A 256,200-nucleotide genomic window follows, 5' to 3' on the forward strand; every position below is an offset into this window, starting at 1 on the left:
GCCACAATGAATGCAAAGCCATTTCAACTACGTGCCCATTTTGTCCTAGTGGCTTGATGGTTTAAATCAGAAAATACTTTAAGATACCAGGCAGCTGTAGGCTGGAAAGTCAGAGCAAGTTTGATGCCAAAAGTTTGCTTGTTCAGGTAGTTTGCTTGTTCACAATTGATAAATCTGCTGTTCCTCACCCATACTGAGGCCTCCCCTGAATTTTGGGGAAGTAGAATCCTGGGAGGAATACAGTGGGGGAGGAATACCGTGGGGGAGGGGGATGGCAGTTTAAAGGTGGAGGAGGGGTCCTACTACTTTACTTTTGGGCAGGCAGACAGAGGAATTAAGCTTCACATGCTACTGATACCACTGACAGATAATTCAATCCTTTGGCACCCTCCTTAACCCTAGCCTCCAAACAAAGAAGGCATTCACAGCAGGAGATAAAAGACCTGCAGGCACTGAGTGAGCCCAGCTTGCAAGAAACGCTGGGGATGGAGCTGGCTCTGCCTCTCCGTACCTGGAGCCAAGCAGTCAGCTTACAGGGGCTCCATCTTCAATAAAGAACAGCCTCAAGCCTCACCTGGGTTCCCAGCCAGTCCTTCAGAGGTGCCAGTTCAGTACCACCTACCATCCTCTCAACTTTTGGTTCACAAAGGATCACACCTACTTCCCCTCTCCCTCACATGCATTCAGCACACAGAGCAAGTTAGGGCAATGACAGGCTCCCTAGCAGTCACCGTGCCTACATGGTCACAGAGAGTTGAAACTGTTCCCTAATCCTAAATACAGTCCAGTGAAGGGGATACGGCCATCCACATTTTACTGGTGGGGAACCTACCCAACCTGCGAGTTTTTTAGGGGAGGGAAACAGGGGGTTGAATCCTGGGTTCCAACCCAGGGTTTAACGGCTCTTCATTTTGCCCATTTGCTGCATATTTAAGTGTTGGCTATGTCCCAGGCCAGCGTAAAGGGCTTGGAAAACAATGGTGAGCAAGGACAACTTTGGTCTCATGGCACTGACAGTCTACAGAGGGAGCAGACATGAGAGTCAATGTAAAATTGCAACAGGGACAAGTTCTACTGAAGCCCCTAGCAAGGAGATGCAAGTGTTTCAGGGAAGGCCTCCCTGAGGCAGTGACAGCAGCTAACTGAGTGGAAATGACTAGATAATGAAGATGAAAAGGATCCTAGGTGGGAGAGCACATGTGCAGAGTCTGTGGGGTGGCAGTGGCACAGTGAGGGTGAGTCTGAAAGAAAGGCCAGCATTGGCTGGGCATGGTGAGACACACTTAAAATCCCAGCTCCTCAGCAGGCTGAGGCAGGAGGAACACAAGTTGGAGGCCAGCCTGGGCAACTTAACATGACCCTGTCTCAAAATAAAAAGGGCTGGGGATGTAGCTCAGTGACAAGAGCACTTGTCTAGCATGTGCAAACCCCTGGGTTCAATCCCTGAAGGGGTGCAGGGGAGGAAAGAAAGGCAACCATTGAAAGAGATTTTCTGGAGATAAGAAAGAAGGGCCAAGTGGCTGGAGGGCAATGAGCAAGGGGTTGGAGTGGGGACCAAGGTACAAGAGGTTGGAGAGGCCATGGGGCCAGACCCTGCAGGGCCTTGTAAGCCCCCAAGAAGTCCCCAGGACAATGGGACTTTTGAAGGGCTTTAGATTTCAGGGAGGAAGTGGTGGGGGGCAAGTGGAAATGACAGATCAGATTTGCATTTAGGAAATACCCTTCTGGGCCCACTAAGAAAGGATGAAAAGAGAAGAGGCCAGCACTGAGATTTTTAGGAGGCAAAAAATCAGATAAAGGATTGTGTGTGTAGGGGAGGCAGGAGTCATCCAGGATGACTCTAGGTGCTGACTTGGGTTTGAGGGTGCTGGTGGTAGCATCACAGAGGTGAAGAACACTAAAATGTTCTTTCCCATATCCATACTGCCTTACACTAAAGATGTGAAGGTGGTCCCTGGAAGATCAAGTTCATGCAAAAACAAGTAGGTTTAAAAGGGCAATACTTTCAGTTGCCAAAATGAGTGAGGGGCACTGATGGCCTTGCGTGATGCTAAGTCGTCCTGCAGTGGGGCAATGTCCCCATGTCAAGAGTCGTTGCACTCTGGATGCCAAAAGCACACTGGAGAAGAAACACAATAGAGCATGCTGAATGGATGAATCATAAGAAAACAGAGGATGTTCTCTGGATTATCTGAGGTAATTGCCCTGGCCTTTCCTCGCATAATTTAAGATTCTTGGGGTCAGATAAAGCTGAATGGACAGGCTACCGTCTCCACTCACATTTTACACTCGGCTCAATTCCGACTTCTTTTTTTTGGGGGGGGGCGGGATTGAAGCTAGGTCCTTGTGAGTGCTAAGCACGGACTCTACACTATGCTACACCCTCGGCCCTGCAAACTTTTTTTTTTTTTTTAAGGGTGTGGGGTGGTTTCCAGGAAGCATTTCCCAAAAATTCAAATAAAAACGATGATCTTCATGTCAGCCCGCAGCGCGCCTCCTTCCCTCCTCATGAAGGTCTTTCTCCTCAGTCCCACACCCCGTCCGTTCCCTTCTACCTCCTTAGCGTTTTGCTGCCCTCACAGCACAGATCTCTGCGGAGGGAAATGAACCTGTTTCCTCTGTCACCTTCCGCCCCATTAGCAAATTTCACGTAAGCAAAGCCCTTGCCTGCCTGCTCTGTTAGACTTTAGGTCCCCAGCGCCCTGTTCCGGTCCTAGCGCTCGGAGGGAGGGAGTTCTCGTATTATTTCAGGGTGTCCATGGACCACAGGCTGGAAACCTACCACTTTGCCACACCGCTCACTTCCGCGTGGCCAGAGTCTATGATTTCCCGCGGAGGACCGAGGCGCTCTGCGCCGGCGCCTCGCCAGCCCCGCCCTGTGACGTCACGCGGCCGTTACGGCGCTCGGGCGGCGCGGCGCGCGCAATTTAAAACCAGCTCCGGAGAAGTTGAGACCAAGATGGGACTCCCCGGGTTAAGTGAGGCCGGCCGGCGGAAGCCGCAGCGGGCAGGGTCCGGTGTGGAGCGGTGTATCGGGCGGGCATGTCGGCAGGCGGGCCTGAATGGGGAGTGGATAAGCTTGGCCAGCTTCTCGGCCTGCGGACCTGGGCAGAGGCGGGTGCGGGGGGAGGGGAGGGCCGGGCTCACACGCTCGGCCAATCAGGACGCGGCTGCGGCGCCGTCTGAGCGCGAGCGGAGCTGCCCGGCTGCTGGGTTCCGGGCTCCTGCTAGTTGTCTGGTTATCAAGGTGGTTTTCCTGGACTGGATGTTAGTTTCTGGGCCGTGGAACTGTGGTTACCGCTCTATGCTTAGTAAACATTCATTTATTTTTGCGTTCATTCAAAAATACTTAGCGATCCCTTTGGGCCAGACCCTAAGTAAAGAACAGAACAGAGGAGATTTCTGCCCTCCTGGAGCCTGCTGGGGACACGGGCCATATATGAAATAGCTACAGTGACTGAGACTCTCCATGAGTGTTGCAAGAAGGGAGGGATTATCAATTATTTCATATATTGGCGAATTCCAACAGCGATGCGACCTGAGAAATGACCATAGGGTTTGGTAACATAGAAGTAAAGGTTGATCATGACAGGGCTTTTCATGAAGTTGTGAGGATGCCAGCCAGATCAGAGGGGTTGAAACATGAGTGGGAGGTGAGGAAGTAGATAGAGGAAGTGGTTTTTTTTGGTTTTGTTTTTGTTTTTGCAGTACCGGGGATCGAACTTAGGACCTTGCGCTTGCCAGGCAGGCGCGGTACCATTGAGCTAAATGTTCGGCTCGAGGAAGTGTTTTTGAGTTCATTGACCATCTGTTGAATGAATAGGTGTATAATGTCAAAGGCAGAGAAAAATCAAAGATTCGGAGAATTAAAGCATGCCTCTAGTTCTCTAATTTCCTTCTTAGACAAGTTTCTCCTTCAATGCTTCCTATTTTTGCTGAGGTCTCTTCTACCAAGTTTCAATTCCCCTCCTCACCTTGCAGCACCCATATCCACATAGTCATAGATTGTCTCAATTTTGTTCCTTTCCATTTTGTCTTTTGTTTTGAGCTTTATGTTAATCATACTCCAGCTGCTGGGAAGCCAGGAGGGAAACTTGAAGTTCTTGTATTTATTCCTTTTAAACCTATTCACTCCTGTTCCCCTCCTTTCTCATGAAAAACCATTTAGCGTTTACCATGTAGCATTTTAGCACGTTTGTATGTTTTGTTTTGTTTTGTTTTTGGTACTGGGGATCGAACTGGAGAGGCGGGCGGTAGAACCACTGAGCTAAATCCCCAGCCCAAGCACATTTGTGTTATATCTGTATTAAATTCTGAACCAGCTAAAGTGGGTGTGCGTGTGATGGGGATCAAACCTGGGGCCTGAACATGCTAGGCAAGAACTCTACACTGGCCAAGTTTATGGGGGGTGGTGAAGGCACTTATTTAAAATTTCACCAGGGCCAGGAATTTAGCTCAGTGGTGCATGCCTGCCTTGAAAGTGCAAGGTCCTGAGTTTGATCCCTAGTACGGGAAAAAAAACATTTTTCACCAGTAAGTGATGAGCAAGGTTAAAGCAAGGCCTTCTGATTCTTAAATCTGGAAATTTTCCCTCCAGGAAGGTTCTGAGTTCCTTCATTGCTCTTCTAGGAATATTGTTTCTTGCCTTACTATAATAGGGCATAGCCCCTCACTACTGTAGTTGCACCTTGGGTCTTGGTTTTCTGGTTTGTTTTTGTACTGGAGAATGGAACCCAGGGTGTCACACATGTCTGTTAAATAAGTGCTGTATCACTGAGCTACATCCCCAACCTTTTTTCTATAAGTTTATTTTGAGACAAGGTCTTTCTGAGTTACCCAGGCTGGCCTTAAACTTGAGCCCCTCCTGCCTCAGCCCTCTGAGTGGCTTGAATTACAGATGTGTGCCACCACACTCAGTTACCCAGTTAGGATCTTGTTATTAGCAATAGTTGCATACTTTGTCCCCTCAGTTTGTTTTTGTTGTTTTTGGTTTTGGTACTGGGGATCAAACTGAGGACCTTGTGCTTGCAAGGCAGGTACAGTGCTGCTGAGCTAAATCCCCAGCCCTGTTTTTGTTTTTTTGAGACAGAGTCTTGCTAGGTAGTCAGGCTGGCCTTGAACTCACTGTGTAGCCCAGGCTGGTCTTGAACTCCTGGTGCTCTTCCTGCCTCACCCTTGTCACCTCAATCTTTTTTTTTTGTTACCGAGGATTGAACTCCTCGGGGACCTTGTGCTTTCGAGGCAGGCGGTGGAACCACTGAGCTAAATCCCTGGCCCTTGTCACCTCAGTCTTAAATACCTCACTTCTTAGTGCTACCCATCTTTCCAGCTCACTTCTTCTTGATTCCTGACTGGGAGACTTGAACCAGAAGGCTATTTTTGCTGCGCCCTCGCCTTTCTCTCGTCCTTGTTCACCTCTTGGTCCACATCCCATGGTTGGTTTGTATAATCAGGATCTTTCCCCTTGCCCTCCTCTTGCTTCCTTGTACTTGCCTGACAAAAATCAGAACCCTGCCTAATTCAAACTCTGCCTACTCTGCAGGCCTAATGATGGCACCAGCTCCTGCACACCCAACAACAGCAGTGAGAGAAAAACCTCCAGGAATGCTAAAGGGTCTCAAGGGGAGTCTAACTCCCTAGCAGCCATGCTTTGTTTCCTGGTTCATTGATTCTCCCACTACTAGATGACGATTTCACACTTTCCCTTCTACCCCAAGTCTTCCCACTGCTGATTTTTTAAAAATTTACTTCTTACTTTATAATGAAAGTAAAAACAATCAAAAGAGAACTTTGAGCCAGAGGTGATGGTGCACAGCTGTAATCCTGACACTTGGTAAGCTGGGGTAGGAGGATCATTAGTCCCACCTGAGCATTTTAGCTAGAAAAAAGGGCTAGGGTTGTAGTTCAATGCAAAGGCCCTGGGTTCAATCCCCAGAACTGCAAAAAAAAAAAACCCAGAACATCTGTAACCCCACCATTGTGGCTCCCACCCTGTCTGCACCTGTGTCTGAGTATGCTGCCTTCTCTCCTCTTGCTGAGGGTTGGCTCTCGATGTCCTCAACCGAGTCATCCTCTACATAATTGAGTAAGTTGTTTAGTAACTTTTATCCCTTCTTTTGCGTGACCCCAGTGGTAGGCTGAATAGTGACCCCCCATGTCTTGACTCCGTGAATATGCTCACTTCCATGGTGAAAGAGGCTTCGAGGATGTGATGAGGAGATGACCCTGGATCACCCGAGTGGTCTCAGAATGGGTAGGAAGGTCAGAGTCGGGAGACCTGACGACAGAAGCAAGGGGTAAGATGATCAAAGGGAGGGACCAGAGCCAAGGAAGTAGGAAGCCTTTTGGAAAAGACAAGGGAGCAGATCCTTCCTAAAGCTTCAGGAAGGAACATCACCTTGCTGGGACCTTGATTTTAGGCTTCTGACTTCCAGACCTATGAGAGAGTACATGTGTGTAGTTTTAAACTGCTGAGCTTGTGAGTGTCTTGTTTCCCAGTGGTAGAAAACTAATGCCATCTCTTTGCATCATTCTCTCTACCATGCTAGTTTGTCATGTTTTGCATGTTAACAGTTGCTTTCTTGGCCTCCCTTCCCACTCCTTTCCTCCTGTGAGTCCTTGGAAACCTCCTCTGCATTTGCTGCCTCCAGTCGTCTCCTGAATCCTTTCTAGTTTGGCTTTCTTCCCTGCTGTGCTGGGCACACTTCTCAGGTCCTCTCCAGTAACCCGGGTCACAGCTCCTCACTCAGTTCTCGGTCCTTATCTGATTCGTCTGTCGACTGCATGTCACAGAGTTCATATCTCCTTCCTCACCTGCAGCAGTTTCGTCACTTGGCTTTTTTACCTCCCAGTACTGAGGATAGAGCCCAGAGCCTTTGCACTGAGCTACAACCTCAGCTCCTTTTTAAATTTACTTTGAGACAGGGTCTCACTAAGTCACTAAGTTGTTCAAACTGGGGTTGAACTTAAACCTTCCTGTCTTAGCTTCTCAGAGGGCTGGGATTACAGGCATGAGCCACCACACCTGGCTGTCACCTGGGTTTTAGAATCCCACATCCTCCTGGTTTTCTCCCTACCTTCCTCATCTCTTTTGCTCTTTCTGCTTTCTTCCTGCTAGCCAACTTTCGAAGTATCCCAGGACTGCCTTCAACTTCTACTCTCTTTGTCTTTACCTTATTTGGGAGCTCATCTAGTGTTGGGGCTTTAAATATGCGCTATGCTGATGACTCCTGAGTTCAGTTTCTAGCTTGGCCTCTCCCCTGAGTTCTAGAATTAAATCCCCCACTGTCCTTCAGTGGGTTAGGAAGCATCCCAAGCCCAGAGCCTCTGTGCCACACATATGTGCTGCTCCTGTGGCCTCCCCTCTCAGCAGTCCTCTCCTTAGGTGTTGGGGTGACCCTGGAGCTAGTCCGAGTCTTCATGCTGCACGTCTAATGCAGCAGGAAGCCATGCTGTTCTGTCTGGAGACCGCACTCAGGGTCTGGACGTGTCTTCCTGCTGCACTGGCACTGCTGGTCTGAGTCACCGTCATCTCCTGTCCTAGTTACTGGCACTCACCTTCTAGCTGGTCTTCCTGCTTGTCTGTCCATGTTCCCTTTCCAGGCTGTTCTCAGCATGACAGCGGAGCACCCTCTGGCAGCCTCTCGCCATCATCCAGTCATTCCCTTCCCATCTGTATGGGAAGCCGACTCTGTGCCCCCTTTGCCGCACGCACGTCCTTCCTTGTTCTGATTGGTGTCCTGTTCCACCTGGCTCGGCAGTGCATAGCACAATTACCTCTCCATATGCCCCGCACGAATGCTGGCCTGTTCCCCTTTGTACCCATTGTGTCCTCTGCTTCCGGTGGCTCCCCTAGATGTTGATGCTCCCCTTCTGGTAAACCCTTCCTGACCACTGTGGTTAAGATGACCTCCCACCTCCATCCCCCAGCCACCTTATCCCCTTTCCACTTTGCTTTTCTCCATAACATTTATGTCCATCTCACATGTCATGTATTTTCTTTTTTTTTTTTTTGGTACCAGGGATTGAACTCAGGCAGGCGTGGTGTCACTGAGCTACATCCTTGGCCCTTGCCATATATTTTCTAATGTCTTATGAAAGTCTTTAACTATACAGGAAAATTGACAGACCAAGACAGTAAACAGCCCATATGCACCCCCAGGCCCAGTGTTTGTTAACATTTTGCTATCTTTTTGACCAATGCAACTGAAAGTCACTTATACACATTCTTGCCCCTAAATTGTTTCTCATGCATCTTCTAACAGTAATGACTTTCTCCTCTGTAGTGATAGTATCTATCACACTCGAAACAATAAAAATCAATTCCTTAATGTTAGGGCCGGGGATTTAGCTCAGTGGCTCCATGCCTGCCTTATAAGCACAAGGTCCTGAGTTCTATCCCCGGTACCAAAAAAAGTCATAAAATTCCTTAATTAATTAATTCCTTAATTCCTGGTAACTAGACTATGTCCGAGATTTCCTAATTATCCCTAAAATGTCACTTATAGCTGATCCCCTACTCTCCCCCAGGTTGAACTCTGGATCTTGCACTTGCAAGGCAGATGCTGTGCCGCTGAGCTAAATTCCTGGCCCGTAGCTGACTTTTTTTTTTTTTTAACAAGGACTGGCTAAAGCACATATACATTGTTTTTGGTTTATAAGACTCTGTGCTTTCACCCAGAAGATTCCCCTACATACAGGAGTGTGTGTATGTGTGGTTGTGTGTGTGTGTGGTGCTAAGGATGGAACACGGCCTCACTATGCTAGGCAAGAAGAGCTGTAGTACTAAGCTGTATCCCCAACCCTATAAAAAATATTTTTCTTTTGAATCTGGGTCTCGCTAGGTTGCCTAGGCTGGCCTTGGAGTCACAGTTCTCCTGCGTTAGCTTCAACATTGACTTTTATTTTTTTGGTACCAGGGATTGAACTCGGGTCCTTGTGCTTGCATAGCAGGCGGCAAAACCACTGAGCTAAATCCCTGGCCCCTCATCATTGACTTTTAAAAAGAGACTGAGCCAGTTGTCTTATGTTATGTTCCCCATTCTAGATTTGTCTAAATGTTTCCTTGTGGTGTCATTCAACTTGTTCCTCAACTCCTTGTATTTTTCACAATCTGGAAGTTAGATCTAAAGTGTTGTTGGTTAAATTTAGGTTAAGTATGTTTGGCCAAAATCTTTCTTGGACAGGGCTGTGAATTTCATATTGTATCACATCAGGAGATGACTAAGCTTCAGGGTGTTTCATTTTTAGTGAGGCTGCATTTAGCTTCTTGGTTAATGTGACTGCTAGATCTTCCACTGTAAAAGACTTTTTCCTTCTCCTTTAGCAAGTAGTCTGTGGGTGGTTCTTTGGAACATTCTATTTATTTATTTTACATATTCACAGTGTTTATTTTGTCTCCCCACCAAGACACTGGGAAGCTGGGATTAGAACCAGCCTGTCTGACAGACATGCCTCACCCTTGTTTAGCACCTGGGTCTCACTTGCCTGGCATTGTGGATGACAGGTGTCTGTTGTCCTGTTAGTGTGTGAGCTTATCAGAGGCAGCAACTTTGCTGCCACAGCCTCCACTTCCTCCTGTGGTGCTAGGGATGGGACCCAGGGCCTCACACACGTTAGGTGCTATCCCTGTGGGCTATACCCCCAGTCCTGTCTTAATGCGTCTTTATAGCCTTCACAGTGCTTGGATTCACAATAGCTGATATTTGTTCTATCACCACCCCTCCACCTCCAAGAAACACGAACTTCAGAGGTTCTAGCACTGGGTGTAAGAGTTGAGAATCTTAGGGGGACTGTGCAATGAGCCTCTGGCCTGCAATAGACCCAAGTCCTCTTAGATACAGGAAATGTTCTGTGGAAGGTTTCTTGAGCACATGTTTTGTTCCATCACTGCCAGCCACAATGAGCAAGTCTTCTTCAGAGACCCGTGGACACCCCCACAGTGTCAACTCTCCTTCAGAACGAATGTTCTCCATACCCCTGCCGAAGAAGGCCCCTCTCAATACCCCTGGCACCCCGGTCCTTGAGGACTTTCCCCAGAATGATGATGAGAAGGAGCGATTGCAGCGGAGGCGCTCCAGGGTCTTCGACCTGCAGTTCAGCACAGACTCACCTTACCTCCTCGCCTCCCCCACCAGCAGGTGATGGGTTTCGGGGCTGCTCTCTTCCAGGTGGCCACCTTGGGTGGGCTGCATGGGCCCTGGTGTCTCCACAGTGCCTCTTGGATTCTGAGTCTGGGTTTTGGAAAGGAACATATGGGTCATTGTTGAGGGTTTTTGTTTGTTTGTTATCCATTTAGGAATGTCGATGTTTCAGCTACGATTCCTAAATTTACAAATACACAGATTACAGAGCATTACTCCACCTGTATCAAGCTGTCCACTGAAAATGTGAGTATTTGCTGGGTTGTCATTACAGATTTTGCATCTTGATCACGAGGAAACCTAGCTTTCTTGAATCTGGAGAATGTGTGAAAATTATTGTATTCTCTAATATTGCTCCCTGGTACTGGTGTCACTCAGGATGGTTTTGACATTCGGTGCTCCTCTGTACGGGTGGTCTGCCACCTGCTGTGTGTCTAGAGAGGAGCATGGCCCAGGGTTGGTGGGCATTCTGGACCAGCCTAAGTGGAGCCCTGCCTCTCCTGTCTCTGCCACTTAGAAGCTGTGTGACTGATAAGTCACCCGTTCCTCTGTTGCATCTCCCCACTTTTTGGTTTTTTGAAACAAGGGTCTTGCTGTGTAGTTTAGGCTGGCCTTGAACTCACTATGTAGCCTAGGCTGCCCTCGAACTCATGGTGATCTTTCTGGCTCAGCCTCCTGAGTGCTGGGTTACTGAGTCACAGGCATATACCATTACTCCCACTTTCCTCCTCTTAAGTGAGAATGAGGACAATGCCTGCTTTGTAGGGCTTTTCAGTGTGTGATTGGTGTTCTCGCCTTGAGGAGAAGGAGGAGGAGGAGGGAGAGGGGGAGGAAGAGGAAGCATGTGTGTGTAGATGTGGTTTTGCCAAGTGTTCATGAAAACTGAGATCAGGGCGGGAAGTGGATAGCCTGTATAAAAACTTAGCTTCCTGAATTCAGAGAAGCATTATCACGTGAGCTGAGGCTCTAAATAATAAACCTTGATGCAATTTTCCATTTCCAGAAAATCACTACCAAGAATGCTTTCGGCTTGCATTTGATTGATTTCATGTCAGAGATCCTTAAACAGAAGGACACTGAACCAACCAACTTTAAAGTAAGAAGGATGTGCACTTTTTTTTTTGGTACCACCGGGGATCAAACTCGGGATCTTGAGCTTGCTAGGCAGGCAGCAGAACCACTGAGCTAAATCCCTGGCCCTGCACTTCTTTTTATATCTGATTAATGTTACTTCTGAATTCATCAAGTACACAAAGAGCCTTCCAGATGAGACATTATAGTAGGTACTTTACTTTCTTTCCTCAGTGGATGAATCACTGAGACGACAGATGTTGTGTTTACTCCCCACCAGTCTCTGTCATTTTTCTTGGGACATACAAATGTTTTATGAAACTTGGTTTTACCTGTTGTGAAGTGCTTTTTTCTACCTTTTTATGAATTGAGCTCTGCTGGTTTGACTAGGTAGCCGCTGGTACCCTGGACGCCAGCACCAAGATCTATGCTGTGAGAGTAGATGTTGTCCATGCTGATGCCTACAGAGTCCTAGGGGGACTTGGCAAAGATGCCCCATCTCCAGAAGCCATGGAGGACCCTGGTGCAGGTGTGTGGGCTGGGTTCTGGATTTAAGACTTTTTCAGGATACACCAGGTAGTTCTGTGAGTGATATATTGGAGTGAAGTCACAAGAAATCAGTTATTTTTTGGAAGATATGGGCATTTTCAGAATTATTTATCAGTGTTTCTTCTCAATGCTGTTCTTTTGAACCTTTGTTGTTGCTCCTCTGTGAGGTGATCTGATTTGGCAGTGCAAATTATTTTTCTTTGAAAAAGATGATCTTATAAAAGCTTTTAGATTTTGTTTAGACAAGCTTAAGTAAACATCACCAGCTAGAGAGCTTCTGACTTGGGGGTCTTTGGAAATTGATTTACATTAAAAGCCAAGTACTTATTCTGATAATTCATTTTCCCGATAAGCTGCAGATTAGACAGGGCCTGTTGCTTTGAGTGAATTTCACATGTTTAAATTATGACCACTCTTGAGGGTTTTGAGGAACTTGAATTAGTCCACTAACATACTCCAAAGCAGTCCGTGCAGTACACAATCTTATTCCTTTTTTTAGATGGAAGTGCTACTGAAACAAGATCAACCAAAAAGGCTCCAAAACCAAAGAAGAAGCATTCCTGCAAAACCATCGAGCAGAATATAAACAACCTCAATGTCTCCGAAGCAGATCGAAAGTGTGCGGTGAGGAAGTGTCTTCCTGCAGCGTGGGCTCTAACTCATTCAGAACCTTGGGCTGGGCCTGCCTGCTAGTCTGGGCTTTCATAAGCCTCAGGAAGTGAAATATTTAGCTGGTATCTGCATTAGCATCCCGAGCTTTATAATGAAGTCTGAGAGTGGTAAATCCTTTTCCTTCAGAGTACTTGAATAGAAAGAGATTGCAAATTACTGAGGAATCTTGTTAGAAATTTTAGCTTTATTTCTGAGTACACACAGCAGTGGTGAGGATAGTTAACATTTGCTGCACACATAATGGGTTCAGGTGCTTCCCTAAGCCCGGAACCATTGCATCATTCTTGTTACATCTTGTGAAGGGTAACTGAGGTAGGTGCACTGGCTAGGTAATGTGCACAGGAGGTACATCTAACGAGTGAACTAGTACTAGAAACTGAGTGCCCATACTCTAGCAAATCCTGAGAAACCTGCTTCAAGAGATAGTCTTGGAGGACTTTAAACACCAATAAAGCAAATGGTGTTGCTCCACCTTTTATTTTTTTCCCAAATTTTGTTATTAACATTTTTTGGATGGGCCGGGGATTTAGCTCAGTGGCACTGCGCCTGCCTTGCAAGCGCAAGATCCTCAGTTCGATCCTCAGTATGAAAAAAAAACATTTTTGGGGACCAGGGATTTAGCTCAGTGGCGCTTGCCTAGCAAGTGCAAAGTCCTGAGTTCGATCTAGCCTAGCATGTGGAAATACTCTAACATCCTGGAAGTCCTTTTTTGTGAGTGTCTTTAGTTGTATCATTGTGGCTGCCTTGATATCCTAAATCAAACGTTTGCCTGTTATGGTTATTTTGACTTGGAGAAAGAAGCAGAAGTTGCGTAGGAGGCTGGGCATGGTGGTGCACACCTGCGATCCCAGCACTCAGGAGGCTGAGATACTAGGATCACTGGGAGTTTGAGGCCAGCCTGGGTTACATAGTGAGTTCAAGGCTAGTCTGAACTACGTAGACTCTGTCTCAAAACAACAACAGCAGCAGCAAAAAAGAAGCTGCATGGGGCCAGATCTGATGAGTAAGGGATGAGGATACACTATAGTGTTTTTATGACCCTGCCTTTCTGTTGGATGGCACCTGGTAGCAGCATTCACTGTATTTTTTATTACACTTCATAAAGACACTGTGAAAGAGGGCTTTGAGAACAGCTTCAGAAAATGGCAAGAGCAACAGGATAAGTGTGCTCAAAGCAAGGGGGAGTACTTTGAGGGGAATTAATACATTTTTAAAATTTAAACATTCATTGTGTATATATTTTTTCTTTTCTTTTTTGGTACTAGGGATCGAACTCGGGACCTTGCACTTTCGAGGCAGATGGCAAAACCACTGAGCTAAATCCCTGGCCATTCACTGTATATTTTGATCACCCTTATATATCCTCAGCTGTTTTTATTTTGAGACAGAGTCTCACTAAGTTGCCGCGACTGGCCTTGAACATGACATGTGCCACCATGCCCGGCCATCCTGGCTTCTTGAGTGGAATACTGCCCACATACTGCCTCTTTTCCACTGTGATTTGCCTGAGTAGTTAGAAGGCCCCTCCTGTCTTCATCACGAACAGACACATTTCAGTCCTTTATGTACCCATTCCAGGAGCACAGACCATTGACAGTTTGTGTTTTCTCATCCATGGTTTCCATCTGTTCTCATGTCAGGTGGATCCCATGTTTCAGAAGACTGCTGCCTCGTTCGACGAGTGCAGTACAGCGGGGGTGTTCCTCTCCACCCTACACTGCCAGGACTACCGGAGTGAGCTGCTCTTCCCTTCCGATGTCCAGCCTCTCTCCACTGACGAGCCCCTTGAGCTGCCAGACTTGGGCTGGGTCGAGATGACAGATCTGAAAGGTTAGCACCAAGCATGTCTGTCACCAGAGAGGTTTCTCCTAACTGTAGGTATGGCCACCTGGCGCTTGTGCTGACTCTTTTACGGAGTGTCCTTTAGGCAGTGCCTAGCTCTGCAGGTGTGGCGTCTAAACAGTAACCCATGCTTCTCGAGGTCTGTGTACCTCATCTGTGCCCACTGTTCCCATCAAGTTCTTGTGGCACAGGCTCAGCCTGGATGTTAGAGTGGGATATGGGAAAGGGGCTTAAAGAGACCTGTCTGTCCTCCTTTGTTACAAGTCTAGGAGGCCTCAAGGAGGAGAGGATGCTGTTAGCTATTTTCAGATCTCTGTGGCAGTCCAAGGACTGACCTGTCTGATTGTTAGTCCTGTTATACCAGCTTGGCAAGATTTGAATACACACCCGTTCCACCGTTCAGCCCAACCCTGGGGTCCCCAAAGGGTGCAGGGACAAGGAGCAGGTACTGTGAAGGCCAGACGCAGGGCTGCAAGAGCTGCATTTGCCTTCTCTTTTTTTTTTTTTTTTTTTTCTTTTGTGGTACCTGGGGATTGAACCTAGGGCCTTTGCACTGAGCTGTATTCTCAGTGTTTTTTATTTATTTGTTGTTTTGGTACCAGGGATCGAACTCAGGTCCTTGCGCTTGCAGGGCAGGTGGCAGAACCACTGAGCTAAATCCCTGGCCTCAGTGTTTTTTATTTTTTATTTTGACACAGGGTCTTGGTAAGTTGCCAAAACTGGGCTTGAATTTATAATCCTCCCATCTCAGCCTCCCAGAGAGCAGTGATCACAAGTGTGTGTCACCACCCCTGGTTCGGTGATCATTTTTTACGAGTTGGATGGTGCTGATCCTTCCTCTTTAAGCAGAACCATGCAGGTGTTATAGCACTCATTCTCGTCCTTTCTGTTCTTGCCTAAATTTTGCTGAGTATAACTGTTTGGGGCTGACAATCTGTGTCCACACTTTCTGCCTTCAGCTGGCTCTGATCCTCTGAGGTAGATGAGTTTGGGACTAAAAATAAACACTAGCACTATCATATGATTGCTTATATGCTCAGTGTGCTTTAGAGGAAGGAGTTTTGGTTTCCCCCATAGTGTAGGGCAAGAGTTCATTTCAGAACCACCTGTCTGTTCTTTGGGCTTTTCCTGTAGCATTTTACTAACAGTGGAAATGACCGTGCTCAGTCTGGCCCACGGCGGGGTATCCCTGTGTTGCTGCTCGTTCTCTGAGAGCAGTCAGCACACAGAGCTTGGCAGCATGCCTGGCCTCTGCTGGAGAACAGTGAGGTGACTGTCCTCCGTCTCCATGGTGTCCCTCAGAGGGAGATGTGCAGGAGACCGTGGAATGCACTTGCCCCGCTGACCTCTCCTCTCACTGTGCTCCCCTCCAGTGCCCTTGCAGCAGTGTGTGGAAGATTGTCAGCTCTGTCCCTCCCTGGCCGGCTTCCAGTTCACCAAGTGGGACAGTGAGACGCATACTGAGGTGTGGTTGCTGGGGCTCAGAAGGGCCCCACGCCTTTCTTCAGGGGTGGCGGTTTCGGTTAAACAGCTCAAGATTAGTCCTGCCTGGTGGGAACAAAAACTGTGGCATCACTTTATTTAACTAGGAGTACAGAAAATATTTCCTTTGGCACTTCTGTAGGGATAAAAACCTGGGTGGGTCAGGGTGGAATGAAGAACCCCACTAGGACCATTGTAGGACTACTAGGTGGCCCTTTGTGAGTGAACTTTTTTGTGTGTGTGGTGCTGGATGGAATCCAGTGTCTTACACATGCTAGGAAAGCATTCTACCACTGAGCTATATCCCTAGCCCTGATACCATTCTCTCCAAGATGCCTAGGCTGGCTTTGAATTTGGAATTCTCTTGTCTCAGCTTCCCAGGTAGCTGGCATTACAGGACATGCACCACCACATCTGGCATGTGTGAACTCTTTTTATCACATATACTCCAGTGGCCTCGGCTCTCAGGCTGCTGTCAAATTCAGGCATTTCCTGCTTGTTGGGGTCGAGTCCCTTGGCACACAATTTCCTGAGAAATTGTCACGTGTGAGGCCTTCCTTGGTATATTTTTAGCATGGTCCCCTTTAGCCTCCTTACCACAACTTCCAAAATAAACAGTCTCCATGGAAAACTGTTTTCTCTACACATGCAGTTAATGAGTACAGATTCCTGTTTCATGTTTTGCAAAACATGCCTAACAATGCAGCCTCATCCTGTGCTGCACAATATAAACTTTCTCAGTGCCTGGCTCTCGGGAGAGCGTGGGCTCTGGGAGGCACAGGCGGAAGGGTGGTGTGGGGTGAGGAGAAGGCTGGAAGCCGGAGTGCAGGCAGAGCTGGGGCAGTCACAACTAGAGAACCCTCTTTTCCCTGCAGTCTGTGTCGGCCCTGTTAGACAAGTTCAAGAAGAATGACCAGGTGTTTGATGTGGACGCCGAGGTTGAGGAGAATGACGGCGAAGACTTCCTCATTGGGCCCCTGGAGGGTGACTTTGATGCCAACAATGAGCCTGAGCACACTACAGCTGGGGACCATGAAGAGTTCAGGAGTTGGAAGGAGCCCTGCCAGATCCAGAGCTGCCAGTAAGGCTCTCAGCGTCCCAGAAAGCGTTCCCCATCTGGTCTGAACAGGTCTCCTGGAGATAAGACTTCATCTCTGATTGGCCGGTCCGGTGGGCTGTGTTGTGTATATCAGTGGAGCCCTGTGTCTGATAGTGGAGTCAACACCTGCTTTGTGTGTTTGCCAGGCCACTTTGGTTATCAGACTGACACTGCAGGAACTAGTAAGGACAAGAATGATTTAATACTGGGAAAAGTACCTGGGACCTAAGCTGGGCATGGTGGCACCCATAGTCCCAACTAGTTGGGAGCCTAATGCAGGAGGATTAAAAGATGGAGCCCAGCCTGGATAACTTAGCAAGACACTATCTCAAAAATAAAAAGAGCTGGAGACATAGGTCTCTGGTAGAGCACTGGCCTGGTATGTTTGAGGCCTTGGGTTCAAGTCCCAAGCTGCAAAAATGAAATAGTGTACCTGGTATATGTAGTAGCTACTCCAATGTAGCCATCATTCCCATTTCCATGTGCTGGTTGAGAGGGTGCTCCCTTTTACACACTGCACATGCTTTGGCCACATCACTGCACGTCAGTTGCAGACATTAGCAGGCAGATGAGTTGCTTACACAACGAGGTAGCACTTGCCAGAGAGGTAAGTGGGTGGCTGGGCAGTGCTGGTTACTAGGTGGGCCAGCTGGAGGTGAGCCAAGTAGAGCTAAGTACACGAAATCGAGCATGTTGGGGGAGGGTTGGGAGGTTGTGGAACTGAGTAAGCATTACAAGAAGAAATGCAAAAACTTGGTTGTCCTTCATTAGATGTACTTGATGGGTCAATATTATTTAATTTTCAACATGACTAGAAGCAGGATCTCACAACCCTCCAGAAGTCCTAAATGGGTCAGGAGCTCAGAGTCCCTCTGTTAACTCCTCTGTCCACAACTGCAGCTCTGTGGGCCTGGGGTTGGGGACAGTCAAGCTGGTGTCATTGTCATTTGGGAAAAGCCTCCAGCGTTGTTCAGTATCATTTCCCACCAGGACACTGTCTGTTTGAGAGCACTGCTTGAGGGCCTCCAGGGTGGACCTCTTGAGCTCAGTTTGTCTGCCCCTGTGGGAAATGGCTAGATTGATAATGAGTCTCAGAATTGGAGTAGAAATTTGGACGCCTGAACATCTGGCACCTCTGTGTAGCATTGCCCATTCCGGCCTATTATCCTCTCGTTTGACTCGTCCTCTGACTTAGCTTTCGTCTGCCTGTTCGTGGCCTGTCTGCCAAGAGGTAAGGATGGCAGGCAGGTGTGTGTGTGTGGGGGGGGGTGAGATCTTCTTTTTTTTTTTTTTCCTTTTTTCTTGGTACCGGGGATTGAACTTGGGTCCTTGTGCTTTCAAGGCAGGTGGTGGAACCACTGGGCTAAATCCCTGGCCTGGGGGTGAGCTCTTCAAATGCCGTGGTCACACATCAGAGAAAAGTGCTCACATTTCCTGCTGACTGTTTGGACAGATATCTCCATTTCTCCAGATTCCAAACAGCACCAAACCTTGGGCTTTGTCCTCCTAAGTGTGTTTGAGCAGGAGGCTGTGGCTCTAGTCTGGGCTTTGTCCAGCCTCAAGTCTCCTGCCCTGACCATAGGGTTGGACTTTCCCGGGGCTTGCTAAGGTTTCTCTGGAGTAGACCTAAATCCTGCCGGAGAGCTGTGATGTGTGGGCATTGCTGTTGCCTTTGGGTTTCTTCTTTACAAAACGAAGGGCTGGGACTAGATGAGAATCGTCATCTTTGAGCAAGGTGGGAATGTTGCTCGGGTAGAGGTGTGGCTAACATGTGCGAAGCCTTGGGTTCAGTCCCTGGCACTGCAAAACAGTCAGCTGATTTTTCAGCCCCTTATTCTAACTTTGTGCTAGATGCTATGCCAGTGCCTCATTTCCTCAGTGTATTAATTATAATACATAAAAACATAATTATCTAATCTTGCTCAGCTCTGTAGCTAGGTGCTGTTGTCCCCCTCTTACCCATTAGGAAACAGGCTCAGAGGTGGCGTGTGGGGTAGAGCTTTCAGTACCCAGCACATTGGTCCAGATTTTTCTGTGTGTGGGGAGCTTTAAATGGCAGCTTCCACTCCAGATGGATTGTCTTGCGCTTTTCACATCTCCCAGGTGCACCCAGGTTGAATCCACTGAACTGAAAGATCATCAGGGCTCAAAGTGGGCTGGGGGCAGTGCCAGCTGATAAACCCACTGTCAGGTAGGAGCCCCATGTTACTGATGCTGGATGGCAGCTCTGACATCAGTGTAGGGTTGGAAATAGCTCCCTTCAGCTGGCCCTCCTAGTGAGGGTGCACTCTAGGAGGTGCCCCTGTGCAGGAGGACCAGAGCATGGCCTCATGGTGCATGCAGGAAGAGGCACATTGCTGGGCTGGCTGATGCGTAGTACAGTGGACTCACCAGGGCTGAAGGGCAGGAGGGGCAGGATGTTGAGAGGGGTTAGGAGAGAGTGCCCTGATAGGGTTGCAGGCCTGTGGAGGGGGATACTCTGACTGGATTCTCTTAGCTATTGAATGAGGACCTTGGGTGGTAGGCGCCTGCCACACCACTTCTGTGATGAAGGAGTTGTTGGTGACTGGAGTTCAGGACCTGCAGGGCCTCCAAGCAGCCTGGGCCAGGGCCTCAGTAGGGAACCAAGCTCTACTGCTTTGCCTATTGATGCCCAACCACCAGAACTCTTGACAGCAGAGTGCACGGGACCGAGTGGGGTGCCCCTATTGTAGGTTTGCTGCTGAATAATGTACTTGAGACATCAAGTTCTATGACAGTCGAGGTCTTAGACTAAAAACATAATTGGTTTTAGTGTATTTTAACTTTTAAAGTTGTTTTAATTACATAATTGCACAAATAGTCTTTTTTTTGGAATTATATAGATAAAGCTGAAGTCTCCTTTGTAGAGCTTTCTTAGCTTCCCTGGGTGTCTGCAGCTGACTTGCCACCCTCACCTCCAGAGGGCAGCATAGCTCTTGAGGAGAGAGCTGCTGCACTATTCTAGCTCCTTGGAGAAAGGTGAAAACCTAAACCAAAGAGGCAATGCTGGACATGTCACACTAGGCCGAGAATAAAGCTAGAGACCCAAGCAGGTCATGATGGGGCCCTGAAAGTGTTTGGTGGGCTAAAAGTGAAATTAGCACAACACCTTGTTCACTGTTAGTAGGGACTGTAGCAGTGTCTGCCGGTGCCCTCAGCCATGGGAAGAAAGAATGAAGGACTGTCATGGCGTGTGGCATGAAGCTGGGATTCAGGAAATTGATTTCAGCTCTCAGCCCTCACATTTTACTACCTGTGTAGTCTTACATAGAAACTTCATATTCAGGAAAAAAAAGAAATACACACACTGTTTAATTTCTCTGTAACTCTTTAGTAGTCTCTCAAATAAGTAGATTAGGATTTTATGAAGAACTTTGAAACATCCCAAGTACATGAATAGACATAAACATATGTTATAAAATTAAGAGAAACAAATGCACTGGAAAAGTAAGGACTAGGGGATTGTTAAATAATGAAGAATTTATTTTGGAATTGCTCTGAGAAATGCTGTTCACTGTGGGACGGTAGGTTTGTATGCTTCTTTACATGTAAATACGTGGTTGTGTTATATGTAACATTCATGCTTTCTTGTGCCTTACAGGGAAGAAATTATTTCCCTCGGCGACGGAGACATTCGGACCATGTGTCCCCTTCTGTCCATGAAACCTGGAGAATATTCCTACTTCAGTCCCCGGACCATGAAGATGTGGGCTGGCCCAGATCACTGGCGCTTTCGGTCTCGACACAAACGTATGTACTTCCGGGTGGACCCTCAGGACAAGAGGCAGTGCAGGTGACCAGCCAATTGGGCACTAGCTGGGGACAGGAGATGCTGACCGCTGTCACAGATGAGCTGGCGTGGAATGAGGGTCAGTTAAATCTGTGGGCTCTGAGCAGGAAGAGTAAGGTCCCGGGATCAGAAGGACTGGGCACATGGGCTCATGCTCCTTGAGAGGAGTGTCGCCGTTGCTTGAAATCGAAGGGGTGACTGCCTGACCTGGAGCACACGGAGAATCACTACAAGGGCAGTACTCTGCCTTCTGGGCCAGCCTTGCATTCTGTGTCCTAGGGGAAGACTCAGCATATATGTTGGATGTGTTTTGTGAGTGCAGCGTGAATTCTGTAGTCCAGGATGGAAGTGGATGTGGTGCAGCATCCAGCTGGGGAGCTGCTTGGATGCAGTGTCTCGGCCGATGCAGCTATCAAGGTCTTGTGAGATGAGGTGATTTAGCCCATGGTGGTGAGCAGTGTGACTGTTCCTTCCTGCAGAAGACATGACCTCCCAGTCAGAGACAAGGAAGAAGAGTACAAAGAAAGATTTCAAGATAGACTTTGATGAAGATATTGACTTCGATGTATATTTTCGAAAATCAAAGGTTTGTACTGGGTTTATTCTGAGTGCTTAAATTACTCTCTGCCCCTCTTTCCCTTCCAGATGTGAGTTAACTGAAACCTGGCTGTTTCGCTCTCCCAAATCCCTAAAGGAGCTGTTGAGAAATGGTCCCGGGCAGGGGTAGAAGAATCGCCTCTAGAACAAGGCAGAGAATGCTTGGCAAATTTTACTTAGATCCGTGGTGTCTCCGATGGTGGACTAATGCCACCCAAGCCCCTTAAAAAAAAAAAAAAGAAAAAGAAAAACAAGGTATTTGACCATTGATATTAAAAATGCCTAAAAACTTTCTTGTTTTAAATAAATAGGCTGCTACTGTTCTGAGCAAGTCCACCCTGGAGAACCAGAACTACAGAGCTACCACTCTTCCTACGGATTTCCACTACGAGATTGATACCCTTGTCCAGCTGCATCTCAAACCAGGCCTGAGGGTGAGACCACCCTGGGTTCCTTATGGCATGCATGCTGACAAGTAGCTGGTGGCGTGTCTGTCCAGCAGGGCTGCTGAGGAGGGACATCTGTCAGCTATGGGTCTGGGCACAGTGGCACCTGCCAGTGTCCCAGCACTTTGGGAGTCTGAGGCAGGATAGCAAGTTTGAGTCCTGCTTGCATAACTTAGTGAGACCCTGTCTCAAAAAATATAACAAGGGCTGGTGGTGTAGTTCTTTGCAGAGGTCCTGGGTTCAATCCCCAATCCAAAAAAAGGACAAAGAAGGAAAGAAAGAAATAGCTCAAGTGTGGGCACTAGGGTGAGTGAATGCACAGTCTTGGTGAGGTTTCAAAAACTTAGTTATTTCATGATTCTCTGGCTTTCTCGTGGAAGATGTGGTGTCGCTTGCCCGGTGCTTTACACAATCCACACTGCCTTGCTCGTGATCCAGGTATAGAAGGGAGCTGCAGTGACACACGGAGTCATGTCCTCAAGAGCACCTGCCCAGGCTCCACCTAGGACTGTCCTGAGGAGCATCTAGACCACCTGGTCTCATGCCCTCATTTCTGCCTGCCTGTTGGCCTGTGGCTCCTCTCATGGTACTAGAGGCAAGGAATGGGGAGTTCCTGTTGTAGTCACAGAGCAAGGCTGAGCTGTGGCAGGTACACACACTCCCAGCAAACCTGGCCTGGCCTCACGGTGCAGCTGCTTGTCAGGACCTTATGTAGGAACTGCTGTTTGCAGGCAGGTAGGTTGTTAGTATTTAATATGTCTGGACTTGTATTACAAGTTCATTTCTTTTTTCTGAAGTATAGAAAATTGTGGAATTGTATTAAAATATTTAATAAACCTGCATTCACATGTCTGAGTGCAGGCCACTGGTATAAGGACCCACAGATGCCCAGAGGCTGCAGTCAGCGGCCTCCTGAAGGAGAACACGGTTCTGTGAGGCCATGGATGTTACCAGGGGAGGGAATGAGGTGGCTGCCTGTGGGTTATCGGTCAAGTGGGACAAGTTCCTTTCAGGTAGCTGTGGGCAGGGGGTTCCAACTTTTGATTTAGTGCAGGACCCATTTTTTACAAAAACCTGTACAGAAGGCATCACTGAAATCAGAAGTGGGGCTGCTGTGGAAGCTCCGGGCCCTGCTCTGCTGTGGGGAAATCACAAGTGGACAGCTGTGATTCTGAGAGGAGCTCAGAGATTGGAACCAGGCTTGACTTCCCCAACTTAGTGCAGTAGCTGCTTTTCTAAAAATTGCTTTTTGCATTTTTGTTGTTCTTTCCTTTATTCTAGTTACTTAAAATGGACCAGCGCCAGAAGACAGGGACTGAACATTATGAAGAAATTGGGGACTATGACTACAATAACCCCAGTGACACCTCCAACTTTTGCCCTGGGCTCCAGGTAAACGAGATGAGCTCTGTCGTTCCCTCTAAGCAAGAAATGGTTTCTTCCCTGCTTCCTGCCTCCCCTTCCATGTGGCAGAGCTGGTGGGGTTCTCCGGATGCAGGTTCTGCCTTTCATGCTGGCCTGCATCCAGGAAGTGCTGGGTGTCCCTGGTAATGAGTTGGGGCACAGGTGGAATAATTCACCTGGGCCATGAACACCAGTCTCGGCTATGTGGGAGTTTTTCAGGAATATGAACGCTCTTCCTCTTCTCAAGAGCCAGTGTTCTGGCTGAGTTAAAAAAAAAAAAAACCACACAGGAGGAGGTGGTGTGGTCTATGGGGGCAGAAAAGTCTTCAGGGCCTTTCAGAGATCAGACTTCCACCTCTGACTAGCTTCTACATTGTGAGCTCGGAGAAGCCACTCTTCATCTGTAGATCCTGGCTTGAGCTAAATAATTTCCATTTTTCATTAGTAAATCTACTAATGAGATAGTAAATACAAGTGGCCTCATCTGTGTGCCTGTGTGTGGGGAGGGGAAAGGCCCAGGAAGAATAGTTACGTCCCTTGCTTCCCACATGGAGGAGAGGTGAGTTGTGAGAGTCTAGTGCAGACTCCACCTGGCCCCTGAACAGTGCTTCCTGAATAAGAATGTGCATGGGACTCACATGGGAGGCTGCTGAGAGACAGCCCCCTCCCCCAGTCCTGCCCACTTGCTCAGTGTGGTCCTGAGAAAGCCTCTCTTGCTGGCTCCAGGCTGCCCGATACGCCCCCAGAATGTCCTATGCTTTTCTTGGGGGGGTGGGGGATGCCAGGGATTGAACCAGGGGCTCGTGCTGACCTGTAACCCTGGCCCCATCTTGTGACTTTGTCACATGATGGATGCATACTGTGTCTCTAGTATTTCAGGACACTCTGTAAAATGAAATCTTCGTTGGCTAGAAGCCACAGGGCCACTGTGACCATTGGGATGGTTGAATTCATTTAGCTCTTGCCATAGAGGTCTTAGGGTGGTAACCCTCATCTCAGGAGGATTTCTATGGAGCAGGAGAAACCAGAAGGCCCCATAGACATGGCTTACCTTGTGAACTCTCAGCTGGTCTGTTCTGGCTTTGTGTGCTTGGCTCTGTTTCACGGATGTTTCTAAGCCCCTGCTGGGAGCTTCCACTGAAACTGAAGAGCTGTTTCCCTACCCAGGCCGCTGACAGCGACTCTGAAGAGTCAGACGACTTACTGGCAGCGCCAGTTGGGACCTTTGACCTCACATCTGGCCCCTGCCACACACTGAGGACAGTACAAGAGAATGGTGACGCTCCTGAGGGCCGAGCTGACATCACAACATATGGGGAGTCCAACCTGGTGGCCGAGCCGCAGAAGGTAAAGATACAGCAGCTGAGATTTACACTGTTGCCTGGAATCTGTTTAGTTTACCTCCTGAATGAGAGTCCCGTCAACCTGAGCCTTATCCCCCCTGACTCAGTTTCAACTTGTTGCTCTCTAAGTGGCTGAGTCTTAAACAGGGCGGCAAGGAGGGACTGATGCCAGGTAGGTTTGTGTGGAATAATTGACCCTTTCTCCAAAGAGCTTTTTTATCCATTCATTCATGTATGCATGTTGGGCAAACGCTCTCTCACTGCCTTCACTATGCCCCAGCTCCTAAGATCTTGGTGAGTCACATAACAAGCACTGAGTCTGTCACCCAAATAAAGCAGGTGCACAGAACCTGCATGCCGAGAATGTGGATGGGAGTGCTGAGTCAGCAAGGCTACCTGTGTGGCACAGTTTCATTAATGTTAAGTTATCCTGCATTACATACCTCCATTCCATATGAGTTAGCGGCTTGGTACTTTCAGTTACCTCTTTTGCACTAGAACTCAAGGTTAGCTTTAATGCAGCTTACCTTTTTTTGGAGGGGGCTAGTACTGGAGAGTGAACTCAGGGCTACTGAGCTATATCCCAGCGCCCCCCCACCCCCTTTAAAATGAGGCAGAGTCTCACTAAGTTGCAAGTCTAGCCTTAGATTTGGAATTCTCTTGTCTCAGCATCCTGATCAAAAAGAATTTAAAAAAAAATTTTTTTTTTTTGAGACAGGGTCTCGCTATGTATTTTAAGTAGATCTTGAACTCACTGTGTAGCCCAGGCTGGTCTCAGACTCATAGCAATCCTCCTGCCTCAGCCTCCTGAGTGGTGCGATTACCCATATGCACCACCATGCCCAGTTAAGAAATTAAATTTGACATGAGGGACTTAGTATGTCCAAAGAAAACTAACTCTTTGGTTAAAACTGAGAGTATTTCCCTTTTGAATACTCCCTACTTGTCCAGAGTAGCTGTCTGCTTGCTTGCTCTCACTGTCTCCCTTTTTCCCCTACCTTCAAATTGTCTTATAGTTAAAAAAAGGAAAACTAGATTCCCTCTTTTTTTTTTTTGGTACCAGGGATTGAACTCGGGACCTTGCACTTCTGAGGCAGGTGGTGGAACCACTGAGCTAAATCCCTGGCCCTAAATTCCTTCTTTATTCTAACTCCAGAGTTTTTACAGTGAATTGATGGTGTTTTTTTCTTTTGCTTAGTTTCACCTTGTTGCATACCTATTTCAGGTAAACAAAATTGAAATTCATTATGCCAAGACTGCCAAAAAGATGGACATGAAGAAGCTGAAGCAGAGCATGTGGAGCCTGCTGACAGAGTCCTCCAGAAAGGAGGCCAGCGCTGAGGTAAGTGACACTGCCCACATGCCCCAAGGGAGCCGGGGCAATGGCGACCACTCCGGCTGCCTCTGGTCATTGGCCCCAGAAGAACAAGGAAGACGCCACGCCTGGGAGAGACGTGAGCAGGACATGTTCACCCTTGGTGGTGACCAAGACAAAAACAAGAGCATCTTCTGATGCTTGAAAACAGCAGTTTCACAGCTAAACAATACACCCAGTATGAGTTGAAGCAAAGTTAGAATACTTATTGCTGGTAGCAATCTAAATTGAAAGACAATCTTTTAGAAAGTAAAGCACATATAACTACTTGTCAGGTGCCATAAAATGTTGAAACCATTCAGTCTAGTAATTCTGATTTGGGGAATGAGTTCTCAGGTGGGAAAATGCAGAGAAACCATCATGCCATCATATTCCTTCTTGAGGTGAAGCCGCGATTACTTGTCCAACTCAGTGAATGTTTCAGGCCCCCTCCTTTTCAAACCCTTCCTGCTCAAGGAGTGCTTGGGGCTCCAGAGCTCAGCCTCTCCTCCCCACTGCTGGCTGAGAAGTGGGCGTTCATGGTTTGGCTGAAGGCCAGAGCAGCATGCTCTGAAGTGTTCAGGAGAAAGCGTCAGTCCTGCTCGGAGTTCATTTCCTAACATAGAATCAGCTTTGAGTGCAGAAGACTGTTTTTTAAAGAGAGGGGGGAAGCCAGGCATGGTGGTGTAAGCCTGTGATCCTAGCACTGGAGAGGATGAGGCAGGAGGATCATCATGAGTTCAAGGTCACCCCAAATTACACAGCAAGACCCTGTCTCAAAACATCAACAATAATGATTTTGAGATTTAATGATTCCTCATGCCCTGCCTCCAGGAATTCTGGTTCATTAAAGGCTTATTCTTTTAAAAAATCATTTTATGCAAGCGCAAGGACCCAAGTTGGATCCCTGGTACCAAAAAAAAATCATTTTATTACAAAATAGTCATACAAAAGTAGAAGAGTAGAGAGAAAAATAAGTCTAGTATGAACCCCCACTTCCGTGACTGAATGTTTTATTAAACTATTGGCTGTCCTCTACCTCCCACCACCCGTCTGTGAACCTTTGGGCATCATGGATTCTTTTCAGTGCTAGGGACTGAGCCAGGACAAGTGCCCTACCATGGCACCATGTCTCCAGCCTTTTTTTTTGGTATTGAGGATTGAACTTGGACCTTGCACTTGCGAGGCAGGTGCTGGCACCACTGAGCTAAATCCCTGGCCCCCAGCCTTTTTCATTTTGAGACTAGGTCTCTGTTGCCAAGGCTGGTCTTGAACTGTAATCCTCCTACTCCAGCCTCTCAAGGACCTGAGATTACAGGTGTACATTACCACACCCAGCCACAAATTATTTTTATGTACATTCTAGGCCAGATACACTTCTTTAACTGCTTACCTATTATAAAGAGGAAGCAAGGTATTTTTGTTAGTTTACTTTTTTTTTTTTTTTGGTACCGGGGATCAAACTTGGGTTGATCCTTGCGCTTGTGCAGCAGGTGGCATAACCACTGAGCTAAATCCCCGGCCGTACTTTTAAATACGGATTTTATGCTGTCTCTAGCTGTGTAATCCTGTTGAAGCTATAAATCATCATTTATGTTTTTGTTAAACTTTTCCAAGGGCTTTAGGAGCCCTTTGCAGTTTCCCCTTCAGATCACACTGGTTCTGCTGTGATGCTTACTGTAACTCAGTGAATATCACCATCTATGCAGGGCTGAGCCCCAGTTCCCGAGGTGTTCCCTAGAGATAACCAAGGACTTGTTTCCCTGTTGTACGTGTCCTTTTCTTGGTGGAGACACAGCCTTGTGCGTGTCCTCGGGCCTCTCTGAAGTGCACTGACCTTCCATGTCTGTCTTCTGGTAGGTGAGCCTCAGCGAACCTGGTGCAGGAGGAGCCCTGGTGAGGGTAGCCAGCAACAAGATGCTTAGCGGGCTCACGAAGGACCTGCAGAAGAGGTTCGTGCTGGCTGGGGCAGGATGTATGGGGACACACAGACATACTTGTCCTCTCTACCCCACTGAGTGCATGGTGGGGCAGTTGGTGTGGCAGGCCTGCTGCATGTCTGCCTTTCTCTGCTTTGGTAGTTGCTTTAGAAGGGTATCTCATTTCCAGATATGAAACTAGAGAAAGCTGCTGTGTGGCACATCTGAAATACCCTGTGTCCTCACTGTTCCCTCTGTGTGTGTGTGTGTGTGTGTGTGTGTGTGTGTGTGTGTGCGCGCGCTCATTGTGGTGAGCCAGCCTCTGTTCTTCCCTGCACTGACCACTGTGTCCTCCCCTGTTTCCAGCCTGCCCCCCACCATGGCCCAGAACCTCTCCATACCTCTGGCTTTCGCCTGCCTCCTGCACTTGGCCAACGAAAAGGTAGGTCACTGGGTGGGCAGGGAGGCTTGAACACACCCTGTTTAGCACTCCCTCCTTCTGGAGCCTCTCACCAGAGCTTCTGGGCCTACCATAGAGCATTTGACACAGCGCCTTCAGCCCAGGCATCAGTCAGGCACTGAGAAGTCACTCAGCAAATGGCCACCAGCTTTACCAGCAGTGGAAATGGTGAAAACGTCCAAAACAGGAAGGTTAGGTTAGGTTAGGTTAGGTTTTTGAGACTGGGTCTCACTATGTAACTCAGGCTGGCCTTGAATTCACTATGTAGGCTGAGCTGACCTGAGACTTGCAGTGATCCTCTTGCCACAGCCTCCCTAGTGCTAGGATTACAGATGTGCACCACAAGGCTCAACTCTGTACAGGAAGGTTTTAGACAGTGGAATTATGATCATCCCCGTTTCCCCTCCTAAGAAAATAGAGTGCTTTTACTTCACTGGGTGTCGAACACTTTAAAAGCCAAGGCCTATAAGTGCCAGAGACCAGACTTGTGAGAGACACGGCAGAGAAGAGGAGAGGTGAGGAGAGGCGGAGGAAAGTCAGCCATTGCGGAAAGGGAGGCTGGAGATAGGCCGGCACCAGCAGCCATGTGCAGGGAGGGAGCGAGCTGTTAGGAGCAGAGTCATCTGGCACAGGAAGGAGAGTCCCAGGTGCCCTGGCGTCATTGGGGCAGGCTCCTGACTGTGCCCTGTCACCCTCAGCTGGCCACCTTGGGGAGTTGTGGTAAGAGCAGAGGGGTCCTCCTCTTAGGAGCCCCAGATGGCAGACAACACTAACCCCATACACCGGGCACCTGGACAGTTGGTGTCCATAGCACTGACGTTGGCACTTTGCAGTAGAGGCCTGGGCCATGGCCCTGGCCTGGGTGCAGGGCTGGCATTGTGCTCCAAAGTGAGAATCCCAAACCTCCTCTAGGACAGGGCCTGCCCTGAGCAGTGGGGACCCTGGGGTGTGTGCCTGGCTGGACGCCAACATGTGGTTTGGCAAGGTGGATAGATGGCAGTGGATTGGTAACAAAGTGGATGCTGGTGGAAGCCCTTAGGTAGTCCCACATGCCCACATGTGACCTCTGTCTCCAGAAGTTGGGGCGGCAATGTTGGCTCCAATTCCCAAGCCTGCCCTGCTTTGGAGAGGGTCCCCGGGACCCAGGCTGCCTTGGGAGCTGGGCGTTGTCTCTTGCCCAACCCCATGCGCATGGCTCACTGAGGAGGGAGAAGCTGGCAGTGGCAGAGGCTAAGAGGCTTTCAGTGGGGAACTGGAAGGACTCAGAAGAGCCGTAGGCTGGGTGTGGGGGCTGCCTGGAGCCACCAGAGTGAGTGTCCAAACCAGAGGCCTGAGCAGAGCCCAGCTTCGCCCTCGAGGGAGAGACCACTCCTGGGAAGCCTGGTGGCAGTGGCTGAATTGGGACGGCGTGTTCTGTGCAAAAGCCCTCTAAGCAAGGGTAGTTAGTGGGCACATGGCACCTGCCTGGTTGTGAGACATGGTAGTGGAAGTGTCTCCCCATGGGTCCTAACACATCGGAGGTATTTGCTGTCACGAAGGAAGATGATTAGGAGAAAATAGTGACAAAGTCACACTGTTACCATCTGCCTGACTGGAGCTCTGCCAGTGGCTCTGTGTGGCGGCCATCTGAGGGAGGGTCTCCTGAGTGTTCTCCATGCCAGGCTGTCCTGGGGAACCCGGACTGTCATCCTCTCGTCTCCATAGGTGAGGTGCTGTCAGGTTCTGCTGGTACATTCTCCATGCACACCAGGCTCCTAAGGTCCAAGCTAAGAGTGTTCGTGCCTGGAGTCCCAGATCTTTGGGAGGCTGAGGCAGGAGGACCCCGTGAGCTCCAGGAGTTCGAGACCAGCCTGGGGAGCATAGGGAGCTGTGTAGTCTCAGAACAACACAAAAAAGGATAAAGGTGATACTAATTCACTCATTTGCCCCAGTCCAGGGATCAGGGTGCTGCCCCTGCTGGACATCTCCACAGAAACCTGCCTTGTTCCCCTGAGAGAGCAGCCTGGAGCCAGCTCAGCACGGCAGAAAGGGCTAGCTGGCTCCCTGTTCCTCCCCTGCGCCCCTTCTCCCAGTGGGTCCCGGTGCTGTGTTCAGGTGGAGTCACCTTCTGCCTTGAGGGACCCCACAGTCCTGGGCATGGGAAGCCTGGGAGCTAGCTTCAGTCCTCATCCTGTAGTCACTACCTTGTTGTCTTGCTGAGAACTGGCTTTAAGGTTCTTGTCCCAGTCTAAGACCCTGTGTGTCTTGCTTGACCCTCAGAATCTGAAGCTGGAAGGAACCGAGGATCTTTCTGATGTTCTCGTGAGGCAGGGAGTCTGAGGCCTGGTTGTCTCCAGTCTGGACGAAGATACGGGTGCTGCAGCAAGGCTGTCACCAGCACCTACAGGGCCTGTTGCTCCGCCTGTCATCGTCACTGTCTGGGCACTGGTGCCCAAGGCTCTGTCCAAAACGGACTGACCACTTGGGCAAGATAAGGAAGATGGCATCATGAGCTCATGGTCCAACTGTGAACAGTGTCCACTGTGTATTGGGTGCTTTCAATCTCCTCCATCCAACTGTTATTTTCCACACTTTACTCTTGTAGAAAAGAATTGTTTCGTAGCTGCTTAATGTTCTTGAGAGCTCCCTTTTCTATGTACGTAAAGTACTCTGCGTGTACACTTATAAATGTGTATATAATACTAAAAAATGAAATCTTCCTGAAGGATGTACCTGACGAGATATCTGCATGTCACTAGGTGTGTGCTGTTGGTGTTGTGCCTAGTTACTCCTCCCAGGATACAGTCGCTGTGAGGCAGGAAGTGCTGGAGGTCATGGTGATCCGCCTGGTGGGAGAGTGGAGAAGGGAGCAGTTGCTGCCTGGAGGGAAGGCTCTGGGTGGAGTCCATGTCTGAGTGCCCTTGGAGTCTTCAGGGGCAGGGGGGCAGTGACTGCCCAGGTCAGGAAGTGCTCACCAGTCACTGTGCGGCCTTCTCCACATCCCTCGAAGCAGCACACTGTTACCACACCATGTCACAGGGAGGAAGCACACAGGTGAGGTGACACCTGAGGCAGCTGCCTGGGAGCCGCACTTCCTGGCCACCAGGGCATGTGCTGCTTGCAGAGCAGTGGCGCCCAGCTCCTCAGAAATCAGAGCACCCACAGATCTAAACTTTCTTCCCATCACCTCAGGGACCCAACAGAGTACACTATGCTTCTAGCTTGGAACAGGATTGCAGGTGTTGATCCGAGGAATTCTGTCCTTGGCAGTCCTGTCTCTGCCGGAACCCCTGCACCCTTACTAGCTAAGTCGAGATCTCAGATGCTAGGCCAGAAGCAGCAGGATATAGGGCCAAGGATTTAGCTCAGTGGCACCACACCTTCCTGGCAAGTGCAAGGTCTTAAGTTTGATTACCAGTAGCAAAAAACAAAAGCAGCATGGTATGTAATTGGTGATTATTATTATTATTATTGTTATTTTTTTTTTTTGCAGGCAAGCATGGTGCCACTGAGCTAAGTCCCCAGGGCTTGGTAATTTATTCTTGGTAATAACTTGCTCCTAAACCAAAAACCACATCAAATACCCGCCAGGAATGTGTTCCCCAGACGGTGTCCAGAGTGTCACCTGCTCTGCTCCATCACTTGTGATTGGCTTAGGGGGACAGCAGCATGAGTTTCTGTTCTGGTGCACCTGGTCCTCTTGCTTGCGCTTTGGTGCTGAGAGCAGCTCTTGGAGTCCACTCACCCCTCTTCTGTCTCCCTTCTCTACAGTGGGGTCTGGGCCTAATGAACTCCCCTTTCCACCTGCTTCCAGACTCCTCCCTCATGTGACTTGTATGGGTGCTGTGGCCTCAATGCTGTGTCCCCTCCACAAACACCTGTGTTGAACCTAATCCTCAAAGCAGTGGGATTATGAGGGGGGACTTCAGGGGTGAATAGCTCATGAATGAGAATAGCACTCTTGTAAGAGGCTAAGAGTGCTTGTTCACCCCTTCTGCCACGTAAGGACACAGAAGGCACTATCTCTAAACCAGGAAAGCCTCCCCACCCCACCTACCAACCTGTCAGGGCCTTGATAGACAACCCACCCTCTAGAGCTGGGTGATTCCTGTCGTCCATAAGGCCCCATCTGCAAGCATAGAAGGATAAGCCCAGATAGCCAGGTGTGTGTTTCAGTTAGTTTTCAGCCATAAGATTTTGTTTTTGGTACCAGGGAACGAACTCAGGACCTTGGCTTGCCAGGTGGCAAGCCAGTGGTGCTTGCCATGGTGGCAGGACCACTGAGCTAAAGCCCCGGCCCAAGCCATAAGATTTTCACTTGAGTGTTTTATTTCTCTTTTGAGATTCCCTATTCATTTTTCATTTTCAAATTATTTGAACAGATTTTCTTTTAAAATTCTTTTTGAACATGCTTATATACCAACTCTGAAGTCTTTGCCATGTCTTAATCTCAGCCCTGGTAGCATCAACTGATTATCCGTTTTCCTGAATATAGATTACGGATTCATGTTTCTTTACATGGTTAGTCATTTTTGGCTGAAACTTGGGTATTGTAAATGAAATGTCACAGTGAGTTTGAATGTTGTCATGTCCTCTGCAGATACGTAGAGTTTTAGTCTTGTAAGCAGTGAATTTGCCTGGATTCAAACCTCAGACTTCATGTCCCTCACAGTCTGCAGTTACTGATAACTGTCCTGATCGATATTCACCTATTGCTGTCACACCTGATCATCTCTCTTCTGCCTGCCAGATTGGTGCTTAGCCAGGGATGTGGCCATCTCCATGACTCCTCCCCTCCGGTTTCTGGGTGCTCTACCTGCCTTGGGCTCTTCTTTCAGTTGATCCAGCTTCCACTTTTTGCAGCAGGAATGTGGGCAGAGGGTGGGGATCAGACTCATGGCTCTTGTCTGCATGGCCCCCTTTACACTTCTAGCTGCTTTCCCTCCCTCAGATTTTGTTCTCTGGCATCTTTGGCTGACAAACCTTGGTGTCCCTGACCACCATCTCACACAGCATCGCTGTGTGGATTGGGCAGCACCCTAGAGCCAGTGAGCCACAAGCTTCATGTTTGGTGTATGTGGGGGCAGGTAACCGCTTCAATTCATAGATCTGATCGAAGGAATCACACTGAAGCCACTGTCGTGTTTTAGGAACAGATCTGAGGCACTGTACTCACTTTAGTTGACATTCTGGGCTTCAGTCAATCTTCAATGGGGTGTGACTTCCGGGACCTTCGGGGAAGATGAAGTGTATTTTGCGCATGAGAGTCTTGGGAGTGCGTTTCCAGGTTGGAGGTGGGGAGCAGTGCTGGAAACTACTCGGGGAGGGCCATGCAGTTGGACCACTGCTGAGACAAAGCTTCACTGGGGCAGTCTCCACATGTCATGGGGAGATAGACACTGCTGCCTTTGACTGGCCTTGGTCCTTACAGCTCCAAAAAGAAACAAGATCTCGATAAGCTCTATGAGCTGAACTCCAAAGCTTGGCAGATTATGAACCAGTTTGGCCCCTCAGCACTTATCAACCTCTCCAATTTTTCATCCATAAAACCAGAACCAGCCAGCACCCCTCTACGTGGCTCCATGGCCAATAGCACCACTGTGGTAAAGATACCAGGCACTCCTGGGGCAGGAGGTCTTAGCCCCGAGAAAAATCAGGTTTTGACCAAGAAATTACAGATCTTAGTAAGAGAAGTGGATTCTAATGAACAGCCAGATGCAGATGTGGAGGAAATGCTGCTGCAGATTGCTGATGACTTCATTGAGAGCATGGTGACCAGCCTGCCAGCTCACTCGGCATCGGTCCAGCACCCTGGAGGTGAAGGACGTCCAGCTGCACCTAGAGTGCCAGTGGAACATGTGGATCCCAGGATTCGGCTCTGAAGAAATCCAGCCCTACAAAAAAGCTTGTACCACAGAAGCACGTAAGCAGAGAATGGCATTGATCCAGAAAACAACCAAGAAATAACACACAGAAAGGTCTGGGTATGGACCTGTTGAATGTATTTGGAGATACTTGAGCTGAGACCTCAGCCATCTCATCCTTGGAGTTTTTGTTTTTGCTTTTTGGGGTTTTTTTGGTACCAGGGATCGAACTTAGGACTTTGCGCTTTCAAGGCAGGTGGCAGAACCACTGAGCTAAATCCCTGGCCCTTTTTTTTTTTTTTTTTTTTTAATGCTTTACAGAGAAGCATATATATATATATATATATATATATATATATATATATATATATTTTTTTTTTTTTTTTTTGGTACCGGGGATCGAACTCAGGTCTTTGCGCTTGCATAACAGGCGGCGAAAACACTGAGCTAAATTCACGGCCCTATATTTTTAATTAACAGTGCAGCAATATCTATGACTGAGAGGATCCGCCAAAAGAATAAAGCCTCCTGGGCCAGGGATTTAGCTCAGTGGTTCTGCCACCTGCCCCACAAGCACAAGGTCCTGATTTCGATCCCCAGTACCAAAAAAGAAAAAAGAATGAAGACTCCTACCCCAACGTCCAGTCCCTTTTCCCTGCCATCTCAAAGGGGAGCAGTATATCTTCCAGAGAAGATTTTATTTGTGGTTTATTATATAAGTGATTGAATATGGGACAAAGCATTATGGTCTTATTGGGTGAGACAGTATTAGGATTTGTAGAGGGTTTTGTTTCTTCCTCCCTTCCCCTTTTCCCTGTACTTTGTAATGTCAGTGTTTATACGAATATGAATTTGATTTGCTTTTCCAGAATAAAGAAGTTATTAATTGAAAGACAAAGAAAAAAGAGTTGTAAATTGCATGAGCCAGCCTCCAGGAAAACAATGCCTCTGTGGTCATATTTTTTGTTGTTCTCATGTTAAATCATGCCTCTCTGCCTCTAGCAGAATACTGAAAAAATGGTAGTGCATGGCTTCCACGGCTAAGTGAAAAAATACATTGGAACTTCCACAGTGCCAGCACATAGATCATTTGCCCCAGGAGGAAGCCACTTGCAACTCCAAAGGACACTCAAGAAGCATTTGGAGAGGCCTGTGTGAGAGAAATGGAGGCCTCTTGCCAACAACACCCACCCACTTGCCATCCACGTGAGGCACATGGATGTAGGTCCTTCTCAGATGGCATGGCCTTGGGTGACACCATGCCTGCAGCCTCATGGAGACCTAGCTCTCATGGAGAGCTGAAGCCAGGGCCCGTGGTGGGTTAAGAGCCCCAGGTGCCACCCTAAACTATGCCCTCCAGTATATGACATGCTCACTGGGACAGATCTGTGCAGTCATCTAACCACTAGTATATTTGAGCATTTTTTCTCATGTGAAGTGGCCATCTGGATTGCTTTTCTATGAATTTTTTATTCATAGTCTTTAATAATTGGGTCCTCTTTTCTGGCAAGTGTGTGAGAGTTATTTGGGGGGTATAGAATCCAGTCTAGAAAATGAGCCTTCTGTGTTTTGGGTGTGTCCCTCCCAGGCTGGTGTGTTAAAGGCTTAGTCTCAGCCTGTGGCACTGTGGCCTGGTGGGAGGAAACTAGGTCATTGGGGGTGTGGCCTTGAAGGAGATATGGACCCCTTTTCCTCCCTGTGTCTTTGCTTCCCACCACGAGGTGACCAGTTTCCTCCACCATGCAGTGCTACCTCACCACAGGCCTAAAAGCACCAGGCAACTTGCCATGGAAAGAAACCTCCAAAACCATGAGCTAAAGTAAACCTTTCCTCTTCTTACCTTGATGTCTTGGTAATTTCCCATTGCTGGACACAGTACCAGACACCCACATCTTATAGGAGGAGAGGTGTATTTTGGCTCAGGTTTGTAGTTCCTGGCTGGTCAGCTCCAAGGCAGAAGGGTGGGCTGGGAGGGTCTGGGGAAGGAGAGCTGCTCACGTCATGGTGTCATGGTGGCCAGGAAGCAGTGAGAGAAGGGAGGAGCTGGGGAGAGAAAGACCCGGGCCACGCCCTAGTGGCCCTCTGCTTTGAACTCAGGGCTTCTCACATGCAAAGCATATGCTCCAGCCAAGGATTTAGCTCAGTGGTTTCGCCGTCTGCTGCGCAAGCACAAGGACCTGAGTTCAATCCCTGGTACCAAAAAAAAAAAAAAAAAAAAAGCACATGCTCTACCACTGAACTACATCCCCAGTCCTTTTAAATTTTATTTTTCTAAATTTTGAGACAGGATCTCAAAATTTGTGATCTTTCTGCCTGGGCCCCCAGAGTTGCTGGGATTACAGGCGTAAACCACTGCTACTCTCTTATGTGCCTATTTTACCGATCTTGGCTATTTATTCACCCATGTAAATACACCTATGCAAGAACAAGATATGCCCTCCATCTGTGCAGATCAGATGTGCTAAGACAGGTATACATTTTCGTCCTATGATCCCTCCCTTTTACACACATGTTCTTTGTGTGCCACTTATTTCCTTAGGTAGGCTCAACGAATGTTAATTGATCACAAATAGAAAGATGGACCCCAAAGTTGCAGTGTCTGTAGTAAGAGACCTGCCTTTCTCATCCCTTCAAAGCCAAGAAGAGGCAGGAGAGCAGGGTCCCGCCCACCACAGGGTGGAGGGACCAGCACCTACGACTGCCACCCCGTGTCCCACCGGCAGGGGGCCGGTGATGTGCTGGCCTTGGGCCTGGGCCAGGTGGTGCAGGCTGTGAGGACCAAGGCCAGGAGTCCGGACCCCACAGCAAGGGGGTGGGGGGTGAAAGAGCATCCCTTGCCCCAGCCAGGATCAGCACTGCTTGGTCACAAAAGCCCCATTGTTTTTTCTCACTGCACCCATGGAGTGCACAAATGAGAATGCAACTCCTAAAGGAAGGAGAGGGCCCGCAGTTGGCACCAAGGCTCTTTCCACACCACTTGCCAACCTTGCTGGCCTTTGGTCAGCCATACAGACCAAAGCCACTTCTAGAGTTTTTATTGTTCGGCTGGGGATGTAGCTCAGTGGTGCCGCACCTGTTCTGAGATTGATTCCTGGTACAAAAAAATAGTTTTCGGGCCAGGGATTTAGCTCAGTGGTTCCGGCGCCTGCCTTGCAAGGGAAAGGTCCTGAGTTTGATCCCCAGTACCAAAAAAAAAAATTAAAAAAAAAAAGTTTTCTTCTTGTTTCTCATATGAGTGAGACCTGGCGTCATTTTATGTCCTAAAGCCTTTGTAATCACCACATAGTCCAGCGGGTCCAGTTCTGAGCGTACATTCAGAAAAGCAAGAACTCGGTTACTTAAACCCAGTTCACACCAGCACGGTTCACAGGAGGCCCACGGGAAGCAATCTAAATGCAGACAGACGGACAGGAAGACACTGTAGCTGCGGTGGGGGTCCCTCAGCTGTGTGGTGGCACAGGCCTGTAATAGGCGGAGCTTAGTAGGTACAGTTGCCCAGGATGGCAAGGTCCTGGCTGTGATCCCCAGCACTGCAGAAAACAGAACCCCAGCATTTCAATTTGGAGTGATGAAGTTCTGGAATTGCTTCGTGGCAGTGGTGGCACAACAATGCACCCAGACTTAATCCCACTGAATTGTGCACCTAGAACTAGTTAGAGTGGCAAAATTTTTACCATAATAAAAAGATAATTGACCATTTAGTTACAAGTATTAATGCAGAAAGTGCTATTTGTATTTCTTTTGGGTTTTTTTTTCTGGTACCAGGGATCAAAATGGGTCCTTGCACTTGCGTAGCAGGCGGCGAAACCACTGAGCTAAATCCCCAGCCCTTGTATTTCTTTTTCTGTGTCACAGTGTCTTTTAAGACATTTGCATGGTGGGTATAATCACTTATTTTTAAAATTTGCATACAATCCTACAAGGAAGAAACAATTTCCCCATCCCTGAGGGTCTATCTAGGTTTTATATTGGTTGGGTGGATTGCACTGAAATCAGTGATCTCATAGTCAATGAATTCAATCTCTGCACCTTAACACTCATAGTTTAAACTGTAAAACACAAATGCAATCTCTGTTACCCACAACCAGTACTGTTTCCTATAATCTACATTGAAAATGCAGTCAAATTACTTATCTTTGGCTAAAGGTTATATTTGGTACAAGGTTAATAAGAAATCCTTTTTTATTGTATCATTATTATTCCAGATAAGGTTCTTCTTCTGTTTTATTAATGTTTATCCACATTTGCCCCTAGGACTCTTTCCATGACCTGTAGACAACCACTCCAGGCTGCCCTTTTGCATATTTTCCAGCCAGTGTTTTGTGTACCTGTATTTTGAGTTGATGTAAACAATTTGCATTATATATTTACCCACTTACCCTGCTGCTTTTTTCTCCCTTTAGCAGTGTACTCTTTTATGGGGGGGGGTACTGGGGATCGAACTCGGGACCTTGTGCTTTCGAGGCAGGCGCTGGAACCACTGAGCTAAATCCCCGGCCCCACAGTGTGCTTTTATGACCACTCATGTTGCTGCCAATCCCAGCAGTGTCTGAGGATTCTCACATCTCCACAGCCCTGACAACAGTCTCATTAACCAGCTTTCTCATTTTACCAGTGTATAGGAGTGGGGGTAATTTCCTCATTGTTGTTGTTATTTGTCTTTTTCTTATGACTAATGGCATATCTTCATATGTTTATTAGTCTTTGGGGTTTGCTCTCTAGATAATTGGATATCATTTGGCTATACCATTTGCCCATTTTTCTATTGTCCAACCAACCTTCCTTCCTTCCTTCCTTCCTTCCTTCCTTCCTTCCTTCCTTCATTTTTGTACTGCGGATTGAACCCAGGACCTCACACATTAGGCAAATGCTACCCCTCAGCTATATCCCCCAATCTTCTTATTTTATTTTGAGACAGTGTCTTGCTAAGTTGCCCAGGCTGGTATCAAGTTTACAATCCTCCTGCCTCAGTCTCCTGGGTAGCTGGGATTGCACCACTGTATCTGGCTCTATCTTGTTCTTAATGATTTGTAGGAGTTCCTTGCATATTCTAAGCCTGTGCTGTCCAATAGTGTAATCACTAGCCAAATATAGCTACATAAATTAATTTATTTGGTTTTTTTGAGATAGGATCTCACCATATAGCCCAGGCTGGCCTCGAACTCACAGCAATCTTCCTGCCTCAGCCTCCCAAGTGCTGAGATTACAGGCATGTACCACCACACTCATAAATTAAAATCTGGATGCTGGTTTACACTTGACACATTCCAAGAGTGCAGCAGCCATGTGCCAGTGGGTGCCTCATTGGACAGAGCAGACTTCTGGACCAAGGTTCTAAATATGAGTCTCTGTAAACACAAATAGCTTTCCCCATTCTGTGCCAGTCTTAATGTGTCTATGGGGCCGCTGGCTGAACAGAAATCTTTGATGTAACCAAAATTATTGTTCCTCTTCTTATAATTTCTGGGTTTAAAGTTTTAAATCCCTATGCATTATTTTATATTACTACAATGAAATACTGGAGGCCAACTGCTCATGAAGAAAAGAGGTTTGTTTAGATCCCACTTCTGGAGGCCCGAGTCAGGGTGCCTGCAAGGCTCAGGTGAGGGAAAGGTTCGATCTTCTCTGGTGGGCAGCAGTGGTGGGAATGGCAGGCATGTGATGACTGCAATTCAGGGCAGCAACTGAAGGGATGGGTGGGCCAGACACCCTAGAGAACTACTGAGGCCAAGGAGAAGTGCCTGACTTAGTCCCCACTACTGTGGCTGGAGGGGGTGGCTGGAGGGGTTCTATGGCTTGGCTGGCAGCTGTTTTCCCCTCTCTTTCTCCCCCCACAGGGGACTGGGCAGTTTGATACAGTGTCCTCCCTGGCTGTCTAGCTGCCGCTCTCCTCTCCAGTGTAAGTGCAGCCAGTCAGCATGGTGCCTCCCCACTTCCTCCACTTCAGACTGTACTGTTGCCTCTCTGAAGAGGGGAGGGGGCGCCCTGGCTGGCTAAGATCAGGAAGGGAGGGACCTGGGCCCCTTATGTGCACACCCAACCCTCACAGCAAGCCTTCCAGAAGGTTCCCTGGTTTCAGCCCTGCCTCTCACTGGCTCAGGCATGCAGCTGCTATGTCAGCAGCACTCCCAGCCACTCCTCAGATTGGTCTAGGGGGGCTCCCTCCTGCATACTGACCCCCATGTGCTGCAGTGCAGGTCCTGTTAAAATAAAGCCTGATAAACAGTTGCAAATAAAAACATAATTTTGCCAAATGCCTCTGTTTGTGAACCAAATTGTAAATAAACATGTTCAAAAACTGAGGCATCACTGTACTTGGGTTTCTTATCCTGAGTGGTGTGGAGCAGTTATTTTAAAGGAAGGAGCAATAAATACTCAGAGGTGTTAGCACCAAAGAGCCCCAGAGACCAGCAGCCAACAAAGACCAGCAGCAGAGACCAGCACCTGGTAGAGTTGACCTACAGTGTCCAGGACAAGCCCGCATCAGATGGTGATGGCCAGCAGCAGCAGTGACCAGCAGCTGGCTGTGTCACCTGTAGGCATCCAGCTGTACCTGGTGACATCAGGACTGCTAGCAGAGCTGTGCTTTGCCAATTCATGATGTCCATCTGAATTGTCCTTGAACTTGTGGTGATCCTCCTGCTTCAGCCTCCTGAGTGCTGGGATTACAGGTGTGTGGCACCATGCCTGACAGAGGCCCTACCTCTTAAAAGCCATCAGCGCCCACACTGGCATATTGGGAAGCAAGCTTTGATCATGTGGACCCATGGGAGATAAACCACATCCAAGCCATAGCACCCTCCATATCCCTAAGTACCCCCATAGTATTCTCTTACTTTTTATTCTATTAGTTTTACAACTTTAGGTCTTTATTCCATCTGGAGTATAACTGTTATGTGTGGTATTAGCTAGAGATTCCGATTTTTATCCTAATCAATTACTGATTAATACTGAATCAATTCTTCCACACCAAATACTAGACAGTCAGTACTAAGTGCTTATGAATGTACAGACCTATGTGTGATATAACGCTGTTCTGTTTTCTGTTTGCCTGTTTGTGTTCCAGCACTACCTGTTCTTCGTTGTGTACCTAACCAAGTGTTTTAGCTCCCCTTTAAATCTTTAATGCTCAGAATTAGTGTGTCAGTTTCCTAGACTGCTGAAACAAAATACTACAAATATGGTGGCATAAGCCAACAGGACTTCATTCTTTCAGAGTTCCAGAGGACAGAAGTCTGAAATCAAGATGTCAGCAGGGGCATGCACCCTGTGAAGGCTCTAAGGAAGAACCCTTCTGTGCCTCTTTCCGGCTTCTGGTGGCCTTGGCAGGCCTTGCCTTCCTTGGCTGGTAGCTGTGTCAGGCCCATTTCCGTCTCTGTCTCCTCACAGACTTTTTCCCTGTATGGCTCAGATGGCCTCTCACAAGGACACAGCCAATTGGCTCTGGTGCCCAGCCTACCCAAGTATGATTCACCTTAACTACTTACATCTGCAATGACTGTTTCCTAACAAGGTCAAACTCTCTAAGGTTATAGGTGTACACAAATTTTGGGAGAAAAACACTATAACCAAGTACAATTAGTTTTATCCAACTTTTACAAATTTTAACTGGAATTTGTATTGAGTTTATAGATTATAATTTGTGAGAGTTAGTTTCAGGGAGCAGTTTTGGGGATCAAACCCAGGGCTTTGTTCCTGCTCTACAGGCACTCTACCTCTTAGTTACATCCACAAACTGGGCTGGGGATTTAGCTCAGTGGTTCTGCTGCCTGGCTCGAAAGTGCAAGGTGCAGAGTTCAATCCCTGGTTCCAAAAGAAAAAGAAAAGGATAGATACATCCACAGGCAACTTGTGAGAATTGGTATTTTGTAATATTAAATGGTCCTGTTCAAGAATATATGCCTAGGGCTGGGGATTTAGCTCAGTGGCACCACGCCTGCCTTGTAAGCGCAAGGTCCTGAGTTTGATCCCTGATACCCCCTCCCCAAAAGATATATATATGCCTCTTCATTTATTCTGATCATCCTTACTATATATCTTTTGTTAAGGTTTTAAAGTATCCCTCCCCCTCACCTCCCGTATTGGGGATTGAAACCACAGCCTGGCACATGCTCTTCCACTGGGCAATACTGCAGCCCATGTCGTGCATGTTCTTGGTTAATTTCTTGATCTTTTATGGCTTAACATGCCTCACTTTGGGGATAGGTCCTTTTCTGGAAGAATCTGAAAAAGTGAGAAATCCTGCTGCAAAATAAGTATGGAAGAAAAGCACAGGTTACCTGAAAGAAATCATACAGAAGCCACGTAGAATACAGATGTGCACTTTGTCACCTCTAGTACCAGCATTTCACCTACTTCCCTTCAAGATTCCACCTAATTTTTGTTTTTTCTTCAGTACAGGGGATTTGAACCATGGGCCTTGAACATGTTAGGCAAGTGCTCTACCACTGAGCTATACCCCAGCCCTGTCCACCTAATTTATGTTTACCAGACTAACTTTGTCAGGGTTGGATCTGGAAATTCCCAGAAATAAGACCATAAAACAAATTATGTTTTTATTCTAAAGTAGTCAGTCTAGGGCCCGAGATTTAGCTCAGTGGTTCCGGCGCCTGCCTCGAAAGCACAAGGTCCTGAGTTCGATCCCCAGTACCAATAAATAAGCAAATAAATGAATAAATAAATAAAGTAGCCAATCTATTCCAGGGTGAACAAGGGAACCCAGGAGATTTTAGGAAAGGGCCTGCCTGTTTTCCTTTTGTTGTTAATGTTTTTGGTGGTGCTGTGAATTGAACCCGGGGCCTTGGGCATAAGAAGCAAATATTCTACGACTGAGCCACACTCCTGGCAACCTGGCTATCTTCACAAGGATGTCTTTTGGCCACTGCTTCCAGTCCATGCAGTGGATTAGATCAAGAGAACTGTTTAGTGCATATCCCCTGGGACACATGGTCTGCTTTGTGGTCACTGGACAGGAACCAGCCCTCCTTTGGACCAGGGTAAGGGCGGAGTTCTGTTGCATCTCCTCCCCTCCCAATGACCTCAATTCTCCTAGCAGAGGGAATGGTCACATAGGCCAAAACAGGAGCATAAACAGGCTGGGCACACCACAGGAGCCGTGTCATCGTGTCTTCCCTCCAAACAGCTCCCAGCCCCAGCCAGGATCAGGTGGTTCCCAGCCCATCTGGCATCCTCATCTGCTGACCCTGGGCACCCTTGCTTTCCTCAACCAGAAAACATGAGAATGTGCACGCTCTCTTGGCCCCTGTGAGGACCTGTATCTACAGATTCAGCTGCAGACCCGAACTCATCTGCTCCTCCAAGGCCTCCACTATGGACCGAATGTGACCGGTGGCCTCCCAGGACTAGATGTAAGGCCTGGTCTCTGGGTGGCCCTATTGGGGCCTACAGGAGCCCAGGCCTTAGGGCAGCCCTTAGGTCATGGGGGCAGGACCTCCAAAAGGGTTGTGAGACCCCAGCCTCTCTCTCTACTACCTGGCCCATGAGGTGAGTGGTTTGCTGGGCTACATCTTCCCTCCACGATGTGCCATCCTCAACAGAGGCCCAAAACTGTGGGCCACCTGGTCTTGAACTGGAACCCTCAGAACTATGAGCCAAAGTAAATCTTCTCACTTTGTAGGTTAATCTGCTCAGGTATCTTATAGTAACATGAGGCTGACTAACACACCAGCTTTTGTTGAAATGAAAGACATTAGGGCCAGAGAAAACAATGATTAATACAGGTACCAAGACAATGTGAATTAAATAGCTAGAGGACAGATGACCCTTCAGGCAGGAAAACAGAATCAATCAGTAAATACAAGAATGGTGATAGTAGCTGGGCATGGTGGTACATGCCTGTGATCCCAGCACCATGGGAGGCTGAGGCAGGAGAGTTGTGGGTTCAAGGCCAGACTGGGCAATTTAGCAACTTAGTAAGACCTTGTCTCAAAATAAAAAATAAAAAGGGTTGGGGATGTAGCTCAGTGAAAAGGTCCTGGGTTCAATCCCTAATACCAAAGAAAACATTAAAAAAAGAATGGTGGTGAAAGAAACTCACTATATAGTTCACACAGTACTTGATGCTTTGTACACACTTAGCTTATAGTACCTAATGCAAGAGTTGGTTTTTTTGTTCGTTTGCTTGGGGTTTTTTTGTTTTGTTTTGGTACCAGGTATCGAACTCCGACCTCCGACCTTGGGCTTTCGAGGCAGGCGGCAGAACCACTGAGCTAAATCCCCAGGCCCCTCCTTCTTTATTTTTGAGATAAGGTCTCATTCTGTAGTTCAGAATTCAGGTTGGCCCTGAACTCACTGTGTTGCCCTTGAACTCAAGGTAATCCTCCTGACTCAGCCTCCCAAGTGCTGGGATTACAGAGGTGAACCACCACACCTGGCTGAAGGAGTCATCCCTATTTTACAGATGAGGAAATTGAGGCAGGCCAAGGTGATTGACTTCGGTTTTCTCATCTGCATAATGCGGCAATGCTAGGACCTCTGTCCATGTCCCCAAGAGTGTCAAATGCCAGGCATTTATTTGAAACACCCTTCTGCAACTCGCTTCCTCCAATCCATGCAATGTTTTTGAGATTTTTCTCTGTGTTGCGCTTGGCTCTAGCTCACCATGTGTGTCACACTGCAAGTCATGTGCTCTCCTTTCATGGACATCCTGGGGGTGGGGCCTCCCAGACTCAGGAACTGAGACAATGTGACATTAAAGGATGTTTCCTGGGAGAAGATGCTGAAGCGGGAGATAAGGGTGTGGCCACCCAGCTGGGCAAGTGGATGTGACCTGTCAATCATGGAGATCCGGGACATAAGCAGAAAAACAGTTCTATGCTCCGCACCTGGGATCAGGGTGCCGGCTTCATTTCTTTTCTTTTTTAAAATATTAGTACCAGGAATCGAACTCAGGACCTCGCACTTGCCAGGCAGGCATGGTGCCACTGAGCTAAATCTCCAGCCTTGATTTCATTTCTTTTGGAGAGAACTCAACCAGGTGTTTGATAGGGTAGCCTGGATCTGGCATCAGCTGAGGAGTAGGGGGTACAAAAGACAGGGGCCAGGAAGCTGCTGGCCACTGTAACCTTTCAGTGACTCGGCCTGCACTTTGCAGAGTGGACTTCTTTTCCTACTTTTATTAGAAAAAGAGGCTGAAACTCCTAGGAAAGGTTTAGGCAGAGTCCTGCACCCCACAAGGACAGTCTTGCCCTGTAACCCTTCCCCCTAAAGGTCTGGGAGCCTCTGTCACAGCTCAGGAATGGTCCCCGGCCCATCTCCCAGGCCTGCTTGTGGGCTTTCTCCAAGTGGAATTTCCCAAGCAGCTCCTCAGTGGTAAGAGCCTCCGTGTGAGTGCTTGGGGACAGGGGCAAGGGAGCTGTCCCTCTGGGGATGAGGTCATGCTGGTCCCTGGCGGGGGGCGGGGGGGCAGGTCTTGTCACTCACAATGAGGTCTCCCCCGAGGAAGCTGGTCTGGAAGTCATGGGGACAAGCGAATTGTCCCCCAGTCTCCAGGAAAGCCCCTGCACAAGTCCTGGATCCAGCCTGGACAGCTTCCTGCTTACACAAACTCCCACAATCCTGGGCGTGGTTTTACTTTCTGTTCAGCTCTGTGTCCTCGAGACCATGATTCGTGGCCCACTTCCTGCCTGCTCTGATCTGGGGCCTTCCATCACAGCTGCCTGTGAACTGCAGACTTCTAGGAAAGTGAAACTTAGCTAGCACCATAGGCACAGTGGGGGAGCTGGGGCAAAAGGAGCACCTGCTCTGGCCCCTTCCTCAGAGCTGCCCTCTGCAGTCAGGTGGGACAGCACTGCCCACCCTGCCTGCCCTCCAGCCTACCTGGGCTGCTTCCTGCTCCTTTGCTCTGGCTAGTTGGACCTCCTCCCAGTTGTTTCCTATGTGTCCTGCACTCTTCCGTGTTCACCTGTGCTGTGCCCACCCTGCAAGACAACTTCAAATGCCACCCCTCTTCCAGCTTCTTCTGTTCCCAGGGTCAGTATTGCCCCCTGCCCCAGCACTTTAGTAAGAATAATTTTGATAAATTTTTATTGAGAAATAACTGACATAATATTCATCTCTTTTAAATGTGCCAAGTCAAGTGTGGTGGCAAACGCCTGTCATCCCAGGCTGAGGCAGGAGGATTGGCATGAGTTCAAGGCCAGCCTGAACTACGTAGTGAGACCCTGTCTCAAAAACCAAAAATAGAGCTGGGGATTTAGCTCAGTGGTTCCAGTGCCTGTCTCACAAGCACAAGGTCCCGAGTTCAATCCCCAGTACCAAAAAAAAAAAAAAATCAAAAAACCAAAAATAAACATAAATGTGCCAATTCAGTGGTTTGGGGTATATTCTCAAAGTTGTGCAGCTACCAGCACAATCAAGTTTAGAATGTTTGCCTCATCCCAGCCTGAAACCCCACCCCCTAAATTGTTATTCCATGTTTCCCTCTTCCCAGCCCTTGGCATGCACTAATCTATTTCCTGTCCCTGGATTTCCTGTTCTGGACATTTCATGTGAATGGAATCATGTGATACACTGCCTTGTGTGCCTGCTTCCTTCTCTCAGTATAATGTTTCCAAAGTCCATCCCTTTTGGAGCATGTAGTCCATACTTCATGATGTGTGTGTGATGCTAGGTATGAGCCCAGAGCCCTACATGTGCTAGGCAGGTATTCTACCACTCAGCTATACTCCTACCCCTTTTAAATCCTTTTATTTTGATTCAGGGTCTCACTAAGTTACTCAGGCTGGCCTCTAACTTGTGATCCTCCTGCCTCAGCCTCCTGAGTAGCTGGGAGTATAGGTGTGGGTCACCATGCTCAGTTGGTTTCATACTTTTTTTTCTGGTCTTAGGGATTGAATCCAGGGCCTTTGGGCTGGGGTATCTCTCTCTCTCTCTCTCTCTCTCTCTCTCTCTCTCTCTCTCTCTCTGTCTCTCTGTCTCTCAATTTTGACACAATGTCTCGCTAAGTCACTAAGTTGTCCAAGCTTCATACCCTCAACGTGCTGGGATTACAGGCATACACCACCACACCTGGTGCCATTGCATTCCACTGTAGTGAACACCACATCTTGTTATCCATTTCTCAACAAATGGACATTTAGCTTAGGAACAATTCCGTGAACTTTGTGCACAAGTTTTGTGCAGATATGCAGTTGCAGTTCTCCTGGGTATATTAGTAAGAGTTGAATTCCTGTGCTATATGGTAGCTCTGTTTAACTTTTTGAGAAATCACCAGATTGTTTCCCAAAGCCAATATTTTTGTTCCCTAACTAATATATAAACCTGTCCGTTTTTTTTTTTTTTTTTTTTTGGTACTGGGGATCAAACTCAGGACCTTGTGCTTGCCTGGCAGGTGCCGGAACCACTGAGCTAAATCCCTGGCAAACTTGTTCTTATTGTAAGAAAAAACAGTCCAAACATTGCCATAAAATCACATGTCCAATCATGCCACCCCTTCCCAGTCCCTTCCCAGTTCACCTCTTATCCTCCCATACTCCCACACCCTCCACTATGCATTTACCACACACACACACACACACACACACACACACACTCGTTATTTTATGTATTTTCATATACATGGCCTTTACACTACATTCTCTTTTGTCAGAAATACAGTGGTAACTCCTTTCTTGTAACCATGGCACAAACTTCCACAACACAGAGACCGTAGGTTGTATTTACCTATCAATGAGCATGTTGGTTAGGGTTCTCTAGAGGAACAGAATCAAAAGAATGTGTATATATATAGATATACTGTATGATAAAATTATGTGACTATTTAATTTAAAAAATTATTATAGTAAAAGATGCATTGGCATTAATCCCTCTCAAAATACTCCCCCTGGGGGCCAGGGATTTAGCTCAGTGGTGCTGCCGCCTGCTGTACAAGCAACAGCTCGATCCCCGATACCAAAAAATAAAAAAATACTCCCCCTGTGTTTGAACACACTTATCCCATCATTCTTGCCACTTTTTTTTTTTTTTTTTTTTTTTTAGTGCCAGGGATCGAGCTCTGGTCCTTGAGCTTGCACAGCAGGCAGTGAAGCCACTGATCTAAATCCCCGGCCCTCTTGCTGCTTTCTAAAACAGTTCTTGAAAGTCCTCTTTCATTTCTTTAGTTGCACTGTTGTGGCTGCCTTGATATAGTAAATTGATAACATTGACCCTTCACAGTCATTTTTACTTTAGAGCCAGAAGTCACACAGTGCCTGATGCAGTGAATGAGGTGGATGAGGACATAGCATAGTGTTTTTATGAGCTGCCTTTCCACTGGATGGCACTGGGCAGCAGCATTCACTGTAATTTTAATTAACCCTTGTAAATTGGCTTGTGTCTAGATGTCCTCCAAGGTGGCTGGATCTAGAGTGTGTGATGCTAGGTTCAAGAGTGTGTGATTGCTAAATTATCCTACTGAGTGGTCTGGCATAGTTCTGGGTGTGGATAACGGGAAGGCCCACTCTGTTTGTGAGTGCTACTCACCCTAAGGGAGTGTAGGCGGGATAGAATATAAGGGACAGAAAGAGGGTTGCTGTGTTCACTTGTTGCTTTCTTTGCTACTTTGCTGCCTTCTGCCCACCATCCCCTTCTGCCTCCTCTGTGATGCTCCTCTGCCATACCACCTTGTCTTGGAGCCAGCCAAGTGTGAACTGAAACTTCTACAAACTGTGAGCTACAATAAACCTTTCTTCCTTTAACTTTGGTGAAGGGTATTTTGTCTCAGCAATGAAAAAGTAACTAAGACAACACTCATGAAAGAGGACTTCCAGAACTGCTTCAGAAAGTGGCAAGAACCATGGGATAAGTGTGTTTAAAGTGTGTGGGGAGATTTTGAAGGGGACTAATGGCAATGTGTCTTTTTTTTTTTTAGTACCGGGGATTGAAATCAGGACCTTGGGCTTGCAAGGCAGGTGGTGGAAACACTGAGCTAAATCCCTGGCCCGGCAATGTGTCTTTTACTGTAAGAGTTTTTTAAGACTAAATATTCCCACTGCACATTTTGATCATCCCTCATATTCTAGAGAATTCTCTTTCAGTCCTCTGCTTAGAGAATATGATCGCAGCCAGACTTCTGCATCCTGAAGAGCAGCACTCTTTGTTTCATAAGCATCCACTTAAGGCTCCTGCTCCCTGTAGGTGCACTCTGTCCTCAATGGTGCCTACAAGTCCCCCGGAGGATGCATTTTTCTCTCATCTTTGAGTAATTCTCTTTTCTCTATTTTCTTCTTTTGCAACGCCTACTGGATGGATTTTGGAGCTTCTGCATCTACCCTCTTTTCCTCCTTTTATACATCTCACCTCTTGGTAATTTTGCAGTATATCCTGGTTGGTTCCAAAACACAAATACATTTTTTAGCTACACCCTTTCTGCTGCTCTGATGAGTTTGTTTTTTAAAAGATCAAGAGGGTGGGACTTTTCTTAGTGGTGAAGGTCATCAGTGTATCTGGGATAAGCACTCTTCAGATTACTGTTAGTGGGCCAGGGATTTAGCTCAGTGGTTCTGGTGCCTGCCTCGAAAATGCAAGTTCAATCCCCAATATAAAAGAAAAAAAATCCAATCATATTACTGTTAGTCTTTGGTTCATTTCCAGAGTTCTGAAAAATTGATTTTGATAATTTTGCCAGTTTTCTTTCTTTGAGGGAGGAATGGATTTACAGAAATCCTTACCCCACCATTCTCAAAGTAGGCCCACTTCTGGTTAAGAGATCATATTTCTAAGATCCATCTTGCCCCAATGTTAAGATTAATGTTCACTGGAAATATGATTAAAGTATTTTCCTTGCCCTAAAGCAGGTGTTTTCAACCTGCAGGATTCAGGTTGAAGATGCCTGTATTATAATAAAAACTATTGTAAAATATGAAAAATTTTATTACTTACATACATAAACTATATTATACATTTTTATACACCCCAAGACAATTCCTCCTCACTCAACACAGCCCAGGCAGGTTGGACAGGCCTGTCTGGGTTTAAAAAATATATTTAAAAAGCTAGGCAGGCTCGGGATTTAGCTCAGTGGAGCCACGCCTGCCTGCCTTGAAAGCACAAGATCCTGAGTCCAATCTCTGATACCAAAAAAAAGCCAGGCATGCATTGCATACCTGTAATCTTAGTGCTCTGGGAGGCTGAGGCAGAAGGATCACAAGTTCAAGCCCAGCCTGGGCATCTTAGTGACTTAGCAAAATCCTGTCAAAAAAAAAAAAGGTTGTGGCTGTAGCTTAGTGCAAAGGTCCTGGTTTCAATCTCCATTACCACATACACACAAAAATTTATCGTAGGATTCTTAGGAATCATGCTAAATTCAGGTGGTGGGTAGGGATATAGCTCAATGGTAAAGTACATGGTTAGCATACAGAAGCCCTGGTTCATTTCTCAGCACTCAAAAAAAAAAAAAAAAAAAAGAAAAGAAAGAAAGAAAGAAAAGAAACTGAGACTCAAAGAAGTGCCCAAGGCTAGAGCCCTGGTGGGAGCAGGGAGGACCCCTACCCCAGAGGAGAGATATTCTAGTGCCACCTGAGGCAACACCCTGACCCACAGGCTGGCTCAGGCTGGGCAGTGAGGCCATCTGTGGGAGGAGAACAGGTCTAGACCCTTCTGAGCTGTGCCCCAGGGAATGGTCCCAGAGCTGGTCACAGAGCAGGACACAGCAGCAAAGTCACAGGTGTGTCATCCCCTGCCACTTGCACCTACGGAGGGGAGCTCCCAATTCACCTCCTGTCTTCCACCAGGTAGTGCCCTGAAAGCCACAGTGGCGAGGGCACAACATGGGAGATACAAAGGGGCTGAGATGGTGGGACTGTCCTGGCACTGCTCCGCTGAACAGAACCACATGCCTGAGTGCCTGGGGCCTGGCCCATCCACTGCACAACCAGGGTGGCCTGGGAGGGCAGGATAGCTTGTCCCCCAGTGGCCAGTGTCCGGGCAGTCCGGAGCTCCACCCTCTCCCAGTGAACACAATGGTACAAGCCATACCAAAAAACTCACAGAAGCCAAACTTTATTTTGATATCTCAGAAATCAGTGCAACAGTGTGTGTTTGCCTGTTGAATTATCTTCAGACGCGCAATGTCACCTGGGACCCCACCCCACCCTGGGTTGTAGCCATAGGTCACTTTACGATGGCCCCCTTTTTTTTTTGTACCGGGAATCAAACTCAGGTCCTTGGCAGAACCACTGAGCTAAATCCCCAGCCCAGAGTATTTTACTTTCTCTTACTCTTTTTTTTTTTTTTGGTACCAGAGATTGAACTTGGGACTTTGGCCTTGCGAAGCAAGTGGTGGAACCACTGAGTTAAATCCCCGGCCCTACGTGGCCTTGTAGAGGTCCACCTACCGACCTCCCTCCTCTGTCCTCAGCTCTGGGGCTGCAGGGAGACTTGTCACTTCCTTAACCATGTCATGAGGGACCCAGCCACCCTGGGTTGGAAGCTGGCACCCAGTTAGGGGCCATCAGGTGTAGGCAGAAAGAGGCTTCCCTTGGTCACTGTCATCCCTGTCCCCCCCTGGCTGCTAACTGGCTTTCTGACCATCCAGGAGGCGAGTGGGGCCAAACCTCCTCTGCACTTTGTCCTTAGGGCCAGGCCCATCTGCCACCAACAGGAAGCCTTCTCTCTCCTAGGAGCCTTCTCCAGTCCTCGGTGGCTGCACTGCTGCCACGCCCTCAATCTGCCAACGACACATGGGGCACTTCGCAGTGTCTTCGAAGATGCGCCAGGCGCAGGAGCTACAGAAGTGTGGGTGACCGCAGGGGACGAAGCGGGTGTCAGCGGCACAGTGGAAGCAGATGATGCACTCTTCCCCTGGTAGGGCTGGGAGGGGAGACCACAAAGGTTGGGGGCCCTGGGCTTCCTGTTCAGGGTGTGACCCCAGCCCCCCAGGACAGAGAAGCTCAGGCACCCTGGGAGGACGCAGTCACCACACAAGTGAGGGAAAGAAACTGGAAAGAAGCCATAGGGTACACACAGTGGTCCCTGTTCCAGTAAGGTTTAGCTTTCCACAGTTTCAGTTGCCATGAAAATTCCATGGAAAATTCCAGGAAAAAAAGTCACAAATTTCAAATAACTATTTTCACAGTACATTGTTGCAATTGTCCTAGTAGTAGTTATTGTCATCTCTTCATATGCCCAACTTATAAATTAGGAAAACCCATAGTATATGGGACAATCCATAGTTTCAGGTATCAGTGGGACATCTTGGAATATATCCTCTGAGGATAAAGGGGAAGACCATATAAAACATCTAAATACATATAAAATAAAATTACAATTTGGATAAAAGGGATGTGAGACCCAAATGCTTCGCCATATGCACATGCACTAAAAAATGCTCAGAGGAAATCTACCCTAGAAGTAATGGGTGATTTTCAAAAAATTCTTTTCAAAAGATTGATCTTATTTGGCAAAGCTTTAAAATGAATGTGAAGATGGGCATGGTGGTGCACACCTGTAATCCCAGCACTTGACAGGCTGAGGCAGGAGGACCGCTGCGAGTTTGAGACCAGCCTGGGCTACACAATGAGTTCAAGGGCAGCCTGACCTACATAGTAGGACCCCATCTTAAAACACTGAAAATAAATAAATATGGATTACTTTCTTAAAGCAAAAACAAGACATTGCTTTTTGTTTGATACTGGGATTGAACCCATGATATTCATACTGAGCTACAATCCTCACCCCCATCCCCTCCTTATTTTTTTAAATTCTGAGATTGTGTCTCCCTAAGTTGCCCAGGCTGGGTTCGAACTTGTCATCCTTCTGCCAGCCTCCCAGGATGCTGGGAGGTGTGTGCCTCCCTGCCCTGCTCTGAATAAATGCTTAGAATTTGTAAAGTTAGCCAGTGTTCTAGAAGGCAAAATTGCTTTTAGGTTTCTAGGGGGCAGACTCAAATCTTCTGGCCCAAAGCCAGGTAGATCCACTGAGGGGTGGGGAAAGACCTGACAGAGCCACCTGAACCCACTCCAGGTGCGGAGCCCCGACCCCCTCACCTTTGGGCTCGGGCTCCGCTTTCTGTCCAGGGACCCCCAGGGTGGCTGTGACACACGGGCTGGCTCCTGAGTCTGAGACAGAGGGGGTTCTCAGGGTCCAGGCCGGCAGCCCGCACTCCACCCCTTCCTTTATGTATAGCGCTGGGGCGGGGGTAATTTTCAGACCCTGCCCTGCCCCAGCTGATAATTCACTGGCTGCAATTCTTCCTCCCAACCCCTTCCCTTCCAGCCCCTCCTCCCCACCACATTAAAGGCACCTCAAACTCCAATGCGCTAAAAATCACCCAGGAGGCAGGGACAACACAGGTCCCCCCACCCACCCCGCTTAGCTGCTCCAGGACTGAGTCTCCCCGTAGCTATGGTGAATTGTTTTATTTTACAAGCCAATTCGTTTGGGGTGGGAATGGCCCATGTGCCCAGGAAAACTCTAGTATTTCTTTCCATGGGTGCTCCTGTCTCTTCACACTCCTGGAATTCATCCTCTTCTGGCTTGGCTAGCCTATGCATCTCGCTTGGGAACTCCCAGCCCTCAACCTTAAATTCCCCTTGCCAGCCACCTCGGAATCTGGTGAACTACTTAGATTGCAAAGCCCTAGCCAAATGTTTCTTCCTTTGTGAAACGTGATGAGCCTTTTAACAGATGTTTTAGGGTGCTGGTCCTTCCTTAGGGATAAGGCTGCCCTCCCTATAACTGGGTCTTGCTTGTCCTTACACTTGACTGGGGGCAGGGCCTGATGGAATAGCTGGAAATGAACACATGGGCAGCTCTGCACCTCATCTCCCGTCCAGGCCTTACCTAGCAATTCGATGGCCTTGGTGGTCCCGTACACGTCCATCACGGCCCAGAGTGGGGAGCCCAGCAGCACGTCCTTGCGCAGCAGCAGCGGGCGTGCGGCGTTGACCTTGGCAAAGAGCCAGCCTCGGTGGTTCACCCAGAAGCAGACCACGTTGCCAGCGCGCACACTGCTCTCCGGCAACACAGCCGCCCATGTCGGGCTCTGCTCCTCCAGGTCTGGGCACACGAAGGGCGGCAGGCCGGGCGCCGCCATGCGCGCAGGGTCCAGGCGTGTGAAGCCCACGCGGAGGCCGCCGTACCAGCCGGGCTCGTGGCGCAGCACACGCAAGGCCACCCGCTCTCCGGGCCTCACGGGCCGCTGGCTGAACACGATGCCGTCGCGGAACGAGGCGCCCCTGAGTGCCGTGCGCCCCTGCTCGTCCATGCGCACCTGCGCTCCCCGGGCCGCTGCGTGGAAGCGCAGTGCCTCCCCAGTCGCCTGCCCATCTGCGGGACAGGGTAGGGTCGAGGGTGGGGACGAGGGATGAGTGACCGTGGGCCAGCCTGGACCTGGTCTCCTTAGGGAACTCTCGCCGCCTTCCACGGGCCTCTCTGATCTACCTGCCCCCGCACCCCCCCCCCCGCCCTAGGAGCCCCCAGAGACCTGTGTGGAGGCGGGTGGGGAGCCCACTTCGCCTGTCCTGGGTCTGACTCCTACCATGCCTCCTGGGCCTCAGTCCTCCCACCTTAGGAGGGTGTGACAAACCAAAGGACAGCAGCGCCCATGCGTCGGGGCCCTGTCTAAAGCCAGTCCAGGGGTGGAAATTACTGGCGGTGACAGAAGGGCTGGTTGCATCCAGGCATCTTCAATGCTTATTGCTCTAGCCTGGGGTGGCCTGGCCAAGGAGCTGGCCAAGGTGGCCCTGTTCCCCTCTGCCTCTCTGACCTCATTTCCCACAGGGAGTCTACAGCGCTTGTGAAGCCCCTCCTTCCCAGAGTAACCTCCTCATCCTGAGACAGAAGGGGACTCAGCAGCTCCCCACAGCACCGCAGGGCTGGGGCTGGAGAAGGGTCTGAGGTCAGTGCATTGAAAGCCAAGCAGAGTCCACAGGGGCCTTGAATCCAAGGGACTTTCTGCAGGCGTCCACTTGGCAGCAGGGAGGGGAAGTCCCTCCCGGGCAGCCGTCTCCTCTCTAAGTCCCGAGGTCTGGAGGAGGTACATCCGATTAGGCACAGGGGAATGCATCCTTGACCCCATTGGCCACAGGTAAGCTACCAGAAATGAGCTTATGAGGCCAAGTGGCAGGTGCCTGGGGACCTCTGTACTGGTCCTGGCAGAGCCCTGCCCTGGGTCACCTGTCCTGTCCCTTGGGTATGCTGGGAGCCCTGTTCCTCACTGCTGCCCTAAGGGGGGGGGAGTCCCTGAGGCAATGCCCCCAACCTGTGCCACCCTGAGGGCCCCTGTGGGAAGTGGAACTGACCCTCTGGAGTCAGGGACCTGGAGTGTGTCCTGCTCACCCTGTGATCCTTGGTGACCAGCAGACATGCGTTCTTCCGGGCCAACAGCTCTGGCCCCTCCCCGTTGCTGGGGCAGCCAGACCAGGCTGACTGGGGTGGGACCCATTCTGGGCAGGGCTGTGGGGGGAGGCACAGTCACTGCCCATCTGCTTCCTGGAGGGCAGCCAGAGACCAACTGGCTGGGCAGCCCGGGAGGAGGGAGCTTCCCAGAGTGGTTGCCTATGTCCCTCAGCAGGAGAAGGAGGCCTTGGGACGCCAGGAGAAGCAAGCCTTGACCTGGGCAGAACTGGACAGACTGCAGTGCTTTTGTGTTCCTTCAGTTAGAGGAGGGAAGCAGAGGGTACACACTGATCCCCCTCCTCCCATCTGTACACTTGGGTTGCAGCCCTACCTGATGCAGCCCCTTAGCAAATGCCTGAGTTCGGCCCTTGCAAGGCATCACCACAGCCAGGGAACAAAGGGCTCCTTGGGGCCTGGTCTCTCCATATGGACTATTCTGTTTGGTAGTATTAGTTGTTTACTGCACAAGGCCCAGGTTGAATGGGCCTGAGAGCCACCCTCACCCTGCCAGCCTATCAGCAACCTGCAGGACTCATCCACCCACAGGGCCCCTTCCTCTGCTTTGCATGGGGCTGGGTCACCGGGGCATGAAGTATGTGGGCACCCACTCCACTCTGCCTGGTTCTCCCACACACCTGTGAAAGCCCTCCCACCATTGACCTGGCCAGCTGGTGCACCCCTCCTGAGGTGGGAAATGGCAGAGGCAGGCCCGGCCAAATGAATGAGGCTCTCTGGGAAGGCTGGCTTGACCTGGGATTCAGGGAAGCCAGGTGCTGTTCTTAATATGGGCCCCATTTTCAGGCAGTGAAATGTGGTGACTCTCTGTAGGGTATCTTCTCCAAGCATCCCAGCTGCCTCCTCTGCTCCCCACTGCTGCAGGGGGCATGGCCTGGGCCAGCGGGACAAGGACAAGGACCCAGTCTGACTTCCAGGAAATCCAGGGGAGACAAGTCTGTCCCTGGGTGTCTTCGCCCCAGGGCAGGTGGAGTCTGTCACAAAATTTTCCAGCAAAAATCAGGTGTGGTTGTGCACGTCTATAATCCCAGCACTTGGGAGCCAGATGCAGGAGGATCAAGAGTTTGAGGCCAGCCTGGGCTACATAGTGAATTCAAGGCCAGCCTGAAATACAGTGAGACTCTGTCTCCAAAAAAAAAATTTTTTTTTTTTTTGCAACAAGTCTTGTGGGCCTGAAGTGGCATGGGGTTGGCTACCTGCTCCGGGGGCCACCCAGCCCAGCCTTGTCCCTGATTCATCACTACCTCCAGCCCCAAGGCTCTTGGGTGCCAAGGCGCCCACTAATGCTTTACAGTGGCCTGGGAAGCATGCAGAGTTGGGAGGGCTGCACAGGACAAGAGGTCCTCTTGGCCAGAAGCAGGGCCCAGCTCCTTGTCTCCCGAACCCTTTGCCACATTTCTGGCCATGTCACTACCCCACCTGAAATTCAAACATAGCTGCCATGGCGTGGTGGCCCTGGGTGCACCCTCTGCTGGTGTGTGGGCAGGGGCTCTGGCCCTTTGCCTTGGGGGCTCCTGACCTCTGGGCATCAAAGACCTGGGTCTGGATCTCCTGTCCAGCCACACCCTCTCCCAAAGGACACCTTGTGTCACACTGCCTCCAGGTGCAGAAGAGGAATAGAGACAGAATGACTTTCCCAAAATCTTGCAGTCCAACTCACCCAGCTGGGACCCCTTGTTTTCCACCAGGCTCCCTAACTCTGCCCTGCTGCCCAGCCTGGCTGCTTCTCTCTCTGTCTGCCAGGATGTGAGAACCAGGTGGGTTGGTGGTCTTCTTGTCACCTGAGTTACCCATCTCTGCTAGACCCCTGTAGGGACAGGAAGCTCACACCTTGCAGGGGCAGAGCTGCGTGGGAAGCCCTTGCTGAGCAAGGTCAACACTGACCGCCCCGTGCCTCCTGAGCACTGGACAGGGACCCTGAGCCCTCTCCCCTCTGCGTGCCTGGCCTCAGAGCCTGGCTCAAAGAAATAGGAAGTCTCCTTACCAGCCTCTGAGCAGAGGTGGGCACCCATCAGCCCAGGGTCCTCGAGCACAGATTCTCGGTCTATGGGAAACAGTCTGGCAGGGCCAGGGCTCAGGTTTCCGAAGCCTCAGCAGGTCTCTTTTTTTATGGGTGGAGATCATATCACAGGGTTGATGATTAATTAGATGCTGCTGTCACACATTATAATATCCAGGGAATTTCCTGGTGGTTTCTCCTGGCTCGAAGCCAACCTGCCTCAGTTGGCTGCCTGAGAAAAGGAAACAGGACACACACATGACTGGGGAGGGTGTCAGGCAGCCTTGTCTCTGACCTCTGACCCATGGCAGCCTGGCCCTGCATTATAATTGCCCAGGCCAGGTTAATAAGTACCTGTGCCCAGTCTCTGGTTCCCTTGACTTGGGGTGGGGCCTGGGCCTTAGGAGTTTTAGAAAGCATGCCCAGTTAGCCGGGTGTGGTGGTGCATGTGTGTAATCCCAGCACTCTGAGAGGGTGAGGCAGGACAATTCCAAGTTCAAGCCCAACCTGGGCAACTTCTTAGCTGCTGTCTCAAAATTATTTAAAAAAAATTTTTTTTCTTAAAGTGTTATGGATATAGCTCCATGCAAGGGCCCTAGGTTCAATCCCTAGTGCTGCACAAAAAAACAAAAAACAAAAAAATCCCCAGTGATTGCGATGTGTTGCTGAAATGGATCAAATTGAGTGAGCTGCAGGCCAGGACCATGGAGTTGCACCTGCCCTGGGCCTCCAGTAGGGAGGAGGGGCTCAGGAGACACAGGAGAGAGGGATGGTCAGTCCCCCAGATGTGCTGAGCTGGAATTCTACTTTCTAGGATCAGCATCACCAGAAAGACCCACAGGAGGTCAGGCCTCTACCCCTGGGTTTCCCTTAGGGAAACTGAGGCTCATGGAGGCAAAGGGTGCCCTGACCTGGTGTTTCCCATAGGCAATGAGCACAGGAGTCTCCTGGGGTCTTCTCAAGAGCAGATTAATGAAAGCTCGGGGCCCTGGGGACTCTGCATCATTCCTACCTAGGGGGTCCTGCAAGTCCACTTGGGTGGCAATCCCCGCCCCCCCCATGTTGGTCTGGGAGCTGAGTCCCCTGGCCCTCAACCTCCAGGCTGAGCTGTTCCCAAGACCCCAGATCAAGGCCACGATCTGGACAGCTCTGAATCACTCTGTGGTTGGGGGGTTTGGCAGGGGTGGGAGAAGATGGGGGTTCTGGAGAGTCAGGTTCTGTGCTATGTTTCCCTGTCCTCCCTGGGCCTTGGTGTTTCCTACAGGAAGCCAGGATGAGCTGGTCTGGGGCCCCTTCCTGCCCAACATGCTATGACATTACTCTTGGCCAGAGGAAGGTGGGCACCACTCCACCACCTGGAACCTTCCCTCTCTGGCGCCCCCTTCCGGCTCCTCCGTTTCTGCCCTGGAAGCTGTCAGTCTGCACCAACCACAGCAATCCGGGGGCGGCTCCAGGCTCCAGCAGCCCAGCTCCTGGGTTGGGGGGCCCTCTGGCCCTCTGGCCCTCTGGCAGCCCTGCAGTTGCTGGGTAGTGCTGGAGGCCCCGCTCTTCCCTCTCAGACTTCAGCTGCAGCCTGGTTGCCAGGAGCCCTTGCAGAGGGCTGGAGCAGGGGCGACTGGCAATAAGCCGCCTCAGTGAAAGGGCTGTGCGTGGCATCTTATCGACTCATGAGCTTAGAGCTTTGCTTCAGTCCATCTGGAAAATCACTGGGCTAGTCGCGGTCGCCGGGCTGACTGAAGCCAGCAGGCAGGGTGGGGCACCCTGCTGCCCACCTGCAGCACCTCAGAGGGGGTGGGAAGTGTGAGAAGCCAGAGTCCCCGCAGGCCACCGCAGAGGACAGGGCATGAGACAGGTCCCCACCACATGCGTCAGTGTGAATTTCTGCAACAAAGTGACAGGGTTCAGGGTATGCCACCCTAAAATATGGTCTCTTGGCAGGGCGTAGGGGCACACGCCTGTAATCCCAGCACTGTGGGAGGCTGAGGCAGGAGGGTCACACGTTCAAACCCAGTCTGGGCAATTTAGTGTCATAGCAAGATGCTGACTCAGAATTTAAAAGGGGCTGGGATGTAGGTCAGTGTGAAGACCCTGGGCTCAATCTGGAGTACAGAGTGAGGGGCTTGGCATTGGGAAACAGTGGAAGCAGGGAGTGCCACTTCCCTCGCCCTTCTCAGAAGCAGGTGACACCCCTCATCTATGGGAGAACGGAAGAGAAGCCTTGCTGAGCCCTACTCCTTCCCATCCTCTTGACCCCTCCTTGACAGCTGTCCACACGCCACCAAGGATAGCAGAGAAACGCCAACCTCCTCATTTCTTTGGGACTTTCTCTTTCTCTTTCTCTCTTTCTTTCTCTCTTTCTTGGTAGCACTGGGGCTTGAACCTATGGCCCTTGAACATGTTAACCAAGAGCACTACCATTGAGCTACATCCCCAGGCCTTTTTATTTTTTATTTTGAGGCAGGTGTTATTAAGTTACCAGCCTAGACTCCAACTAGAGATCTTCTTGCCTCAGCCTCCCAGAAGGCTGGGATTCCTTCCAGGTGTGTACCACCATGCCCAACATTGATCTTATTCCTGAAGGCTCCCAAGTCAGTAACTCTTATTAAGTAAGTAAGTGTGTATGTTAATCGGCCTCTTGTGGGGTGGGATGAGCAATAGGTGAGGAAGCATGGCTCCCTTCTGCAAGCTACTAGTTCCAGCCCTCTGCTACCTTGAGACTCTTCTTGGCCACTCCATAGAAAGCTTCCATTCATTCTAACAACCCCATATCACAGATGGGGAAACAGGCAGAAAGAGGTTAAGCAACTTGTTCATGGTCAGGATCTGGCCCGGGTGCTGTGGCTTGTGCTAGGCTGCACCTTGTGGGTGCTCAGCATTATTAGTTCATGTCCCCCCTGGCCCAAGCACACCCTAGGTAAGCAGCTTTACAGGTGGTTGCTGAAGGATCGCCCGAGTACCCACTGGGAAGACTACACCTTCCCCTCCCTTCCCGTGCCACCAGCATGGAGAAGCTGGTGCCTTCTTGCAAACATTTGTTCAGGACGGGCTGAATGGCCCCGTGCATCCCTGGCGGCCTTGGGCCTGGAGCAGTGGCCGGGTGGCTCCTGCTGGGCATGGTCGGGACTGCAGGATTCGCTGCCGTCCTCAAAGCTAGCTAGCTGCCAAGCAGCACGGTCCAGGGCTGAGGCTTCAAAGCTCCTCCTGCTCCGGGGTGGATTTGTCACCTCCTGGGGACCCCAGAATGGTGCCAGACCTCAATTTGCCGAGGTCCTACCATAACAGAATGCATTGTGCAGGCCACCTGGCAAGATGCCCAGGCACTCTGGGGTGGCTGCCCAGGGTTCACACCAGCCTGCGACACCTGGCAGCCCAGCCCTGTGACCCTTACCATCAGGGCCCTGGAACCCCAGTCATAGGGGCTGCCAGTACGCATCTGTCCCTGGGCCCCTGCTGACATCGCAGAGGACCGGGGTGGGGGTGGGGAGATGGGAAGTGGAGGGCAGGGTGGGAGTAGGGGGGCCGCCCTTGAACACCCCAACCAGGGGCACATAAGTGGCCAGGGAGAACTTGTCAGAGCCAAACAGGTCAGTGTGGTAGCTTCTTTAAAAGTTCACCTGGGGCCGGGGATTTAGCTCAGTGGTTCCGGCGCCTACCTTGCAAGCACAAGGTCCTGAGTTCGATCCTGTGTACCAAAAAAAAAAAGTTCACCTGATGGCCAGGCAGGTGTAGTGATGCATGCCTGTAATCCCAGCACTCGGGAGGCTGAGGCAGGAGGATAGCTGTGAGTTTGAGGCCAGCCTGGGCAATATAGTGAGTTCAAGGCCAGCCTGCACTAAATAGCAAGACCCTGCCTCCAAACAACAAGTTTTTGGGAGGATGCACATAGGTTAAATGCAAATGTCAGGCCCTTTCATATAAGTGACTAGAGCTTCCATGAGTTTTAGTATCTGGAGAGTACCAACCCTGTGGATAACCAAAGCACAACTGTAATGTTGCCTACGACAGTGTGCATGACCTCACATCTGTGATGGTGTTGGAGATCAGAGAGCAGCCAACCAGGCCTCCACTCCTACGCTGCCCAGCCACAAGCAGTGTGGTGATTACACACCACCGAGCAGTGCTCTGCCACAAGGAAGGCTACATCTGAGTCACTTGTAAAATGGATGCAACTTGAGACCATAATGCGCAGTGAACTAAATCAGGCACACAGCTTAAATATTGCATGGTTTCTCCTACATGAGAAACCGAAAGAACAATAAAGAGCAAAATAAAAGATAGATAATAGAGGGCCGGGGATTTAGCTCAGTGGTGCCACCGCCTGCCTTGCAAGTGCAAGGTCCCGAGTTTGATCCCTGGTATCAAAAAATAAATAAATAAATAAATAAAAAGTAGATAATAGATAACTCTTTTGCAAGTGGAAAAGGGACCAAGAGATGGAGGGAGAGGAAGGGGATGAGAGAAGGATCAGGATGTGTCATGTACAGGTGCCGACTCCCCACGATGAACACAATCATGTACTGCAGACATGGACACGGACAAATAAAAGTTCACACACACACACAAACACACACACACACACACACACACCCCACAGCTTGTGGTGCAGCGTCTGGACGGCGCTTCCTGGGAGGAGTGACGGGGCGGCGCGCAAGGGAAGCCTGGGGGTGCTGGGAAAGCCCTCCACCTCACGGTGGCTGTCGCACGGACACACTCCCTCCCGGGGCTAAATTCCCAAGTACTGGCGACAGGCGGAGCTTCAAGAGGCCTGTCCAGCACCGCCCCCTGGTGGAGAGGAGCGGGACTGACCCGGGAGGGAGACGCTCCGACCACAAAACCTCCCAGCATCGCCGCGCCTGCGTCCCTTCGGGAGCTTGCTCTGGCTCAAGCCGCCTGCCCCATGGGCATCCTGACATCCTGGGAGTCCTGCATTCTCTGCGTTAGTAGCTGCCCCACCCCTGTCTTGGGGGCCAGATGAGGGAAGCCCAGGAAGGTCGCGATGGCCCTGACCGCCGCCCCCGTGTGGCCACCTAGTCGTGAGAGGGGAGCAGGAGAGGGGCAGTATGGCTGTCAGCTTCCGTCCAGGCGAGTTTACTGAGTATCTACTAAATGCCTGGCACTGTCTTAATTCCAGGGAACTAGAGGGGAGAGAAAACCCAATCCTTGTCCCCAGCCACGTCATGTACACCTTGGCTGACAGGTGAATGTGACAGGAGGGCCACACAGAGGACTGGGAAAGCCAGAGTGGCAGGGAGGGCTGTTACGTCCAAAAGGGCTGCTAGAGCTCCAGCCAGTGTATCAAAATTCCAGAAGGGGGATTCCTTTCAGCTAAGCCTGTTGTCTATTAAGCTGATTTATAAACAGGCTTAGGGAACACCTTCATTTACATCTCATTAGCCAGAACTTGTTGAGGGGCCATAACACGCTGCAAGAGAATCTGAAAAATGTCTTTATCAGGAGGAGCAGCTAAAACCCGGGGGCTCCATTATGAAGAAAGAAGACAGTGGCTATCATGTGGGTAGAAGGGACAGTGGGTCCCTGATCACAAAGGACAAGCTAATGTGGGTTTGGACTCCATCCTGTGGAAAACAGAACTGCTCATGGCTTTAAGTCCCTGCTGGTAGGTGAGGAGGACCCAAGGTAGGGCAGGTGACAATAGGAGAGCAGAGGCTGGAGGTGGCACAGGAAGGCCACAGCCCTGCTGGGTGAGGGTCTGGGACAAACATGGTGAACACAGGGGCCGGGGATTTAGCTCAGTGGTTTCGCCGCCTGCTGCGCAAGCCCAAGGATCCGAGTTCAATCCCCGGTACGAAAAAAAAAAAAAAAAAAAAAAAAAGAACATACAAAGCATCGATTTGGGCTGGGGATTTAGCTCAGTGGTTTCGCTGCCTGCTGCGCAAGCGCAGGGACCGGAGTTCAATCTCCGGTACCAAAAAAAACCCCCCAAAAACGAAACAAAAAAAACCATGGTGAACACAGAGTACTTGTGTTGGAGGTGGCTGCAGCTCGGAGCACCTAAGGAGCACATGGGGACAGCGGTAGGACGGAGCTGGGATATGCATTGTGTGCTCAGCCATACTGTGAATGCTTCTCTTTATTTTGTTTTTTTGAGACAGGGTCTCACTATGTACCCCAGGCTGGTCTTCAACTCACAGAAATCCTCCTGCTTCAGCCTCCCAACTGATGGAATTACCGGTGTACACCACCACACCTGGCATCGTGTGGATATTTTCTTTCTGTATCCCTGAACACCCAAATAGGTTCTGTTCCCTTGATTTTACTCAAGTGCCACTGACCCAGGCATTTGCGACTGGCAACTGCTATGGGTTGTATGTGATTTATGCCCCAAACGTTCATGCGCTGGAAGCTTGGACCAAAATGTGGTGGCGTTGAGGTGGTGGGACCTTTAAGAGGCGAGGCTTAGTGGGAGGTGGTTAGGCCACAGGGAGTGTGGCCTTGGAAGACATCAATGTTGTTCTCATGGGACCCTGGTCCATTTCTGAGAGGGTTGGTTATCATAAAGAGACTGAGCCAGTCCTTGAATCTTCCTAGCTTCCTGTCTCATCATAGGAGACAAACCTCTTTTCTTTTTAAAGTACCCAGCCTGGGAATTTTGATGTAGCTACAGAAAAGCGACTAATACTGAATACTAATACTGAAGTATTATTAGTACTGAAGTATATTAGTACTGAATATTAATACTGACTTTTTCCTGAAGTTTGAGAGTCATGCAGGGCGTGAGCATGGGGGAGGGTTAAATTCTATCTCAGCCAGCCATTCCTTTCAAGGGGTCTAGGACATTTCTCAGTGTTCTTTACGAGCCACAACTTTCCCCTACTGCACACCCTGGGCCCATATCCTTCCTGTCCCTCAAATCCAGCTCCAATCTCCTCACCCCCACATCCCCCCGTATGTCTGTGGAAGGTGACTGGATTATGGGACACTAGAGTCCCCAGTGGATTCATCCACTAATGAGCTCATGGCTGAATGTGCTGTTAGGAGGCCTGGTTGGAGGAGGTGGGTCTCAAGGGGCCTATGTTTGGTGGTAGATCTCTCATTGTAAATCATTCCCTGCTCTCTGCTTCCCAGCTCCCAGAAGTTGAGCTTCTCTCCTGTGCTGTGCCCATCTGCCATGATGGTCCTGCCTTGGAGCCATTCCCCATGAACTGAACCCTTCTAAAACCATGAGCCCAAATCACCCTCTTTCTTTAAGATGCAGGTGTCAGGCATTTTGTCCCACTGAGGGAAAAAAAATCACCAACCCTGAAAGGAAAGAATGTACCTGTCAATCCAGGAGAGTGACCAGGAATCTTGTCTTGGCTCAGGGCTCTGGGTGGCAGAAGTTTCCTGGGAAAAATAAAAACTTGAAACCAGAACTGTTCATGGAGATGACATCCAAATGTGTGATAGCCACATGGCAAAGGATCCCAAACTGGAAAGTTGAGCTCTTAGAGCTTTGCAAAAACACAAGCAAAACATCTCTGAGGCCATTTTTACAACCCAGGACACATGGGACTTCCAAGGGACAACACAATCCACCTGAAGATGAGCTTACTCCCAACAACCACAGATCACATGAAAAAACATCCACCATGAGAGAAGCCCAGCGGGTGCAACAAAGAGGAAAAGCAACCTGTCCTGGTATGTGGGAGCTGGGTATCATGATCCATATCTATAATGCTAACCATCCAAGTGGCTGAGGTGGGAAGATTGTGAGTTCAAGGGTTTGAGGCCAACCTGGGCAGTATACAGAGAACTTGTCAAAAAAACCAAACAAACCCAGAACTTGAGATAACAGAATAAGCTGAAAGAATATAAAATCAGCATGTTAAAAGGATTGAAAATATAATCTTCCTGCCTCAGCCTCCTAAGTGCTGAGATTATAGGCATGCACCGCCATGCCCAGCCAAGGACAGCCTTTCAAAGGAATCAAGAAATGAAAAATATAATTATTAAATTTTTAAACATAATTTGAATTGAGAATATGACTAGAAGGCAAATCTGCAAAAATTCCTCAGATGCAGCCCTTTGTCAAGGAGTTAGAATATTTGAAAGGAAGGTTAAGAGACATGGATAATAAAATGAGAAAATTGAGTTCCAAACAAATTAGGTATAATTTATATATAATTAAATGTGTGTTTTAGCGTACTGTTAGATGAGGGTTGTTTTTTTTTTGATACCGGGGATCGAACTCGGGTCCTTGCACCTGCTCAGCAGGTGGCAAAACCACTGAGCTAAATCCCCGCCCCTGGAGTTCCAAACAAATAAGAGTCCCCCAAAAAACTCAAAATGAATGGGAGAAAAATAATATTTGAATGAACAATGGATGGAGTTTTTCTAGAATGGGAAAGAAGCATGAATTTTCAGATCAAAAAGGCATATTGAGTCCTGGGTAAGATAAATATAAATAAATACACACATGAATGTTGCAGAAAACCAAAGAGAAATCTTGAAAAATAATTAGAAAAAATATGGCTCACTTAAAAAGAAGTTTGTGCTGTGTGTGAAGGTGCTGTAATCCCAGCACTCTGGCAGACTGAGGCAGGAGGATCATGAGTTTGAGCCCACCCTGGGCAACTTAGTGACTTAGCTAGACTTGGTTTCTAAATGAAACAAATGAAAAGGCCTGGGTTATAGCTCAGGATGAAGACCTGGGTTCAATCCCCAGTGCTGCAAAGATAGAGATGGATGGATGGATACAGATAGATGATAGATGATAGATAAATGATAGATAGAGTAAGTATTTTAATAGGAGTTTATTAGCTTTTTGTGACTGTAACAAATACCTGAGGTAATCAACTTATAAATAAAAAAGTTTTAGAACTTTCATCCATGATCACGTGGGCCTGCTGCTTTGGCAAGGCAGTTCGTCATGGGGGCAGCACATGGTGGAGCAAAGGCACTCACTTGGCTGGGAAGAGAAAGAGAAGAGGAAGGAACTGGAACCCCACTGTCCCCTCCATCGGTATCCCAAATGACCTAAAGATCTTCAATTAGACACCTCCTCCTTATAGCACTACCCTGGGGAGCAAGACTTTGCTGCATGCCCTGTTGGGGGCCACTGAAGCTCCAAACTAGAGCAGGAGCAATAATTAGATTGATTAGAGGCAACTTTTCACCTTAATAAAGATCATAAAACAATAAACATAAATCCTTCCAATGTGCTGAAGGAAAATAACCATCACATTTGAATTCTAGATCCAAGAAAATTATTATTCAGGAGTAAGGGGAGAAACATACTTGTAGACAGGAAGATATTTGAATGAAAAAATTACCATAGCATGTATATCGATAAGAAGGAAACCAAAGTCACAGGAAAGGTGTGCAATAGTAAGAGTCCCAAATTATCTTTTGGAGCATCACAAATCATCCCAAACTTAATGGAGTAAAACATTGTCTTAATCACTTTCTTGTCACTGAGACACATTACTCACCACCCACAACTTTAAGAAGAGGTTTTGCTGAGGATTTAGCTCAGTGGTTCTGCCGCCTGCCTCGAATGCACAAGGTCCTGAGTTTGATCCCCGGTACCAATAAATAAATAAATGAGAGGTTTTTTTCTTTTTGGTACGGGGGATGAACTCAGGACCTTGCGCTTGAGAGGCAGGTGGCAGAACCACTGAGCTAAATCCCTGGCCGAGAGGTTTTGTTGGCTCACACTTGGTAGAGGTTCCAGTCCGTAGTCAGCTGGCTCCAAGGCGTGGCACAGGGATGGCAGAGAAGAGCTGCTCCAAGCATGGTGGGCAGGAGGCAGAGAGAGAAGGAAGGAGCTAGGCAGGGAGATAAACTCTTCCAGGCCACGCCCCCATCCACTGCCTCCTCTGACCACACCCCCACCTCCCAATAACAAGTCTGCTCTAAGCCAGGGTAATTCAGTCACCTTCCCAAAGCGCTGGCTATGATCCTAGTGCATGAGACTCTTGGGGGACGTCTGGATAGAAACTATATCAAATACCAACCATCGTATCAACCACCATTGTATTTTCTGCACAAATTCAGGAGCTCTCAGGGGGCACAGCAAGGAGAGTTGACTGTCTTTCATGACCTCTGGGGCCTCAGCTGGAAAGCCTTGAATGGCTGAGCAAGACTCAGAAGACTGAGGGCTGGAAGCACCTGGGGGCTTCTTCATCCAAGTGTTTGCATGTTCTAAGGCTGATTTCTCATATGCTAATCTCATATGTCTCACATCAACCTCAAGAAGTAATATGAGTTGTGAACAAACAATACAGTGAATGTTTTAATAAAAAAAAAAAAAAAAAGAAGAAGATTTTGTTGTTGTTTTCTGAGACAGGGCCTTGCTATGTAGTTCAGGCTGGTCTTGAACTCACTGTGCAGTCCTGGCTGGCCTTGAACTCATGGCGTTCCTTCTGCCTCAGCCTCTTGAGTACTGGGATTACAGGCATGTGCCACCATGCCTGGCATTAAATAAAAGAATTTATTACACTGAAAGACACATTGACATTAATCCCCCTCAAAATAGTCCCTCTTCCAAAAAAAAAAAAAAAAAAGTCCCTCTTACTTCAAACACACTTATTCCGGACTTCTTGACACTTTCTGAAGCAATTCTGAAAGTCCTCTTTCATGAGTGGTTTTGCAAGGCTGCCTCAATGTCCTGAATTGATTCAAAATATTTAGGGCAATTTCTGTCAAAAACATGATGGTACATCTTTCATTCACCTTGTTCTGGCTCTTCCTCAAAGTCAAAATGACCAGCAAAGGTAAACATTTTGAATCAGTTCAGGACATGAAAACAGCCATGACAGCACAACTAAAGACACTCACAAGGGCCCGGGGATTTAGCTCAGTGGTTCCGCCACCTGCTTTGCAAGTGCAAGGTCCTGAGTTCAATCCCTGGTACCAAAAAAAAAAAAAAGACACTCACGAAAGAGGATTTCCAGAACTGTTTCAGAAAGTGGCAAGAATGCTGGGATAAATGTATTCAAAGCCAGAGGAGCATTTTGAAGGAGATTTGTGGCAATGTGTCTTTTACTGTGATTTTTTTTAAATTTAAACATTCACCGGATTGTTTTATCACACCACATAAAAGTCAGCACCCTGTGCCTGCATTTCTAAGTCTACAGTTCAACCAACTGCAGGTCCAGAATATTCTAAAAAAAAGCGAAACTGCATCTGTCCCAAACATGTATAGTTGTTTTCCTTGTCATTGCTCCCTGAACAATGTGGGATGACAGCTATTTCCTTAGCACTGGCATTGTTATAAGCCAGGTAGACTTGGTTTACAGGTCCTGGGGGCGAGTGTGTGGAGTCTGTGCAATCACTACACCGTTTTGCAGAAGGGACTTGAGTGTCCCTGGCTTTTGGTGTCTGTGGGGCTCCTGCATCCAGTCCCCCATGACACCAAGACATGATTGTGTTCCCATTTTACAGATAAGCACATGAGGGCTAGAGAGCTCAGGTTACACCCTAGGCCACACAGCAGGGGCGGGGCTAGGAGTTGATCTGATTCTGACCCCAGTGCCCTTTCACTGAAGACAAGTCCGTGCCTTCGTGGGGTGGCGGACATTGGCCTTGTTCCAAGGGGTAGTGTGGCTGCAGCCTGGCAGCCTGCCTGCCACTCTCCCCCCAGCCCCCTCCACAGCCGGCAAGAGCAGTGTCCCTCGGGGTCCCTTGGGCTCCCCACTTCAGGGCAGCCCCTTGACTTGGCAGACTGGGTAGGAAAGTTCCATGACCCGGGGTGGTGGTGCACACTTGTGGTGCCAGCCACTTGGGAGGCCTAGGCAGGAAGACCCCTCAAGTCCAGACGTTCAAGACTACGTGGGCAACACAGAGGTCTAATGGTTGCCGGGCACCCAGAGCCCACCCTGCTCCTCCCTGAGTGATGCCCCCTGCCTTCCTGGGCTGTGTACCCAGGGCATGGAATCCAGGACAGCTGACCCTTCCCAGAGGAGACATGACAAACTCAAATGAAGAGTGAACTTGTCCTTGTTCATCTCACGCAGACTGCAGTGGCTTTTGGGAGAAAGCATCCAATTGTAAAAGGTGGTCTCCTTGGGAGGACTTCACCAGGACAGAAGCCAGATTGATGCCCATCCTCCCAACTCCCTGTGCATGTGTACAAAATGGGCAACACATCCAAGCCCTAATCCTAAATCCCTGCAAAAACCCTTAGTGCTACCCCAGCTCTGGGGACCAGTGGGTGACAGGGATGGCAGGGGACAATGGCTCCGGGACTGAGGCACATGCTGTGGTGCTGAGCCCTGCTCCTATTTCTAGTTCCTTTCACAGCCTAGAGAGTTTTATCACTGTGCACATTTAAGAGATAAGGAAATTGAGGTTATTGAGGTTAGGCAATTTAACCAAGGTCACATATGTAGAAAGTGGTGGAACTTTTCAAAAGATGAGGTTGGGGAAATGCGCATCATTTGTAGAAAAGTTTTCAACAAGGTCTAGGAACACAGTTTTCCAGTTAACCCTCACATACCCAGAAAAGTGAATTCCCCAGAAGGTGAGTGCCTCGCACTTGACATGCTGATTAACAGGAGCTCTAGGTAAACAGCCCAGACCACAGGAAGAAAAGACGTGCAGAAATTAGCAGCAGGATTCTCTGAATTCATGGCACGCCTGGAGATCCCCACACGAAAGGTAGCAAAATATACTTCCTCCCGAGCATCCGGCCAGGGCTGAGGTATGTGGGCCACAAGGGTCTGTGGGGTCTCCTCCCCACCCCTTCATCTCCTGGGTCAGCTCCTTCTGCTGCCTGCAGAGCCAGAGGAAAGCCAGCGATCTTAAGCAGCCACCAGCCTGGAGTGTGGCCCTCAGCTGGTCTCTTATCTGCTCTGGACCTTAGATCCCATCTGTAAAAGCAGATGACAGCACATGCAAAGGGCTGAGGCCTTCTCACAGACCTCCCTGATGACCTCCGGACCGTGGTCCCTTAGGAAGCTCTTCCCTCCACTCCGGGGAGCTCCTAGGCCTCCCCAGAGTCCAGCAGAGTCCCCAAGCCGGGAACCCCTGTGGGAGTGTTTATGGGAAGCAGGAAGTGGTCCCTAAATTCCAGAGTCCAGCAGGAGCCTGAAGACTTCCCACCTCCCTCCACAAGACTTCCTGGGCTGGGGCAGCCCTGTAGGCTCACAGCCTGGGATTCTCTGCCCCCTTCCCTTTAGGGCTAATGTGAGACCAGCTGTCAAGGGAAGAGGAAGGACGCTTTCCCAGGTGGAATGAGCCTGGTTCAGGTGCCAGTGTGTGTTCACCCTTGCCACCGTGCTGAGTGATCGTGGGGTGCTGACACATGTGACCAGGTCCAGGGCAGCCCTTGGCACCCTTCAGTGACATCCATGTGTGGGCAGTGGGTCAGAGAGGCTCCCAGATGTGCCACAACAAAGCAGAGCCTCCTGCTGTCTGTCCTGCCTTCTGCCCTCTTTCAACGCCTCAGAAGGCAGATATGAGCTGGGCGTGGTGGTGCACGCCTATAATCTCAGCACTCAGGAGGCCCAGGCAGGAGGATCACAAGTCTGAGGCCAGCCTGAGCTACATAGTGAGTTCAAGGCCAGGCTGGACTACATAGTGAGACCCTGTCTCAAAAAAACAAAAAAACAAAAAAAAAAAGAAAAGAAAGAAAAGAAAAAGAAAAAAGATGTTCCCAGCTATCTACCAGAGCCAAGATGTCCTTCACTCCTCAGGGTTAACAGCACTCCCCCACACATTCATCATGTCATTGAACATACTTCAGTGTCAGTATTAGGAGCTGCTCTTCCACAGGACCTTGGTTGCCCCCTACACCAGGGCTTCCCCACACTATAGTAACTAAAGAGGGTCTCAGGCAGGGTCAGTGTCTCCCCAGCCCTGCCTGCCCCAGCCCATAACGCTGCCCGGGAGCAGGGCTGGGGACCTGGGGCTGAGGCCACCAGAAAGTGTGTTTCTCCTCTTGTGCCCAGCTGACCCTGCAGACCCTGACCTTGGCTGTCCTCCGTGCTTGTCCTTGTGGGTGACATGTGCCAGGCAGGTCCTGCGTGCCACACTGTGTGCAGCTGTCTTGCTGCCTCTAGGACTCTTCATGCAAGAGCAGCTGTGTGCCTGCCTGCCTGCTGGGAGCTCAGGCCCGCCCTGCTTACAGGGTGGATTTTGCGCTGAGACAGCAGTGGGGCCCAGGTAGGTGTTCTGGGGCGGCGGGGGAGATGAGGCAGCAGCACTGCCTTCCACACCTGTCCTGAGGTCAGAATGCAGGCGTCCAGTGGGTCCCCAGGCCCAGAAGCTTTGGAGTCTGCAAACCTGGGTCACTGCTCAACTTGCAGCTGAGTCGGGGTCTGGAGGGACCAAAATCCACACAGGTGCCCTTCAGGCTGGACCAGCTGGTGAGGCAGCCATAGGTCTCACCTGACCCACCCCACCCTCGAAGTGCAGCCTGAAGATGATTAGATCAAAATAATTTGGTATGATCGAAAGATACAGTGAATGTTTAAATTTTTAAAATATGTTACAGTGAAAGACACATTGACACAATTCCCCTCAAACTCCTCCCTCTCACGTCCAACATGCCTATCCCATTGTCCTTGACACCTTCTGAAGTGGTTCTGGAGTTCTCTTTCCTGTATGTCTTTGGTTGTGCTGTCATAGCTCACAGCTCAAGCTATGATGTCCTGAATCAATTCAAAGCACTTCCCTTTCATGGTCACGTTGACCTTGGGGAAGAGCCAGAAGCCACACAGTGCCAGACGTAGTGACTAAGGTGGATGAGGATGCACCACGATGCTTTCACAAGCTTGCCTTTCCACTGTATGGCACTCAGCCCCAACATTCACTGTATTTTTGATCATACTTCATAAAGATGCCCACAAAAGAGAACTGCTGCAGAGTGTGTTTGAAATGAGGGGAGTATTCCGGGGAAATTCATGGCAATGTGTCTTTTACTGTAATTAATTTTTAAATTTCATCCCTCACCCTGTTTTAACCATGTCTCACATAGGGAAATCAGTGTTTCTCTGCTGTGAATGTCAGTTCAGAACAACCCTGCTCCTTGGCCTCAGGGTGACCATGCAGATGGTGAGTAGAGGGTGGGCACAGCCAGGAGGACTGGGCAATGAGATGGGGTGAGGGGTGAGCCAGGTGGGTGGGAATGATGCCTGGACCTGAGTGCTTCTCTTCCTGTTGGCATCAAGTTGGTCTCTGTAATGGGGTGCCAGCAGGTTCAGAGTGGAACTCCAGGGAAGTGTCACCTCTTTACCCTACTAGGGTGTGCAGGATTTTGCAAGCTGGTGGGCAAGGACTAGTAGAGGGGACAGAGCCAGAGGAGGCCTTTGGAGTAGCCTGAGATAGGCAAGGGCAGGGCTGGGCCTGGAGGACAGGTGGAGGCCTCTTGGCCTCTGCTTGAGACCCCAGTACCCTCCAGGGAAGCCCTTCCTGCCCTGCACCTTCCCTGGGTGGAAAGAGGAACCGTGTGTTGCTCGGGACTTTCAGGGAGGCCTGAGGGGCCAGCGACTCTGCAGTCCTGAAGCTCTCTGCCTGCCAGGCACTCGAGCCCCAGAGAAATATTGGAGGCCTTGGCTAACCGAATTAGTCTTTCAGTTTGAGCCAGTACCTCCTTTTGACTCAGATCAGGTCAGGTAAGGAAAGCGCTTACCAAAACCCCTTCACCCGCCTGGGCCCCCTCCTGCCCTGTCTCCATGGCTACCACCAGCTTGGTCCCAGCTGCTCTCCCACTCACCAGCTCAGCAGTGGTGGCGCCCTGGAGCCAACAGTCATAGGGGACAGAGCACGAGCTCATGACACCAGAATAGAAAAAGAAAAATGCTTGGAAAGAATTTGCTATTTCCTAAGGAACACAGAGTCACCCTTATGGGAAAAGTCAAAGGCTTGAGGGACCCCAGCGCGCTGCCTGAGCTATCCCCAGTGGTTTCCATTTTCAGCCATGCAGTGAGGGGCATCAGGGATATTTTCAGGTCTGAGTGCCCCCATCTCTAGGGCCCTTAGGCCTCCACACCCCTCTGGGACATGAATATTTCCAAGCCCCCATTTCAAATCCCTGGGGACATGGGGCTGCCCAGCTGTTATTTTGCAGAATTTTTCTTTTAGCTGCCTGCAACTCTGCTACTGCTCCCCCAACTGACTCACAGGGGGAGGAGGGGATTTCTGAGCTGTTTCAAAACTTACCCAGAATAACAAGAGTTTCATGCAGTTATTTATTTAAGACAAAAAAGCCCCCAAATATGACACATGCATGCAGAAGGAGGGAGAGTGCAGTGGGCCGGGCCCTTCCAGGACCTGATGGCCTATCTGGTGTGTGCAATCCACAGCTGGCTCTCCTGGGTCCCCACCTGGGCCCACTCCATGCCTCTGCTTTGCCCTGGGCTGCAACGAGAGCTCTGTGTTCATGGGGTGCTGCCTCCTGTTCTGCACAGTTCTAAGGTTCTATGAGAAACAGCTCATTTGACTGGGGATGCAGCTCAGGGCAGAGCACTTGCTTAGCATGCATGAGGTCAGGGGTTCAATCCCCATTGCAGAAAGAAAGGAAGAAAGAGAAAGAGAGACAGAAAGAAGGAATGAAAGAAAGAAAGAAAGAAAGAAACAAAGAAAGAAAGAAACAAAGAAAGAAAGAAAGAAAGCCAGGGATTTAGATCAGTGGTTTTGCCACCTGCTGCAAAAGTGCAAGGACCTGAGTTCAATCACTGGAACCAAAAAAAAAAAAAGAGAGAGAAAAGAAAGAAAGGAAGGAAGGGAGGAGAATTACCTGGTCCAGGCCATGTCACCACACTATGGAGTGCTACCCTGATGTAATCAGCCAGGATGCTGGGCACAGGAAGTCAATGGGTTTGCGGCACTTGCTCTCCTGAGGGAGGAACATGGCCATCCACTCCCTACTCTGCCCAGGCAGATCCTACCTAGCCAAGTAGGCCTCAGACTCACCAGAGAGATGCTACTGGGTACCCCCAACCTCCTTCTTGTAGCGACAAGTGGGTCAGGGCTGGGGGGGATGCTGAGGTCCCTAGGGAGCTGAGGTCAAGCTGCCCTGAGTGGAGTCCGGGTCCACATCCTGCTCCCCCCTTCCACCGAGGGTCCAGCAGCAGTGGGGATACCAGCCAAGAGGCTGTGACCCTGGCTGCCAGCCAGAGGGATGGAGTGGGTACCCAGCCTGCAGAGTCACCCAGCCCTGGGCCGCATGGAGACATGTACCATCCTGCACTTAATCAGGAGATGCATCTGAACCCACTGAGACCTCAGACAAGGCCCGTCCTGGAAGAGCAACAGACTGGGCACTATAGTCCTGCCAGCCACATGGCTCCTGACTGGGGAGGGGGGCTCAGTAGTTTCTGCCAGGAACATCACGGCATGGGACTGAACACAGGAGCACACTGTGGCAAATGTCAGAGAGGGGACATGGGAACATGAGGACACCAAAGTACCTGCTTTGGGTGGAGCCTAGAAGAGCAGCAGTTCCCAGGGCCAACACTAGCCAGCCAGGGCGGGCATTGCAGACACAGACAAACAGTATGAATGTGTGAGCCAGCTTTTCATCACTGAGACAAAATTCCAGAGAACAGTTTAAAAGAAGAAAGATTTGTTGTGGGGCATGGTTTCAGAGTCTTTAGTCCATGATCAGCTGGTGCCATTGCTTTGGGATCTGTGATAAGATAGAGTCATCACGGTGGAAAGATACAGAGGAGGAAAGCTTTTCACTCATGGGGGCCAGGAAGCAGAGAGGAAGGGGCCAGGGACCAGGTATAGTCCCCAAGATCACACCCCAAGACCTACTCGCTTTAACTAGGCGTGCTAAGCCTCCACCATTTGGGCAAAGGAGGAGCCCTTGTGATGCAATCACCTCTCAGAGTCTTTGAATTCAATCAAGTGGACAATCAAGATTAACCATCTCAATGTGCAATGTTCGGTGCAGGAACATAGCGCAGGCGTTGGGGAACAGCCACCTCGTGTGGCAGCATTGCTGGATTTGCCAGTGAGGGTGGCTGGCGCCACCAGGACAGGTCAGCCAAGCCGGGCAAAGCCAAGGAGGGAGAGAAGGTGCTTCTGATCACCTTTCCCATGCCCACGGGTGAAGGTCCCAAGGCCCCGGTGGGCAGCTGGGAAGAGGAAGGGGCCAGACGACTCCAGGTGTCCATGTGGACCAGAGTGGGCCCCAGTGTGGGACAGAAGCATCAGGGGCTTGTGGGCTTCCTAGGGAGCTGCAGTGAGCATGTCTGTGCTATTGAGCTCATGTGTGAGCTGTGGATGTCTCTGCATGCGAGACATACGCACACATGCACAGCTGTGTGAGCCCAGTTTGGCACCCATGGCCCTGGGTTGCAGCAGCTGAAAGATGCACATCAGCTGAGGGGAAAATTCGAGCTCTTGGTGGGCAAAGGGGGACCACCATGTAGACCGTACCACCCAGTCCAGTCCACTGAGTTCTCCCTGCCCAGCACCGTTTCAGATAACCACCACGCAGTCAGGAAGGTGGGCTGGGCCCACCTGTAGCAGTAGCTGGGTGGGTAACACCAAGACACAAAGCACAGAGGCCCGGCCTTGGGGCTGGATGGAATGTGGGGGCCATGGGGGAGTCAGAAACTTCTATGGGATCTGAGTTCTTAGAGCTGACCGACCTCAGACCACTGCAAGCTGACATCCTTGTCCCCACTTTCACAGAGTCTCCTGGGTGCACTGGGGAGTATGGAGCAGCTCCCCAAAGCCTGGGCACCCAGGCTCAAGGGATGAATGGGAACCACTCTGGCTGGGGACAGTCACTCAACTCCACAGTCCTTCCCTGGCTCTGGGCATCCCAGCTGGACTCTGGACCACCCTCACCCCCACCCCCACCCAAGTGACCTGGGGACACTGGAGCCACTTCCTGAATCTGGGAAACTTGATCAGGTGAGGCACTCTGGGGGCCTAGGTGCCAGTCACAAAGGCTGGGCCTGGTGACATTGCAGTCAGACCTCCCTTTGGGCAGTCAAAGGACAAGGCTGAGCAAAGGGACATGTGTGTGGCCAGGATGAGATTCCCAAGGGTGGGGAAGAGACCCGTGCTCTTAAGAGATGCTGGGTCTGTGGAGGTCACTCCTTCCTTTACTGACCTCTTCCACCAGCTCACTCTGTGGTTTGGGTAGTTTCTGTCCCCCAGGGGTTCATGTGCTGACATCTAATCCCATTCTGTGACCATCTCTGGTGTTCAGCAGTATGGCCTTCGGAGGTGACGAGGTGACGAGGGTTATACGAGCTGGGGCCCCATGACTGAATCCCTTCATAAGAGGGAGAGATGAGAGCCTCAGGCATGGATTCACTTCCTGTCCTGTGCCATGTGCCACCTGAGGCTGCTTGCAAGAGGCCATAGCCAGATGTGGCCCCTTGACCTTGCACCTCCAGCACCATCTCACCTGGTCTGTGACAGCATGTCTTGGGCAGCAGACAATGGGCAGACACACACAGAATCTACCCCATCAGAGGTGATGTTCGCATCTGCTTTCACCCGCCTGCTGAAGGCCTATTGTTTGCACAGTAATCTGGCAAGCTAGGTACTGCTCACCCCACTGCACACATGGGAAGATGGGGTTAGCAGCAGTGACTAACTCATCCCAGGTCACAGCACCTGTGAGCAGGGACGCTGGGGCAGTTTCTGTCCTGGTGACTGGCACAGAGGGAAGCCTCTTGAGTAAAGGAGGGAGTTTTAAAAGAGCTAGCCTCAGGTCAAGGACCCTGGGCTGGGTCTGCTTGGGATCTGGGAAGCCAGGGAGTCTCCAGGCCTTCCCTGCCAAGGGTCTGGGTAGGGCCACGGAGGATGAGCCAGTACGACGTCCTGCTTGTGGCCAGCTCTGTTGGGTGACTCGGAGGGCGGGGGTTGGAGCCCAAGGAGCCTTCGTGATCCGCCCACTCCCCAGCTCATTACAGCCCCATCCTCAGGATGCCAAAACTGGCACCGGCCACCACCCTTGCCCCACATTCCCCTAATACAGGGCAACTAAAGACAGAGGGGAAAAATGGACATGAAGCTACGCCCCCTCCACAACTTTCCTGGAAGTCTAAGGGAAATCAGATTTTCCTCTCCCCTCCCCATCCATGTCACCAGGCTGAGGGTGGCTCAGACAATGTCCAGAGAGCATGGGGGGGCTCCTCCAGCTTCCTACAGTCTAATCCCTCTTCATCTACTGGCAAGGCTGCCCCCACGAGAGACAGACTTTGAGGAAAGAAGGGAAACCCACGCTCTCTTGCAGCAGGGTAAACTGAGGCCTGGTCCCTCCCACCCTAGCTGGTTGCCAGCCCCCAGCCAGAGCCAAGACCCAGCTGGCAGCGCCTTGGCATCGAGCCACGAGTCCTGGCATCCAGCACAGCCACTTGCCGTCAGCCAGTGGAGCCACCTCCCCCCTCTGATGTAAGCTGATATTTTAATTCTCTTACAAGGAATGGTGTTTAGAGAAATGATTTAACCGGATTACTCATCGTCTATAATGACTTGGACCAACTCTGAGGCTATTCCTAGACATGACGCTTGAGGCTTTGATACTTTCTCTCTTTATTCCCCCAACCTCACTTTTTTTTAATGCCAAGAAATGACACCCTGGCTACGTGGAGGCCCCGCCCCACTCAGCATCCTGGGAGATGTAGTTTTCTTCTGGCCCTGGTTGCTCTCCAGCAGTTAGACCCCATGTCTGCCTGGCAGGCAGAAGTCACCCACATACTACATACCTATTTACCCATCTATCAAATGTGAGGGACAGTCACAGAATGTGGGGTTGACGGCCAGCTGAGATCTTAAGCAACGGTGGTACACGGACCCCACTTTATTACAAATTCTGTGCCCAGTGCACTTTGTATCAACCTCCAGTCTAGATTTACCACTCTGACACAGTATGACACAAAGAATCAGGCTGCAGCTACTGGCACACAGTCCTTTCTCCTTTCTGTCTGTGTCTGAGTCTAGGAACTTGTGCACAGAACTTATTCTCTGTTCCTTGAAGTCATCAGGTGCTCTGAGGACAACAGTGTCCATTTCATAGGGCTGGGTGACATTAAATGAAAGAATCAAGGCTGGGCATGGTGGTGCACACTTGTGATCCCAGCAGTCTGGGAGGATGAGGCAGGAGGATGGTAAGTTTGATCGCAGCCTGGGCAATCTAGTGAGGCAGTGAGATCCTGACTCAAAATTTAAAAATTTAAAAAGGGCTGTAGATGCAGCTCAGCAATAAAGCCCAGGGTTCAATCCCCATTGCACACACACCCAAAAGAATGGGCCAGGTAAGATGCTGGCCCGGTGTCTGATGGGTAAATCCTAGCCAAAGACGTTTCTGCCCATTCTAGCACCGGACCTCAGCTCAGCCTGGGGTTGGCAAGGGCTGCATTTCTGCTCCACAAGCTTAGGGACTTTGTTGTGGCCATGGCTAGGTCTCTGTCTAACTCAGTGCTGGTGCACAGTAGGACCCTGTGACACACATTGGATGAATGAATGTGTGCATAAATGAAGTGTTATCTCTAATTTCCAGATGAGGCACCTGCAGCCCAGAGAGGTGTCTCCAGTGCCTTGCCCAAGGCCACAGTGGGGAGCCCGAGAGGGTGATGAGCTAGGGTAGGGTTAGAGGTGGGTAGGGGCGGGGGTGAGGTGAGGGGGATGATGCAAACCCAGATTTTCTCTCCTTGCCCTGCCACCCCCAAGAGAATCCGATGTTCACTATTCAGGCTCTAGAGCTGCGGAAGCTTGGGTTTCCACCCTGCTGGGGCTTGGCCGGGCTGGGGTTGGGGAGTTGGCCCAGCCCAGCCCCACCCAACCAGGAAGCTGATCCGGAGTTTGCAGAAAGGCAGGGTGAGGGGTTGGGGGAACCTGTAGCAGGTGTGGCCCTGGCTGGTGTGGGCCCAGCCGGGAAGCTGACTGTCACTTGCCCTGGGGACAGCGACCACAGCGCCATCAGCGCCATGGGGCAGAAGCTGGGCCCGGCAATCCAGCAGGCACCGCTCTCGCCCCCCTCCCCATCCCCGGCCCTTCCCCAAAGGCCAGAAGCTATTCTTGTCTTTTTCTAAAAGAGGCATTCAAACCATGAGCCAATCTTTTCCATTCCTGGGCTTGGGTATCGTCTATTTCGGGCATTTGTTGTTTTCCATGAGTTGCGAATGCCGCTGAGAAGCAGCCCTTTCCTGGACAGCCAGCTCTGCGAGTGGGGCAGGGCCAGCATTAAAAATACTTCCCGATTCTCTTTCCTTTGAAAACGAGCCCCCGGGGGGCCTTGTGCAACTGCTGAGCCTGGGAACAAAGCTTCTCAGGGCAGAAAATTGGCTGTGTGTTCTGTTTTCTGAGTGTGCTGAGTATCTCAGCAATTCCCCAAGAAGCAATGGCAATAACAATGCTGTGTGACCTTGTGCAACTCACTTAACCTCTCTGCGCCTGGTAGCCAAATGATCTTGAATGGTCCCTACAACCACCCCTGGGGTCAGGTTCCCTTCCTAGAAGGGCCAGTGAGAGGTGTTAGAAGGCAGCTGTAACTTGGCCTCTGAGAACACTTGGGAGCTAGAATGTCCTCGTCAGGATTCCTGGAACTGGGAAAAATATTAAGGGGCATTAAGAGAAAATTAAATAAAGGAACTGTGTACATCCCTGCAAAGGCACATGGCCTGGAGGTTAGGAGAGAGAGAGGTTGATCTGTGTTCTAACCGGAAAGCTCTCTAAGGTCTGTGATTGGTTGAGAAAGCCAGTTCTGGAATGGAACAATTGGAATTGGATCATTTGTACCTAAAGACACGCATAAAACACACCTAAGGGTTTCAGTCCACCTCGGATACCTGTGTTTCTGACACTACAAAGGGAGCAGCTCCTCTAATCTGATCATGGGCAAAAGAGGGAACTTGACTGTTGTAATGCCAAAGAGGACCGATTCCTTTGTGAAATTTTTCCCAGAGAATGGGTTTATTTATTCGTGGTTTGTGTTTCCTCTGGAGAGACACCAACTGTGACACTGGGGACAGGTAAGTCCCTATGCCATCCTGAGCTGGAATCCTGTGATTGCAGGAGGGGTGGAGGTGTGTGAGCCAGATTCCTGAGCACTGGACATGCTTATGCTTTTGGCAAGGATTTACTGGCTGTCATAAATTACTTTCTATTGCAAACAGTTGCCTGGGGAGGCAATTAAATTTAGATTGTATTGTTCCCCCTCGGTTGGGCAGGTGTTGACTTGCTGAGGCTTCGCACAACAGCCCCTGTCTGTGAGAGCTCAGCACTGCGGGGATGGCAGGATATCCCCATGCCAAGGTGGGAGGAGGTGCTGCTTTGAAAGCCAGTGAGCTCCACATCAACGGGAGCATCCAATCCAGTGGGGAGGCTTGGCCTAGACCAGTAATGGTGAACTTTTCAGAGACTGAGTGCCCAAACTGCAACCCAAACCCACTTATTTATCACAAACCTGAATACTCAGCTGCTGGCATGGTTCTGGGGCAATGTGGTTGACATGATGACAGATGGTCTCTGTGTGTCAGCTGCGGCATGCATGCCTTAGGTTCATCACCAGTGGCCTAGACTGTGACCCTGAGGGCAGCATCCAGATTTCCACGACCACCTTTGGGCATAGTGTGTGGCCCCATCAGTTCTTACAGAATGGACAAAGTGGGGCTAGAATGTTCTGCTTCCTGATGGTCTCCCACCATAGTATCCCTGCCACAGCCTCCTCTGTCCTGGAGGGACAGTGGCTTCTAATCCTGGCAGTGGGAGGCTCCATTACAATCACTGGACATTTTTACACATTGACAATGAGATGCCTGTTACCAAACTTACAGAGCCTGGCTCTGACAAATTCACCGATGAGCCACAGCACTGTCTGCCCCAGCTGAGCTGGGAGGGAGCTGCCATTCCAAGGCTAAAGGGCAAGGGCCCGAATGTCAGGCAGGGGCTCCAAACAGCAGCCTGGTGATGGGTGCCAACAGGGTGGGTGGTTCTGGGTACAGGAGCTCTATTGGGCCTCAATGCCTGGGTTTAGCTGCAGTTCTGCCTCTCACCAGCTGTATTACTTGAGCTAATTAATCTCCCAGGTCTCAGTTTTACCCTATACGGATACAATAGTGTGAAATGCACAGAGCTCCTATGGATATTAAAATCCATCAGCACAGTTTCTGTGCGTTAGGAACAGGGTTCAAGTCATAGCTAGCTACTTGCTGAGACACAATGCTCTTAATCTCCAAGCCTCGGCTTCCTCCTCTATGACCTTCTCAGGTCCAAGTGACTGTCATGGCTGGCTGGGCACCTTCTCCTGCCCATATTCACCCTCTTCTCCCTCAGCTGGATGTAATGCCCTTCTTCTTGCATTACTCAGCTTGTAGCTGCCACTTGGTCTGCAATGACATATGTGAACATTGGCCATTAAGGGCAGGCCTGGGACATCAGGCATTTCTGAACCCCTCAGAGCTTAGGCCAGGACTTGCGGGTTCTGTCCCTGTTAGGGTGACCCTAACCACCTTGGCTCCTAGGTTGGGCTGGGTGGGAGCTGGGAAATGCCCAGGGCCACTTCAAGTCAAAGTCACAAGCATTTTGTTCACCCCACCCAGCCCTCAGTGCACTGCAGAGAGCATAGAGGACTGCTTTTTTTTTTTTTTCAAGACTCTAGTTTTGCCTCTAGGGAAATTGAGGTTGAAGGCAGCAACGACTCCTGGGTGACCTGCTTCAGCCGCGTTAGGTGAGATACCTGTTGCAAGTGCTGAGTCTAAACCGGTGGTGGGGAGCGCGCAACTACAACTCCCAGACTTCCCCGGGCTTGGTCCCTGCCGGTTCTAATGAACCAGACTAGCCAATGGGAACCCAGAGCGGGCTGGGGCGGGGCCCTGGCGGGGCGGGGCCGCGGGGAGGTGGGCGGTGAGCTGCTCTGGGAGCCAGTCGCGCCAAGAGCGCAGAGCCCAGGAGTCGCGCGTGTGGAGGGTGCTCGGGCGGGCGACGCGGGACCTCTAGGGCCATGGGTGAGCAGCTGGGTGGTCCGGGGCAGGGCTCGGCGGCCCCGCGGGGAGAGCGAAGGCTGGGGCGCCGCGATCCCTCGCGGCCGTGGGTGCGGCTTTGAGGGCCTCGTGGGGGGCCGGAGTGGGCTCGGGAGAAGCTGGGGCGCCCAGAACGAACCCGGATCCCCTCGCTGGGCGCGGGGAGGCTGAGGCCTGAGTGTCTGCTCGCGCGCCTTGAAAAAAAGGAAAGACAAAAAGTTTGGGGCCGCCAGGGGCTTCCCGGCCGCTTATCTCGAAACTCTGCGCCGTCCGAGCCCCGCGCACGCTGTCATCCCACTTCCTGCTGCGGTTTCAATCTCGAGCTGGGCTCAGCGAATTTGTTGTGACGGCTGTCACAGCGGGCTCCGGCCGGGCCCGGCCCCCTCCCCCGTGACAGCCCCGCGCTTCTGAGAACCGAGAGGGGGCGCCGCGCGCGGGGCGCTTCCACGCCACCTCCGTTTCCCGAAAGCGGCCGCGCGGTGTGAAGAATCGACGGTTCCGCTTTCGGCCGGGCCGTGACCCTCGCGGGCTCCTGGTCCCTGCCCTTCTCTTTCTCTTCTCTCTTCCCTTTTTTGCTTCACTCCTCCCCCACTTCTTGTCTCCTGCCCGCCCTCCCAAGCCCCTACTCTCCTTTCTTCTGCCTGTCTTTCCCCTTCCCTTCCCTCTGGGCCGAGAAGGGTCGGGGTCTCCGCTCTCCCGAGGCTCGATGGGGAGCAGAGACAAGCGCAGGCTATGGGGGCCGGGAAAGCGAGGAGTTCGGCCTTGCGCGCGGCCGGGCCTGGGTCGAAACCCGGGGGCGCGCCTCCAACCCCCGCAGTGTCCAGGGCTCCCTGTGCTGGGACCCAGCCGGGCTCGGGAGCTCTGGGAGACCTCAGGGTCCCCAGTTCTTGAGCTGGTCTGGCCCCCAGTCCACTGATTTGCCCAGTCTTGGGCAGTGGGGCGGGGTCCTGCGGCCCCGGGGAGGATGACAGGTGCTTTTTGTCCTGCTTACCCTCACCCTTGGGAATTGCTTCGGGGTGGGGGTGGGGAGGCTCTGTGCCTATAGGTGGCTTGGCCTCCTGAGAGGAGCTCCAGAGTCCAGTCTGGACCTGCTCCAGCCCTAGAACTTGATGTGACAGATGTAGAAAGGGTCTTACAAGAGGCCCTCCGTCTTTCATTGACAGTCAGAGAAACTGATGCATAGACTAGCTCTGGTCTGGCAGGGAGTGAGGGACAGGTCTCCAAGACTCCTGGCCCCTCTATCCCTTGCAGCCTCTTGTTTCCCAAGTTGGTGGCCATTAGGGCTGGCCTGGAATGACCCACCTCCCTCCTAGGTAAGCCTGGGGCATCATCTAGCTTGGAGAGCCACAGGGGGCAGCCTCAGGAGCAAGAGGGGAGTGGGAAGGTAGAGGAGGCCTGGCGGTGCCTCTGCTGTTGGGTCACATCCTGCCCAAGTCCTTTACCACCTCCCAGCCTTGTTACTCCTGCCATCCAGCTTCTCCCAGCTGGGCAGGGAGGGGTGATGAGGTTCACCCTGTTTTGTCCCAGAATAGGGGAATAGGATCTTTTAGGATGTCCAAGCTAGGTACAGAAGGACAAGGAGCTGCAGTGGGATTCGGGAGCTGGCAGGCTCCTATTTGGTGTCTCCACACCCAGCTGCATTTCTGGACCATCTTGGCCCCAGCTGCTCCCAGAACCTGGCCCTCTCCCCTCCCCCAGGGAGGCACTGGGGCTGGGCTGTGGTGGGTGCTGCCCCCTGGGGTCCTCAGTGCTGGCCCTTGGCTGGTTGCATGGCCTCAAACCTCCCCCTGGAGCAAGCCCCACACTCAGACTCTGCCAGGCAGCCGGCTTCTGGGCCTCGGAGTGGACCGACCAGCTGCCTCAAACTCTGTCATTGTTTGGGCTCCAGCTCAAGCTCCGGGAAACTTAAGCCAACAACCTTGGGTGGGTGAAGGGGTGGGGCTGTGTCTGCTGGTTGCTACTGAGGCTGCAGTTGCAGCTATTGTCACGTAATTGTCACAGTGTTCCTAGTTGGTGACTTTTCATGAAAGGAAGTGTCACTTCCTTCCTACTGTACCAAGGGTGAGTGGGGCAGTTGAGGGACGGAGAGAGGAGAACAGGGGGTGCCTCGCAGCCTTGAACTGGTCGTGGGCAGCCCAGGCTGACGGGGAGCGCTCAGAGGGCAGCGCAGTACCATGGGGAATGGGCAAGACAAGCAGGTGACCAATGTCACTGAGGGCGTATGGACACTTGGCTGTGGTTTGTGGGAGGAGCCTCATTTCTCACTTTCTTCTGTTTAAAACACTGGCCCATTTGAGTCTACCACACCCATCTTGTAGATAGGGAAACTGAGGTACAGAAGCAATGACTGAGTGGGTAAAAGATGCACCCGTGGGATGCTAGACCCCTGCCCGCCCTCTCTTCCACCCTGCCCCCCTGCCCTGGCCAGGCAGGGGCAACTCACAGCAGCCTCTGGCTTCCCCACGCCCACCTGCTGGCCTTGCTCACCTTCCTGCCTGGCTGAGTCTGTTCCCCCAGTCTGAGCCCTGGCCCCAGGAGCCTCTCCTCCACTCAGGCAGCACATGCAAGGCTCTGAAAGAAGTCTCAATAGTGCTTACCTTCCTACCTTAAGATTATGGGAACAATGCCCTTATTGGAAGATGGTGGGGGCCCTGGGGGCCTCTGAGACCAGGGAAATTAATTCATAGCGGGAAGGGTCCAAATCCTAGCTCTAGCCTGCAGTGGGGCCTGGTTGACCAGTGTGGACTGACCAGCTCTTGTCAGCAGAGTGACTGGGTGACCCACACAGGGAAAGTGGGTGCCTTTGTACCCTCTGAACATAGATGAGGAAGTTGGAGTCTTACTGTTTTTTTGTTGTTGTTTTTTGTTTTGGTACCGGGGATTGAACTCAGGTCCTTGGACTTGTGCAGCAGGCTGGGGGTCTTACTGTTTAAAAAAAAACACTCCAGGGCTGGGGATTTAGCTTAGTGGTTTCACCTCCTGCTGCACAAGCTCAAGGACCCAAGTTCGATCCCCGGTACCAAAAAAAAAAAAAAAGAAAAAGAAACCCTCCAGACCTCAGGGTTCAGTGCCTTGGAGCAGTCAGACCTCTCTGGCTCTGAATCCTAGCTACAACGGGGAAGCTGTGTGACTTGAGGCAAGTTATCAAACCCCTCTGAACCTCTCAACTGTTAAAAGGGAGAAATAATACCCACAGCATGGGTGGGAAGATGTACTCCATACAAGATGGAGTACTACTCTGCTATGAAGAAGGATAAATAGTTATTTGTAGGAAAATGGACGCACCTTGAGACCATAATGTTAAATGAAATAAACCAGATGCACAAGCTTCAATATCGCATGGTTTCTCTCATATGAGAAATCCAAAGTATAGATAAAGATAAAAATAAAAGATAAGATAGGAAACAGGGAGATAGATTTTTCTTGAAAGAAAAGGGGACTGAGAGATGAAGGGAGGGGAGAGGGGAGGAGAGGGAAGGGGAAATAAAAAGAATTAGGATGTGTTATGCACATGTACTGACTCCCCATGAGGAATGTGAACATTACATACTGCAAACATGGGCTCATAAAAATTAAAATAAAAAAAAATGAAGATGCCTGACTCACAGCTGGCCAGAGCACTAATTTGAGTTGGTGGAACACGTGATGGGGGAGGGAAGTTGGAATGGGTGAGAACACGCAGGCTTTGAGTGAGCGAGTGACCCCGAGTGAGACACTGCTGTCATTGAGCATCTGGGAGTTGTGCTCTGTACAGAAAGCAGACCCGTAACCCGAGGGGCTTGGGCAGTGCGTGGGGCCTGGAGCTGGTCCCTTGGTGCCCGGGCCAGCAGTGATGTGAGGAAGGCGCAGGGCTCATGGAGGGAGGTCCTGCCACCAACACCTACCACCTGCCACTGAGGGAGCAGCAAGGCAGGAAGGGTGCGAGGCCTGAGGAAGGGGCATCAGGCTGCAGAGGGGACCAGAGTCGGCAGGGACTGTGGAGGAGTCAGCAGGGAAAGGGAAAGAGGTGATGTCACAAAAGTGTTTCTCTCAGAGTAGCTTCTACATTTATGTGCTGTCCCATCAAACCTGACTTGTTTTTAAGAGAATGTGACTGAATTATTGGCTAGTTCAGATGGATGTTTTAATGAGTCAGGTTGGGAAGCTTACACTCTGGAGAGTAAATTGTGGTACAAAGCCACCAAAAATTGAAACTGTGCTCATGGATGCCAGCATGCTACAGTGAAGGGAGCAGGTCAGAACGTCCAGAAATAGTCCCTGATGTGTTCTGTGTAAGTGCTGAGACTGGGAGAGCAGTGTTTTGGGTTATGGGGGAGGGCGTCCCCGCCTACCACTGGGAAACCCATAGGAGACGCCTGTCTTCTACTTCACACCAGAGGAGACTCCAGATGTGTTATGAGCAAACAGTACAGCGTCAGTCAACTCTATCATTAGTGTCCCTGGGTGGAAAAAGTCATATCTGAATGGCGTTCTTGTGGAGAGCACAGGTCTTGCTATGTAGTTTAGGCTGGGTTTGAACTCACTATGAGTGAGTGATCCTCTTGCCTCAGCCTCCCACAAGCCAGAGTTACAGGCATGCACGACCACAACTGACCAGAACCCTTTTTAAAGATTGCTTGGATCTGTAATGGAACCAGGATATAGAACCTAGATCTATAAATGATCAGGGAAGGAAAGGATAGGGGAGGCACCAGGGATTTGTCCCAAGCCTAAGGCAGTGGGAAGAGTGTGAAACTCCTTTTCTACAGCAGAAGCCTCTTTACAACTAAAGATCACCTCAATTTATAATGGAGCCCGGATCTGGAACCTAGATCTGGAAGATGGGTTGAGGAAGGGAGATTAGGGCCACAGGGACAGCAGAGAGCACCATGGAGAAGTGAGGACAAGACTGACCTGGGTCCCACGGCCCAGGCTGTGGATGTGGGGCCCAAAGTCCCCGCCAGGGCAGAGCAGACCAAGTTCACCCGGGGATGCAGTAGGACGAGAGACTAGAGTGCTCCTCTGTGCAGCTCCGGCAGAAGCTCCTATCCCTTCCCATCTGGGGCTGACCAGCTCCGGTTGGTGACCTCCTTTCCAGGTAACCTGAGTGCCAGCCACCAGGACATTGTCCCTGAGCATGGCCCAGGCAAAGTACTCAAGTTCCAGAACCAGAAGCAGGAAGGGTCAAGAGGTGCTTGCCCAGCAGCTGCTGGTTTCCACTGAGGGTGCTTTAAATTCCAGTGCCCCAAGCAGACCTTCAACATCAGTCTTTAAAATGTCCTCCCAGGGGATCTTAATGATCCAATCACCTTATTTTGTTTTGTTTTTGAGCATGGTGCCCAGGCTGGCCTCAAATTTGTAGGCTCAAACAATCCTCCTGCCTCAGCCTCCTGAGCAGCTGGGACAGGTTACACTGTGCCTGGATGAGCTACCTTTTTTCTGAAGCCGAAGGGGCAGACAGGCCAGTGAGTTGGCAGGAGGGCTGCAGTGAGAAGCCCGGGTCCCTCTCAGAAGTGCTCTAGATCTGTGGCAGTGGGTGCAAGGAAGCGCAGGGAGCTGTGGGGAACAGTGTAAGGTGGGCAAAGGGGAAGGGAGAGAAGAGAGGCTGCTAATGGAGAGTTAGCAAAGAACTCAAGGGTCTTTCCCATTTCTAGCTGGGTGTGGTGGCGCACATCTGCGATCCTAGCACTCGGGAGGCTGAAGCAGGAGGATTTCTGTGAGTTCGAGGCCAGCCTGAGCTACATAGTGAGTTCAAGGCCAGCTTGGACTACACAGCAAGACCTTGTCTCAAAAACCAAAATAAAAATTAAAATAATCCTTCCTGGGACTGTGCGAGAAGAGTGTAAGGGATCCAGGGACTGTGACCGAGGACGTGCATGGGACATGTGTGAGCAGCTGCAGGTGTGGCTGCACCTCTGGGGACAGCTCTCAAAGGGAGGCTGCTTAGTGGCCCCAATTCTAATGCCACCGGCTGCTGGTTGGTATGAGTTTGTGGTTCCGAGGAAGACTGGGATGGAGGCGACATCTTGTAGGTTCCCAACAGGTAGGGTTTCCTGGGCTGGAGCAAGGGGAGTGGGGCTGCTGAGACCAGACTGACAGAAGAAAGGCAGGAAGGTTGTCAAGAGGTGTGGCTTCCTGGTGCCCAGGGGGCTGCCAGCCTGCAGCATGGCCCAGGGCCGCTCCAGTGCCTGTGGCGAAGGTGCTGTGTTCCCGCAGTGGCCAGCACATGGCTGCCTTCGGGAGCAGAGCCCTGGCTCCTCTCCCTGGTGCCTGCTCAACATGAGCTCCCCTCTTCCTGCTCCCCTGGCATCTGTCATGGGGTCTGGAGGCCTCGCTGAGGGATCAGAGGTGGACAAGGGACTTCAGTGGGGATGGCTCTGAGAAGCTGAGGTCAGTGGGAGAGGAGCGGGAGGGCTGGTCTAGCCAGGGCTCTCCCCCAAGGAGCAGACCAGGTTCCCCGAATGTGCTTTGGAGGGCAGCATGGGGCCTAAGAAGCAACAGCTAGAGCTGTGCATGCACTCGGGGAAAGGCCAAATGTCCCTGAGATGGGCACCAAGGCCCTGCCGGATAGTTCCTGGAGGAGCCTATGTGGGCATCTGGGGGTTTGGGGGTCACAGATGTGGGAGCCTTCTAGTACCCCTGATTTGGCTGAGCTGCTGTGGGGCTTTCTGCCTGGACAGGGGCAGGCTTGGGAGACAGGAGCCCCCAGCATGTGGCCCTTCCCAGGGGCCCTGAGGTTTAGCAGTTCCCTTGGAGATATAGGAGGGCTGGGATGGGACAGCAGAGCGGAGAGTCAGGGAGGGGAGAGGAAGGAGTGAGGGGCTGCGGCTAAAATCAGCCCCATGAGTGTGGAGACGTGTGTGTGTGTGTGTGTGTGTGTGTGTGTGTGTGTGTGTGTGTGTGATTTAGATGGAGCGCCAAGGGCAGGTGGAGGATGCACCCTTTCCTGGCCAGCTGTAAACGGGTGGGAGAACAGCTCCTTGCCAGCTGTTCCTTCTACCTGCACCTCACAAGTGCCCTCCTCTCCTTCCTCCCCTTTCTTCTATCTCCCAGCAGCACCCCCTGTCAGAGGAAAAAGGAAGCAGTCAGAGGAGGGTGACCCTGTAGATGCCCCTGTGTCCCCTAATCCTGATGGTGAGCAGAGCAGGAGTCAGAGCCCGATCCAGCTGGAGGTGAGTCGGGCGACTCCCCAGGACCCTTAGCTTGGGCTCAGCCTCCAGGAGACTCAGAGCCCTGAAAGTCCTCAGAGGGAGACATGTTCCTATCCCTGACCCCATAGGGCCCTACTTGTAAGGTGTAAGATCTGGGCACTGGGCAGCAGGTTTCAGACTTAGATTTGGTACAGAACCAACTTTTAAATGAAGATGACCTGGCGCTTATCCCAGAGCCGACAGAGGCGTGGATCTGTGATGTAAAACTGTGTTTATATCTGTCTACCCACATGGGCAGTGTGGCCGAGGCTGGGTGGACATAGCCCAGCAGAGTGGCCTCATGGTGCCAGGAGCACCTGTTTTCCTACAGCTTTTACCCCAGGGGCCCAGGGACACGGAGCCTGCCTTGCAGGAACTGGTAGAGGGGCCAAGACGAAGACAGAACAAATCAAGAGCAAGATAAAGACGTGCTCCTCACCCAGAGAGGGCAGGGATGCTCCCGTGGTCCCTAAGCCTACTACCTTGGGCTCTGGCCTGTCCTGGGTGCTGGGCCCCGGCAGCTGGCACCCATGCCTATGTGACCAGCAACCATCCCTGTGGCCCAGGGCAGGAGGCTGGGTGTCCTGGGAGCCTGGGTGGGGGCCAGGACCCTCTCGATACCCTCAGTGGTCAACACCCATGCTCAGCCACTGGCAGCCAGGGCCCATCCCCATGCCTGCGTTCTTTCTCCAGGACTCCCCCGAGGCAGGCGGGGAGCGGGAGGAGGAGCAGGCCTTCCTGGTCAGCCTCTACAAGTTCATGAAGGAGCGGCACACACCCATCGAAAGGGTGCCCCATCTTGGCTTCAAGCAGAGTGCGTCCCTCGGGTGCAGGCAGGGTTCCTGGGGGAGGAGGGGGGCCAAGCAGGGGACCCCACCCAGGCAGGGCAGTGGGGCCGGCTCCTTGCTCTGGGTGACCCTAGATACCGCCCACCTGAGGGGGGTCACAGGGTGCCTCTCTGCAGGCTTGGGGCTGGCAGGGGCAGAGCTAGATTCCATCCCTGTGGCCACTGGGCAGTAGTGCTTAGGAACAGCCTGCCGGTCATCGCATGGGCCTGTCTGCATGTGGGGGGCTGCAGAGACTGACAGCTGCATTGTCCTGTCCCCTCCAGTTAACCTGTGGAAGATCTACAAGGCCGTAGAGAAGCTGGGGGCCTATGAGCTGGTAAGCTGGGGGACCCCTCCATGTCTGTACCATGTCGCCTCTCCCAGCACATTCCACTGCACCCCAGGAGGGGCAGGGAAAAGGGGTGAGCTGTAGGGCTGTCTGCCTGCAGGTAGAGAAGGAAGAGCCAGGATCTCCCATCCCAGCCCTGGCCACTGGCACTTTGTTGCTGTAAGCAGATTTCCTCTTCCCCATCTGTTCTGTCCTGTGCTCCAGAGCTGCCTGGGCCACAGTCAGGTGGCCCTGCGAGGGGAGCTGGTGGGAGGCCTGGAGCTCCTTCACCCTCCTGCCCTGCTGGAGAAGTAGCCAGGAAACTGCAGTTCTGGTCCCGGCCCCGCAAGGGGACCTGGAGCTGCACAGGGATGCCTGTAGCCCTGGCCTCACAAGACGCCCTCACAGGTGACCGGCCGCCGCCTCTGGAAGAATGTCTATGACGAGCTGGGGGGCAGCCCAGGCAGCACGAGCGCGGCTACGTGCACACGCCGCCACTATGAGAGGTAGGGAGGGAGTGGCCATTGTGCCCCTGGAGTGGGACCGGGCTTCCCAGAGGTCAGCTGGGAGTGGGGTAGGTGTACCCAGCGGAGGGGACAGGATGTATGTGCCAGCTGGCCATGTAGTGGGCACACACACATGTGTGCTGCATCCTCACCAGGGCCCAGAGCTATGACAAGATGGGGGCAGTAGGGTGGCCCTGTGTGCTGTCGGAAAGGGGGTTCCTGGTGGCAGCTGTGATGGGAGCTGGGGTCATAGAGGAGCCCAGGCTGATGGACTCGGGCAGCCCCAGCTCCTGGTGGACAGGCCTGGCTCTTCCCCAGGCTGGTCCTCCCATATGTGCGGCACCTGAAGGGGGAAGATGACAAGCCACTGCCCCCCTCCAAGCCCAGGAAGCAGTACAAGATGGCCAAGGAGCCAAGGGGGGATGACGGGGCCACTGAGCAGGTGAAGAAAACCAAAGAGGAGAGGCAGGTGGACCAGGTGAGCACCGAATATCATGGCTCCTGTCCCCTGTCTCTGGCAGCTGACTGTGGCTGGAGGCTCCCAGCTTGGGCCCCAAACTGAACTGAGGGTAGGGCAGGGGCCAGGAGGTGGGATGAGTCCCCTGTGAATGGTGGCACATGTGGAATCTGAAGTCTGGCTCACACCTGCTAACCAGGTCCCACGTCCTGATCTGAGTCTGTGTCCACTCACAGGACAGGGGCTCACCAGGACCCTGTATACCCCGGAGGTCCCCAGGGAGGATTCCTGGCCCAGGCCTGGTCCTGAGGCCCGGCTTTTTCTCCTTCCAGGTGACACCAGGAAAGAACAAAACGGATGCCACTGAACTGGCTCCACTTCCCAGCGAGGCGCCCCCTAGGCGTAGCATGGAGCAGCCAAGCCCAGCTCCTGGGTCCTCCTTGCCCTTCATAGGTGCTGGTGTCTGCCCTGAGGCCTACAAGCGGCTCCTGTCCACCTTCTACTGCAAAGAGACTCATGGTGTCATGTCACCTCTGGCTAAGAAAAAGCTCCTAGCCCAGGTCAGCAAGGCAGAGGCCTTGCAGTGCCAGGAGGAGGGCTGTCACCATGGGGCAGATGACCCTGACAGGAAGCTCCTAGAGAGTTCCTGGAGCCCGAGAGGGCTGGCTGAGAACTCAGGGTGCCAGCGGGCCCCACTGGAGGGGTTGCAGGCCCCAGGAAACAGCCTGGGGGCAGAGACTCCAGGAGTCCCCTGCTCTACGGCTCCCATCTTCATGGGCTCTTTCCACACCTACCCCACTGAGGTGCTGAAACCTATCAGCCAGCACCCCCGGGACTTCTTCTCCAGCCTAAAAGACAGGCTGCTGCTGGGATCCCCTGGCAAAGGAGAGGGGCTTTCAGCCAAAAAGGCCCAACTGGTGTGGGGCGGGGACGCCAGCCGCCCTTCTGCATTCCACAAAGGCACCTCCAGAAAGAGTAGCTTCTACCCCAAGCCCAAAGCCTGCTGGGTGCCCCCCATGGCCAGAGTCCCTGCTGAGAGCCCTGTGCCCCTGCCTGCTGTCCCTAGAAGCCCAGGCCTTGGCAACAAGCGCAGCATGGATGAGGAGGGCTTTGCCCATGGTGGCAAGAAACTGCGAGCAGTGTCTCCTTTCCTGAAGGAGATGGATGCCAAAGAGTGCAGGCCGAAGCCCTTGGTGCCCGACATGGCTGTCTCCTGCCTGCTGGGCCCAGCCCTGGGGCCTGCCCCACCAGAGGCTTACCGGGGCACCATGCTGCGCTGCCCGCTCAGTTTTGCTGGCACCCCAGACCCACTAAAGGGCCAGGCCACACTACCCTTCAGTCCCCTGGTCATTCCGGCCTTCCCAGCCCACTTCCTGGCCACTACTAGCCACTCACCCATGACCACCAGCCTGGTGCACTTCCCCCCAGCATCTTTTGACAGTGCCCTTCGCCATAGACTGGGCCCAGGGTCGCCTGCCTGGCATGTGCCACCTGTCACAACCTATGCAGCGCCACCCTTCTTCCACTTAAACACCAGGCTGTAGGTCTGTGCCCGTCACACCGTGCTGTGCTGTGGAGGGTTGAGATGCCCAGAGATGGACAGGCACTGCTAGGCAGCTCACTGCCTAGGACATGTGGGCCAAGCAGCCTGGCACAAGCAAGGTGGCAAAAGGAAAACTGGGTTTGTCTCAAGGAAGCAGCTGAGCCCAGAGCCTGGGGACCCAGGTGGGACCAGGCCTTGGGAGAGGATGAGCAGGTTGGCAGTGCCCACCTGGCGCCTTCAGTGCGGAAACCAGGAGTCAGGTGAGGGTCCGAGGAGCCCATTGCAGTTCAAGGTGCCCAGATGCCCACGGAAATCCAGTAAAAAGACACTGCCAGACCTTTGCAAGGGCAGGTGGGCAGGACGACTTGTGGGGCCACTCACATGGGAGCCTGGGAGATGAAGAGGTGCCATCCAGTGGTCTGGATGCCACCACCTCACGGAAGAGCAGCCCAAGCAAAGCCTGGCCTCCATGCTCATTCCATAGGCCTCCTGGAGGATCTGGTATCTTCGACTTGCTTTCTTAGAGCTCATAGCCCTCCTTACAACCCTAGGTGGTCGAAGCACTGAGCTGACCCCAGGACTCCTGGGCTCCAGGACAGACATGCCCGTCTGCTTACCGGCTCTGGAGAGGGAAGTCACTTGCTTTGAGAAGTCTTGCCCTGTTGCCTAGGGTGGTCTCAAATTCCTGGGCTCAGTGGTTCCTCTGCCTCAGGTTTTGAAACAGCTGGGACCTGAGGGTGTAAGCATGAAGCCTGAGTCAGACTGCCATGGTCGTGGACGGAGACCCGTGGGTTCTGTTACTGAATTTGGTGGCCATCACCACCCACCTCCACTTACTACACCACACGGACAGCCATCAAGGCTGCTGGGGTCCTGGAGTGCTGAGGGAGAGGAGCGGCTAGGTGCTGCCTGGGCATCTGGTTTGGCAATAAGCACCTGTGAGTTTCAGGTGCTTGCCCCCGGGGATCAGCATTTGCTGAGGACAGCTTCACGCTAGGTCCCAGAAAGGCAGTGCCCACTAACCTGGGGGATGCCAGGATGACCCAAGGGCCAGGTTGGCAGATGGCCTCTGACCTGTGTTCCAGATCCCGATCTACTCTCTGAGACCAGGCCACAGGGATGCTCTGATTGCAGGCCACACCCCCTTAGTCACAGTGGGAGGTTGAAACCAGGAGTGGGGTGGGGATCATTGGGGATGACCGAACCCAGGTCAGAGCACACAGAGCAAGCTGCTGCCAGAGATGGGTGGCCAGGGCAGGAAGGCAGCTGCCTGTGGGGGAGCTTGGACCAGGTGCCCCACAAGGAAGGCCAGCAGCAGGGTGCCAGTTGCTGACATGTGAGAACGGACAGGCTCTGCAGGGGCCTTTCCCGTTTCCCTGCCTCGCTCCTGGGGGACCCAAGGTTGCCAGCCTGAGTACCTGCATGACCACCCCTGAGCTACTGACCCTGCATGCACCACATGCTGCTCCTTTCTCCGAGCCTGGAGATGCCTGTAGGTGACAGAGAAGAGAGACAGCTCTGACCACACTGCAGGCAGATGCCCTGGGTACTGGGCTGCAGCTCATGGGGATTGCATCCCCTGCATAAGGAGGAGGTCAGGGCTGCCTGTTGTGGGGTGTCTTGGCTCAGTCAGGGTCCCCTTATTTGCAAAGAAATGTCAGCCTCACCCTCAGGGTGGAGGACTGCTCAGCGCTGGGACGGGGGCGCCCTCTGGAGGCAGGTCTGGAGAACGCGCTTCTCAGCCTCTGCATCCTGAGCTGCGGATACCTGGGTGGAAGGGGCGCTGGCGCGAGTTTAAGTGCTGAAGACGCAAGAGCTGGGTGCAAGCTGGATTTCCTGGGAAAGCTCTGAGGCCCTGAGCTCCAGCATGCTGGCCTTACACGGTCCTTCTGGCTCATCCGATCTCCACGATCCCCCGGGGGAGGGACTGTCCCATTTACAAACGAGGACACTGGGCCCAGAGGGATGAGGCCCTCTGGATACCCGTCTGTGCCACCTTACTTACCACATTCCTTTGCTGCGTCCCTGATAGGCTGCCCTGGGGACCCACAGTCCGGCAGGGTTAACAGGGCCCATGTGTGGGGTGTAAATTGTATTTCAGGGCTATTTTCAGCACCCCTTCCAAAATGCCATTGGTGTTCGAGCTGCTGATAGTGTCAGGGAGCAGAGGCCACTTCAGAAGAGCGCTGATTGCTCTCCGTGGTCATGACCGCCTTCCCTGGTGACAGCGGAAGTGTGGGCAGGGACAGGTGTGGGACCGTGAATCGGACGGACACTCAAGGCCCCGCCCTCCTGAAGCAGGCGCTGCGAGTGAGGCAGGAGAGAAGCTAATGACGAAATCAGTGTCTGGGGGACAACTTGGACCAGGAGCAGGGAATGCAGTTTTTTGTTTGCTTTTGGGGTTAAAATATGCTTGCCATTGTCACCATTGTAAGTGTACAGTTCCGTGGCATTAAATATATGCTCACTGTGTCAGTGTCACCACCGCTTGTTTCCAGGTGCGTAGTTTTAAATGGGTGAGAGAGATCATGTGACCTTTGGCACGTGGTGTTGAGCAACAGCTGGAGGAGGTGACAGGAAGCTTCATGGGGACTGAAGAAGAAACAAGTCCCCATGGTGGTGGCTGGAATGGGGGCGGGCCCAGGACCTGGGGGCCTGGAGGTTGGAGCAGCGATTGTGTGAGTGTGCACATGCGTGTGTTGCGTGGGTGCATAGCTTTTCCTCCGTGTGAGGGGACTGTCCAGAGTGCCCTGGCCTCCAGGATTTTGCGGGGCTGGGGCTAGACCTCTGGCCTTGTTCTGTGTAAGCACTGCACCCCCAGCCTGCGCTCCAGTTTAACAAGAGCCTGGGCTTCTGGGTGGGCTTGGATGCCTGGGCCAGGGCAGAGCAGGGAGCCTGTCCCAGGAGGAGGGAGGACGGGTCTTGGGCTCAGATCCTGGCTGGCCAGTACCTGTGTTGCACAGTGGGCACAGTGAGGCTGGGGACTACTGAGCTCACAGAGCAGAGCAAGGCCACACCAGGACAGAGCCCTCCAGGGTCTCCAGAGATCCAGATCCAGCTGGAGATTAGAGATCTACAGCCCCATCCCAGCCAAATGGCCAAGGGTGCAGGGAGTAGCAGTGGGGTTGGGGGTGGCCGTGGAGCCCTTGCCACATGGGTGATGGGACCCACAGACTTGGGTCCCAGTGGCCTCTGGGAATCAGAAAGGGCCCACCTGGGAGCTGGGCCTGATGCAGAGAGGGCTGGCTAGAAGGAACAGTTACAGGTGTGTTCACAGGGCAAGACAGGGCAGTGCAGGGGGGCGGGGTCTGAGCCAGAGTGCGGGGAGCCTTGAAACCACCACAAATGAGAACAGGGGGTACTGGGCAAGCACAGTGAGCCAGGGCAAGTGGGCAAGGATGTCATGCAAGGGCGTTGACTCAGACGTGGCAGAAACAGGCTCTGGGCAGCATGGAGAGATGGCCCACGCTGGAGAGGCCCCAGGAATGGTCTACAGAGTAAAGACAGCCTCGGCATGGCAAGGTGGACTAGAAGGGCAACTGTGCCCAACAGGAAAGGGAGAGACTTCCATGGCTCTTGGAGAATTAAGACCAGAGGCCACTGACAGAGGCTTGATGTGTTTAAATGGTTTTGTTTGTTTGTTTTTAATATAGAGCCAGGCATGGTGGCACATGCCTGTAATCCCAGGACTCAGGAGGCTGAAGCAGGATTGCTGTGAGTTTAAGGCCACCCTGGACTACATAGTGAGGACCCTGTCCCCCCAAAAATTTCATATATATATATATATGGAGTCTGCCAAGAAGTGTATGAACACTTCAAGAAAAGAAAAATTTATATAAATATTCTAACTAAATTTATTTACTTTTGTGCTCTACAATTACAAGAGGTGCTCAAAATGTTGGCCATTAGCTTCCAGATATTATTTTTCTTTTTTTTTCAGACGTTATTTTTCTATTCCTGAAGTATGTATACATTTTTTGGTGGATTCTGTATATGTAAGTATGTATGTTGGTGAGAGCATTAAAAAATCAAATTTCACAGAAAAATTTTGGATAACGGGCTTGAGTAATCTAGAATTTGGCCCCATGAGCCCCCTTCCTGAAGCTGAGGAGAGGCTGCTCCCCTGTCTGTCCCTTAGCAGGGGTCTCCTCAGTCCCCCACCCCAGGGAGCAAGCCCTGAGCCCCTGCCTGGGCACCCACCAGGCAGCATCCTGCCGCTGCCCAAACACTAGGTGGCGACTTTGGCTCTTTCTGGTTATCAGATGGGCCAAGGCGGATTTCCTGAGCAAAGGACTCCAGACCATCCAGGGTTCCACAGCACTATACTCAGCGGTCACCGCAAAGTCACTGGGCCAGCAGGGCCAGGCAGAGTGTGGACAGGGAGTGGCGTGGACTCCCAGCCTTTGCTCCTAAGGTCTGAGCAGCCTCAGCCTGCCTGGGCCTCATGCCCACATCTGAAAGATGGTCACAGTCATTTACAGGTTCGCTGGCCCACAGTGAGGGTATAGGGCTGGTAGAGCCCCAGATGCACTCCTAGTCCCATGAGGGCCAGTTCTGGTGCCCACCCCCTCTGGGTCCCCAGCCAGTTCTGGAAAGGTCACATTGCATCAGCAGCCACAGCGAGGGTCCTGCCACTGCCTAGCAGTGACTGCGGCTCCCCAGGGGAGAGAGAGAGCTGGGAGAAAGAGAGGGGAGGGTGGAGAGGATGTGTAGGGTTCTCAGGACGGACAGCCTCCCCATGCAAGCTGGAGGCTCTTGGCATGGAGCCTGAGCCAATCACAGCTCCTAGACCCACTATGCCATGGTCAGTGGGTCAGTGATGGTTCTCAGACCCTTTCCTTGTGAGAAACAGGAAGAATGGCTGGCCTTTAGCCCCAGCTGCTCAGGAGGCTGAGGAAAAGGAAAACCCGATATCTACAAACAAAGGGTATAGGAGACTTCATTTGGGCAGAGTATGAGGCTGAGTGGTAAAGGGGATGCTTAGTTCCATCCCGGTACCAAAAAGAGGAGGAGGAGAGAAAGGAAGGAGAGTGAGAGAAGTGAAAAGAGAAAAGAAAACCCAGTCTCAGCAGCTGGCAGAATGTAGAGCATGGTCAGGTGGGCTGGGGCGCTACCATGGGTGAGCTGGTGCCACCCCTCCTGGAACAAACGGTGGCTGTGGGCATCTGTGACACCAGGCAGGGGACTTGATCTACATTACAGGGGGAGTATTTACATGACCCAGAAACCATCAAGTGCACAAATCGGAGATCCCCCTCCTCTGTCCCCTAGCCAGTGGACCTTGCTTTCCCTGTCCATGATGAACCTTCAGGAGATAGCTGAGCCCAAGTCCCATGTGTCCCCAAGCTGGGCCATCAGCTCAGAGCAAGTGTATCTGTCAGGTGGTCTGAAACCCAGCACCACCTATCCGGACCCTGTTTCAGCCTCTGTGAAGTAGAAGAAAGTCACTACAACCTGGAGTCTCAGCATTTAGCACAAGTGCTCTGTAAACTAAAGCTCTGCCAAGCTGAGTCATCTCCACCTTCCTTGCCCGAGGTTCTGCCCTGACAGCTTGGCCAGTCCTGCCCTGCCCTTCACCTTGCTGCTTTTGGAACTCCTGCATGTGTTATGACCGCTGGCCTCCCACTGGGTCTCTGACTCAGAGTCGCCCCAGCCTTTGGTCTTGTCTGTGTCTAGGTCAAGAAAGCAAGTTGGTTTACCCTGGGTAGCAACTGACTAACCAATGGTGGTCGGTTGTCTGCAGCTTTGGGCTGACTCAGGGTGAAAGTGATGCAATTGATTAGTAATGTCTGCCCAGTCCTGGGAAGGGGAGCAGGGCTCACCTGCTATTTAGGTGCCATCTCTGTACCCATGGTGATCCACCCAGTGGCAGATGAGGGGCTGGTGAATGCAGGTCTCTGACTTCACTGCCACATCTCAGACGCAGCACCAGCACAGTGCTGCCAGGTCTCCTCCCACATGAGCAGGATCCCAGCAGCCTAGGTGGACACCATGTGCCCATGAGCTACTGAGTGGATCCTGAGTAGTAATTGGGGAGGCAGCCATGGGCCCTGAGACCTCCCTCAGCTCTGGAAGCATACACTGGACCTGGATCTGAAATCTCCCCATTGGCTTACATAGTTCCCCCAGCCTCACCCAGAAGTCTCTTCTGGGAAGCTCTCCTGATCTAGGTTCCCATCCTGTGTACCCCACAGCACCCTGTGCATCTCCATCCCCACACTGTGGACCTGCACCCCTGCCCTGCCTGGACATCAGGCTCCTGAGAGTAGCTGGGTCTCTGTTCATCCCCAGCCCTGATTTACCTTGCCCTGTATGACAGGGGTCCTTATCTCACCCAGATTATGAGGGCATGTGTGAAGCACACACATGCACACAACCAAAAACATCCCTGAGTTCCCCAGTTGCTCTGAGGGGCCCCTGGAGGGCTCTGACACACTGAGGAGTCACCTCCAGGCTGTGCCCACTCCTAGCCAGATGCTGGGTGGCCCGGAGGAGCAGCTCTTCCCACCAGTGACCTGGTCCCTGCCCAGCTGGCTCTGAGAGGAAATAGAACCCACTGTGGGCTCTTCCTTCATAAATACAGGCCACACCCTGCCTCACCCTTCTGTGCACAAAACCGGCACCAGGCAGGGGCACTTAGTGAGACTTTATCCCAGTTTTAAGGACACAGCCACAACTGCCTCAGGAAGGTGCTTCTCACCCAGGGCCCCACTCAGGGTCCAGGCCTCCAGCCGTTGGCAGCTGCAGGTGGCTGCACCCCTGGAACTTGGAGCCAAAGTCACCCCTGACTCTGAGAGATGAAGAAAGTCCATCTTCCTTTACCCTTTCTGGAGGACTTTCTCTTTAAATCTTCACTCGTGGCCCCTGAACGTACCTTCTGCTGTGGGCAGACAGCTTTCCATCTTGCCTCTTCCCACACTGTCAGTGAACATAGTTGACTCAGGTTGAGCTTTGCTCCCCCCCCCAATATATGTTGAAGTACTAACCTCCAGCTCCTCTGAATGGGACTTTTTTTTTTTGGTACCAGAGATTGAACTCAGGACCTTGTGCTTGCAAGACAGGAACGGTGCCACTGAGCTAAATCCCTGGCCCTGATGGGATCTTTATCTGGAATAGCATCCTTGAAGTGTAATTAGTGAAGATGAGGTCGTCAGGAGTAAGGGGGCCCCAATCCCATGCACGGTGCCCTGAAAGAAGATGGCCATGTGACAGAAGGATAGGGGCGACGTAGGCAAAGATGGCAGAGAACCATGGAAACTAGGGAGAGGCAAGGCGGGACTCCCCACAGGACTCCCCAACTTGAACTCTAGTGCAGTAGCCATTGTTGCTCAGGTGCCTATAATCCTGGCACTTTGGGAGGCTGAGGCAGGATGATCACTGTGAGTTTGAGGCCCGCCTGTGCTACATTGTGAGTTCAAGGCCAGTCTGAATGACACAGTGAGACCCTGTCTCAAGTCACACCGAAAAACCAAAACCAAAACCAAACACAGAAAACCAAACAAAAAAACACCAAAGAACAAAAACCGTAACTAGCCATAGTTTTGGGCCGCCCAGAGGGTGACATGTCTACGTGAGGAGCATCACTCCCAGGAGACAGTGTACCTCAGGCAGGCAGACGCAGGATCGTTCCCTAGCATTTATCAGGTTCCAACTTGCTCCGGGCTGTGCTCTGCCGTCCCAGCGGGAGCTCCCTGATGGGGACAATTCTGTTCACAGGCCCAGGTTCCACCGGCTGAGGCTAAGGGAGATAAATGAGCTGCCTGAAGTCCTGACAGGGGCAGAGCCGGGATCTGAACACGCTCAGAGCCCACCACTTGACCAGGACACTGAGACAAAGGGATGAGAGATTGAGAACTCAGGGTAAAAGACTGGCCACAGCTGGGCATGGTGTGCCTAGCATCCTGGGAGGGTGAAGCAGGAGATGGCAAGTTTGAGCCCCTGGGCCACTTACCAACTTAGCAAGATGCTGTCTCAAAAAGTAAAAAGGGCTGAGGATGTAGCTCCATGGGAGGCTCCTGGGTTCAATTTCCAGGAAAGAAAGAAGGAGGGAAGGAAGGAAAGAAAGAGAAAAAGAAAAAGAAACTGGCAAGTGCTGAGGCCTTTTGCTTCCCTTCAGTTTAAATTAGTTGTCAAAAAAGAAAAAAAAGAGTAAAAGAAAGAAGGAAAGAAAAAGGCTGGCAGGATTTGACCCCCTGGTGGGTGGGTCTGTAGTTTCCCTCCAGGGCGACTCCACAAGGGAGCCCAGGGTACAGGGCAGGACGTGCAAGAATGCACGTGCATGCATACCCATGCATGCACACGTGCACGTATGTAGCACAACATCAAATGGAAGATGGAGCCACACCTATATCCCAGTGACTTGGGAGGCTGAGGCAGGAGGAGCCCACCTGAGACCAGCCTGGGCAACACAATGAGACTCCATCTCAAAAAAAAAAAAGGGAAAAAAATTTTCCCATTTCCTTCATTTCCCTTCATATCATATCCCCATATTTTCCAAACCAGAATACAGAATATATAGTTTGAAAGGATTTTCTAATTTGAGAACTGAGACATGTGAAAACAAGGGTACAACTTTTTAAAAATGAAAAATACACAGATTTGATTTTTTAAAAAACCCTCATGTTGGGCCAGGGATTTAGCTGAGTGGTTTCGTTGCCTGCCTCAAAAACAAAAGGTCCCGAGTTCGATCCCCAGTACCAAAAAAAAACCTCATGTTAAACATTGCTGGTAAGAATATAACATCAGCAGGAGTAGTGGCACACATCTGTAATCCCAGCACTTGGGAGGCTGAGGCAGGAGAATTACCGTGAATTTGAGGCCAGCCTGAGCTACACAGTGAGTTCAAGGCCAGCCTGGAATACACAACAAGACCCCGTCTCAAAAAAATAAAATTTTTTTAAAAAAGTAACATCACAGGACTCTTGGATTCTACCCAGGGATATACAAGTGGGAAGCCAAAGGGGAGCCAGAGAGACCTTGGTGTGAGGGACTGGCTGAAGTTTCAGCGTTGAAGGTGAGGAAGGCACCATGAGCGCCAGGACGCTGGAGAGGCTGAGGAAACAGACCCTCTCTTTGCTCCTGGATTCGGGCCCGTAGGCCACACTGCAGATCTGACTTCCTGGTGGGAAGCATAGCAAATGCGCGCTGCTGTCCGCCTCTGGGCTCATGGTCATTTATGACAGCAGCGACAGGCATGAAGACAGGAATGTAAATAAGTAGTGGCCAGCGAGCACCTGTGCTGCTTAAAGATGCCCACAGATTCTTGTACTCCCTTCAAAAGGTGGAGCTCCCTTCCCTTCCTGAGTGTGGGCTGGAATCAGTGCCTCATCTGACTAATAAAATAACAAAGTAAGGCGTAAGGGACAGCGTGTGACTTCTGATACTAGGTCACAAAAGGAACAACTGGAGGAAGCAGCCTCCTGATGCTGAGATCACAGGTGTGTGCCACCATACCTGGCCACGCTGAGTGATTTGAAAATGGTTCATTTTTTCTCTTTCCTCACCAATTAGTCTGATTGGATAAATACTTGGCTTTACAACTCATATTACTTGTAAGTAGTTTTAGAATATACTTATTTAGGGAATAATTTGTTTCTCCCTAGCTTAGATAACTGTAATGGTCATTAACTACTTGACCATCAGTCTTTTCCAAATGCCCCTGACCTGCTTCCTTGAATTTTGGGCACAGTGATCTCCATGGGGCCCTAGGAGAGCTTTCCAAGCAACTTGAGAACCGTTTGTTACACAGGAGTCTGCAGAATGGAGTTCAATCCCTCTGAAGTACAGCCAGCCTGTACTGTGCCACTATGTCCCTTAACACAGACACACAGCCTGACTGTCACCCCTGGGCCCCTCAGGCTGAGGCTGAGCCCTGGCCGTCTCCAGGCACCGAAGTCCTGAGCTAGGGACAGGTGTGGTGTCCAGGTTCGTGTGTTTGTGACAACGTCCAGGCAGGCTCCCTGACAGACTCCCTTCCCACACAGATCCCTGAAGTTTGGTCATGGTGACCAAAGGCCCCTTTTGTCCCCTGCCATCTTTATAGTCCCACAAATGCTTCTTTTGGCACAGGTGTCTTATGGTAGCAACAGCCAGCCAGTGGCGATGTCTGTGTACACGGACGGACAGGGCTCAGTTTGGGCCTTGCTGGGCTCAAAGGAGGTCCTGCCCATTTTGAAGTATATCAAACGTCCCTGGAGTCAGAGGGGATCCCAGAATCCTCCCTGTGTCCCCATTTGTGAATGTGCCAGCCAAATGCAGTTTCTGCTACTTGCGTCTCACCCCCAGCTGTCTGTGTGTCCCTGATGGTGGAGGTTGAGGGCACTGATCACGGGTCCCAGGGAGCAGGGCATAGTGACAGAGACAAGTTGAGCCGTGTCCCCTGCCCCAGGAGCTATGAGTAGGAGGACTCCTGGCCATGCACTGAGCAGGGCTGCCTGATAGGCCTGCCTTGCCAGCCCCATGGCCACACCAGGATGCTAAGCTTTTGCCGGGGAACACCCTAGAAGTCAAGGGGCCCAGGGCACCTCGGGCTCCAGTTCATAGGTATGGGAAGGGCTCTAACTTGGAAGAAGGGCAGGAAGGCTTGCCGGGTGGTGCCTGGATTTTCAGAAAACACAGGGTGTCCCAGGTCAAGAAGTGGGACAAGAAGCAGAGCTGGGAAAACGGGGCCCATGTGTGGGGGCAATGGCTGGAGCCAGTGTGAGGTCACCAGGTACACTTCTCCACCTGCGCTGGGGCGAGCATACCTGTGCCTGTGCAGAGGAAGGGGACAAGAGGTCGGACATGAGGAGTGTGGAGTCCAAACAAGAGGCAGAGGCTGCACCCGGCCTCACTAGGAGAGTGGCTTCTGCTGGAGGGGAGGGGATGAGGCAGGCTTGGTGCTGCAGGGGTCAGGGCTGGCGGCACCCACGCTCTGACATCCGCTGGGAACCCCCACATGGTCTTCTCTGACATCACAAGTCCACCTTCCCAGGCACAAGCTATTTAAATACCAGTTCCAAGTACGTTATCTGCCACGGAGTGGTCATGTGACCCAGGAGCCACCAATCACATGTGACACACAGATGAGCAAGGAGCCCGCAGAGGAGGCAGGCAACCCGGTGGGCCCAACAGTTGACAGGGTCATGTCCCTGTGGGGGGAAACTTGATCCTCTTTTTTGATTGTCTATTTTCAGCTCAAATCAATTAGGAACTTGTACCTTCGGGGAAGAGAAAATCTCACTGATATGGGGCTTTTTGTTTTGTATTGTTTTGAGACAAGGTTTCACTATGTACTCCAGGCTGGCCTTGAACTCTCAGTGATCCTCCTGCCTCAGTCTCCAGGGCTGGGATCACAGGTGTGTGCCACCACATCTGGCAAACCTCTAATACTTTCAATGTGAAAAAAATTTTCTTATACAAAGTAACAATTATTTATTTATTACTAATTTTGTGTGGTGGTTGGGATTGAACCCAGGGCCTCATGGATTCTAGGCAAGTTGTACCAGTGAGCTACATCCCAGGCTGTTATATTTATTCTGAGACAGGGTCTTGCTAAGTTGCCCAAGCTGGCCTCAAATTTGGGGTCCTCCTGCCTCAGCCTCCCAAGTAGCTGAGATTACAGGCATGTACCACTATGGCCAGTTTATCAAATGTCTTAAAGAGTTTGAGATCACATAATTTATAGAAATCTTTTGCAAATGTGACTAACTTACTAATGTTTTAATAAAACATTAAAACAATAAAACATTTCTGTGTCTTGAGTATTAAACTAGGTTATGTTTTTTATTTTTTTTGGTACCAGGGATTGAACTCTGGACCTTGTGGTTGTGAGGCAGGCACCAGTACTACTGAGCTAAATCCCTGGCCGAGGTTTGGTTTTTTGAGACAGGGTCCCGCTTTGTAGTTTCAGCTGGCCTTTAACTCACTGTGTAGCCCAGTTTGGTCTCGAACTCATGGCAATCCTTTGCCTCAGCCTCCCGAGTGCTGGGATTACAGGCATGCACTACCATACCCGGCTAAACTAGGTTAAACTAGGCCACATTTTCTTCTACTTGGGTATGCTCTTCCTAAACGGATACAGGTTTACTGATCAAACGAGCTAATGTCACCTCTACTCAATGCTTAAGGCTATGAAAAATGTAAATTTATTTAGCTAATTTGAATCATTACTCTGACAAACTTTATATCCAATTATGTTTCTCAGCATGTCAACTGAAAATAGTCCCAAGACCTTTAGGTAAGACAGCCTTGGCCTGGCCAGGGGTGGAGCTCAAGTAGTAGACCATGTGCTGAATCTTGAGTTCAACCCCTAGCATAAAAAACAACAAAACAAAACAAAAACATAGACTAAGGCAAAGTTGCATTAATAGATATTCTAAGACAAAAGACTAAAATATTAATTACAAGCATAATTTTGAGTTAATGTGTGTTAATGTCTTTTCTATGACACTGAAAGGCAGAAAGGAAAAACTCATGTTGTACCCACATTGGGACTTTGCTGTATAAAAGGGCCTCAGTGGCCCCTCACTCGGGACCCCTCCTAAAAACCAGGAGCTTTTCTCTTTATTTCCAATAAAACTCTCCGAACTTCCTGCCTTGGTTCTCAACTTCGTTACTTGATGTTGTGAGACCATGAACTTGGCACATCTGACATCTAACAGGTTGGGAGTTCTATTTTTCCTATATCACCACCACAGCTAGCTAGAAAGGAAAAGCTTTAGACAAGTCAAATCTAAGAGTTTTACTGAGCAAAGAATGGCTCCAGAGTTAGGTGGCCCTCGGAACCAGAAGAGACCCTGAGAACTGTGGTCAGCCAATAGCCATGCACAGGGAGCAGCAGCAAGGCCGGGACAGCTTCCTGGGATTCAGCAAGGTGTGCCACCTTGTGTAGCTCAGCAGTCTCCTGCCAGGACTGGCACTCAGCTCCTCTGTGAGGATCTTGGTTAGTTCACATAGGAACTTAGGTTGTGATTCCTTAGGGAAGTGTGATGGCATCCTCAGGCCAAATTTAGCTTCAATACAGCTGGGTTTATTAACACGTGTCATTTTTGCCACCCTGACAAGGGATGCAGACAGATACAGAGAGTTGGAGGTTTGCAGAAAGGAGTTTTATTTTTGTGCTCAAAGCTGGCTAAGGTTTGATGGATTTATTTACAAGATTTTCAAAAAGAAACTTTTGTCTTATCGACACAAAACAAAAATATGGCCATTTCTCTGTTATAAAAGAGCTAAGGTTATGATACCTCCTATGGTTATTTTAAATCATTTAATTTTCCCTTTAAATGGGGTGGTTCAGTATTGTTTCCCAGTAATCCATGATCTTAAGTAAACTCTGCGGGCAGCTTTTGATATTTCTGCCATGCCCAAATTAAGACCTAAACAGACTTCTCATACCTAAAACTATCTTTGAGGCTTCCCACAAGGCCCAGGGAAATCACAAGAATTTGAGGTGCTTGAAGTGATTTAGTCTCTCAGATGTGTGACTGTGAATGAGTTCATGAAGCCTTGTCAGACAAGAAGAGATGCTTTTATGGTACTGACATGAGCTTTTCAGAAGCCATGTGCTACAGAAACTGCTGGAGATAGCCACGAGTAGTGGCCTACAACTGTAATCCCAGCACTCAGGAGGCTGGGGCAGGAAGACTGCATTGAATCCAAGGCCAGCCTGGCCTACATAGCAAGACTCCATCCATAAGCAAACAAACAAATAAATACCTGGGTTGCAAAGTGAGTTCAAGGCCAACCTGAACTACACAGCAAGATGCTGTCTCCTACGTACATACCACATACAAACTGCTGGAGAACTGGTAGTGGCCTGGCTGTCCAAGAAAGGATTCTACTCATATGGACCTGGTGGTGCTCTGCCTGAAACCAAAAAAAAGCAGCATAATGCCATCAGTCATGATTTGCTAGTTTGAAATATTAAGTTGGTTGCAACTTTACTTCTTTAATTTGAATCTACATCTTCTAGGCTGGTGGTTTTCAACTGGGGATCCACTTCTCATAGCTATAAAGTTTCATTAAAATACTTGTACATGTTTTTAGGATTTAAACAATTCTGTATTTACTGAATTGCTTTCTGGATGTTCTTAATATATTCTTGGTGTCAAATTAAAAAGACAAAACCCGACAGATCCTGGACCTGGAGGGTGTCACTAAGTGGTAGAGCACATGTTTAAGATGTGTCAGGTCCTGGGTTTGATCCCCAGGACCAAAAAATAGTATTTGGGGGAAAAAGAAAACAGATCCAGACACAGTAAAGAAACTTTAGAGCTGGGAGTGTATCTCAGAAGTGGAGCACTTGCCTGGAATCCTCGAAGCCCTGGGCTTCATGCCCACCACTGGGGCTAATACCACAAGGAGAGAGAGCATCTCTGAGCTTAAGCAAGGACTTTTCTTTGCAGAGAGGAAGAAATAAGCCAGAAGGAGGGAAAGTGAACCAAACATTTTGATTTTGTTCCCATTGATCAGCAAGGACAAAATAGTTCGGTTAAGCATTTATGAAGCACAGAATGAAAAATGTGAGAGGCTGAGTGTGACTTGAGGGTCACAGGTGACCCAGGACCATCTAGGAGTCTTATCCAGGTGACACAGGAAAGATCTATATGACATGAAGAGAAACTACAGTATCCAAGTCACATGGGGAAGGGGGTCTTTGCAGGAAGCTGTTTCCTGATCAGAGTTCCCAGGATGGCAGGGCTTGTGTAAGGTGACAACACTGCCATGAGTGTATTCTAACTGTATACTTGGTATATTCATCTTACGTCTCAGGATTTATATATATATTTATATGTAAAACTATATATATATATTTGGGGGAGATTGTTATATTTTACAAATATTTTTTCCTGAAAAGATTACTTTCATCTTTTTTTTTTTTTGTAAATTAGATGCAATACCCACTTTAAAAAAACCCAAAAAAACCTTTTTACAGTACTAGGGATTGAACACAGGGCCCTGTGCATGCTAACTAAGTAAGCACTCTGTCACTGAGCTACATTCCCAGAACTTTTCTTTAAAAATAGACATTATTTTTATATTTTATCTAAAACTTCTGATTGACTTTATCTTGTTTTGCATGCCCCAGAAACTGCCTAATTTTCTTGTCAGTTGCATTGTCTTCTAATGGATTTTCATCAGACCTTTCACTTTTGATAATTCACAGCAGTGTTCTAACCACAGCCATTTGAAGTCTTTTGCCATCTACAGATATGTTCTGTTTGACTCTGATCCTTCTCTGATGAAGAGTAACTTTTCATCAAGATTACTTTTCATCAAGATGAACGTGACTGAGGAGGAAAACTGTTTCAACAGGAAACTATGCACATCCACCCTGGTGATCAGATTCTGGCTCTGACACTTCTTTGTAAACTGCAGATGGCAGTAGAAAAATTCTGTTTTGTCAGGTAGTGGTCTGACTGACTTCTCTGGAAAAGGGTTTGGGTACCTACCCATGCATATTGGACTGGATGCTCTCACCTTGCCCAAACTGTCAATTCTTACAAAATTTTCAGTTCTCCTTGTTATCACTAGTATCTGGCTATGATCCTCCAAATAGTTTCCAATTTTTCTACCTCCTACTTAACTCACCATCACCAAACTATACCCCACATCAGGACTCCATCTATCTTACATGGTCCTTTCTCAAAAATCTGCAGAACCCTGTGACTTTTGGCTCGAAGCCTTGACACAGACCTTGTGGGGCTGAACCTCTCCCAGGACAACCCCCAAGTCTGGGCCATGAAGAAGCCCTGTGAGATGCTCGGATATGCACGTGTCTGTGTGAGCAGAGCCAGCACTACACAGCCCGGAGAGTGGACACCCACCTCGGGAGCTGCAGGAGCCCAGTGAGCTGGGCTGGATAACCAAAAGGGCTTCTTCCCCTTTCTGCTTGGAATCTGTGAACTGGTTACCCTCAGGGTTTAGTTCCTGGCTCTTCACCTGAATCCAGCCTTCTACGTTAATACCGTCTTCTTCACTTTGGTTACTCCCTTGTAAGATGCCTGATCCTAGGACTCTAAACAACTGTCCATTGCCACACTTCTCAGATGGTCAAAGTGATTCCAAAGACAATGCCAGCAAGAGTCCTTGATGCAATAGTTTCTTAGACCCCTGTTGCCTCCTAAGTTTACAGTCACTTGGGAATTGTTCAATGATGGGATGATAATCATCTTGAACAAAGGGGCAATCGGTAATGACGAACTTTGCTTCATCCCTACGTCCCCCCCCACAGTACTGGCTCTGAACTGCCCCACCCAGCCTATGTTCCAGGAAGCAGCTACCTGCCAGTCTGCTCAGCCCTGGCACCACCCTGCCCCAGCACAAACCAAGATAAGGCCAGTTTTCATCCTTCAGCAGGACTTTTGCAGGACTTGGGGATGAGGACTTGGGGATGACAGCTCCCTTGTCTGACTGGTGACATAAGACCCGAGGTCCCCTTCTGTCTTAGTCACTTTCCCATCACTGGGACACAATACTTGCCACCCACCACTTAAAGGAGGAGGGATTTATTTTGGCTCATGGCTTAATTTTGAGGATTCAGCCCATAGTCAGCTGGCTCCAAGGAAGAAAGGGCACGGTGGAAGGGCCGTGAGGAGCAAAGCTGCTCACATCATGACAGCAGGAAGCTGAGAGCAGGGAGGAACTGGGGACAAGACCACACCCTGTGGGTCACACCCCAGTGACCTGTCCCTCCCGACCAGGACCCACCCCCTAACAACATGCTCAGATGGAGGCATCAGTGGGCGAATCCACTGATGAATACAGAGCCTGTGATCAGTCACCTTCCCAAAGCCCCACCTCTGAGTACAGGACTTTAGGGAACATCTGTATCTAAACCACAGCACCTTCTTTTTCTCTGAGATATCCTCATTAGTAGGTGTTCTGCCTATGAATTAAGGGCTTCTCCTTAATTATCAAGAGCATTTTGTCTTCATGGCAGTTTTCAACATCCCAAGTGGAAGAGGAAGCCTAGTTTTGGTTTCAACACAGGGGAAATGTAAACACTTTTCTAGGCTAAGGCAAAAGATCCAGTAAGAGAAAGGGGAAGAGTACAGATAAGAGGAGAGATGGATTACTTATACACTCAAGGATGAGAGGCACCATGTCAACTACTGAGATACATTTACAAATCTTACCTTTCCTCAGGAGCCTGCAGCCAAGGGAGGTGATCATATAAGAACATAAATAACGACAATACAAGGCTAGGTATATCATGCTGTGTAGTGTTAGCTACACTGTCATCTTCCAGAATGAAAAAGTACTCTGGAGCTGGGTGAGGTGCTGCACACCATGGTCCCAGCTACTCAGGAGACTGAGGCAGGAGGACCATGGAAGCCAGTGACTTTGGGACCAGCCTGGGCAGCACACCAAGACTCCTTCTCTTAACAGCAACAACAAACGCTGTGGAATTTCATTTTGGGCAAGGGAGGAAATGAAGGGAAAGGGAAAGGGAGAGAGGAAATGTCAGGCAGTGAGAAGTGGGAAAGGCAGTCATGGAAGAAGACAGCCAGAGGATACACTGAGGAAAGCACTATGCAGTGTAGCGGGCACCATCACAGAGCCAGGCCTAGATGTGATCGCTTCCACAGTGGTGGGAAGCAAGGCCAACACAGATTTGGGGGCAAATTACACCAGGCCACACAATGGAAGTACTCAGCTAACTGGAGGGTGGGGAGTGGAATATAGGATGGAGGGGCCATCAGGATGATGAGATGAGGCTCTCAATTAGGGACAGGGCAGGGGAGTTGGGCACAAGATTACAATGCCCTGAAGACAGAATCTGTGCTCAAAGACTGAATGGAGGCCTTTGGATCTGAGTCACTCACTGATGTAATTTTTTTCTTTTTGTGGTTCTAGGGAGTGAAGCCTGGGGCTCCTACTAAATTATATCTAGAATTCCTCCTATGCCTATCACTTGCTGGTCAAAAGCAGTGGAGTTAGCAAAAACAAACATTATTTTAAAAACTACACAAAACTTTTTGGATAAAGGAACAAGAAATATGCCAGTTATTCAGCTGTTGCAACATATTTCTCTCTCTGTCTGCTCCACACCAGTGCTGTCTATTCGGGTTTGGGGCACTGGGGCTAGAACTTGGCCACTTTCTTCTCTGTGTTGCTGGGTACCTTTCAGTGAGGCTCTGCTAACAGCAGGCACTAGAAAGGAGGCTGCAAGCTGGGGCGGTGAGAAGGGACTTACTTCTTCTATGTCACTTCCAGGTGGCTTCTGCTTCCTGTTTCTGTATTACTGAAGGACCAGTAACAGATGGAATTGTAGCACCACTTTAAATTACAGTGGACCAGACCCCTCCTTGTGGCTAAGCCCCCAGCCCCTCAATGTAACAATGGAATAAACACAATGTTCATGGCAGCTGGGTGGCTGAACCCTCCATGTTAGGAAGCTAAGGGGAAGCTCCTGAATACCAATAGTGCATCCAGGGGGACTTACAGAAACTAATGTTGACAACAAAGGCTAGAAAGGCACAAGAGTGGTGATCCCTGTCACATCTTCATTAACTCATCTGTCATGTGACTGGATCTTGGGTGATCAGGTGCTAACTCCAACTGCAACGGCTGGTGGAGACATAGAGTATTTACTGGAACAAATAAGTGCATCCTTGACATCTGGTATGCTGCTGTTGATGTAGAAAATATTTTTCCCCCTATTTCAATTGGTAAGGACCCAAATATGCTTCTGCCTCGTGCAGCCAACAGGAGACGTTCAGGAGCTTTAGGGCCACATGAACTCCCTTGCTCTCGGCCCTAACACAGGGTAGAGATCCTGACCACAGTAGAGTGGTCTGCTAAACTGGCAACATAATGCTGATTGGATCTGATGGGCAGAAAACAGTAAGCAGATTGGATATCCTAGAGACGCGTGCACAGAGAAGATGGCCCCCATGAAAATCCAAAGCTAATCACTTAGTGAGGCTTCTAGAGATCTGATGGGGAGAAGCAGGTTAAGACAGCCGCTGCACAGTGAAACATGCTGCTATACCCCCTAAAAAAAGGACAATTCTTGGTGGACTCTTTGGCATTTGGAGGCAACATATACCAAATCTGAGTGCATTACTTCAACCCATTTGTTACATGATCAGTTTTGAGGAAAGACTAAACCAACAGAGTGTCTACATCAAGTCCAGGCTGAAGAACAGCTGTTCTTACAGTTGAGCCTTGGGACCCAGGACATCCAACACTCACACAAGTGTCTGTGATGAACAGGCTGTTCCAAGGAGCCCTTGGCAAGCACTACTAGGAGAATCACAGTACAGAGCTTCAGAGTTTGGGGTAAAGCCACACCCTCTTCTTCTTTTTTTTTTGGTACGAGGGTTCAAACTCAGGACCTTGCGCTTTCAAGGCAGGCAGCGGCACCACTGAGCTAAATCCCCAGCCCAATATCCTCTTCTACAGATAATCAGATCCACCTGAAAACATTCTGATTTTCCCCTGGCCTCTAGAGAACAATGGTCATTTACCCAGGAGACATCAAGTGACCATGTGAGCTGGGCTGCTCATTATGGATTTAGAATTATTTGACCTGCCTAGACAGGAGGTTAGACCTGTGCAGCAGACAGAAGGGGCTGGACTAAGCAGGTCTGGAAGACATAAGTACAGAGACCCCCTCCACACAGGTGCTCTTGGCTCTGCCTCCTCTCCTCAGGGATCATCTGTGCCCCGGAGTGTCCTTATAAACAGCTGCATGGAGGAAATCATGTGGGCCCGATCTGCAAGTCAGGCTCCCTGCAGTGTCCCTCACAGAAGGGGGATGGCTGCAACTTTCTCTCAGAGGTGACTCTGCAGGACTGATAAATGGAAGTCTTCCCACTGGGCAGAACTTCAGGTGGTCTGGCTGGCTTTCAAGTGTGAGATGGACAGGACAGATGCATGATTAGGGCTGCACGGATGAGGAGGTGAGGAGGTGGGGCAGAGAAGTAGTAGATGCACTTCTCAGGATAGGCACCAGGAGGACCAGAGAGCCCCCATGGCATGGGGCCTCAACGATGCACCAGTGGTACATAGAACTCACCGCACCTGCCCTGGAGTCCATCATGGAGCAGCTTGGCCCAGGCAGATGGTAGGACAGCCCCTCCACTCAGCCATGCTGCCAGGTAGGAGTCTATGGGACAGAACTCACCCTACTGCCTGCCCAAGGCTGGTACAGTGGCTTCCTACTCAGCAGCAGCACCACTGGAGGAGAGACTCTGGGCCAGCTGTCATCCTAGTGAAAGTGAGCCCACTGGGAGGCTGAGGCAGTAGGATTGCTGCAAGTTTGAGGCCAACCTGGGCTACATAGTGAGTTCAAGGCCAGTCTGAATTGCATAGCAAGGCCCTGTCTCCAAAAAAAGAAAAGGAAAAGACTTTCCCTCTAGCAGGCTCTATGCCTCCCCTTCTTCACAGCACTCACAGGAAGTGCAGGTGAGGCCAGGTGAGGGTGACCAAGAAGGGACCATCCCATCCCCAGCAGGGGATGGCACCAGTGGGGACCTGGTGGGGAGCCAAACTCTCACATGCACCAAGGAAGGAGGAGCCCTTCCCACTCTACCAGCATCGAAGTGGGGAGCCTGGACTTCCACCCCGGCCAGGGCAAGGTCAACAAGGCCTACGAAGACACAAGATAAGGGTGAGACCTTGAGTTTCAGAAGCCACACTCCAAATATCCAGGTTTCATTCAAAACCACTAGAGAACATATCAAGAACCAAGAAAATCTCAACTTGAACAAGAAAGAGTGAACAGACGCCAGCATGCCAAGGACCCAGACATAAGAACTGTCTGATAAGGATTTTCAAGCAGTATCATAAACAGTACTTCAAGGAGTAATTATGAATACACTGGGAACAAATGGAAAACAAATTCTCAGCAGAGGAAAGCATCTATAAAGAAAAAAACAACTTTTAGAATTGAAAAAGAGTAATTCCAATGGATGAGCTCAATAGCAGACTAGAGGAGACAGAGGAAGAATCGATGGACTTCCAGAACAGGAATGATACAATGTGAGCAGAGAAGGCAGACTGGACATGGCCTGCAGGACCACATCTAAAGACAGTATTGAAGATCCAGTGGTCAGGCAGTTTGGTCCTAAAGGAAAGAAAAAGAGGGTAGGGCTGAAAAGAAAGAATTTGCTGAAAATTCTCCAAACCTGGCAGAAAGGTATAAGCATACAGAGTCAAGAAGCTGAGTGAATTCTACAAACTAAAGAAATCCATGCCAAGACAGGTCATAGTCAAATCTGAAAACTGAAGTTAAAAAATAAAGCAAAAAGGGCCAGGGATTTAGCTCAGTGGTGTCGCTGCCTGCCTCACAAGTGTAAGGTCCTGAGTTCGATCCCTGGTACCAAAAAAAAAAAAAAGCAAAAAGAGAGAAACATTGCCTTACCTACTAGGGGAAAACCAATTTGAATGATGGCAAATTTCTCATAAAAAACTAAATATTTTTTTAAAATGTTGTAAGAATGATCAATTCAGAATTTTATATCCAGAAAAAATATCCCTTAGTAATTAAGGAGAAATACACTTTCAGATGAAGGAAAAAATTGACTATAATAGATTTTCTTTCTCAAGTTTTAAAAATTAAGCTTGAAGCAAGACTTTAATGCTAATTAGGTTCTGCAAGTGTACAGTCATATGAGAAGTGGGAGAGGGGAATGTGGAGACCAACCCACCATGTAAAGTTAGGTATATATAACTATACTTTATAGCAATCACTGCAGAAGCACTATTCTATTCTTAAAAAATGTTCAATAACCCATGCAGGTAGGAAAAAGAAAACAGAATACAAAACAGAGAACAGAAACTAAAATGGCAGACTTAAGCCCTAACACATCTATAATTACATATAATAGAAAAAGTCTAAAAACATGAATTAAGAGATTGGCAGAGAAAAAAATCACATGCTAAATGCAGCCTGTCTACAAGACAATCACTTCTGATGTAATGACATAGGTAGGCTGAAAGCAAGAGAATGGGAAAAATATCATATAAACATTAATCAAAAGAAGGCAAGAGGGGCAGTGTATAGCCCACTGGTAAAGCATACAGTTAGAATGCACAAGGCCTGAGGCACAAATAAATAACATGACATAAAATAAAGCAAACAAGGATAGCTATATTAACATCAGCTAAAATAGACTTCAGAGCAAAAAATTACCCAGGACAGAGAGGGACATTATATAATGATAGTTTGACTCATCAAAAAGACACAGGACTCTCAAAGGTGTACATACCAAATAACAGAAATGCAAAATACATGAAGCATAAGCTAATAGAAATGAAATGAGGGGGCCAGGGAGGTAGCTCAGCAGCGCTGTGCCTGCCTGGGAAGCACAACGTCCTGAGTTTGAGTCCCAGTACTCCTCTACCCCTAAAAAAGAAAGAAAGAAATGAAATGAGACATAGACAATTCCACAGTTACAGTTGGTGATCAAATAACGACAAAAAATCAAAGATATATAAGAATTGCCAGGTGTGATGGTGCATGCTTGTAATCCCAGCAATCTGGAAGCTGAGGGAGAATTGCCACAAGTTTGAAGCCAGCTTGGGCTACATAATGAGTTCAAGGCCAGCCTGAACTACATATTGAGACCCTGTCTCAAAAAAGAGGCGGGGGGGATATAGCTCAGTGGCGCTGCACCTACCTGGCAAGCACAAGGTCCTGAGTTTGATCATCAGTATGTGTGTGTGGGGGAACCAAAAACAAAAATATCCGAAACTCCTCAAAACCTAAAACTTACCATAGGAGTAATTACACTCCTGAGTATATGTTGTGGAGAAATGAAAACACAAAAATCTGTATATAATAGTTCACAACAGCTTTTTTTTTTCATAATAGCTCAAAACCAGAAACGGGGCTGGGCATGATGGCACATGCCTGTAATCCCGAACAGCACTCGGCAATAAACAGAATGAACTACAGATGCACACAACTTGGATGGACATCAAGAGAATTATGTGGGCGGAGAAACCCTGAAAAGGTCACATACTGTACAATTCTATTTCTGCACTCTTCTATTCCGAGACATAGCAGAGATGGGCAGTTGCTGCAGGTTCAGAACGGTAGCATGGGCATGGGAGTGACCACCAAGGGGTAGCACAAGGGAGACCCTGTGCTGATGGAACATTCTGCGTCTTGGTGGTAGCCACGGGGTTATCAATGCCAGTCTTTGATGCTGTACTAGTTCTCTGAGATAATGCAGCAGGTATGGGACTTGGCGAGGGTATGCAGGGTGTCTTATCCAGTAGTCATTCATGATATGTGTGTGTGCGTCCACACAAGTGTATAGCCTCTTTACCACTTAGGAAGGTAACAGGAACCAGGTGACCTCCTCCTCTGGACACTACCACTGAACAGGTGGGAAGGCCAAGAACTGGCCTGTAGTGAGTTCGAGTCAATCAGGCTGTCTTCTGAATCTGAACAGAGACCAGCCATCCCCAAAGTACTCTGGCTGGTGTGTCCTAACAGGATCAAAACTGGACCCTGCAGGTCGGAGTCAGTAGACACAAGGCACGTGGCAGAGGCACCAATCTACAGAACGCCTGAGATCATGTCCTGTTCCAGCTATGCTGACTGCGAATGATCAACAAAGGCTTGTTGCATCTTAAGTTTCTGTGCCCCAGCTCCTGCCCTCCTGAAGTAAAAGACAGCTGTCATTTATACAACCTAAGCCTTCGCTGTCTTGCTCACAAAAGCTGGTAAGATGGGTGCAGAGAAGGAGCAGGCGAAGTACTAAAGGAGGGTTCCCTCCCACAGCCCCAGCCTCCACCAAAGGATGCCAATGCCAAGCTTGGGGAGTCAGGCATTCCTCATTCAATGACCAACCTAGTTAATGATGGTTTGGACTTATGACCCACATTCAGATTAACAGTGCAGGAATGTGAGCAGCAGTGTGGCCTTGTGGTGGCTTCTTCTACAGAACAGTGCTTTGATTTCTGTTGATGGTACTATATATTACAGTACTAGATATTTCGGTTGTTCTATTCTACATCACAGTACTGCATAGAAGTCATGCAAATAAAAGCAAAATCATCAACCTGGAGTTTCCCTGACCATTTTTGTTCTGAATATTGTAACGTACACACTGTATACAATTCTTCATTTAGTGACCAATTCAATTAACGACCTAGTCTCAGGAAAGGAACTCAAGTCATTAAACGAGGATGTCTGTACATGATTACAACTAGCCTGGAGGCTGGGATCTACCCACCCATTTCTAAGTCTTACTTACTGGGGAGCAGGGGTGCAGGTACAGAACGTGCAAAGGGACACGAGTCTTCTAGGACCAAGGACTTAGGACTCCCAGACTCAGTCCTGGTCAAGAGCCCCATGGGAGCAGCAGCCATTGCTTGTGGCCTGGGGGAGGTAATGTGAGAAGGGTTACACTGAGGCCAAGCTGACACCTATCCTGGGCTCACATTGCTGGTCGCCATCTCAGGACCCCAGCACGGAGCAGAGCAGTGCAGCCATCAGACCACCTGGGTTCCAGTACTGCTCTGCCTCTGCCTGTGACTTCTCTGTGCCTGTTTCCTCTCAGGTAAAAAGGAAAGCACAGTACCCACCTCACAGCACCTGACCTTGGTGAGACCACCACTGGCATCACACTGTTAACTGTTTTCTGGGCCCACTCATTGGGTGGTACCCAGAACAACAAACATGTGAAGTCAAATGAAAACAAAAAAAGGGTTGGTTTTGGTGTTTTTAATTGTTTCTGCTAAGTAAGAACACAGCAGGTCAGCTCCAGCCAAGACTGTTCTGGTGGTGAACCACTTGAGGGCAGGTCTTTGGCCTTGCAGTGACCTCCTCTGAAGCCCAAAGGTATCTACAGGGCAGCAACATGCCTCTGTTGTCCAAGAATTTAAAGCCTTCTTGATCCTTCTACGTTTTTCGCCAAAACCTTCTGAGGTCGTGGCCTCCAAGCCTGCTGTGAGACAGGCAGACACTGTGGGAAGTATGGCTTGGGAGGGGGCCTGGGGAAGGTGACACTATAGACTTCAACCTCTTCCGCCACAGGCTGGCTCTGCTTCAGCGAAGATCAGTGTTGAGCCCACTCTCCAGTTTTAAAGTCAGCAGTCACCCAAAGAGCACATGGAAGACAGCACAAAGGCAGGTTGACTGGTGAGGCTCTCTGGTCCCAGTACACCCAGGCCAGTGTCCTTCAAGAGCAGCACTGGGGTGGTCCAGGCTGTGCTGCTCAGTTGTGAGCGTGTTCAGGGCCCTCCGTCTGTCCTCTGGGCTTCACAGAGCCTCATCTTACTGCTCTTTTGCTGTGTTTTGATTCTACCTATAAAGCTGTCAATGCCCAGCCCTGGATGCCTTTCAGATTTCATATCTTCCTTAAATTTCATATCTTCCTAGATGCCTTCTGAAATAACCTACCAGCTAATGCAAAAATACAGCCTAATTCTGTGTGAATCAGAGCAGGAGATGAGGGAGAGGGCCGGGGGTTTAGGGAACCCTCTCCACTCCCACCACATACACCCCCCAAACTGCCTTGTCTGTGACTACCAAGCACAGTGTGCTCCTTCTGGTGGGACTGACAGCTGGCCTGGTCTGGATGAACACCACACTGGGGGTCGGGACCCTGGACTGAACAGTCACAGTCAAGGTGCCTCATTCCCTGACTGGAAACATTCTAAGTATGGAAGGGAAGGGAGCCCGATCTGGAGCACAGGTGTGGATCCAAATCCCATAACACATTGCACACACGCCCTGTGAGGAGGTCAGGAGGGCCTCAGCACTCCATCCCCAGGGAGCCTTTCACTAGGACCACGGCCCGAAAGGCTCAGGCTGGCACCAAGAGTAGAACAGCCACCATAAATCTCCCCACCTCCAGGCAGGAAGTGAGAAGTGTGAACAGAAACACTGGAGCTCGGTCTTCATCGTCCTGAGGCTCAGGTTCTCCAGGACCAAGGTTGTCTTGATGGCCCAAGCTTCTGGGCCAAGATATTACCTTAGCTGCTGGCCCCGCCTAACCCTGCTCTGGAGACAGGGCTGTCAGAGGTTGGGGTTTCCCTGACTTGGCAAATTCTGTTTTTCATCTCTAGCTAATCACCAGGTCCTCAGGGGCCAGATGCACAGCCCCAAGCTCAAACTGTCTGTGCCACAGGGCACTTCATGCCTCCTCTTCAGCCCCTCTGGACCTGCAGACTCTCCAGGTACAGGAACTGCCCAAAGCATGATGAAAAGAGGAAGGGGCCAGCTCTCACCTCGTGGGGACCACTGCTTCCCACATCCTAGAGTGGCCAAGGGGCAGAGAGAGGATGTGTCAGTTTTCTTTGCCTCCATATGGGCACTCCTAGCAGGCTACTCTGTACATGGTACAGTTTCTTAAAAAGTGTCCTTGGCTACTTGAAGCAACAGAGATGTCCACAACAGCTCTCTGACCTGCCAGTGGGCCAGGATGATCCCGATCCTCTGCAGCCCCAGACCATGTGACCCTCTCCTCCAGGTGGGAACAGGGAGGACAGACTGCAGAAAGGAGGGTCCTTTATTAGATATCATGAGCAGTCCAAAAGCACTCAGGTCAACCACATCATCGCGAGGAAGAAGTGCCTTCTGGTACATGATGCTGGATCCAAGAGGAGGGTGGGTGTTCCAGGAACCAGAGTGCAGATGCTGGAGGGTACTGCTTTCCTTGCCCCCTTGCCGGTGCCATGTCACTGCCACATGGTAGCTTGAGACCCAGAGGCCTGACCCTGAAGACAGCTGGCAGAGAGGCAAAACGACTGCTATAAAGAAGTCTTCAGACACTCCAACAGCTCAGCAGGATGCACACGTGCCCACAGCCACTGTGAAGCAGCCATCACCACCTGGTAAGGAGGACACACCTCATGGCATCTTCAGGGTGCAGGAGGCAGGCGCTGTGGTGGGAGAGGTAATGAGCAAAGGTCAGAGCTTTGCAGGCTCCCACATCCTGACCCTCTGACCCTTCACCCCATCCTGAGAATGTTCACAGGACAGACCTGACAGGGACGCAGGCAGATGCACAGGACATGTTCCTGGTAGCCGTGTGACTACAGGAACATGGACTCTGGGGTCAGAGGTGGCCCAGCCTCAGGACAAGCAGCCCCTGGGCTCTGTGAGCCTCCTTCTCCTCACCAGTGGGACACAGCCAACAGCACCTACTTTCCACGGTGGTTGTGAAGATTAAGTGAGTCAGCCCCCACAAAGAAAGCACTTAGGATATACTATGTGCTCAGCTACAAAGGCCAGCTCTCGCAAATGAGGACAGGAAGGGAAAGCAGAAGAAAGGAGACCAGTGAGTCCTGAAGAGTGACAGAATAAAGGGAAGATTTTCATAACTGTTCTGCCATCATTTCTTAGGTCATTCTGCAGGTGTGCAGAGAATGCCACAAATTGGTGAGCCTTGGGACCAGGGGTGTGACTCAGGGATACAGCACTTGTCCAGCACACACAAGGCCCTGGATTCAATCCACAGCCTGCAAAAACTAGTAAATTAAACAAAAACCATGCAGAGCTCTGAAGCTCTCCAGTTTAGAAAGAAGGAAGTAGATAGATAGGGGCAACTGCCCACTAAGTCTTCTACCACTTCTCTGCATTTTACACCTGGGAAATTCAGAGGATCCAGTAAAGGGAGGAAGAGGGATGGATCGGAAGGGAGGAAAGAAGGGCTGATAAATCAAAAACTTCACGGTCCCCCTCCCATGGCAGCTGCCACAGTGTGGTTAAGAGTGGGTCTGAGGGCCGGGGATTTAGCTCAGTGGCTCTGCCGCCTACCTTGTAATCACAAGGTCCCGAGTTCAATCCCTGGTACCAAAAAAAAAAAAAAAAAGAGTGGGTCTGAGGGTCTGAGCTCACATGAGCCCGTGTGCCCAGGGGCTGCGGCAAGGCTGGAGGGGGAGCAGCCACTGTCATGGGGCACAGCTCGAGGGGCTGTCTTCCCACATGCCAAGGTCAGGTGTGGCCAGGAGGACAGAGAGGAGTGCCTGGGACCGTGAGCAAGCAAGGACTCATGGCTTCTCAGGACTCTGAGGCCAGGCACAGCTTTCCTCCTCTTCCACCCACAGACTGTCAGCTATAAGTACATACAATGGTCCAATCCCATTATGGAAAGTCGGAATTCATACTAATCAGTGCCAGAAACCAATTGGTCTTTTCACAGACGTTACAGAAGTCTAGCTGGTGTTTTCTATCTTCCTTCTTTTTTTTAAAATTTCTTCCTTCTTCTTTTCTTTTTGGTCCTATTTACTTTTTTTTTCTAGTACCGGGGATGGAACTCAGGACCTTGCGTTTGTGAGGCAAGTGAGGCACCACTGAGCTAAATCCCTGGCCCTTTTCTTTTTGGTACCGGGGATCAAACCCAAGGGCACTCTACCACTGAGCTACATCCTCAGCCCTTTTATTTTTTGAGACAAGGTTTCACTAAGCTGCCCATGATGGCCTCTAGTTTGTGATTCTCCTGCCTCAGCCTCTTAAGTAGCTGGGATTCCAAGGATATGCCACTACAGCTAGCTTATAATCCTTTTCAAGTTCATTCCATGGAGAAATATAGCAAGTAGGTAACTCCAAAGTAAAAAAAGATTGTTTATTAAAACTTAAATGCAATACCATTATCACACATTAAAAGATTAACAATTCCTTATTTCCAACTGTCACATACATGCCAAAAATGGGTGGCTTTTCAGTCTTCAAACATTTGTTTCCAAAGCCTGAGGAGATATCTAATCCCACCAACCACAAGAGTCACTGATTTAAGCCACTGAACTGCATAAGAAAACCAAAGTCCAGAGAGGTCAAGTGATTGTACAGGTCACAACTAGCCAGAAAAGGATGGCCCACTCCACCATTCAGTGCCTCTCCCTCAATACCACTGTCTCCAGTGTACACACTGAGTGATTGCTGAAGCCTTAGGAGTAACACCCTTGCCTGCAGGAAGAGGCCCACCACCAACCCTCCTCCCACAGTCATACGTCCATTTTACCCACAGGCAAACAAACCCAGGCTCAGCACCATCAGGCAGAAGACCAAAACTTGATCTTTATCCTGTGCTTTGATTTATTCCTGGGAGACAAGGCTCGCCTCTCTTCTGTCACTCCCAAGCCCAGTCGCCCAGACCCAGCAGGCTGCAGAAGACCACCCACCACTGAGGAAGAGGTACCAGCAGGGACGTGGGTTCTAGCTGTGCATCAATGTGGCATTGGCAAAGGAGGAGATGGCCTAAAACAGACCCAAATGGCCTTGGAGGTCACTTCCACCAAACCACCAAGGAAAGCAGCATTTCTATACTGCTGAACTGCATTACAGTATGAGAAAAAATAAGTCACTACCCATTTCACTTTAGTATATAAAAACTTTAAATGTGCAAAGAACAGAAGATCCAGAAATAGAAACCACTACATATCAAATAAGGAATATGACAGGCAGCTGAGAGTGGTGGCACATGCCTGTAATCCCAGCACTTGGGAGGCTGAGGCAGGAGGACAGCCATGAGTTTGAGGCCAGCCTGGGCAACACAGTGAGTTCAAGACCAGCCTAGACTATACAGTGAGATCCTGTCTCAAAAACCTTAAAAAAAAAAAAAAAGCAATTCATCAAAGACATATGATATTAAAAGTAATCAGGAAAAATGCACATTATAGAAGACATTCTCATTACTGTGGGTAGAACTGAAGATTACCAAACACTTAAAAGGGCAGTTAGCCAGCAGCTGGGCCAAGTTCAAGGCACAAACCCTCCACTTACTCTCTAGCTTAGAGAACAGCTTCCAGAAGGTTACAAGAATCACAAGAAAAGGTGTTCACTGTACCAAAACACAAAACATCCCAACTGCTATATCACAGGAGGAAGGGTGAGACATGTTTTCATAAATCCATGCAGTGAAACACTAGCCTGCCTCTGAAAAGACAGTCAGGGCTCCATGTCAACAACAGAAAGGCATGTCACAAGCATGACTTATGAACAAAGGTTAGTTACAAAATAAACCATACCTTGTGAACCATTTCCTGTCTAAAACAAATTATGTACTGTGTAGAGGAAGAAAAATCTGCAAGTACCCATATCAACTATTACAATGGGTACCATCTCTGGGAATAGCATGGTGGAAATTTTTCATTTTAAATTATTTCTGCAGTGATTGAATAATTTAAAGCAACTGCTTTTGCAGTTTAAAAAATAATGAGTAAAATAAAAACACTTCCAGCCCTCTGCAAAAAGATGCCACTATGACCCCAACAAATGTCAGGCATCAATTTCAGCATTTTCCCCTAAAGCATATGAAACAAAGGGCCTGTGGAGTGGCTCAGAACTGTCACCTGCCAGTGGGACTTGGGCAGGCTGGCCTGGAGGGAACAGAACTCTGCACCACACATCCTGTAGAAAAGCACACTCCCCTCCATTGGGCTGGAACTTTTTAAAAATGAGAAACATTTTACTTGAAAAGGACATAGTAGAGCTAGGGGTGGAGGCACATGCCTGTAATTCCAGCATCAGAGCCTGAGGCAAGAGGGTCAGGAGGTGAAGACTGGCCTGGCTACATAGTGAGACCCTACCTACAAAATACAAAACTAAACCTGTGCACAATGACAAATCACCATGGAAATCAGATTAGGTAAGAGGATGTGATGGGGATTTACTGGGAAGGGTATAAAGACGGAGCTGTGCCCTAGAAAGACAGCAACCAACACTGACCTGGGAAGGTATTAGGCAGAGAGAATGAGCTAAGCGGCCCCTCCTCAGTGCCAAATGATGACCCAGGGCGGTGGAGAAGGGAAAGGGTTAAGCACCCAGACGCTGCAGCTGCCACCACCCACTCCAGTACTTCCAAATCTAATTCTCATGACAACTAGGGAGTGTCACAGAGGAGGAGACTTGAACGGGCCCTTGACTTGCTTGAGTGCCAAAGGTACAAACCCTGAGTGGATCTGAACCTATGTGCTGACAGTGGCGGTGTAGGCCAGCTCCTCCAGTCAGCCACTGGCTGCCCAGGCTCCCCTGGTCTCCAGGCCACTCACCTGTGAGCTGGAGGCCAGCGTCTGGGACATGGGCTCTTCGGGCCCCGCAGCCCCTGAACCCATGGGACTCAAGGTGGTGATCCTGCTCGGCTGGCCACGAAGAGTCAGAGTTATGGTGGTTGGGACCTTCAGGCCTGAGAGACAGAGAGAATGGGGAGAGAGGGAGATGGGGGCATGGATTTGGGCATGGCCTCCACCTTCCCCCCTGGGAGAGTCTTCCTCATGAGACACAACCCTCGGCCTCCTCCCAGCTGGGCACCCAGTTAGCACACCATCAGCAACCCCAAAAGGCATCAGGACACAGCCTGTGCCCCTGCGGCCTCTCTGGGGGCTGAGTCCCCACAGCTGAACCTGAGGGTGATCCCAGGACCTGTGAGGTTGGGTTCAGACCTCACTCACACAAAATGGGAGATTGAGGGGGAATGCCTAATCTGGAGTCCCCACATTCTCTCCAGACTCACCTGAGGCTTGGTTAGAGATCTGAGCCAGGCTAGGGAGGCTGCTTGCCAACTTAGCAAGGCCCCCATTGGTCAGCAGCTGGTGGATGGCCGTGGGCTTCCCACCAGGGGTGGTGCCCAAGGAGGAGAGAGTGGTGGCCACTGGAATGGTACGGACAAGGGTGCTGGCACCCGTGCTGATGGCACTCAGGTTCTGCATGGGGGTGGGCAGCTTCACACTGGTGGCCTGTGGGACACACAAGCCGAAGCAGTCAGAAGCTGCCACCCAGCAGCAGTGTCCAAGCGTGGAGTGCCTGAAGCACACTGCTAGAGGCTGACATGCACTGAGTGTCCACCACGGACCAGGTCTTCTGCCAGGCTCTTGGCGTACATCATCTTTGATCCTTACAACTTTGACGGAGTTACTACAATGACCTCATTTTACCAACAAGCGAACAGGACGGAGAGGCCAAGAAACCTGCCCTTGGCCACACAGTAATTGATGGGGCTTCCCCACTGGGAGCTCCTGGCTGGCTGTCCTTGACCTATTGACTCCAGGCCCACCTCCCTACCAAAACCAACTGTGCTGCAGAATCAGGAGCCCACCTGTGCAGCCAGCCCTGAGGAGGGGGTTGTGGGGAGGCCGGAACTCTTGCCGCTGATATCCTGCAGGCTGAAGCTGAGGCCTTGGAGGAGGCTGCTAGCTGAAGCGGCCCCTAGGAGAGGACATGATGGACATCAGCAATTGCGCACAGGGCCCCCAGGGTGGCCACGTGGTCCAGCTGCACCAGCCCTAGACTCCAGGTTGCCCTTGGACACTCCCTGCCCTCAGGAAGGTCACTGGCAGCACGACACGGGCTGCCACAGATGGGAACACGCAGATGCAACCTTGAATTTGCTCTACACAGCTCAGCCTGGTCCGAAACATCAGCCTCACATTCTGGACAGTGCTAAGAAAACCCAGGAGTACCTGAATTACACCTCAGAAATCTAAATTCCTTTTATTCCAAGCAAAGAGGAAGGGTTTTTTAAGGCCAACAACCTCTAGACATCTGACTTAACTTCACTTGCACCGAGTTTTGAAGGAGGGGGAGTTCTGCAGTGCCAGCTGTGTGGGCAGAGGAGACCAGCTCTCTGTGCAGGGTGGGGTCTGAGAAAATGAGGGACAGAACACACAGAAAAGCAGCTCGTTTTGCTAACAACCAGTACAGCATTGTTTCCAGTTGTGTTCAGTCAGAGATGTTTAAAACCCTCAAATACAAGCTCAAACATACATCTCCCGCCAGCTATTTCTCACCCTTACCCATATTCCCCTAACCCCATCTCCATGCTGGAGATGGAACCAGGGCCTGGCACCTACAAGGCAAGTGCTCAGTATCGAGTGACATCACCAACACTATGCCCAGCCCTTACAGGAGAGGACACAGCCCCTGCACACAGGAACATTTGTTCCTTAGAGATATTAAGGTTAAAAGATTCCTTCCTCTGCCTTCCTGACAGTCTCTACGACCATTGACCACCATGAGGAACGAGCTATACCTTCCAGCAGCAGACCAAGACGACTGTGCTGGGGAACACTGTGGGACAAGATACCTGGGAGGGAGCTGCCAGGAGATGTGGCCACCAAGCGGCTCTGGAGTGTGTGCAGGGCACTGGGCGAGGTGCTGCTGGAGACCCCTGCAGGGGTGGGGCTAGCCGTGACTCCTCCTTCAGAAGCATTCGACCTGGAGACAGACAGGAGCTGTCACCCAAGATCAGCATGCAGCAGACACCAGGAACACAGGGAGGACTGCTACAGGCTTGGCGAGGATCTTAGCCCTGGACACAGTTTCTCTGACCCACTCCTGAAGCTGGCCTCTGGTTCTAAAAGTCAGGCCTGAAGAACTTAGCTCTTACAGCACGACACTGCAATCTCTACCTAACAGTGAACGCTCAGGGGACCCAAATCAAAGACAAAGGTCTCAGTTAGAGAGAAGTCACGTTCCCTTGACTGAAGAATCCGGAATCCACCATCTTCCTGAAGCACTAAAGTGCCAGAAAGGGCTGAAGGGAAAGCAGGGACCAGATAGCCCAAGTGGCTGACTCACTTGGCTGTGGTGAGAAGCCCGGTGAGCTCCCTGGTCCCCGAGGATGCCTGCCCAAGCGTCATGGTGATGGGCTTCCCTCCCGCAGCTGCAAAACAGAAACCCAAGGTCACAGGAGTCCTGCTTGGCCCCTACCTTTCCAAGTTCCACAACCCAGGCTAAGCATAAGGTACCGTATTAGGGACGGAACCTAGAGAATGGAGAAAGAACAGCTGTGTTAACAGTAGAGGCAGCTGGGGTCACCTCCCCCTCCCATTTTTGAAGCTTCCTAGAGCATCTTGTCTTTCATTGAAACTGAAAAGAACAAAATGCAGTACAGGGTGCTAAGTGGCCCTCAGCACCTCTCGTACTCTGGCTCTGTTCCCTTGAGGTGGCTGCCATGTGCCCCCTCGAGTCTCTTGCACTGAACAGAGGCGCCTCTGAAGGCAGTGCTGTTTCTGGAGACCCAGGCTGCTTCTCCTCAACAGCCACAAGACTCACCTTCTGGAGCCCCTCCGGCCACATCCCCTTGTGAGATGAGGGACACTTTGATCTTGGGCCGCTTGGAGGCCTTGCTGCTGTGAAGAGGGCTGGAGGGGTGGTGCCGCTTCAGCTGGACCCTTAGCTCCTCCTTCTCCACCTCTTCCGCTGGCTCTGAAGAAATGGGAACTAAGAGACGGGGCACACATGAGATCCTGCACAGGCAAACACGATGCTCCAGAGGATGGCATGAGGAGACACATGGGCACACTGGCCCAGCTTGGGCCCCACTGTGGTGACCCCACCTCACCCTTCTCCAATGGCACCACTCCATCCATCACCCTGACCTAGAATCACAAGGAAAGGGCCTTGTGTGGTGGAAACAGGACAGAAGACACACTGATCCTGGCCAGCAGAGGCAACAACACAGACTAAAGGCTCACCACAGTCCTCCTGGACTCAGAATGCAACTGCCTTCCTGTCGAAAGCCCTCCCCACATCTTCCCACAGCTGGTGGGAGTGAACACTGCACAAAGCACCCCAGAGGAACAGGCCACCCAGGGTCACACAGGGACTTTGCATAGGGCTCTCAGGAATTCCATGCCCTAAGAGCCCAAGGCTGAAGGCCTGCGTGACAAATGGAGGCAATGAGGACGGGCACCAGGACTTCATGACGGCTCACAGTAACAACGTAGCAGCGGCCCAGGTCATTCGCCCAGGGCTATGTGTGCTTGGGCTTCTCCCTCCACTGACTCCAATGGACTCATTATGCACACGGCCATGCATGCGGGACTCCAGTTGTTCTTTAGGCTACCTTAGATGTTCCCTCCTCTAGAGCCAGAGTCACCACCCCTCTTAGCACAGGCACTGCAAGGCTGGGAGGTGGGGTAGGGCGGACGGAGGGGCTCCTGGCCTGGGGCCACAGTGCAGGTGTCACCAGCTGAGGGACTACTCCTGGGACAGGTGCACTGGCTGCAACCAGAGGAAAAAGGCAGGCAGCAGGGAAAGGAGTGACAGGTTTCATACAGAGAAGCAGGCTGGCTCTCCAAGCACAGACAATACTGGTGTGGATGGAAACAGAACAGAGCAGGAGATGACAGACAAGGAAACTCAGGCTCATAGGCAATGGGCACACGAAGGAGAAGCAGAGCTGAGAACCACAGCAAGAGAGAGAAAAAGCAAAACACTACAAGAAGCAAGCAAAAAGAATGGGGCAAGAGCAGAGACCACCGAGCTTGTGAGCAAAGGGAGCTGCCAAAACAATCAGGAAACAGAAGAAGGGAGAGAGAAGGGACAGGAGGACCAAACAGGCAGAGGAGGAGAGGTGGGGAGAGGAGCAGAAAGTGGAGGACAAGCAGGCGAGAAAAAGAGCAATACTCACCAACGAGACAGGAGGTGCCAGGAGGAAGAGCTTTCCTCACCAGCATGTTTTGTTTCAGAAAAGCAGCGAACTGTGCTGGAATGAATCAGAAAGAATTACAGAATCACAGCCAGCCAGAGAAAGGAGCACAAGAGAGAGAGTGAGAAAAAGATGGAAATGGTCAGCAGGGCTCTTTCTGAGGTGTCACATGGCCACGGAGCAAGCAGCTCCCTGGAATCTCCATACACCAAGGACAATATACGCGCCTCCTGGGCCGCTGCTGAGGTGCCATGGACAGTGCTCCGTTTATGTGAGGTGCTGTTCCTTGCCTGCCACCAGCTCCACTAAGGCCATCAGCCATCAGCCTTCTGGAACTCCTCGGGTCTTGACTATCACACTGCTGAGGAGACTGCAGATGGCTGCTCTGTCCTCATCGAATGTCTCAGGCTCTGGACACCACTTGGGCACAGCCAAGTCAGAGGGCACCCTCACACAATGAGGGCCTTGACTCTGCCTTCACCACCACTCACACATCTGCTTCTGTTGGCACCACTCTTCTGAGCAACCTCACAAGAGGCCTGGGCAGAAGCTCTGACCCGCTGGCTCCACTAAAAGCCACACCAAGGAAGCAAGGTCAGCCTCCTCTGTCCTCAGCGTACTCTGCTTGACAGTCAGCTCGGACTACTGCCTCTTCTCAGGGACTATTCCCAAGAATCTCAAACATATGTGCTCTTGGACACATCACACATATGGGCACCTAGGAGGCACTGGGTCTCAGTGTGGGGGAACCACCATTACTGCTGCTTGCTCAGTCCACCAGACTCTCCCTTGTCTACAGGCCCTTGTGGAGCACTTGCAGTGCTCCAAACTAATTCCAACCATGCAAGTGTTTCCAGCTTCATCTAAAACCTAGGTGCAGACAACCCTGGCCAACTTGAATCGTGGTCCCAGCATGGGAAGCTTAACTCTTCAAGGGAAAAAGGACACAATTCCGCTGCCTGCCTCACAAGCGCAAGCAAGGTCCCGAGTTTGATCCCTGGTGCCAAACAAAACAAAATAGAAGGCTTTTAGGGCCTGGGATTTAGCTCAGTGATTTCACCGCCTGCTGTGCAGCACAAGGACCTGAGTTCAATTCCTGGTACCAAAAAATAAAAAATAAAATAAAAAGTGCAAGGACCCGAGTTTGATTCCTGGTACCAAAAAAAAAAAAAGAAAAAAGGAGGACATGACACCAACACTGGGTGAGCCGTCCTAGAATCTGGTGAGTAAAGTCTGTCACCCTGCAGGTGTGACCTGGAGAGCTCCCTGACTGCAGGCGAAGCTGGCAGAGTTGGAGCAGATGAAGATGCAGTTCCCCACTGCGTCAGAGAAGAGCTGAGGCCAGTCCACATGCAGTCAGCTCACAAACCCAACTTTCTCTACACAACAAGGAAAGCTCTAACTGGGGACCATAAAGCCCCACAAGGCACAGCCCCTGGGATTCATTTCAACTTAACGTTGCCTGGACAGGAATGTGGCAAAGGGTGTCTCTCACATCCCCTGGAGAAAGCTGCAGATCAAACACTTCCCAACTCCCGCACAACACCGACGGCAGAAGTAGAAGCCATGGGAGCAGCCGGGCCGGAAGCCTGTACCTTGGGCTTGTTTGTGAGTCAGCACAGCTTCTGTCCGCTGCATATGTCTCTTTAGCAGCTGAGAGCTTCCAATCTGACTGGACTTCTGGGCTGAGGTCACTGTGGTCACTTTGGTCTTGGGACTGGAGGTGGGGCTGCTGGACACACTGGAGAGATCCTGAGTAGAGGGTGAAGCCAAGAGATGAGCCAGTGTCACTTGGGCCACCATCATTAGCATGTCCCCCAGCACTTCCCTCATGGGAACTCACAGGTGGCCCTGGGAAGCGAAGGAGCCACATGTGGTCCTCATTCCCTGGCCAAAGCCCCTCCTAACCTGCCTTACCTCTGAGCCCGAGGGTGAGGCGGGCAGCTTGGTGGCAGGGGAAGCAGGCCGACTGCCCCGCTCGGGGACCTCAAAGGCCAGGTCTCTTCGGGATACATCACGGGGCTTCTTCTTCTTTTCAGCATCCTGGTCCCGAGGATCCGAACCCACGTGGCCTTCGGTTCGAGTGAGCACTCCAGTCAGGAAGTCCACAATTTCGTCCTAGTGTCAGAAGAGCCAAAGCTGTTGAGGCCTCCTCTGGAGAACAGGAAAGCACCCAAAAGCTCAGAGTGTTGACTCCATTTAGCTCTGGCCAGAGGTGGCCTCAAGGGGTGCTGCAGAGAGGACGTGCCGGGCTCCCCCAACACAGACCTTTCTGCCTTCTCAGCTCACCACTCTCTTTGCTTCTTTTCTCCCTCTTTTCCCTTCCTTTGCTCATAACTCAGGCCACCAGAGGCCCAGTGCATACCCCCTCAGCCTCCAGAGCCACTGAGGCTGCTGCCAACAAGGCAGAGGAAGGAAAGTCTAGCTGAGAAAGACACAAGATGATGATGTACCTGAATACATCTGTCCACCATGCTTTGAGTTAACCCTTCTGATTTCTTTTTTGCTTTGCTTATTCTAAGAGACAAAAGGAGAAAATGTTTATTTTTTTCAATATAACAAACCATAGCATCCTGTGGAAGTAAGAACAGATTTATCTTTTGTGTTGCTTTCTAGGCCTGAGGCTTGGGGAGGAAGGCTACGTTAGCCTCAGGCAGGTGATGTAAACTTTCGGAGTCTATTTTCACATCTGCAAAAAGCAGAAGCATAACACCTTATTCAGGGAGTTGTAGGGATTAAACAAAGCAGCCTGTACAGCTAGGCGTGCTGGCACAGGCCTGTAATCCCAGCACTTGGGAGGCTGAGGCAAGAGGACCCCCATAAGCATGAAGCCAGCCTGGGCTATATAGTGACTTCAAAACCAACCTGAACTACAGGGCGAGACCTTGTCTGAAAAAAACAAAAACCCAAAACAACAACCACAGTGTCAGAGACTGTCCACTCGAGAAGTCCCATACCCCTGGTTTAACAGGTAAAGTCCATATGAACTGCTAGGTCCTCACTGAGAGTTCCCCCAACACAGCCTCCCACCCACTCCAAGGTTACTGGGCTAGGAGAAAGAGGAGACATCAAGGCTCACAGGTTTGTTTTAAAGGGATACAAAAAAATGACCACAAACAGTTACATTCCCCTCTTTAAAAGCCTGAAAACTCTGGCTTCTGACTGGGGGTCTTGGAAAAGAAAGACCAGGTCTCCACGTTACAGGTGGGGGACAACATTACTGAATCTCTGAATTCTGATCCCCAACTGACTGGCTGTTGGTTCCCAATCTTGTATAAAATATCTGGTCATGCTGGGCGTGGTGGCACACATCTGCAGTCCCAGCACTCTGGAGGGTGAGGCAGGAAGATCACTCTGACACTGAGTTTGAGGTCAGTCTAGGCTATATAGTGAGTTCAAGGCCAGCCTGCACTACAAAGGGAGACCCCATCTCAAAAAAAAGATGTCTGGTATTTTTCAGATTAGCACACAGAGTTGCCTGAGTTAAGCAATTTATCCAAGCTTCTAAGCAAAGAGGTCAAGACTAACTGAGGTCTCCCAGTTCTGTCCAATGCTCTTCTCTCGTAGCACACAAATATATCTCCTAACCAGCCTTGCAACATGACAGCAGCATGCCTATCTCCCAGACTCCCTCAGGGCAACACATACCCTTCTCTTACAGATAAGAATGCCTGAATTACTAAGAAAAACAATGTGTTTACATGAAAACACAGCAGTGAGAACAAAACACTAGACATTAAATTCAACAAGAAGCTGGTGAATAACCAAAGTAAGGAAGATTTCTCCAAAACATCTGCAGAGCAAATTAGAAAGACAGGAGCAAGTACTTGCTTTAAACTCTCTAGTTAAACATACAGCAAAAATTAATCTATAAGATTGAGCGTACAGAAACAGGAGGCCAAATAAATGTCGAAACCTCATTTTTGGCTCATTTCATGAAAACCCCTCTCCGGGCCCACACGCCCAGCATTATGAGCTGAGTGGCTGCCTCAGCAAGCAAAGCTGTCTTCCTACAGCACCCCCTGCATTCACACTCCAAAAAACACCAAGGGACCCGAGTTCAATCCCCAGTACCAAAAAACAAAACAAAACAAAACAAAAAATTTCAAAGGAGCATCATGCAAATGACACCTTGTTCACATTCATCCTAAGGAATGAAACATTTTAAAATTGCCAGCCCCAGTAAAAGTAGACAAAGAATATATTTACAAAGTCTCCAAGTGTCTTCCACTCACAAGATAGATACTAATTACACAGAGAAAAACAGTAATTTCACAGTGGAGAACCTGGCAGCAGCTCCCTTAACCATGTGGTCAAGTATACCATCATGCTCAGCAGCAATGTATCTCAATGGGAGGCACACAGCAGCACACTGCCAGGAACTCCTGGCCAAAAAGGCATGTCTTGGATGTAATCAGAATAAGTGTCACAAACTTAAACTGAAGGACAGCCTACAAAGCACTTGGCCAGTAGTCTTCAAAAATGTCAAGGTCATAAGAGATAAAGACAGACTTCGGGACTGTATCAAGTTAAAGGAGACTATCTATGGATACGTGTTAACTAGGTGCAATGTGTGATCCTGGGTTAGAGCAGGGTCAGAAAAAGGGCAGTATGGAGACAACGACTGGAATCTGAGTCTGTAGATGAGATGATGCTGTCACAGCATTGTTAATCTTCTGTTCTGGGAATTATACTTTGGTTATACGAGATGTCAACACTTAGGAAATCTAGGTGAAGGGTATATGGGATTCTTTCTACCTAATTTCACCACCTTTTATAAATCTGAAATTAAAATTTTTAAAAATTTTAATGCCCACTCTTAACTGCACCAGATGGTGTAGTTTACATTGGCCCTCCAGGCGCTCTTCTAACACTGCTGCCCCGTGCTGCTCTGGGGACTGCCCACCTGAGGTTATCGTCGGCTCCCCCAACTACCACCAAGCTGTTCTCTGCTCGAAGCTTTTCCCGGAAGTCCTCCATGGCTTCAGGATGACACTGCAGGGAGTTCTGACCAATGACAAAGAGGACTGGAGTCTTCATGTCCAAGAGGGGATCATCCACATCCTGAGACAGGGTCAGGTTTTAGGTTTGGCCAGCTCACCCTCACAGAGTGCTGACCCCAGCCAGGGCACTGTCCCCCCGCTTCCGCTGTCCTCAGCTCAGCACTCAGCTTCACCTCACTCTTACCCCTCGAGGGCCATCCACTGTAAGGAGAGGAAACCCAAGGCAGACGACAGCCGTGACATAGTCCATCACCGATACCTGTGAATAACGGCACATCAGCCTGCCTGAAATCCAGACGTGTCGAGATCCACCAGCCAGTCCCACCTCCTCTGCCTGTCCTGACCCCAGGGGAGTCAGCCATGGAGGCAGCAAGAAGATCATGGAACACAAGGTGTCCTGTCCCGCAAGTGGCCACTACTCAGCCTTTCAGCTGGGGGGTTGAAAGGACCAATGCAGACAACTGAACCACAGGATGGAAGGTTTAATACTTCACCCCATGGATCCCTAGACTAGAGTGGTCCTGCTCTGTTTCTCTCAGTACTAAAATAAATCAAGAGAACATACACAGTGCTGGGCTGGGGAGGCAGCTCAGTGGTAGAGAGACCCTTGGTTCAATCCCAGCACCACAAAAAAAAGAAGAGAACACAAATGTTGCCATTCTCCTTTAAGTGGAGAAAATCTCCCTCTGCTACGCTTTGGGATCGCTCCCAGACACCTCAGAGCAGTTGGTGACAGAGTTCTGCTGTCCCTGGGCGTGTACAGGGATTTTGAGCAGATGTTTTCCCATCACTTTAGATATCATACCTTGGTAGAAGAATCAGCCTTTGGACATGTCAAGGACACATTAACTAGCAGATACAAGGTAAGATAATAAAGAACAAGTCCGGTCTTATAAAGGGACCAAACATGAACACAACATCAAATTCCAGAGCTATTAATTTGTGTCTGCTGGAATTATTAATAAGGTGGGAGAATAGTGGTACTAATGTTTGGGTACACAGATAAATGGAATGATATGGCATTTCAAACTTTCTTCAAAATAACCTGTGGGGTAAACTGGGTGCATGACTGCAATCCCAGCACTTGGGAGGCTGACGGAGGAGGATCAAGAGTTCAAGGCCAGCCCAAACTATATAGTGACAGCCCATTTCAGAAAAGAACAAACAGAACAGAACCGAACCTAGGGGAGAAAGAGACTGACCAGGGGTAAAACAAGTCTGGCTGTGAGCTGATCACTGGGACAGCTGGGTGAGAGGTTCAAGAGTTTACTCCCCTGCTTTTGTTTCTGCTTACAATTTTCTATGAGGAATTTTAAAAACTAAAGATTTTAAGATTATGATACACAATGTATAAACTATTGCTATTCCCTTATTTTGTTATGAAATTTTTATTTTTTCAAAAATAAAAATAAAGCTTGTCTCACACAGTTTAAAATACAACAGTAAAGGGTTCCCTGGTACTGATCAGCAGCAATGGTAGCTCTGTACCCTAAGACAACCTCCAATTCTGCAGTGACCTCCAAATAAGAAGGAAATTACTTACATGACAGGCCACCAAAGCTCCTGTGTTCCAGCCAATCAAGATAACGGGTTTGTGTGGGAAGTGGCTGTGAATCTTTTGGGGAGAAGAAAGAACACAGTTAAGACAGGAGGCCCCAGATGGGGTCAGACCAGACCCAGAATGCTGGGTGTGCCGAAGGGAAACTAACCAGGGTATCCTCACCTCCAGCACTTTGCTCCTCACTGCCCCGATCATGTGCTCCAGACATTGCAGAACACCCACCCCGATGCCGCTGTTCAGCAGATGGGTGGCCACAGGGATGACCTAGAGGAAAGAAGGGCACACAGCCAGCAGGGGTGAGCCTCGCATCTTCTCTGACCTACCCAGCCCTGCAAACCTGGACAAGCACCATTCAAATGCAAATAAAAAGGGTGAGGAGGCTGGTCCACACCTGAGCTCACCCATCAGACTCCTCCCAGGGTTCCCTCAAGGCCCACACATACCTTGCCTAAGCAGGAGAGCTGAGACTGCCAGAAGCGGTGGCGGCGTGAGGTGGGAAACACAGAGCTGGAGGGGCCTGAGGAGGCGATGAGAATCAGAGGGGAGCCCGGGAGTTTGCTCTAAGGAGAGAGAATGCCACCTGAGAGCCAGTGAGGGGGAAGTGTCCAGCACCCCATCAATGCTCCTCTGCTATGAAGCTATGTGAAGCTCTATAAAAATCAAGTTATTGCCAGGCACGGTGGCATTTGCCCACAGTCCCAGCTACCTGGAAGACTGGGGCAGCCTGGGCAACTTAGCAAGACCCTGTCTCAAATAAAATTTTATTTTATTTTATTTTTTCAAATAAAATTTAAAAAAGTACAGGGTCTGGGGATATAGCTCAGTGCTCCCTGGGTTCAATCCTCAGTACCATTAAACAAAAACAAAAACAAACAAGCAAACAAGAACAATTTATTAATTCAAAGAGCTACGTAGCCATTTATCACCCTCTCACTGGGGTTCCAAACTTGAGTGTAACCATCTCATGTGTCACCATTAACACCAAGCCATCCAACTTACTGGTTTGTTATGAGAAAGGACACCCACAGCAGGGTCCCACGGCCTCTTTAGGAGGAGAGACAAGGCCTCTGCACCTGCAGCCCCAGTCTTTGTGTTGGAGGACACGAGCATCCGGTCAATCAAGGTCGGGATCTAGAGGGGAGAAGACAGATGCTTCTGGGCCATGCTCCAGCAGTAACCAAGACGACAGGCTCCACCAGGCCTCCCACAGCCTCCCAAGGAGCAGAGGTGGAATCTGGTGACAGGTGGCAGGGAGGTAAGCTTATTCCCTTCCTATCCAAACAATTCCACTTTTAAGAACCTTCCCTAAGAAAATGTCAGAAATACATGCACAAGGGTGAGGAAAGTTATGCACAGACAAATTCACTGGCAGTAATAATAAAAAAATTAGAAACAATCTGAATGTACACGTTAAGGGAGTGATTAAGTAAATTATCCATCTTATTGGATATCTTCAAATATCTATAAGAATTTGCATAACACATAGAAATAATTTTAGCTGGGTGTGGTGGTGCATGCTTGTAATCCTAGCACTTGGGAGGCTGAGGCAGGAGGATCACCATGAGTTCAAAGTCATCCTTGGCTACACAGCCAATTCAAGGCCAGTCTGGACTACATAGTGAGTCCCTGTCTCAAAAAAAGAGAAATGTTTAATAAATGTTAAAATAGCTTTCGGCCAGAACCGCCATCTTCCAGTAATTTGCCAAAATGACGAACACAAAGGGAAAGAGGGGAACCCGGTATATGTTCTCTAGGCCTTTTAGAAAACATGGGGTTGTTCCTTTGGCCACATACATGCAAATCTACAAAAAGGGTGATATTGTAGACATCAAGGGAATGGGTACTGTTCAAAAAGGAATGCCACACAAATGTTACCATGGCAAAACTGGAAGAGTCTACAATGTTACCCAGCATGCTGTTGGCATTGTTGTAAACAAGCAAGTTAAGGGCAAGATACTTGCCAAGAGGATTCGAGATAGTTTCCTGAAATGAGTCAAGGAAAATGATCAGAAAAAGAAGGAAGTCAAAGAGAAAGGTACCTGGGTTCAACTGAAGCGCCAGCCTGCCCCACCCAGAGAAGCACACTTTGTGAGAACCAATGGGAAGGAGCCTGAGTTGTTGGAAACTATTCCCTAAAAATTCATGGCATAAGCTGGGGATGTAGCTCTGCCACGCAGCACCTAATTAGTGCCTGAATGCCCTAAGCCCTACTTAAAAATAAAAAATCATCCTGTGTTGTAAGGATGGTTTTCTTAACTAAACAGGTGTGTGGTGCCTTTACCTCAGAGAAACAAACATTTGGAGCAGATTCTCATTATACCCAGTTAAATGTGTCAGGTCTTTACTCTTCAGTGTTTTTCTTGCTGAAAGATGTGAGGTATTGTGCAGATATATACCCAAATGGCCAAATATTTATGAAATATTTATATTGGCTTGAAGATCCTCTAAATCACCTTGGGGACAAAATGTATCAAAATAAATGGAAGTCAGTATATGGCATTTCAGTTAAATAAATTGTATAAAGCACCCTTATGTATGTTCTAGTTCTGAATTGCTTTGACCATTTCTTGAAACACTTGGAAAATATGTAAACACTAGAGATTTTGTTTAATTTATTATTAGAACATGTTTTTGTAGTACATAATGAAGAACATGTTTTTGTAGTACATAATGATCACAGTCCTCGTGGGAAGTTGGTGCATGTTCACAACACAATACCACAACCCACCCCCTTTTATTTAATCTCTCCAACAATAGAAGCTTAAATGTTTGCAGTTCTGGAGGCTAGGAAATCCTAGAACAAAGTGCTGGCAAGTTTGGTGTCTGGTGAAGTTCCAGTCCCCCACTTCAGAGATAATGCCTTGTTGCTCTCCATCAGAAGTACAGTACATGCACTGTCCTCACCCGGTCAGAAGACAGAAAAGCAGTGGGTTTGGAATGAGACCTAGGCTAGTTTCCCTAGACATGCTTTGTTTGTTTGTTTTTTGGTACCCAGGATTGAACTCGGGACCTTGCGCTAGGTGCCAGAACCACTGAGCTAGATCCCTGGCCCCCTAGACCCTTTCTTGTTAAGGGGACTAATAAGTGAATTATAAACAGCCTTAGGCTTTGTCATTCAAAGAGAATCCTCACTATGGCATGCCTCAAGTCTGTTTTGTTTATATTCTATGTGTAACATACTCTGTTGCTACCTTCTTAGGTTATATTTATCATGGTTTTGTATCTGTGTTTAAGTAGTGTTCTGTCCAATACTGGGCTCATCTTGACAATCTTTTTGTATTCCCAAGTAGTAAATGCTTTGGGTGAATAAAAGGTTCTAATAAAAAAAAAAAAGTTAAAACAGAACAGAAAAATTTTATCTGCAATCAGAAAAAAGGCTAGAAGACACTATGCAAAAATGTTTATATAATGGTCTCTATGAAATTATGGGTGACTTTTTTTTTTTTGGTACCAGGGATTGAACTTGGGGCCTTGCGCTTTCAAGACAGGCGGTGGAACCACTGAGCTAAATCCCCAGCTGGATGACTTTTTCTTCTATAGATTTCTCAATGAACATCAGTTGATTTTATAAATTTTAAAAATCTGCATTTTCTTCTAGAATAGAGCCTTCAAGCTGTAGCATGTTCACATACCTGTTGTGTCTAAAACATATATCCTACTGTACTATGAATACTGATTTATACTATATCCTGGTTTTGTTACTATTCCTCAAAATGTGACCTTATAGATATATAAATATAGGTTTCAGATATGCTGATGTTTACACTACAAAGAAATACTTCTGTGAATTCTATACCACCCACAAAAGACCAAAGGGAAAGAAAAGGTAAAACTTCAAAGTTATCAGCAGGTAAGTTCTTCCTAATTTAAAAAAGACTAGGGGGCTGGGGGTGTAGCTTAGTGGTAGAGTGCTTGCCTAGCATGCCCAAGACCCTCAGTTCAACTAGGTTCAATGTGTAGCACCACAAAGGGGGGAGAGGGGGGCCTAAAAAATATTTCCATATGAGAAATTAAGGAATTATAACCATGAGACTGTCTCGGTTAACTCAGGAAATGAGTGTCAATGCAACAGCTGCTGTCACAAGGCACCAAAGGAATTGCATCTACAAGGAACAAAGAAGACAAACACACAAGTTAACATGGGAGAAACAGAAGCCCCCCCGACTGCTGATGAACCATCCAACAGAGAAGGGGAGGCTACCAGGCAATTCTCATCTAAAGACAAAGGACTCTTTAGAACAGGCAGGATGCCAACAGCAGATGAGAGAGACAAGCAAGAGATGACAGTGTCTGAGGCTTATTCCAGGCACAGGCAGACTGAAGTTGAAGATTTGAGCAAGGAAGCAGGAGGTAAAGCTGATAGCAAAGGCTACAGCCAAACTGCAAATGATCTCTACCACAACCTGGGCATTCTCTGTAACTCCCTACGTGTGAGTCCTTCAATACTTTTAAGACTGTGAAACTGAGAATTGACTTAAAAACCTTTATCTGGCAGCTGAGAATGCATATGAAACCAAAAAGCCTTGAAACTCACTTTCTGTCAACATAGATTAATCAATAACTGATTTTTTTTTTTTTTTTTGGTTCCAGGGATCAAACTCACGACCTTGAGCTTTCGAGGCAGGCATAATGCCACTGAGCTATATCCTCAGCCCATTCAATAACTGACTTTTCCTCTTGGTGCTTGGTGCTGGCCTTTCCAGTACTATATTCACTTTCAACATACAATTCAGAGCTGGATGTGCTTGTAATGAAGCTCATGGTGAAAGCAGCTGGACCAAGGGCATGATCCCATCCTGCTACATATAACATCCAGCAGGTACTTTAAAAGCAGAATAGGGGCCAGGGATATAGCTCAGTGGCACTGCACCTGCCTGGCAAGTGGGGGGGGGGGGATAGTGTGCTGGATACGGTGGCGCATGCCTGTACTCCTAGCACTTTGGAGCCTGAGGCAGGAGAATCATCACGAGTTCAAGGCTAGCCTGGGCTACATAGTGAGTTCAGGGCCAGTCTGAACTACAAAGCAAGACTCTGTCTTAAAAAAAAAAAAAAAAAAAAGCAAAATAACTATATAATCATCCATACCCTTTGGGAAAAACCAAAGCATCTGCTGTGACTCTAAATAGTTTCAGTGTCAGAGTAACCATGTGGAAAGCACAGCACAGAGTGGACAGCACCCTGGTCTAAACTCAGGTGAAGGAGCCCAGTGGAACGCACTCCATTCCAGCTGGCCTGTTCTGTAGTCCAAGAGCAAGGCCACACAGCCCGCACTGTGCATACCTGTGGAGTCCCCAAAGGTGCCTGTCTTGCAAATGGCAGATGCTACCTCATTCACAGGAGACACACCCAGCCATAATTTACATGATAAAGCAGTGCAGATTGTCTTTACCACATCCTAATCCTGCTGGCCACAGCAAGGGAGGCAGAGCCACCTGAGAGTTGGGGGCACCAATCACTCCCTAGAACAGGTGCACCAAGGCTGTGCCATTAGTGCAGGGATAGTGACATGGAGAGCAGATATACAGATGCTCCCAACACTCACAGTCCATTGTTCTCTGCCGAGGGCTCGCCATGTTCCCACACCACCTTGCCTGTGCCCAAGCCTGCCCACCACTCACTCCCAGGCTGGGGTCCTTGCTGTGGGGAACTCTGGGGTGCTCTTCTCATCTGTTCTCACTCTCTACTGGAAAATGAGCTCCAGCAGAGCAGGAACTATTGTTTTATTCACCCCTGGGCCTGATGCATTGTTAGCAAAAAATAAATATTAGCTGAATGAAAAAATGGAAGGTCAAACTCCCTATCACATACATCATTAACATATCTAGTCCTGAGTTTTATTTCAGCACTAAAGGAGATTTCAGCTTTTGCAGGGTATTTTTGTTTTTTGTTTTACTTTTTTTTTTTGGTACTGGAGATCGAACTCGGGACCTTGCGCTTGCAAGGCAGGCAGCGGAACCACTGAGCTAAATCCCCATCCCGAGACTTCAGCTTTTTAGCAAACACATCATCCTGCAACTTAAAAACAGGTTAAGAAATAAAAGTCTGAAAGTTTTGGAGATACAGCTAGAGAGAGGCAACTTATAGCAGCCAGATGGGCCAGCAACCTGCAACAGAAAGAAAAACTGTGGGCGGTGAGAGGACAGACACACTGGGGATTAGCATTTGTCTGGCAGGCCCTGGGTTCAATCCCTAGCATAGGGAAGGAAAAGAAAGGAAAAGGAAAGGAAAGGAAAGGAAAGGAAAGGAAAGGAAAAAGGAAAGGAAAGGAAAGGAAAGAAAAGTTTAAAAAAGTCAGGAATTAAATTACTTCAAGTTGCCTGAGGCCTTTTTTGTATTGGAGCAAAACACATCCACATTTCAAGAACCTATGAGGATACCGTTTAAATATCCCTAACAGTTACTACAGGCTTATTCTGCACTACATTTTGTGCCAAGCACTCTACTTCGATTCGCCCTTTCCATCCTCCCAGGAATTGTACATGGGTGTTGTTATCAGGCGCCACTTAGGAGATGAGGAAACCCAGCCACTCTTCTTTTGGTAACAGGGATCAAATTCAGGACCTTAAGCTTTCGAGGCTCTGGAACCACCAAGCTAAATTCCTGGCCACCCAGCCACTCTTCTGCATGTACACCACAGGCCAGAAGCAGGGTGAGCAGGCCAGGTGATAGATCTGTCTCCGGAGCCTGCTCTCCACTACACTGAAGACAGCCCAACATGGTCAGTGACCTCACAAAAGCCGGCATCTCCAAGAAAACTACTTCAGCCCTGTGCAGTGCTGTCTAAGTCAGCAAGCAGGGGTGTGTCATGACACATCTATAGTAAGTACTGCTGTCCAAGCATTGCTACCTAAGGCTCCACACTCAGCACTGTCTGGCTCTGTAATCACCTGGCCCTCCTGGCCCTCCATGTGGCGCTCCGCTCTGGTGAACCCTTTATCTCCTCCATGACATTTCAAGCTCTCAAAGATTCAAACCATGACAAGCTGCAAGGCTGCAGAGGGTAAGCATGTACTCTGTCATTCAGGCCTCATGCTGGCTGACAGGGCTGAAGACACCGATGCCAGGTGCAAACACAAAATCCCACTGTCTCCTATCTTCATGGCAAATTTGTTAAGCTTCGGCCCTGCCCTCCCAGCTGACCAGGTAACGACCTTACCCAAACCCACAGGAGAGGCTGGCTACCTGCCAAGCACAGCCTTACCTTCCCTTTCAGCGTCTGCAGAGCATCCAGGTAGGCAGCCAGCATGGGCAGACTCAGGGTCTCCACGAGGGTGGTGTGCAGCCACTGGGTCAGCTTGGTGTCCCAGCTCACACTTGCCAGCGCCTGCCGCACCCTCCTTGCACACTTGTCCACGGCAACACGACGCAGCACTGGCTCATTACAAGCCTGCAAGGAGCAAAGGGAAGGAACAAAAAAGTTCCCCATGGGGGGCATAAATCAGTCAGCCGCTGAGGCTGGATGAGGAAGAGCCCACACGGGCAGATTCTGGAGTCTTACCCCTTCATTGGCCAAGCGGGCAAGCCGGTCAGACTGCAGGGCTTTGAGGATCTTGTTGAATAGCTTGTTCTGGGCCATTGTCCAGCCAGTCCTATAATGGAAACTCTGAGGAATTAAGGTCAAACCCTGGGGACGTGTCCCATGTATGTACACTGTACAAGTTTCCATTATGAAAGAGTATAACTTGGGTCCGCTTAGTCTAAGACCACTGAGCTCAAATGTGAGACCTAGATTCTGGTCCCAATCGTGCCAATGAGTCAGGGCGGCATAAGGTTGTGTTAAACATATACACTACAAGTCAAGACCTGCTGTGAATGAAGTAGTTTAGTGCTAGCAGGATTATTTATGTAGCAGCTAAAATAATCTTATTAGCAACTGCACAGACATATTTGAATTTCCTAAGTTTTCTATTTCATATAAAGGGGCCCAGAATCACAAGGATTTTAATGGACTAAAACCTAGATTCAAGACAAAAATACAGTAGAAATACAGCTAATGAAGTATTCTTCTGAGCCCCGATATTCCAACCCCCACTAATCTCTCTACCTTTTCCAAAATTTTCTAAAATTGTTTCTCTGTCAGTTAGCAAATTTCTGTGTTCCGTGTCAGCTAACATTTTATTATCCCAGCATACAACACCAGCATACACATCTACCTTGTTTACTGACAGCTTTGTGTCCTTCACCTACTCAGCTTTAAGCTGCAATTAGAGCTCTAAACTGTCCTCACCTAGGTCATTGCACCCAGCAACAGCATGGGTCTCATCAACTTTCCCCTTTCCCAGAACTCGTCATAACTCTAATACTCTAACTTGGATATAATCTTCCTAAAGATACAAAGGCAACAGAAAACACTCAACTTAATACAGGTTTACCAATTCTCTTTGCCATTAAAAAAAAAGCTGGTGATTAGATTATTTTTAAAAATACAAATGGGTGCTAGACCAAATGAGTTAGATCAAGGTAGCACCTCATGTCAGTAGGGATAAGCAGGCCTGAGACAACCACCAGTCAACTGGAAAAGGAAAATCTGGCTCCCTACACATCACTCTTTACACCAAAATAAATTTCAGATGGAATAAATACTAAAACAAACAAACAAAAACTACCAAAGTTATAGGAAAAAATAATGCTATCACTCTACCTACCTACCTATGTACCTATCTGTCTTAGAACAGGCCTTTCTAGGGGTCATCCCAGACCTGAAGAACGTAAGAGGAATACGTAATTTAACTACATAAACATTTCAAACCTTTGTCAAAAGAATATATCATAAAGAAAGTTGAAACAGTGGGAAAATAACTGCATTGCACTAAAACAGAAACAGGTTTTAGAAAACTAATAAGAGAGATAAAATGTTCAAAGGGCAAAGAACATAAAAAGGCAGGTCATAGGAAAGCATAGTCAACCTCACTTCAAAATTAAACAAATGTAAATTAAAATAAACACTACTTTTATGCATCAGATAAAAATTCAATTTAAAAGTACTGTGTTTTGAGGGTGCAAGTTAACAGAGACTTAGGGGCCGGGGATTTAGCTCAGTGGTTATGCCACCTGCCTTGCAAGCGCAATGTTCCGAGTTCAATCCCTGGTACCAAAAAAAAAAAAAAAAAAAAGTTAACAGAGCTTCGATATTCTGTTGATAGAAAATTAGACCTTTGGAATGTCAACTGAGAAAATCAGTGGGAAATCAATCAAGGCCCAGTCACATCACCTGCTGCTCATCCCTCCTCCGGGCCTTGATGGGCTGTGTGGACCCCTCGCCGACAGTCCCCATCATCTATGCTTGCCCCTCACTCACTCTGCTCCTGTCACTCGGTGCCCAACTCCCATACACATCAGCCAGGGTCCTGTAGATTGGGCCCTTTCCATGCATTCCCCAGTTGAAAGGTCGGCTCCCTCCCTCCTCTCCTACCCTACCTTCTGCTGCAGTGTCCCACCCTCACCCTCTGGCTCTATCCACTCATTCCTTTAGTTTGTATCCCTCCACTAAAATGTAAAGGCCATGACGCTGGGACTCTCATCGTTTTAAGTACTACTTCTCCAGCACATAAAGCAGAACCTGGCACAGTGGCAAGTTAAACATCTGCTGAATAGTAAGTGATGAATTGTGTGCACACTGCATTCTAAGTTCTATAAACAGCTGGGTCCAGACTCAACCTTTCACATCCCAAACCTTACTAAGCACATGGGTACTAAGCAACAGAGAGGAACACAGAAACGTGGCTGTTTTCTTGTGGTACTATGGACTGAATTCAGGGCCTTATACATTTTAGGCAAGTGGTCTACTGCTGATAATGATACATCTCCAGCCTTTTTCATTTTTGAGACAGTTCTTAGAAAGCTACCCTTCTGATCCTCCTCCCAAGTGTCTGGGATTACGGGTGTGCACCACCAATATGATTTATGCTTGGTGGTCACCATACCAAGGTGGTCAAATTTCAGGAAAGTTGCTTGCAAGGATGTCCATAGTCAGTTTCTCATACTTCATAACAGACTACACCCTTCCCTCACAGCCCACACCACAATACACCTATTTCTACAGGCCACGGGTGCAGGAGCAGTGTCATGTTCCAGTGAACACACAGATGTGGACAAAGTATCCTCTGTACTTCATTCTGTACAACTACCTGTGTCCCTGGAGCAAGCAGATCTCCACTAACAGGGAAGAAAATAATAGTACAAGTCCTTTTCCTTCTGTAAAATCAAATCCCCACTCCCAACACTACTTTTCTAACTTACCACAGAACCCTAACCAGGAGCCAAGATTCTCCCCAGCTCTGCAGCAAGGGGCTGGCTGTACGCTTGCTGAGTCTCCTTGGCTACGAATTGGACATGGACTAGATGACCACTAAGTTCCTTAAAAATCCAGGTCAGCCATGGCCACTGATACAACTGAGGCTGAAATCCACCATTACAAAGCCTGGTGGCCAGGTGTGGCGGCTCACGCCTATAATCCCAGCACTTGGAGGCTGAGGCAGGAGGACTGCCATGAATTCAAGGGCAGCCTGGGCTACTTAGTGAGTATAAGATCAGCCTGAACTACACAGTGAGACCCTGTCTTAATAAGCAAAACAAACAAACAAAAAACAAAAAAAAGAGAGCCTGGTAGTTCTTCACAAGTACTTTCTATTTATCGTCAAAGTTTCCCTTGTTTCAGCTAAATCTCTTCTTAACCTCCAAAGCTGCTCACACTTCCCTTCCCACCCCTTTCTGGCAGTATTGGGATTGAACCAGAGCCTTTCATCCCAGTTCGTTTTTAATTTTTTGTTCTGAGAGGCAGGGTCTCACTAAGTTGGTAAGTTGACCAGCTGAGCTTGAACTTGCAGTCCTCCTGCCTCAGCCTCCGCGAGTGCTGGGACTACAGTCAAGCACCACTACACTCTGCTAAAGCTGCTCTTTTACAATCTTGTAGGAGTGCTAGAAGCAGTCTTGTTTCCAGGGATTATCCTTTCTCTTCTTTTCCCCTACATCACCAGGCTTAATCCTTGTTACTTCACCAGATTCCAGTCTATTTTGGCTGTGGTCCTTATTCAGAGATCCTGGACTTGGCAGGTGGGGAGTGAAAGCTTCACTCTGTGCTGGGAATCACGATTGCCGAGACCCCCGGAGGGCTTGCTGAGACCAGCAGCTCTGGCCCACTGCTTTATAATCTCTTCTTCCTCCCACACTTAAGTGCACAGCACACTCACAAGAACAGCATCTCTTCTGCATGGTGCCTCTTGGGGGATGTGAGGATTGGGTGGAGGTGGGAAGAGACAAGATGTACACAGAGTGTGAAGAAGCTCTCTGGACAACAACGGGTCTCTCTCTCTCCATATTAACACTTCTTTGTTTTTAATGGCTGGTTAGGTTCTATTCCATTTTGGGACATTTAGTTTATGTTTCTTTTATTGCTATTTATTTTGTTTGCTCTTTGGGGACTCACCATGTTGCCTAGGTTGGTCTTAGACTCCTGGAGTCAAGTAGCTGGGACTACAGGCACACACCACCATGGCCAACTTTACTACTATTCATTTATTTCTCCTATCATTGCAGTGATCCCCCCCCACACACACACCTACCTTTACATGCTAAGGCATATTCTACTTCTGTAGAATAAATTTCATGAAATGGAGATGAAAGACCAAAAGCTATCTGTGTTTCAACTGTGAAAATGATGCTAAGGAACCTGTGGTATCATGAAAGTAGAATTCCATTGCAGCCTTACTCTAGTAATAATGCTTTTTCAGGGGCTGGGGAGTTAGCTCAGTGGTTCCACCTCCTGCTGCACAAGCGCAAGGACCTGAGTTCGATCTCCAGTAGCAAAAAAAAAAATAAAAAAATAAAAAAATAATGTTCGTTCATAACCAACTAGGTTAAGCAATGAATACAATTTCCTTATAGTCAACAATCTCTGGAATTTTCTCAAAAGCTATTAATATTACAAACCTTAGCTCCAAGAACAGAGAACGAGGCATAAGTGATTTATAAAGGACCAACAGCATTTCCAAAATTATCTTGGTCTTTATTATATAACGGGATATCTTCCCTATTTGTTTTTCTTACTCTGTACTTATTCTGAAACTCAAAATGATGACAGCAAGGAAAATGATGTGACGAAGGGGAGGAGAGTTAGAAAGCTATTTTAAAATCACCACCATACACCAACAACAGCTGAAATTAAATTTAAAACCGTAATGTTTAAAGTCTAAAGTCCCCAAAAAAGTTCTTAGGATTGTTGCTAGATATATAACAAAGTGATCCCAAGAATTGAAACATGTTCTCTATACTTTGTCAGCTTCGTGGGAGGCTGGAAAATTAGGTGGGCAGAAAAAAATGATCTAACCCAAGATTAAGATAAAGAGCATGCAAAAGTTATAATTAGGGAAAAACTTAAAAACAGGAGACAGAATTTTAAATGCAAGTCTAAACAGTCAACGAGCTGCTGGGAACTGTGGTGAGTCAACTCCCCTCACCCCATCTGCTCAATTTTCATGAGTGCAAAAATGCCTTTTCTTCATTTCTGAGATGAGCTCAGATAATCTTTTGTTTTCTACGCTCTGACTGAACCTGAATGATATGCTGACCTCTGACTCATCCTATTCAAGGCACCCAAAAGGGCACACTGGTCCTAGAAAAATCTGGTTATCAGTATTTTTCTGGTACTGTTTCAGAGGAGAATAATTCAACATTAAAATGTCTAAAAGATTCCTTTCTTTCAAACTGAAAGCCCAACAGGGAGAAACAAAGAACATCAGAGAAACTCAATAGATTGTCAAACTACTAAGAAAGGAAGAGAAAATAAAGCGGGTAAGGGGCCAGGCGGGGAGAGAAAATAACTCAAAGATCTTGAGCACAGAATTTCAAATACCCAACCTAAGATTTCTTTCTTTCTTTTTTTTTTTTTGTGGTACCAGGGATTGAACTTGGGTCCTTGCGCTTGCGAGGCAGGCGGCGCAGGCGGCGGAACCACTGAGCTAAATCCCCAGCCCCAACCTAAGATTTCTACATAGATAACTATAATATTGAGATGCATAATCAGAGAAAGTTCAGAAAAGGACAATGGGTTTTTCTTGGCTGGAATTCAGAAGTTCTGATTACTAAGATAAGACAGCTTCCTTTCCAACACTAGATTCTTTCACTAAAATACTGGAAGTGCCTCAAAATTCATGTGAGCAAACGCTGAGAGGTATCATGTGTAAGGGTATCTTTCATTGTGCATTTAATGAAAGTTGTGCATTTAATGAAATCTGCCATTGGACAAACACAGTACCTAGAGAAAGAGAAGGAAAAAAAAAAAAGCTGGCCCAGCATCATCAGGACCACATCACTATGGCAGCAAATGCAAATAGTTTCAAAGGTCCTCCAAGTCACAGAATGGCACATAGACACAAGGACACGAGCCAGACCCAGTCAGCTAAAACAGTTTTCTTTTTTTGAGATGCGAGTCTTGTTACGTTGCCCAGGCTGGTCTCAAACTCCTGGGCTCCAGCAATCCTCCCACCACAGGGCCCCCAAGAACTAGAACCAAAGGCATCTTCCACCACGCCCAGCTCCAGTCTGGTAGCTTCTGTAAGAGCCGAGAAAGGAAATACATTAGGGCTTGTGGGCCAAGGAATCTTCTGATAAACTATCTAACTCTGTGGTTGTAGTGCAAAAGCAGCTAAGGGCAATACATAAGGAGTGGGCAGGGCTGTATTATTCTAATAAATTTTATTTATGGATTCTGAAATTTGAATTTGTCTGGGGATACTGGCCTATGCTTGTAATTCCAGCACTCAGGTGGCTGAGGCAGAAGGATTTTGAGTTCAAGTCACCCTAGGCTATATAAAGAGACCCTGTGTCTCAAAAAAAAAATTAAATTTCTTGAGTTTCAAGCTTATTAAATGTTATCCTCTTTTTAATTTTTTTTGCAAACACTTAAAAGCATAAAACAAACCTATTCATGGCTCATGGGTCATACAAAAACAAATAATGAACCAGATTTGGTCTGTTTCACAACCCATGATCTAGACAGTAAATCAAGCAGAGAAAGATTTAAACCATTTCACAAAACAACAGCCATTACTAGAGAAAGTCAGAGTCAGACTGGGGCAGTGTGTTATTCTTCATACAGTACACAAAATTAACCGAAGACAGTTTCCACGAAAAATTCAAGAGGGTGAAAAAGAGCCCTTACAAAGAAATTAAGTTTCTGACTGCATAGATAAAAAAACAATCACTACACTCTCTGGGGACAAAAATCTAGTGTTCCAGTGTACTGTCCTATAGTCTTTGGAGTTCTCAATGTGGGAAACTGTAATTTTACATGACTTTATACAGGAAGAAAGGAAGCAGCAATTTCACAATCAGATCAAGGCAGAGGACAGCAACAAGATGTTTACAATCAGTGAGGCGGGAACTGTACACTCTACAGGCCACAGACTCAGGGACAGGGTCATAAAATGGTGACCTCAGAGGCTGAAGCTAGTAAGGATCACTAAGTAATGAAACTAGCCATGTACAACAGTAAGCTGCCTGAGGAGACGATTTCTCAGCCTGCTGCTGATGAGAGACTGGCACCTCCGAAAGCTCATCACACATTAAAAACAAATCACCTGGGGCCGGGGATTTAGCTCAGTGGTTCTGCTGCCTGCCTTCCAAGCACAAGGTCCTGAGTTCAATCCCCAGTACCAAAAAATAAAATAAAATGGAGAATCAAAACAAAACAAAACAATACAAAAAACAAATCATCTGAAATAACAGATTACTGCAGAATAACTGAATCCTAGCAACCTGTGGCAACACCCTAACAGAAGGATGGAGGTCGCGCAGACGAGAACGACAGACCGAAGCTAAGACCCTTTCTAAGTTTCCCTGCCCTCCAGCCTCTCCTAGAGCAGAATGGACTCCACCTTCTACTGGGAACAGACACACCTGACCAGGTCGCCCTGGTATATGGTGCTCTGCAGCTGGGTCTCTCCTTGGAAATTAAGAAACTGCTGTTCCTATGTATTAGGTCTCTCATGACTTAGGACCTCTAAGTATAGCCATGGGTGAACTGATAAAAAAACTCTGTAGTTCTCCCACCCACTCGGTGGGACCAGGCAGTGGGCAACACCACAGAGGGATGCATAACCACTGAAGCCCTTTTGTTCAAACATCACTCAAACTGGCCTTCCTCACCTTTCCTGTCCTCACAGCAGGGGGCACAGCACTCAGAACTCTGGGGCCCGAGATCAGACTGCTCGGTTTGAACAAATCCCTCCTCTTTGGCCTCCTAATGAAAGTTTCTTTGGCCCCCTGGCCTCTTCATCTTGTAAAGAAGAGATGGAGGAGGGCTACAACTCCAAGAATCACTGAAGGATTAAACAAGGGAATGCATATGAAGCAGTGGGCTCGACGTCTGGCCCCTAGGAAACAAAGAGCTCCTTCTTGTTACTACCACTGTCATATTCTATATTATTACTGACTGTAACGATTGGAAATCTTTTTTTTTTTTTTTTTTGTACCAGGGATCAAACTCAGGTCCTTGCACTTGCGCAGCAGGTGGAGAAATCACTGAGCTAAATCCCCGGCCCAGATTGGAAATCTTTTTGCTAAATTGGGCAACTAGCAACATTCTATAAGGTGACCTCTACTCACAGCTGCTTCCTCTTCATCCGAGGCTCTGAAGAGCACTTCCCTTTCTTAGGGCACTATGCTAATTCCAATTCAAGATCCCAAGCAACTGCACAAGATCTTCAACCAAGGTGTAGTTGCTCTTCCTTCCATAGCTACTCTTCTGCCCACACAAGCACACCGGCTCATTCCTATCCCAACTTCCAAGTGGCCTCACAAGCAAATGCCCACTGCCTCAAAATTCCCTCCTCCCTTGCTAGCTCTTTTTTATTTTTTTGGTTTTTTGAGACAGGGTCTTGCTATGTACTTCAGACTGGCCTTGAATTCACTATGTAGTCTGGGCTGACCTGGAACTTGCAGCAATTCTCCTGCCTCAGCCTCCCAAATGCTGGGATTACAGGCATGTGCCATTCTCCAATAGTATGGCAAGTTTGCCACCTACTACTAGTTCCTGATGTAAGGAGTAACATTACCTGACATAGGACATACAGGTTGGAAAAATGCAAATTAAAACCCACAGTGAGATGCTACTTCACACCCATCCAATGGTGATGATAATAACAATAAAGACAAGTGCTGGCAAGGATATGGGAAAATTAAAATTCTCATACACCACTAGTAGGAATGTTAAATGGTGCAGCCACTTTTAAAGCAGTCTGGCAGTTCCTCAAAAGTTAAATAGAGAGCTGGGCATGGTGCCGCACACCTGTAATCCCAGCACTCGGGAGGGTGAAGGAGGATGATTGCCAGGGGTTCAAGGCCAGCCTGAATTACAGAATGAGACACTGTCATAAAAAAAAAAACAACAAAACACGTTAAATGGAGAGTTAACACGTGATCCAGCAATTCCACTCCTAGGAACGTACCCAAAACTGAAAACACAGATTCACACACAAAACTTATACACAAGGGGCTAGTGATATAGTTCAGGGGTAGAACACTTGCCTAAGCATGCTCAAGGTGCCCTGGGTTCAATCTCTAGCACCACAAAGGAAAAAAAAGAAGAAAAAATGTACACAAATGTTCCTAGTAGTGTTATTCACAACAGCCAAATTGGAAACAACCTAAATGCCACCAATTAATCAGTGGATAAAGAAAATATGGGATATCTACAGAATGAAATACCATCTGACAATAAAAAGGAATGAAGGGGGCCAAGGATGTAGCTCAGAGGTGCAGTACCTGCCTGGCAAACACAAGATCCTGAGTTTGATTCCTGGTACCAAAGGAAAAAAAAAAAAAGAATGAAGTAATGGAAATGTTACAGCACTCATGAACCTCGAAAACATCCTGCTACATGACAGAAATCAGACACAAAGGCCACATGGCATGATTCTATCCAAAATGTCCAAAACAGGCAAATCTGTGGAGGTACAAAGCAGACTGGTGGTTCCCCAAGACTAGAGGGTTAGGAGGGAATGGGGATGACTGCTAGTGGGCAGAGGGTTTCTCTGTGGGGTGATAAAAATGTTCATCAAATTGGTTATGGTGATGGGTGCATAACTATGAGTATACACCAAAACTTCCAGTTATACTTGCTGAAGAGGTAAATTACAAGGTCTGCAAATACGTCCACCACGGTGTTATGTAGTAAGACCAACCAATGTTCACTAAATGAACACAGACAAACGACCTAGAGAGGAGCGCTGGGTCCCTTGGGAGCAGGAGGAGTTATGGGAACACAGCTAGCCAGCAATCTTAGGAAAATTAGTTAAGGGTACCCTCAAAACAAAACACGACAAATCTATTTGTTAAACCCAGTCAAGTATCTGTTAGCTTTTCATGTGACTCTAAGACATTTTTATTTTCTTAGTCATAAGCCATAAAAATGCAGTATCTTACAGATGCACATTTAATGTTTTCTGTAGTCTGGGCAGGCCTTATATTGTATCATAAGTTATGGTGCTAATCATAACTATCAAATTGAAGTCATTTATTTATTCCACAACCTTTCTTTTTTTGTTTTTGTTTTTGGTACCGGGGATCGAACTCGGGTCCTTGTGCTTGTGCAGCAGACGGCGAAATCACTGAGCTAAATCCCCGGCAAGCTTTCTTTTTTAAAAAAAAAGACATGGGGGCTCCACATTGCCCAGACTGGCCCTGAACTCCTGGGCTCAAGCAGTCTTCCTGCCACCTCCTTCCCAAGAGGGTGGGACTACAGGCACCCGCCGCCACACCCGTCTCCACATTTCTCATATGCCCGGTGTGGTGTGTCCTAGTGTCAGGGGTGCTGAGATGGCTGACACACCAGCCCTGTTCTCAAGTAGCCTGCAGCAGAGTGAGCTGAGAGGACACTCCGACTTATATGGCTACCAGTGCAATCAACTTCTGATGAATATGCTCCAATGAAGATGATGACACAAGGTAATCAAGAGTGGTTACTATCATCCCTACAGTGACCTATACTAATACAGTGTTGCCTACCTGTTGACATGCTCTTCCCAGTCCTCTGGCGGAGGCGGGGCATCCGCATCAGTCCTGGCAAAGATGACATGCCGTTCACACTCGTTCATCACACTGCGTGCCTTCTGATTGTCATAGAGTGGTACAGGAGTTGATGTGACGGTCTCCACATCTATTGGGACATCTGATTCACTGGAAGGTAACAGGTGAGGAAGGCCACACACACGTCACACATGACAGGTGTTTAATGATCACCTGGCTGCCAAAAAAAGCCTCTTTAATACAGTCAGCTTTAAATAATGCAGAAGCAAATTACATACACAAGAAAATTTTGGTCCAAAGCAATTTTCTCCCCCTTGTCTAGATCTCTACCTTCTCGGTGACATGTTGTAGAACACAAAGACATTTTAAAATGAGTCTATATAAAAAATTACACACAGCTACTTAAAACAAAAAAAAAGCAGATAACTGGCTGCCAAAACACACTGTTCAAAGAAAGAAGTTAAACACCATACGTGACATAAATATGAATTAATAAAATCAAACAGAATTTAAGATTCAGTTCCTCAATCATACTAGCCACATTTCAAGTGCTCAACAGACATATGTGGCTCTGGGCTACCAGATTGGATGTCATAGGATTAGAACACTTCTATTATTGCAGAGGGTTCTGCTGGACAGCACTGGTCTAGTTTTACATTATTCATATAAACTTTCCCTTTCATTAGCAAGTCAACTGGTACTTAATGCTATGCTTGTAAAAGCCTGTGACTCCCTGAGACACGTCACCCGGAATGTAGACACCTGAGCTATTTAACTCACTTTGTAAAGAGCCTAAAACAGAAACAAACATAAGTGGGTTTCTGAAGGATCTTTCACATTTTAAAATGATGTTAGTGAAATTCTAGTGCCTAAGAGTTCTTCTCCCACTTCATGGTACAGTATACCGAACCAACTTGGCTGCCTAAATACGATGCCAAATAAATTGGCCTACTGGCCATTTACTAAACATCATGCTCATTTGTTGTTGCTGTTGTCTTCTTGAGACAGGATCTCACAAGGTAGTGCAGGCTGGCCTTGAACTCACAATGTAGCCCGGCTGGCCTCAAACTCGCAGTGATCTCCTGCCTCAGTCTCCCAAGTGCTGGGATTATAGGCATGTGCCACCACTCCTGGCACATCATGTTAATTTTTGAGCTTGATGATCTTATTACATCCATTCTCAATGACTAGAAGAATTATATCATTTTGAGATGAAGTGAAATAAATGTGCAGCTAGATGTGGTGGTGGGTAACAAGTTGATTATCTTCTCTGAGTCAAATACTGGGCTAGCACTTGGACTCAAACAGCTAAAATACGAGTCTTGGTTTCACCAACACAAACTATCCTCCCCAGTCTTTCCCAACTCACGGTTCCAGTCAGCTGCTCAAGCCAAAAATGTAAGAGTCATCCTAATTTTACCTTTCCCCTTAACCCTGGCCCATCCTTCTAGCTCCTCACGGCAGGTCCTGTTGGCTGGACCTATAAAACAGCTTGAGGCCATTTTCTCTGTGCTATTCCCTCCCCTAACCAGGCCATCATGATTTCTGGATCATCGCAGGCTACTACAATAGCCTGTTTTACTAAATTCCACTCCTATACTGTAATCTATTTTATAAAATAAAAAGTGAACTTTTTGAAAATATAAATTGGATCTCGACCTTAAAATCCTTCAATGATGTCTAGCCACTCTTAGAATCAAATTCCTAGGTGAGGTAGCCTTGGTCAACTTCTTCCTTTCTCCCACCCCCACTTCTATTGCCCCCACAGTCTAGCTACAGTGGTCCAAAGGAGTTCCTCTAATATACCAAATTCCCTGCTCGGGGCCCACATATGAAGACAAAGCTTACATAAGAAAACAATTTCCTAAGCATCAAAACAACCAACTGTATAGAACTTCAATTTAAGAAAATGTCAGGAGATATGAACATATGCATTTCAACATCAGCAAGAATCTTAACATAGCAGAGAGAAAGAGTTCATATTCTATTTAAAGGAGTTTTTAGTTATACCTCAGGCCAGGGGCATCAAGAAGATTCTAGATTATTCCTTAAAGTCGCAGATCCTGTGCCTTATATAACCAAAAAAGCCAACAAAATACCAACATTATTGAGAAATGAAATGAAAACTACTATTCTACATGTGTTTAAAATATATCATGGTCCCTCTAACTCACTAAAACTCAATAGGGGGCTCTGAAGCAAAATATAAACTAAACAACTATCCCCAACAAAATCTAAAACCTGTACTTGAGGAAAGATTAAACATTAAGTCAGATTAACAGGAAAAAACCCCCAAAAAACAAAACAAACCTTCTTCTCCCACAGTTTATAATTAAGGGCATGATTTTAGCTAGGTGTGGTGGTGCATGCCTGTGATCGGAGCACTTGGGAGGTTGAGGCAAGAGGATCATGAATTTGAGGCCAGCCTAGACTACAGAGTCCTTGTCTCAAAAACAAACAAATAGCATGGTTTGATTATCAGAACAGAATACAGAAACAAATCCTGAAATACAAGAAATCAAGATGCCTTAAAGCCCCAAAGAATTGCCAGGCTGGTTTATTTAGGGCAAGTATAATTGTATCATCTATCAGGTAGTTAATCTATGAAACTTCCTTTCTCTATAATGTAGCCCTGCTGAAAATATAATTAGACCTAAGAAGGGTCCAGATTAACCCCTGCCTTGGGAATTTCCTCCTAACCTTTGTGTCTGAAGCCAAGAAAAGCAAAAATGCACTTTATAAAAGGGCTGTTGTTGCCACTGTCACACAAAGCAGAACACTACACTGAAGTGGTGGAAAAAAAAGTCTAATCCTGTGCAATGGTCCTTTAAAATCAACTTTTTAGTCTTTCTCAACAATTTAACCCTGTTCAACGTCCTCTTTGTTACCTAAGTGGAAGAAGTTGTCTGCTTTCCTCTGTGTGTCTTCTCTAACTCTTGTTAGATGTCCCATTGGCAGATGTCCACACTTAGGGTGATATTCTTATGTTGGTTCACAGAGATGACTGAATTAAACAGCCAAGCTCCCTAGCCAATGTCCCATGAAAACCTTCCCTCATCCCCACCATCTCATCACTGCCCACCTGGGTGGTGGTCACCTTAGGAAAGAAGCCCAAACTCACATGGTATTCTCTTGCTGCCGACGGGGAGTAACAAAGAGCATGCGGGTGGGGCGGGCGCTACTGGCATCTGGATGGGCGCTCCATGGCTTGGCATAGCTATGATCCAGAAAAACCAGGTCCAGCTCCCGTTCATGCACTGACAGCTGGAAGAGCAGGGAGGTGCCCATGCGCCGAGCTGAAGTCTGGAAGTCCCTTTCCCCACCCCGGTGGGCCATGTCAATGGAGGGGCAGCAGGTCAGAGCATGAGGATCTGCATGCTAATCACCTGCATTGAAAAGTTTAAGTCAATACAAATATTCTCAATGTCTCCCAACCTGGATTAAAATGCTGACTTTGGTGACCTAATATCATTCATACTGAGGATCTATATCAAACAGCACACCTCTGCCCAGGCAGGGAGGGCTCTTGAGATACACCACCACCATCACACAGGCAACAATGCTTACAGTTCCTTTTCATCTCTACAAAATGTGCTAACTGGAGAGTTGAAGGACTCCACAGTTGGCAAAGATCTCACCTGGACAGACACCAAAGCTGAGAGCTAGTACCATTACCTACAGGGTTGGGGTGGGTTTGGGCAAACAATAGAAATCACAAGTATGAATCCTCAAGGCTCAGGATCTCGTTTCCATTGTCTAAAGAGAATGTGAACAGAGTGGGGCCCGCCTGTAGGCAACCCCATAAGACCAGGGCAAGGCGGGCTGCAGGAAGCTAATTACATCAAAGGCTCCCTCCCCTCTCTGGTGCTAGGGTCAACAGAAGTTTTGCAACCACTTCACGACACTGTGAAGTTTTGAAAATACAAAAACGAGAGCTTCCCCTACAAGGCCTGTATCAGGACGACACCCCTGAAAGTCCCTTCTCCCTCAACCCGGAGGGAGACCACGAAAGCCGCCGGGCACTCCAGGCACCCCGCGGGTTCCAGCCCTGGACCTCAAAACGGCCCTCGCAGGAGGCAGGGCTTCGGATCCCATTTCCCCGCCCCAGGGCCTGGAGGGCCGCGCATCCCAGGTCGCCCAGAGTTCGCGACAAGGAGGAGCCGCCCGGGCGTCACCTAGGCCCCCGCCCGCCCCTGGCCCAACGCTCCTGGCCTGAGGCTCCAGCCCCGGACCCCCGCATGCCTGGGGAGCCCTGAGGCCTTCGCTCAGGGCCCTCGCCCGCCCCGACCCCGGCCGCGACCCCCAGGGCCCGCCACCCCCGCGGGGACCGACGCGCGTCTCACCCGCAGTCGTCGGCCGCGCGCTCGCCCGGGCCGGACCCCAGCGCGCGTGCGCGCCACCGCCTCCCGGGCGCCCAGGAAAACGCGGAAACGGATCACTGCTTAGGAAGGGAGGGCCGTGAGCCGCAAAGCCCGGAAAGGATTAAGCTGCGACGACCTGGTCCGCTAGAGAGGAGCCGACAACGCGCGCGTCTCTGACTCAGAAATATCGAGCCCCTGCATTTTCAGCTGGGGCGGGGAGGACCAAGGACGTGGATGGCTCTCACAGCCCCCACCCCCACCCCAACTGGTCCTTTGTGCTGTCTCCTCCCTACCCCTATATACTTCTTAAGAATTTCCCCTTCCCGGGTGTGGTAATACACGCCTATAATCCCAGCATCTGGGAGGCTGAGGCGGGGAGGATTGCCTTTTGTTCGAGTCTGGGCTGTGAGCCTGGGCTACATAGTGAGTTCAAGGCCAACCTGAATTAGAGCAAGACCTTGTCTCAAAAAAAAAAATTCCCTCTTTACTGGCGAGGCAGCACCTGCACATGATTACAGCGACTAGGAAAGCTGAGGCAGTAGGATTGCAAGTTTGAGGCTAGCCTGAACAACTTTTCAAGACCCTGTCTCAAAATGTTTTAAAGTTTTTAAAAAATATACAATAGACATTAGGAAATGGGAAGAAAATATTCAAATGAGAAGAGGAATGGGGTGAGAGAAGGGACAAGAAAAAAAATCAAAGGGAAAAATGGAAACAAAGCTTTTGTACATAAAGGAAAGGGGAATGGGGGGGGAGGAGAAGCACCATATATCATGTACTGGTACAAATTCCCTACGATGAATGTTATTATATATGTCTAAAATATGCTAATAAACGTTTTGCTAAAAAAATAAATAAACTGGGTATAGTGGCACATGCCTGTAATCTCAGCACTTGAAAGGGTCACCATGAGTTTGAAGCCAGCCTGGGCTACATAGTGAGTCCAAAGTCAGCCTGAACTACACAGTGAGACCCTGTCTCAAAAACAATTTTTTTTTGTATAGCCAAGCATGGTGGCACACATCTGTAATCCCTGCACTTGGGAGGCTGAGGTAGGAGGATCCAAGTGAGTTCAAGGCCAGCCTGGGCTACATAGTGAGACCCTGTCTTGAAAAAAGAAATTTTTTTTAAAGGATGGAGGTGTAGCTTAGTAGTAGACTACTTGCATAGCATGCTGGATGCCCTGGTTTCATTTCCCCAACCCTGAAAAAAATTACTCTTAATATTAGAAACAACCACAGTAGAAATTTGAAAATGAAAAACCAAAAAGTTGCTGTGAGCCAAAAACTGCCCTAAAAAGTAAAGTCTAGGTACAAGCATCCAATGATAAATGTAAACATATTGTATACCTAAAATGTATCAATAAAAGAATTAAAAAAATAATAAAGTCTATTAAGCCAGGCATTGTGGCTTGTCATCCCAGGCTGAGGCAGGAGGACTGCAAGTTCTAGCTCAGCCCAGAAAATGTAGACACCCTGTCTCAAAATAAAACCTAAAGCCTATTAAAAATAAATACTTAGGGGCTGGGTATGTAGCTACAGTGGTAGCATGCTTGGGGAGACGCTGGGTTCATCCCCAGCACTACAATCAATAAATATATATATATATATATTTTTAATTATGGAGCGCTTTGCTGAGTGTGGATCAGAACTAGCCATGTCTTCTCCATCCTGCCTCTCTTCCTGGGGGACCTACAGCTTCCATTTGGCCTTCATTCCCTCACAAAGTTTCTTAAACTCCTGCTAGTGCTAAGGACTATGGTAGATGCTGAGGATACAGTACTGACACACATTCTTCTTTAAAAGGACATAAACAATTGTTTAATTTATAATGTTGATACTAAGGTTTAGCATTGAGAGAATGCCAAACAAGTTCTAAACACATAAATCATATCATTAAATCTTCTCAGCAGCTTTACATACTACATTCTATTATAATCACGTTCAGAGAGGTAAAGTACTTTTCCCAAGGACACACAGCCAGTAAGCAGCAAAGGCAGAAATTGAACACAATACAGCTGAGTGGAAAGGGACAATGTTGGAGAGAAAGACAGGGCCCACAGCCTACGGGGCTGTCTATGTGTCCCATTAAGGACTTTTGTTCCTGATGATAGATAGCTCTGTGTTGCTGACTCTCCTAAGTGTTTGTATGAAGACAGAATATCCTCAAAGTCAGGCCTGTTCACTTCTTTGTATCCTCCAGAGAGAGCAGCAAGGAGAGCAGAGGACACAGATAATGGTTCATATGTCCGACTGATCAGTGATGGCTAATTGCTTGACTGACTGACAGCAGCCACAAGACATGAGACAAGAGAACTAGAGACCTGGTTCAAGGTGAAAAGTAAATTTTTTCCATTTTACATCTGCTGGGATAGCCAAAAAAGCAACAATGACACAACAGCAGAAAAACGAATGCTAAAAAGTGTTAGCAGATATAGAAAGAAATGAAATTCCTTTGGAAAGTTACTGGCAAGTTACTCAGAGAGTTAAACTTGGAGTTAGCATATGATCATCAAGTTAAGCTTGGAGTTAGCATTATGATAATAGCATTATTTGTAATACCCAAAATATGGAAACTATATAAAAGTCCATCAACTAATGAGTGGATAAACAAAATGTAGTTGTGTTAGTCACTTTCCTGTGGCTGAGACATGATACAAGACATCTACAACTTAAAGGAGAAGAGGTTTAATTTGGCTCATGGTTTTGGAGTTTCAGTTCATGGGCAGCAGGCTCCAAGGCAGAAACCTCATGTCAAAGCATAGATGCTTAGTTTATGGTAGTTGGGAAGTAGAGCAGGGGTACAGTGCCAAAGAAGGACAGGTGAAGGACCATATATAGTACCACCCAGACACACTAATCAACGTGCTTTACCAATCTGCTAGGCATTTTGTAACCCAATGGAAGCTAACCTATCAGAATCAATGGTTGCAGTAGTATATTCATACAATGGATTTACTCAGCCACAAAAAGGAAGGAGGTACTGATGTGTCACAACATGCATGAACTTTGAAAACATGCTAAGACTGATATGAACTTTGCCCAGGTTTTCTTCTGGAATAGTTCATATTTTTTCTTATTGAATTATAAGAGCTCATGCTATAAAAGCAAATAGCCTTTTGGATTTTAAATATCTTGAAAATGTTTTTCCTACTTTGATATTTATCTTTTAACTTTAAGGTCCATTTTCTACACAAGAATATTAAATTTTAGCCAGTCAAATACGTCAGCTTTTTCCTCTCTGGGGTCTTTTGTGCTATGCTTAGTTTGGAAAATCATTAACAAGCTGGATGTGGTGGCATAGGCCTGTAATCCCAGAACTCTGGGATGCTGATGCAGGAGAATCACAAGTTGAAGCCCAGCCTGGGAAATTTAGCAATCTAGTAAAACTCTGTCTCAAAATAAAAAAGAGTTGGGATGAAGTTCAGGGCAAAGGTCCTAAGTTCAATTTCTTTCTTTCAAGGAAGAAAGAAAAAAAGAGAGTCATTGCATTGTATTTAGAGTTTTTAAAAAACTACCAAGAAGTACTTTTTTTCTTTAAATCTGCTGTCTAGAAAGCAATGTTAGCACTGTGATCTCACATCCAGCTTTTAATCTTTGAATGCTATGCACCTTTTAGAATACACAGGAAGCTTACTGCTGATTAGTTTGTCGACACACACTTCAAAAATATTAACTTTCACTCTATCCAATGGAGAAGGTGTAATTTATACAATGTTCAGTGCTGAAGCTGAAAGGCCTTATCTCGTGTGGACAACAGAAGCAAATGACCTAGCTACATCCTTATGGGCAGAGGCTTTGAGAGCAATAGACAGTCACAGGAAAATTATGGGCTTATGGGTTTTCTTTAACTTTTACAAACCCAGCCAGCATAAGAGTTCACTAATTGGGCCGGGGATTTAGGTCAGTGACGCCATCGCCTGCCTCGAAAGCACAAGGTCCTCAGTTTGATCCCTGGTACCAAAAAAAAAAAAAGAATCAGAGTTCATTAATCAAAGCACTGTTTTTCTTAGGGGGGTGTGGTGATGCATGCCTATAATCCTAGCATTTGGCAGACTAAGGCAGGAGGATCCCCATGAATTCAAGGCCAGCCTGGCCTACATAGTGAGTTCAAGGCCACCCTGGACTATATAGCTAGACTCTTTCTCAAAATTAAAAAGCTGACTTTCTTTTATTAAATAAGGACTCATATCTAAAAAAAGGAACCGAAATGTTTTGCTTCCCCACTAGGAAGGACTTCCCCTGAGACCTCATTGAAATAGACTTTGATTTCCCTATGCCTTTTCTCTCATGGCCTTACTTCTTCTATTTCATCATTTAAATTGTGTGACTTTGGCAATGGTTCACTCCTGTAATCAACTTGCCTGTATAAAGAAAAAAAATTCTTATGCCTGGTCTTGAAATCAAAAGCACAGCAAGAGTGGGAAAAGAGAAGAGAAAGGAAATGGCAAAGCAACCTATTGCTGGGCTTCTGTCACATCACACCACTGGCTTTGTGCAGACTGTCCTGCTCCCTACTGTCCTTCCTGAGATTGGGCCCCAGAACTGAGAACTGCCCTTTTGTGACATCCCCGCTGTTGCTAGGCCCCATCACCACCACCACTGGGAGAAGCCTTGGACCAGAGAGTTCCAAGAAGAAGCTGTAGCGCAGCGGAGGGAAGGAGGGGAGGACAGAGACCGCCATGCTTCGGCTGGTGGTGGAGTCGGCCAGGATTGAGCCGCCCCTGAGCCCCCCACCCAGACCCTGCCTAACTGTCTACTTCAGAGGTGAGAGCCAAGCTCCCAGGAAGACGGAGCCCCCAAGACAACATGTATTCAGACAACTGGTGTCCTGCTGTGTAAAAGACGCCCTGCATTGACTCAGTGAGGAAGTAGATGCTGGCCAGCTCTCCAACAACCTGTCCGTCCTCTAAGGACTGGGCCTTTGGCTCAGTGGGAGGACACTTACCTAGCATTGTGAGGCCCTAAGTTTGATCCCCAACACCACCAAAAGAATCTGTCATTTTTGTGGCTATGATGTCTTTTCTTACCATTTTTTTTTTAGGAAACGGTTGTGGGAAAAGAAGAGGTTAACACTTGTTAACCTTCTTCCATGAACTAGTGCTGTGCCATAAACAGGTTTAAAGAAAGAAAGGTTCTGCTGGGTGTGGTGGCACATGCCTGTAATGAAGCTCTTGGGAGGCTGAGGCAGGAAGATCACTGTGAATTTGAGGTCAGTTTGGGCTACATAGTGAGTTCAAGGACAGCCTGAATTACATAGTGAGACCTTGTCTCAAAGAAAGATGGAAGGAAGGAAGGAAGGAAGGAAGGAAGGAAGGAAGGAAGGAAGAGATCCCTGCTTCATAGGAGTAATAGGAGGATTTAAAAAGATAACAAGTGGGACATGGTGGTGAGGCTGAGGCAGGAGGATCACAAGGTCAAACCCACCCTAGGCAGTTTATCAACATGAGACTCTTGTCTCAAAATAAAAAATAAAAGAGGACTGAGGATGTAGCTTAGTGCTACGTCCTGAGTTTAATCCCTAGTATGACCTCCCCCCAAAAAGATAACACACAGATGGCCCTCGAAATAACAGCTACTAATAACTTCTCAATAATATTAATTACTTTCTAATGAGCTTTTTTGTTTGTTTGGGTTTTTTTTTTTGGTACTGGGGATTGAACTCGGGTCCTTGTGCTTGCGCAGCAGGTGGTGAAACCACTGAGCTAAATTCCTGGCCCCTTTTTTTTTTTTTTTTTCTTTTGAGGCAGGGTTTCTGCTATGTAGTTCAGGCTGGTCTTTGGCTCACTATGTAGCCCAGCCTGGCCTTGAACTCTCCAACTGCCTTTGCTTCCAGAGTGGTGGGATTACAGGTGTGCACCACCATTTCTGGCTTTGAATGAGCTTTAAAATTGGCAAAGCCTTTTCATTAATAAAATGGTGTTTGCTCCTCACAGTAATTCCACGAGGTAAATGAGGCAGAGTTTATTACCTCTATTTCCTTTATTTATTTTTTTTTTTTTTAGTACCAGGGATTGAACTTGGGTCCTTTCGCTTGCACAGCAGGCGGCGAAACCACTGAGCTAAATCCCCAGCCCCTCTATTTCCTTTAGATGAAGAAAAAAAAATCCAAGAAGGCTGAGGAGGAGCAGGGGTGAAGGATTTATGGGAAATTAAGTATATTTAGATGTCAAAGACCTGGGAGCCAAAAAAGAGATGAAAGAAAAACCACAGTGAAAATCTATTGAGTGAGAGTATGAGAGGCGGATCCAGGCAGGTGAGGGCTTCCAGAAATGGTAGGGTGTGAAAAATCCAGGTCCAAAAGAAAAGAGGACACAGTACAGTCAGCCTCCATATCAGTGCCTCTGCATTGTGAATATAACCAAACACAAATCAAAAGAATTCTGGTGAAAACTGTGTCTATACTGAACAGGTAAAGGCTTTTTCTTGTCATTATTCCCTAAGCAGTACAGTACAGTAACTCTTTCCGTAGCGTGTGTACTATATGAGGTCTTGTAGGTCAGCTAGGATGATTTACAGTTATTTGGAGGGATGTGTATAGGTTTGAATAATATGTAAATGAGATACAAATGATACACAAACACCATGCCATTTTATACAGGTGACTTAAGCATGTATGGATCTTGGTATCTACTGGGGAGGGGGGCCCTGAAACCCATCCCCCAAGGACACTGAGAGATGACTCCAGGTCCTACAAGAGAATGAAATTCCTTTCAATTTTTTCCTGGTCTTTAAAACTATGACAATGCACAGAGAGGGAACATTTAGGACTCTGGGCTCACTGGTTGACATCCACTTGTGTCCCCAGTCTGCAGATTTATAGAGTTGGAAGCTCAGCATGTATCTGTCCTGATGGACTAATTTTAGGATTGGCCAGGCAAGAGACTTGCAGCTCCTCTCCCTGATCCAAGCCATCCTCACCTCTGCATCACAGGCATCATTTTTCTTTCCCCTCCTAGAAATATCTTTCACAAAAATGCCTAAATGCCAGGTGTGGTGGCACACACCTGTAATCCCAGCACTTGGGAGGCTGAGGCAGGAGGATGGCTGTGAGTTTGAGACCAGCCTGGACTACGTAATGAGTTCAAGGCCAGCTCCACTACAAAGTGAAACCCTGTCTCAAAAAAACAATGAAAAAAATTATTTTGTAGGATGATAGCCTGTCTTCTGTTAAAAATATTTCTGAAGGAGAGAGATTTTAGTTGATAGAGAGTTTGGCATCCATTATTGGATATCTCAAGGTCATGGTAAGGTTTGGCCTACTTATAAATAGGCCTAAATCTCAAGAATTTTTTTTTTTTTTTTTTTGGTACCAGGGATCAAACTCAGGTCCTTGAGTTTGCGCAGCAGGCAGCAAAACCACTGAGCTAAATCCCCAGCCCCTAAATCTCAATAATTTAACAATGAAAGTTTACCTCTTCCTCATACCCACTCCTGTGTGGGTAGCACTGATCAGGGAGGTCTCCTGCATGGCTTCTCTAAGCAGCAGTTTGGGGACCAGCTGCTGTCCCTTGTGGCTGTGCAGTCAGCCCTCTGCCACTGGGTCATGAGGTACCTGTGGAGAGCAGGGAAGGGGAATAGATACTTGAGTAGAGATTGTAGGATCCGGGCCTAGCACTACAAAGGGGTGATTCCTATAACCCAGTGGTGAGAGTAAGCCACATGGTCCCTCTTGCTGCAAGATGCTGGGAAGAAAATGAAATGAACATATGGCATGGTCCAGCCCATAGGGTGATGAAAAATGAGAAAATGTGCAGCTCTCAAAGAAAGAAACAGTCAGTGCTGCATCCCACCTGCCAATGGAGACATGAAGATTTCTTCCAGGTCTTACCTCTCTTGACCCCACTCAAGCCCAGACACTGAAACACCCTTGGTGTCTTTGCAGATATCAAGAAGAGAACTCGTGTAGTGGAAGGGAATGACCCCACGTGGAACGAGGTAGACACACCAGGGCAGGCCCTGAAGAGGAACCAACAACCTCAACAGCCAGGGGAAAGCCGGGCATGGTGGCATATACCTGTATTCCCAGCACCTGTAGAAAGGGATGGGGATGTATCTCGGTTTGAAGGCCCTGTGCTCAATCCCCAGCTCCAAAACCAAACCAAACCAAACAACAACAAAATACAAACCAATAAGGGGCAAGGAAGGGGTCAGCAGGGAATCCCCAAACTCTGCTAGAGGCTGAGGTGTCTTGGTCTCAGCCTCTGATCTGATAAGGCTGCAAAAAACACATCTGCCCATAGCTGTTCTTAGTCCGTCTCCTCCACCAGTGGGGATGGAATGGACCATGGTGTGGCCCATCAACTGATCCAACCAGGCTCTCTTGATGTATCTAGAATCTTGGAGCAGAGATGAGCCTCCCTGTGCAGCTCTCTTTCATCCCTGTCTGCCCCAGCCTCTAATCCCTTAGCTCCAGCCACCGAGCCACCAAGCTCCACACCTTGGGCCAGGCAGCAAACGGCAGCTTCTTAGGAAATTAGATAGGAGGGAAGCTCCTGAGTTTTAGAGAAATCAGCACTAGCCCATTCCCCATTTTCCTCCATGCCCCCAACAGACCCTCATCTGGCACCTGTGGAGCCGCCCCCTGGAAAATGATTCCTTCCTGCAAGTCATCCTTCGGGACATGGGCTCAAAAAAGAAAGAAAGGTGAAGTCGAGATAGGAGGAGCCTACTTCCTTGGCCAAAGAAGCAGCAGTGATATATCTCTTGTCTCTAACCTGTATTCATGCTGATGCAGGGACCAGAGCCCACTTCAGCCACTAAAGGAAAAAAGGGGATAGGGAAGGTAGTGGAAGGGTAATAAGCAGTGTGTTGTGTTATTTTTGGTACCAGAAATTGAACTCAGGACCTTGTGCTTGTGAGGCAGGCACAGTGCCACTGAGCTAAATCCCCGGCCCTGGAAGGGTAGGGTAGTAAGGATGGGAAAGCAAATCAGCTAGGAACTTGAGCCATACCTTTGTTCTGAAGCCACAGATCCCAAATCTCTGTTTCTCTCTACTGAACCCTGTTGTCCATCATACCCCATTCTAGAGCCCAACTGAGACTAAGCTTCCATGGAGGGTGAAGATGTAGCACACCAGGGTAAAGATTCCAGGAGAGAGAATCTGATTGGATCAGCTTTGGTCAGGTGTCCACCCTTGATCCAATCAGCCATTACCTTTTAGAATACAAAGCCTTGCGCCCTCTGATGGATTCACCACCTCATTGGCTTCTTCAGCCTCTGGGTGAAAACCATCTCTAGCTAAAGCAATGCCTGGTACAGAGGCAGACACCCTTTCCCTGGGCTTGCATCTCACACCTGCTCCTTGCCTCCCCAGGTTCATTGGGTTGGCCACAGTCCTGCTCAAGCCATTGGTGAAAAAGCCCAGGGAGGTCCTTTTCGTGAAGGACCTGATTCTGCTCAACCATTCCATGATGCCCACAGATGTGAGTCAGGCCCAGAAGGGCAGCTGGAGAAACAGGAGCAGCTGATGTAGCTGAGCTTCTCTAGCTTCCTGCCCAGGGTCCCTATCCCCTGACCCCCCCCCACACACACCTTCCATCTCCCATTTCCCTCCTATCCATCTACTGAGAAGGGTAACTGACCTTCCCTGGGTGCCCACCACTGTACTAGGCGCAGGGACACAAAATTGAATTTTTGCAGAGACTCAACAGCAGGCATGTGAGTGGGAAAGCTTGGTAGGGGGCAACAGGAAGGCTTCTGGTGATCCCTGGTTGGAGGCTGTTGGCTTAGGGCAGCAAAGGTAGGATAACTAAAAGCCCAGTATTCCATGTGATTGGTTTGGGGTGCATATCTGGCTTTCTCTGGTTGGTTCTAAATTGATAGTGGGAACAAAAATTAGGCCAGCTGTCAGTTTGTTAATTAATCATGAAGCCCTGGCCATTTGGGTCCAGTCGGTTTTGTTTGACTTCCTGGATTGTTTCGAGACAGCAGTCTGACTTCCTACAAGTCTTCTTGGACTGGTTGCCACAGATAAAGGATTGGGCTCCTGGCTGGTCACTGCAGATTGTGGTCAGAGCTCTGTCTCCATCTGTGGCCCAGCCACTGTCCATCTGTCTATGAAATAGCTCAGAAGGCCAGGTGTTTTCCTGATGGGCAGGAAAGGGAGGTGAACCCAGGCAAAGCATCAAGGGCATGGAGAAAGGGGCAGGTCCGAGGAGGGCGAAGGGGAAAGGGACAGAGCTGAGGCTGGGTGGCTGACCAGGGACCTGAGGGGAAGAGTCTTTGGTCTCTGCAGCTTAGCACACCCTGTTCTGGACGGGTCCCACATCACCTCTCCCTCTCCTAGTCACCCTCTTGCATCTTCTGCCATCACCACTACTACCCGGCCCCCCTGTTGTCCAGATCTCACTGTAATCCACTGCTCTGTCCTCACCAGTTCATGGGCCCATGGTGTGGCCCTGTCCCATGCCAGTGTCACTGTCCCCAGGAGGACTGGCCAACAATCTAGCCAGCCTGGGGTGGGAGCAGGTGCTGTGGCTTAGCCAAGGGTTGCAGGGTCTGGCTAACAACTCCCTGGTCTTCTCTTGGCAGTGCACTGTCAGCCTCCAGGTGGCCCATGTGATGCCCCGGGACACTGAGAAGGAAGGTATGTCCTTCCCTGGCTCACCCCTGCCCTTCTGCAAGCAGAGCTGGACAGGTTTTTGGGACCTTTGAGACCCAGCCCTTGAGGTCTTTGGGAACACAGGAATCAGTTAGGGTGCCTGGAGGCCTCCTGTGTCAAGAGTCAGGTCCAGGGTGGTTATGAGGGTGGTGGAGCCCTAGGACCATCCTGGGAGGACAAGTGCCCCATCAGGAACTCCTAGCCATGGCTTTAGTCAGGAGCTGACCACTGAGGACAGGGGGTGAAATGGGGAAATCCTCCAAGCCTGCCAAGCTCCAGCCTCTGAGCCCAGCCTGTATCTCCCCAGGCGGTGGAGATCCCCTTGGCATGACCACCAGGGAGCTGGCCCAGGGGAAGCTCATGGTCCCTGGCTCTGCAGGGTTGCACAGGGCTCTGTCCTCCAAGCCTCAGCACTTTCAGGTGAGGACTGTCCAGGCTGAGAGTCCACATGGCCTAGCTGACACCCCTGCTGTGCTCCCAGGCTGTCTCCTCCCCCACATAAGGTCCAAGCTCCAGACCCAGCCTCAGGTCCTCGGGTCTTTACTAGGTCCCCAACTCCTCCCGGGCCATTCTGAGTAGCTTCTGCTGTGGCTGAATCTGGAGATAGCTCCAGTGAGGCATAAGGAGGGGCTGCTGTGGCTCAGCAAGCCCTGGTCAATGCTAGGAAGGCAGCACAGAAGGCACAGTCCTGCCTGTCCCAAGCTCTCAGATTGTTGACAAAACGAGGCGAGGCACATGCAAGGTGAGTCACTGCGCAGGAAGGCAGAGGAGTGAGGACGGGCTTTGGGAAGCCCATCCTGTGCCTCACCTACTTCCTTCTGATCCCAGCCTGGGGCCTCACATGCCTGCTGTGCTCTGTCTGCTCCCCAGCCTGCCGGTGCCCAGGAGGCAAAGTGTCAACTTGCCTGTCCCTCCTCTTGCATCCCTTATGGTTGCCCCCACCTCTGCATTGCCATTCTCTGCCCCAAGCTGCCTGTCACTTCTAGACCACCCCTCCAGATGGCCTTATCCTGAGCTCGAAGCCAGCAGCTCTCTCCTGTCCCTTCTTTGGTCACACTAGGCTCTCAAAGATGCCCTCTTGCCCTGTCATGCACTTGCTTAAAAAGCCTCAGTGTGGGCTGGGGATTTAGCTAAGTGGTGGTGCCGCCTGCCTTGCAAGTCCTAAGTTCGATCCCCAGTACCAAAAAAAAGCCCCAGTGTCCTGGGACAGACCTTGCTCCTTATACCGGCTGCCCTGGTCCTCAGACCCCATGCCCACATCTCCGGAGAGCTGGCTACCTGGGTTGGGTCTCCACATCCTCCCTCTGCAGGTTCGGGTGAAGGTGTTTGAAGCACGGCAACTCATGGGCAACAACATCCGTCCGGTGGTGAAGGTGACCATTGCAGGCCAGCAATACCACACACGGATCAAGATGGGAAACAGCCCTTTCTTCAATGAGGTGGGCTGAGCAGGGCCACTGGGCAGATGTGCTAGCCAGCAGCTGGGCAGCCCCTGGGCAGCAGTGTGGTTGTTTCCTGATGAAGAGGTTAATGCTTGTCCTGCAAGCATTAACTGAGCACCTACCTAGGCCTGAGCACTGTGCTTGGTACTGGGGGTATATTAGGGGTTGATTCAGAGCCCTGCATTGAGGAGCTGGGGTCTTGTGGGGACACAGCATGTGAACTCCCATGCACAGCAGGCCCAGCCATGCACATCCAGTCATGGCTGGAGCCCTGGACTGTGCCATTGCATGTGCTACTGTGTGAATCCTTGTTCAGGTGACTGCAAGTAGAAGAAAAGCACTATGGAATGTGGGAGGAGTAAGTCAATAATGAGCTGGGGCTTGGAGAGAGAACTCAGAAAACCTCCACCCCGGAAAGATGGCCAGGTTGGAGAAAGATGATTCAGGAATAATATATATATATATATATATATATATATATATATATATATATATATATTTTTTTTTTTTTTTTGGTACCGGGGATTGAACTTGGGACCTGGAACCTTATTTTCAAAAGTCAGAAGCAAGGGCCTGGGATGTAGCTCAGTGGTGCCACACCTGCCTGGCAAGTGCAAGGTTTTGAGTTCGATCCCTGGTACAAACAAACAAACCAATAAACAAAAGCCAGAAGCAAGAAGCAGCTCGATGCAGAACTGGAGATACAGGTGTGAGCCTACAGTATCGGTTGGGATCTCATCACAGACAGCACTCAGGAGCCATGGAGGAAAGTGACAGGAAAGTGACAGGAGAAGGGGTTCTGGGCACTGCAGGAGAGGGGTGGGCTGGACTGGGGGCAATGCAGGAGACAGAGGCTCGAGTCACCATCCTAGAGCTGTCTGTCACCTGGGAACCCACCAGGAGCCCAGGAACCCTCTGCTTCCAGAGGAGGGAGGGGGCTGGTCAGTGAGAAGCCATCGAAATGGGCAAAGTCAGGGAAGAAGCATGGTACTCTGAGGCTTCAGGCTTAGTGTTGGAGGAAACACAGCCTGCCAGCCCCAATTTTTTTCTGCTGCAGATCTTCTTCCAGAATTTCTATGAGGTTCCTGCAAAGTTCTTTGATGAGATCATCTTAGTCCAGGTGAGGACCAAACTGGTCCCCAGCAAAACAGGTCCACTTCCTTGTCCCGTCTCAATCCTGGGAAGCACTTCAGCCCCAGCTCCTACCCTGAGAGCCAGCGTTCCTTGAAAAGCAGTGTCTCCACCACCTTCTTCACCCCCTCCTAGTGCAGATTCCTCTCTCTCTCTCTCTCTCTTTCTTTCTCTCTTTCTTTCTATAAATGTATAGATCACCAGCTGGCAGGCCCTGAGCTAGGCAGAGTTCTCATCTCCCCAAAGACACTCATGTCCCCGAAGACTACATGGTTACCAAGTACCTAAGGAGAACAGGAGACTTCTCCCCTGGAAGTGTTTGCATGTTCTTAGGAGGGAGACAGAGAGGAAACAGCCAATGAGAAATGCGAGAAATTATTGAGACATGTAGCTTTGTGTTGACCTGGGGCAAGTGAATCAGACCCTTTGATCAATTTCCTCATCAAAGAAATGGACCTGAAAATCTGAACCTCTCAGGGGTCCTCTGAGAGAGAGATAAGTGAGAAAAACTATGTGCAAGCGTTGGCCATTAGGAAGCAGTTAAATCCTGGAGGGCCCTGAATATGCCCTATTATTGCTTCCATGGGAGATGGGGACGTCAGGCTTGTGAATAATTAAAATCTTCCTGGAAATTCCCTTGCAGGTGCTGAACTCCTCTGTCATGAGATCCAAAGCAGAGATCGGGAGATTCCAGGTGAGCCTTGTACATAAAACAAGAGGCTTTGTAAAAATGATGGCAGAGACAGTTGTAGAGTGTAGGGGATTTTCACACAGAAAGATCCAGATTTGGATGCACCTACTAACTTAACAAGTTACTCCTACTAACTGATGCAGACAAGCCTCTACTTCCTCATCTGTAAAATGGGACTAATTATACACCCAAACTACAGTGTCATTGTGAGGATTACATTTAGGGAAGTACTGGGCACAATGTTGAATTACCCAAACCCATGAGCTGGACAAAGTTCACATCTCTGCCTAATGGAAGCAGAGGTCCCAAAAAGGCCAAGCTAAATTGGAGAAAGAGAGAGAGAGAGAGAGAGAGAGAGAGAGAGAGAGAGAGAGAGAGAGAGAGAGAGAGAGAGGATGTGAGCACAAAGTGAATAGATGTGATTTGGGAAACACAGACTGGGAGATGAGGGATTTCACACAGTCATGAAGGCCTAACCCAACACTCTTCAAATTCAGGAAGAGCAGGAAAAGGTAGATTGCTATATTAAAGACCAGATGGCCTGTTGCATTTGAATCTTAGATCAGCAGTGTGCAGCCCTACCACCCTGAGGGTGCCTGATAGCCTCTTTGTTAGATAAGGAACAGATCCCTCTTAGATGTGTCAGAGAATGAAATTATAAAAACTTGGTTTAAAGATTTTAATTAGCTTTGAGATTCTAGAATGAGGCAACACATCATTCCCTGAAATAGAACAAGTGATTCTATGGGCCGAGCAGAAGAAGTTGGTTTTGCCAGGCCTGGTGGCACACACCTGCAACCCCAGCAACTCTACAGTCTGAGGCAGGAGGATCATGAGTTCAAGGCCAGCCTGGGCTACTTAGCAAGATCCAACCCACCAAAACAAAACCAAAAGAGCTGGGTTTTGTGCACAAAGAAGCATAAACAACAAAAGGCAGATTGGTCATTCCAAAGTTACTTTCTTTTTGAGATGTGTACAGGAAGACAGAACAACAAGAAAATAACTGAGTGGTTAATATCAGATTATTTCAAGTTCCTTTTTAAGTTTATTTATTTAGGTACTGGGGATCGAACTCGGGTTCTTGTGCTTGCAGGGCAGGCGGCAGCACCACTGTGCTAAATCCCCAGCCCTAAATTTTTTTATTTTAAAAGTTCTGTATTTATGAGTACATATTTGTAGTACCTAATGATTCCATTCACCATGGGGAATTGGTACATGGATATAAACTTCTTAATTTTTTTTCATCCTCTTCCCCTCTCCTCCCTCTCCCTCCCACTCTCTCCTTCCATCTCTTGCTCCTTTTCCCATTTGCAAAAGATCTGTCTCCCCATTTGCTATTGCCTGTCTTTCATTGTGCTCTTTAATGTATTTACACTTTGGGTTTCCTTACTATGTATTTAGCTTGTGTGTCTGATTTATCTCACTTAACATTATGGCTAAGGATGTAAGAATATAAAGATTAAAGCAGATGAATGGATTTCATTATCCTGCCCACTGGCCTGTTTGAAATGTGGCTATCTTCCCTCAGCCTCCTTATGTCTTGGAAGGTTAGGTAACAATTTAGTTTCTGCTCAGTGGTGTGGCACAACAGTGTGAGTGACCCCGAGGACAGGGAAGAGTCAAGGTCAAGCTGGCTGGTGTGACCATGTTGGGTGCCAGGTCCTTCCAGTACAAGCTCAGTAACTGTTAGACTGTAGGCCTTCTCTCAAACTCAGTATCCTCCCCTGGCCAGGAGCTGACAATGGACCTCCCTTCTGAGTTGTTTAAGGCCAAGACTGTGCTCAAACACCAGCAGTGAGTACTTGTGCCAGTTAATCTGAATTGTCAACTGCCTGGATTAAGGGGCTCCTGGAGAGGCTGTTAGGAGGTGGGGCCCAGCTGGAGGAAGCAGGTCATGGGGACGTGATCTTGGGGACTACATCTGTCCCTGACCCCTTCTTCTTAGATTCTTTCCCTGCTCTTTCCTTTCTGGCTGCTGTGAGTGGAGGGGCTTTCCTCTGCCATACCCTTCTGCCATGATGTTCCTGCCTTGGAGCCAGTTGGCCATGGACTAAACCCTCTGAAACTGAGAGACAAAATAAACTTTTCTTCCTTTAAGTTGCAGGGTCAGGTATTTTGCCCCAGTGGCCAAAAGCTGACCAACACAGTTCTCTCACCTACTTAGCTGGTATACAAATCTCAGGGGAAGGCTTAATAATCAGCTTTCTGTCACTATGATAAATAGGCAATAACCTTATGAGCGAGAAAGTTTATTTTGGTTCACAGTTCTAGAAGTTTCAGGTCATGATCATTGGCCTGGTTACTTTGTGTTGTTTTTCAAATTTCTATATTTATGAATACATGTTTGCAGTACATAATGATTAGTGGGGAGTTGGTACCTGTACATAACACATCGTAATTCTTTTTGCATCCCCTTCTCTTTCCCTCCCCTGCTTCCCCCTTCCCTCCATCTCTTGGTCCCTTTCTCATTTGCAAAAGATCTATCTCCCTTCTTCCTATTATCTATCTTTTATTTTGCTCTTTATAATTTAGGTTTTTCATATAAGAGAAACCATACAACATTTAAGCTTATATATTTAATTTCTTTCACTTAACATCATGGTGGTCTCAAGATGCATCCATTTTCCTACAAATGACTCAAATTTATTCTCCTTTATGGATGAGTAGTACTCTGTTGTGTGTAAATACCACACTTTCTTTATCCATTCATCTGTCTATGGACATATAGGCTACTTCCAAGATTTAGCTATTATGAATTGTGCTGCTTTAAACATGGGTAAGCATGGGTCACTGTATATGATGTCTTTAACTCTTTCAGGAAGATATCTAGAAGGGGAATAGGTGGGTCCAATGGAATTTCTAGCTTTAGTTCTTTGAGGAATCTCCATGCTGATCTCGATAGTGGTTGCGCTAGTTTACATTCTCATCAACAGTGTAGGAGGGGTCCTTTCTCCCCACAGCCTTACCAGCATTGTTATTATTATTTGATGATGGCTATTCTTTCTGGAGTAAGATGGAATCTCAGTACTGTTTTGACTTGCATTTCTCTGGTTAGCCTGGTTACTTAGGTCCTGTGGTGTTACATCGTAGTGGGGACATGTGGCAGGCCAAAGCTACTCGCTTCGTGACAAGGAAGCAAAGGGGAGAAAGGGGAGGGACAGGGCCTGAGATCCCCACTGAGGGCACAGCCCCAGTGACCTGAAACCACCTCCTGGATCCCCTCCTCCCTGCAGCACTAGTGGGGCCAAGCCTTCCCTCAGGGGCCTGAGATCCAGGTACAGCAGGGCTCTGACGCTCGCCCACCCTTGTCTTTGCAGACAGACATCGGGTTTGTCTACCATTCTCCAGGTAGGTAATGGTGGCTGCAAATATGTGCAAGAAAAATCAAATCAGGGTCAGACCAACTCAGCATCTCTAGAAAATGGGGGAGAGTATTGTGGGGTATGAGTTATTTTCTGTATTGATCATATTTTCTTGTACTCTATGGTATTTTTATCTTACTATAATAATAGCATCTTTCTCTAGAAAGTTCAAGGCACCCCTTTGAGTTGAATGCTAACCTTTTATTCCAACCTTTGGTTGGATTTCTATTTTTTCAACCCAGAATTGAGAGAATGAGGTTGTTCCTAACATCTTTAATTGACAGCTAATAATGGTACATGTTTAAGGGGGTACAGAGTGACAGTTCAATACATGTATACAATGTGACAATCAGAGCAAGCTAGTTGGTATCACTATCACCTCAAATATTTATCATTTCTTTGTGTCAGTATTAAAAATCCTTTCCACTAGCTATTTTGAAATAGACAATGATCATCAACCTGCCTGAGGCAGGAAGATCGAAAATTTCAGTCCTGTCTGGGAAATTTAGTGAGACCTGACTCCAAATAAAAATAAATAAATAAACAAATCAAGGGCTGGGGAATGTAGCTCAATGCTAGAGGACCTCAGGGTTCAATCACTACTACCAAGGTGAGGAAGGGAAGGAAGCATAGTTAGGTTACTGTGAAATAGAACATTGGAGGTTTGTTCCCTTCCCTCCTCTCAGCTGTATCACTGACCCATTACCCATCTTCTCAGCTGCTTCTCAGGGTGGCCAGAGGGGCTCTCTTTCCCAGAGGCAACACTTGGCAGCTTTGTGAGCGTATGATCATTGTCTACCTGGAGAAGTGACCATTGTTTCCCTGTGCTACCAAAGGGAACCAGCACATAGGAGACATGTGTCCCTCCCTGTCTGCCCCAGAAACAGAAATGAAGTGGCTTAGGGGAGAGCAGTGGAGGCCAGGGGCTGGTCTCCCACAACACTCTGCTTCTCCAGGCCACACCCTTCTGAGGAAATGGCTGGGCCTTTGCCAGCCAAATGCACCCAGCAGTGGGGTGAGAGGCTACCTGAAAGTCACCATCTGTGCCCTTGGTGTGGGAGACCAGGCCCTGGTGAGTCTGTCTCCTAAGCCCCATGACATTTCCAAGTCCGGCTGGCTGCTACCTGGGGCACCCCTGGGCCCTCAAAGTGGCCATTCACCTGCAAATCCTTCCCTTTGTCCACGATGCCACAACAGGGTTGGCCCACTCTCCCCAAACCAAGTGGGAGGTTGGGGACACAGAGTGGGTAGCCTTGGCTGTGACAGCCCCATGACCCTGAGCCTACCCAGCTCTCTGGTCTCTCCAGGTGGATCAAAAGCTGCCCTATAGGGCCGACATGGACATCGAGGTCTTCAAGTCCACGGCTGTCCCGACGACCATGGCTTACCTGCAGCTCTTCATCTACTGTGCAGAGGACCTGCTCCTCGGTTAGAGTCGGGGAGCAGAGCGGGGGCACCCCAGGTCCTCATGGGGCTCCCTCATCCCTCTGACACTAACCTAAGATTTGGGCCGGGGAACAGATGACATTGAGCTCCACCACGAATGACACAGGCCCCGTGGCCTCCCTTTCAGTGGTGCCTTTGATCCCATGTGTGGACCCGAGGGTCCCATGACCATCCCATGGCCCCACCCTGGGCCATTGCGAGGGTGACACGCAGAAGGGCAGAATGGTAACGAAGACACCCCTGCCCAGGGGACCCACACTGGGTCTTGGGAGAGGGTTTGAAGCTGCTGTGTCACTTTGCATTTCCTCCTTAAAAAGTGATGCTGCTTGGGCTGGGAATGTAGCTCAGTGGTGCCGCACCTCCCTTGAAAGTGCAAGATCCTGAATTTGACTTCTGGTACCAAAAAAAAAAGAGATGCTGGTGTCTCAGAAGTCCCTGCATTTCTCTTCACAGGGAGGAACCAGTCAGTGAGTCTGGTGTTGGAAGTGGAACTAATCGGGGAAAAGGTATGTGGAGAAAGGGTTGGAGACCCAGGCAATAACCCCCTAGATGCAGTGTGAAGGAAGTGTGTGCTGCAGGGAAGGACCTCGAAGTCATGTCCCAACTCAGCCACCCAGGGGAAGGGCGGCTTCTGGGCCTGAAGCTCTGTGGAGAGGTCAGGTCGAATATTCCTGATTCTCAGCATCTGGCAGGGAGAAGGTGCTCACCCGGACCCAAACATCCAGCTAGATGGGGAGTAATGGGCAAATGAAACAGCATGCCAACAAAAGAACAACACTGAGGCCCAGGGTGGTGGTCCCAGAGTAGTCCCAGTGCTCTGGAAGGCTGAGGCAGGAAGATTGCTGCCTTTGCAGTGAGTTTGAGGCCAGCCTGGGCAAATTAGCAAGACCTTGTCTCAAAATAAAAAATAGCCAGGCATGGTTAGGGAGACCCTGTCTCAAGAAACCAAAATATAAAATAAAATAATAAAGGGGTTGGGTTGTAGCTCAGATTGAAAGCCCCAGTTCAATCCCCGTTACTGCAAAAAACAAACAACAAAAAAACCCCAAAACATGCAAAACAAAAATATTGAAACCATTACCAACCCCTCTGGCCTCAGTTTCCTCATCTAGAAAGTAAAAATTCCCAGCAAGAGAATTGGTGACATTCCATAAACTTCTATGAATACAGAGTAGCATTTTCCAAAGTGTGCTGGTGAATGTTACATGCAATAAAGGGTCCGGCACTCAAATCTGGGGAACAGCTTTGTGTCAGATTCACAAATCATCATTTCTATTCTGCTTGGGGAGGGGCTATTAATGTCCACCCTTTCAAGGGAGAAGTACCAAGAATCCATGGACTTATTTATTTATTCATTTATTTATTTATTATTGGTTTTTTGAGACAGTCTCGTTATGTACTCAGGGTGGCCTTGAACTTGCAGGGATCCTCTGCCTCAGCCTCCTAAGTGCTGGGAAGGTAGGCATCTATCACCACACCCAGCTCACTCAGTCTATTAAAAACAAAATCAATTGATGGTTTTTAAATGGGAGTGCTGCTGCCATGATGTGGTTTTGATCATTTTTCTGTTGGGAGCTCAAAATTTACCTAAAAAAATCTATGTGCACTCATATAATAAAGTCAGCAGTCCTATCTGTATCCACTTGAAAGTGAAAGGGCTGGCAGTGGAACTCAGGGGTGGGGAGCTTGCCCAGCAGGTGTGAGGCCCTGGGTTCCCTCTGGAGTGCCACACAAAAGAAGTTGGAGCTGGGCTGGGGAATGTAGCTCAGTGCCTGGCAAGAGCAAGGTCCTGAGTTCAATTCCTGGTACTGGAAAAAAAAAAAAAAAAAGAAGTTGGAGCTGATGAGAAATTGTCCAAGAGAAACTTGAGGCCTGGGATTAGCCCTGTTGCCTGGGTGGTCTGCCCTTGGCTGGGTAGGCCAGGGCTGGCAGGCCAAGGTGGCTAAACGGACAGCCTGTCACTGACCTGGCTTTGGGTGTTCTCAGCTCAGGACAAATGTGCGACCCCAAACTGACAACCCGATATGGAACCAGATCCTGACCTTCCAGATCCAGGTATGGCTGCCCGTGCCGCCTGCCGATGGTAGTGTCTGCAGTGGAGATGGGAGGTGGGGCCGGACATCTCTGCCTGTGGGCAGTCCAAGGAGACCCTGGGACTTCCGAAGAACCCTATTCTTATTTATCCAGTACCAAGCAGTGAGTGGACCACAGGCCTAGGCTTTCCAGAGAATTTAAACATGCTTGTTCACTCACATTAAAAAAGAAAACACATCACTCTCAAGACTTGTTCAAAGCTGAGCTTGGCGGTACACACCTGGAATCCCAGAACTTTGAGAGGCTGAGGTAGGAGGATCACAAGTTCAAGCCCAGCCTGGACAATTTAGTGAGTTAGTAAGACCCTGTTTCAAAATGAAAAAGGGCTGGAGATGTAGCTCAGTGTGAAGGCCCTGGATTCAATCCCCAGTACTGCCAAAAAAAAAACAACCCTTTAAATTCTCTCATTTTAAAATGCCTCATCTTGTGGGCAGTGTGTTCTGGAGACAACTGGATGCCATGTGGATGCTGTAGAGGTGCTCAGGGCATGGTCACTGCTCTGGGCTGTACGTGGCACAAAGCTGTTTGTTCCTCTGCTGACTGGCTCCAAGATGCTCTTCTCTGAGGTTCCCTACTCAACAGCCACAGGGGTGACTGTTGTCTTGAAGCCTTAATGACCCTGTGACTACATGCCAGGCTTCTGGCTATGTGGAAATGAGGATAAATCATTTTGAGAGACAGCTAAAGCTCTGTCAAGTAAAAATGCACAGAACTCTGGGTAACAGCAGCCCAGCTCCCCAGGGGGTTTTGTTTTCTTTACCTCACGTGTATGATATGAATCCAACTCCCTTCTCTGCACTCCCTCCTGCTGCTTCTAGAAGCTTTGCCAGTCAGCCCACTGGTGAGGCATCATTTAGAACCGTTCCTCATATGCCTCACCTCCTTGAAGGATTTGATAGACATTTTTTCCCAGTACTGGTGATTGACCCTGGGGCCTTTGCACTGAGCCACATTCCTGCCCTCCCTTCTTGAGACAGGATTTCACTAAGTCACTAAATTGCAGGCTGGGCTCAAACTTGCAATCCTCTTGCCTCAGCCTTCTAGAGCACTAGGATTACAGGCCTGTGCTACCATGTACCTAGCTTGATTTTATAGGTTCTTAAAGTAGGAAGAGATCTCAGAGGTAGCCGAATCCCTCCATCACTTTTGCTGGGCTCCCTGCCACCTTTTCCTGGCTGTGACAAGGACCGATGACCCAGGCCCTCAGATGCCATGTGGATGCTGTGGACTTAGCAAGGTCTCCATACACCCCTGGACCTTACTCTTCTCCCCCCACATATGATCCCCAGAACTGGGGTCATTTGGGTGCAGGCCCATGCCAGTGGCCCATCCAGGATCCCAGAGCAGGAGGGGACAGTGTGCTAGAGTCAAGGCAAGGAGCCTGGGAAGGTTAGGAGACTGAACAGGTAGAGGAAAAGGCAGCTCTACCATGAGTTTGATCAAGACCCAGATGTCATGTGGTGCACATCTCTCCCCTGAGTCTGGGCCACAGCCTCCCTCTTCCTGAGCAGGTGCCCAGCCTGAAGCTGCTCTCCAAATCCTCTCTCAGCCCAGTCACCAGGGCAGCTGGAGGCAGATGAGAAGGGTGAGGACCTGGGAGGTTCCAGCCACCCCAGCTCCAGGGACTCGGGGTCCTACTTGTGTCTCAAGCCCAGCACCTCTGCTGTGCATATGGGTGGGCCCTCACTTGTGCATTAACAACCAAGGGAACAACAAAGTGGGGACTCAGAAGCTGGGGCTCATATCCTGACTCCACCATTTACTATGTGACCTTGAGCAGGTCTCTGGACCTCACCCCCATTTGCATGGAGGGACCCATCACAGCCCTCACTGGATTAGGGAGTGGCTGGTAAGACCTCTGAGGCACCTACCCCTGCATGCAGTATGAGAATTTTAGGAACTCAACCTCTTCGTGCCTCAGTTTCCCCAATGAGAATGAGCACCTCATCAGTGGGGGAGTCTTGGCATTTCACTCAGTTGCTGTATGGGCTGGGGGACAACAGAAACCCTGCCAGAGTTGAAGCTATTATTATTTACCCTTTGCTGTTCAGAAAGCTGATGGCCTGTGCCATCAGGATTTGATGAGTGTGTTTAGGACTGAGAAGGGCTATGGGGACCATAATCCTGGATCAGTCCACAGGCAGGGTGGGCCGAGGTCTCTCAGGCCCTGCTGCTTTAACAGCAAGAACATAAGGGTTAGGGATGTGGCCCAGCAGTAGAGCTTGGCAGGCCTGAGGTCCTGAGTTCCACAGCCCGAGTCAAAGTAAAATCAAATACAGGCATAAGAATACAAAATGATAAATGAACACAGTCCCAGCCCTTGCAGGGGCCCCTAAAGCTAAAGCCCCGTGAGCTCCATGGGAAATCCAGCTCACCTGTGATTAAAGATAACTGAGCCAGGCTGCAGACCCAGGACTCCCCCACCGCTCTTAACATCTCTGAGAGAAGCCAGGTGTGGGGGTGCATGTCTGTAACCCCAGTACTCTGGGAAGCTGAGGCAGGAGGATCGCATGTTTGATCTTTGGGACTTAGAGAGACCCTGTCTCCAAATTAAAAGAGGGCTAGGCATGTAGCTCAGCACACAACCCCTGAGTTCAGTCCCCAGCACTGGAAAACGAGGGGCCCTCCCCTCCACATGTGCTCACGAGCTCTTCCTGCCCCCGCAGCTGCCCTGCCTCTCCAGCTACATCAAGTTCCGAGCCCTGGACTGGTGAGCCACTGGGCGAGACCCAGAGCGGTGCAGGGGAGTGGACACCAGGGCTGCCAGCTCAGCCTGCTGCACTCTCTCCACAGTTCCAGGAGTGACTGCTGGGCTGAGATCGGCACTGCCAGCCTGTCGCTGGGCCACATCTCCTCCTCCGGGGAGGAGATCGGAGGCAAGCATCCCTACCCCCACCCACCCCCGCATGCAGCCCTGGCCCACCCTCCTCTCAAGCTCTGCTCTCCTTGCAGGCCACTTCTTGGGCTTCCTGCCCTGCTTTGGTCCCAGTTTCCTGCCCCTCCATGGGGGTCCCAAGGCCCCGCTCAGGATCCAGGAAGAAGGCACTGTAAGCTTTACCACCACTTTAGAGACACTGGCCAGTAGAGAGCACCAGGGCCTGGGAGTTCCTGGGGGGCTCAGTCCTGGCTTCTGCCTGCTGGAGCCAGAGCCAGAGCCGGGTGTATCTGGGGCACAAGCAGGGCCGAGGAAGGAACAGAGCAAGGGCCATGGGGCCCTGTGGTAAGAGTTCTGCAAGAGGAAAAGATGTAGCCCAGGTAAACACGGAAAAGCATGAGGTTATTCAAAACAGGTGAGAAGAGCCTGGTGTGGTGGCACACGCTATAATCCCAGCACTCAGGATGCTGAGGCAGGAAAATCTCTGTGAGTTCAAGGCCAGCCTGTCTCAAAAAACAGGTGATGAATGCCAGAAACCCAACCTGAGTTGGGAAAGGAAAAGGGAAGGAGGCTGGGAAAGACCGTGAGGAAGGCCTGTAGGAGGCTCTTTTCCTCACTCCCTCTCTCCTTTTCCACCCTTAATTCTGCCTTCCCTCATTCTCTCCTGCTTGCCTCAGTCTGAATCCAGAGGCGTCCTACTAAACGACATCTCCAGCCCTTTTTCAGATTTTTAAATTTTCAAACAAGTTCTTGCTAAATCGCTAAATTGCCCAGGCTGCCTGGTTTTGAACTTGTGATCCTCCTGTTTCATCCTCTTGTTATACTGGAATCCAAGCGCTGCCATGCCTTGGTTTAGGCAGGCATTCTGGTTGGTCTCCTTAGGTCATGTGTGCTCTCTTTGGACCAATCCCTGTCACCAAGGAGCTGGGGCACACCCTGATTGACCAGGCTGGGAGCACATGCTGTGATTATCACAGTGCCTGCTAACTTCTGAGCATTTGCCTGGTGCAAGGTCCCTCAAGTTGGCTGGCTGTTGGAAGGCAGGACAAGAGTGCTGGATGCTAAGGGGCAAAGGAGAGGTTGGGCCCAGAGATTTCCTGGTATGGCTGTGTCTGGGATCTGGAGGTCCCCCCCACACCCCACAGCCTCCTCTTTGCTGTGGGAGTTTCCAGGCAGAATCATCTGCTTTCTTCCCTTTTCTCTCCATTGTTCTCTTTGTTGCTCCCAGAGTGTTCCTGATGCTATTAGGGATGGTTTATCTTACCGAGGCCGAGTCCTCCTGGAGTTAATCACCCAAATCAAGTCCCATCAACACACTATGATAAAGGATCTCTCCCAGGAAGTGGCCAGAATTGAGGTAAGCATGGGAAAGAGGTAACCGCTCCTCCCTGGCCCCACATGAATAGACTGGAGAGGAGTAAGTTGAGATTACCGGGTCAGGGGAAATGTGGATACAGTCTCCTTGGAGGAGAGCTTAAGGAAGGAGTCAGATCCTAGGGGCACTGTAGAAACAAAACAGTCGGAGCCACTGGCCAACAGGAAGTAGGAAGGAGGCTGACTCCCCCAAGGTCTCGTCCCTTTGCTGCCTCTGGGGATGAGGTGGCCAGGGATGGCAGACACCAAGCTGGGCTCCCTGGAGGAGGAGCAGGTGCAGGGGTGATGATGGATCCCATCTCTGGTATGTCCTTGTGAGACACCCTCCAAGCCTAGCCTAGGGAGCTGCTAAGCATAGGGTCATCAATCTGCCAGGTAGGTGGAGTGGAAAGAAGGGACCTAGCCCAACAGGGCACCGAAGTCTAAGAGGCATGCAGAGGAGGAGTCTGCAGAGAGGAGGGGGAAGAAGAGCGGTCAGCAATCTTGAACCCTACAAGGAAGCAGAGGGGGCTTTTGAGAGAACAGGGCATCTCCTCACCTCCCTACCTCGGTAGAACATTGTCATCCCTTGGTTTATGCCCTGGGCCATGGGGGATGTTGTTCTAGAAACACCAGAACCGCCAAAAGTATGGGCTATGTGTCATCTTCCTCTCCTGTACCATGATGCCCAACTTTAAAGACCTGATCCAGTTTGAGGTCAGCATCGGCCACTATGGAAACAAGATGGACCTGAATTACAAGCCTCTGGTGTCCACCACTCAGTACAGCCCGGTGATATATGATGGTGATTGTCAAATTCAAGTCCTTCTTCCCATGACTTTCCACATCACTACTTCCCTGACCCCATTTCTCCTGTTCCCCTGAACCTCCCAGCCAGCCAGTTGCCGCCCACTCTCCCTTCATCCATCTACTCATGTACACATCCTTCAGCCCTTCAGCTCCAAGCCATCCAACATCTTAAACACCCAACCAAACACCTATCCCCTCACTCATCCGATGGAGATTTGTTGGGCACCTATATCAGGCACTGTAGAGTAGCACAGTCCCGGGGCCAGCAGCATCACCTGCATGCTTGTTAGAAATGCAGATTCTTGTTGTGTGTGAGAGCATACAGCTATATTCCCAGCTATTCAGGAGGCTGAGGCAGGAGGATTTCAATTTTCAGGACAGCCTAGGCAATTTAGTGAGATTCTGTCTCAATAAATTTTTTTTTGGTACTGGGGATTGAACTCTCAGGACCTTGCACTTGTGAGGCAGGCAGTAGAACCACTGATCTAAATCCCAGGCCCTCAATAAAAATTTTTCAAAAGGAGTGTAGCTCAGTGGTATAGCACTTGCCTAACATGCATGAGACCCTGGGTTCAATCTCTAGTACCACAAAAAGTAGCTGGCCATGGTAGAGCATGCCTGTAATTCCAGCACTTGGGAGGCTGAGCCAGGAGGATCATCATGAGTTTGAGGCCACCCTAGGCTACATAGTGAGTTCAAGGCCAGCCTGAACTACATAGTGAGACCCCGTCTCAAAATTTAAAAAAAAAAAGAAGAAATGCAGACTGGACCCCACACCACACCTATAGAATCAGATAACCTGGAGATGGAGCCTCAGAAACTGTATTTTAACAAAACCGTGATTTGAGTACATACTAAAATTTGAGACCCACTGCCACAGAGCAATACTGTCTCCCTTTTATCTTTGTCAGCCTCACCTATCACCCACTGAGAGCCTTTCTGTGCACCCCACTTCTTGGCCTGTTACTTAAACAAAAGCTTTGTTGAGACATAATTCACATGCCATACCATTTGCCCATTTGAAGCATACAACCCTGTGGATTTTAGCATATTCACAGCATTGAGCATCCATCACCACAATCATATTTAGAATATCTGCTTCAACCCAAAAAGAAACCCCAGGCCCATTACTGCTCACTCCCCACTTCTCCCTCACCTCCAAACACTAGTCTGTGCATTTCGTGTTCATGGGTCATACGATATATGGTCCTTTGTGCCTGGTTTCTTTCTTTCTTTTTTTTTTGGTACCGGGGATTGAACTCGGGTACTTGCGCTTGCACAGCAGGTGGTGAAACCACTGAGCTAAATCCCTGGCCCTTGGTTTCTTTCTTTTAGCTTAAGTTTCTTCTTGGTTTTTATATTATGATATGTGCACACAAAAGTATGAAAATATCTTTACAGTTTTAAAAAGAATGGGTTCCCATGAACTCACCACCCAGCTCAGAAAATAGAAAATTGTCAGTGTCTGAAAAGGTCCCTGTTTGGCCTTCTGAGATCCATTTGCCCCAAAATAATCATGGTCTTGTCCCTTGTGTTTATCATCCTTTGCTTTATTTTAATCTTTACCCCTAACTTATGGAACATTTTATGTAAGTGGACTCTTAATCTTATTCATCTGCAAACTTAAATCTTTTGCTCAACATTACATTTTTATACGGGTTTATTTTCACTTGTGTATATATTCTGCCGTATGATTATACCACAAATTATGTGGTATATGTAGACACTGAGGTTGTATCTCTTTTTGCTAGTATAATAATTTTGTTATAAACAGTCTTGTACACGTCTCCTGGTCATAAGTGCAAGGCTTCCTCTAAATTATATACCTGGGAGTGGAAGAGAATCTCAAGACAAAGGTGATTATTCCAAATTACACTCTCATCAGAATGGTATGAGAATTCCTGTGATGCTGCTCTCTCACCAGGACTTGTTGCCTAGCCTTTTAATTTTTGCCAATCTAGTGAATGTGAAATAGTGTCTTACTGGGCCTTAATTTGCTTTTGCCTGATTATAAATGAGGGCTGAGCCTCTTCTCATATGGATGCAGGCATTTGTTTATCTGTTAAAAAAAAAACCCGAAACAACCTTGTCTATGTCTTTTATCCATTATTTCATTTGGCTGTATTTTTCTTCCTGATTTGTACATTAAATCTCTTGCCAGATCTGTATAATCATGAACTCACGACCCCATGTAAAATATAGCGAATTGAACATTCTTGTACCTTTCTTTGGTGAATGGACTGTTTACTGAGTTTGCCTTTTTATAGTGAATTGCAGGCATTCTTTTATATTTTGGATATAGGTCCTTTGCTAATATTTTCCAATCTGTGGCTTGGTTTTTCAGTTTCTAAACAGTGTCTTTTGAAGATCACAGATTTCTAATTTTGATAAAGTTCAATTTGTTGATTTTATTTTCATTTATGGCTAGTACATTACGTGGTCCAAAAAATAATTGCATTAGATCATGCCCTAAGATCATGAAGCTGTTGTCCTGTGTTTATTCTACAAGCTTTATAGTTTTAGCCTCTTTGTTTAGGGTTATATCTAATTTGACTTTTTTTTTATAAATCATATGAAGGAGGAATTGAGGTTCTCTTTTTTCTACATACATATCCGATTCATCATTATTTGCTGAAAAATACTGTTCATTCCCACATTGAATTAGTTTGACACCTTCGTTGAAAATCAATTAACCATATATTATTGTCTCTTTCTAGAATGTCTATTCTGTTTCATTAATTTATTTCTCTATCCTTATGCCAATATCACTCATATAAATAGTACTGTTAATACACAGTGGAGTTATAACAGTAAAATTGCACATATACCTTATGTTATCTTTGTTATACATTGCACTTTTTTCTTTTTTGGGGAACAGTACTAGGAATAGAACCTAGGGTCTTACACATGCTAACAAATACTATACCACTGAGGTATACTTTGACCCTTTTATAAAAAATTTTTTTCTGGACTGGGAATTTGTCTCAGTGGCACCATGCCTGCCTCCTAAGTGCAAGGTTGTGAGTTCCATCCCTGGTACCAAAAAAAATGTTTTTCAGATAAGTTCTCACTAAGTCTAGGCTGGTCTCTGGCCTGTGCTCCTCCTGCCTCAGCCAGCTATCTGGCCAACAGGCATGTGCCAACATGCCCAACCTTCTACAGATTTTGTTTAGGATTTTTGCATCTGTGTTGATGAGTAAAATCTCTTTTTATTAGTAAGTAATTCACTTAGCAGTATAATTTACATATCATAAAATGTACATACCCTAAAAATTAAAAATTTATATGCCTTAAAATTCACTAGTTTTAGCTTGGTGTAATGACACATGCCTGTAACCCTTGTACTCTGGGAGATGGGGGCAGAATTGCAAGTTCAAGCCCAGCCTGGGCAATTTAGTGACTTAGTAAGACCCTCTCTCAAAATTTAAAAAATAGTAAGGGTGTGGAATGTGGCCTAGTGTGAAGATTCAATCCCCAGTATCCCCCCCCACACACACAAATGTTTGTTTCCTGTGAGATTTGGACAGTCACCACCATGCCCAGATTTAGAATATTTCCATTGTCCCAAGAGATCCCTTAGTGCTATTTGTAGTGGTTCCCCAGGCCCACACAACTCCTAATCTATTGCTCTGTGAGTTTATTTTTCTGGGTATTTCATATAAATGAAATCATACCATGTATAGTCTTTGCATTGCCTTTTTACACTTGGCATAATGTTTTTGAGGTTTATGTATGGTGTAGCATGCAGCAATACTTCATTCCATTTTATCATCAAATAGCTGGACTGGGAATATAGCTCAGAGGTAGAGCTGTTTACCTAGCATGCCCAGGGCCTTGGGTTCAAACCCAAGTTCTGCAAAACAAGAAAGAAGAAATATATCCTGTCATATAAATGTAGCAATCCCCAGAGATGGACATCATTTCTACTTCTTTGGTATTAGGAATAGCGCTGCTATGAACTTTCAGGTACAAGTCTTTGTGTGAATATGCACTTTCATTTATCTTGGGTAAATATGTAGATGTGGAATGGTTTTGCAAGAAACTGCCAAACTTTTCTAAAGTGGTTGCACCTTTTTATATTTCCCCAGCAATATAAGATGATTTCAGTTTCTTATATCCACATCAATATTTATCACCCGTCTTTTCTACTACATTTACTATAGTGGCCATGTAGTGATATTTCATTGTGGTTTTAATTTCTATTTCCTAATATCTAAAGATACTGAGCATCTTTTCGTGTGCTTAACCATCTATCTTCTTTGATGATGGGCCTGTTCAAATCTATTGTCCATTTTTTAATTTATCTTTTAGTTTATCTTACTGAGTTGTAAGGGTTGGTTATATAATCTGGATACAAGTTTTTCATCAGATGTATGATTTTCTAATTTTCTTTATAATGATTTCTAATGGCTTGTCTTTATTTTCTTAATGGTGTTTTTTTTTTGGTTTTTTTTTTGGTACCAGGGATCAAACTCGGGACCTTGAGCTTGTGAGGCAGGTGCCGGAACCACTGAGCTAACTCCCTGGCCCTTGGTGTTTTTTGTTTTTGAGACAAGGTCTTTCTATGTTGCCCAGGCTGGCCTTGAACTCATGGTGATCCTCCTGCCTCCTGAGTGCTAGGATTACAAGTGTGTGCCACCATGCCTGGCCTTAATCATGTCCTTTGAAGTACACATGCTCTATTTTTAATTTGAATCAAATCCAATTTTTTCTTTTATGGTGTCATATCTAAGAACTCTTTGCCTAACCTAAGGTCATGAAGATTTTTCTCCTATATATATATATATATATTTTTGGTACCGGGAATCGAACTCGGGACCTTTCGCTTGTGAGGCAGGTGGCGGCACCACTGAACTAAGTGCCCGGCCCAACTCCTATATTTTCTTATAAAAGTTTTATAGGTGGGCCGGGGATTTAGCTCAGTGGTTCCAGTGCTTTCCTCGAAAGCGGAAGGTCCCGAGTTTGATCCCCGGTACCAAAAAAAAAAAGAATTTTATAGGTTTAATTGTTAACAGTTAGCTCTATGATTCATTTTGAATTAATCTGTATGTGGCTATCTGATTGTTCAGGCACCATTTATTTAAAAAAACAAAAATAACAACAAACTACCTATATTTCCCCATGCGAGTTGTCTTTAATTATATGTTAAAATACTTATTCTGCTCTGTTATCTAGTTTTCCAGAGGCTCCATTTATGGGTTTAATGATTCTCCTTGGTTTTCCTTTATGTCTGGGATTTTCTCCCTGGTCCTTTTTGGACTCTTCCGGCTTTCTTTGGGTGACTTTTCTTCTTCCTGCCCTCCTTCCTGTCCTCTGCAGACCATCTGCAAGGGCTGATCGTTGAGCTCCTCATATCTTCTGCACTGTTGCTTTTGTCTTTCCTCCCTGGCTGGCAGGCTCTGGGCTCTTGTTTCCGCCTGTCCCTCAGGGGTGCTTTCACTGGCCCTGTCTGTGACCCCTGCGCCCTGTGCTCTGCTGTGCTTCCTGCTGTCACGCTGTCACCACCATCCTCTTCAGGGCCTCTGTGGCCTGGCAGCCACAGGTCTCCTGCAGCAGCCAGAGTTGCTTTTGGCAGCCCAGATGTGTATCCTGAGTCTGCACACGATGACATCGTCTCCATCTGCTGGAAACGGACTTCTTTTCCTTCTCTGTGTTGCTTTTGAAAGCAATCCAAGGGCAGAAGAGGAAAACTGCATCTCGCAGCCCGAGCTCATGCTGAGAACCGCAGTCATGAGTCTCCTCTTATTTATTCTCCTGACAATTCACTCAGTACCAGAGTCCAGACCTGGTGCCTTCTGACAATTCTGGGCAGTTCTGATTTTTCACTTTGCTTTTCCTTTTCTCTTATGTCCGACATCTGCAGCCCTTTTCTAATTTTGTGACAGCTAAGTCACTAAGTTGCCCAGGCTGGGCTCGAACTTGCTGAGGTAGTGGCTGTGATGTCCTCCTGCCTCAGCCTCCCAGAGTATTGGGATGACAGGTGTGCACCACCTCGCCCAGCTGTCCTTCATTTTAAAATCTCTCCTCCACCTTGCTTGTCTTGTGGTCTCTCAGCCATATTCTGGGTATTCCCAGATCTCAGCACTGTCGAAGGCCAGATAACTGTTTGACTTAAAATGGCCCAGCAGCTCTCTTCCCTTCCCCACTTGGCTCACCCCCACAGCACGTGCAAGACTGTACGTACTGATTGTCTGCTTTGCTTTTACTATTTTTTTTACTTCTTACATAAACACTTAATTCAAGGACAACACATCTATGGAAAAGTACCCAAGCATGGCGTCCAGCACACTGCATAATTATCCAAAGCAAACCCACCCCTTCAGACCCTGAAAGACCAGGGGCCCTGTGCTCTGCCCCCAGCCCACCCAGGGCAGCTGTTCTCCTCGCCTGCCTCTTGTCATTGCTGTTTAGTCTCACATGAAGGAAACCATGTAGTATGGATCCTTTGGCACCTAGCTTCTTTGCCCATCAGCTCACTAGTGAAAATCTCACAGATCTACTCAGTGTCAGGCAGAGCTACCGCTCATGCCCATTGCTACATAGCACTGTGTCCTGGGAATGTGGAGAGGCCCTCCCTACAGCCTAGTCCATACATGTAGCTGACCTGAGGCCAAAACTACTCAAAAACAATTCCATCAGAGCCAGATGTGGCATACACACCTGTAATCCCAGCACTCTGGGAGTCTGAGGCAGGAGGATCACAAGTTTGAGCCCAGCCTGACCAATATAATGACTGTCAAACACAAAAAATGGGCTGTGGACGTTGCTTCATGCAAAAAAGCCCTGGTTTCAATCCCCACTGCCCCCCAGTTGCATTTGATTGAACAAGTGCAGACTTTCCCTGTGTCATTATTTCCTGAGCAATACAGATAACAGCTATTCACATAGCATTTACATTGTCTTAGGTATTATAAGTCATCTGGAAATGGTTTAAAGTATACAGGAGGACATATATAGGTTTTATGCAAAAGCTATGCCATTTTCTATAAGGGTCAGGCATCCATGGACTTTGGTATCTGCAAGGGATCCTGGAACCAACTCCCTGGGGAAACTGAGGCCAGGTGTACACCATGGTTTAGCCTTCCTGGGCTGTTCCCACATTGGCTGTTCCAGTCAGTGCTGGCCAACATATTTGGTGTCTCTTGAAGCTGTACTTACCTTCCTCTCTGGTGGATGCCCAGGAGTGGGCTTGCTGGGTAGGGAAAGGAGGATGTGTTTGGCCTGTAAACTGCTCTTTATTTCAAGATTTCTTGGGAATTCTTTGAGGTCTGGCTGAAGTTTCATTCTCCAAGCAGGGGCCACTTTAAACTTTTTATGTGACAGCCTTCAGCCTCCACAGGTGGCCTGGCTCAGAGACCCATGCTGAGCTGGGGAATCGTTTCTCCTGGTCCACGCAGCACCCTCGGGGCCCCTTCTGTGGGAGGGGAAATATCCCCTGCTCCTTCCTGCCCCGAGGGTCTGGGTCCTGGAGACCAGCATGGCACATGAGAGTTGCACAGTACCGCAGACTGGGTGGTTAAAGTGAGAGAAATGTGCTCTGTCACAGGTCTGTAGGAGACACACTGAAGTCAAGGGTCAGTGTTGATTCCTGCTGAGGGCTAAGAATCAGTTTTTGGTTTTGTTTTTTTGAGACAGGGTCTCAATATATAGCCCAGGCTGGCCTCAAACTCTCGACAATCCTCCTGCCTCAGCCTCCTGAATGCTAGGATTTTGTGCCTCCCTTCCAGCTTCAGTTTCCCAGTAATCCTCAGTGCTTCTTATCTGGGAGAAGCATCATTCCATTCCCTACCTCCACCTTCACATGGTGCTCTCTCTCTGGGTCTCTGGCTGTCGTCTTTGAGAGTCTGTCTACCTTCAATTTATTTATTTGTTTGTTTGTTTGTTTGTGTGTACACAGTACTGAACTACATCCCTGGCCCTCTTAAAAAATTTATTTTCTTATCTCTTTTCTCTTTTTTTTGGTACTAGGGATTGAATTTAGGACCTTGTGCTCACAAGGCAGGTGTGGTGCCACTGAGCTAAATCCCGGCCCTGTTTCTCTTATTTTTTATTATGAGACAGGGTCTTGCTAAGTTGGTAAATTGTTAAACCAGGCTGGGCTCGAATCTGAGATCCTCCTGCTTCAGCCTCCCAGAGTGCTGGGATTATGAACATGCACCACAACACTTGGCTTCAAACCACCATTTTTATCATATTCGCTCCCCACCCAGTCCTCTGTGCTAGCAGGTCCTCTGGGGCTGCCGCCCTGAACTCCTGTATGGAAGTGGGCCCCTGCCTTTGCATCTCCCTGCTATGACCTCCGGGTCATTGCTAGCCTGGATTCTCCCACCTGGAGGCCAGGGGCTTTGATTGCAGAGAGCTGGGGTGGTCAGAGTGCACAGCCCAGGTCTCAGCCAACATCCTGGAAAGGGTCCTGTTAGTGTCAGCAGGTCACATCCTTGAGGAATGAAGTAGCCCATGGGAGGTCCTTCAAGGGGATGCAGCCATGTGTGGTGGCACATGCCTATAACCCCAACCCTCTGGGAGGCTGAGGCAGGAGAATCACATTTGACCCCAGCCTGGGCAACTTAGCAAGACCCTGTCTCAAAAGAAAAATTAAAAAGGGGTGGGAATACAGCTCAGTGTGGAGACCTCAAAAGTTCCTCCAACATTCCCACCCCACCCCGTGTCTTTTATCTCAGGGAACATCTACCACTATGTCCCCTGGTACAACACCAAGCCGGTAGTGGCTGTGACATCCAGCTGGGAGGACGTCAGCTTCCGCATGCACTGCCTCAACCTGCTCCAGTTTGCCAGGGACCGCCTGGTGAGTGCACAGGTGCCAGATACGCGTATCCAGCCCCATGAGCCCATCGCACAGTGCCTGTGCATCCCACATGGAAGATGCCCATGGCGCCAGGGCAGCACTGGGCACTGAGGTGCAAAGACGGCCGAGCCAAGTGCTGCCCTGCCATCTGAGGAAGTCAGGTCTGCCCAGTTACTGTTCCTCAGCACTGCTTCCCAGGCCCACCCATCCTGGGCACTCCTTGCTGCCTATTCTGCTGAGTAACAGGAAGTAGAGGTCTGGAAGCCTGGGTGGGGCATATGAGAGCCTTAGACTGACAGTACCAGTACCCAGCAAGGTCCTAGGTCCTGGCTGAGACTGCCCGCAGTCCTGCCCTGTGGCAGGCGACTCCCCCCACTGTGCCCCCATTAAGCCTAGCACTCTCCTTTCTCTCCTGCTGGCAGAAAGCCAACTTGGATGTCCTGAAGTCCATGCGGAACCTGAGGGACCCTGCCCTGCTCCCCCAGTGGGAAAAGCTGCGGCGGGAGCTGGTGGAGGACTGCAGGTAGCCAGAATGGTGGGGCTGGGCCCAGGCCCTGCGAGCCCTGGCCACCTCTGGACTGCTCTCCAGCTGGAGCCCAACCCTACCAGGCTCCCACAGACATGGCCTGGCTACCTGCCCATCATGGTCCCTGTCCCCCAGTGATACCTCATGCTCCTCCCAAACCTGCAGCTCCTGCACCCCAGGCCCACAATGTCTGTCTCCACAGCTCTCCCAAGTGCTCCTACACACCCCCTTGGGGTGCTGCCTGACCCGAAGGCCACCAGAAAGCCTCTCATCCCCTGCCCCGGGTTGGGTGGCCCCTGTCTCAGCCCGCATCCTCCCCACAGCTGGTCCTCGGCGCAGCCAGACACCTGGCGGGCAGACTCCCAGACCAGGCCAGCTGTGCCCCAGGCAGGGTCTCAGGGCTCGAAGGGCACCACAGCTGTGACAGAACCAGAGGTAGAGACATGGGAAGTAGAACAGAGGCCCAGCCTCCTGCCACTCTGTCCCGCCCACAGGCGCCCTCTGCCCTGCATGGCGGATCAGCCCAAAGCCACCAACCTGGACAGGAAGAGGTGGCAGCTCCGCAGCCTCCTCCTGCAGGATCTAGCACGGAAGGCCAAGGAAGCCAAGCCCAGGGACATGGTGGCCACAGTGGAGGGTTGGCTGCACTGCCTCAATAGTGTGCTCCCTGAGGTGGGCACTGGTGCAGGTTGGGAGGGGCTGGGAGCTGCCTTGTAGGTCCTGAGGTCCCTGTATCCCCAGCCCCAGATGAGCCTCCCGGATGTGATGATCTGGCTGATGGCCAAGGAGCAGCGTGTGGCCTTTGCCCAGGTGCCCGCCCACACCATCCTCTTCTCCCGGGCGGGGCCCCTGCACTGTGGCCGGTTCTGTGGGAAGATCCAGACCCTTCTGCTGCAGGTGAGGACCAGGGGGTCCCTGAGGTCCCAGGGCAGCCCCAGGGGGCTTTCCTGAGGGTATGTCAGCTTCCTGTGTACCTGGTCCTTGTCCCCAGAGAAAGGCAAAGGCCTGTGCCCATCAGCTATGGGCTGGGGCCACATTCATGGTTCTTCAAAATGGTCCCCAAATCCACCTCCTCCATTACCCTCATGGCCATCACCACTTGGTCTTGTCCCTTGACATCTCCCCGCTGGACCAATGTTAGGCAATCTCCAAAATATTTAATGCCATAAAGTCTAGATCTTCCCTGGTGTCCTACTGCCTCCTGGAGAAGGTACCACCTCCCTCTTGATAGCCCCTGGGCTTCCCTGGCCCCAAACATGCTGCCCTTGACCCTTTCCACCGCACAGCTCAGCCTCTCTCTCTTGCCTATGAGATTCCTCCCTATCCTGCAAGAACCACTGAGACTGAATTTGCTCTGCTGCTCATGGGCTCAAGCGGCCAGGACAACTCCTGACCATGTCCAGGCCTCAGTCTGCTCCTCTATAGAATGGGGCTGTTGATACCCACAGCTGCCTCACAGTGGGGTGTTGAGGGTCCAGGCACTTAACACATGTAGTGAGTTTGCAGTAGACCATACCATTGCCCTGTACTCAGTAGGCAAGTGCTCTACATCCGAGCCATTCCCAGCCCAGTGGTTCACGCTTTTGCTTCAGAACCACCCAGTTCAGTGTGAGTGTCCCTGCTCTCAGGGCTCAGGGAGAAGGGGCAGGTGTGAACCATTCCCGCACCCGTGTTCCTGTGCCCAGAGCCAAGTGCACTGTGGGATTGACCTGCCTCTGATTCAGTACCCAGAAGGTGAAGGACAGCAGGACATGCTCCCCGCCCACCTCCGGGTCTGCATGTGGTTTGGCAATGTCACTGACAGCAAGGACCTGCAGCTGCTCCGCCAGGGCAACATGGTGGTGTACTTGGAGACGGTGAGCTGTAGTGTGGGGGCCAGGACCAGCAAGGGACAGTGACTTTGCAGGGAAGAGCTGGGCATTACTGACAACCCAGAGAATTACAGGGAGGCTGTGGTCCAGGAGCTGGCTCTGATGGCAGAAGGGAAGTGAGGTTAAGAGTGTCAGGCCTTTTAACTCACCAAATTAAAACATCACTTGGTTTTATGCTGCATGTGGGGATAAACATATAATACAGCTGGCCGTTCACATCTGCAGATTCCACTTCTGCAGGTTCAGTCAACTGCAGGTGGGAAATCAAGTCAGGCCTGTGATGGCTGCATCTGTACTGAACATGTGCAGGCTTTTTTCTTGTCATGATTCCTTGAGCAATGTAATATTTGGTATGATAAAGCACACAGGGGGGATTTGAAGTAAACACAAGGTGGTCACAGGTTGTATGCAAATACTAGGCCTTTTAAGGATAGAAGGGACAATAGCACTTGTGGATGTGGTATTCGAGAGGGTTCTGGAACCTGTTCCCCAGGACACCGAGTGATGACTTTGTGTAAGGCTTGAGGATAAACTGGAGAGGGGATTTAGGGTGGGGTTCAGGGACTGGGGCTGGGGTCCTCTGGTCCCACAGGTCCCTTTAAAGGTCCCAGCTCTAACATGAGTGTCCACCCCATTCTGCTAGCTACACAGCCTGGGGCAGGGTTGAGCCTTGAGCCTCAGTCTACTCACCTGTGCAATGGGGTGTAGCCATTTCTAAGGTTGGGGGGCTCAGATTGAGGCCCAACAACCCCAGCAAGTGCTGACAGGACCTTCCCTCCTCCAGTATGAGAATCAGGCCAAGTTCAAAGACCAGTGGGGACAGCAGGGGCTCTATCACTGCCCCAACTTCTCAGATGTTACAGGGCACAAGGCCCTCCCCAAGTCGAAGTTCAAGGTGCCCTCAGGATGGCACTGGCAAGACAGCTGGAAAGTGGAGCCCCAGAGGAGGTAAGCCTAGGGTCTCAGGCCCTCGAGCCCTCGAGCCCCTAGACAAGTTCTTCTCTCTGAGATGAACTTCCTGTCACCTCGGAGGGCCAGTCAGCAGCAGCCTGGAGGTGGGCCCATAGCCACCGAGCCTGGTCCCTGGGTCTGGACACATAAGACATGGCCCTGCTGGATGCCATGTAGGGAAGCTCGAGACCAGCAGAGCGGGACCTCTGGGAACTGTGGGATCTTCCTGTCCCCAGACTCCTCTTGGACATAGATATCAACAAGAGCCAGGTGCTGGAGGAGGTGTATGAGAACCAGGAACGCAACTTCTCAGGCTCCTGGGTGTCCTCAGCCATCCCGAACACAGATGTGGTGAGCAGGGCTGAAGCCACCTCAGGGGAGGGGGACAGGCAAGGGTACCAGGTAGGGGGTGTCCCAGAGGAAAGAACTAGGGCCTCCCACTCACTACTGGACCCTGGCTGAGTTTGTCAGCCTCAGGCACTTTCCCCTGCACTGGTGGGGGACCCTGGACCCCAAGATGGCAGGCAGAGATGCTGTATATAAGACATCAGAAACGAGAGAGGGAGACAGCTATCCCTCTCTAGGCCTCTTTCGGAGGTGCTGCTTCCCCTGCAGGAGGACAGGGCCAGTGGGCCTGGACCAGGCACTAGAATGCTCCGCAGTGCTGGGGAGCTTTTGTATGTGCTCTGTCCTTGGGTGGCTCTTGAGCACTGGAAGTGGGACACTAGTAAGACTAAGGGACTGGACTCTGCATTTTATGTCATTTTCATTCCTTGCAGTAGCTCCAGGTGCACTGGACTGGGCCAGGACAGTACAGACCTCACGCATGGTAGCTCCCTGTTTCAACACAGAGGGAGCGGGTGGCAGCCCAGAAAGGCTGGTCATGACAGAGTAACAGCAGACAAAGCCAGCACTGTCTGGTCCAGGGGATGGGAGGCCACAGTGCAGGAGGGTCCCAGATAGATGTGGGGGGGGGGAGGCAAGCCCCTCTTTCCTCCTCGGCCCCATGTCCCTGCAGAATGGACAGCCCATGGAGGCCCGGGACACTGTGAGGTGTCCCCAAGGCTGGCACTTTAAGAAGAACTGGGCTGTGGAGCTCAACCATTCAGTGGACAGTGAGGGTCAGTGCTGTGATCAGGGCCCCGAGGAGTGTGGGAGGGCCTGGGACACCAAATCATGCAAGTAGTGGGGCTGTTCTGAGCAGGTAGGAGTACCTGGTTCCTCCAGCAGCCTTGAGCAGCCAAGCTCTCAGGCATGTTTGTTTATTTGGGTCTCACTGTGCAGTTTATGGTGGCCTTGAATTCACTGTGTAGCCCAGGTTGGCCTTGAACTCATGGTGATCCTCCAGCCTCAGCCTCCTTAATGATGGGATTATAGGGGTGCACCACATGCCCAGTGCTCTTGGGTGTGGTGAGCCTAGATTGCTGGGGGTCCCTGGCCTCTAGGATTCAGGGTCTCCACCCATTCCCTTGACTTGGGCCCCAGCTAGAGTGGAAAGAATGCATATCCTCGGTGCCTCCTGGCCCGCAATGCAGCTCGACAGATGCCTGTGAAACTCAGACTACCCGAGGTGGTTCCAGGAAGAAGCAACAGGTCGAGGATCTCCGGCCTGGGCTCCAAACAGGCTCTCAGCAGTGTGGCTGTGTGCCAGTCCCTTCCTTGTTCATAATACAGGCCCTGGGTGTCCAAGTGACAGTGTGACCACACCTTCCTGGGGAGAAGGGAAGGAAGGCACTGCCTGTCTAGAGGTAGGCCCTGGTGTCACCTGCAGGCTGGGAGTACGGTGTGGGGATCCCACCGTCGGGACTGCCCCGGCTGTGGACCTCGGTGGAGAAGAACTACCACTCGTGCCGCAGGCGCCGCTGGGTGCGCATGCGCTTCCGGGACCACGGGGAGCTGGGCGGCGAGGAGCAGACCGTATCCTTCTTGCAGATGGTAAGGGCCTCCCTCGGCAGGGCCTGGCCGGGATCGCGGGCGTGGCCACCGCGGGTGGTGGCAGGAGTGCAACCCACTTTCCTCCGCAGCAGGGCCTGGTCAGTGAGGGAGAGGAGGGCTGGGAGTATGGCAGCTTCGGCTCCAAGTTTCACCTGGACCCACAGCCCCAGAGCCGCTTCCGCCGCCGCTGCTGGCACCGCAGGCTGGCTCCCAACAAGAACACAAGCGTGGCGCCCATATTCCTCCTCGAGGGCTCCTTGGTAAAGCCCTGTGGGCTGAGCAGCACTTGCTTGCAACCCTGCCTCCTGCAGGAGCAGGGAAGACCCCAGTGGGCCACCGACTGATGGGGGAGGGGAGGACAGGGAGGGTGGTACCCGAAGGGCAGGAGCGTGGCAGAGGGAGACCCCGGAAGCACCCTAGGGCTTCAGAGGAGGCTGTCCCGGCCACAGGCCACGGATCTGAAACAAAACCCTAAGAAGGAAGAGAACAGGGCCTTGCCCTGGGCTCAGTTCAGGGACGCCTGGAAGCCTGCCCAGGAGGATCCACGGCTCCCCAGCATGCCCTTCATCTACTGCACCCTCGACAGTGAGTGCTGGGTTGGGTGCATGGAGCAGCCCTGAGGGCAGGATCCCGAGGACAGCCTGCAGGGACACTGGGCAGGTGACAGACACAGCTCTTCTTTATCCAGAGCCCCACTACTACCAGCTCTTCTGTTACATCTACCAGGCCCGGAATCTGATGTCCAACCAGGTCCTGGCGTTCCAGGGTAGGAATGTCCCTCGTCATCAAGCCCTTGCCCCCCAGTCCAAACACAGCCACCCAGCAGCATAATGAATATTAGAAGGAAAGGGGGTGACAGACATGCACACCCCTCTCCCAAACAGCTCTTGGCCTCAGTTGGGGGAAAAGACCCCAAACAAAGACTGTAAGTCAGGGGCTGTTTTTCTTTTTGGTTTTTTTGAGACAGGGTCTTTCTATGTAGTTCAGGCTGGCCTTGAACGTGCGACCATCTGCCTGTCTCAGCCTCTTGAGTGCTGGGATCACAGGCATGCAGCACCACACCTGGAAGGGGCTGTTCTTCAGCTGTGACCTTGATACTGTGGAATTAGAATGGGGGTCAGAGGGGCTTCACCCCATGGTAACCACATAGCTCTACCTTGAGGAGGAAAGAGTGTGCCTGGGAGAGGATTGATGAGATGGGGAGAGCCAGGGTATCATGCCTGGGAGACGCATGTCATTTGTGGTTGGACAGAGGGGGACAGAGAAGAGCCCCATGAGAAAGGCCCACTGCAGGGCTCAGGAGATGAGAGGACTGTTCATAGGAGCCAGGGCTGTGGGTGGCAGGGCCCAGGGATAGCGGCTGGGCACCATGTCCTTTGGGAATCACAGCCCACCTTGAAGGGCCTTCCCCAAGGGGGCCAGGAGCAGAAGGCCCCTGGCCTCTGGGCAGACACCCAGGTACCCGGCTCGTGCTCAGGCAGCCTCATCCTGCAGGGCCCTTCGTGCGCGCAGTCTTCCTCAACTACAGCCAGTGCACCCAGCGCCTGCCCAGCTCTGTGGCGCCCATTTGGGCGCAGACACTCATCTTCCAGCACCTCCTGCTGCACGAAAGCCCCCAGGACACCCGGGAGAGCCCCCCACTTGTGGTGCTGGAGCTGTGGCAGTGCGATGCCCTGGTACAGTGGGCTGGACTGGGCCAGGAGATAAGTGGGGATTGTTTATTTATTTTGGTACCAGGGATCTAACTCGGGTCCTTCTGCTTGTGCAGCAGGCGACGAAACCACTGAGCTAAATCCCCAGCCCAATAAGTGGGTATTGTATTCTAGAGGAAAGGATCTTGGGGAGTGGCCCCATGAGTCCAGGCGTGCAGAGCACCATGCAGTCATTAGTATTGCTGATCCTGGAGCTGGACCCCTGTGGCCTGGCCGTTGCATTTCGTGACTGTCTCCTCCCCTCCAGGGAAAGGAGAGCTTGTGGGGACGGAGCATGTGGCCTCCAGTGGTCTGGCTGGACCCTCAGGATTGGATGCTGCCGCCCCTAAGGTGGCACCCACTTGTGAAAGAGCGAGGGGAGGAAGAGGGCGAGATCTTGGCATCCTGTGAGCTGATCCTTGAGACAGAGGTATGGGAACCACACATGTCCACAGCCAGTGGGGCCACCTCTACCCCACACCCCAGGAAAGGCCTAGGGCTTCTCAGCTGAGCCCTTGAAGGAACTGCTTGGGTTGGGGGTGGGACTCAGGACTGGCCCACAGTGCCTCAGGCATCCTGCACCCCCTCTTTTGTGCTCCAGAAGCTGAGAGAGAAGCACCTGCCCCTCTTAAGCATTCCCTGGAAAGACGGGGTCTACACGCTGCCCAAGAGCATCCAGCCCACCATGAGGAAGACAGCCATTGAGGTGGGGACAGCGAGGGGTCATGAGGGATCACCCAGGCATCCTGGAGCCCTCCTGACTGTCCATTTAAAGCTTGCACCCTGAGAAGACACTTTCGGGGTTGGAGAGGGGCAGGGAAATGGAGAGCACAGACTCTGATACAGCATCATAAATCACTTTTCTGCAAGACTCCATGGTGGGTAGCAGACAAGGGGCTGTAACACTAATGGTCACATGTGGCCTCGTGCTACCCCTGTACAGCAGAGATACTTTTCACAGAAGGAAATGGAGCTAGGCATGGTGGCACACGCCTGTAATCCCAGCCCTCAGGAGCCTGAGGTAGGAGGATCACTGCAAGTTCAAGGCCAGCTGAGGCTACACAGCAAGATCCTGTTTCCGCCCCCCCTCCAAAAAAAATGGAGGCTCTGAGACAACATATTCCATGCATGGTGACCAGGGACTAAGTGACAGAGACACAATTTAGGTCCAGCTCTGCCTGACACCAAATGCCAAGATGTGGCTTTTGAGAGGAGCATGGAGGTCCCTGCACTGGAATCTGTATGCTCTGCCACAAATTTACTAATGAACAAAGGATGACAGGAGGCCTCTTCAAGTTCAGGCAACCCAACTGGTCCCCACTAGGCTAGAGGTGGCCCTCAGGAAGAGGGTGTGGGCATTTCCTGAGGTTTCCAGTGTCAGCTGAGACATCACAGGGTGCAAGGCCACTATTGATCATGGGGCTCTCTGGAACACAGGGAGGCAATGAGCTATATGGCCTGGGGACCCCTGAGAAATCAGAGTAACCCATGCTTCTGTGAGTGGGTCCTGGAGGAAGCCACCTCAGGAATTCATAGGTGACACCTAAGGAGACCAGCAGCAGATGCAGTGACCTGCAGGCCTCCTCACAGGGAGGGAGCTTGGTGTCTAGGCCTTGAGGACAGGTGCATCCCTCACAGGACAGGGAGACTCAGGAGCCTTCACACTGGCTTCTCCACACAGCCAAGTGCCTCACCCTATGGGCTCCCTGAGGCACCTCATTCCCAGGCAGCCTTGCCTCCTGCCCAGGACCCCCTCCAAGGTGCTACCTGCCCTCCCTCCTCCTCCATCCTGGCAGATCTTGGCCTGGGGCCTCCGCAACATGAAGCAGGCGCGCCACCCCCAGCTGCTGGTGGAGTTCGGGGGCGAGTCCCTGAGAACAGAGCCCATCAAGGACTTCCCCACCAACCCCAATTTCCCTGAGTCTGTGCTGCTGCTCATGGTGGTAAGAAGCCTGGGGTGGGGTTGGGGTGTGTCCTCTCCAGGGACCCTCACACCCGCTCTCCCTGGTGGTAGTTCATGCCCAAAGAGGAGGTCTATTCGGAGCCCCTGGTGCTGAAGGTGCTGGACAACCAGGACTTCGGGCGGCAGATTGTGTTGGGCCAGGCCAGTGTCGACTTCCTGCAGCCCTACTTCTGTGACCCCTGGGCACGAGACTACCTGCCCCCACAGCTTCCAAGTATGGCACTGACCATTTGCCCTCCTAGGCCCCTGTGGATATGGGGAAGGACCCTGTGGATACGGGGAAGGACCCTGGTACCCGATGGGGTGGACACCTGTCCTCCTTGGCTTGTCCCTTCCTGAGGCTCACTGCTGTATCTCTCTACACAGCGCTGTCTATGAAGAAACATCAGAAGGTGACAAGCGCTCAGCTGTTTACAGGAACAGCCCTGTCCCAGGGGAGGGGTGTTGGCTGAGCCATCCTGGCCAATGTGCCTGGTGTGACCTCACCGACAATCACCGAGGGCTTTTAACTCCTGAGACCAGGCCCTGAGGAACCGCCCCAGAGCTGCTTGGAAGGGCCCCAGAAGCAGAATTTTGTTCTCTCACATACACATCACACCCGGGCCTAGTGATTCTAGCATGCAGGGGAGCCAGGGAAATGGCCCTTGGCTGGACCTCTCTCCCAAGATGTTAGAGCCCATGTGCCAGCTCTGGGCTGCTGACCTCACCTTACTTGCCTCCTGCCTTCCAGGTCCTAGGGTTTCTCTATGAAAAGTTCTGGTTCAAGTCCAGCAGACCTGAGGTAAAGTAGGCCCAGCCCTGTGGGCCCCTGGAGGTGGGGACCCCCCTGCCCGAGTGCCAGTGCACCCTTTTCCTGCCAGGATGAGTATGAGCATGAGGTAGACTGGTGGAGCAAGCTGTTCTGGGCCACGGGAGATGACAAGTCCCTGCAGGACAAGTACCAAGACTACCATACTCTAAAGGTCAGGAGGGGCCAGGGTGGCATGAAATCTCCCTCAGAAGGAGCCACAGATTCAGCCCTGGTTCCTCTGGGAGCCACCAAGGAACATTTCTGCTGTCTCCTGAGACAAGCAGACTCCTCCACTAGATGCCTTGGAAAAGCCCTGGGGGCCATAGTCCCTTGGTCTCCTGTTCCCAGCTTGGTCCTCCTCTGCTCTGCAGGTGTACGACTGTGAGCTGGAGGCGGTGCCAGACTTCCAGGGCCTGGAGGACTTCTGCCAGACCTTTAAGCTCTACCAGGAGCAGCCCAAGGTGGACAGCCCTGTGGTAGGGGAGTTCAAGGTGTGTATGCGTCCCCCAAATGACTAACACCCCCCTAAACACTGTGCTTCCTGCTGTAGACCTCTGCTACCCTGTTGTTCCATCCCCATGGCCTTCTGTCCCTGCCACTGTCAACCCGACCATCTCTGATGGTCCTGGGCTGGGAAGCCTCCTTAAGGGTTACAGAGCTGGGCCACAACACCCTCCCACCCCCAGGGTCTCTTCCGAATTTACCCCTTTCCCGAGAATCCGGAAGCCCCCAAGCCCCCGCGCCAGTTCTTGACTTGGCCAGAGAGAGAAGACTTCCCCCAGCAATGCCTGGTGCGGGTGTACGTGGTACGAGCCATCAACCTGCAGCCCCAGGACTACAACGGCCTGGTAAAGAGCAGCCCAGCCCAGCACAGGCCTCACCCCTGCCCTATCCCTTTCTGGAGCCCCTCGGGCTGCTGACTCCACACTGCCAATGCCCCAGGCTCCACGCTGGGGGCTCATTGCTGCTCTAGTCCCACTGGCCCTGACCAAGCTGGACTGAGCCCCTTACTTCCTGTTCATCCCCTAGTGTGACCCTTATGTGGTCCTGAAGCTGGGGTCCATGAAGCTTGGCAGCCGGGATGCCTACAAGCCCAACACTGTGGATCCCATCTTTGGCATGTGAGCTGCACCCTTCCCTCCCATTGCCCTCCTTCATGCCACACTGAGAGGCGGCTCCAGCAGACAATCTTGTATTCCCTCTCTGCCCCCTAGTTTCTTCTGAGCAGCCATCTCATACTGTAGGTGCTCACCAGGGAAGACATATGGATGGGTGGCCCAGCTCTCCCCTCCCTCAAACTCTGCCTTGGGAGGAAGTGCAGGCCACATGGCCCAGGCCATATCAAGTTACTTCTGGCTGGGCCCAAGAGTTGCCGATGGATGACACAGGCTCTGCTTCAGTCCACTCTCCAAATCCATGCAGGAGCAGAGGTGAAAAGGGTCCCTTGGGCTGAGATGCAGGCCCATCACAACCTCTGCCCTCTAGGATGTTCCAACTCACCTGCACCATCCCCCTGGAGAAGGACCTGCAGATCCAGCTATACGACTTTGACCTGTTTTCATTTGATGATGAGATTGGAAGCACCTTCATTGACCTTGAGAACCGACTGCTATCTGGTTTTGGAGCTCGTTGTGGGCTCTCCAAGTCCTACTGCCAGTGAGGGGCCTGTTGGGGCTGGGTGGGGGTCGGGGTGGTAGTAAGCCCACACCTCCCCTGGGAGGGGCTGGGAACCGGGGCTGGACCTGCCCAACCACCACATGTTCTCCAGGCCTCACACCGCCTCCTGTTCCTTTCCCGTGCTCAGGTCAGGGCCCTTTAGGTGGCGGGATCAGATGCCCCCGAGCTACCTCCTAGAGCGCTATGCCAAGTGGAAAGGGCTGCCTCCTCCGGTGTTTGACCCAGACGGAGACTCAGTTTTTTATAGGGGGAAAAAATTCAAGCTGCAAAGCTTTGGTGAGCACAGCACACTGCCTGAAAGCACACAGACCTCTGAGGAAAGAGCTGCAGATGGGGGAAGAGGGGAGGACAAGAGCTCACCCCTGAGCCAGAGGCCAGCCCACCCTGTGCCCCACTTAGCACCTAGGCTGGGCTGGGGAAAGAACCTAGCAGGGTTGAAGGCCTTGAGATACACTCCTTCCAATCCAGAGTCCAAAGCCCCGACTATGCCGGGCCTGGGCCCCAAGAAGGAACGTCTGGCACTGCACATCCTACACACCCAGGGCCTGGTGCCCGAACATGTGGAGACACGCACGCTGTACAGTGAGAGCCAGCCAGGCATTGACCAGGTATGAGACCGGAGGGGCTGCCCGCTTCCCGTGATGTCACTTAGAATAGAGGACATCAGGGCTGGAAAGGTCACCTGAATCTGCTGGGGGAAGTGCTAAGGAACCCTAGCAGCCAACGCTTCTGGGAGAGGCAGCACCTCGGGTCACAGTGCAGATGTGACATCCCTGCTTCTGGCTGCTAATTGTAGGCTGTTTTCTCCATGGCAAGGAGCCCCAAACACAGGGATGAGATCTCCAAGGGCACCCTTTTTGTCCTCTGCCCTCCAGCCACAAGGCTCTCCTCAGTCTCCACAGCACTCCAGCTGAGGCACATTCTGGAGAAAAGTCCTCTTCTGAGTATTGTTAAAATGATCCTCCTTACGCCTGTCAAGTGGGTCATAAGAGAGAAAAATTAGGGCTGGTGCTTGGAAAGACAGAATGTACTCATGTTTTCCAAGCTTGGCCATGCTGTCCTTTGACTTCTTTTTCTCTCCGTTTTCACCCCCATCTTCCTTCTTGGACCTCTGCAATGGTGACTGGCTTCATATCCCAAGGCTGTGCTCACATAACATTAAGTGAGCTCACTGAGCAGCCAGTCTCCTCTTAATACTGCATAATAAATGAAAGCCCAACTTCCACTCCTGTCCAAGGCCACCTTGCTGGATGCCTTGCATCCTCCAGAGCCATCACAAGTGAAATGGCACCATACTTGGGGCCTGGACCCTCACACCTACTCACCACCCCAAAGGAAGAGGCAGCTCTCTGCCCCTCCATCAGTGGGGACATAGCACTGGGACACAGCCTCAGCACCCAGACAAGGCCCCAGGCTGTCCAGCTGCAACTGCTAACCCATCTGGCCCTAGGGAAAGGTGCAAATGTGGGTGGACATCTTCCCCCAGAAGCTGGGGCCACCCGGTCCCCCAGTCAAAATCAGCACCAGAAAGCCTAAGAGGTAAGTGGCACCCACTTCCCCACTGCCACATTTCAGCTGAGCCCCAACTGTCCTCAAAGGCTGAGCGGCAGGAATCTTCCTCTGTTGGGAAGAGAGGAACCTCAAATTTGGCCAGGGCCTGGAGGGCAGCCTCCAGGCCTTACCCCCTCACCAAGGCTGCGAGGCACAGCTCCTCAGCAGAGCCTCAGAGCACAGTGGCTGCAGGTATGAGCTGCGCTGCATTGTCTGGAAAACCACTCAAGTGGACCTGGTGGACGAGGCGCTCAGCAGAGAGAAGATGAGCGACATCTACATCAAAGGGTGAGGGACACCCTGTACATTAAGGGGACGGTGTTCCACTGCCACCATGCCTAATGAGAACTGGGAACAGATGTGTGAGCCTGGGTGAAAGGACTCTGGGCCTAGGTGGCTGTTTGGGCTGGAAAAGAACATGCAGAAGACGGACATCCACTACCACTCCCTGAGTGGGGAAGCCACCTTCAACTGGCGGTTCATCTTCACCATGGACTACCTGGCGGCAGAGCACATGTGTGTCGAGAGCCAGAAGGTGCCAGGGAAAGGGGTGCAGCCTCAGGGTTCCCCTCTGCCCTCCAGTGACACACACATGGTGACAGTCCTAGGGACTGTCTGCAGGCAGAGGCCTTCTCCTTGGTAGTCCCTCACTGGTGGGGAGTGGGCCTCGCAGCTATCCAGGGGCTGTGTCACCTTTGTGGGCTGGAACACATCCTCTGCCCTCCAGGATTACATATGGAGCCTGGACCCCACGTCCACTAAGTTCCCAGCCCGGCTCATCATCCAGATCTGGGACAATGACATCTTCTCCAGCGATGACTTCCTGGGTGAGGCTGGCTCAGGGCAGTGACCCAGGCAGGGCGGGGGGGGGCACCCCTAGCTGACAGTTCTTCGCTTCTCTGGCCCAGGGGTCCTTGAGCTTGACCTGTCAGACATGCCCCGCCCGGCCCGGCATGCCAAGCAGTGTTCCCTCCGGATGCTGGATGCCAAACCCAAGTGGCCCTTCCTCCCACATGAGCACTTCTCCCTCTTTAAAAAGAAAACTGTAACTGGCTGGTGGCCCTGCCAGGTTCAGGATGGTGACAAGTGGCGCTTATCGGTAGGAGCTGGGGAAGGTGTCTCTTGAGCAGGACTGCTGTGCTATGTGACCCAGCTCTAGCAGCCTTCCGGGGACCTCAGCTATACCTTTTCCTCCCTGGACACTGGGCAGGGTTCCCAACCACCTCTCCCTGTGACCTCGGCCCCTACGTGTGTGCCCCTAGGGGAAGGTGAAGATGACGTTGGAGGTCTTGTCTGAGAAGGAAGCCTCAGCCAGGCCAGCAGGGCAAGGCCAGTCGGAGCCCAACCAGTACCCCACGCTGCACCCTCCCCTGTAAGGCCTGCGGGGCTCAGGCGCCCAATGTCCCTCCTCCATCTGTGGGGGAGAGGGGGGAGTCACTTCCTATCATGTGGTTCAGTTACAATCTGCAGAGAACAGATTTGGGGTGGGGCGCCCCAAAAGGAAAGCCCTCTACTCTGGATCCTTTGACCTGAAGGTCTTCCCTCTCTCTCTGGCATCTCCCCCGGCACGGATAGACGAGCGGGCAGCTCGTTCATGTGGCTGCGGTCTCCTGTTCGACACCTGTGCCTCAGTCTCTGCAGGCGCTACCGCTGCAAAATCCTAAGCTTCTCAGTCTTGCTGGTCATAGCATTTATGCTGTTCAAATTTATCTACTCAGCTCCGGTGAGAGGTCACCTCAGGGACGGGGACAAGGCACAGGCTGCTCATGGGACAGCTGAGGGCACCTTCCAGTTGCTAGCTCAGCCTGACTCTGCTGTTGTGTCTCTCCAGAACTACTTGGCCATGAGCTGGATCCATCCCGCAATCCGCATGGAGCCGCCCATTAAAATATACAACCTCATCACTTCGGCCACTGCTAGTACTGCCAGCCCTGCCCCCCTCGCCACCCAGGCACCAAGCCTAGAGCCTGTGACAGACCACCAGCTGCCGATCCTCCAGGCACCCAAGCAGCACCTGGGTGACATAGTCCCAGAACTTCTGGCTCCCCAGGACTGATCTGCAAGTGTCTGCCTGGCTCCTTCCCTGCCCGCTGTTAGCTGTCCCCTGGGCTTCCTGTAGTTCTGATTCTGTCTTAAAGGACATACAGAAGAGGCGAGGTGTATTCTTCCTATTGTGTCCAAGACAAGCAGAGCTGAAATTTCCCACTGAAATAAACACATTTTATAGCACTGACACCTTCTCATTTACTTGTGGGGCTGAAGACACAGGGTCAGGGAACAATGTCGCCTGCACGTGCCCCTGCAAGGCCTCGGGTCTCTTCCATGTGAACAGGCTCCTGATATCAGAGGAAATGGAGGGAAGGTGATTATGAGAAGTGGCTCTCAGGGGCCACACCTTGGACCAGGCATGGCCCTTGGCCTGCACTCAGGGATCACAGTACCCAGATCCATTTTGGCCCCACTCGCCATGGGAAGCATTTGTTTCTAGAACAAAAAGAGCTGGGGCAGGATATAAAACGGTAGGATGGGTGGTTTTCTTGGGCCACTCATTTTTTCTAAGGACAGCAGGCTGGTCCCCTATATGAGGTGAAGACTCCATTTCCCAATTCCCTTTAAAAGGCCTCCATAGGGCTGGAGATTTAGCTCAGCGGCACTGGGCCTGCCTTGTAAGTACAAGGTCCTGAGTTTGATCCCCAGTACCAAAAAAAAAAAAAGCCTCCAGGTGCTCTGAGCTGGAACCACAAGAGACCACACAGTTCAGTCTCTGTTCCCTCCCACCATATGCTGTCTCTCCACCTCACAAGCCCTCCTAGTCCTCCCCTCACAGCCCCTTTCTCTCCCCTTACACACAAAGGACAAATTCCCCTTTTCATTCTCCCTGGTCCAAAGGCCAGACTCTAGGTCGAGATTTGCCCTTCAGTTCTTGGAGCTGCGCTGCTGTCGTGGAAGGTGCTGGGAGGATGCCTGCCACCTCCCTCAACCTTCGTGCCACACACAGCCCTGCTCCAGGCAAGGCAGAAGGCCCTGTAGGGAGGGGACCCCTTCCTTCTGCTCTGAGCTCAGGGCCTTCCCCACTGGAAGACAGAGGAAAAGCAATGGGCCTGAGGATCAAGAAAAAGGCCTGGACTCCTGCTAACCCAGCCCAAAAGGAAGGACAGAGTCAGAAGCTCAGGACTGGTTTCCTCAGCCACTTTAGAATTTCCCTTAGGTTACAGAGATCCAATCCTGGCCCAAACCACCTCAGTCACAGGGCAGACAGGTAAGCAGCACATGACCCTTGTCAGATAAGGCAGTGGAGGAAGGGTCAACACACAGGCCATCACTAAGGCTGTGGGGCTCCATGACCATGAGCTCTTCCAGGCAGAGGAGGTTCCCATGCTTACCAAATGAGAACAGCAACTATTTCTTCTCCATTAAGAAAAAGAAGACAGATTTTGGGGGGGGTGGGGGAGAGTACCCGAGGTTAGGTAGTAAGAAGAAAGCTTCCTTACACTTCCAATATTCAAAGCAGGTTTCCCGAAATCATGGTCAACAAGAACATGCAGATAAGTAGGCTCCAGTGGGTCCAGAGGTACACAATAAAGGCCGTTTTCTGTGGCAAACCTGGACCTGGTCAGCTTCACAGACAATCTTCTTTCCAGCTTCTCTCAACCTGCAGCCAACTGCCAGCCAAACATGGCACGGAGGGACCCAGGCATGCCAACACACCCATAGCCCCTGCAGAAGACAGAGCTTCAGAAAGCCCCAGGCCACCAGGGAGGGTCCGTGAAACTTCAGTCTGCTCTGCAGGCCCACAGAGGTGTCCAGCTCAGGCTGCACATGGCAAGGATGAGTAGAGGGAGGAAAGGAAGCAGGAAAGAAGTTTCCACCCAGATTTCCACAGGGGGCTCCTTGGGTGGGCAGAGGGTTATGCAAAGAGCAAAAACCAATAAGCAAATGTCCTGAAGGTGAGAGCAGCTTCCTGCTCTGTGTGGATTGAGAATGCAGCCGTCCGGCCTGGGCTCCCCTGGTCTGGTCTGGCATTAGGGCATCACACCGCACACATTCTCTCCATGCCTCTTCACTCCCAACAGAAGGACTCCAGGGAAAGGCACATCACAGCGGCTTCCTGGGCCAGAGTGGGACATCCCTGTGGACGACCGCAGGAAGGCAGGGTCCTTGCATTCATCCAAAGCTGCAGTGATGGAACACCGCCCCCACCCAGGCCAGCTGAGGCCAGTGTCTGCTCCGCTACACCTCAGCAGTGAGTCACACAGGTGGTGGCAGCAGGAGGGCTCAGTAGAAGCGCTTTCGGCTCTGTTCCTGCCATTTGTTGTAGAGTATGATGCCAATGACAATGGCAAACACAGAAAACACCAGGGAGAAGAAAACGATGAGGAAGAGGGCCAGGCCACTCAGGGGCTGCAGTGGGGCTGTCACTAGCAAGCAAGAGAGAATCAAGTCAGAGACAGAGCCCACCCACTGGGAAGGATCTACCAGACTGTCCAGCCCCCCATTTCTGACACCCACTCCTGGAGAGCCAGGGCTTAGATTCCCCCATTCCTGACAGCTCAATTTAAACATGAAGCAGTCACTGCTGATGATCTGTAGCAGGGGAAAAGTGGAAAGGCAGATGCACCATCCCACCTTCTTCAGAGGATGCCTGCCCTCCACATGTGCCTGCAAGTTACCCCAACCTTGGTGGGACTGCCACCTCCTCCCTAGCCACAGGGTCCCTCCTAGGATCCCCACACTCACTCTCGGGCAGCTTCATGTTGTCCACCGAGGGCATGAACACGTCCCGATGCAGCTTCTCCTCCTCTGGGGTCCTCTCCACCGTCAGCTCAAACAACTTCAGGGAAATGACATCATGATTGTCTGGAGAGAGGGAGGAGAATTACTCCAGCTGCCTTGGAAACAACACCTTGGTTCAAACCTTTGATCCTTGAAAAATAATTGCAACCTCTCCATTTTGTCAATTCAAAATACGTATGGGGGGAGGGAGAATGGGGAACAAGGCATACTCTATATTTTTCTGTATGCTAGTCTAGTTTAAAAATGTAGAGAAATAAACCCCTTCTAGCACAAGAGGATGCTTGGTGACACTGCAGCTTCCCTTAGTGAAGATCACACACAAAAGGGCTCAGGACACATGTTTACTGGGTCATGGGGCATGGTAGGCGCAGCTATTGGCACAGAAAACACTGCATCTATTTCTTTGTGGCTCTTTGGAATTGTGACCCTGAACCTCCCTAATAATTAACAGACAACAGACCAAGGAAAAAGAGACTGGATTCTTTTCTTTTAAAAATATTGTTATAAGGGCCAAGCATGGTAGCACATGCCTGTAATCCTAGCACTTGGGAGGCAAGGGAAGGAGGATCACCGAGAGTCGGGGCTAGCCTGGGCTACATTGTGAGTTCAGGGGCAGCCTGAACTATAAAGCAAGACCTTGTCTCAAAAAAAACCAATATATATAAACACATGGATTTAAATGTATTTCCTATACTTCAAAGTACTGACATTTCACTGATGTTAAACTTGACTGATCTTTGTTACTGGGAGCCTGTTCAAGGTGGCTCCTGAGTCTTTGCACGAGCCTAGAAGCTTTTGATATCACCCTTGCTTTTCTGGGTAAGTCTTGGCTTACATCTGGGTAAGTCTTGGTACATTCCCTGCTTGAGACCTGACACGAACCATTTCTTGACAAAGTTCTATTCCTTTTAGTGGGGATTGGCATCTTGATACCACAAATGTGTGTGCTGGGGAGCACATTGCCAGAGGGCTGTTTACTGCCTGGGGCCTGGATTTCTGGTCATTTCTGTCATTACAATGCTATCCACAGTTGTGCACTGCTACAATCTTCAGGAGATTCCAGACTGTAAACACTGCATTCATCTTCAATTGGAAAAATGTTTTAGTTGTAGAGCTTATTTAAGCCATGAGACAAGATAAAACCCTGGGATAAGCTGAGCACAGTGGTGCACACCTGCAATTCCAGCATGATGGGAGGCTGAGGTAGGAGGATCATAAGTCTGAGCCCAGCCCAGGCAATTCAGTGACTTAGTGAGAGCCTGCCTCAAAATAAAAAATTAAAAAGGGGGGAGGTGCAGCTCTGTGTGAAGGCCCTGGGTTCAGTGCCCAGTACTGGAAAAATTAAGTTTTGTTTCAAAAGTAAGTTTTATCCATAATAAATTATGTTAACCAGAAGAACCCTTACCTCTTTCTCATCTCTTCCCAACAGACATTCTGACTGGGGCTAAAGCCATGGCAGAGGGCACCCAAAGAGAAGTTATGAATCAGGCATGACAAGCAGAGAAACCAGAGGCGGCAGGAGAGAAACCAGAGGCAGCAGAAAGTGGAAGAATTAGGCATTACTAACGTGACATCGTGAAGGAAGCCAAGGGTCAGAGCAGTTGCTTAAATGGGCAGAGGAGGAGACAGAAGATGAAGCAGAAGAGAGAGCACCATATGCAGCAGCAGAAGTGACTCTGAGGAGAGCAGTGTGGATGGCGAGGCCCGGGAAGGAGGTGGATGGCTGGGAAACAGAAGCCTCTGTACACAGTGCTCCCGTGAGTCTAAACAGAAGGAGGACCTGGGGTCAGTCAGGGGATGGCCAAGTAATGTGCAGCCCTGGCAACAGCAGGGGCACTGGGCACATTAGCAGGTGGAAGGAAAGGGGCCAGATAGCAGAGGGGCAGCAGGGACAAGCTAGAAGTACTGGCTGGATAGTGCGGCTTAGTGACAATACCTACCACCTTTGGGACACAATTGCAGGAAAAGCCTGGGCCTTCTGGGCCCCTTCTCCCCACAGCTCTGCCCATCTGCCTCTCCTCCAGGGGCCTGACCAGGGCTGGGCAACTGAGAAGAGGGAAGCAGGTAAGGAGTGTTCGGGGTTGTACCTGAGAGATCACCCGTGATGGAGGAGGTACCAAAGTAGTACCCTCGGGGCAGCCGGACACCGGGCACCTCCAGGCAGTCTCTCCACTCATGCTTGCCATCAATGTCCATCATGATCTAGGTCAGAAGGAAGAGCTGAGTAGGGCAGGTCTGGGAGCAGGAGGGAGACAGCCCAGCGCTCCTGGTCCCAACGGGGCTCACCGTCAGATGCCTCTTGACATAGCGGATCACGAGGAAGGTGTCGTAATGGAGGTTTCGGACAATGGCCGTGCAGCCCCCTAGCTCCGTGGGCCGCCCATCCCGCTCGTGGTCATAGCTGAGGGAGCCGTTGTTCACCATGACAGAGATGTACGGGAATACCCGCTAGAATGCAGGGCCAAAGCACAGACAGTGAGGAAGAACCCGCTGCATGCTTGCAAGCAGCAACAGAACACTGGGGGTCACAAGCTGAGCTCTCACAGCAGCCCAGACAGCCACTCTGGTCACCTGTAACCCTGAGCACCCGCATCCCAATGGTCACTCTGGGATCTGGGCCCAGGAAACCCATCAGCTCCACACTCACCCTTGCTCCTGACCTGGGCCTGGAGTGACCCTCGAGACCCTGGAGTTTACCTCAGCTGCTCCCTGAGAGCCCATCTGGCAGGTCTACTCTGCCCAATACTGGAGGTCCTTTTATGGCTGTAAACTTACATCCTAACTACTTCTTGGAGAAACAAATCATTTTTTTGGTTTCTTCCCATCTCCACTTTAGCCCCATCCCTTCCCCACATAAGGCTGTTCTGCACATAGCAAACATTCTGAAATACCTGTTTGGGCAGGGCAATCTTGCTACTGAGGATAGCACCTTTCAATTTGGAGATCCTACCAGCAGCACTATGGTGCTGAGTGGATTAGGACTCAGGAGACCCTGCCAACGAGGCTGTGGAGGGCACCTCCAGCCTCAGCCACTGTGCTCCTAGTCCAGCACCCTTGTAGCCCACTTCAGCCTTACCCACACACACCTCATCCGACAATGCTATGAAGAGAGGGCCAGATTCTGCCCCATAGGAGGAAAACACAAAGTCTCCCACAACCCACTCAAGTTTCCCACCTACTTCAGAGGCCTTCTCTCCACAGCAGAGGGACAAGCTCTTCCTGGACCTGATGAACCAACTGTCCAGAGCAGGCCCAGTGCCAGGTACCGCAGAGGGGGATGGATGGGGGTGGTACAGGAGGCATGCCACTCCTGGGTGAGCTCCCTACTGTCCCACACTCAACATGCAGCTGGAGATGCAGTCAAGACCAGAGACCAGACCTCCTGAGACAACAGCCAAAGGGACTCTAAGCAGCAACAGATGTTGGGTGACATGTGGGAATAGGGGTGGCCAGGGTCGGTCAAGAACTGAGTACCTGGACTCCCGGAGAATATCTCCTCTTCTGGGCCTGAGAGGGTCCAGCAGGTTATTAGAAAAAACAAAGGAGGGCACAGAAGACAGGAGACCAAGTCAGAAAGAAACAGCTGTGAAGAGCTAGGACCCATGCTTTGACAGAGGAACAAACCAACCTAGATCCCCGGACAATACTGGAGCATCCACAAATGGCATTCAACATTTTCTCATTCCCCTCAAAATTATATGGAAAACCAGTGCTTTGTACATCTTTTTGAGAAGGTCTGTGTCAGCAGATTCTCAAAGTTCCCCTAGGAAGATCTCTCTGGCCCTGACAGTCTTGAACCTTTCAGAAGCTTTATAAAAGAATCCCACTGGCCAGACAGGCCCCCATATATTTCTGGGAATCAGACAGACAGCCCCAAGTTTGTACCCAGATTGCCATTCTCTATAGCCAGAGGGAGACAAGACAAACAGGGCTTCTAACTTGGCGATATCTCTTACTCCCCAGGGTATCAGAATATAGCTTTTACCCAGGAAACAAAAATCCCACTGTTTGAGGGACCATGAAATTAACTCTAATCCAAAGGGCTCATTTGCCCTCTAATTGAGCCTCATGGACACATATTCCCAAGCAACTGCTGGCATCCTGACTCTAACACGTGGGCACAGGAAAGCTCCGTGGGAACGCAGCAGGATGAAGGATCTGGAAGGCTACAGAAACCCCCTCAGTTCTGAGCTCCCAGCACCAAGGAAAACGACACAAGCCCAGCCCAGCCACGGTCTGGGGAAGAGCAGGCACAGTGTGCAGCCTGGAGCATTCCCTGTTGACACTTCCATTGCAGGCCAGGCATGGCTTGATGCTGGGGCCAGGGCAGACAGACAGACAGATAGACAAGGATCTCCTCTCCTGGAAGCGCCACACAGTGAACAGGCAAACAAAATCATTTCAGACAGTGATGGCACCACAAGGAATGCGACACAGGCAATGTGATAGACTGATGAGGGAAGCCCTACCTGAGGAGGCTATACTGGAGCTGAAACTCCAGATCTGCAGCAGGGGCCTGAGGATGTGGCTCAGTGGCAGAGCACCAGCCTGACATGAACCAGGCCCTGGGTTTGGTCCCCAGCTCCACACAAAACAACCACAAAAGACAGAATGGGGAAAAGTGCTTATCACAGAACTTGGCAACAGAAAGTGATGAATAAATGTTATTAAAAAAAAAAAAAAAGATCTGAGCATAAAGAGCACGAGGCTGGTGTATTCAAGGACTTGAAGAGGACAGGTGTCTAAGCCCAGCTAGTGAGGCAGAGGCTGGCTGGGGCAAGGCAGGAGCCACAGGACCCTCAAGGCATATTATGGGGCTAGAGCAGCTCCCCGGGGTCCCTGTCCTGTGCAGCTGGCAGAGTGCACACAGGATACAGAAGGCAGAAGGCAGTCAGCAGATGGTTCCGTTGACACTAAATTACCTTCCACAGTATCATTTGGATACTAGGATGGTGAACCTTTTAGAGATTTCAATGATAACAAACAGTTGGCTGTGGCATGCATATCATGAGTTTACTACCACTAGGAGGAAATTGTTTCCATTTTTTCCTTTTCTCATATTTATTCCTTTCCCTTCCTTCCTTTTCCCTACCCCTCCAAATTCCCCTTCCCTTTTGGTCCTTTTCTTCCTATTTCACATTATCTATTATATATTTTGATCCTTATTTACACTTTCAGTTTCTCACACCAGAGAAAACTATTCGGTATTTACACGTGTGTCCTATTTATTTCACTTAAGAGTATGGCCTCAATGTGCATCCATTTAGCTATCCTCTAGTTACTGAAATGAGATAGAACCTCATTCCAGAAAGAATAGCTGCTATCAGGAAATCAACCAATAACAGGCAGGCGTGGTGCCACTGAGCTAAGTCCCCAGCCCATTAACCAATAACAAAGGATGGCAAGGTTGTAGGGAAAAAGGAAACCTTCTCCACTTTGGTGGGAGTGTAGACTGGTGCAACCACTATAGAAATCAGTATGGAGATACCTCAAAAACCTAGGACTAGAGGTCCCATTTGACCCAGCTATTCCCCTGCTGGGTATCTTCCTAAAAGAATTAGAAGAATCATACCGCAGCGATATATGCACACCTGTGTTTATAGTGGCACAGTCTGTAATAGCTAAAACTTAGAAATAGCCCAATTCCCCATCAACTGGAGACTGGATAAAGAAGATGTGGGGTTTTTTTAATAAAATGGAGTACTACTCAGCCATAAAGAATGAGAAACTAGGGAACTGTGAATATATCATCAAGCAGTTTGGAGAAATCTCTTAAGCTGAGAGAAAGCTCATAATTTTCGTGAACAACTAAAGGAGAGACAAAAAAAAAAAAAAGAAACAAAGAAAAAAAATACCCTAGAGGGTCCCAATGACCCCAAGACTTGCTTCATTTATCATTTCCACATCCTCATCAGAAGTTGAAGGTAGCCCAGGGTAGTGGCCCACATTTGTAACCCAAGCACTTGGGAGGCTGAGGCAGGAGGATCACTGGAAGTTCAAGGTGCTACATGGTAAGACCCTGTCTCAAAAAAAAAAAAAAGTTGAGGCTGCAACTGCAGAGTGCCTGGGCCAGCCCAGCAATTCTTAGGCTAAGGGTGTCTCGCTCTTTCCAGGACTGGAGTGGCACCTGATTATGCAGGGACATCCAGGGACAAAAGGGCCCTCAGAGCACACAGAGGAGCTTCCATCTGCATACAGTGGGTGTCCTGGCAGAGTTTAGAACAGGGTGCAAGAGGATGTGTTTTTAAAAAGCATCACAGAAGCCTGTGATGTGCATCCATACGTAAGAAATGCTGTGCTGGACAGAGCTCCACAGCTCCATGGCTGCGATTTGTCTGCTTCAGCAGCTCAGGATTCAGCCTTCAACTTTTAACCACTAGCTTATTTTCTATTCCCAGGCAGGAGTTCTTGAAGTGTTGCTCAGATAGCCACTAATTTCAACGCAGCAGCAGGTATTTTTCCCCTGGAAAGCAGCCTACAGCTGGCACCAAAGGTTGAAGAATCACACCCATTCAGGCAAGGTGGTAGTTTCATTCCTAACTCAAGAATCACCAGAAATGAGGAATTCCCACCTACTGTCCAAAGGATTACTGTTTGTTGGCTAGAGAATTATTTTTTTGGTACTATGAGGCCACTTAACTTTTTTAAAGATCCTCTACAGCTGGGGGCACGGTGGTGCACATCTGTAATCCCAGCACTCTAGGAAAACCTTGCTGCCACTGCCAGAGAGACCTATTGCTTTTTAGACTTTCTTGCTGGTGAGCTGCTAGTCCTTGGATACTTTCCTTTAGCCCTTTCCAAGGGAATGCAGTGGAGACAGTTAACTGAGCAATACCATCTGTTTAGAGTGGGTAACAAGATCAGCAAGACCCCCACATTACAGGGCAGCATGAGAGGCCCCTGTTCCATAGGCCCCCAAACTACTGCTGACCTGTACTGGTGATCCTGTTCCCAGATCTCACACACAGCTCCTCAACTGGAGGACACGGAAAAGATGCAGTCCCAGGCCCACTGTCTTCCCGAAAGACCTTCATATACTTGCACATCATCTAAGAAACTCATAGAATGACTTTAATCTTATGTATAGTTGTGACCCCATCAGAATAATCCCAAATCTAGCAGGGCTTCAATTTGAGGGCTTCAATAGAGTACTCCAAAATCAGGAAATTTTAATTTAAGGTTCATACACTTATATTCACAACCCCCCTTCAGATCACTATAGACACTAAGTCTCAGAGTACAGCCCGAACTCACCACTGCCCATCATTTCAACAGTATGTGGATACTTTCTGTGAATGAGAAGAACTATCAATTCTATAGAACAGGAGATCTTGCCTACAGTTCTACTTTGGGGAGTCCAAACTTCCTAAAATTATATGTACACTCCCCTGTGTATGTGCCTCTTTCCAATTTTAGTGTATGTACTGCCGAAGCGAGCACTGTATGTGCCTCTTTCTATGGGGCTAACACCTTTATCAGACGCTCAAAAGGGTCAAAACCCCAAGAAAGGTAAAGAGTAACCCAAAGCAACACATCCTCCTCGGCCCTGGCTCTTGCTTTCTGCTTCTTCTTTCCCTGCCTCAGACTGGAAACACCATCCCCTCGCTGCCTTCACACAATACCAGGAGAAAGCCATTCCATTTCCACACTTCCCTCTGCAGCCAGCTGTCTGCAGAGAGCCCAGCCTCAAGGCCAAGCCACATCTATCCAGCCTGCCTGTCTGTGCTCCACAGGCTGGGCCCAAGTCTCCCTCAAAAAACACTACTTACGTAGGCCTGAGAAAAGACCCAACTCACACCCAAGCAGGGTGGTAACAAGAGAACTTAAAAAGGTACAGTACTGAGTTCCTTAATAATGTAGAGACTCTCTCTCTGCCAACAGAAAAAAGACCAAGGGGGATCAGTGTCTTCATCAAGATAAAAGCTTGATGGACAGTGTTTTGACTTTTCATTTTTATTTTTTGCCGGTGCTGGGGATTGAGCCCAGTGCTTGGATGTGCTAAGCATGCCCTCTACCACTTTGTTATGTCATCAACCTGCAATGGGTTTTTTAACTGGATGGCACAGTACTGTTCATTTTCTCTAGTTTAAAGGAGAAAAAAATAATCAATACATCAAAAAATTATGTATGGGGAGTGCCTCAAATAAGCCTTGATCCAGGAAGACCAGAGAGCTGTTTGCCCCAGTCTGCAGTCAATGCTTTTGCCCAAGTTTCCAAGAGAAGAACTTGGGCTGAGCTTGCCGAGGCTGTGCTGGCCATTCTTATCCCAGGAAGTCTCTCACCATCAGACTTTGATTGCAACCATGGAAAATGTTCCCACGCCAAAATTGCCACCAAGCTCCCTGCAGCTCTCATCAACTTGCAGGTTCTTCTCCCAAGAAACTGATACTCATCAGCTGATCAATTCACAGTGTCAAGAAAAGATGATCAGGCCATGTTTTAGCCAACATTTGAAAAATAACAGCAATACTGAGAAATAATTCATACACCACACAGTTCACCTCAAGTATACAATTCAACGGCTTTGGTACATGCAATTTAAGATTATGATTACATTTCTTCATCCCAAAAAGGAACCTTGTGCCCACTATTAGCCACTCTCCCCATCTGCACCCCACAGTGCCCTAGACCACCTCTAATCTGCCCCTCTCTCTACAGTTCTGCCTGCATGGACGTCCCATACACACCACTATATGGATGTATCTATCATACTTTGTCTATCTACTCTTTAGTTTATGGACATTTGAGGTGCATCTAATTTTTGGCTGTTATGCAAGCTCTTATAGCCAGGCATGATGGTGCACACCTATAATCCAGCATTCTGGGAGGATGAGACGATTAGTGAGACCCTCTCTCTCTCTCTCAAAAAAAAAAAAGCTTTTGTGTAGCTATATTTTCATTTCTCTTGCATGTATACCTGTGAGTGGAACTGGTGGGTCACATGAACTATCTTTAACCATTTGAAGAAATGCTTGTTTGCCAAAGCACCTGTGCACTGTTTTAATTTCCACCCACCATGTAAGAGAGCATCATGTCATCCCACATGCGTGTCCACACTTCTCTATGTCACCAACATGGTAGGTGTGAAGTAGTATCTCATTAGGCTCTTCATTTGCTTTTCCCTTACGGCTACGCTGAACATCTTTTTGGGTGTTTACTGGCCATTTGTTTATCTTCTTTGGAAAAATATCTATTCATAATCTTTGCCTTTTTATTAGGTTCTCTTTTTAACACTGAGTTGTAATCTTGTTTGTTGTTTGTTTTTTTGGTTTTTTGAGACAGGGTTTCACTATGCAGCCAAGGCCAGCCTTGAACTTGCAACCCTGCTGCCTCGTCTCCCAAGTCACTGGGATTACAGATCTGCACCACTGTACCCTGCTCTAATAGGTTTTCCTCAGATTCTTTAGGATTGTCTATAATCTGTCACTTGTAAAATAGTTTTCCTTTTCTTCACCCATCCGGATCTTTTATTTTCATGTCTAATGCTCTAGCTAGAGCCTCCGGTACAGTGCTGAACATAAGTGGCAAGAGTGAGTATCTTTCCCTCATTTCCCATTTCATGAGGAAAGGAGTCTTTCACTATTACACAAAGTGAGAGACAAGTTTTCACCACTACCTCACGGAACTGAATGAACTGTTCCTCATGCCTTCTCTGCTGCCTTGACAGGCACATCCCCCTGCCACAAACCACAGTCATCTGCCAGTTTTCAAAAGGCCCAGGAATTGTCACCCTCTGCTTAGGTGCTTGAGATAATAAAATAAAACATTGAAACTGTTGTCTCTGGAGTCAGATCCGTTTGTTGTGTGACGCTAACAAGTTCTATAACCTTCCTGCATGTAACATGCAAGCTAAGTGGTGGAACAATTTGTTTCTGGGAGACAAAGAGAGCCAGGTTTAAAACTCCTGTCAAGCCCTGAAGCCCACACATTTTCTCAGATGCATTTCTAGCTACTGCTGGCTCCTTGGCAACTACAAACCTAGTCAAGATGCTCCCCTCCTTAAGGTCCTCAGTACATGTGCCCCTTAGAATCATGCCCAGACCCTCACCAGGACATGACCCTCCAGAGCCTGGCCCACACTGTGCACAAGAGCATGAGTCACATGCAGAGTGCTGGTGCTGGGCTCACACCTAACCACTAACCACCCAAGCAGACACCACTTAGCCCCAGTGCTGGCAAATGAGACAAGGGCAGTGCTCAAGAATGCCACGCCAACAGTGGCCCTGGAACTGTGTACACAGACTGCTGAGCCTGCTTTTCTCCCTAGCCTCATCCCTATCCTGTGCGCCTTTATTTCCTCACACACATGGTCCCTCTCACCTGAGACCCTTAACACACACTGTTCCCTGTGTGAAACACTGGATCCTTCTCCTGCAGACTTCAGCATGAATGTCACTTTCCAGAGGATAGCTTCCATAACCACCCCTACCACCAACACTGCCACCCACTGAGGTCAGAGGCTCCTGCTGTATCCCCTCTCCACAGGGCCCCAGAGTTCCCCCATCCCCCATCTCCACCGCACTAGGACAGCAGGGCTCATGCTGGTCTTGTTCAGCAGTAGTAATTCCCAGGGTCTAACACCCACGAAATGTTCTGTGTGTGTGGCATAAAGAGAAACCCAGAAGGGACAGGGAGAAGCAGCTCTCACTGACTTACAACAAAAGGTTACTCTAATTGGGTCTCACTTTCCACCTCCTTTCATGTGAGCATGTGAGAAATGTTAACTGCTGAGGCAGAGTGCTACAGATACAATGCTCATTCTATAGGTTTTTAATTCTTCATAATAAACCTGAGGGAAAAAACAAAGTGAACTCTGCCTTCATTCCTAGTCCTACCTTCCTGGTTAAATATTACGCAGCTACAGGACACTCAGTGACAACTTGTCATAATACTTCTGCCACCATCGGATGGCAGTGCCATATGACAGAGTACAGCCTGTTGCCAGTATAAGAAAATAGGAAAGAACCCTTAGGCTCAGCTCATAAAATGCAAGGTCTGCCGATGGCCAGGTGCTGGGTTCCAACAAAATGCTGGAATTCCTCAGCATCCTTTTACTGGGAGCCTTTCCTACAGGCAAGGAGAAGTGCTCACGGCAGAGAAGAGAAAGAAGAAAAAGATGATGGAAAGGGCAAGCAAGCTGCAGAAGAAAGCAGAGCCATGATGGAGTCAAAGTAGGGAGCTGAGTCACACCAATCCAGCTTGCTCTGGTGCTGGTCTAACAGCCAATCACCAACTGGCCATGTGTGTTCAATTTCCAGTGACAGAACTTGCACGAGAGAGAACACTGTGACAATAAAGAAAAAGCACCTGTTCATGACAGCTATTCCCAAAGGGCTGTATAATCATAAACAGTTCTAGAAAAATCACTGGCAAGGACATTAAATTTTTGAAGTTCAGTGGATGAAGACCCCTCACTACCTGTCCCCTCTGTCCCCTCCTGCACACCACTCCTGAAGGAAAGAACCGTGACGTCAGGGCAGCTGACCTAAGGCTCTGACACTTGCCATTACCTCTTGCTGCTTCTCCTCATTGGGGTAGGTGTCTACAAATACTCCCAGCCCCACAAATTTGTCCATGTTTCCAAACACAGGCCCTAGAGAGAGAGAACAGATGATGAACAATGAAATAAAGCCAAGAGTCGTAAAAGAATAATATCTCCCTATGATGAAGGAAAGGCGAAATTCAAATGACTCTTGGGCTTCTCTTAAGATGAGAACACACATGTAAAAGCACCCGGAAGAGTGCGGGGCCTGTAACCAGGGCCCGGTCAACATCTGGAGTTGTTTGCTGTTCAAGGCAGGGAAAGAGAGAAGGCCACTGCGATCCTGGCTAGCACTGTGGCAGCTCCCTGATCCTAACGGGTTGCTAAGGAGCCCCTACAGAATTATGCTTCACAAACACTCGATGCAGATTGTGCCCCCAAGAGAGAACTGAATTCCCAAGTGCTACTTCTTGTTACAAAAGACAGCAAGTCAGGGGCAGATATTTGGCTCAGTGGTTCCACTGCCTGCCTCGTAAGCGAAAGGTCCTGAGTTCGATCCCCAGTACCAAAAAAAAAAAAAGACAGCAAGTCAAATCAGGTTGAGCCTGACATCTACCTGGAGCAAGACCCACACAGCAATGGAAAATACCTAACTCTTCTCTCACTCAGAGTGCTGAGCCTGCTCATTGGACGTGCCCAGAAGAAACTAGCTCACCAACGGGCAGTGTTTGGGAGACCCAGGGCTTTGCCCAGCCAATGGACCAAGTTTGACAGGGAAACTCAGGAGGAACTAACAAGCAAGAAATCACCCCACGTGAGTCACGCTCAGCTGGACTCAGATCCCACGCTAGAGACTAGACAGGCCATGTTCAACAACAGACATCAAGGGAGAGGGAAAACCTTCTCCACAAGAAGGCACAGGAGAAAGTAGGCCCTCCACTCCCACACACGAGCAACCCAGGGTCCCCAATACCTGGCTGCATTCGATCCTTTGTATACCAGATTGCAAGGCCATCCCCATGCAGGTTTTTCTTGCCCTGGCCGTGGATCTTGAAGTGCACCTGCAACTCCCAGTCTCTCAGGAAACATGGCTGCAGTGAAAGAGACACTGGGATCAATGAGGAACAGGAAATCAAACCCCTCAAGCCCTCAGTGGTACCCTGTAGACTCAGGAAACCATAAATGAGGCTGTAAGGCTGAGGCTTAAAACCAAAGCCTAAGATTTGTGAAGTGTTCAGTCATATTAAACAGATTGAGCCATTCAACCATTTAAGATATCTACTATGAAAAGTGGATAAAAAGCCCAATTATTTTGAACATCTCCCAGTAGAAAAAGAACAGCACTCCACAGCTGGAAAAGGCAGGAGAGACTACCACGATCATGCCATCCAGAAGAAAATTTTAGTCTCCTCGGTATACGTGGTTGGATTAATCCTCATTTGCAACTTAAGATCACTGCTCTGACAGAAAGACTCTAAAAAGCTAGGATTTAAAGAAAGGTCAAGGCCTTATTATAAAAGAACAAGAAAAGCTGAGCCATTATGCCAAGGTTTCCAGGAATCATTAGCAGATGCTATAAACAACTCTAATTACCTGCACTTGGCCCTCTACCAAAGTGAGGCACAAGCCTGAGTTCTCATGAGAGGTCCCCCAAACCCTCAATGCCATGGCCAGGAAGCACAGATGTGCCAGAGGTGAACACCACACTTGTGGGGACAGCCTCTGTTGAGAAAACATTAGGAGGTGGATACTAATCATACTCCTGTTTCTCTTTTTTGAACTGTGTATCAAGACCTTGCAAAAACAGAGAAAGAGGCAAGTGGCTAAGTGCTCTGAATAGTTTAACAGTTTTAAGGAGATTTAGGGAAGCTCCTGGTTAACGTCCACTGTGAAGAAAGAAGGTAAGAGGCAGAGAGACCAGCTGGGTTTAGCTAAAGACTCTACAAACAGATTGTTCTGGCTCTTTGGAAATATACTGCTTGATCATTTTCACTTTTCATTTTGAATTTCTGGGATATTTTCCAAAAGCATTAGGAGTACAAAGTCAAAACGAAAGAGAGTTGGCTCCTTCTACTTTCAGCAAGGAACCTGGAGATTGCCAACACCTTAGCCTACTCTGATGAGCCCAGTCCCTGTCTTGTCATTTTGAGTCCCTATCTCCCTGCTGTTTCCTTTGGATTTCACAACAAGGTGAAGTTCAGTGGCAGAAAGCTGCTTCACAGCCAGTAGATAGCTATGAAGCCACTGGGAAGGCAGAGCCAGTTAAAGTCACATTGAGCCAAGAGGCACACAAAGCTCTGTGGTTTTCCTCAGGGCTGTGACTAATAGTGATTCTGACATTTTGTTGCACTGAATCTCCATAGGGACCTTTTAAATCCCAATGGCCAAGTGCACCCTCTTCCAATTACATCAGAAGCTCTGAGGTGGGACCCAGGTGTCAACACCAACACCAAATTTAAGAACTACTGTCCAAACAAACATATCCTGCACAAATAAACTCAGAAACAGCTCCACAGCTCTTTCTGATGGCCAGGAAACAGAGACCACAGGTATCAGAAATCTGAAAAAGGGCAGGAGAACTAGACTGTAGGCTAGAATTTGCTGCTTAGACAGCTACTAAGACAGTAGCAAAGTCTTAAACCTTGGACGTAATCATTAATTCCCCATAAGAGTCTCGTCAATGAAACTTGTAACAGGAGAAACATCAACACAAATTTCTCTAACCATTTTAACTTTCCAAAATCTTTTCATGTCTACTGTCTTATTTTATTCTCAAAACAACCTTGGTGGGCAAGTAAAATAGGTCTTATGAAGCTCATGTGAAAGATGGAGAAAGGGAAAATGCAAGGGTAGATAACCTGCTCAGGGCCCACGGTGGGTCTGTGACACAGCTGGATTTAGAAGCCATGTCTTTCAATTGCCCTTTACATCTGCTGCTGTGCTCTGCACTGTCCAAATATGAGCTCAGCACTAAAATCTGGGTTACAGGGCCAGTTTGTGCGGAGAGCTGAGAGAAACTTCTCACTCCACTCCTTGAGAATTTTCTGCTTCAGAAAATGAACAGAGAAAAGAAAAGAGTTCTCTTTTCTGAGGTTCACTCATCTACAACTAATGAGAAGAACCATGTAAAAGATTATTTTTTCGGGCCAGGGATTTAGCTTAGTGGGGCAGCCACCTGCCTCCCAAGTGCAAAGTCCTGAGTTCAATTCCAGGTACCAAAAAAAAAAAAAAAAAAGATTATTTTTCCTTTACTTATGGGAACCCGAGAGAAAGTATCAAATGATTAAATGATGCCAAAATGATCTCCAAAAGTAACATGGTCATAAAAGATTTAGACAGTGCCCTGGAAACCAAAAAGAAAGCATCATCTTACACTTGTACAAAATCACAGTGCAGCCACACCAGGAATACTGCATTCACTTCTTGTCTCAAGAAAGACAATGTAGCTATAAAAAGTCCAGAGAAGGATAAACAAAATAACCAATAGCTCAGTGATTTTCCATATGAAAATAATTTTTTTTTTGAGATGGGATTCATGTGTAGTTCAGACTGGCCTTGAACTATGTAGCTCAGGCTGGCCTCAAACTTGCGGTGATCCTCTTGTCTCAGCCTCCCAAGGGCTAGGACTACAGGTGAGCACCGCCACGCCCTGTCAAAAATAAAATTTTAGGGGGCCAGGGATTTAGCTCAGTGGTTTCGCCACCTGCTGCACAAGCAAAAGGACCCGAATTCAATCCCCAGTATCAAAAAATAAATTAATTAATTTTTAAAAATAAATAAATAAAATTTTAGGGCCGGGGATTTAGCTCAGTGGTGCTGCTGCCTGCCTCGTAAGCACAAGGTCCTGAGCTGAGTTTGATCCCCAGTATCAATAAATAAATAAAATTTTAAATTATTCTTCAAACTGAAATAACAAGAGAAGACTATTAGGATCAAGTTTAGGATGAATTTATTTTGCTTTAATTTTTTTTAATTTTATTAATTTTTGAGGCAAGGCCTATGTTACCCAAGTTGGTGCTGAATTCCTAGACTCAAATAATCCTCCTGCCTCAGCCTTGCAAGAAGCTGGAACTGTAAGTGTGCTCCACCTTGCAGGCTCTAGTCTTCTTTCTTTACTTATTTTTGTATTTTTTAGTGTTCCACTTTATAAAGCAAAATAATTAAACAGAAGAATGCTATTAAACCCCAGTAAGTAGTGCTATTGGGTCAATCTGAAATTAATGACATTTCTGAAAACAGATTCAAAATGAATTGTTTGTTATAATTAGGGAAATGGAGAGCATTTCCCTAAGTATCTGATTTCTCTATTAGAAAGGTTACTGAAATTTCTGAAATAAAGATCCCTGGTATCTACAAAAAAATTGAATACTAAAGACAGACAATAGCAGTAAGTCAATACGACACTGTTGAACTTTTTAAGACAATCTGGAGCTGTCAGCCACACAGCAGGGAAAAAATCCTTCTTACCACCCGATTCCACAAGGCACCCTGTTTACTCTGCATATCTGGAGTAAGGCGGATGTACTGGGTCATCACCATGGCATTGCCCATCAGATTCCACAGTGAGGAACTGCCCGTGCCCACACCTATGGGGAGGAAGTGGATCAGTTCATATTTTCCAACCCATTCAAAGACCTACCACAGATCCTCCAAGAGTTAGAGCCATTATCTTTTTTTTTTCCCCTTTCACGTCACTCAATTCAATCTCCTACCTTCTGTCACACTTTTAAAAAAAAAAAATTTTTTTTTTTAAGAGTCTCATTATGTTGCCCAGCCTGGCCTCAAACTCCTCAGCTCAGGTGTTCCTCCAGCCTCACCCTCCCAGGTAGTTGAGACTACAATTACATGCCTGTGCTTGGCTACACATAAATATTTTCATTTTGGTTGGTTTTGTTTTTTGAGACAGGGTCTTGCTATGTAATCCAGGCTATCCTTGAACTTGTGGTGATCCTCGTGCCTCAGCCTCCCCAGAGCTGGGAGTACGCCACCACACAACACATAAATCTTAAATCCTTACCATCTTTACAGCTTCCTTTCACAAGGCCCTTCTCTGATGAAGACCTCAAAGTACATCAGAGCTATCACTTCATGCATGCCACAGTAACTATAGCTCAGATCTATTCCCATTTTATATGAATGAACTTTAGTTCTATGAAAGAAAAAAAATTCCTCAAAAGAGCTTGGCCCCAGTGGGCCTGTGGGTTTAATTCTTTAATCTTTTAAGTATGAGCTACATCTCCCCATCCCCAGACTACAAGCTCCTAGAGAGTGGAAACTTAGTTTCTGTAGGACCTGCAGTATGACCAGCACATGGGAGGCAATGTAGCTGCTGGGTGAGTAAATGATACTTCAGTAGTGGTAATGTATATTCTTTTTGTTTCCTGTTCCCATATCCGCACTTCAGTGGGGAAAAGGACTTGTGTTAAGCCATCTCACTGATGTGCCCCCTTTGCTGTTAACTGTACCCATTTTCTGGTCAATAAGCTATGCATATTAGGGTCCTACAACTGCTAAACACGGCAAAGTTAACCAGCCTTTTTCATTACGGATCCTGGTCCGGAAAGACAGTATTCTAACGAGCAACAGGAGTCTATCTTCCTTCTCAGTCTGGCCAAGTTCTACCCCAGTTCTTTCTCCAGTTTTATTTCTGGCACACTCACAGCTCCACCGTGATCCTGGCTCAGGGCTGGTGGCTCCCAGTCACTCCTCACTGTGCCCACACCTTCCCACACTGCTCCCGTCCACCACGAGCTTCCTGAGTCGCTCCTACTGCTGGTGGCATCGGAGCGCCCAGCCTCGACCTACTGGAAACTTCCAGGACTCCAGAAGGGGAGGGGGCAGGACCCTGCCCTTCGGAACTGGGGCGCTCAAACGTAGGTCCCTAACCACCCCCCGGCTGTTTCCTCTGAGCCAAGAAGCCCCGGGAGGCCGCTACCTCCTAGGAGCGCAGGTCGCGAAGCCCCCCTCCCCATAAGACCACCTCGGCCCGGGCGCCTCACCCTGATAGGGCTTCGACAGCGAGTGCTCCCGTTTCAAGTACTCGAACGCCTGACCCGCCCCGACTTGCCGTGGCCCCTGCCCTGACCCCAACAGAAGAAGAAGGAGCAACATCCTGGACCCATCCCTAGCCGACAAACGCCGCCGCCAGTGCTGCCACCACCCAGAGGAGCACAGAGCCACCGCCATCTTTCCCACCGCCATCTTTCCCACCGCCGTCCCTTCATCACAAGCCCGCCCCTTCGCCCAACCTATTGGCCCGTAGGACCACATTCCCCGTGTCCCATTGGCTCTTGTTCAGTCCCCGCCCGCACAGGTGAGTATATCATCGATTGGCAGTTGCCTTGCCAACCCGGGAAAGGGGCGTGGCCGAAAGTCCGGACTCCCTTATTTGCACTTGTCCTGCGCTTTACTAGGCCTGCTGGGTTAGTAGTGATTTCGGTTTTGTTTCTGCGTTCTGTAGTAAATTTAAAGAGATAAAACCTTTCTTACGATCCCAATCAAATGTTCTATAGCCTGTGCCATAGTACCTTCCTGACTGTACGGAATTTATCAGTCAGAGGATATAGAACTGAAAGGAGAAATAGACAAATCCACAATTTAAGTAGCTTGAAAATGATCAAATTTATGAAAGACTTGAGAAGCTCTATCAACCAACTTGACCTGATGACATTTATAGAAACTCCACCCAACAATAGAGGAAGACATTCTCTTCAAGCACAAATAAAATGTATGCCCAGAAATTTGAAGCCATAAAATAAACCACAAGTGTGAAAGAATTGAATGCACACAAATAATTCAATATCAACTCGATCACTTCCTTCCCATTTCTCCTATCCCATTTCTCCCGAGCCACCACAATCTGTGCATCCAGACTGGTCTGGTTCACTGTCCTCACAAGGTCACCAATGTGATATAAACCATCTAAATAACCATGGTGCTTGTCAGGGTTAAATAAGGTAACAATTGGTAAACCCTTAGATGAGCCCCTGGTATGTGGTAGACACATTCAGTCCTCATCAATGTCATCAACGGGGCCTTTGACAGCTTGCCGTCATCTTCAAGGAGGAGACTCAAGTCCCTCGACTTGGCATGCAAACCTCTCTGCCATCTGGCCCTGCCCACGGCTCCCTTCCTCCACCCTCAATTTCCAGCTTCCTGACTGGCTTCCTTAATTCCTCTTCTTTGTAGCAGCCCACTTCCTCCCGGAGGCTTTCCTCAATTCTCTCAGTCCATTCAGCTCTGAATGTATTCCACGAACGTCTCTTAGGCAACACTTGTCAGATCTGTGCCTAAGGCTTCTGAATAGGCTTCATTTCACCAAAGTCAACCCTGTTGGGCTGGGGATGTAGCTCAGTGACAAAGTGCTTTCCTAGCATGCACAGGTTCCAGGTTCAGTCCTCAGTACACCACACACATACATGCACACATCAACTCTTTGTTTCCTGAGCGTAAGTATATTTAATAAGAGAAACATGATATGAGTGTGTTTTGCAGGGGATCAATTTTTTATCAAACCTATTAATCTTTTACACAATCCACACAAAGCAGATGTATGGTGTTAGGCCATTAGGAATTACAGTAAATCTATTCATGCGTGCATACTCTGGCTTTAAAGCCATTCATGGCCCCAAATTACCATAGGATAAAAAAAAAAAAAGCCAGTCTCCTTAGTGAAGCATTCAAGGCCCTTCACAACCTGACTCAAATCAGGCTGTTCACATGTCAATCATGTGTGTCACTGGAACTGTGTAGCTCAATTAACAGATTATGCATTTCTCTCCCCATGGAGGCTGGGAGCTCCTGGACCACAGGAAGCAGGTCTTACTCACTTCCTATAGCAGACCTAATCCCTAACCCATCACTAGTATGTAACAGGGGTTCTAAGTGTTTCGAAGAATTATTTCCGCTGTATTTCTCTGTTGGTGGATCTTTTTTGTTGTAGTAAAAAAGTTACCATTTTAACCTTTTTTTTTTTTTCATTGCTGAAGATCAAAGGTAGGGCTTCGTGCATACTATACAAGTGCTCTATCATTGAGCTATACCCCCCAGGTATAGCTATGCTCCCTTTTTCTCTTCTTTAGGGTACTGAGAATGGAATTCAGGGGTGATCTACAATTGAGCTACATTCCAGGCCCTTTTCATTGTAATTAACTATTAATTTATTTATATCAATTAATATTAACCACATCAATTTATATGTTAATTAAATTGATTTATATTAATTAATATTTTGAGACTGGGTCTGAGTCACCCAGGCTAAACTTGAATTTGCAATCCTCCTGACTCAGCCTCCAGAGTAGTTGGGATTACAAGGGTATGCCCACACCTGGCTCCCAGCCCTCATTTTAAGTACACTATATGCTCAAAGGAGGCCTAAGTTTATCACATTGTTGTATGACCTGTCCATTGCATTTTTGACAGACTATCATCGCAGATCTCTCACTGTAAAATTCTTCATGATGGGGCCAGGGATTTAGCTCAGGGGTTCCACCACCTGCCTCGCAAGCGCAAGGTCCCGAGTTCAATCCCTCGTACCAAAAAATAATTCTTCATGATGAAGAAAAGTTGGATAAAGGAGAAGAGTAGAGAAGGTGAACAACCCAGATGATTTTGTCCTGACTGTTGCAATAGGGAGAAGGCTCATTAATGAGGAACATGTCAAAGAAAAGAAACAGAGACTGGGGTTTGAGAGAAGCAAGTAAACAAGGGAGTCATGATGAGAAAGGACAGGGATGAGGGTCTCACCTGAATGGCTGAGAAAGAACAGAAGTGGGACTTGTCCTGGAATATGCTAGAGCGGAGCAGTTCTTTAAGCTCAGCTACTTCTCAGTCTACAACCCAGGGAAAGGGAACAAAAGAATGGTAGGATTTCTACTGTAGCTGCTTTCCAGAAGCTCCAGATTCAGGTAAGTTCGGCACTGACCAGGGGCTGGAAGGAAAGAGAAAAAGGAGTTGAACACCCTCCAACAATACACTGCTCACACATAGCCATTTTGTTGTTGTTGTTTTGGTTTTTTTGTTTGTTTTTTGTTTTTTGAGACAGAGTCTTGCTATGTAGTTCAGGCTGGACTTGAACTCACTATGTAGTCGAGGCTGCTCTCAAACTTGGAGAAATCCACCTGCCTCAGTTGGCCAAGTAGCTGGGATTACAAGCTTGAGCCACTATCCCCAGCCCCAGGCATGTTCTAAAAGCTGGGTCAGACCTTAATCTACCACCATTTTAGCTGCCTAATATTCCGCTATTTCTCCATGGAGTCATAGCGCATAATCTGGGACACCCAACTCCAGGATGAGGGGCACTCAAATACATCGTCTGTTGTGCATCTGAGTGATTCTTGGATCTGCCAACTTCAAAGCCAAACAGGTGTGCTCAGGGGCCAGATGCCCTTCCCCTCCTGCCCACCCTTCACTTCTAAGCTTTGCCATTCCCTTCAGATCCACCACCAACCCAACTCCAGGACCCAAAGCAGGACCTCCTCAAAACAGGTATGACCATCCCTCCCTCCTCAGGGGCCCCAGGAGGCCTTGGGGTCAGCTGTCTTCAGCTCTCTGGTCACAGCTGACCGGGTCCCAACCCTCTGTCCTTCCAGCACAGAGAAGAACATCTATGACACTACCTAAACGGTACTTCCAGCAGTGACTTCTCAATGCTGGCCTCCATATGTCCATGTCCAATATCCTCATGTACCTCTGAAATACGCAGATGTCTGGGCCCCACTCCCATGACCATGGGTCTGGGGTGGGATCCAGGATTTGGGCTTGAGAATCTCCTTGCAGAAGAACTGGACTACAACCTATCCACAGAGTGTCTCCTCCCAACCTCATGCTGATGCAGGCTCTACAGTGAGAATATCTGTACTCACTTTGTGGAGTATGAATACATTCTAGACAGAGGATGATGCCTAAATTTAGTGGTGAGATTTAGAGATAAGATTTAGAAATTTGGTTTAAAATATGCTAGGGGGAAATTGCACAGGTGTGTGTTGGAGGAGGATAGGACAGATTTTTTTTTTAATTCCTAAACCAGCAGGATGTGGACAATTGCTGGAGCTGAGTAGGAATGTAACAGGAACCCTCTTCTAGTTGTACATATGAGGGCTGCCTTAGTAAAGAGCTTTTTTGGGGATTGAACTCGGGTCCTTGCGCTTGCGCAGCAGGCGGCGAAACCACTGAGCTAAATCCCTGGCCCAGTAAAGAGCTTTTTAAAACTTCCCCTGGAAGGCTGGGGATTTAGCTCAGTGGTTCCAGCACCTGCCTCGCAAGCACAAGGCCCTGAGTTTGATCCCCAGTACCAAAAACTTCCCCTGGAGATGAGATGATTAGAAAATGTGCTGCATGTGCATGTATGGTGTTTTCTAAATTTTATAGAGGGAATGAAAACTATAATTAACTATAATCTGATAAAGTTAATTGTGACCCATCAATAAAATGTCATAACTAGGGAGAAAGAAAAAGTTGTCAAGAGATGGCATATATAAGAATTGTATCAGTTCTGTCCAGCAGAGAAAGTATTTCTAAGTATCCAGTCTTGGGTCTCCTTACAACTTTATTCAAATCAAGTCTATTCTTCCAATATATTTATATGGACATCTAACACTGTAGCCCTTTAGTTTAATTTCTCAGTATAAATTAAGAAATTTGGGGCCAGGGATTTAGCTCAGCGGCATCATGCCTGCCTTGAAAGTGCAAGGTCCTGAGTTCAATCCCTGGTACCAGGGAAAAAAAAAAAATTTAGCCAGGCATGGTGGCCTGTAATCTCAGCACTCAGGAGGTTGAGGCAGGTGGATTGCCATGAGTTTGAGGCCAGTCTGGGCTACATAGTAAATTCAGGGCCAGCCTAAACTACAAAGTGAGACCCTGTCTCAAAAAAAAAAACAAAAAAAAAAAAACAAAGAAAGAAAATAATTTATGGGCTTGGGATTTAGCTCAGTGGTACCGTGCCTGCCTTGCAAGCACAAGGTCCTGAGTTCAATCCCCGGTACAAAAAAAAAAAATTATATTTGGAGTCAGGCGTTGGTGGCACATGCCTGTAATCCCAGCACTGGGGAGGCTGAAGCAGAATGATCATGAGTTTGAAACCAGCCTGGGCTACATAGTGCCACCCTGCCTCCAAAAAAAAAAAAAGGAAGAAAGAAATTAGTATTTGGGTCACTTAATTACATGTCAGTTGAATAAGAATGACTTGTTCTTCCCAATCTGTTTATCCATTGGTGATAAAGATCAGTATCTGGAGGACCAGGTCTCAGAACTATGGAGACTCCCAGGATCTGCTCTAAGGGTGAGGGGATGTGATTCACCAAGCATTCCAGAGCAGGACTGGCAGAGGGAGGAAAAGCCTGGCACATTCAGTTGGAATGAGAACCCGCTGTACTCTATGACTGCTTCCAGAATGCCAGGGTCATGTCCCATGGTGAGGAAGAAGGAACCATGGATGGAGGAGGTAGAATGGAAGCTAATATTGAAACGATAAAGGCAAAAAAAACGGAGATATAAAAAAGCAAGGAAGTAGAGCTCCCACTAGCCAGGAGGGGGTTCTGAGTAGGATACCCACAAGGGCTCTTTGTCTAGGGGCTTTTAGAGGGATTAGAAGAGAGCTGTGTGTAAGCAATAGAATCTCCACCCTACAGGAGGCTACATACTTCTTAGGGTCTAATCTGCGCAGTGTTCATGCAGTGCCCATGCAGGGCCTGTGTGCCCTTGACCTGATACCCTGACTGATCGTGCTCCGGGGAGGACCCATACAGCTGCAGGACATCTGGCAGATGTTCTTGTAAGGTCCCTGGAGGGTCGTAACTCAGCAGACTCCATCTTGGACTTCTTGATCCATTTGGGGACCACTGTCTTCGCTGCCTAATAACCTTAGCTCGAATCTCACTAGTTCCCATTACACTCCCCCCTCTGAAGAAGCAACCTTAACTGCATGAGGGAAAAGGGACAATGACCACTCCAGCTGCTTTGAGCCCTGCAGGGTGGTGGGAAGGGGCCAGCAGTCAGGGGCATCCTCCAAAAGGCCATCTAACGGCCCCAGAGAGACATCAGGTGGGATCTCCATGGTGGGTTCCATCAGCATCACTGCCTGAAGTTTCATAGCCTTTAGCGAGAGAAACAAAGCAAGCAGGAGCTCAAGTAAACAAGGTCCAAAAATCCAGGGTCCTTTAAGGGTCCAAAAATGAAGGGTCCTTTAAGGGTCCAGGCCACCCTCATCGGGATTTAGGGATGGAGCTGTTGAGCCTAGATTGGCTGAGAGACTGTTTTAGGAAGGATCCCAGATTAAAGCTGAATCTAGACATCGGGAAGATGGGTTGGTTAAAGATCAACCCAGGACATCAGGGAGGTACTGACAACAGTATATTTTCCTGTATGAGAAAGGCAGAGTACGATAGAAGAGCCTCCTGCAGAGGAAAGAGAAGCCAATTACTGTGAGGGAGATGGTGGTGTTCTCGTCTGATAGCAGGCAAACTTCAACCTATGTAAGGAGGGGAGATGCATGGGCCAATGGAGAAAGATCTGGTTCTAGAAAGCCAGTCATCTATTTGCAGAGGGGAGTCCTTGATGGTGTGATTGTGGGGGGCTTAATGTGTAATATTTTGGTAATGAGAGGGAAAAAAGAAAGCCTGTGAACAAGGTGATGTCCTGGCTCACTGGATACAAGGCCTGAACACTGAGGGAGATACCTCGATGTGTGGTTACTGGTGTCACTCAATTCTAACATGGATCCTGTCTATGTTCCTGAATAGTTATGGTGTATATTTTTCTACCAAAAGGAGAGGTGAGAGAAGCTGAGGTACTCATAGTACCCATCACTCTGTTCTCTTTTATGTTCCCAGTGAGGTCCCCACCTTTTTATTATAGTCCCATACATACTGGAAGGAGACCTTACAAAAGGAGAGTCTAAGGAACCCCAGTACAGGTCCTGGGCCATTCAGGTTAGAGAAGCAGTAAGAAGGCTTAATAAGAAGTAGAGCTGTAACCTGTCCTGCTGGCTGGTAGCTCTGTCCCGAGGGAGTGTTTTTCTAGTTGGAGAATTGAGAGTTAACCTTCTGTCTCCCAGAGGTTAGGAGGGCCAGGCAAGGATACAAAAGAAGGTCAGATGGCACCTTGTAGGGTCTGGGCATCAAAGAAGTCCCAGTTTTTGAGGATGCATTCTAAAGGGGTAGATGGGAGCTGAGACTCAGCTTCTCTCTCTCTCTTTTTTCTTTTTCTTTTTTTTAAACATCAAAGGGAGAGAAGCTGTCTGTTGGCTGCCTGTGAGGTCCGAGTTGTTAGTTACCACAAACTAGAATGGAGAAAGGGCAAGGCTACTGGATTAGTCACTCTGACCAGCATGCCCCTCAACTTCTCCTGTGTCCCTGAAGCCCTTTGGCTATAACCAGAAGTTGGACTTCCTTTACCCAAAAGAAATCAAAATACCTCTGTAAATGAAACTGAAGATCAATTGTTTGACCCTCTATTATGTATCAAAGGCCAAGCAAATTTAAAATGGGGTAGGGTTCTGATGTCCATGAAGCCAGGCAAAGTAGTTTAACCATTTTTTAAGGCCATATTTGCCATTAAACCCAAACTTAAAGCAGACACCTCAAGTATACCTAGGCGGCATCTATCTATCAGGCTGTCACCAGCATGTGCCCTTTACATCATCTCCATCTAAAATGGAAAAATCCATCTCAGCTGTGGGGACCCTCACCCTTGTGCCCCAGAATAGGAGATAATAAAGAAGGACTATTGCTCATTCAAGAAATGCAAATTAAAACAACACTGAGACTTCATCTCACTCCAGAAAGAATGGCCATCATGAAGAAATCAACCAGTGGGCTGAGGATTTATCTCAGTGGCACCATGCCTGCCTGGCAAGCACAAGGTCCTCAGTTCAACCCCCGGTACCAAAAAAAAAGAAAGAAAGAAAGAAAGAAAGAAAGAAAGAAAGAAAGAAAGAAAGAAAGAAAGAAAGAAATCAACCAGTAAATGCTGGCAAGGCTGTGGGGAAAAAGAAACCCTTTCCATTGTTGGTGGGAGTGTAGACTGGTGCAACCACTGTGGAAATCAGCATGAAGAGTCCTCAGAAAACTAAAACTAAAGGTTCCATTTGACCCAGGTATTCCCCTTCTAGGCATCTTCTCATAAGAGTTGAAAGCATCATACCACAGGACACCCATGTCTGTAGCAGCACAATTTACAATAGCTAAATCTTGGAAACAGCCCATATGTCCACAAATGAATGGATAAAAAATATGATATTTATGCATCATGGAGCACTACTCTGCCATAAGGAAGGATAAATTTGAGTCATTTGTAGGTAAATGGATGCACCTTGAGACCATGATTTTAAGTGAAATAAATAAGACACAAAAGTTTAAGTATTACATTGTTTCTCTTGTGTGAGAAACCCTAAGGATGTCTACCCTGGAGGATAGATATTGGAAAGTAGGAAGAATGGGAAAGGGAACAAGGAAGGAGGAAAGGGAAAGAAGGGAAAAGGTATTAAAAAACAAAGAATGGAAGGGGGAAAATGGAAACAAAGCTTCTGTAAATGGGGAGGGGGAAAAAGGGTTGAAGGGAGAGGAAGGGAATGGGAAAGATTAAGATATATTATGTTCAGGTAAAAATTCTTCATGATGAATACGAGCACTAGGTATGGCAAATATGTACTGATAAAAAAATTTTTTTTGAAAAGGACCATTGCTGGGCCAGGGATTTAGCTCAGTGGTTCCACAGCCTGCCTCAAGTGCAAGGTCCCAAGTTTGATCCCCGGTACCAAAAAAATAAAAAGGACCACTGCTGACAGGCTAGAGAGGGGAGCTAGGACCCAGGGAGGAGGGATTGATGATTTGATAGTGCCATAGCTCTGTAGCCACCTTGAGCAACAACAGGTTTAAAAGGTTCAACCAAAACAACAGAGGAAAAACTTAACATAACCAAATGTACATATTTCTTTTCATAAACTTCATACTCTATGAACCTTTCTCAATATACTTGGACCTCCGGGCTGGGGATTGAGCTCAGTGGTTCTGCCGCCTGTCTCAAAAGCACAAAGACCCGAGTTTGATCCCCGGTACCAAGAAAAAAAAAAAAAAAATATATATATATATATATATACTTGGACCTCCTATTTTTCCCACTACCATTCTTTTTTATATCTTGGTAGAATAAAACTTTATCATATAAAATCCTCTCAGACCAAAAAATGTATCTTCACACTTATAACTTTTCATATTTCCTTCTCTATCTTACGTATTGGTTTCTTTCTGTAACAAGCCTAGTAGCCATTTGGATTTGAAAATGTCCCTAGAACACTTTTTTCCCTTTGGTCCAGGGGGAGTTTATAGATGCTTACATTCTAGTTAGGGCTAGCTGACCAACAAGCCTCTGTGTGGCCTTGAGTAGCACCTTTATCTCAGCCCAAGCAGAAAGCAGCAGAAGAGCAAGTTCACCCTGTAATTGCAGTTTAAGAACTATCCCAATACACAGAAATGTTTAAGCATTCCAATTAAACAGAAAATACCTACTCAAATTAGACTCCAAAAGTAAATTTATCAATCAGCCAAAACTTACTCCAGTGGGATTTTGTTAACTCCTCAAAGGTTGCCAGGAAGGCTAGTTCCCTCCCCCGGTGATCCCAGAAAGGAGTTAATGCCAACTTCGGTACCCATTAAGATGTAGTGCCAGCTGTATACCACTTGAGAGCCATTTTTTCCCCCATATGCCTCTGTCTAAAAGCACCAGTTTGTCTGACATTCAGGAAGCTAGAAGAGCAACTTAGCAGGTGGAGCGGCGGAAAAAGAGTTTGCAAGATATGAACAATGTGACTCAGAAGGAAGACAAAGAATTACAGGCAAGAACCCCAGAACTCAGAGCAACCAGTGCAAAACATTTATAGTATAGGAAAGGGATATGTGGGAAGACATTTTATCCTATTGTAGCACAAACATAAAACACCTAGCAGATGCAGAGGAGTTGTGTGGAGCCTGGTGGAGCCTACGACACTGCGATATTCCATCCCATGACCAAGTTATCCTTTCATAGGAGCCTTTGAAATGCAGATGCCCTAATAGCCTTTAACTATCTGATCTGTCCCCTTAAGAGTGCAACCAGATGGTTGAGACAAGAGGATACAAGGGTCTTTCTTACCTCCTGGCTGGGCTCACCAAGAAAGGGAGTCCTGATAGAGAAAGGAGATTTGTTCCCTCAAATGCCTGCAGTGACTTAAAGGACCAAGGTGTCCACGGACCCAGGGCTGTGGAGAGCTAGGAGCACCAAGGGCAGAGCTGGCTCCCTCACCAGTGGAAGGATCCGACTGGAAAGGAAACAGAGGTGAGCTGGCTTTCCCTCCACTTACGTGAGTGGGGCATCAGCTCACCCCATGTCAGAGAAAGCTGAGAATTCAAGATCGGCTGATCACTTTTAATTGGTCTACAGGGTCCCAATGTTGTTTTAAGCAGAAAGCTGAAAAGTGAAAGCAGATAGTATGAGAAAACACACCTTACTCACCTCCTCTTGGGATCCTGGACAGGCCCACATGTAAGTTAATGGAACACCTGTCCCATAGTGATGAAAAATGAAACCATGGATGGGGGAGGAGTTATTTAAAAGCTATCAAGGCAAGGAAGTAGAGCTCCCACTAGCAAAGAGAGGGTCCTGTCTAGGGGTTTTTAAGGGGTTTAGAAGGGAGCTCGGGTGGTGTGTAAGCAATAGAATCTCCACCCTATAGGAGACTACATACTTTTCAGGGTCCGGTCTATGCAGTGTCCCTACGGGGCCCGTGCACCCTTGAGCCAATTCCCAGTCTGATCCTGCTGTGGGGAGGTCCCAGAAAGCCACAGGAGGCCTGGCAGGTGTTCTTGTAAGGTCCCTGGAGGAGCGTGACTCAGCAGACTCCCTTCCCAACTCCATTTTGGGGCCTAAGTCTCACTAATTCCAAATTTTGTAATCTTTCTGAGTTTCAAATTCTCTGTCTGTAAAATGAGTGATGAAACCTATCATGCTGAATGGATGGAAGCACAAAGTGGAAGATGGTATGCGGAGTCAGAGCCTTCTGGGACCGTAATGAGTTGTGCAAGTGCACGAATCACTATTTATAAAGCTCTGTTATGGCTTTTTTATTTGTCTTTGGAAAGGTGTTCTGGCAGAGTGACTTTGGTCCCTTTTAAAAAAAACACATGTGGCCCAGGGATTTAGCTCAGTGGCACCACACGTGCCTCACAAGTACAAGGTCCTGAGTTCGATTCCTGGTACCAAAAAAAGAAAGAAAATACATGTGACTGAAGCTGATTTACAGTGTATTTTCTTTTCTTTTTCTTTTTCTTTTTTTTTGGTACTGGGGATCAAACTCGAGACCCTGTACTTGTGAGGCAGGCTCTGGAACCACTGAGCTAAATCCCCAGCCCTATGGTGTGTGTTTTTGGGGGGTGTTGATTGTTATTGGGACAAGGTATCACTATAGTTCAGGCTGGCCTTAAACTCACTATGTAGTCCAAGTTAGCCTCAAACTCATGGTGATCCTCCTGCCTCAGCCTCCTGAGTGCTGGAATTACAGGTGTGTGCTACCTTGCCTGGCTAGAAGTACATTTATAAATGTAACTTTTATTTTTTTGTACCAGGAATCGAACTCTGGACCTTGCGCTTGCGAGGCAGTCGGCGGCACCACTGAGCTAAATCCCCAGCAGTACATTTATAAATGAAGAAGTCACTGGCTGGTTTGAGGATGTTGCTCGAGGATCTGGGTGCAGGGTAGAAGTGAGCATTTTGTAAATTCTATCACATAGAAATGCCATAGCTACGGCTCTCCAGGTCAAACAGCTAAGGAAAGGTGTCAGTGGGTCTCATTTTCATTCACCATCTATCCATGGAAGACTAAAGGGACCTGGGGCTCAGGGGAGTCATGAGTTCAGCTAAGCCTAGGGACCATGCAGTTGACAGAGCAGGCAAATACATGCTTTCTGTCCCAGGGGCAGAGCACCTGCCTGGAGAGATGTAGGCTTTTCAGGATAAGCCAAAGCCACACAGTGGAGAGAAACCTCCCTGGGACTTGTGAAGTTAACCTGGCTCACAGTCTAGAGCCAACCTGATGATGACCATTTCCAAAAGATGTCTGTGAGTTGTTGGCTTGAGACAGAAGCCAGGAAGTCAAGGTTAGACCAAAAATAGATGGATTAAAAACTGAATATTTTAAAAAATTAATGGTTATCAGAAAAAATAAAATAAAAACTGAAGACTAATATGTAAGGAGCACAGTTGCAAAAACATGTTGTAGAGTCAGGCATGGTGGCACATGTCTGTAATTCCAGCACTCAAGAGGCTGAAGCAGGAGGATTGCCATTAGTTCAAAACCAGCTGGAAGTACACAGTGAGACCTTGTCTCAAAAAAACAAAAGAACAATAACAAACAAACAAAAACATGGTTGTGTTGTTTCAATCATACTCAAACAGCTAGTCACGTATGACATGTCTGGTAGTTGTGGTGGTTGTTGTTGTTGTTTGTGCTAGGGATAGAAGCCAGGGCCTCATGCATGTTAAACACCACTCTACCTCTGAACACTCCCAGGCTGTGGCTGTTATTTTTTTATTTGTTTGCAGTACTGGGGATTGAACCTAGGGCCTATGCACTGAGCTATGTATGTCCCCAGCCCTTTTTTATCTTTTTTTTTTTTTTTTGAGATAGGATCTCTATTTTTTTGTTTTGTTTCTTTGTTTGTTTGTTTGTTTGAAACAAGGTCTTACTATGTAGTTCAGACTGGTCTTGAACTCACTATGTAGCCCAGGCTGCCCTCAAACTCACGGCTATCCTCTTGCCTCAGCCTCCCAAATGCTAGGATTACAGGAGTGTACCACCACACCTGGCTCTGAGATAGAATCTCTCTAAATTGCTTAATCGCCCAAGCTAGGCTCAAACTTGTGATCTTCTTGATTCTGCCTCCTAGAGTGCTAAGATTATGGTTTTGTGCCACCAGATACCGCCTTGTGGCTGTTTTTTAAATAAAGATTTCTATTTTTTGTAGTGAAGATTCTTTTGGCTCCAACATTTCTCAATGAAAATGACAAGTTGGTGGGCCAGGGATTTAGTTCAGTGGTTCTGCTGCCTGCCCCATAAGCACAAGGAACCGAGTTTGATCCCTGGTACCAAAAAAACAAAAAACAAAAAAAAGAAAATGACAAGTTGGAATGTGCTGGAAATAGATGAGTTTGAGCTTAATATTTGGTTCTGTTGGCCTTCCCTACTGCATATCTTGACCAAGTTATTTAACTTGTTTGGGACCCAGTTTTTTTAATTTGTAAGATGGGAATAATGATAATACCTACATCATAGAATTTGGCACATAGTTAACACTCAATAAGTGGGAGCTATTTTTTATTAACTGTTATTGGTCTCTTTGTTATCGGATAGCTTTAGACATAGCTCACCAGTCAGAAGTATTCCAGGTCCTTCTTCCCTTGAACAAAGAATTGGGTGAAACAAGCCAAAAATGGTGCCAAAAGTTTATTTCAAAGGTGAGGGGTGAATGGATATGGGAGAAACCAGCTCTGCAGAATGAACTTGGGCCAAAAAAGACGATAAAAGCAAAACTGAAAGTACGTGCTGTGTTGGGGAAACACAGCATGGGCTATAGTGGGAAGTAACAATAGTGGGCTCCCTGTGGTCTCGTCTCTTTTTATGCCATCCACATTTCCTGGGAACCCGCAAGCAGTTCCACATTCAGGGTCCTGGGAATTATTTGGCGCTGTCCTGGGGTCTTGTACAGGTCCCACTCATTTCCCTAGTCAGCTATGCCCCCCCCCTCCTATATCACCTTCACATCTGGATTACAGTGGTAACTTCTTGCTGTGCCCCCCCCATTCGCCCAACAGCCTGCCACAATTAACCTTCCAGAGTTTGTATCCATCACATCAATGCACCCCTAAGAATCTTCCGTCCCTCCTGGGTTGAAGACCAAGCTTCTGTTTGTAGCTCAAAAATCAGGACTTCAGCTATTACTCTAGAAGAAACAGAGAGCCCCTGGAAGGTTTTGACAGGAGGAGTTGTGAAATCTAACTTAAGTTTTTAAAGGATCGCTCTTTCTGCTGGCTTGAAAATAGACTGCAGGGGGATGAGGTAGAAGTAGGGAGACCAGGTAGGAGGTGAGGTGAGTAACGGGAGTGAGAAAGAAAGGTGGCTGGGGCCTGGGTGGTGGCAGTGGAAGTAGAGGGAGTTAACTGAGTGTTATTGAAGGCATTTGTTTTTTGTGGGGGTTTTTAGGGTTTCTTTTGGTACCGGGGATCGAACTTGGGTCCTTGCGCTTGCGCAGCAGGCAGCAAAACCACTGAGCTAAATCCCCTGCCCAAGGCATTTGTTTTTGTATGCTACTGGGGATGGAACCAAGGCCTTGCATATATTCTAGACAGCAGCACTCGCAGCCCCACCTTCCTGGATATTAGATGTGCAGTGGGCTCTTTGTATCCACAGGTTCCACATCTGTGGACACAGTCAACTGCAGAGTGGAAATTGTGTGTGCATGCATGGGGAGAGGGTACTGGGGATTGAATCCAAGGTCACACTACCACTGGGCTACATCCTAGCCCTATATATACTTTTTTTTTTGTACCGGGGATCGAACTCGGGACCTTGTGCTTGCAGGTGCTGGAACCACTGAAGTACTTGGGATTGAACCCAGCGGCTTCATCCTGAGCCACATTATCAGTCTTTTTAAATTTTCTCTTTCTTTCTTTCTTTCTTTCTTTCTTTCTTTCTTTCTTTCTTTCTTTCTTTCCTTCTTTCTTTCTGAGGCAGGGTTTCCCTTTGTAGTTCAGGCTGGCCCTGAACTCACTATATAGCCTAGGCTGGCCTTGAACTCACAGCGATCCTCCTGCCTCAACATCCTGAGTGCTGGGATTACAGCCATGTGCCACCATGTCCGCCTCTTAAATTTCTTATTTTGAGACAGGATCTCCCTAAGTCTCTAAGTTTCCCAGGCAGGACTTGAGCTTGCAATCCTCCTGCCTCAGCCTCCCAGAGTGTTTAGATTATGGGCACACATCACCATACCTGGCTCCTGGATTTGAACTTGTGATCACCTTCCTGCTTCAGCCTCTAACACAGCTGGGATTACAGGAATGAACCACCATGACCAGCTCAAAAATAACTTTAAAAATTGTGTCTCCATTGAGCACATCCAGTCTTTTATCTTGTAACTATTCCATAAGCAATGCAATATAAAAACTATTTACATAGGATTGACACAGTGTTAGATATCATAAGTAATCTAGATATGACTTGAAGTATATAGGGTGGGGGTTGGGCATATAGATCAGTGGTAGAGCACTTGCCTAGCATGTATGAAGCCCTGAGTTCTATTCCTAGCACTGGAAAAAAAAGAAAGAAAAAAAGAGAGTGAGAAGAAAACAGCATATGGATTATATAGGAGAATGTGCATAGGTTATATGCCAGCACTACACCTTTTTTTTAGTCCATGTTTGTGGCATATCATGAATACATTCATTGTGGGGACTTGGTACATATATATGACACATCTTATCTCTTTTTACATCCCTTTTCCTCCTTTCTCTTCCATCCATCTCTTAGTTCCTTTCCTATTTGCCAAAGATTTGTGTAAGAGACCCAAACTCCCAGAGATTTTGGTATCTGGGTGGTCCTGGATCCAGCCTCCCAAGGATACAAGGCATGACTGTGCTTTCTGTGTACACCCAGCAGGGTCTGCTGAGGGGACTGGCAGAGGTCCAGCAGCAAGAGAGGAGAGGGGGGTAACCCCAGGACCTTGGCCACAGCCACCGGAAAGGTACAGCTGCCATATAATGACACAAAGGAAATTGTGGGAGATACGTGCCTTGGAGAAAAGATTGTGAGTTTTATTTTGGTGATTCGAATTTTATGTGTCTATTGGACATCTAAGCAAAGAACCCCAGTAACTGCCCTAATAAGACAAAATTTTCAGTCCTTGTATGTGTGTGTGTATGTGCAGTACTAAGGATCAAACCCAGGCCCATCACATTGACTTACATCCTCAGGCTCTTTTTAAATTTTTTTTTTTAATTTTCAGACAAGGTTTCACTAAGTCTAAGTTGCCCGGGCTGAGCTAAAACTTGCAATCCTCCTGCCTCAGCCTGCCAGAGTGCTGGAATTACAGGTAGGTGCCACCTTGCCTGGCTCAAATCTCTAGTTTTGGAGAGAAGCTGCTGGGGGTCAGAGTGAGGGAAAATTTCTTCATTGGTCAGGGTTCAGGAAAGAGTGAGTTCCCTCACACCTTCAAGTGACTCTCAGGACCTCTGCCCCTGACACTCATGCCGGTAAACTCTTTCACGCAGGATTTCAGGTTTGCTCCATGTGACTAACAGAGCAGGAAAGTAGTGTTATGTCACTTCAGAAGCTAGGTCACAAAAAGCACTTGGCTTTCATCTTGGTTTTTTCTCTCTTAGGTCACTTATTCCAGGGAAAGCCAGCCTTTTGCATGAGGCTTCATGGTGAAAAGCTTGGGTCTCCTCCCAATGACCATGAACGTGAGTTGGAAACAAATGTTTCAGCCCCAATTGAGCATCAGACAGATGCCTGCAGCCCCAGCCAACTGACTATCACCCGTGAGACCCAGAGCCAGAGCTACCTGCTGAAGTGCCTCCGAGGCCTTTGCCCTGACCCACTGAATCCATGGCAAATAGATGTTTGAGCCACTGTCTCCAGAAATTTGTTACGCAGTAATAGATAACTCAAGTGCCTCTCAAAGTCAAGTGAAGAGGCCAAGGCAGGAAACTTTGGGGACTTCTGCAAAAAGAGTCTGGAACTCCATGCCACTGTCATGCTCTCCTGCCCCTGAGACTCCTAGAGCAGAGAAAGGAAAAATGGAGGGACCTGAAGGTTGGCAGCGGTGTGGTCTACACTGCAGCCAGTGGGTGGATTCATCTAAGAAGGGTTTCTGCAGGCAAAGGGCAACTCAACAGCAAGAAGCTGCAGCAGAGAAGCCCATTGGGCTGAGCTAAGCTTCTAGTACTACAGAAACCAGAGTCTGGGGCTGGAGGTCTAGCTCTGCCGTAGAATGCTTGCCTAGCATGCATGAGGCCCTGGCTTTCATTCTCTGTTCCACAAAGAAAGAAAGGGGAGGAGCCAAACCCAGACTTAAGTCACACTCAATGAAGCAGCAACACCCAAAAAGTGTAAGGGGCTTAAATTGTGAGAGATTAAGTAAAAATAAATGACCTATCCTCCCCTCTTGCCCACACCAAGCTCCCAAACCAGAGAAGTTAGACACTGGAAAGGAAGGGAGAAGTATCAGAGCCAACCCATGGCCTGCCACTCAATATCAAACACAGCTGGTCACCATGGCACACACAATCCCAGTACTTGAGAGGCTGAGATAGGAGGATAGAAAGTCGGACAGCCTGAGCAAATTAGTGAGGGCTACTCTCAAAATAAAATAAGGGCTGGGCATGGTGGTGCATGCCTGTAATCCCAGGATTTGGGAGGCTAAGGGAGGAATATCACCAGGAGTTTGAGGCCAGCCTAGGCTATCTAGTGAGTTGAAGGCCAGCCTGAATTACAGAGCAAGACTCTGTCTCAAATAAGAAAATAAAATAAAATAAGGGCTGGTTAGAGCATAGTAAGTAGATCTGGTTAACTCATAGGAGATAGATCTTTCTCAAAGGGGAAGGAGATCAACAGATGGGGAAAGGGGAGGGAAGGAAGGGTCAGGGAATGAAAAAAGTAATGTGTCACGTATAGATACCATCTCCTCACAAGTGTACTAATAAAGGAATTAAAACCAGAAGGCCTGGGCATGTAGCTCCATGGTAAAGTGCTCGCCTGGCACATTTAAGCCCTTGGATGTGATCCCCAGCATCACAAGGAAAACAAGCAAAAACTCCAAGCCTGAAGAAAGGAGATGAGGCCAATATACGTGAAGTAAATAAAGAACAAGATGGCAGGGCTTTTTTTGTTTTTTGGTTTTTGTTTGGTACTGGGGATCAAACTCCAGACCTTGGGCTTGAGAGGCAGGCAGCAGGAGATGGCAGTTTTTAATGGACCAGACTGGGCTTTTAATACTAAAGTCATACTAGAGTTAAGGGATCCTTTCAAGACCTCAGGAAGGAAGGGGAAAGGGAAATTTCTGAGAGAAACTGCTAAAATCCTTGAACGGAAAAGGCTCCACAGAGCACAGACGCCCCCTGCCCCCACCCCAAGGAAAGTGTGTACTATTCCACTCCTTTAACAGAAAGCCTTAGAGAACAACACAGAAATCCATTTCTGTTTGGTCCTGAGCAAGTTTCTTGAGCTTTCCAAATCTCCATCTGCAAAGGAAACTCTCTTTTGGTCAGTTTCTCTATAATAGAGGCAGAGTAACATGTTATATATAATAGAGGGCTGGTTAGCTCATTGCTGTGGAGGTTGAAAGTCCAAAATCAGATAGCACCATTTGTTTTTGTTTGGCTGGTTGGTTGGTTTGTCTTTTGAGACAGGGTCTTACTGTAGTTCAGGCTGGCCTTGAACTCACTGTGTGGCCCAGGCTGGCCTCTAACTTGTACAGCCCTACACGTATACTGCTGCTCTGGCCAGCTGTGCCCATTTGGCCTCTGCTTGTCACCTGGCCCAGAAGTCAGAGAGAGCGGGAGGAACCAGTAAGAGGGGCCCTGCCTCTTAAAGGTCCCAGCACCTGTCAACATCCCCACACTGAGGACCAAGCTCTCTACACATAAATGCTTGGGAACAAACCCAAAGGACATCCAACCATTCCAGTACCCCCTCCCTGATCCCTTACAGGGAGAGGCAAAGCTGAACAGAGAGAGAAGGGCTGTAGCCACAGACTGCCTGAAGCCTGTACAACCTCCATTTAGGGTCATTCCTTCCTGTGGAAATCTCTGTTTCAGATTCTTGGCTGGCCCTTCTCGGTCCTCTGCTCATCCTACGTCCATTGTTATGGGCACAGGTACTTTGTCAATGCCTGGTCAGGTCCCATGTGGAAAGTGGAGGAGCGGCAGGTCCCAGACAAAGAGGAGATAACATGCCTGCAAGAAAAGGGACAGGAGCTGGACAGATCAAAATAATAGATGCCCACTCTATTTGACCTTGCCTTACTGTAAAGGAACTTGCTGCTGTGCTCTGTGTTGTTGACTGATGTCTTTGACCATTTGGGGGTTTTTGTTTTAGTTTTTGTTACTTTTGCCACACTGGGGATTGAACCCAGGGCCTTTGCACTGAGCTGTATTCCCAACCTTTTCATATTTGATTTTGAGATAAGTTTTTGTTAAGTTACTAAATTACCCAGGCTGGGCTTGAAATTTCGATTCACCTCCCTCAGCCTCCCACACAGTGCAGGCGTTTGCCACCACTCCCACCTTAGCAAAGGCCTTTGTGCTGCATCATAGCATGGCAGAGGGCATCCCCTGGTGAGACAGGGCAATCGTGCTAGCTCAGGTCCCCCATGCCCCTTCTAGTACAGTTACCCATGCTACCATTCTGATGACCTTGTCTCATTCTAATCACCTCCCAAAAGTCCCTGCTTCCTAGTACCATCAGAAGATGACTTTGGGATCAAATTTCCACCCATGAATTCCAGGGAACACACCTGAGCCATCCCTCCCAGGAAGAGCCACAGAGCCAAGAATTTAAATTAGGATGGCACCTGGGTCTGACTCAGTCCCCTCAAAAGACAAAGGCCCTGCAGCCTGGCGGGGGTGAACTGCTAAGGCTCCCCATGGATTTTTGTGTCATGGCAGCTGGGACAAACCTGAAGACATCTGGACACTTGGGACAACTTTCCTCATTGATATACCTGAGGTGATCATTGCCACACCTGGATTATCACAGGTACTGTGGGTGTGGGAGCCATTGACATAGCCAACATTCTAACCCCACCAGTCCTTACCTTATAGGTTCCTCCTGGGGAATCTAATAGTATGCCCAGAGCCACGAGGGAGGCCAGCATGCTTCAAATTGTGGATGAGCCAAGAAATCGATTTGGTTTTGCTAGATGTGGTGGTGCACACCTGTAATCCCAACACTTGGGAGGCTGAGGTAGAGGATCTGCACAAGTTTGAGGTGTCTATTCTGAGTTTGAGGCCAGGCTGGGCTACAGAGTGAATTCAGGGCCATCCTGGAATGTATAGTGAGTGCTTGTCTCGAAAAACAAATACCTGGGCATGGTGGTACACACCTGTCATCCCAGCACTTGGAAGGCTGAGTCAAGAGGATTGCTCCAAGTTCAAGGCCAGCCTGGGTTACCTAGTAAGTTCAAGATCAGCCTGAATTACATAGTAAGTCTTTGTCTCAAAAAACAAACAAACAACAAAACAAAATAAACAAACAAATAATAAATAAATTTGGTTGGGTCAAGACTAGATTGTTTTTGTTACTTTTAAGAAACAGAATAAGGGCCCGGGATTTAGCTTAGTGGTTCCACCACCTGCCTCTCAAGCTCAAGGTCCCAAGTTCGATCGCCAGTACCAAAAACAAAAAAACAAAAAAACAGAATAAGACTTGGGCTGGGGATTTAGCTCAGTGTCACTTCACCTGCCTTTCAAGAGCAAGGTCCTGAGTTTGATCCCTGGTACCAAAAAAAAAAAAGAAAAGAAAAGAAAAGAAAAGGAATAAGATAGAAATAATACCAGCGGATAAATATAACCTCAGGAAACAGAGTTGTAATTTTATATCTACAGCCACTGGCTAAGTGCTTCCTCCTCTCTTCTGACCCCTGACCCTCAGCGGCGGTGTTATTCTAAACCCCTGTAAGGGCAGCCAGTTCACACTCCAAATGTGTGTAGCACAGTGAGCACTCTGGACACACAGATAATGACTGTGGCATGGTTTTCCCTTTGAGGGATCTCAATCCAGTGAAAATGGCCTCTAACCCAGAGCAGACACGATAAGGAAGAGGGCAGATGGTACAAAATACTTAGCAAGAAAGTGGGGATTGAAATGGGAGAACTTGTATTTTCTATTGTACATACTCTGTGCTAGTTGAATTTGTTGCAAAGAATATATCATTTTTGCAATTTTATTTATTTTTTATTATTTTATTTTTGTGCAATGAGGATTGAACTCAAGGCGTTCACACGGAGCTACATCCCCAGTGCTTTTTAAAATTTTGAGACAATGTCTTGCTAAATTGCCCAGGCTAGGGCTCAGACTTCTGATCCTCCTGCTTCAGTCTCCCAAAGTGCTGCAATTACAGACGTGCACCAGCATGCCTGGGTAAGTTTTGCAATTTATTTATTTATTTATTTAGAGACAGGGTCTCACTATGTAGTCCAGGCTGGCTTCGAACTCATGGCGATCCTCCTGCCTTAGCCTTCTGAGTGCTGGGCTTACAGGCATGCACCACCATGCCTGGCTAAGTTTTGCAATTTTAGAAGCTCAGTAAAAATATTAAAATGTGCAAGCGCAAGGTCCCGAGTTCGATCTCCGGTACCAAAAAAAAAAAAATTAAAATACATGAATAAATTAATGAATGAAATATAACACGAAAGTATTGACTTGGGAAAAGCAAAAGAAACTAACATTTGGGACTAGCGATCCCAGCCACTAGCTGCTGGTCCTGTCCACACAGCCAGCAGGTTCTCTCAAATCTCCATGTTAAAAATGGAAAAACTGGGCTGGGGATTTAGCTCAGTGGTTCCGCTGCTGGCCTCGCAAGCACAAGGTCCTGAGTTCGATTCCCAGTACAACACAAAAAAACAACAAAAAAAAGTGGAGAAACCAAGGCCTTAGTGAATGAGGCACTTTGTCCAGATTCACTGGTTAACAAGGGGTAGAACCCTTGGCAGCTCAGCAAAAACCTTTTTCTATTGTCAACTTGTAACTATGAAAGGCTGGATTCCATTGCTTGTCTGGTGAAACCAATAACTCAGGAGACAGAGTGACAGGAGAAGAAAGAGCTTCAGTGGCAACAAGCCAGCAAATTTGAAGAGGGCAGGCTTTCATCCAAATCCCATCCTGCTTACATGGGCATCTGTGGAGTCTAATTATACCCATAGCAAAGTGGGTACTAGAATGATCATCAATTCTTGCAGTAATCGATTGTCCTGATATGGCTTTTATTCCCCTGGGGCTGGAGATTGAACCCAGGGCTTCATCCATACTAGGCAAGTACTCTACCTCTGAGCTGCATCCCAGCCCTCTTGACATGGTCTTGATGTGGCCCCAGGTGACAAAGCTTTCCAGACATCCCAGGTTCCTATAAACCCAATGAAAGATGACTGAGTAGGAGGTCATGGACTGCTGATGTTTGATGTTTTCCCTTATTCTTCTTTTCAGGACAGGGTGACCTCACAGTATCGGTTAATTGTTCAGGGAATAAGGTTTAGGGATGTGAGGGAAACCAGGAACAGTGAGAACAGACCTGCTGGTGAGATAGCATGTGGATCCATGCACTGGCTTCAGACTCAGACCTGTCAAACACTAGCGACAAGCACTCTGTTCTTAAGCTTCTGTAAATACTCTGTTATCTTGCTCTTCTTTGGTTTTCTTTAGTGTAATCTCTTAAAATAAAACAGGATTTAGGCCTGCAGATGCAGCTCAGCCCTGGGCTTGATCTCCAAACCACACACACACGCACACACACACACACACTCATAGAATGGGAGAAAATATATGTAAATTGTAAGTCTTATTAGGGACTTATTTCCAGACTATATAAAGAACTATTGGCTGGGGATGTTGCCTGGTGATAGAGCATGTGCTTAACATACCTAAAGCCTGGATTAAACCCCATGAGCACAAAAAATATGGGAAGGGGGTTCCTTGTTTTCCAGGGTAGAAGGAAATCTTGCTTCGGGAACCACTCTTGGGGACAGCGCTCCAGTATGCAGGGGTCTGGGGGAGAACGAAGAGCAGGATGATCTGGGTGTGGTGGCACACACCCTGTAAGCCAAGAACTTGAGAGGCTGAGGCAGGAGGATCACCACGAGTTCAAGGCCAGCCTGGGCTACATAGTGAGTTTAAGACCAGCCTAAACTGTATATGTAAATATAGATATAGATATAGATATAGATATAGAGGCAGATCTTCCCTTGACAGTTCCTGGTCTCCAGATACTGAATGAGAGGCTTTCCCAACCTTTTCAGCACAAGCCCCTTTGTGCTGTGAAAACCTCTCCCTGTTTACCTCTGCCTGGCTCCATCCACTCCAACCTACTTTCTTCACTTTCCAGGAGGCCCAAGAGTCCAGACGTGTCTTGCTTAGACCTTCCCTGCAGGCCTCTTTTCCCCCCATCATCCCCTCCTGACGTCTTCCCTGCAGAGAAGAGTGAAGGAGAAGAGCAGGAACCTGTGGCCACTGTTAATGTAGAGAAGCCCTGGAGTTAATGAGTCTGGGTGTCTGCCCTGAAAATCCTGGCTGCCCCATTTCCATTGTTGTCATGGCAACGGAGCATGTTTATTGAGCTCTTGCTATGGCCCAAGCACCTGCCAATGACACTTAGGAAGGTTCCAGAGTCCTGGGTCTCACGGGCTATCAGTAGCCAGGCTGGCCCCGGGTTAATAGTAACTCTCCCTCACTGAGGAGGCCCTGGCAGACTTCCTGCCATGGGCACACCCTCTCATTGATCTGGCCCTGCTGACAGTGATGTTTTCACCCCCTCTTCTGGCTCAACAAGGCAAGTATCTCAGTCAGAAACTGTGATACCCTTCTGTCCCTGCTTGCTGGGTTGACCTGAGCTGGGATCTGGGCCAAGGCAGTACCCTCGGTCATCCCACACTCACTCTGTCCTTCTATATAAGGACACCATCCCTGCCCTCCCAAGACAGTCTGATTGCATGCATGCCTCTTACAGAGTCTGTAGGGACTGAACAGGCCCAGGCACAGAGTGATGACAGCCTGTTTCATGCCCTGAGGAGGTGGCCCACTGCCCCCAACCAGCTCTTTGCCCAGGGCCCTTGCACACCACAAAAGATTTCCAAAGCGGGGCCAGGGAAGCCTTGGGCTCTGGCTTGTCTGCTCACAGCACCCTCATCCTGGGGACTCAAAGAAGAGCCCGGCGTGGAAGGATGAGATCCTTCGTTACTAATTCAGAATCCTTTTCCTCATTCAATCTCCAGCATTAGCAAGATGCCAGGCCCAAGCAAAGGGGACAATAAACCCTTAAAACCACTTCCCTGCTCAGAGCCAGGCTGTCACAGGACTGACACCAGCAAAGAGCTGTTGGCTCACAGATCTGTTGAGTGCACAGAGCACTTTGCCATGCTCAGGTCATTTTTTTTTTTTGGTACCAGGGATCGAACTCAGGTCCTTGCACTTCTGCAGCAGGCGATGAAACCACTGAGCTAAATCCCCGGCCCTGAGGTCTTGGAAAGATTTTCCCTGAAAGCTTTACCTTCAAGGCGACCCAGCTCAGGTGAGTAAGGACCTGTTGCCCTGAGGCAGAGAAACAGGCCTGACGGTGCTTTCATCTGTGCCCACCCCAACCCCCTTTTGTTTTCTGCCCCCTCACAGCCTGCTTCCTGGAGCTGCAATGCATCCAGACTCCCCGATTTCGCAGGTTATTAGACCCTTTCTCCATGTGGTGCCCACAACCCTGTGGGCAAGGGATTTTATTTTATTTTATTTTGGTACTGGGGATCGAACTCGGGACCTTACATTTGCGAGGCAGGTGCCGGAACCACTGAGCTAAATCCCCAGCCCATGGGCGAGGGATTTTAACACGGAGGATGTGGAAGTTTGGATGCTCTCACATCGGTGCAAGCCCACGGCAACAGTGACTGAACCTCAACTCCAGCCTGGGGTCCAGTTGCCTCCTTTGACACCTCTTGCTTTAAAATGTTTTTGTTTTTTTTTACAATGTATTTATTTTTTACAGAGCAAGTAAGTCCATCACTTATCGACCTTTTGACTAAGATCAAGTGCAGAGCAAGTAAGTCCAGTCACAGGCCCTGTGAGGGTGAGGAGGAATTCGTTTCTTTGCGTTCTTGAGTCTGCTCCTATTCGCCCAATCTTTGATAAACTTTTTGCTTTTTTTTTGGTACCGGGGATCGAACTTGGGTCCTTGCACTTTCAAGGCAGGTGCCAGAACCACTGAGCTAAATCCCCGGCCCCTATTCTCCCAATCTTGATGTGAACACAATCATGGATGGATCCCATGAATGGGACTGATTTTTTTGGTTTTTTGTTAGTACAACTTCACCATTGCTTCCATGCCTCCCACCCCTTATTAGCTTCCACTTGTAAGCCAAGTAGCTCAAAAGCTTATTTTTCCTTCCCTTTATTGGGTTCTGTCATTAAGCTCAGTGTGTACCTACAGAGCTGAGTGGAGACAGCTTGGCAAGGGCAAAATAAAAATAGCCGATTGGTCGATAGTAGAATAGGAAAATTTCTAAGGACAGAGGGGAGGGAACTGAGGCTAAGGCCAGCTGGTAAGAGGGCTGGAACTGCTCTTCAGCAGTGCTGGTGGCTCTTCCTTACTGGAGGAGATCAGAGGGGACTGTGGGTCAAAGATTCTTTTGGGGTTTTTTTTTGTTTTTGTTTTTGATTTTTGGTACCGGGGATCGAACTTGGTCAAAGATTCTGTTTTTGTCCTGTCTTAGCTATTACCTCTCCTGAAGGTCCTGGTTTTTGTTATTGTTTTGTTTGTCTTTGAGACACAGTCTCAATATGTAGTTCAGGCTGGCCTTAAATTCACTATGCAGCCCATGCTGGACTCAAACACACAGCAATCCTGCCTCAGACTCCTGAATGCTGGGATTACTGGCACGTGCCATCATGCCTGGCCTAAATCTCCTGTTCTTTACAACCTAGCCACACAGGGTTGTAAGCACCACACAGGGTTGTAAAGGGCCACAGCAGGAGTTGGTGGCACATGCCTGTAGTCTCAGCACTGGGGAGACTGAGGCAGGAGGATCACCACAAGTTTGAGGCCAGCCTGGGCTATATAGTGAGTTCAAGGCAGCCTGAACTACATAGTGAGACCCTGTCTCAAAAAACAAACAAACAGAAAAGGAAAAAAACTGGCTTCTGGACACTGTGGGTATGAAGTAAGGCTCCTACTTGCAAGGAGCTTTTTAGGCCTGTCATTGGCTAAATTCTCAGCCCCTGCAGACAGTTTGCTTATATCAGGCATCTGCTGCCCTGCCTCCTTCCTCCACAACACTGATTGGTTGTGCCTCTCTGACTAGGCTTTTTGTGACTGCTATTGATTATTGCTTTTATTGGCAAAGAGCACACCAAAATAAAAAAAAAACACAAGTGTTGGTGCAGGGAGAGAGTACAGTGCTTTGTGTGTGTCTCCAGGGCTGGGGAAAGACCTTCAGGGGCTCAGTGGTCAGCCTGGTCCCTGTGCTTCTTCGTGCACCTCTGCAATTATCTAAGGATGTTTGTCTGTCTCCTTCTCACAGGGCGAGCTGCATGCGGCCTTCCCTGCATACCCAGAATGCCTGGGTCTCCATTCATGCTGACATTGAGGCAGGGTTCCCCAGAAAACAGTCATTTCAGGGTTGGGCCATCAACCACACCTCTGCTCATTCTGCATGCAACTGCCCCAGCTGTCTAGTCATCACAATTTGGGGTTAGGGGTTTGGTTCCAGAACAGCAAACAGCAGCAGCAGCAGCAGCCCCAGCAATTACTCTTACCACATAGCCCAAGAATATTCCCAGAGTTGTCCCATCATGTTCAATATCTAGGCCAATGCTTTTAGCTGTATTATCAAGCTTACTGCCATTTATAGATTAAAAAGAAAACACAAAAAAAACCAACCCTGGGGCTAGAGATTGCAACGTGGAAGACGAGGATTTATGTTTGGGTTCAATTTCTGTATCTGTACATTGGAAATAATACATACCACTTAGGGTTGCTGACAGGATTAAATAAATGCTACGTATGTGTTTACTTGTTTATTGCCTATTTTCTGCTCTAGACTATAAACTCCAGCAAGCAAAGGCCTTCGCTTGTTCATTGCTCTCTTGACAGAGCCTGAAATCAGTGCCAGGTACATAGCAGGTGTTCAATAAATTCTTTTTTTTTTTCATTAAGTTTATTGGTATATTTTAGGTATACAATACAGTTACATTCATTGTTGGGAACTTGTACCTTTACACGATGTATCTTGGTTCTTACTTTTTCCCCCTTCCCCTGCCCTCCCTTCACCCCCTCCACCCCTCCCTATATACAGAGACTTTGTTTTCATTTTTTCCTTTTCTCATATTTTTTCTTTTCCTTTCCCCTACCCCTCCCACTTCCCCTACCCCTTTAGATCTTGTCTTCCTATTTCACATTATCAATTATACATTTTGATCCTTGTTTACACTTTTAGTTTCTCACACCAGAGTACCTATTCGGTATTTACACATGTGTGTCCTATTTATTTCACTTAAGAGTATGGCCACAATGTGCATCCATTTAGCTATAAATGACTCTAGTTTCTCATTCTTTATGGCTGAGTAGTAAGTAGTCCATTTTATTAAAAAACAAAACAAAACCACATCTTCTTTATCCAGTCTCCAGTTGATGGGCAATTGGGCTGTTTCCAAGCCATAGCTATTACATACTGTGCCGCTATGAACATAGGTGGACATATATCGCTGTGGTATGATTCTTTTAATTCTTTTGGGAAGATACCCAGCAGAGGAATAGCTGGGTCAAATGGGACTTCTAATCCTAGTTTTTTGAGGTATCTTCATATTGATTTCCACAGTGGTTGCACTAGTCTGCACTCCCACTAACAATGAAGAAGGGTTCCTTTCTCCCCAGACCTCCACCAGCATTTAGTATTGGTTGATTTCTTGATAGCAGCCATTCTTTCTGAGGTGAAGTGGAATCTCAGTGTTGTTTTCATCTGCATCTCTCAAATGACCAGTGATGTTGAACATTTTTTCATATGTTTATTTGCTGCTTTTACTTCTTTGTCTGAGAAATGTCTGTTCATTTCAGATGCCCATTTTTGAATTGGGTCTGATTTTTTTTAAGTTCTTTATATATTCTAGATAGTAGTCCTTTGTCGGAGGAACAGCTGATAAAATTTTTTTCCCATATTATAAGCTGTCTCTTAGCTCTGTTGGTGGTTTCTCTTGCAGTGCAGAAGCTTTTTTGTGGGGGGGGGGGTACCGGAGATCGAACTTGGGACCTTGCGCTTACAAGGCAGGTGGCGGAGCCACTGAGCTAAATCCCAGTCCCTGCAGAAGCTTTTTAATAAGATGAGATCCCAGTTGTTGATTCTTGGTGCTAGCTCTCATGCTACTAAACTTTTATTCATAAAGTCTTTTCCTATGCCAATGTCTTCAAGAGTTCTAACTTATCTAACTTATCTAACTTATCCTATGCCAATGTCTTCAAGAGTTCTAACTTATCTTCCAGTAAGTTTAGTGTTTCTGTCTTAATATTTAGATCTTTAATCCACTTCAATTTTAGTTTAGTGGATGGTGAAAGATAGGGGTCTAGTTTCTTCGGCAGGTTGAAATCCAGTTTTTACAACACCATTTATTAAGTAGGCTATCTTTCGTCCAGTGAGGGTGGTTAGCTCTTTCGTCAAAGATGAGGTGGCTGAGTATGTCTGGAGTTGTTTCTGCATCTTCTAATCTATTTCACTAATCCTTGGATCTGTTTCTTTGCCAGTACCATGCTGTTTTTATCAGAGTGGCTTTGTAGTATAGTTTCAAGTTGGGGATTGTGATATCCCTGTCATGTCTCTATTGCCTAGAATTACTTTTGCTATTCTAGGTCTCTTCTTGTTCCAAACAAATGTTTGGATTGTTTTCTCTAGTTCTGTGAAATACATTGTTGGGATTTCAACAAGGATTGCATTGAATCTATTTAGCAGTTTTGGAAGTATGGCCATTTTCACTATATTGGTTCTTCCTACCCAGAAGCAAATGATTTCTTTCCATTTTTTTATATCCTCTTTGATCTCTTTTTTCAGAGTGCTAGTTCTCAGTGTAAGATCTTTTCCTTCCTTCATTAGATTGATTCCTAGATATTTTTTTCTTTTTTTTTTTTGGATGCTATTGTGAAAGGAATTGTTTCCCTAATTTCTCTCTCAGTAAGTCTGTTATTTGTGTACAAGAAAGCTATCGATTTTTGAGTGTTGACCTTGTGTCCAGCTACTCTACT

General features: G+C 48.9%; 6 protein-coding genes, 1 long non-coding RNA gene and 2 pseudogenes across 26 annotated transcripts; 5 read left to right on the forward strand and 4 right to left on the reverse strand.

The window, feature by feature from the left end:
* Positions 1 to 1,983: 1,983 nt before the first annotated feature.
* On the reverse strand, positions 1,984 to 2,848 carry LOC147829743 (uncharacterized). The gene is made up of 2 exons (XR_015447971.1): positions 2,783 to 2,848; positions 1,984 to 2,119 (listed from the first exon to the last, which is right to left on the reverse strand). It is a non-coding gene; the product is annotated as an uncharacterized LOC147829743 (long non-coding RNA).
* Positions 2,849 to 2,865: 17 nt separating this feature from the next.
* On the forward strand, positions 2,866 to 30,910 carry Ncaph (non-SMC condensin I complex subunit H). 4 transcript variants are annotated; one of them, XM_004844363.3, is made up of 18 exons: positions 2,866 to 2,978; positions 9,896 to 10,139; positions 10,298 to 10,388; positions 11,146 to 11,238; positions 11,604 to 11,742; positions 12,262 to 12,386; positions 14,075 to 14,264; positions 15,650 to 15,741; positions 16,634 to 16,839; positions 20,480 to 20,628; positions 21,148 to 21,254; positions 21,577 to 21,699; positions 22,993 to 23,103; positions 24,283 to 24,462; positions 25,684 to 25,800; positions 27,673 to 27,764; positions 28,098 to 28,173; positions 30,451 to 30,910. In XM_004844363.3, the coding sequence occupies exons 1-18, from the start codon at positions 2,960 to 2,962 to the stop codon at positions 30,508 to 30,510; spliced, it is 2,214 nt and encodes a 737-aa protein (XP_004844420.1). In that variant the 5' UTR covers positions 2,866 to 2,959; the 3' UTR covers positions 30,511 to 30,910. The 4 variants fall into 4 exon arrangements, with proteins under 4 accessions (XP_004844420.1, XP_004844419.1, XP_004844418.2 ...); XM_004844362.3 differs by having other exon boundaries at positions 2,883 to 3,017; positions 30,451 to 30,801; XM_004844361.3 differs by lacking the exon at positions 2,866 to 2,978 and adding an exon at positions 5,910 to 6,085 and having other exon boundaries at positions 30,451 to 30,801.
* Positions 30,911 to 33,493: 2,583 nt separating this feature from the next.
* Positions 33,494 to 34,313, forward strand: LOC147829744 (transcription initiation factor TFIID subunit 12 pseudogene; annotated as a pseudogene).
* Positions 34,314 to 51,016: 16,703 nt separating this feature from the next.
* On the reverse strand, positions 51,017 to 95,520 carry Neurl3 (neuralized E3 ubiquitin protein ligase 3). 8 transcript variants are annotated; one of them, XM_087203081.1, is made up of 9 exons: positions 95,095 to 95,515; positions 94,535 to 94,579; positions 93,707 to 93,820; positions 64,664 to 64,728; positions 57,370 to 57,616; positions 55,311 to 55,427; positions 53,814 to 54,299; positions 53,018 to 53,089; positions 51,017 to 51,757 (listed from the first exon to the last, which is right to left on the reverse strand). In XM_087203081.1, the coding sequence occupies exons 5-9, from the start codon at positions 57,395 to 57,397 to the stop codon at positions 51,474 to 51,476; spliced, it is 987 nt and encodes a 328-aa protein (XP_087059207.1). In that variant the 5' UTR covers positions 57,398 to 57,616; positions 64,664 to 64,728; positions 93,707 to 93,820; positions 94,535 to 94,579; positions 95,095 to 95,515; the 3' UTR covers positions 51,017 to 51,473. The 8 variants fall into 8 exon arrangements, with proteins under 8 accessions (XP_087059207.1, XP_087059203.1, XP_087059198.1 ...); XM_087203077.1 differs by lacking the exon at positions 94,535 to 94,579; XM_087203072.1 differs by having other exon boundaries at positions 94,535 to 95,515.
* Positions 82,131 to 95,561, forward strand: Arid5a (AT-rich interaction domain 5A). 3 transcript variants are annotated; one of them, XM_021258015.2, is made up of 7 exons: positions 82,131 to 82,244; positions 89,295 to 89,410; positions 90,122 to 90,242; positions 90,540 to 90,592; positions 90,992 to 91,089; positions 91,408 to 91,567; positions 91,879 to 95,561. In XM_021258015.2, exons 1-7 carry the CDS (start codon positions 82,241 to 82,243, stop codon positions 93,088 to 93,090), a joined length of 1,764 nt encoding a protein of 587 aa, XP_021113674.2. In that variant the 5' UTR covers positions 82,131 to 82,240; the 3' UTR covers positions 93,091 to 95,561. The 3 variants fall into 3 exon arrangements, with proteins under 3 accessions (XP_021113674.2, XP_004844421.2, XP_012927657.2); XM_004844364.3 differs by having other exon boundaries at positions 82,140 to 82,244; positions 89,292 to 89,410; XM_013072203.3 differs by lacking the exon at positions 90,122 to 90,242 and having other exon boundaries at positions 82,144 to 82,244.
* A 22,180-nt stretch (positions 95,562 to 117,741) lies between these two features.
* On the reverse strand, positions 117,742 to 157,432 carry Kansl3 (KAT8 regulatory NSL complex subunit 3). Of its 6 annotated transcripts, none has more exons than XM_004844368.4 (22): positions 157,339 to 157,432; positions 156,117 to 156,381; positions 152,975 to 153,145; positions 142,470 to 142,560; positions 142,173 to 142,358; positions 135,971 to 136,102; positions 135,415 to 135,531; positions 135,134 to 135,235; positions 134,954 to 135,025; positions 133,595 to 133,669; positions 133,314 to 133,471; positions 130,861 to 130,924; positions 130,325 to 130,525; positions 130,003 to 130,159; positions 128,390 to 128,464; positions 127,030 to 127,197; positions 126,553 to 126,637; positions 126,059 to 126,189; positions 125,072 to 125,181; positions 124,490 to 124,712; positions 124,029 to 124,162; positions 117,742 to 119,918 (listed from the first exon to the last, which is right to left on the reverse strand). In XM_004844368.4, the coding sequence occupies exons 2-22, from the start codon at positions 156,329 to 156,331 to the stop codon at positions 119,898 to 119,900; spliced, it is 2,688 nt and encodes an 895-aa protein (XP_004844425.1). In that variant the 5' UTR covers positions 156,332 to 156,381; positions 157,339 to 157,432; the 3' UTR covers positions 117,742 to 119,897. The 6 variants fall into 6 exon arrangements, with proteins under 6 accessions (XP_004844425.1, XP_021113676.1, XP_004844426.1 ...); XM_021258017.2 differs by lacking the exon at positions 157,339 to 157,432 and adding an exon at positions 156,634 to 156,813; XM_004844369.4 differs by lacking the exon at positions 157,339 to 157,432 and adding an exon at positions 156,499 to 156,669.
* Positions 136,659 to 137,122, forward strand: LOC110349052 (large ribosomal subunit protein eL21 pseudogene; annotated as a pseudogene).
* Positions 157,433 to 161,952: 4,520 nt separating the features above from the next.
* Positions 161,953 to 207,157, forward strand: Fer1l5 (fer-1 like family member 5). Its single transcript, XM_004844371.3, has 53 exons — positions 161,953 to 162,122; positions 165,241 to 165,293; positions 165,910 to 166,001; positions 166,673 to 166,781; positions 167,890 to 167,944; positions 168,267 to 168,379; positions 169,270 to 169,398; positions 170,459 to 170,521; positions 171,176 to 171,226; positions 174,541 to 174,571; positions 175,542 to 175,657; positions 175,893 to 176,013; positions 176,485 to 176,537; positions 178,018 to 178,086; positions 180,792 to 180,835; positions 180,919 to 181,001; positions 181,078 to 181,172; positions 182,229 to 182,357; positions 182,981 to 183,158; positions 191,845 to 191,969; positions 192,392 to 192,492; positions 192,990 to 193,167; positions 193,237 to 193,392; positions 194,220 to 194,351; positions 195,151 to 195,314; positions 195,554 to 195,668; positions 196,336 to 196,438; positions 197,089 to 197,252; positions 197,342 to 197,512; positions 197,702 to 197,837; positions 197,941 to 198,018; positions 198,747 to 198,928; positions 199,212 to 199,373; positions 199,545 to 199,649; positions 200,740 to 200,886; positions 200,958 to 201,120; positions 201,273 to 201,298; positions 201,637 to 201,687; positions 201,767 to 201,868; positions 202,068 to 202,187; positions 202,383 to 202,544; positions 202,726 to 202,817; positions 203,182 to 203,352; positions 203,501 to 203,649; positions 203,842 to 203,981; positions 204,824 to 204,912; positions 205,117 to 205,212; positions 205,318 to 205,459; positions 205,652 to 205,751; positions 205,833 to 206,023; positions 206,187 to 206,296; positions 206,500 to 206,647; positions 206,756 to 207,157. Exons 1-53 carry the CDS (start codon positions 162,038 to 162,040, stop codon positions 206,978 to 206,980), a joined length of 6,165 nt encoding a protein of 2,054 aa, XP_004844428.2. The 5' UTR covers positions 161,953 to 162,037; the 3' UTR covers positions 206,981 to 207,157.
* Positions 207,158 to 208,099: 942 nt separating this feature from the next.
* Lman2l (lectin, mannose binding 2 like) lies at positions 208,100 to 227,427 on the reverse strand. Of its 3 annotated transcripts, XM_004844372.4 has the most exons (9): positions 227,200 to 227,427; positions 225,668 to 225,786; positions 222,174 to 222,291; positions 221,229 to 221,311; positions 213,193 to 213,225; positions 212,005 to 212,166; positions 211,806 to 211,920; positions 209,662 to 209,781; positions 208,100 to 209,342 (listed from the first exon to the last, which is right to left on the reverse strand). In XM_004844372.4, exons 1-9 carry the CDS (start codon positions 227,399 to 227,401, stop codon positions 209,200 to 209,202), a joined length of 1,095 nt encoding a protein of 364 aa, XP_004844429.2. In that variant the 5' UTR covers positions 227,402 to 227,427; the 3' UTR covers positions 208,100 to 209,199. The 3 variants fall into 3 exon arrangements, with proteins under 3 accessions (XP_004844429.2, XP_004844430.2, XP_087059248.1); XM_004844373.4 differs by lacking the exon at positions 213,193 to 213,225 and having other exon boundaries at positions 227,200 to 227,426; XM_087203122.1 differs by lacking the exons at positions 221,229 to 221,311; positions 222,174 to 222,291.
* Between the last annotated feature and the right edge of the window lie 28,773 nt (positions 227,428 to 256,200).

Source organism: Heterocephalus glaber, unplaced genomic scaffold, assembly GCF_053883595.1.
Source record: "Heterocephalus glaber isolate CG9 unplaced genomic scaffold, H.glaber_assembly_v1.0 deba00000470, whole genome shotgun sequence".
Lineage (NCBI taxonomy): Eukaryota > Metazoa > Chordata > Mammalia > Rodentia > Bathyergidae > Heterocephalus > Heterocephalus glaber.

Excerpts from the sequence above, each read along its gene's own strand:
- Ncaph (XM_087203013.1), top strand. The coding sequence starts at position 9,799 with ATGAGCCTCTGGCCTGCAATAGACCCAAGTCCTCTTAGATACAGGAAA. Across the intron at positions 12,387-14,074 it reads AAGCAGATCGAAAGTGTGCG|GTGGATCCCATGTTTCAGAA; the intron begins GTGAGGAAGTGT and ends TTCTCATGTCAG. Across the intron at positions 25,801-27,672 it reads GAAAGGAGGCCAGCGCTGAG|GTGAGCCTCAGCGAACCTGG; the intron begins GTAAGTGACACT and ends GTCTTCTGGTAG.
- Neurl3 (XM_087203077.1), bottom strand. The coding sequence starts at position 57,397 with ATGGGTGCCCACCTCTGCTCAGAGGCTG. Across the intron at positions 55,428-57,369 it reads CCACCTCTGCTCAGAGGCTG|CCCTGCCCAGAATGGGTCCC; the intron begins GTAAGGAGACTT and ends CTCCCCCCACAG. Across the intron at positions 54,300-55,310 it reads TGGTCACCAAGGATCACAGG|ATGGGCAGGCGACTGGGGAG; the intron begins GTGAGCAGGACA and ends CCTGTCCCGCAG.
- Arid5a (XM_004844364.3), top strand. Across the intron at positions 91,090-91,407 it reads ACACGCCGCCACTATGAGAG|GCTGGTCCTCCCATATGTGC; the intron begins GTAGGGAGGGAG and ends GCTCTTCCCCAG. Across the intron at positions 91,568-91,878 it reads AGGAGAGGCAGGTGGACCAG|GTGACACCAGGAAAGAACAA; the intron begins GTGAGCACCGAA and ends TTCTCCTTCCAG.
- Kansl3 (XM_004844368.4), bottom strand. The coding sequence starts at position 156,331 with ATGGCCCACCGGGGTGGGGAAAGGGACTTCCAGACTTCAGCTCGGCGC. Across the intron at positions 136,103-142,172 it reads TGCAGACGCTGAAAGGGAAG|ATCCCGACCTTGATTGACCG; the intron begins GTAAGGCTGTGC and ends TCTCCCCTCTAG. Across the intron at positions 135,532-135,970 it reads TCCTTTCTCATAACAAACCA|AGCAAACTCCCGGGCTCCCC; the intron begins GTAAGTTGGATG and ends CTCTCTCCTTAG.
- Fer1l5 (XM_004844371.3), top strand. The coding sequence starts at position 162,038 with ATGCTTCGGCTGGTGGTGGAGTCGGCCAGGATTGAGCCGCCCCTGAGC. Across the intron at positions 204,913-205,116 it reads AGCACCAGAAAGCCTAAGAG|GTATGAGCTGCGCTGCATTG; the intron begins GTAAGTGGCACC and ends CAGTGGCTGCAG. Across the intron at positions 206,297-206,499 it reads CCCACGCTGCACCCTCCCCT|ACGAGCGGGCAGCTCGTTCA; the intron begins GTAAGGCCTGCG and ends CGGCACGGATAG.
- Lman2l (XM_004844372.4), bottom strand. The coding sequence starts at position 227,401 with ATGGCGGTGGGAAAGATGGCGGTGGCTCTGTGCTCCTCTGGGTGGTGG. Across the intron at positions 221,312-222,173 it reads AAAGGATCGAATGCAGCCAG|GGCCTGTGTTTGGAAACATG; the intron begins GTATTGGGGACC and ends CTCTCTCTCTAG. Across the intron at positions 213,226-221,228 it reads ATGAGGAGAAGCAGCAAGAG|GCCCAGAAGAGGAGATATTC; the intron begins GTAATGGCAAGT and ends GGACCCTCTCAG.